The 288,358-nt window shown below is 42.6% G+C and overlaps 1 protein-coding gene across 1 annotated transcript; it reads right to left on the bottom strand.

Annotated features, from left to right (window-relative positions):
- Positions 1-52,811: 52,811 nt before the first annotated feature.
- Positions 52,812-284,339, bottom strand: cacna1ha (calcium channel, voltage-dependent, T type, alpha 1H subunit a). Its single transcript, XM_068003426.1, has 33 exons — positions 284,247-284,339; positions 283,792-283,925; positions 279,638-279,735; positions 253,343-253,502; positions 222,245-222,554; positions 204,269-204,361; positions 199,104-199,890; positions 193,570-193,961; positions 132,362-132,513; positions 129,829-130,014; positions 129,146-129,263; positions 128,589-128,744; positions 126,966-127,053; positions 126,661-126,869; positions 115,144-115,593; positions 112,443-112,543; positions 111,676-111,799; positions 111,372-111,440; positions 110,150-110,334; positions 99,149-99,275; positions 97,890-98,015; positions 97,319-97,408; positions 96,467-96,659; positions 93,058-93,209; positions 92,273-92,382; positions 85,096-85,229; positions 82,126-82,196; positions 68,099-68,177; positions 67,649-67,770; positions 64,822-65,151; positions 58,321-58,492; positions 57,010-57,182; positions 52,812-55,053 (listed from the first exon to the last, which is right to left on the bottom strand). The coding sequence occupies exons 1-33, from the start codon at positions 284,337-284,339 to the stop codon at positions 53,833-53,835; spliced, it is 7,005 nt and encodes a 2,334-aa protein (XP_067859527.1). The 3' UTR covers positions 52,812-53,832.
- Positions 284,340-288,358: the final 4,019 nt, after the last annotated feature.

Raw genomic sequence — 288,358 nt, 5'->3', positions numbered from 1 at the left:
AGACTTGCATTTATATAGTGCCTTTCATTACCTCAGGACACCCCAAAGTGCTTTACAGCCAATGAAGTACTTTTGAGGTGTAGTCACTGTTGTAATGTAGGACATCTACTGTTAAATGCTTTGAATCCTGATACATTACAGCGAAGGACATTTTCAGAAGTTCAAAGCTCAATCAATAATTTTCCATTTAAGTTAACTAATTGCAATGCCAGAACACACAGAGAATACGTTTGAAAATACATTGTCTCTTCTTGACGAATCAAACCAGTTTGCAGTAGTGTTAAAGCAACATGATTCACAGGAGTCGACCTCAAAACTCAAGAGGTCGATGTAATATTGATGAATTGATAAGCTTCTGACAATGTTGCTTCTCAATTCAAAGACTGTCAAAATCCAAAGTTCTAACTTCTTATTGTTCCTAAATCAGGCACGCAATAAGAATGAAACAAAAACAGAAAATGCTGGAAACACTCAGCAGGTCAGGCAGCACCTGTGGAGAGAACAGACAAGTTGACGTGTCACATATAGACCCTTCATCAGAACTCAAATAACAATGAGTCACAGGAGGTGATGATTAATTCTCCTTCAAATCAGAAAACATAGAAAAGAATTTTCTAAATCCTCAGTTATTAACAGCTTCATCTGCATTTAGCAATGCATTGCTAAAACTATTCAAGATGTTGAAAAGGTTTATTAAGAGACCAGAGGCCCACAAAAAAAATAAAAGTTAAAAATTTCATTGGGTCATCCTCTGAGCAGCTTCCAGCGTTCCCTTTAAGGACCCCAGCAGGTTAGGCCACTCAACACCAATGGGTGGCGTGTTGGTGGCACATATTTTGCCCATTTGAACCTTAAAATTGCAATTGGGCTCCTACGTACATCGTAGGACCCTAATTTGTATATCAAAAATGGCCTCCCGCTTGAAACAGGCAGGCTCTTCGCCACCCTTTTCAGGACCCCATCCAAGATGGCAGCGGCCGGAGTGTCAGTGTTAACCTGGGCAGTAAAGTGACCCAATGCCATTTCAGACAACTTACGCCTGTTTATGCCAGGCGGTGGCACTTAAAACTGGCCATAGTTAGTGTGCAAGGAGCAAATTGAAAACTTAAATGTCAAAATTTTAAACTAAGATGGACTGTCAGTACATCTGTGAAACCACTAGATGTCAGCAAGTCACTCTACTCACCACAGCAGTATTGTGATATGCAGAAGAAAATCAGCAGACTCCACTGGTCCTATTTATACAGGTACACCAGGAAATGACTTGCTTCCTACCAAGAGGGTTGTTATTTTTTAATTTAGTCAGCTAATTAGGAACTTTATTTCATGCGATGACAGTGACTCGATAACAAGCTCATTATTTGACAGAATTCTAAAAACAGAGGCAACCTTACTTAAAACTGGAAGAGAAACCATTCAACCTGACTTAAATGATGTGGGCATGTACATGAAGCCAACTGATTAATCACATGCCAAACAGTCCAGCTACAATAATTTGGTAAACCTTTGAGATCCACATAGGCCCAACCATCTTCAGCTGCTTCATCAATGACCTTCCCTCCATCATAAGGTCAGAAATGGGGATGTTCGCTGATGACTGCACAGTGTTCAGTTCCATTCGCAACCCCTCAGATAATGAAGCAGTCCAAGCCCACATGCAGCAAGACCTGGACAACATCCAGGCTTGGGCTGATAAGTGGCAAGTAACATTCGCGCCAGACAAGTGCCAGACAATGATCATCTCCAAAAAGAGAGAGTTTAACCACCCCTCCCCTTGACAGTCAATGGCATTACCATCGCCGAATCCCCCACCATCAACATCCTGGGGGCTCACCATTGACCAGAAACTTAACTGGACCAGCCATATAAATACTGTGGCTACGAGAGCAGGTCAGAGGCTGGGTATTCTGCGGCGAGTGACTCACCTCCTGACTCCCCAAAGCCTTTCCACCATCTACAAGGCACAAGTCAGGAATGTGATGGAATACTCTCCACTTGCCTGGATGAGTGCAGCTCCAACAACACTCAAGAAGCTCGACACCATCCAAGATAAAGCAGCCCGCTTGATTGGCACCCCATCCACCACCCTAAACATTCACTCCCTTCACCACCGGCGCACTGTGGCTGCAGTGTGCACCATCCACAGGATGCACTGCAGCAACTCGCCAAGGCTTCTTCGACAGCACCTCCCAAACCCGCGACCTCTACCACCTAGAAGGACAAGAGCAGCAGGCACGTGGGAACAACACCACCTGCACGTTCCCCTCCAAGTCACACACCATCCCGACTTGGAAATATATCGCCGTTCCTTCATTGTCGCTGGGTCAAAATCCTGGAACTCCCTTCCTAACAGTACTGTGGGAGAACCGTCACCACACGGACTGCAGCGGTTCAAGAAGGCGGCTCACCACCACCTTCTTGAGGGCAATTAGGGATGGGCAATAAATGCTGGCCTCGCCAGCGACGCCCACATCCCGTGAACGAATAATCAAAAAAAATATACAGTTTGGATGTTGAGCTTATTGCAGTATAGATTCTTAGTTTTAATTAAAATTAAAATAATGTATGTAAAAAGCAGAATATATGTCATGGCACATAAAAATGGGACTGTTAGTGGCTTAACAGCTCTGAAAATCCATGTCTATTTTGCCATAATTACACGGTATGTGGAGCAGATGGCAGCACCCGGGGGTGGAAATAGGATGGACCAAGCCAGTCGGATCTCTACCCAGTTTGGTGTCTGTCGGCATCTTTGCCAGAAGTGGGGATGGCCTCGAGCCTGGCCTACTCCAGCTTCTATTTCTTATGTTCTTAGTATGTTTAAGGCAGTAAAAAGTAAACTCTGAGCGGAAGAAAAAGGATTAAATTGTTCCTGTAGGGCTTGAAATGCTTTCTGGACATTGTTTAGAGGCTGCAAGAAGCAAGCAGCCAGAATGGCATTGTGCTAATTAATTATTTATTTATCAGAAGCATGGAAAAATACAGGAACCCCTGGAGCACATTTAAGGCCCCAAACTGTAAAATCCGAGCAGAAGAAACACAATTAGAAGGCCTAAAGTGGTTTCCTCAAATTTTCTACAGACTTCAAGCAGGCAGGAAGCAAAGTGCCATTGTGCTAGTCAGTTACTGGGGGTGCAAAAATAAGCAGGAACACACTGAGCACGTTTAAGGCACCAAACTGTAAAATCTCAGCAGAAGAAAGATATCAAAAAAAGGATTTAAATGCTTTCCTTGATTTTGTTATGCGTGCGGGCAAGATGGAATTTGGCTAATATCAAAGGCAATGAAAGAAAGGTAGCAGCACCACCTAGAGTAGGAGGACTTAAAGGTAAGTATAATAGAGAAGATGTGACAGCATGACCCATTAGAAGTAACGTAAATAGACATATCCTTTAGATGTGACTTCAGGTGTTCCCAAATGTTCACAGTGTGTGAAAAATATCTTGAGTCAGGAAGAAAGAAAGTGTGACATAGGAAGTGCGTGCAGGCCGAAGAAATGTAATATATAAGTCGATCTGTACTTTGACTTAGGGAAGTCTTTCTAATCTTGTGTTGTACAGTTTGGTAACATACTATGCATCTTGTTTGAGTTTGTTCATGATCTCTTTTATGACATCTACCAGACAGTGATTTTTTTTTCTGCAACTTACTATATGAAAGGAAAAACTGGTAATGCTCCAAGTCCTATTGCATGATCTAATATTCCTTCAGGTTTTATTTGATAAAATTAGTAAAACCCTTTGTCCTGCAATATTCAATTTTACTTTTATTTTCAAATGATACTGAAAAACCACACCAACAAATCAATAGGATGAAAAGCGGGCGAGTTCGACAAAGTTCTGTCCATTCCACCAGATTACTGCCCAGGAAGTGGGCAAGGAAACCTTCTGCTAATTACCACCTACCGCCCTCCCTCAGCTGATGAATCAGTCCTCCTCCATGTTGAGCACCACTTGGAGGAAGCACTGAGGGTAGCAAGGGCATAGAATGTACTCTGGGTGGGGGACTTCAATGTCCATCACCAAGAGTGGCTCGGTAGCACCAATACTGACCGAGCTGGCTGAGTCCTGAAGGACATAGTTGCCAGACTGGGCCTATGGTAGGTGGTGAGTGAACCAACATGAGGGAAAAACCTACTTGACCTCGTCCTCACCAATCTACCTGTCAGAGATGCATCTGTCCATGACAGTATTGGTAGGAGTGACCACCGCACAGTCCTTGTGGAGACGAAGTCCCGTCTTCGCACTGAGGACACCATCCAACCTGTTGTGTGGCACTACTACCGTGCTAAATGGGATAGATTCAGAACAGATCTAGCAGCTCAAAACTGGGCATCCATGAGGCGCTGTGGGCCATCAGCAGCAGCAGAATTGTATTCCAGCACAATCTGTAACCTCATGGCCCGGCATATTCCTCACTCTACCATTACCAACAAGCCAGGGGATCAACCCTGGTTCAATGAGGAGTGTAGAAGAGCATGCCAGGAACAGTGCCAGGCATACCTAAAAATGAGATGCCAACCTGGTGAAGCTACAACACAGGACTACATGCATGCTAAACAATGGAAGCAGCATGCTATAGACAGAGCTAAGCAATTCCGCAACCAATGGATCAGATCAAAGCTCTGCAGTCCTGCCACATCCAGTTGTGAATGGTGGTGGACAATTAAACAACTAACTGGAGGAGGAGGCTCTGTGACCATCCCCATCCTCAATGATGGCAGAGTCCAGCACGTCATTGCAAAAGACAAGGCTGAAGCATTTGCAACCATCTTCAGCCAGAAGTGCCGAGTGGATGATCCATTTCGGCCTCCTCCCAATATCCCCACCATCACAGAAGCCAGTCTTCAGCCAATTCGATTCACTCCACATGATACCAAGAAACGGCTGAGTGCACTGGATACAACAAAGGTTATGGGCCCTGACAACATCCCGGCTCTGGTGCTGAAGAATTGTGGTCCAGAACTAGCCGCGCTTCTAGCCAAACTGTTCCAGTACAACTACAACACTGGCATCTATCCGACAATGCGGAAAATTGCCCAGGTATGTCCCATCCACAAAAAGCAGGACAAATCCAATCCGGCCAATTACCGCCCATCAGTCTACTCTCAATCATCAGCAAAGTGATGGAAGGTGTCGTCGACAGTGCTATCAAGCGGCACATACTCACCAATAACCCGCTCATCGATGCTCAGTTTGGGTTCCGCCAGGACCACTCGGCTCCAGACCTCATTACAGCCTTGGTCCAAACATGGTCAAAAGAGCTGAATTCCAGAGGTGAGGTGAGGTGAGAGTGACTGCCCTTGACATCAAGGCAGCATTTGACCAAGTGTGGCACCAAGGAGCCCTCGTAAAATTGAAGTCAACGGGAATCAGGGGGAAAACTCTCCAGTGGCTGGAGTCATACCTAGCACAAAGGAAGATGGTAGTGGTTGTTGGAGGCCAATCATCTCAGCCCCAGGACATTGCTGCAGGAGTTCCTCAGGAAAGTGTCCTTGGCCCAACCATCTTCAGCTGCTTCATCAATGACCTTCCCTCCATCATAAGGTCAGAAATGGGGATGTTCGCTAATGATTTCACAGTGTTCAGTTCCATTCGTAACCTGTCAGAAAATGAAGCAGTCCGTGCCTGCATGCAGCAAGACCTGGACAACATCCAGGCTTGGGCTGATAAGTGGCAAGTAACATTCGCGCCAGACAAGTGCCAGGCAATGATCATCTCCAAAAAGAGAGAGTTTAACCACCTCCCCTTGACAGTCAATGGCATTACCATCGCCGAATCCCCCACCATCAACATCCTGGGGATCACCATTGACCAGAAACTTAACTGGACCAGCCACATAAATACTGTGGCTACAAGACCAGATTAGAGGCTGGGTATTCTGCGGCGAGTGATTCACCTCCTGACTCCCCAAAGCCTTTCCACCATCTACAAGGCACAAGTCAGGAGTGTGATGGAATACTCTCCACTTGCCTGGATGAGTGCAGCTCCAACAACACTCAAGAAGCTCGACATCATCCAGGACAAAGCAGCCCGCTTGATTTACACCCCATCCACCACCCTAAACATTCACTCCCTTCACCACCGGCGCACCGTGGCTGCAGTGTGTACCATCTACAGGATGCACTGCAGCAACTCGCCAAGGCTTCTTCGACAGCACCTCCCAAACCTGCGACTTCTACCACCTAGAAGGACAAGAGCAGCAGGCACATGGGAACAACACCACCTGCACGTTCCCCTCCAAGTCACACACCATCCTGACTTGGAAATATATCGCAGTTCCTTCATCGTTGCTAGGTCAAAATCCTGGAACTCCCTTCCTAACAGCACTGTGGGAGAACCTTCACCACACGGACTGCAGTGGTTCAAGAAGGGGGCTCACCACCACCTTCTCAAGGGCTATTAGTGATGGGCAATAAATGGCAGCCTCGCCAGCGACGCCCACATCCCATGAACGATTAAAAAATAGTGAATGTGAAAATTAACCCCCCCCCGCCAATGTCAACATGTTTTGATGGAAGTTCCAACAAATGTCTCTTTAGATTGAAATATTCTATGATATTTATGACCTACACACTAATACATTTACAGTAAAAATCATTTTAGTCTCATTTGTTCCAGAATGTTTTTTTTAAATAGTATTTCTAGACTCTGACCCTAAATAGATGCACAATACTGATTAAAACCATATGTTTTAGTCCTGTTCCTTCAACTTCTGTATGTCAATATACAGACTCTGGGGAGCTGGCCAAGCTTGTATCCTGTGAAACATCATCTTCAACCCCAATGGAATTTACGTACAGAGCTTTAGTGTTAAACTCAAATCTCTAATCTCTAGTTTCTCAGTAAAAGACTTTAGGGTCAATTTTCGCTGCCTTTGCCTGGCATTACCGGGGCAGTAACGGCCTCAAAATGTGTTTTCTGTGTAACATCAAAGCATATATAGCCTTCCATTTTCCTACATTAAAATCTATTTGGATTTTCAAAAGGCATTCGATAAGGTGCCACATAAAAGGTTGTTACGCAAGGGCTCATGGCTTTGGGTAACATATTAGCATGGATAGAGGTTAACGGACAGAAAACAGAGAGTAGAGATAAACGGGTCATTTTCAGGCTAGCAGGCTGTAACTCGTAGTGTGCCATAAGGATCGGTGCTCGGGCCTCAGCTATTTACAATCTATATTAATGACTTAGATGAAGGGACCGAGTGTAATGAATCCAAGTTTGCTGACAATACAAAGCTAGGTAGGAAAGTAAGCTGTGAAGAGGACACAAAGGGGTCGATTTTAGAAGGGAGGTGGGTTGGCAGCGGGGGGGTCGACTGGGCGCGTGGGTAATGCGCCCAGTGAATTCGGGGTGCTCCGCACACTATCGCAGCCTAATTGAAGGCACTTACCTTGGCTTCCGGGTTTCGTGCTGGAAAGCTGCGCAGCGGGCGCACTGCGCACCCGCATCACAGGCTGTCAGCAGGAGGAGCCCTATTTAAAGGGGCAGTCCTCCAAAGCTCCTCCTGCAGCAAACAACCAATTTAGGAGCCGAGAGGCAAGGCTGCTCCAAGGTTCTCTGACTCCTCACTCCAGGTGCTGCTCGATGGGGTGAGGAGTAGGAGGGAAATTTTTTTCCCATCGGATGGGAGGAAGTGTCCTCCCTCCACCACCAAGAAGGCCTGGCTGGAGGTGGCCGAGGAGGTCACCAGCAGTGGCAATGTGTCCAGAACCTGGGTGCAGTGCAGGAAGAGATTTAATGACCTAACCAGGTCAGCCAAAGTGGGTATACTTACGCATTCTCCCACACTCCGTCTTCCACATCACCTCCACCACCACACAACTCCTTCTGCATTGCCACCACAACGCTCTCGCATCACTCCTCACATCCACTCAACCATCATCCTCACCTTGCCTGCACATACTCACCGCCCCAGTTCCCATTCGAACACTACCACGCAACCCAATCCTCATACAATCTCATGGCTATGTCTCACACGCACCCTCCCATGCATCTCCCTCACGCTCAACTCCACCCACACCAATGCATGCAGCGGGTCACCATGCAAGCATCACTCAATCACGCCTCTGTGTTTTGCCTTGATAGGAGGAGATGTCAGAGTGCCCGGGAGAGGGCAAGGATCGGAGGGGGCCCGCCACACCAGGTGGCATTAACAGATGCGGAGCAGCAGGCACTTGAAATAAGCTGGAGTGCCTGTCCGTGGCGGACGCCGAGACTGGGAATGCACATACGGCTGGTGACAGAAATCTAACACTCAGCGTTCATGATAGTGAATGATCTTAGCATCACTTGGCATCTGCAGCACCTCAACATCTGTCCACATGCCTACTATTGCTTTCTGTTCTTTTGCAGGGCCATCTACGACCGCCATGACTGTGGAGGGCGATTCCTCAGAGAACCTGCCGGCCTCTGAGGGTCCATTGTCACATCTGAGCCATCCATCCACCAGCGCAGGGACACACACCTCGGTGGGTCCCCATCCTTACTTAGTTGGGCTTGCACATGGTGAGTCACCACACACATGTGAGCACGAGCAGACCGCGGTGGCAGGGGCAGCTGTGGAGAGTTTGCGTCGGTGGGAGCACTCTTCTCCAGGCTCTGCTCAGCTGGACCCAGATGCTGAACCCTGGGGACCAGCCGTGAAAAGGAGAGTCATCGAGGGGCAGCAGCACGTTGCCGAGGTACTGGAACAGTTGCCATGTGCACTCTCCACAATCGCGCAGAGGATGGAGGAGTCCAACTCCTGCATGCGTGGAATACTGTCACAGGGACATGAAGACATCTCTGAGATAGTGTCGCGGGTAGGTGCGGGAATGTCTGCGATGGAGGAAAGGCTAGCCTCCATCGAGCGTCAAGCACGGCTCAACAATGAGTCTATTCAGGCCCTGACAACGGCCGTTCGGATTCAGGGTGAGCAACATTCTGCAGCCTTGAACAGGCTGACAGATACCTTACAACTGGCCTTCCAAGGCTTCACACAAGTCCTCCAAACTGTCGTCCAGCAGGGTGGAAGGAGTGATGTGGGCCTGGGCCAGGAGAGGGATGATGGTGAAAGGGGACATGGAAGTGGGGACGCCACTCAAAGCACTCCCACATCTCACCCGTTGCCCCCCTCTCAACCAGTACCCGCAATGCCACCTCCTCTCCAGGTGGCCGAGTCTGCCCCTGCACAGGTGCAGGTGGAACAGTCTTTGGAGGGGCCCTCACGGGCACCGAAACCCAGAGGGCATCCGCGCATAGCATCTCATCGGTCAGGGCATGGACAAGAGCAATCTGCCACTACCTCTACTGAAGTCACAGGGGTGGCACCACGTAGGGGTTCCCGTAAAAATAAAGCCAAAGGAGTTGTGAGCACAAAGGGGATGCACAACGGTGAAAGACGAAATGTCATGTTTTTGATTAACTTTCCTTTGATTTGCAAAAAATCATAAAAAATTGTTATCACCACTACTGCCACGTCTTTTAAAATCTTGTCTGGTTTGCGCAATAATGCCCTTTCCTGAGGATCACCATGAAGACCCACACCTGATGCCACCCATTGGGTCACTGCAGAGTGGGTGTAGATGTATTTGCAGGGCTCTTTTGTGCAGACGACTGAGAGACGCCGGCCATGTCCCCAGTGGCACACTGAAAGGATGCGGAGGAGAAGTTGTTGAGGGCAGTGGTGACTTTGACAGCGACAGGTAAGAAGATGGTGCTTGGGCCAGCCGGGAGCAGCTCAGCATGAAGGAGGCTGCAGATGTCTACGACTACATGTTGAGTGACTCTGAGTCTCCGTGTGCACTGCTGCTCAGAGAAGTGCAGCAAGCTGAGCCTCGGTCTGTAGAGCCTGTGGCGAGGGTTGTGCCTTCTGCGACGCATCTCTCTCTGCAGTTGCCCTCCCTCCTGCTGTGCAGGTGGATGTGTCACAGCACTGTGTTGTGGGGCTCCACGTGTCAGAGGTGGACGGCATGGCCGGCGCGGCTCGTGATGCTGTTCGTCCGAGGAGGTCATGACTGCAGCTACGGCGGCCCCCATCCGGAAGATGTACGTTTGAGAGGGTCAGTAAGGTAGGTAAATGTGTCTGCACACCGGGGTTGAGGTTGCAAGTTTGTGAATTCTAATGTTAGGAGGAGGGTGGTGGAGGCCAAACTTTGTCCAAAGTGACAGAGTGACCTCCTGCAATGAGTAAGGGTCTCTCCCCCCCCCAACACCTGTCAAATGGACCTTTGCAGCTGCCACAGGCTGGTGGCTACAACACGTCCATTTCAACTGGGAGTGTTTCCCCCAGTACGAGAAACAGTCTCAGTTGAGTTGAAAATCCCACCCCTCCTAAAATGTCCTACAAATCAGGTCTGCATACGACCTGAACTATCTAATTAATTGGTTTAAGTGGGATCCCGCCGGCTTTAATTGCAGGTTGGAGCCGGGCTCCGGACCCGCCCCAGGAATCCCCGATTTTCGGAGGCCCCCCGCCACAAATCCGCCGGCTTGGACGTCCAAAAATCGAGCCCAAAGAGTCTGCAAAGGGATATAGATAATATAAGTGAGGTGGCAGGTGGAGTACAATGTGGAGAAATGTGAGATTATTCACTTTGGTAGAAGAATGGAAAATCAGAATTTTTTTTAAATGGTGAGAAACTATTAAATGTTGGTGTTGAGAGAGACATGGGTGTCCTCGTACAAGAAACACAAAAAGTTAGCATGCAGGTACAGCAAGCAATAAGGAAGGCAAATGGCATGTTGGCCTTTATTGCAAAGGGGTTGGAGTACCAGAGTAAGGAAGTCTTACTACAATTATACAGGGCTTTGGTGAGACCATACCTGGAGTACTGGGTACAGTTTTAGTCTCTTTATCTAAGGAAGGACATACTTGCCTTAGAGGCGGTGCAACGGAGGTTCACTAGATTAATTTCTGGGATGAGAGGGTTGTCCTATGAGGAGAGGTTGAGTAGAATGGGCCTATACTCGCTGGAGTTTAGAAGAATGAGAGGTGATCTCATAGAAATATATAAGATTCTGAGGGGGCTTGACAGGGTAGATGTTTCCCCTGGCTGGCGAGTCTAGAACTAGGGGGCTTTGTCGCAGGATAAGGGGTCGGCCATTTAAGACTGAGATGAGGAGGAATTTCTTCACTCAGAGTTGTGAATCTTTGAAATTCTCTACCCCAGAGGGCTGTGGATGCTGAGTCGTTGAGCATATTCAAGGCTGAGATAGATAGATTTTTGGACTCTAGGGGAATCAAGAGATATGGGGATTGGGCAGGAAGGTGGAGCTGAGGCCGAGAGGCCGTATGGCCTACTCCTCTCCTATTTCTTATGTTCTGTCCGGATTCCTCCATGCGCCTTCAATTTTATTATATAGTTGGAGCATCGTCAAAAATGTTATAACATTATTATAATGCACAAGAAGTGCTCTCTTCTATATATCATTTACAAATATTTTGACCGATAGGATACTTAAAACCAATCCTTGCTACTGCATCCTCAATGTCTTTTTCTGTTTATCACCTTCTGCTCTACCTAAATTGCCATTAATTTCATGAGCCTCAAGCTTCTTCCTAAGCCTCATATATAGAATGGTATGGAATGGCTTCTGAAAATCCAAGTAGATTATATACATTGTTTGCTAACAATTAATATAGTTACCTCCTCAAAGTATTGCAATTTGATACTATGCTGTGGGCAGTCCTGATTCAAGGCATAGGTTTGGTTCGTCGAATAGAATCCAGTTAGAAACAAAAAATACCCAAATAAAGTCTGGCCAATGCATGAACATAACGTGCTGAAACTACAGGGGGAAGTCTCTTCAGAAATGATCCCAGCTTCTGAGCCAAGCATGAAACAAATTGTTAAGATTCCTATTTGTATTTCCAGCTTGATGGCAAATATCAATATTTGGAAATCTGAGCTTCAATTCAGCAAAACCATTTCTGGCTTTGTTTTCCAGAAGAAATCGGCAGTGCAGGCCTGGCCTAGTGCTTATATTCCCTCAATTATTTAAGCAACTTATTCCAAAGGATGGTCTGTACTATTTGTGACCATCTTTCTGTGCTGGGTTTTGCAAAAAACACGAAGACTGTAAGCAAAGATCATATGGCTAATCATCGCCTGCCAGCTGCAGCTTATGGAATATATATTGGGAATTCTAGCAGTGTGGTATTATTTTTCGAATCGTCACATGTGTTGATACACAGCAATAGTCATTTTATAGTCTTTACTTTTGGCAAATGTTTTTTTGTTGGGTCACACTTGAGAACTAACACTTGAAAACAATCACAAACCAACTATTCAGATACCAGGTACTGCAGCCCAGAGTCTTAGCTTCAACACAAATATGTAATCTTGGCAAAAAGAATGCTGTGACTTGAATCCAGTGGCCTGTTATTTTCAGAATTATTAATTAAAAATATACATCAATGGTTTGCAGTGAAGTGAGCATGTATGCTGACACTGCAATATGAAATACATACCCAATATTAGTTTTGCTTCTATTTTTTTCACACAAGTGACTGTCCAAGAGCAGCTATGCAATCTTCTCATTCAACAGGGAATATAAGGTCACAGGTTTGACCTTATCCATGTCACGAAAGGAATAAAGATGATGCACTGTATGGATACAGAAAAGAAGGTTAGGTAATATTGTGAGCTGGATGGACTGAGTGGGGTAAATTTTGACTTTGTGTGATCGTGTAAAATGGGTGATAGCGAGTCGGCAGCCCCTTTTACATCACTCCCGATTTTTATTTCCAACGTCTTGAAATAAAAATTGGGAGAGATGTAAAACGGGCTGCCGACTCGCTATCACCCGTTTTACAGAGGCATTATTCTAAAATCTGTTCGTCTCCTTCTTTAGACGCTCAGGAGCAGGAGGAGATGTCTCAATGGGGTAAGGAATCATAGCTGCAGTAGATTGTTTTGGTCCTTCAGCAGCCATTGGTCTGATCTTCCTGGTCTTGAAATAAAGGTGACATAGACTGTTGGAAGGAATCATGTCAACTACCAGAATATTAGGCATTATTCTGTACCTATGGTCACAGACCAGTCGCACATTATTGGAGAGGAACCCCGTTTTGCCCATGAATGGGGTTGGCATTGGTGAACTCCACTGTATGCGTTGGCAGCATACACTGACAGTTCAGCGGGGAAACACGCACAGAAGGCAGACGGGATACCGCTTTATGAAATTCTGAGTTTTGAAAACACAACAAAACAGCATTGAAATTGGTGGAAAGAAATAGAGTAGCTACTGTCAAAAAGCAAAGCAAGAGGAGGACTTGTCTTTAAGGGAAAAGACACAACACTGTGACTGTGCTCCCATGCAGTGCTTGTTTCATATGGGCGCTGAGCGTCCGGAGCACTGTTCAGGTTCTTTGATATTACGGGGCTACGGCCTCGTTTGTATATTTTCAGTGCCTCAATGAGCCTTGTGCGCAACAGGTGTGCAGGCTTCCAGAGAACACTATAAAGCGCAACGGACCGCATCGCAGTATCGGCTTGTGTACAACAACATTGCTGAAAGGCTTCCCTATGATGCTTTGACCCCCTGATTGAAAATGTCTATCAGTGTTTTCAACATAAAATTAATCTTTACCATCCCCTCAAGCAGTCTGCTGTTCTTTGCTGGAAAAATATCCATTTTTCCAAGCAATTGGTGCTGTGATTTGATGAGTGATGACATCACTGAAATAGATGAAGTCCGAGTTTCTGTATCTTTACCGCACAATCAGAATTATTTCCTCATCCCTATCCTTCTCCTTCACCTACCACACACTCACATAGAAAATAAAAATAATAGGCTTTGGAATTCTAGTCAGCAAGATGACAAGCAACTATACTTTGGCTTAAATCTGCTCTTTTTCCTATTATTTTTAATTAGATTTTTTTGTTTAATTTCAGGATCACTAGGTTTTGTTTTCCAGCACAGTTTGGGACTTTACTTGGAGCTGGGTTACTTAGTGGCAGCATTTATCAACAACAACAACTACTTTCATTTATATAGCGCCTTTAACGTAGTAAAATGTCCCAAGGTGCTTCATAGGAGTGTTATCAAACAAAATTTAACACCGAGCTACATAAGGAGATATTAGGACAGGTGATCAAAAGCTTGGTCAAAGAGGTAGGTTTTAAGGAGCGTCTTAAAGGAGGAGAGAGAGGTAGAGAGGCGGAGAGGTTAATGGAGGGAATTCCAGAGCTTAGGGCCTAGACAGCTGAAGGCACAGCCACCATTGGTGGAACGATTAAAATCGGGGATGTGCAAGAGGCAAGAATTGGATGAGCACAGTGATCTCGGAAGATTGTAGTGCTGGAGGAGGTTACAGAGATGGGGAAGGGCAAGGCCAGGGAGGGATTTAAAAACAAGGATGAAAATTTTAAAATCGAGGCGTTGCCGGACCGGGAGCCAATGTAGGTCAGCGATGGGTGATGGGAGAATGGGACTTGGTGCTAGTTAGGATACGGGCAGCAGAGTTTTGGATGAGCTCAAGTTTATGGAGGGTGGAAGATGGGAGGCCGGCCAGGAGAGCAGCTAGATGTAACAAAGACATGGATGAGGGTTCCAGCAGCAGATGAGCTGAGGCAGGGGTGGAGATGGGCGATATTACACAGGCAGCACGCTTGACTAGCTCACCGAAGGTCTGCATCTCCCTGGACATGATAGTTCAGAACTTGTTGTAATGAAGCCTTGGATACAGTGTGCTCAACAATACAGTCGACAGAAGAGTTCACGATACTCATGGTATTGGAAAAAATGCAGGTGTTAAGTGTGAACCTGCTTCACCACTTATTCCACATAGATGAAGTCACTCTCCTTCCTGATCTATTTTTTCAGAACGGCCGTGGGAATTTCTCTGGTACTTTTGCCTCTCACAAGATTGTGTGGTTAGTAGATGATATACATGGTCGGATCAGGGACTTGATGGCCCTGAAAAGATCATCAGGGCCATCAAGTCCACCCTATCCACCTGGATAGGGTGGACTTGATCGCCCTGATGATCTTTTCCTGTTCCTTTCATATGTACGTTCGTATGTACCAAATATAAATACATGGTTGGGCTGAGAGCTCAATCCACACATACGGACCAATAATATGGATTCCCCAGTAACTGGCCTATACAGACCTCCCTTGGACACTGAAGAGGGACCAGCTGCAAGTTATCATGTTGCAAATCATGACTTTCAAACAAATGCTGACTTACTGGCCTCTGTGTGTTGTCTGACGCTGTTGCTTCTCTCTCTTCTGTGGACTCCATCCTCCAACATAAATGGGGCCGATTCTATACCACAGGATGCCCAGCCTGGTACATCAGTATGAAATAAAGAAGATACTACAAGATTAGAAGGATCTGTCATCTTGATTCGTGTCAATGTCACAGGGAGTGTATTTTTTTTTAATTGAAAAAGGTGAGGTAAGGGCCAAGGCCCTTGGCACTAGGAGTTAAGAGAGTCATAAAGAAGACAATCAGGAAGCAGTGATTAGGTGAAGCCAAGCTTGGGTTTTAAAAGCTTGAAGATTGTTGATAACATTCCTGGAATTTATTTCCCCCCTTCAATAGAGATTGGAGTAGAGTTCCCACAAGATTGCGCTGGTTTTATCAGCGCAATCCACCCGAACCAGCGCAAAAGGGCACGGAATATCAAGCGTAAGTTACGTCAATTGTAAATCGAGATCTTTTGTGTTGGATCAAAAATCACTGTGCCCAAAGCTGGCCCTGCCCACAAGATTGGCTACACCCCCGATCGAAATAACGAGGACAGCGAGTTTCTGCTGATTGCGCCCGTTCGAGGACGGCCTTCAAATCAAGTTTGTTTTCTTAGGCGCACAGGCACTAGTGGGCATGTTTTGAACATGTTTACATATTAAAAGACATTTAATTTACTAAAAAAATTGATGCATGTACACCAATGAAAGTAGTAAATGGTTCAGTAAGTTTTTTAAAGTCATTTTCAGTGTTTTAAAATCAGGTTACTCACAGGTGGAGGACTGGACACCCTTATTAAAAATGCTTATTTTTTGTGATAAACCCATCTTTAGCTGTATTAATAAAACTGCACCAGGTTATCACTCTTAAATACATCAATGAAAATTTTTTATTGCACAAAAGAAACTATTACATTCTATTAACACTGCCTGATTGCGTGGTTCATGGAAGATTTTACTTATGATTATGCAAATGCAGGTGATTATGCAAATACATCTTAGCGGTAACTCGAACTGTAACCACTGCAATTTCAAGTGCAATTTGCACCCGATTTGCCGATTGCGCCCAAAGCGGAAACTCTACCCCATTTTCTCCACACTAAATGGAACAGGGGTCAAAACATACAGAATGTTTTGGATGAAAGTGGAAAAATTAAATACTTTGCTATGTGGTGATTCTTGTATGTATAAAATGAATTTCTTTTGACACCCCATTTTTCTGCTACATAGTGTAATTACTAATCACTTCACAGCATTCCAGAAATTAAAAATTAAACTAGCAATATCCCTACCAAGGATATTTTTGTAATCAATCTCGGTGGGATGCAGCTGATTGCGAAACATCACAGAATTGAGCAAAAGTCACAGCAGTGTTGTTCCCAAATGTGCTCGAGACCTGTGGCTCTGTCTGGATTAAATAATTCAAAAGGGGCTTGATTTTCCCTATTTCTTTGTGCCGAGTAAGGTGTTGTTAGTTGGTGGGCCCTGACAGCGCACAGCTGGATCCTCGCGGAACCACAAATCATTCATCCCATCAGGCTGTCAGTAGTCTGATTTATTCTTCCTGGGATTAACGTGTTTGCACAATATCTGCAGCCTGCTGGATCACATTGAGTTTTTCTTTTATTTCAGCCATCGACGCCTTCTCACAAATGAATAAAAATGAGATTAAGCAAATTCCAAGTAAGCTTAATATTGTGAGATGCAGATTGATTATACATTGGCACGCTAGACTTAACAAAGCAATAAACAGAATCCATATAGTAACAACCTCAAGCGTTTTATGAATGATCACCTTAATGTCTTTTAGCTCATCATCACTGGCACTTTAATTTATATATATAATAAAACTGCCGGTTATTTTGTTGTTTGCAATATCTGAGGAACTCAACATTTAACATGTCAGTGAATAAATAAAAGTTATTTGAATAAAGGATTGCCAGCAGTACTATGGCACACAGAACTGTTTTCTGTGGGTGAGTCAACATGATTACCCATCAGTAATAAAGTTGTCAACTGGTTTTCATGGCTGATGAAGTAAATTGTGTAAAACCACAGGGTCTAGGCATGTGTTCAAGGTTACATCAGACTGAAAAACATTCAAAGCTATTTATTTTATATTTCCCCTCCCGCCACCACCACCAATTTTGTTCTTTGCTCCCCTGAAGGTTCTGAACAATTTGCTGTGCAGCGTATCCAACTTACCTATGAATTTAGGTCAAAGAAAAATGTTAACTTTGCATCTAGCGAAGAGCTGCCAAAGTCATAATGGGCCAACTCTGACCTCTTGTGTATTCCCTACTTCCTTTGCCCCACCATTGGCGGCCATGCTTTCAGCCATCTAGGCCCTATACTCTGGAGTTCCCTCCCTAAACCTCTCTGCCTCTCCACATCTCTCTCCTCCTTTAAGGTGCTCCTTAAAACCTACCTCTTTGACCAAGCTTTTAGTCATCTGTCCCAGTATCTCATTCTTTGGCTCGGAGTCAATTTTTTTGTCCAATTACATACCTGTGAAGCGCCTTGGGATGTTTTACTACGTTAAAGGCGCTATATAAATGCAAGTTGTTGTTTTTGTACAGAGTTTGATGAACTGAATTTGTAGTGTGTGCACACTAGATGGCTCTGTGTTCATAGTGTCTCAGCCTCACAGTATCTGTGAGATAATTACAACAGGGTAATTTCTGGTTCAGTTACCAGGTTGCTTTATATTCTTGATATTACAGCTTGTTTAATTGGATTTGTTATCATAAATAAATATTTAAAGTGCAAACCAGTAACAAATGTATCTGTTGCTGGGAACAGCAAGACCTGTCAGGTGTCTTTTTGAAGAAAAGGTGTTTATTCACTGCCAACTGAGTTTATTGTGTGATTACAGCTGCAATGTGACACAAAGGCACACTTCATCCAGTCAGAGTTATATAGAATGACCAGTGCACGGTGTAATAATTAATCATTTTCCCATTGACAGATGTGCTCTTGCATCTTGCTCTGTTAATGGGTATCGTTTGACCATCCCATATGAGGTAACACAAGCAAGCAATTTATTCCTCTGCTTAGTCAGAGTATTGTAAACAATTTTACAACACCAAGTTATAGTCCAACAATTTTATTTTTAATCCCACGGGATTAAAAATAAAATTGTTGGACTATAACTTGGTGTTGTAAAATTGTTTACAATTGTCAACCCCCCAGTCCATCACCGGCATCTCCACATCATAGTCAGAGTATCTATGAGGCCTTTAGTCAAGTACCTCACCTCAATACACACAAGAAGTAAGTCGATCAAGAATCTCATATGTGAGACTTAGGAACATAGGACTAGGAGTAGGCCATTCAGCCCCTCGAGCCTGTTCTGCCATTCAATTAAACAATGGCTGATCTGTACCTCAACTCCATTTGCCTGACTTTGCTCCATATGCTTTGATACCCTTACCTCACAAAAATCTATTGATCTTAGTCTTCAAGGCTTCAACTGTTCCAGCATCCACAGCCTTTTGGGGGAAAGAGTTTTCCAGATTTCTACTACCCTTTGTGTGAAGAAGTGATTGTGAACTAGTGAAACCCTACAGTCCATCCACCCATTGTGTTCTGTCCTAGGACAGATCCTATCTCAAGTCAATAATAATATTTTTTAATAATAATACACCTCAGGAAGGATATATTGGCCTTGGAGGAGGTGCAGTGCAGATTCACCAGAATGATCCCGGGGTTAAAAGGGTTAAATTATGAGGACAGTTTGCTTGTATTCCTTTGAGTTTAGAAGAATGAGGGGTGATCTAATCGAGGTGGTTAGGTTAATAGATTAATAGATTCGATAGTGTAGATAAAGGGAAATGATTTCCTTTGGTGGGAGGGTCCAGAACAAGGGGGCATAACCTTAAAATTAGAGCTAGGCTGTTCAGGGTTGATGTCAGGGAGCACTTCTTCGCACAAAGGGGAGTGGAAATCTGGAACGCTCTCCTCCAAAAAGCTGTTGAGGCTGGGGGTCAATTGAAAATTTCAAAACTGAGATTGATAGATTTTTGTTAGGCAAGGGTATTCAGGGTTATGGAAGCAAGGCGGGTAGATGGGAGTTAAGATACAGATCAGCCATGATCTAATTAAATGGCGGATCAGGCTCAAGGGGTTGAATGGCCTACTCCTGTTCCTATGTTCCCATTATTATACATGGCCATAAGGTATTAATATTCAAAGGGAGAGAAAAAATCCAGCAATTCCCATTTGAGAAGAGTAAAATATGGAAGATGAAGTACTTTTGGACACATTTCTGAGGAAGCAGCTATTGTACAGATTTGCTTTTAATCCACTTTAGCTGAAAATAAACGGTGATTCATAACGACTCTTAAATGCGACTGAACATTCTCTTAGTGCCTGATTAGTTATGCTACTGAGGAATTCAATCCTCATTTTATGCATCATCCAGTATCATTTATTATCATTTTCAGATTTTTTTTTATTAAAAATGACCATGTCACATTAAACTGCCACTCGCTTCAGTGAATGGTTACTGTGCATTGTAGGAATACAGCACCGAAAGAAACAGAAAATGAAAAGATAATAGGGGAGAAATCCAACCTCATTTCGCCCATTTTTCGGGTGTAAAATGAGGGAAAAACTCACCAAAGTTGGGTAAGAATCTCCTGTGCCCGATCTGCACCCAAAGTTCGGCGGTCACCATTTTGGATCGGGTAGTCGCCCAGGTTGCCCTCCTGAAACAGGCCTTAGATCATTTAAATATGTTAATTAGAGGCCTCATGTCTATTAGGGTAGATCGAGAGAAACTATTTACTCTGGTGGGAGAGTCCAGAACAAGTGGGCATAATCTTAAAATTAAAGCTAGGCCGTTAATGGGTGAGGTCAGGAAGCATTTCTTCACACAAAGGGTAGGGGAAATCTGGAACTCTCTCCCCGAAAAAACTGTTGAGGCTGGGGGTCAATTGAAAATTTCAAAACTGAGATTGATAGATTTTTGTTAGGCAAGGGTATTAAGGGTTACGGAACCAAGGTGGGTAGATGGAGTTAAGATACAGATCTGCCACGATCTAATTGATGGAACAAGCTCGAGGGGCTGAATGGCCTACTCTTGTTCCTATGTTCCAAGACCCCGGTGCCAAATTGGGCAAAAACTTGACACATGTTCCACTCCGGTTTTCCAAGTTTATGGCAGCCTACCGAGCAGTCCTTAAAGGGACCACTGGATGTCGCTGACGAAGAGGCAAGTTTTGCGGCTTTAACTTACCTTGATGTGGACCACTTCTGCTCCTCGCGGCTCCACAGCAATACCATGGGGCCAGCCCTTGCTCGCCTCCCCTCCCATTCTCCTGACCCCCTCCCAGGACCTTCCTCTGGAGCGGCTCGACGCCCAAGCCGGCTGATTTTCGGTACAGTAATGTGCAGCACTGTACATGTAGAATGAAACAATGGATGTGACAATGTATTGATATCACAGAAGTCAATGTCAGTTAAATTTAGGGCGGGGGTGAAGTTTGTTGTCGTTTTCAGTGCATTAATGGTGATTAAATGGTGCAGAGAATTTATTTAGTGATGAAATTTGGATCGAAGTTCTGCATGTGTGCCTTTAAGATGCTGCCCCAGAGTTTCTTCCTGCTATTTGAACCTTCCCATGATCTGCTCGTTGAGTCCCTACTGGCCTCATTTGAATACGTCAGAGTGTAAGAGCAGCTGTGAGTTCCTTGCTTTACACTGCTATCGCACTCTAGGTAACAGACTGAGATTTATGAATAGCAACAGCTGTCAGCATCACCCGATTAAAGGTGGCAGTGAGGAGTTTGTGAGCTTGAAGAGTCTGGAAACTTTATTCAGTGATTTCTGCAGCTTGGAAATGCCTTTTGAACCCTTTGTTTTTACTCCTGCATTGTTCTCTAAAAGACCTGCACTTGCTTCTGACTGCCTCTCACAGGGTCATCTCACCTGTTCCCATTCCCTCTTCCGCAGTCAGGGAACTTCAAGAGCAGGTATAGTTTTTCCTATAAGCTGATACAAAAAGGTACAAAAATCAATCAAAAAGGCTAATGGAATGTTGACCTTTGTCTCAAGTGGGGCTGGATTACAAAGGGGAGGAAGTTATGCTTCAGTGGTATAGAGCCATGGTCAGATCCCATCAAGGTTAACATTTTTATGCCAGTAGGCAGAACAATGGCAGACAAGCGTAAAGTGCTACACAAAGGAAGAAAAAATAGATGACACGTGTACTTCAGTCCAGTAAAAATAGCAATGTAAAGAAAGAAAGAACTGGCTTATCATGTCCTCAGGACGTCCTAAAGCACTTTACAACCAATGGATTACTTTTGGAGTGTCATCACTGTTATACTCATACACACTGTAGATATTGTAGTGTCTAGCATGTGAATGGACACATCCAGGCATAACCAGAAAGAAACTACACTCACAGATCTACCCTGCCAAGAATCAGCAGTATAAACAGGTCAGATGCGTTCAATCCACCAATGCAAATTCACATAGATTAATGCAGCAGGACATGGTATAAACCCAGGAGAAGTCACTCAAAAAGGCTAATGGAATGTTGATCTTTGTCGCAAGGGGGGCTGGATTACAAAGGGGAGGAAGTTATGCTTCAGTGGTATAGACAAATGTAAAGAATCTTACAACACCAGGTTATAGTCCAACAGTTTTATTTGAAAATCACAAGCTTTCGGAGATTATCTCCTTCGTCAGGTGAGTGGTATAGAGCCTTGGTCAGACCCCAGCAAGGTTAAAATGTTTATGCCAGTAGTGCCAGTAGGGGTACGTGTTTAAATGGCCCAGAACAGTATTCAGCAAACTGTAGGGAAATCATACAATGTAAATTCTTTTTGAATTAACCAATTTACATGAAAATAAACGGTGTTAATACCTTTTGTGAATGCAGGGTTACAATGCCAATAGCTATGGGCTTCAAACAATAGCATCTCCTTTACAATGCATTAGCACAATCACTTAGGCATTAACAAAAGGGAATCATATTAAACACAAAAGGCACAAAACAATAATGGCAGCCTTACAAGAAGAGGGGTTTGTTCTATGAGGATCATTTTCTGCAAAAGATAATCTTAAATGAACCAGTAACAGCACATGGCTAAAAAGGTGCTGGAAATATTGCCTTCATCTTGCACTCCATGGGGGTTTAATAGGCAAAACATATTAAGCAGCCTGGAGCACAAATACTTTTTTATATATTCATCAGACTGCTAATTCTAATCCCATAATAAAGCCCATGATTGGAATTTTTAAGGATTAACAGAAAGCAGTCACTTCTAACAAGGAATAGATTGAAATCATTGCAGTCTGGCCTTTAATGCATATGAGTTTAATCTGCACATTTAATAAGCTGACATTCATGTTAAATGGAACATTTAATGTTAAAGTTTTATAATGTCATTTTTGTAATTCAGTCACAGGATTAATGGATTGCTGGGTGTTTGCAATACAGCTTAAAGGACTTTTAAACCTGATTCGAAGTTAATTTTCAATTTAAAGTGCGAACAGTAATAAAAACCACTGCAGGGTTCCTTCGATGACACAAACCACCCCAGATTGGTATTGAGTCAAACTGATGGGGGAAGATTGTAACCAGGGCAATTTCCTCAGTGTCCTCAGGCTAGGAAAAAGAAAAAATCAACCAGAATTGCCACTCCAGATGTTGGGTGAGGACAGTATCAGGCTGTGTTGTACGCATGGCCAAAGAGTCTGGATCATTCGCCACCCAGACTGCCCTATGAATGGATATCCTTGACTGAGATATAAGAAGGCAGGCAGCGACCATAGAAGCATGCATCAGCATGAATCATTACCTTTGAGACAGGAGGGAAGACAATTAGAACGTGCAAGGAAAGGAGATATTTTTAATCAGACATGATAAAATCAATGGAACTGGTCAGGGAGTTATTTTTTTTGGCAGAAACAAACGTGCTCTCTGGCTTTAGAAATGCAATTCTCAAACTAGTGATATGGAGAATTCAGCTACTCTGTTCTGGCAGATTAATCCTTCATCACTTGAACAAGATGTATGATTAAAGGCAGGAGAATAAAGACTCACTCCAATAGTTCTGTTTACAGGAGGAAGGGACCAGCCAGATAAAGAAACAAATCATGACTGAGAATCTTTGTATTTTTAATAAACTATTTGTCTTTGTTGTTGCAAGTACAGAACATACTGTACTTCACCATACGCTCAGAAAAGGCTTCTTGCACTTTCCAAGAAGTTATTTATTTCTAACAACAGCAGGTATTATTTTATATAAAACAAACCCTCTTTAGTTTCGAAATTTAGATTTCTTCTTATGTTGGGTGTTTTTGTTGTTGTGCTCATCAAGGCAAGGAATGTCAGTGCTGTCCCACTAGGTACAGTGCAGGTACAGCAGAGGCCAGACGGCAGAGTAAAGTTCCACTGTGAACCAGCAATGGTGAAAGATCTCCTCTGATCACCATGTCTTAGCAACATTGTAAAGATAGTGCAAAGATTCTAGTCAAATCGTAAGTGCATTTTTTCAGCATGTACTACTTGCTCACCTGACGAAGGAGAAAGCCTCCGAAAGCTTGTGATTTTCAAATAAAACAGTTGGACTATAACCTGGTGTTGTAAGATTCCTTACATTTGTCAACCCCAGTCCATCACCGGCATCTCCACATCATACATAGGAATTGTTAGACGACAAAAGACCATCGAGTTTGCCTTCTACCATCCTGATAGTCGCGTGATACAACGATAATGGAGTTGTTGACTAAGCATAGCAGTCAATGTATTTATGATGTGGAGATGCCGGTGATGGACTGGGGTTGACAATTGTAAACAATTTTACAACACCAAGTTATAGTCCAGCAATTTTATTTTAAATTCACAAGCTTTCGGAGGCTTCCTCCTTCGTCAGGTGAACGATGTGAAAATGAAATCCTCGAAATGAAATTGCATTTATAATTCACAGAACAATGCTTGGTGAGTACAGACAGTTTTTTCAACTGCCCGTTGCCAAGGCAATCAGTGTGCAGACAGACAGGTGTTACCTGCCAGGTCTCACAGAATATACAAATCACCAAAAAAAAACAACAAACAAAAAAAAACAGAGATAGAGAGGTAGAAACATAGAAAAGACAGCAACTGACCCGTTATATTAAAAACAGATAACATTTGTTCGCTGGTGGGGTAACGTGTAGCGTGACATGAACCCAAGATCCCGGTTGAGGCCGTCCTCATGGGTGCGGAACTTGGCTATCAATTTCTGCTCGACGATTTTGCGTTGTCGTGTGTCTCGAAGGCCGCCTTGGAGCACGCTTACCCGAAGGTCGGTGGATGAATGTCCATGACTGCTGAAGTGTTCCCCGACTGGGAGGGAACCCTCCTGTTTGGCGATTGTTGCGCGGTGTCCGTTCATCCGTTGTCCTTATGTATTTAAGGAAAGACTTGAATTTATATAGTGCCTTTCACGACCTCAAGACATCCCAAAGCCAATGAAATACTTTTGAAGTGTAGTCACTGTTGTAACGTAGGAAACACGGCAGCCAATTTGCACACAGCAAGGTCCCACAAGTAACAATGTGATAATGACCAGATCATCTGTTTTTTAGGTGTTGGTTGAGGGATAAATATTGGCCAGGACACCGGGAAGAACTCCCCGGCTCTTCTTCGAAATAGTGCCATGGGATCTTTCACGTCCACCTGAGAGGCCAGACGGGGCCTCAGTTTAACGTCACATCCAAAAGATGGCACCTCTGACAGTGTAGCACTCCCTCACTGCTGCACTGAAGTGTCAGCCTAGATTTTGTGCTCAAATCTTTAGAGAGTGGACTTGAACCCACAACGTCCAACTCAAAGGCAAGAGTGCTACCCACTGAGCCAAGCTAACACCACAGCTTACAGAGAAAGAGAGAGAGATAAAGAAAGAGAGAAAGAAAAGACAGACTTCATTTATACAGCACCTTTCATAACCTCAGGATGTCCCAAAGTGCTTTACAGCCAATTAAGTACTTTTGAAGTATAGTAATATAGGAAACACGGCTGACAATTTATGCACAGCTCACAAACAGCAATGAGTCAAATGACCTGTTTAAGGTGTTGGTTGAAGGATAAATATTGGCCAGGGCACCGGGGAGAACTCCCCTTCTTCAAATAGTGCCGTCGGATCTTTTACGTCCACCTGCAAGGGCAGACGGGCCCTTGGTTTAACGTCTCATCTGAAAGATAGTACAGAATAAACCCAGTTACACAATATACATAACAACCTCAACCAAGGATTCCCCTCCATTGTAGTCGACAAGGCCCTCGACCATGTCCGTCCTATTTCCCACACTTCTGCCCTCACCCCTTCCCTTCCCTCCCAGAACCATGATAGGGTCCCCCTTGCCCCCACCTTCCATTAGCCTCCATATTCAACGTATCATCCTCCACCATTTCCGCCACCCCAGTGCAATCCCACCACCAAACACATCTTCCCCTCCCCTTTCAGCATTCCGAAGGGACCGCTCACTCTGCAACATCCTAGTCCACTCCTCTATCACCCCCAACACCTGTTCTCCTCCCCATGGCACCTTCCCATACGAGCGCAGGAGATGCAACACCTGCCCCTTCACCTCCTCCCTTCTCACCGTCCAGGGCCCCAAACACTTCTTCCAGGTGAAACAGCGGCTTACTTGTACTTCTTTCAATTTAGTATACTGTATCCACTGTACACATTGCGGTCTCCTCTACATTGGGGAGACCAAATGCAGAGTGGGTGATCACTTTGCTGAACACCTCCGCTCTGTTCGCAGGTGTGACCCTGGCCTGACCCTGCCCTGCATGACCCGACAATGTGGAAAATTGCCCAGGTATGCCCTGTCCACAAAAAGCAGGACAAATCCAATCCGGCCAATTACCGCCCCATCAGTCTACTCTCAATCATCAGCAAAGTGATGGAAGGTGTCGTCGACAGTGCTATCAAGCAGCACTTACTCACCAATAACCTGCACACCGATGCTCAGTTTGGGTTCCGCCAGGACCGCTCGGCTCCAGAACTCATTACAGCCTTGGTCCAAACATGGACAAAAGAGCTGAATTCCAGAGGTGAGGTGAGAGTGACTGCCCTTGACATCAAGGCAGCATTTGACCAAGTGTGGCACCAAGGAGCCCTAGTAAAATTGAAGTCAATGGGAAACGGGGGGAAAACTCTCCAGTGGCTGGAGTCATACTGAGCACAAAGGAAGATGGTAGTGGTTGTTGGAGGCCAATCATCTTAGCCCCAGGACACTGCTGCAGGAGTTCCTCAGGGCAGTGTCCTAAGCCCAACCATCTTCAGCTGCTTCATCAATGACCTTCCCTCCATCATAAGATCAGAAATGGGGATGTTCGCTGATGATTGCACAGTGTTCAGTTCCATTTGCAACCCCTCAAATAATGAAGCATTCTGAGCCCGCATGCAGCAAGACCTGGACAACATCCAGGCTTAGGCTGATAAGTGGCAAGTAACATTTGTGCCAGACATGGGCCAGGCAATGACCATCTCCAACAAGAGAGAGTCTAACCACCCCACCTTGACATTCAACAGCATTACCATCGCCGAATCCCCCACCATCAACATCCTGGGGGTCACCATTGACCAGAAACTTAACTGGACCAGCCATATAAATACTGTGGCTACAAGAGCAGGTCAGAGGCTGGGTATTCTGCGGTGAGTGACTCCCCAAAGCCTTTCCACCATCTACAAGGCACAAGTCAGGAGTGTGATGGAATACTCCCCACTTGCCTGGATGAGTGCAGCTCCAACAACACTCAAGAAGCTCAGCACCATCCAGGACAAAGCAGCCCGCTTGATTGGGACCCCATCCACCACCCTAAACATTCACTCCCTTCACCACCGGCGCACAGTGGCTGCAGTGTGTACCATCCACAGGCTGCACTGCAGCAACTCGCCAAGGCTTCTTCGACAGCACCTCCCAAACCTGCGACCTCTACCACTTAGAAAGACACGAGCAGCAGGCACATGGGAACAACACCATCGCACGTTCCCCTCCAAGTCACACACCATCCTGACTTGGAAATATATCGCCGTTCCTTCATCGTCGCTGGGTCAAAATCCTGGAATTCCCTTCCTGACAGCAATGTGGGAGAATCTTCACCACACGGACTGCAGCGGTTCAAGAAGGCGGCTCACCACCACCTTCTCAAGGGCAATTAGGGATGGGTAATAAATGCTGGCCTCGCCAGCGCCGCCCACACCCCATGAACGAATAAAAAAAAAAGTCGCTTGCCATTTTAATTGCCCTTAGCACTCGTACTCTGACCTCTCTGTCCTCGTCCTCGGCCTCTTGCACTGTTCCAATGAAGCCTAATGTAAGTTCAAGGAACGGCACCTCATCTTTCGTTTAGGCACTTTACAACCTTCTGGACTCAACGTTGATTTCAATAACTTCAGATCATAAACACTGCTCCCATTTTTTCTGTCAGCTAGTGCTGGTAATGGTTCTGCTGCAGCGGTTCAAGAAGGTGGCTCACCACCACCTTCTCAAGGGCAATTAGGGATGTGCAATAAATGCCGGCCTCGCCAGCGATGCCCACATCCCATGAACGAATAATAAAATTTTTTTTACGGCTACTCCTGATCAATCTTTTTTCTCTTAACCTGTCCCATTACCACCTTCCTTGCCTTGCACCATCATCCCTTTTGTCATTTAATCACTCCTGCCCTCTACTCCATCACAGACCTTCCCTTTTGTTATTTCCTCCCCTCCTCTCCCTCCCCCCCACTCCTTTCCCTGGCTCTGTACTTGCTCAAAAACTTGAAGTCTTTTAACATCTTCCAGTTCTGATAAAAGATCTTCAACCTGAAACGTTAACTCTGTTTCTTTCTCCACAGATGCTGCCTGACTTGCTGAGCTTCTCCAGCATTTTCTGTTTTTATAACAGATTCCCTAGTTCTGTCAGTAATTTACAGTCTGATGAAGAAAATGGGACAGTCATCGCACACTTATACATAACTTTCCTCGCAGCAGCTGAACAGGGCAGATCCTATCCCATTACCATGCAACCCACAGTCATCAAGAATGATCAGAAGGGCGCAGCTCTGAACACTGTTTGACATGCTTGGCATGCTCTCCCTATGCCAAGAAAGTGACTGAGCCTCAACAGCAGACTATTGTAACCCTAAATGGGCATGAAGTGCTGGAGGTATTATTTAACCATTGTATTGCCGATTTCACCAACAGCAGAAGGGTTGGCACCTAACATTAAGGCCTTCCAGGCTGACATCAGTTCTCCATCAGATTTTATTGCTTAATCATTGTTCACCATCTTCTCCCCAGCAATCAGCTGATATGTTAACAACCACGTTTGTAACTGTAATTGTTTGGTGCCACTCTTGCCTATCAAATCATAGCTAGAGCAGCTCCAGCAATGGCTTCTCTTTCCACCTCTAAACTCTTACCTTTGGACTCTCCCAAGGATCTGTCCTTGGCCCCCTCCTCTTCCCCGTCTACATGCTGCCCCGTGGTGACGTTATCCACAGACATGGGGTCAGCTTCCACGTTCATGCTGATGACACCCAGCTCTACCTCTCCCGATCCCACCACTGCCTCTGTGTTATCAGTCTGCTTGTGGAGTTAAACATTGGGAAGACTGAAGCCATCGTCTTCAGCCCTCCACCACAAACTCCGTATCCTTGTCAATAATTCCATACCCCTCCCCGACCATTGCCTCTGGCTGGACTAGACTGTTCACAATTTCAGTGGTCTATTCAAGCCCGAGCTGAGCTTCAGACTCCATATACTCTCCATCATAAAGACTGCCCACTTCCACCTCCGTAACATCGCCCACCTCCAACCCTGTGCCTCAGCTCATCTGCCCCTCATCCATGCCTTTGTCATCTCCAGACTCGACTATTCCAATGCTCTCCCAGTCAGCATCTCATCCTTTTGCTTCTGTAAACTTCAACTCATCCAAAACTCTGCTGCCCGTAATATATCCTGCATCAGGTGCCACTCATTTATCACCCCTGTCCTTGCTGACCTACATTGGTTCCCAATCCCCCAGTGTCGCCAATTTAAAATTCTCATCCTTGTGTTTGAATCTCTTCGTGGCGTCGCTCCTCCCTATCTCTGTTACTTCCTCCAGCACTATTACCATCCCCACTGAACTCTCCATTCCTCTGACTCTGGCCTATTGTGCATCACTCATCCCATCCCCCACCATTGGCGGGCGTACCTTTAACTGTCTAGGCCTCACACTCTGAAATACCCTCCCTGAACTCCTCCGCCTCCCTCTCCTTCTCCTTCTTTAAGACCCTTCTTGAAACCTACCTCTTTTGACCAAGCTTTTGGTCACTCCTAATATCTCCTTCTTTGGCTGAGTGTCCATTTTTGTCTGATTACACCTCTCTGAAGTGCCATGGGACATTTTTCTTTGTTAAAGGCGCTATATAAATGCAAGTTGTTGTTGTATGAAAGCTACTAAACATTTAAAATGATTAACTTCACCAATATTGTTATGAGTAACTCTTTTTTTGGTAGATTGCAGAGGTTATGAATATGCTGTAAATGAATATTTGAATTATCTTATCATCCTGTGTGCATGTTGGAACCTGCTGGGTGCACAGTCCCCTTGAATACCAGAGTTTTATTCTGAGAACATGGATGATTTTCCCATGGCAAATGGCTTAGGGCTCAGGATCCCCTGAGAAATTACACAAAGGCTGTGAGTCTTCCACGTCCAATTTTCGTCAGTCTTAAGGTCATTTCCCATAATTTTCCATGGGACTTATACAAATACAACTAGATTCACATCAAGCAGTCGTAGTTGCTGGTATTTTGTTGACAACAGAAAAGACATCACTGACCTATTACATAAATCATTCATACTGGCAAACTCCTTCCTCTGAACAAAATAGCAACTATATATAAAAAATAATTTATGTAAGGAAATTTAAAGCTGTGGCGTCCTGGATCTTTCAACCAGTAAATTCATGACAAATTAAAAGTATTTCTTGTACATTTAAATTTATAATTATATAATTTTTTCTGAAACATAATGGTGCAAATTGGTGAATATTGCACAGTTATATAAACAAAAAATGTTGGAACACATGGGGCTCGATTTTGGCGTCGGGTTTCGGGCGGGTTTCCAGCGGGGGGGCCCGGAAAATCCCGATATCCGGTCACGTGACCAGATCGCGACGAAATCCCGGCCACTTCCGGGTACCGCGCTGATGTGCGGGGCTGCGCGCGCAAGCCCCGCTGGTGGGAATCCCGCAGGCAATTAAAGCCAGCGGGGTTCCACTTGAGAGTACTTACCTTGCTTGTTGAGGTCAGTTAATGAGCTGAATCAGCTGTCAAAAGAGGAAGTGTGGGATTTTTGGTTCAAGGCAGTGAGCTTCACACACTGGGGGATACAGTCTCTGTCCAACCAGGCGTGTTGCAGCCAGCAGCCTGTGGCAAGTGCCAAGGTGCACTCCACGGGGGACAGCCCACACCCACGCAGGAGGCCACCGCGTCACATAGGGCAACCCCTGCCCCCCACCACCCCCCGCCAAGCCAGAGGACAGACCAACATGAAACCGCAGCCCCAGTCCAAGGAACCACCCACCTACCCTGCACAACCCCTCAGACCAACACCTGCCAGATGGGTGGTGTGTGGACACCCTCGGAGGACGAAGAGCATGATCAGCCCCAGCAGCCTCACAGTCCACGCCGTCCGCCGCAGAGACGTGGATCCCCCCAACACGGTGTTGTTGCACGCCCACCTGCACAGCAGGAGGGAGGGCTACCGCAGAGAGAGACGCATCGCAGAGGGCACTAGCCTCGCCACAGGGTCCACAGACCGAGGCGCAGCTCCCCGGACCTCTCCGAGCAGCAGTGCACAGGGAGGTGCAGATTCGCTCGACATCTAGTCGTGGAGATCTGCAGCCTCTTTCATGCCGAGCTGCTCCTGGCTGGCCCCAGCACCAACTGCTTACCTGTCGCTGTCAAAGTCACCACTGCCCTCCACACCTTCTCCTCCGCATCCTTCCAGGGTGCAGCCGGCTACACCGCCGATGTCTCTCAGTCGTCTGCGCGGACGAGCCCTGCAAATACACCTGCACCTACTCTGCAGTAACACGATGGGTGGCATTAGTGGTGGGTCCTCATAGTGATACCCAGGAGCGGGCATTATTGGACACAACGGACAGGATTCGCGGAGACATGGCAGTGGTGGTGTCAATATAATGTGTGCTGTTTGTTGCTCTGAAATTCAATATAGGTAACACCCATGACAAACCCTCAGACACCCTTGTGCACCCCCTTCATGCTCACGACACGTTTGCCTTACGCTGCCTACTGCACATATGTGATGCATGCCCTGTGGCTGCAGCACAGGTGGTGGCAGGTTGAGTGAGGCTGGCCGTGAGGGAGATGCACGAGAGGGTGAGTATGGGATGGAGCAATGAGATTGTATGAGGATTGGGTTGCGTGTTAGTGGCAGGATGAGTACTGGCGAGGTGAGTAGGTGGAGGTAAGTTGAGGATGGGGTTTGAGTGGGTATGAAGGGTGATGTGACAGAGCAGTGTTGGCGGTGCCGAAGGAGATGTGGGGTGGGGGCAGTGTTGTGGCAGACGGAGTGTAGGGGAAAGACTTTGTGTTCTCACTGCGGCTGACCTACTGCGGTCATTGCAGTGCCTCCTGCACTGTATGCAGGTGGGCCATATGTTGGTGGCGCAGGTGACACCCTCTGCCACCTCGAGCCAGGCCTTCTTGGTGGCAGAGGCAGGCCGCTTCCTCCCGCCCGCCGGGTGGAAGATCTGTGTCCTCCCCCTCCTCCTCACCCCATCTGATGATACCTGGGGTGAGGCATCATTAAACTGGGAGCAGCCTTCCCCCTGGGCTGCTCCATGCTGCAATTTGTTCCATTGGTTGCAGCATCTGTCAGTGAAGGACTGCCCCTTTAACTCGAGAGCCTCCAGCTGACAGATCGTACTGCGCATGCGCAGCCCGACCGACGCGCAGGCCAGCGCCGTGGACCCCGGAGGAGCAGGTAATTGATTCCTATTAGTGGGTTGCCTGCTACGATCACGCGGGCAACCCACTAATTTCGCCGAGCGTGTTGACCACGCTCCCGGAGGACCACCCGCTGGGAACCCGCAGGCCTGCTAAATTCGAGCCCATGGAGTATTGATGTTCTCATAGAAAACAGAAGTTTTTTGTGTTCGTGTGTGTGTGCAAGTGGTGTCTGTGTGCACATGCTTGTGTTTGTGTGCACATGGTGTGTGTTTGGGGGATATTTAAGTTGTAAGTACAACCTTCAAAATATCAATACGATGCCTTTAAGAATCTTCCACAGCACAGCAGTGAAGTCTAGAAGTATGTTAACACAAGAACGTACTTCTATTGCCCCAAACACAGACACATACAATTCTGGGAGCAAAATTCTTGTTGAAATATATAAGAAACAAGTGGGGGAGGGAAACTTACTTCCAGGAACAGTGCCCAGGTGTTTGAGGGAGGAAGTCAGGCAGGTTTTACCAAAGGGAAAAGTTTCATGTATAAATCTAAATTTATTCTTCCAAGTGCTACAGTAGCTTGTAGACAACTGGATGCAGCTTCTGGTTCTCAAGGTCTGCTTGGAAGAACTTTGAAATAGAGGATGGTTCTGGAAAAACCCAAAATTGTAACACCAAATCAGCCAATACTGCTCTCCAGAGCCTCCTGGTGACCGTGAGCAGAACAGGCACAGAGCTAGGCTCAGAGGCTGTGGTGTCATTTGGGGAACCTCGGAGGAGTGATAAAATAACTTGAAAAGTCGTGGTGATGAGCTCAGAATTTTCTTCTTTTTTAGAATGAAAGTCACACGTCTAAAGTATTTTCTCCCTTTTCTGGGACTCACGCTAACGTTAGTTGGAAGGACTTGTTCTCGGCCTCTTGTTGATGTCACTTTGAACTCAGCTCCTCTTGAGGCATTCAAGAGTAACCCCGAGGGTCTCACCTTACTGCTCCCCAATCCCCATGACAAAGCACATGGCTTCTGCCTGCTATTTCCCAATCACGATGGAAGGGCTGAGATAGTTTACTTACCAGGCGTAGAAAAACCATGGTGCAAATACGTGCTCAACCTCTCTATACCGAAAAATGAACGAATCTAAAAGGTCCAAAGTTAATGGCAATAAATACACGCAGTATGAGAGGAACTTGGCAGTGCCTAATGTGGCAGTCATTCATCAGTGCACAGATAAAGAGAGTGGGTGAGAAGCGGAGGAGGCAACAGCTATCCAGTCATCACTCTACAGGAAGTACCATCAATAAATAGAAACGAGATGCTCAACAAGCCCTGAATTCAATCTGTGACGTGGAATTAGATCTTTAGAACTTAATCAAAATTGCTGCAATTTATTAATTCAGCACAGTGGCACCAGAAGGAATGTTATTCTATTGTACTGTGTTTATGTTTCTCAGTCAAATTTAACAACATGTACAATTAATTTTTTTTTGTAATAACTTCATTGTTTTGTGAGTAAGCTTTTATTTTATTTAATATTTTTTTGTTTGGGGACAAGTTTTATTGTTTGTTTTCCTGTACTTTCATCTCCTGTTCTTCATCTACTTGGCCTGGTACCCACAGCTCAATGGGCAGCCTGTGGTCTAGTCCTAGGCTTCTGCCAATGTCTCCTGATATTGGATGTCATGAGGTGCCAGAGACTGTCCAGGCATAACTCCCCTCTCTGACTTTCTCTCTTCTCGAGCTGTTGGTTGATACCGAAGTTTCCCTGCTCAATGCAGCTCGAATTTTGTGGAGTAGGATCTTTCTCTATGTTTTTTGATATCTAATTTCTCAATTATCACCTGAGCTTCTCCAACGAAACATGCTTAAGCCCAAGGAATTTACCCTAGAATCATGGAATCATGCAGCACAGAAGGAGGCCATTCAGTCCATCATGCCTGTGCCGGCTCTTTGAAGGAGCTATCTAATTAGTCCCACTCCCCTGCTCTTTCCCCATAGCCCTGCAAATTTTTCCTTTTCAAGTATATATCCAATTTCCTTTTGAAAGTTACTATTGAATTTGCTTCCACCGCCCTTTCAGGCAGCGCATTCCAGATCATAACAACTCGCTGCATAAAAAGAAATCTCTCCTCACCTCTCCTGATTAAGTATTTAAAATAAACAAGTTATTTTCTAATATCTAGATGTATTGTTCTTAGTAGGTATAAGTTGGGTCTAAGTTAATATATTTCACTTACAGAAAACACACTCAAGGAAACAACACTGCAAAACAGCAGAGCCTCATTAACCACAAACAGCCAGTTTCGAACATCTGTTAGGAAGAGTTAGAGGGTTTAGAGGATAGAAACAGCAAGTCTAAAAATATTACTTGCAATGGTTTCACTGATTTTTTTTTACCACTAATTAAAATAAATTAACTAAAAGGTTCATTACATTTCCTGTTTTAGAATTTCCCAAAATGGCTGTGACTGTGAAAGCAGAGTTACAGGAGTGACACATCTGAAAACAGATTAATCACATTCTCCCAGGAACACACAATATTGAAATTACATCCTGACCTTCCTGCCCCTTTTTTATTCCACAAAGAAAATGCATGGAATGAATGGTACGGATTACATTTATTTCCATTTTAAGCACTGCACCAACATGAAGTGTCACTGCAAGCTGAGTCCCTTGTATTTTTGGTGTTTGTGCTAAATGGCTTTAGCACCTTGGACTGGGAGAGGGTTGGAGGGAATCAGTCAGTTTCTGCTGGAAACTGATTTTGTAGATACTGGGTGAGGACAAGGTTATACTCAGCTCCCTACACTTTTCCAACAACGTACATCGTATCCATGAATTAAGAAAGTTAAAATCATATTTATACCACACCTGGATTTACTGACAGAGGATCAAGGACTTGGGACTTTATTGCATGCTTCTATTCCCAACTGCTTCTGTTTCCTGTCTGGTTCCATGTCTCCATCCCAACTTGTTCCTCTAATTTGTGGCCTCTCTATCTTTCTCCCTGCTTCTCCTCGCTCACTCTGTCTCTCCTCACTACTCTCCATTCCTGTGAACACTGAGGCCCTAATAGATCTGCTGATTTTAGCTGGACTGGCGGATTTAGTGCATTAAGTCATCAGCCAATCCAACTCCTTGCACAAAAAAAATAATAATTTGCAACATCGTGATGTTCTTTTGTTTTTTTTAACAAAATTGTACCTTTTCATTCTTGGAAAATAAATGAAGGTTGACAATATAAATAAAGCATATACTAACAGCCTTAAGGAAAACTACTTATTGTAACATGTGCAATGGAGATTCTCTCAACTTTCTAAAATTCCCCCCATTTCTTCTCCTGGTTTCTCATGGTTTAGCTCTTTCAAAGAGTTGGCACAGACACAATGGGCCAAATGGCCTCTTTCTGTGCTGTATGATTCTATGATTATAGTAGAGGCGATTTAAACTTCTCCGCTCAATGGAGACGGGACAGTAGTGGAGTTAAAATCAAGGTGGTCGACTTACTGCTGTGTTCTCACTCTGCCGCCATTTTACCGCGGGCCTTCCACCAAATCGGGCAGCAGCCTTATTAATCTAAACCAATCAGGATCCTGTGATGTACGTAAGACCCCAATGCAATTTTGAGGCCTTCTGGGCAGATCGTCCGCAATGGGCGCTCCGCTCAGTAAAACCTGGCAGTCAAGAGGAAGAGGACCTATAAAGGTAAACCTAAAGTTATTTTTGTGAGGGAAAAAGGACTGAGAGAAGTTCTTCTCCAGGCTCCATGAGAATAATATGGACTGCCGCCACCCCACGTCCTCCCCAACCCCACTCCCCACCTTGACCCCGACATACCTTCCTGCCTGTCCCGATATTGCGCCGGCCTGGGGCGTGCAGCTTGCCATCGGCATGTTAATGAGGCCCTGCCCCCAAAACTGACCAGACCTCCTGCCAGAGGGATCGGGCCCAATAGTTAAAACCATCCCTAGGGTGTGTGTTTATCTGTGTTTCTTTATCACTTTCAATGTACTTCAGTTTCATTGAACTACTAACATTTATTCCAAAGGTTTATTTCTTCATTATTTTTCTGCCCTCCTTTTTTAACATAATTTATTATTTGTAATTATTCTCTCTCTCCTAAGTTTCACTGAGAGGACAGACAGACGGCCTGCTCCCAGCCCTCTGCTTCTCTTGATCTGGCTGGTAAGAGGTGCATGAGAGGAGCTTGGAATTACCCCCATCTCGCTCATGATTTCCTTTCTCTCCTTGTACAAAATTATCAGGTCACCAGTTGGAAACCTCTCTGCCCCTCTTCCCCATGGAGAAGTTGGATTCAATTGAGGAGAATTACAGACATGAGTCTGTGTCTTATTCTCCAGTAGTGCAGCATGGTGGTGTGTCACTTGACCTGCCCTACATTTTTCAAATAATTAAGAATTATTAAGGGTTTTCATTAGTTAATATTTTCAGGTTGATTGAGAGAAAACTCTTGTTTTTTTTACACACATACAAACACAAATGAACTTGAATGGTTCTGTCTGTAAATATAATCCTGACCTTTCTGTGGCTCTCCATTTCAACTCCCCCTCCCATTCTCACTCTGACCTTTCCACCGGTAGCGTCCTACTCAACTTTACTTGCCTTTTCTCCTTCAGAAGCTGACTGGAAGCTATGCATTTCCAGCACTGTCTGCTATTATTTTAAATTTGCATCAATAACATTGGGTGGTTATAGCAAGTATTTTGAAATGACATAGCAGCAATTATATCATTCTAATGTCAGTCCTCAGTACCGTATTATGTTTCTTTTAGCTCTCCTGCCACTACTTTTTTTTTATCATCCCGACCCCCTTCTTTCAACAGGTTGCTCTTTTGGTTTCCAACAAATGATGAGGTCTATCTTCCACAAGTCGTAGCAAATAATGGAACAAAACCTCCAGATTGTCAGTGCACTGCCATTAAAAATCCTAATCCCTGGAACTGCAAAGATCAAATGATATTTGCAGCAGAAGGTGGGAAGAGACCACTGTCGCCTAGAAACAGCAGCTGCTGCAGTCATCTGTGCAGACTGACTTGTCTGACTTAAATCATGACTGACTTCATTAGACTGCATGAGGAAGCAAAGAGAAAACATCTCAGCACAGGCATGATTTATTTTGAATTAACAATATCAATCTGATACTGTCTAGAGTATCAAAAGTATTCAGAAAGAGCAAAAGTTCAGACCTAATTAAGTCAGTGGATTTAAGAGTGTTATCAGGAGAGCAAACAAGCAATTCCTGAAAGAACTCGGATTAAGGGACCATGGGATGCAGATCCGTTGTGGGCGGGAGCACAAGACGGGCAATTGCAAATCAGCCGCCTGTTTCACACGCTGCCCGATTTTCTTTTCCATTGAAATGTGCATTTCACCTCATACCAGTCAGAGTAGGAATGAGAGGATAGCTAGGATGAATATGTGGCTTGAGAGATGGTGCAAGAGGGAGGGATTCAAATTCCTGGGCCATTGGAACCGGTTCTGGGGGAGGTGGGACCAGTACAAATTGGACGGTCTGCATCTGGGCAGGACTGGAACCAATGTCCTAGGGGGAGTGTTTGCTAGTGCTGTTGGGGAGGGTTTAAACTAATGTGGCAGGGGGATGGGAACTGATGCAGGAAGTCAGTGGGAAGTAAAGTGGTGACAGAAACAAAAGGCAGTAAGGGAGAGTGTACAAAACATGACCGGACAGATGGTCTGAGAAAGCAGGGCAAAGACCAAGGGAAGTCTAGATTAAACTGCATTTATTTCAAAGCAAGAAGTCTGATGGGCAAGGCAGATGAACTCAGGGCATGGATGGGTACATGGGCCTGGGATGTTATAGCTATTACTGAAACATGGCTAAGGGAGGGGCAGGACTGGCAGCTCAATGTTCCAGGGTACAGATGCTATAGGAAAGATAGAGCAGGAGGTAAGAGAGGAGGGGGAGTTGCGTTCTTGATTAGGGAGAACATCACGGCAGTAGTGAGAGGGGATATATCCGAGGGTTCGCCCACTGAGTCTATATGGGTAGAACTGAAAAATAAGAAGGGAGAGATCACTTTGATAGGATTGTACTACAGACCCCCAAATAGTCAACGGGAAATTGAGGAGCAAATATGTAAGGAGATTACAGACAGCTGCAAGAAAAATAGGGTGGTAATAGTAGGGGACTTTAACTTTCCCAACATTGACTGGGACAGCCATAGCATTAGGGGCTTGGATGGAGAGAAATTTGTTGAGTATTCAAGAGGAATTTCTCATTCAGTATGTGGATGGCCCGACTAGAGAGGGGGCAAAACTTGACCTCCTCTTGGGAAATAAGGAAGGGCAGGTGACAGAAGTGTTAGTGAGGGATCACTTTGGGACCAGTGATCATAATTCCATTAGTTTTAAGATAGCTATGGAGAATGATAGGTCTGGCCCAAAAGTTAAAATTCTAAATTGGGGAAAGGCCAATTTTGATGGTATTAGACAGGAACTTTCAGAAGTTGATTGGGAGAGTCTGTTGGCAGGCAAAGGGGCGTCTGGTAAGTGGGAGGCTTTCAAAAGTGTGTTAACCAGGGTTCAGGGTAAGCATATTCCTTATAAAGTGAAGGGCAAGGCTGGTAGAAGTAGGGAACCTTGGATGACTCGGGAGATTGAGGCCCTAGTCAAAAAGAAGGAGGCATATGACATGCACAGACAGCTGGGATCAAGTGAATCCCTTGAAGAGTATAGAGATTGCCGGAGTAGAGTTAAGAGAGAAATCAGGAGGGCAAAAAGGGGACATGAGATTGCTTTGGCAGATAAGGCAAAGGAGAATCCAAAGTGCTTCTACAAGTACATAAAGGGCAAAAGAGTAACTAGGGAGAGAGTAGGGTCTCTTAAGGATCAACAAGGTCATCTATGTGCGGAACCACAAGAGATGGGTGAGATCCTGAATGAATATTTCACATCGGTATTTACGGTTGAGAAAGGCATGGATGTTAGGGAACTTGGGGAAATAAATAGTGATGTCTTGAGGAGTGTACATATTACAGAGAGGGAGGTGCTGGAAGTCTTAACGCGCATCAAGGTAGATAAATCTCCGGGACCTGATGAAATGTATCCCAGGACGTTATGGGAGGTTAGGGAGGAAATTGCGGGTCCCCTAGCAGAGATATTTGAATCATCGACAGCTACAGGTGAGGTGCCTGAAGATTGGAGGGTAGCAAATGTTGTGCCTTTGTTTAAGAAGGGCGGCAGGGAAAAGCCTGGGAACTACAGACCGGTGAGCCTGACATCTGTAGTGGGTACGTTGTTAGAGGGTATTCTGAGAGACAGGATCTACAGGCATTTGGAGAGGCAGGGACTGATTAGGAACAGTCAGCATGGTTTTGTGAGAGGAAAATCATGTCTCACGAATTTGATTGAGTTTTTTGAAGGGGTAACCAAGAAGATAGATGAGGGCTGTGCAGTAGACGTGGTCTACATGGACTTTAGCAAAGCCTTTGACAAGGTACCGCATGGTAGGTTGTTACATAAGGTTAAATCTCACGGGATCCAAGGTGAGGTAGCCAATTGGATACAAAATTGGCTTGACGACAGAAGACAGAGGGTGGTTGTAGAGGGTTGTTTTTCAAACTGGAGGCCTGTGACCAGCGGTGTGCCTCAGGGATCGGTGCTGGGTCCGCTGTTATTTGTTATTTATATTAATGATTTGGATGAGAATTTAGGAGGAATGGTTAGTAAGTTTGCAGATGACACCAAGATTGGTGGCATTGTGGACAGTGAAGAAGGTTATCTAGGATTGCAACGGGATCTTGATAAATTGGGCCAGTGGGCCGATGAATGGCAGATGGAGTTTAATTTAGATAAATGTGAGGTGATGCATTTTGGTAGATCGAATCGGACCAGGACCTACTCCGTTAATGGTAGGATGTTGGGGAAAGTTATAGAACAAAGAGATCTAGGAGTACAGGTTCATAGCTCCTTGTAAGTGGAGTCACAGGTGGATAGGGTGGTGAAGAAGGCATTCGGCATGCTTGGTTTCATTGGTCAGAACATTGAATACAGGAGTTGGGATGTCCTGTTGAAGTTGTACAAGACATTAGTAAGGCCACACTTGGAATACTGTGTACAGTTCTGGTCACCCTACTATAGAAAGGATATTATTAAACTAGAAAGAGTGCAGAAAAGATTTACTAGGATGCTACCGGGACTTGATGGTTTGACTTATAGGGAGAGGTTAGATAGACTGGGACTTTTTTCCTTGCGAGTAGGAGGTTAAGGGGTAATCTTATAGAAGTCTATAAAATAATGAGGGGCATAGATAAGGTAGAAAGTCAAAATCTTTTCCCAAAGGTAGGGGAGTCTATAACAAGGGGACATAGATTTAAGGTGAGAGGGGAGAGATACAAAAGGGTCCAGAGGGGCAATTTTTTCACTCAAAGGGTGGTGAGTGTCTGGAACGAGCTGCCAGAGGCAGTAGTAGAGGCGGGTACAATTTTGTCTTTTAAAAAGCATTTGGACAGTTACATGGGTAAGATGGGTATAGAGGGATATAGGCCAAGTGCAGGTAATTGGGACTAGCTTAGTGGTATAAACTGGGCGACATGGACATGTTGGGCCGAAGGGCTTGTTTCCATGTTGTAAACTTCTATGATTCTATGATTCTATACTCCATTTACTCTATAGTGTGCTGCTGCTGCTGTTGGTGATGATAGATTCAACCACGGAGACAAACCTGTGCAATAAATGAGGTGGCTCGGCTTCCTTGGGAGGCACTAGGCCGCACCTAATGATGTGGGTTTCATCAGTGCCTCTGGGGGCAGCACCACCCTCAGCAGCATTATAAACATTGCCCAAGAAACAAAGGCTGCCATCCTTTCTGCCCATTGGCAGGTTAAGTTTGCCCACACAAGTGGTTTTGTGCTCATTGCACTTTACAGATCTCCCACAACTGTTAAAGAAGATACAGTGACTAGAAGCAAAGTCGCAAGCTTCAGCGCTGGTGCAGTTGTTTTTTATTGTTGCTTCGGTGCTGTGGGAATCTGCTCTGATCACACCAGCCCGGCTGAGGAGGCGGAAATCGGAGTGGCAAAGCCCAAATCAGGCCAAAGAGGACGGCAAGAAAAAAATGTTAATAAATTGTCCTCTGACCCATAGGGCATCTCTTCTGTAGTATTCATTCTGGGGTTGATTATTCTGAGGTCTTCAATAGGCTAACAATGAGATCTAATGGGCTGGGCCTATTGGGGTGAGCTAGGCAGAATTCCTGGGGTAGCCTAGGAATACCCCAGACACATCCCAAAATTAGCTTTCAACATAGCGGGGGTGGAAGAAAAAGTGCTCGTGCCCCTGGAGCGCAGTTTGTGGGGGAATTTACATGGGGTGGAAGCCTGATAAATCTGGGTTGCGTCCCAAATTATAGCTCTCCTGCTGAAATCGCGTGGGATTTGCTCCCACCCTCCCCTCCGATAAGGCTGGAATTTATAGCCTTAAATATTTTGGACCATATATAACATAACACATTTATTTATTAAGTTATTTGGTTCCAGAACATCCTGATCAAAAGACAACACGAACACAGATGTTGAACTTTAGAAGGGAGGAGAGAAAATAAAGAAGTAAGACATTATTCAGTATTAAAACTCTGTGTGATAGAGCAAACATAAATTACAGCATCAGACCCAAGCTGTATGTCTCTTTTACTTTCATTTTCCACTCTATGTGCCTCTTCCTCTTGTTCTTTCCCGTTACTGTTGTTACCATGAAACTGAGTAGCAGGGAGGCTCTTCAGATCTACAGATGACTCCGCAGTTCTGACAGATATGCCCTACTATGGGTTAGCTAATAGGAGAAAGTCTTCATATTCGTGCAGCTGGGTACATGCAAGATGGACTCTCGGCCTCCCTCTGGTTTGAGATTATCATCACTGATTAAGAAGTGCCCAAGTTCATGATACAGAACTTTAACTCTTCACAAACCTGAGTTTGCAACCTGGAACTTTGAGAGAGAGAGCGCTCTGGTTCAATACCAAGCCACTGAATTTTTACAGCATTGAAAATTTGAAGTAGGTCTTTAGTGAGAGTCTCAATGTTCACTAGTCTCCTTCTGATTGCATACAATTGTGTGCAATGATGCAAAGAAATGACCAAACTAAGCCCTATAGCGGAGGCTTCCACTGCCTGCCGCACACCCAATGGATAAGCAGGGCCGAAAATAGGTGGAAATTAGGCCGCCTGATTTATCGCTCAGTTACACATCTGCGCCCGCTTTTGGGGTGTAAAAAAAATCAGTCTGTCAGAGTGTTATTTGTCCATCAGCGGAGAGATCACAAGGGTATGATGCTAATCCATACTATTTCCTGTGCATATCTTAATGGCAAAACTAGCTCATTGTTTACCTCGCTATCCCAGATTCCTTTATGTTCAAGGGGACATTTTGGTTAAGAGGGAGCAAGGGCTTACCCATGGAAATGGACTTTTGTGGCCAGTACCAGAAAAAGTATCTGAAGCAAACTCAAATAGTGACCTCCACATTGATGACAAAATAGTTCTGCTTATTTAAAAAGAGAGATGAATTGCTCTTCCAGTGGTTCAGCGGATATATATGCCGCTTGGTGTGTGATTAGGTCATACAGACCAAGAAACACTTTTGATCACTTCCCAGTCTGTTCTGAGTATGCTGATCTTGGGCAGGGCACTAGTAGGGGAACTACAATGACACCCCTGAGCAAAGGAGGAGGAAAGAAAGAAAGAAAGAGCTCGTATATATAGCGCCTTTCTTGGCCTCAGGGTGTCCTACGCACTTTACAGCCAATAAAGTATTCTTGAAATGTAGAAAACACAGCAGGCAATTTGTGCATAGCAAGATCCCACAAACAGTAATGAGATAATGACTAGATAATCTGTTTTAATGATGTTGTTAGAGGGGTAAATACTGGGGAGAACTCCCGTGTTCTTCTTCGAATAGTGCAATGGGATCTTTTATGTCCACCTGAGTGAGCAGACGGGGATCTTGGGTTTAACATCTCATCTGAAAGACGGCACCTCTGAGAGTGCAGCATTCCCTCAGTACTGGCACTGAAGTCTCAATCTAGATTATGTGCTGAACTACCTGGAGTGGGACTTGATCCCACAACCTTCTGATTCAGAGGGAGAGAGCTACCCACTGAGCCAAAGTTTTTACTTATGACCACTATCCAACTCCCTTCCTGTGAGTGTGGGGGAATGTCAGACAACGAGAGTTCAGCTTGGCGGCGATGTCCACCGCCATCAAATAATCTGCCAACATTCACTGTTAGATCTTGAGCAGACTGTATAATGACTTATTATCTGCCCAAAACATCATTCAGAGCATTAATCTATTCATATATAATTTCTATCTTGACATTTTTTGTATATGTGTAAAAGAAGGGATGTAAACTGCAGAAAGCAAATCTTCTGTGGATAAAAGTGTCGTGAAACCTTAAAATAATAATTTACTATGTTATAATATTTCCATCATTGACATTTAACAGCCAAGCTGGACCACTATTTATAATGGTCAGAAGTGGCATCCTATGGCGGGAACACTGATAGTTTATATACACAATGGGAAACCTGTACCCAGCAGCTTTCTGACTACAAAGACCACCCATGTGTAGCCCAAGAGGTGATCATCTGCAATAATGTGTTCTAGGGACTTTAATCTTTTTTGTGTAAATCTGTGAAGAACATCAAAAGTGATTTTGCCCGAATAACGAATGTTCCTTTTTGGTGTTGTGGAAACAGAACATCCTTTTTTATTTACCATATGCATCAAGAATTTCCTTTCTGTATTGGAAAAAAACTGAATTTATCAATATGTTGGTAGCTGTCATTTTTCATTGGAACAATGTATGCTCAATAAAACAAGTGACAAGTCATTTTCTCCCTGTCATACGTTGCCAGTGAGCAGAGCCAAAGATCAATCACTGTTTCTTCATTTAATTAATAACGCAGTTGAGTGGTTCTTGCTTACAACGGCACTCAGTAAATTATGAATATGGGTCAAAATTCATGGTCCAACGGTCACTTGCTACTTATGCTTTCAGTTGTGAGACCTTTTTTTTAATCCCAGATGATGATTAAAGCGTCAATTTCATTGTAACATCTTGCTGGATCATTATTGCAAATTCAAGTCAAGTAGTTTATTATGCCTGTGGGTCTCGTTTCTTTCCCAGTACTGGATTGTGTTTGTAAAATAGATGTTGATCCACCGAGAAACTTCGATTAGACCACTCAGGCCTTAATGCCGAAATGAATCATTCAGAGCCACAGGAAGCAGTGTTTAGTATTACAGTGTTAATTCGATTGTCTTTTCCATAATGTGCAGTTCTCCAGATGGCAGCATTTGAAATAAATGGTTGTTCATTAAGGTTTAACGAGCCTAACAATATGAAACTGTTGCAACAAAAAGATTTATGATAAATGAAGATCACAAGATAATTACAGATGAGGAAGGCCATTCGGCACATCTTAATTCAACCATCCAGAGAGATCCCCATGTCCCCACTGTAAGCATCCAATTGTTTCTTAAATAATTCCAGGGCTTTTGCCTCCTGGACATTTATTCCAATTTGTATGACGAAGAATTTACTGATATCTATTCCTTGAATCTGTGTCCCCTCGTTCTATTCCCACAGTTTAATTTAAAGTAATATTTGGGTTAACTTTTTCTCCACTTTTAACAATCTTAGATGCTTCTATAAGGTCACCTCTCAGATGCATCCTTTCCAGGCTGTTAAGTCCAAATTAATTCCAGTCTTTCCTCATTACTCAGATGCTTAGCACTAGCAATCAGCCTTGTGGTTCGTCTCTGCACTGCTTCCAATGCTTGAATGTCTCTCTCGTTTCTTGGTGACCAGAACTGAATACAGTATTCAAGGTGCAGTCTGACCAGAGCACTACAGTTTGATCATTTATCACTGACTTATATTCTACTGTTCTGACTTTGTAGTGCAACATCCCATTGGCTTTGTTGATTGTTGCTCTGCATTGTTTCAACATGTTTCAAGTCGGGTCTACTCAGGCTCTTGCAATCTCTTTCAGCTTCATCCCTAGCTACTCCATGCTTCCCTCCCTCTCTGCTATTCTGCTTTAACCATTCACACCTCCTTTGGGTTTGTGTATATCTTTTATTTCTCTAATTTCTCTCATCGAGCCTCTTTTTGTCTTATGCTATTCTGTCATTTAATCATCTCCTGTTCTGCACCTAATCATTTTTCCTTTCTTGAGTATGTGGTCATTTAATTTTTTTTTGTTTTTCCCTGCCTCCTTATCCCTTGCTCTGTTCCTCTTTATAAGCTGATCATCTGTAATATGGTTCTAGCTAAGGATCATAGGACCCGAAACGTTATCCTATGTCCTTTCTCCACAGATGTTGTCTGACCTGCTGAGTGTTTCCAGTATTTTCAGTTTTTATTTCAGATTTCCAGCATTTTTGTCCGCTCTATTGAGTGTTCATGGTTATCTACCCATCAGCCAGTTTCTTATCCATTCCCGGGGATTAACCTGAATCTCCATAGCCTGGAGTTTAATTAATAGCCTGTGTGTGAAACTTTATCAAAAGCCGTTTGGAAGACAGGGCTTTTAATTAGGTTATGTTGTATTGATGATCCTTAAGCTTACTCCTCATAAACAATCCCATTATTTTACCTAGAATTCAAGTAAGGCTATTGAATCTGTAGTTGCCAGTGTCTGTTTTGTCACCCTTTTTGAAACTGGGCATAATATTAACTTGCTTCCAATATACTGATACCTCTCCAGTGTCCAATGACACTCTCACGATGATTGTCAGTGCCTCACAAATCTCTTCCCTAATCTCTCAGAACACTGGGATAAATATCATCTATCACTGGGGATTTACTTGTTTTGAGCCCATTTAGCCTTTCTAGGATATTGATCTAATTTGTAATGAAGTCATTGATTTTACTTGGGATATCTGGTTTTTTTTGGGAGGACATGTTGCTCATGTCTTCCCCGATGAATACTTGGAGGAAGTGGTCATTTAGAATGTTTACCAAGAGGTGCTTATCCTCCATTTCAAGTCCATTTGCACCTTTTATGATTTTGATCTCTTTTCTGACTGCCCTCTTACTGTTGTGGTACAGAAAGAAATTTTACTGTTATGCTTAGCCTCAGTTTTTATCCTTTTTTACCAGGTCTTTGTCTGCCTCTCTATCATCCCTAATGTCTTCATATTGTTCTGCCGATCGATCTTCGGCATCTGTCAACCTAAATGTTGGTGGATTCTTTATTATTATAGCTGAAAGGTTCACAGAAGCTCTCTTGGAAGGCAGCCATGTTTGTTGACTCTAAGAAATGTATGTAACTCTAAAACAATATTAAGTCTCTTCTACATTGGTGGTAATACACAACTAGATTATTGCCTGATTGTTGAATAACATAATTCTGATAGCTTCTACTATAAAAGGAAAAATTTGCAGGGCTATGGGGAAAGAGCAGGGGAACGGGACTAATTGGAAAGCTCTTTCAAAGAGCTGACACAGGCACAATGGGCTGAATGGTCTCCTTCTGTGCTGTAATCTATGATTCTATTATAACTTTCAAATAACATTCATCGCATTTGGTTCTACTCTTCATTTCCCATATAACTCAATCTAATGAATCTCTAGAAATAATTTTTTGAAGAGTTACTTGTTCCTGCTGGCAAGCAGTTCTTAATGGCAAATAATTAGCAGAATGGGTGCTGGGAGACTGACTATGCCTACTGAGGGTCATTCCATTGATTCAGCACATGAAAGGGCCATGCATCATATGAATACCTCATGGTCAGTGGAAAATAAAGCATTCTGGTTCCTAGTAAACTAACGATACTTTCATGAAAATAAATATGATAGCTAATTCAGTTGAAATTCTAGCTTCCAATTTCATTACGTTGGGCCATAACAGATTCATTCATGGCCTCCTTGAACATCATCTGTTTTTATCTTTTAGAACGCCTTTAATATTGCTATAACAACATCTTTCTCTAAGCACCCCACTCATGGAGCGGAACTTTGATCTTCATTGAAATCAATGGATCGGAAAATCAGGCTACGTGTACAACGGTCGGCCGATCCGCTACCGCCTGTTTTACACCCCCCGCCAAAGTTGAAAGTTTCATCCATAGTCTGCTGCAATTCTCAGATTTTTGTAATGCTTCTGTGAATACATCTTGAATTCTGAAAATACTCGGACAAATAGAAAGGATACACATTGCAGTTCCATTGTATACAATCTTTATCCAGTGGGTGAATCCACCTAAGTCACACATCACAGCAATGTCTATGCTTCAAAAGTACTTCATTGGCCATGAAGCGCTTTTGGAACACCCTGAGGTCGGGAAAGGTGCTATATAAATGCAAGTTCTTTCTTTCTAACACATGAGTAGCAAAGTTACAAGCACATTATGATTTTGTTTTCTCTTGTCTCCCAGATATGTTTTCTCTTTACATCAAGCATACAAAATAAATATACATAACAAATATTACTTAGAACAGGCAAGAAAATAGTAATAAAACTAAGGTGAACTGATGATTTGCTATGGTCTGCAATGCCTTTAAATGGAGATGAACAACCTGTGTCTCACGGGGGTTATCTCATGGACTGACTTTTCATGACTTTGTAGTACTGAAATGGTACAAATATTGTACAAACCTTTACAATAACTATGTTCATGAAATTCAACGTGCCTAATGGAATGAAAAGTACACGTGTAGAAGACAAAGAACTATATCAACACATTTGTCTAAAGTTCAGGAGGTACAAACTCCTAGCTCATGGAAACATGATAGAAACTGAACATCCAATGCAGTTTGTCACAATTAAACCCAAAAGCAGTACAGAAAAGTAAAGGTACTTGTTCACAAAGGAAACCAAACAGAAAATGAGTGGCTAACTGCTCTTAACAAAAACATGATGTGGAGATGCCGGTGATGGACTGGGGTTGACAATTGTAAACAATTTTACAACACCAAGTTATAGTCCAGCAATTTTATTTTAAATTCACAAGCTTTCGGAGATTTTCTCCTTCCTCAGGCAAATGTTTCAAGAGCTCTTGAAACATTTGCCTGAGGAAGGAGAAAATCTCCGAAAGCTTGTGAATTTAAAATAAAATTGCTGGACTATAACTTGGTGTTGTAAAATTGTTTACAATTAACAAAAACAGGCAATGTATACAACACAAGCAAATGTTCCAGCACAACTAAAGTCAGCACTGCAACACTGGGGGATAAAACAGCAAGACTCTTTGCATGAAAAGCAAGAAACCAAAACAAAGTCAAATGTCAACCTCTCAGGAATGTTGAAATGCAATTATAATTTCAGCAAAATCAAAACGTCTCCAAATCAAAAGGACAATATGCAGGGAAAATTGTAAGTTTTAACAAGTTGACAAGCAATCACCAAATTCTAAGTAAGGACATAGGAACATGAGTAGGCCATTCAGCCATTCGAGCCTGTTCCGCCATTCATGGCTGATCTGTATCCCAACTCAATTTACCCGCATTGGCTCCGTATCCCTTAATACCCTTGGCTAGCAAATATCGATCGATCTCAGATTTAAAATTATTAACTGCATTTTGTGGGAGAGAGTTCCACACCTACCACCCTTTGTGTGAAGAAGTGTTTCATAACTTCTCTCCAGACAAGCCTTCAAAACGCAAATCAACATCTCCCCCGCTTAATGGGATTTGTTAGTCACAAAATGGGAAAGTTGCTCCCCTACCTGGCACCCTGCATGCAGGTGAGGTTCCAAGATCCAAATGTCCTGAAGAAATCAAGCTTTAACTGTGAAGATGGGAAGAATTCTGAAATAGTGAAGAATACACAAGTGTGGAAATTACCTTTTTATCAATGCATTAGAAAGATTATAAAAAATTCAAACTAAGGAATCTTGGTATTATTAAAACATTTCTTGATGTAAGGAGAATGGAAAATTTGGTATATGGAGAATCATTTAATTCAAAGGTAGAAGTATCTACTCTTTGACTTCATTGTCACTTTCCTCATAACTTACATCATTTTGTCATAAAAATACTTTTTCAGGAGAATGGAGAACCTGTCTTATTAGAATTCATGTCAAATACTGGCACAGTTCCCCAAAGCTGCATATCTTTCATTCAGCCAAATCCAAACAATAACATTTGATGAACAACGAAGATTATTTCATGGAGCCACTTTTTAAGTCTCTTCAGATGCAATGGGGTGGATTTTAACTTCCTAAAATCATCCTTGAAATGGGGTCTGCAGACTCACTGTCCCGTTAGCGTGATGATCGGCCAGCTGCCATTATCAGAGGGGCTACAAGTAGTTGGGCAGCTGAAGTGCCAGCCTGTGTCAGGCGGTATGCCCCTTTAAATATGCAAATCAAGTGTCCTATCACATACATAGGATCCTGATTACCATTCTACGATAGAAATGGTCAGAACGTGCGCCGTGCACTCTCCGACCTGTTTCACTGGCGATAGAGGCGCTGAAAAGGTAAGTTTTAAATTACACCGAGTTCCACCACTTTTTTCAATATTACTTCCTTACCTGTAATTATCCTATCCAATTGCTTCACCTCCTCCTCTTTTATTCCTACTACCACTTGCTTATGTGAAGGCCGAGGTAAGGAACTCATTTAATATTTCCATCATTCCTTCATTCACCACAAGATTTCCATCTTGATCTCCAATCGGTCCTACCCTTTCTTTAAGTATTCTTTTACCTTTATGTGTTTATAAGATCTTTTACTAGTTTCCTTTGTGTTACCTGGCAGTCTTTCTTCATATTTCCTATTAGTCTTTCTAATCTCCTTTGCATCCTGGCTATATTTTCAGCGTGAATGATTTTCTTTTGTGTTATTAACCCTGAACTTGTCATATGCTTCTTTTTAAGTCTCATTCTAATTTTAATTTCTTCACTCATCCAAGGAACTCCAGCTTTTGCTGCACCTTCTTTATTTCTTGTAGGAAAATGTATGTCTGTACCCTATTCACCTTTTGTTTGAATGTTTCCCATTGTTTGTGCATTGTTTTATATTGCAATTTTTCTTTCCAATTTATCTAGGCTAGTTCCCCTTTTATCTCATTTAGGATAGTAGTGTTTGCAGGCTTTGACCTTTTTATAACAAACCTAATTGTGATATGGTCACTGTTTTCTATATATTCTATCACCTTTACATCAGTTACTTTCCCCACTTCATTTCCTAGAACTAGATTCAGCACTGTCTCTTTCCCTGTTGTAAACAATTTTACAACACCAAGTTATAGTCCAGCAATTTTATTTTAAATTCACAAGCTTTCGGAGGCTTCCCCCTTCGTCAGGTTCACCTGACGAAGGGGGAAGCCTCCGAAAGCTTGTGAATTTAAAATAAAATTGCTGGACTATAACTTGGTGTTGTAAAATTGTTTACAATTGTCAACCCCAGTCCATCACCGGCATCTCCACATCACATCTTTCCCTGTTGGGGAGGGAGGAGGCTTGTATGGAGTACAAACACAGGCATGGACCTGTTGGGCCGAATGGCCTGTTTCTGTGCTGTACATTCGATGTAATAGAGGGAGATTTTCCACGCGGTGAGTTGTACCACTTTTAGGCAATGGAAAAAGATTTGCATCTACTGCTGGTCTGGAGAGGTACTCCAGACAAGAGTTTCCTGGGCCAGCTCATTGCCCATCCATCACAGTGGTGTTTGGCGTAAACATAAGGTGATGACATGGGAGGCCACATATAGGGCAATGGAACAGGAAGTTACACTGCTGTTGGATAAAAGAGGGGTGAAATTGGTCTACGGAGTAACGCACAACGGGCTCATTACAAATCGGCAGCCTGTTTTACAATGCGCCAATTTTCTTTTCCATTGACTTCAAGATCTCTTTGGGGATAAACATCCCCTATACTTTCCCTAAATAGTTTGCTGAATACAATAACTAACAGAATAAAAAATTAAAGAAGTCCCAGACAGACCGGACTGTTGTGTCTTCCTCTGCACCCTTTTGTTTATCTGTAAAAACTAGGACCAAAATCCAAAATGTCAGGATGCATCAGCTACTCCACAGTAGTCATTTTTGACATAAAGAACAAATATATTAACCTACTTGGCTCTGCAAAAATGCAAATCATTACCTTATTATTTAAATTCATCAAGCATTTAACTCTCCTTCAAAACGCCATGCTCCCCTTTTGTTTGTGTGATTTCCAAATATCAAACCTTTGCTTGGAATTAGAGAAGAAATTAGAAACTGGTTAACTGAATATCATTAACAGCAAGAATACCAAAATGTATAAAGGTTGGAATTCAGGACAATGTACTGAAAATATATCGCATTAAAGTGGTAGGGGAATCAAAAATGTCCCCTTTTTCTCAACATCAGGTCAGCTATACATGGTTAAAGGAAGAGTAAATGTCTTCCACACTATCAATGAGCCTTAACCCCAAACTCAGCACTCACAACTGCATCAATCTGACATTTCCACCAATCCTTGTACCCTTTCTCAAGTAAGACTGGCCAATCAGTGTTAATTAATGCCGAATTATGGCCAGTTTTATAATGCTTAAAAGTGGATTAAGTCAATCCAAACTCATTTCACTTTGTGCTTGGTGAGAAAGAGGAACTTTTATCTCATTAGGCTGAACTGAACTTAAATCCACACATCAGAAATTAAAGGACAATGTTCTAACCCAATGAACCAGCTGTTCCTGACAGCATGCGCAGAACACAGTCATGCTTCCAAATTTAAATTCAGTACTTACTACACATTTTTACATTCAATGAGGGTGGTAGTGAAAAAAAGAAAAATAAGTAAATAAAGAGCAAATTTTCATTTATATAGCACCTCTTCACTATTCCACATTCCTATCATACACAGTATAAACACAACATGATTTATGACGCTTAGTCTTCCTTTTTTTAAACATAATTTGGAATAGCACAACCTGTGATCAAGCACCCGCTGTTTGTCTTGTTCGGATGCTGATTGACATGCTGTTTATTTCCAAGATTTTCTGTTTTTATTTCATACATTGCTCATTACAAACAAAATTCCCTATAAAAAACACTTATGATATGGGTTCCAGAGACAGCACACCAACTGGATTTAAGTGCAAAACTATCCTAACAATTATGATGGACTCTGAATACACTGTATAAACCTTGTATTTCAAAGTCCTCAGATGGTGTAATACGAATAGCATAATTTTCACTATGAAATACAAAAACAGGTCTATTTATTAGCAAATAAAACCAACAAAGTTAGGCTCAGCAGTCATCAATCGAGTTTTCTAGTAACCATCTTGCACAGTTCTATTTGGGATATGATTTTGGATAAGCTTCCCCCAAAGTATGATCCCAATGATATGAGTACCGTTCCAATCATTTCCTAAAGGCTTAAAACGAATACTAAGCCTCTAACGGCATATCTTTTGTAGCTTTGAATGGTTCTGTTCAGGTAAGAGAGACAATCTTTTACCTGAAGCGAAAACTCGATATTATCCCAACTTTCAGTACACCACCTAAATGTCGAAATTGTTTCTCCAAACTTAGTATTCTTCTAAATCAGCAAAGAAATTCTGTTTAGAAAGTGCATAATAGAAAAAATTACATTACCTGTGAAAACAGTTTTCCTTCTCTGTCAATCATCTTCTAATATTATTGCTACTCAAACAAGAAGTGTATATTACCCACAATGTACAGTGAAAATGCAGGATATTTTTTATTAAGACAGAAGCGCTGTACACTTAAAAACAATTTGAACATATTTTTATGTGAAACAGATTAGCCAAAAGCTAAAAGGAAAAGTTAAGCACAGAAACAGGCATTTAAGAATGAAGTTACAGCTATCCCTTGCATGATGGATGCAATATAGTAAACATAAATAGGTTTGCTTTCAAAGGCTACATTTAACACCATTGACCAGGAAATGCATGTAACTTTACAAATATCATCAATAACTTACCAAACTGTAAATAAAATGCAATTGAATAAATCATTTGCTGTTTGATTTTAACTTCATTAACTTTTTGATCAACACACCCTATTAGTATGCCTTATGGTTTCTATAATTTATTGCAATTTATCCTGGTTGAAAATGTGACTCTTTTCTTAAAAAAAACTGAACATTGAATTAGTCTATTATTGCACTGACTACAATCCAGTAGTAATTTGGTTCTCAGTAAAGGAATTTTACGTTAAAAAAAGTAAACATTCAGAATATGCAGCTAGTATGAGCAAGCAGAAAAGGAAAACAAAAAAAAATAAATTCTAAGTTATATACATTTCACTCAAACACCAGAAAACACCACTCAACTTGGAATTCAATTTTAAGTGTGCAAAACATTACGGTTCTATATAAAAATATGTGCATTATGAAGACATATTTAAATTATTTGTCACTAATACATAATTATTTGTATATACATTGCAATCATTACAGCACTGTACAGTTCTTATCTTTTCTGCACTTCTGCATACTGTGGCTTTGCACAATAAAGTGCCAGTACACATAATTCTGACTCAAATCAATGTGATTGAGCTATGGGAAGCTAATCAAGTTCCATTCAAAAAATGTTTGCATATCCCATTTTTTTTGCATCCCTTTGCAAACTCGTTGAAGCAATGACAAGGGATCAAACAACAGGTACCATTAGACAGAGTAATAGTCTCTGTTTTACAGTGGTTGATTGGCATGGATTAAGTTTTTTCTCCCCCAGCAAGTTTATCGATCCTAGCTATACCACAAGATCATCTGTGTCTTCTCGTGTGCTCGCCATGCGGATAAGTCCCCGCTTCCTAAGAGGGCTTCTGGTGACGTTGAGGATCTCTTTGCTGTTTTCAGGCCTATGAATGTCAGGGTTTTCACTCGACTTTTTTAAATGGTCTATTTTCTTCAGTTCGCAAGCCAGTAATTCTACCCTGGAATCCGCGGAGACACTAGAAGAAGGAGTTGAGTGATTGCTGTCGGAAAACAGGTCAGATAAACTGCTTAATGAACTCACATCTGAGTGGTCAAATGAAAGGTCTGGAATGGTAAGATGCTTGTTTCGACAGGCCGGAGGAATTCGTTGCTCTGTTTTTGAGGTCTGATCTCTAGGCTGCAAGTCTACGAGTTCTAAAGAATCTCTATGGGCCATAGACTCAAAGGATAGTGTGCGCTTGCGTAAATGCATCCTGGCTCCAGACGCTGCAGTGTGAGAAGCCGATTCTCTTTCACTCTCTACGGGAGGCTCTATTGAGATGCAAGGTGGACTCATTTTTTTCTTTCTTCGAGAGGTAAGGATATATTCAGAATCTGACTGAACATGGACAGAAGGCTCTCGCTTTTCTTCATTCAAAAATGTACCTTCAAATTGTAAGCTTGCATCTTCATCGTCAATCGATGGGCATATTTCAATTGAATGTCTCCTTGGATCGTCTGCCCAAGAAGGCTTTGTCAATAATCCTTGTGCATCAACACTATGGAACTTCTTCAAGTCTTTCTCCCTCCCAACTCCAGCCAAACCGGTTGTGCTGTTAGAGTTCTTTAAAGCAGCAACTAACGGGCTGGGTGAGAGGAAAGGTGATAATGACAGGCTTCTCGCTTCGGACTGTCTCCTCCAGTTTTTCGCATAGTTGTTGATGTGCCGCACTTCTTCGTCAGCTGGGTCCACTGAGTTGAAGAAGGAGCTCACCGGGCTGTTGCTGCCATTGCTGTGACTTGGTGAGCGGCTTGGGATGCTGCGCTGGCTGTAGACCTGCTTGTGCGTGTGGACACTTGATTGCTTGCTGCGTTGAGCCAACAGGGGCGAAGGCTGAGGTGTGACCTTTGGAGACAATGGTGTGGGGTGTATTAGTGGTGGGACCAAGATGCAATGAGGTGCAATGTTTGGGCGCAGATTGTCGTTGGGCTGAATCTTCAGGCTGTCCTTGGACTCGGTATTCATACCATCCACAGAGTCATTTGTGACAGCCTCCTGAAACATAAGCAATCACAAAATATCACAGCAAATTCACACTGAAAATATTTTACTTTAAATATTTGGTGAAACTTTGCTGCTGCAGCTGCACAGTATGAATCTAAACAAATGAGTCTCTCTCGTCTAGTATTCTTGAGTTTACTGACTCTCCCACCCCCCCCGCCCCATACCAACTTTTAACTTCCTCTCCTAAAGACAGTAACTCCTGTTGTGGTATAGAAAGAAAAAAATAACTTGCATTTTATAGAGTGCCTTTCATGTCCTCAAGATGTCCCAAAGTGGTCTATGGCCAATTAATCATTTTTTAAAAATTCATTCTTGGGATGTGGGTGGCCCCAACAAAGGTGGCATTTATTGCCCATCCCTAATTGCCCAAATACAGTTTGATACAACTGAGTGGCTTGCTAGGTAACTTCAGAGGTTCAGTTAGGAGTCAACCATGTTGATGTGGGACTGGGGTCACATGTGCGCCAGGCTGGAAAAGGACGCAGATTTCCTTCCCTAAAGGACATTAGTGAACCAGTTGGGTATTTAAGACAATCGACAGCTTCATGGTCACTTTTACTGTTACCAGTTTTTTTTATTTCCACATTTTAAAACTGAATTCAAATTCTCAAACTGCCATGGTGGGATTTGAACTCACGTTCTCTGGATTATTAGTCCAGGCCTCTGGATTACTAGTCCAGTAACATAACTACTACACTACCGTATGCATACATTTTAAAAACGTAGTCACTGTTGTTATGTAGGCTAATAAGGCTATGAGATAATGGCCAGTTAATCTGTATTTTTTGGTGTCATAAGAACATAAAAAATAGGAGCAGGAATAGGCCATACGGCCCCTCGAGCCTGCTCCGCCATTCAATCAGATCATGGCTGATCTTCGACCTCAACTCCACTTTCCCACCCAATCCCCATATCCCTTGATTTCCCTAGAGTCCAAAAATCTGTTCTATCTCAGCCTTGAATAAATTCAACGACTCAGCATCCACAGCCCCCTGGGGTAGAGAATTCCAAAGATTCACAACCCTCTGAGTGAAGAAATTCCTCCTCATCTCAGTCCTAAATGGCCGACCCCTTTTCCTGAGACTATGCCCCCTAGTTCTAGATTCTCCAGCCGGGGAAACAACCTCTCAGCATCTACCCTGGTCAAGCAATCTCGATAGAGGAATAAATGTTGGCCAGGACACCAGGAGAACTGCCCTGCTCTTCTTCAAATATTGCATGAAACCTTTTACATCCACCTGAACAGCTATACAGGGCTTTGGTTTAACGTTTCATCCAGAAGATAGTGCTCCATTCCCTCAGCATTGCACTGGAGTGTCAGCCTAGATTATGTGCTCAAGTCCATGGAGTTGGGCCTGAACTCTCTACCTTCTAACTCAGAAGCAAAAGTGCTACCACTGAGCCAAGTTGGATCCATGGGTGCCAGCAACCCTGCAGTACCTCACCAAGTCACCTGTCCACATCACACAAGCAAACTTCCAGCTAAGATCATAGTGTTCAGGAGTAGGAACACAGGCCAATTTCTTCCCCCCTCCAAAACCAGGGACACTGAACTCATTAAAACAGTTCGAGTACCACACATCATCAAACAAATCTTGAGGCATAGGCCTATAAATTCAATGACACTGCACCCGTGTAAAAGGGGCGCCAAATGTCCAAAATGGCACGCACGTGCATTCTGAGCCGGAAATCCGCTGCCCACCATATTGGAATAGGCATCAAAAGAGGCGTTCAAGGCCTATGCCTGAAACAGGCATTAGGCCCCTTGTTTGTTGCCTCTTTTGCTAAATGGATAAGCAAACCAGGATACAATATAAAACGGGCTGTCGGTTTGCTACCAGCCCAATCAATGAGCACAAATTACAAGCAAAAGCATTTCTGGTCCAAGGTGAGCCAACATGCTGTGATGCAAAATGTGAATTTGTTTTAAACAAGATCCATCAATACCTGTCTATGTAGCAGCCTGTTTATACTGGGTGATCTCGGTGGTCTCTGTGGAGGAGGGATTTTGGGGAGGGTGGTGTGGCTGGTCGAAGCAAAGTTATGATGAATTACCTCAGTGGGAACTCCAAGACGTGTAGAGACTTCAACAGGATGGGACTGGACTGAAGTCACAGACCCTAAATAAAAAATCCAGAGCAAAAAAAAAACCCTAAATAAAAAAAACTCAAAACAAAAGAAATTTTTCAAACAAAAGAAATTATCTTTTTCCCACAATTCCTCTCCCTTCGGCGAAGCTAATAACTTAGTGATTACAATTGCAATCTGTATTTTGTGATTGCATATATTTTGCCCATTTAAAAGAGACTATATTGAGTTACTTTCTTAGCCTTTGCTTCCTAAAATAGCAGGTACAGAACAGAGTCAAGACAGACTCCAGAAGTCTTGATAGCAGGTGATGCGGCTGGCATCTCAAGGTTTGCTTCAGGTTAGTTGGTGAGAAACGCAAATGCTAAACACACGGGCCCATAAATTGTGAATCATTCCTGCCATGAGTCTGGTGGGAGTCCACCAGATACCTGGGTCCCAGCCTTAAGTGTGAGGTGACTGTATGGCCTTGTGGGGGCAGAGCCTCTGCCCATCCACCTCCCCCCGACTAGGCCATCAATGTAAGGTGCAGCAGGGCCAGGATTCCCAAAATCAGGAGTTCCCGGTCCAAGGCCCTCAGTTGGGTTCAAGCATACCATTGGCACAGGTATGCTCTTCTTCAAATATGGCAAGCCTGGTCAATAGCTCCAGAAGTAAGGCTAACCTGGGAGGGGAGGTATAGGCCTGAACCTGTGAAGACTGCGGGAAAGAGGGGGGATGAGCTCCTTTTTGTATTTTAAAACTGCTCCCAGTGGGCAGCCAAGTTCCTCCTCTGGGGAGGGTGGGGGGGAACACCAGAAGCCTCCTTTTCCCCCATCTGGCCAGCTGACAGTAACATTTCGAGAGCCCTCGAGAGCGGATGGAGGAGGGGGGTAGACACCACAGATGTGCCCTTGAACCACCGAAGACCTGCTTCTAGAGGGGCTCACTCCTGATTCCGCAAATTATGGCAGAACCAGTGGCGGAGATCTGCAGCAGACATGGTCCCGGTATAACTGCTGGGGTCATACCCTCACAGGTTGTCTAGTCCATGCACTTAAATCTGACTTGTATGACTGAATTTCCTGTCAATTAAAAAAAATACACAGAATTTTCCTAATCATTTTTGGTTTACTGATTGAAAACAACTTTCCCAATTTAAAAAAAAATAAATACTTGTTGGTGACATACCCTGATAGAGATCCACTTCAGGCAGCGGAAAATGAGCTTGGGCTGATCTAACAGGGCGAAACATGTAGCTGTCGTTTGGTAAGGAATGCATTCGAGACACAGAGACTTTCCGAACAGTGAGCAAATTTTTCTTTTGATTCTCTCCTACCATTTTGCTATAACGAGGATTTTCCTGTTTTAAAAAAACAGACAGGACTGCAAATCATTCATGTTGTGTAATATTACACTGGAAATATGTAGGGTTGGTGCATTCATACCCACATAGAGCAATAAGTCAGTAAAGAACCATTACCTTTAATACTGACTGCTAATAGAATGCAGAGACTTGCATAGGGCACTTACAGAGCTAAGATGTAGAAATTCCTGACTTTCTTAATTACACAGGAGTCTTTAGGAGCAGTTAATTGTTCATTATGCTGTCACTAACAGTCAAGACATTCTACACCTCATTCTGCAACAGCCGTGAGCAGAAAAAGAGAAATCCACTAAGTAGAGGTTCAGTACCATTAAACCTGACAAGTCACTTATACATGGGTTCATTGGTGCACATGGAGACTTAAGTCACCTTCTGGACCTTTACAGCGTCATTGATAAAACCACAAGATGCAGAGCCGAATGTAACGTATGATGTGTATTTTAGCACAAGGTGAGGTTTTTCTCTTGTTACTGATGTTTTTCCACTGGAGAAGTGTATTGCATTAGGCACTGCAGATGTAAATATCAGTATATTCATGCGCAGTCCCCTAGCAAGTGCTATCTACTTCATTTACATAAACTGGTCAATAGATGGGAAACCACGTTAACTTCAGTTACAGCTGGTCTTAAAGGAAAGGGTAAGTGCAGTGCAGAGTATTTTTTATATAATGCGCTCCCATATAACGGCAAAAAAATGTTCCAAAAGATTTTTAAAACATTTTTCTCTTATCATACAGACTCTCTAGTATCTATTGTAAACAATTTTACAACACCAAGTTATAGTCCAGCAATTTTATTTTAAATTCACAAGCTTTCGGAGGCTTCCTCCTTCGTCAGGTGAACGATGTGAATCTAGTATCTATGGTATTGAATTTTGTTTCATATTTAGTATTTGGGATCAGTCTGAAAGATTACATATGGGATTTCCAGTGGAGTTACTCTCATCACTGTTATTAGTGTCACAGTTGGCAGCAGTGTGTGTGTGAGAACAGAATGGAAGGTTTCCGCAAATAATGAATGAACCAATCACAATCTGGAACTAACTTGCGTCCCCGGCTTACTGCCAAAGTTTGTATTAGAACTATGGAAGGGGAAGTTCTTCCGAATATGTTGTAAATCCAATCACAGACGTGCACCATCCTGATAATTCTGTTTTTGTTTCCAACCCCAGCAACCCTTAGGTCCCCTGAGTGAGACTGCCCAATTAAGATGGGATTGTGGACACTGTGTTGTAGACTGACATCCACTGTAAACATACCTGATACAGCCCAAACAGATCATACTTAAGAACTTTCAATGATTGTCAGAGAAGGGAGCGTTTGATCCCATTATTCTGGGCAGGATTCCAAATCCAGGTTCTCAAAGTGAAAGTACAGCATTCCAACCCATTGTGCCACCAAGTCCCCTACAAAGATCACAGGGCAGATTTTCCAGCCATTGCATCTGGGCATACTGGATCACAGAGAAAAATCGGGTGGGGAGGGCGGAATGCCAGTCATGGAACCTTCCCGATTTTCCTCGATGCGCCGTGTCTGGGTGATCCAATATAACCAAGCATAACAACAGAAAAATCTGCCTTTACTTTTTTAACACTATAAATATGAAAATACTCGAGTCATTAAAGCCACATAGGAGTAAAAGAGTGGCACTGGGTGATTCCATTCCAAACATACACCTCTGCAACCTTCACACTACATTTGTTGTTGCATAATACTGGCACTGTCAAAGTTTGGAAAAAAAATCTCTCACTGCAGTATTTACACTTCATTTCCACCCTCTGAGGGTGAAATTGGTCAACACTAGTAGTGAAAAATGGGCTGGTAGCGAATCGGCAGCCCACTTTACACCGAGCCACATTTTCCTTTCAACTGACTTCCCCGTATTGCAATAGACTTCTGGGATTGCAAACACTTTCTCCATATTCCACCAGCAATTGCTAGATTTTATTTTCATGCAATTGGCATTAATGTGGACTAAAGCTATTGAAGTTTTGGGGATTCATTGTAATTTCACAATGCTATAACAAGTTGTCATTAAAGACAAATCCAAAAGAGCTGTTACAAAACGTTATCCTCTTACCAGATTGAAATGTTGTACTAAGTGCATCTTAAATGGCACAGACACAATTTACAGTGCCAGACATAATTACCAATCAAAGCATACACACATTATTTAAAATATCTTCAACAAAGGGCAACACAGATTTTCAAAACAGCACATTGGTCACGACAGGATAGATATCAACAGAGATGAAGGATTTTGGTAAGTAAATGAATGCAACAATACACAACACAACATTTAATTACACAGTAAAACAGCCTTAACCTCCTGCTTCCTGTTGGTGAATTTGTGAATGGATGACATGGAGTAATGATGGCTGGATGAATCTGAAATGTTATCCGTCGTGAGAACTTCACCTGCTAATGAGTCTTGGGTGATTAAAGAGACATTGTCGAAAGTCAATTTTCCCTTTATCAAAGAAAAAAGTTATTTGCATTATCAGATGTTATTTTTGATCTATGTTTTAATAAAACTATTTTAAATAATATGTAAAGAGAACACAAACTTTTTACTCAGATATTCTAACTATAAATCTTAATAAATATATAATAAAATGCAGTATCCACTTGGGCTATGTCACAGGCCTGAATGCAGCCATATATTTTTAACCTTTTCCATTTACACTTCTGCTCTTTTGCCATTAAATGGTTACTGCAGATTCAGTGCCTAAGTTGCACCTTCCTGCAGTTTTTTTATGAGCTAGAGAACCTGAGGATGTGACTTGTGTAGAAGTGCAAGGAAAATATTTTCATCAGGACAACTGATGAAAGTCACAAATGATTGGTATTATAAATTATATTTCAATTTTTATTATTTTTTATATTTAAATTTTAGGGTTTTACAAGATTGAATACTTAGATTTATGATTAAATATCTTTAGAGTGATTATTATGATTTAATCTTGATAGGCACAAAAATGCTATACTTAAATCAAGGAATTCTGTAAATTGCAAATAAAAATGGGTGATTTTCAAATCTTTGATCTATTTTATGCCTTGTTTAACAGAAAAAACACTTAACTAAAACTAAAAGCACTGATCATGTGAGCTGTGATGCTCTCTCCAAAGTGAGATGCGACAGTGTGTTGATAATGTTTATGTCCTGACCACTAATAACTTGATGATAACTAGTGGGCAAACACAGTGAGCCTTATCAAGCTATGATGTGGAGATGCCGGTGATGGACTGGGGTTGACAAATGTAAAGAATCTCACAACACCAGGTTATAGTCCAACAATTTTATTTGAAAATCACAAGCTTTCGGAGATTATCTCCTTCGTCAGGTGAGGAGATTATCTCCTTCCTCACCTGACGAAGTAGATAATCTCTGAAAGCTTGTGATTTTCAAATAAAATTGTTGGACTATAACCTGGTGTTGTAAGATTCTTTACACTTATCAAGCTAGTTAGCCATGGGAAAGCACCTCGGCCTAGCCCAATGCTGTCCGAGTTAGACGTGCACTTGCTCACTAATCAGTGCGAGGAACTCTGGCTAACTTTACCTCTCTGTAGCCCAAAGGTACGTGGCCAATCGTAGTACCTCCCCCACTGTGTTTATTGGGGTTGGCTATCAGTAATTGTGACTGTATGTCTTTGTAACAGACATAAGTGACAACATCAAAGTCTGCATGAGGCAGTGATCAATCAGCTGCTCACTGAACCATTCAGCACTTCATAATATGAAATCTGTGAATCAAAATTGCTTCTTCAAAGAACCTTATTAGAAGTGAACTGCAGCATACATTACATTTCAGATTATTGTAAATTACTGAGCCACTTGTACGTAAAATGGTCTTAGAAACTGCTATCGAAACAAAAAACAGCAAGACAGTAATGTTAAACAGATTTAGGAGCCTACTTAAGTATTTAAGCAAAGCAATGGTGCATGGTCTGGTGCAGGCACAAGCACATTTACTGTGTAAGATTCAGGGCATTAGATTGCATAAAATGGAAAATGTCATCTGTCTAGATTATAATGTGAATTAGTTTAGTCAGAGATATTTCCTAAACATTGGAACCAAATATTTCCAGCTTGCTCTCTTGCTTTTTTTGGATTAAAGCTTAATTTTAGATAGATGAAGCTTTGCTAATTCTTAATTGGTATGCTGGATTGAATGCTGCATTGGTGACAAGCCATTTCATCTCTAAGAATAGGAAAAAAACTGGGAGGGTATTGTGTGCTTCAATCCGCCCCTCAGGTGCTTTGGCAGAAACCTATAGTCTAGATTTACTTGCCCAGAAAGATGTGTGGTGGGGAGGACAACGGGGCTGTGGAATTAAAAGTTAAATAATTTGTAATGTATATAGAATAGGTGTGAACTATTCTCGTATTTCATTGTAAAAATAACCATGTAATATTGTAAATGCAACAACACAGTCCCTAGGTATCGTGACTTTAAATAGAAATGCAAAGAAAATTCATAACTTATAACTGTCATCTTTCAATATATTGACTGCCCCTTTACATTATAGAACTGGAAGTGGTCCAGTAATTAAGCCAGTTTCTTTGGTGCTGAATCTATTCCATTTATAATGAATTCAGCAACAAGCGTACAGGAATAAGAGCTGCACACGTGCAGTTACTACAAAACTATATTTGCGACTTTGTAATTCTGTTTGGGACCTACCCCAGTATGGGGAGGAAGGTTTGTACAGAGCAGCAAGCAGAGGTGTGAGAGGTCGGCCAGAATCAAAGTGACGCACCCAAAGCAACAGGTACTGGGGACAGCTGTTGCCTTTATCACTTTAGCATCGGAAACTCACTTGTCCTGGCACTGGGTGATTTACGCTACATGCCTGATGCCCTTTTACTTTATCCTCAGCACCTACAGGAGAGAAGGGAGGACAAATTGGAGGGGGCAGAAAACGGTGACATGAAAGTGAAACAATCCCATCAATAGATTGATGTAACGAATCACATCCAACTCAGCAAATCAATAGAAAGTTTTTTTGATGGGTTTTGCTATTTTGAAATTAAAATAGTATTTGAAAAACGTTATTGCTTTGTTTTGCAGTGCTTGTCTGATATCATTTGAGAGGGTACGGACAGTTCATTTATGGTGAATGAAGTCCACTGCTATTTATGATATCACAACACCATATACTTAAGACACACAATTCTTCCACTGAGAGTCGCTAATGGCAGACTTGGCAAGATGTGATGCCATAAATGTTAGATGACAAATCCATCTGTATTTTGATTGGTTGAGATCACACTGATATAAAACCACTGAAGTAAAGCAAGAGATGTAAATGGACATGAAATTTCCAGTCTGTGCACTCAAATAGTATAATCTGAAACGCCCTAGGCTTATCCAACTGAGATCCAGAGAGGAACTCTGAAAATCACTATTTCTTTATTGAAAGTAATGCTGGACTGAAAACTTGGATGAGCTCCAATGTTCCAGTTCAAGAGAGCTAATTCAACTGTTTTAATACAAACTGGAGTTTATTGGGGCAAAAAGCAAAGCTCAGATTTGACCTGGTTCCTAATTTGAGTTTCTGGTTCAGGTTCATACTCATCCTTATAAGGAAACATAATGAATTTTTTGCAAAAGGCTGGGGCATTCTGAAAAGAGATATATTATTTTGTCTTATAATATTAATATAATATAAAGATATAATATTATGCAGATGTCAGCCTTGGCTCAGTGGTAGCACTCTCGTCTCTGAGTCAGAAGGTTGTGGGTTCAAGTCCCATTCCAGAGACTTGAGTACAAAATCTAGGCTGGCACTCCAGTGTAGTACAGAGGGAGTGCTGCACTGCCGGAGGGCCGTCCTTTGGATGAAACGTTAAACTGAGGCCCTGTCTGCCCTCTCAGGTAGATGTAAAAGATCCCATGGTATTATTTCCAAGAAGAGCTGGGGTGTTCTCCCCGTGTCCGGGCCAATATTTATCCCTCAACCAAAATCACTAAAACAGATTATCTGGTCATTTTCATGTCGTTGATTGTGGGACCTTGCTGTGTGCAAATTGGCTGCTGCATTTCCTACATTACAACAGTGACTAAACTTCAAGAAGTACTTCAAGATGTACAGTGGTTGTGAAAGGCACTATATAAATGCAAGTCTTTCTTTTTTGACACAACAGAAGTAGTTACACACCACGTGTCTAATTAATATGAAAACAGTACCCCTTTTGCAGTGGTACTTTTGAATACATTTCAACGATACCGCAAGAATTTGAGCAACAAGCCTGCTAGTGGTCTTTCTCTCTGAATAGAATATTTAGTCTAAATCACACTCACTGTAAATTGTTTTACGTGTACTGGTGATTCAAGTCTTATTGACTCCTGGTCAGCTCCTGTAGCTTTGCTGTCAAGCATAGGGGTTTGCCCAATGCTGCTGGTTGACGCTTTCTGGGCTCGTAACATTTCCAGCTCTATTTCTGCATCAAGTTCTGCATCCTCTTTGGCTTCCTTGTTGCTGTCCTCCAGGTGTTTCATTAGAACAGCGACCACAACATTGACCAGCACAAATTGAGCAATTAGAACAAAAGTGACAAAGTACACAGGAGAGAAGAAGGGGAGGTAGGTGAGACAGTGCTTATCCTCACTGCCACATTCACGCAATGTATCCTGTGAAAATAAAGAAGAGCAAAGAATCTCCTTTTAGCAACAACAAATTGCATTCATAGACCACCTTCAACATAGTAAGATTTTCCAAGGTATTCACAGTGGTGAAAAATGGATGGCAAGCAGTGGTGGTAGAGTTCGGGAAGGTGAGTGAAGGTGTGGTGAAAGAGGTAGGCTTTGAAGAGCCTTTTGAAGCAAGGGAGAATGGTAGCAAGTGGGGGATTTAGCAAGAGGTTGGGGCCAAGATAACTGAAGGCTTTGAAGGCAGAGCAGAGAGAAGCAAGAGTTGGAAGAGCAGAGGGTGCATTTTAGCACATTGGACTGGAGGAAACATAGAAAATAGGAGCAAGAGTAGGCCATTCGGCCCTTCAGGCCTGCTCCGCCATTCAAAATGATCATGGCTGATTGTCTAACTCAGTATCCTGTTCCTGCTTTTCCCCATATCCCTTTAGCAGATTCCAGAGGTGGGGGAAGAGTGAGGTCTTGGAAGGTTTGTAAAAGAGGACAAGGATTTTGAATTCAGTGAGTTGAGGGACAGGGAGGACAGGAGTGATGGGGAGCAGGACTTAGTGTGGCATAGGATGTGAGTGCGGAATTTTGGATGAGTTGCAGTTTATGTAGGATGGATGATAAAAATATAAGACATATAAGGTCCTTAATTCCCTTGTACTTATGCTTTAGAAGTGCAAAATAATGCTTTTATTACCCTAACCAGTGAATCATGAGGTCATATTAGTCTGCATTGATAACATCAAGATAATCTGTTCAGTGAATGTAATAATTTTACATTTTGTTTCAATGCTACTGTAAGAAATTAGATTGTGGACAGTATAAAGTTTGAAATGAATCTTGGGGTTCAGGTTACACCCATAAACCAATCACGCTTCATTACGGTAATCTATGATCCCACCAGAACCCACAAAGTAAATTCGACACATATTGGACATCCTTAACAATTTATAATTCTACATTTCAATATAATTTAGTCATTATTGTTCTGCACTGGGTTCCCCCTTTATAACCTACTAGACATTTACTCCTACTAGGTGACCCCATTCGGAATTCTGATTGCTGTTTTCTTTTATCTCCTTAGGGCACTGAGTTGAGCGTTTGTAAAACACCTCTTCCTGTGGCTCGTGTGTCTGTTTCAATTATAATTATAATCATTTTCCTGAGACCTTTGACATTTCAAAAAAAAAAGCCTCATCTCATGTGAAGGTCATTTCACATCCTCTGCCCACACTGCACATGCAGGGGTCATTATTTTGAAAGAAGATTATTAGTTCAAATGACCACAAGGCACGGTAGTGCAGTTTAAAGCTTACCAATTCAAAGCTCAGCTAAAACCTGTAGCTTGAGACAAGTGTGTGATGGTATCAAGAAGGCCAAGAGTAAAATCTCCTAGTTTTTAAGGCAAGGGCAACCCACCGCATGAACTTTAGCAAAATGGAACACAAAAACTAGAATTAGTTTTACTTCAGAGGTGTGATGGTCAAATATCAGCCTCTTACTCTGTTGTAGTTTCTTTGTAGGTTAAACACCTGGCAAAGATCACAGTCAACCTGTGGAATGTGATTAGTATCTTTGAATTTCTACCCAGCTCTTTGGTAGGATTCCCACTGTTATCGTGTCATTCCCTTTTTGAACTACCATGCCTGTCAATTTCACAAATACAATCTTAACCAACCTGTAGTTAGATTTTACAGCAGACCTGTCAGAAAAGTCATTGATTATTCGATCAGAATGTTGTGAAGTTGACAAGAAGGTCCATTGAATAAGGTTAATGCATCTTTAAAATGTGGCTCAAATTTATTACCCAGATCAAACAAGCTCACTTATATCTGGGTGAGCATTATATTCCTTCCCAACAGAGAGTCTTGAGACTCCCTAACAAAAGGTGAAAAAGCAAAGTAAGTTCTTTGTTAAAAAAGATATTTCTCTCCCTTTAGGTTCACACGCCACTTCAAGACTGCTGGCGATCTGTTCGCAACTGCATTTTTTGTCAGTGTTGCTCTGTATCCAAATGCAGGAAGGTCCCTCACAACCGTCTCAGTTGCCTTGCCCTTCAGGATTTTTCCTCTCCCTTTTGCAGGGATGCATGCCAACCCTATACTGTGCCTCTCCTAGGCAACCCAGCTGAGATCAGGAAGTCACTGAAAGGGAAATATAGATCAAACCCACCTTCATTGTGTAGCGCCAATAAGCTACACCATCTCAAATATAGCCTCTCAAACAGAAATAAATCCAATTGTCAACAATCAGCCATATACCTTACTCATTGCATTAAAATTCACAAACATTATCTCAGAATATTATATTTTAATATATTTCTAAAGATTGTAGGTAGATATTGATAATTACTAGTGAACAAAGCAAACTGACTTGAGTATAAATACTGATAAATGGGATCATTTAATTCCCATCGGGACATTCTAATTAATAGGTTTCTGGTGTATTACTAATGCTTGAACTTAACAGTTCAGTGAAACTAATTACATGCCTTCATTATTCCATTCCAGTTATCACCAGTAGAAACTCGGAATAAAGTAAGAAATGCCATCCCAAAATTCTCAAATGTTGCATGTCGACTCAAGCCTTCACATGGGTTTTCATCATTACAAACTGAAAAGCAAAATAATCCAATACCATTATTGAAGACTACACACAGCCTTAAATTACGTGTATTTCACTTTTTTAGTTGAATATCCACTGTTTTGTGCTAATCTTTAGATCAGAAATATTTTAGAAAGAAGAAAACAAATGCGATTAATTTTTACATCTTACATTTGAAATGAAGACCTGTTTTATTTTAATAGTACCTGCGGGACAGTTGAACTGAAATAAATTACGTTCATCTATTTATACTTTGAAATAAACTGCGCAAAATTCGAAATACTAATTATTGTTCTTCACTGGCTATATTGAAGAGACTGGTCAATTAAAGACTCACCCAGCTTTCCGAAGAGCTCAACTCCAAGAGCCGCATAGATAAAAAACAAAAGCATGAACAATAAACCAAGGTTTCCCACCTGAAAGGCAAGAACAAAAAGATCTTTTATAGAATGCAGAGAGGTCATAGCATCAACGCACAGAAACTCATGTGTCATTCAAAATTTGGAAGGCTACGGGGAAAGAACAGGGTAGTGGGACTAATTGGATAGCTCTTTCAAAGAGCCGGCATAGGCACGATGGGCCGAATGGCCCCCTTCTGTGCTGTAAGATTCTATGATTCTGCATCCTCACATTTTTAAAGAGGAATTACACCTGCTTGACATAGGATGTAAAATCGCAGAATCAAAGAAACTACAGCACAAACGAACGCCATTTGGCCCCTCTGGCCTGTCCTAGTGCTGGCACTTCAAATGGAGTTATATACTTTAATCCCATTTTCCTGCGCTGTCCCCATATCATTTGTGCTGCATTTAAATTAGGTTAATTTTTAATAGCTCTCACCACTAGATGGACAGCACAAGATTATATAAATCTTTCTCGGGAAAAGACTCCAAAATATTTTTCTCCATTAACAAAAGAGATTGAAAATTCACTATAGAACAAACAGCAAATATGATAAAAGATAGTTGCGTTCCATATTGCACATTAAACAAAGAAAATATTTACATTTTAAGTATAAATTTGTCACTTGGGACTCAGACTAGGATCATACTGTCCTTAAGTGCTGACACTTAAAAAAAGGTATTATATACCTTACTGAACTCGAGAGTCTGATATCGCTTATCACAGGAAAATATTTTGTATGGTTGAGATGGAAATCTTGGATTTTGAAGTCTTTAAGATTCAGGGATCTTATAAACGCTAAATATTAATGGAATTAAGTGACTCTGGCAAGAAAATGTGTAATTAATCTACTAACTGCTTTATATACACAAGGTTGCAATCACTACATCTTTAATTTTTGTTGGAGGAACATAGGAACAGGAGTAGGCCATTCAGCCCCTCATGCCTGCTCCGCGGACAGCACAGGGGGAGTTTTAACTCCCAGGCAGGAAACTGCCTAGTGAGCATCTGGCCCATCTGGTAGTGGGAGGCCCAGCCGATTTGAATGGCCAGGCCTCATTAACATGCTGCTGGCTGACTTCCCGACCAAAATTGCCAGGATGCTGGCTGTTTGGACATTAAAATTGGGTGTCTCGGAGGCCACTGGCTGGGCCCAAGGTAAGTGCAGGGATGGGGAGACGGGGTTTCTGGGGTGGTCAGCGGTTTGGGAATGGGGGGGGTGGTAACTGGGCCAGGCAGGCCTATTATTCCTTTGTGGGGCCCGAAGGAGAGAAAGAAATTTTCCTGGAGGGGCCTCTTCTCCTGCTGATCCTCTCCCTCCAACTTCAACCTGTCGAGAAAGCTGTAGGCATCTCTTCACTCTGGCCAACATTAAAATGGCAGTCGGGTTCTGATGACATCATTAGTACCCAAACACCATATTTAAAGAAGGACCTCGCTGGTTTCGGGTGGGTGTCCTTGTTGCCTGCAATTTAAAGTTGAAGTTGGCAGGATTGGCAAGAGGCCAGCGGGTAAGTCTCCCACTCCATTTTAACTGTCCCCCGCGTTCGGTTTCCGCTGGATGGGAAGAGTTAATATTCCCACCGAGCTGGTTAGTCGGTAAGCCTGAGGGCTCATATGGCTTTGTTGCTTTCAGCCCAATGAGATAAGATGGTGTATGGCATTCACCATAAAGCAGGCCTGATGATGAATCAACCTTTAGTCCTACCACAAGGGAGTCAAACACAAAAAGAACACCTGGAAGCAGACCAACTACCACCAGACCACACAAGACCAGATGTGGTGCTGCCTTCTGCCCCTGTCCCCAGCCCACTCACTGGCCACCACAGTTCAGGCACATCATCAAAACCGTTTACTCTTTCCAGGAAAAGGTTATCCTGCTTCATTAACTCCACTTTGCATTTTTATCAGCATTGCAGACACTGGTATTGGACTTGCACTTTCACCCATTTTGAAAGTAACAGGTCTGAATCAGCCATTCAGGAAGTGAACACCGCAGCAGGCATCAGATAGGGACAGCAAGACTAAGCTATGCATTGATGGACAGGATAAACAATGTATTAGTCATCATCTTTGGGGACAAATATATGGAAAAATATCGAAAAGATAAAGGGCTATAAATTGGGCCACGTAGCACTCGTTTTGTAGGCGCTACGCGGCCTCCAAAGGACCCAAAGTAGCGTCCGGAATGCATGCGCACACTTCCAGCGTGACGTACACCGGACGACATCTTGGTAAAGGCGTTTGTGCACGTGCAGATAACGAACACTGGCAGCATGTAAAGTAGGGAGAATATGCAGTAGATCAGTGTGTAACGCTGATTTAAAGGGACAAATGCGACTTTGGAACTCAATGTTCCAGCCAATGCTCTGTCTTAACCTCGCACAGCTGAACAGCATGGAGGGCCACCCACCAGCGTATTTAGCAGGGGTCATGCAGGAGTTACAGATTAGTTGCTGGATTATTACTTCCGGCTGCTGGTGCATTTGCTCCTGTTTTTGGAGGTCTCCTATACTTGAATACCAGGACGGGGGGACAGCCTAAAAATTAGAGCTTCTACACGCAAAAGGTGGTAGAAGTTTGGAACGCTCTTCTGCAAATGGCAGTTAATGCTAGCTCAACTGTTAATTTTAAATCTGAGATTGATAGATTTTTGTTAACCAAAGGTATTAAGTGATATGAGGCTAAGGCGGGTATATGGAGTTAGGTCACAGAGCAACCATGATCTCAACGAATGGTGCAACAGGCTCAAGGGGCTAAATGGCCTATTCCTGTTCCTATCTTTCTATGTTCCTATAATAAAGTTTCAATATTCTACAGGGAATGGGTTACCTACCTGACAGACAACAGCAAGGGCACTGGCAGTGTGGCAAGGTAGGGACAGGAATGCTGTCGTCTTGTGAGTGGACAGCAGGTTCACGTTCCACGGAGCCACTGCCACTTGTTGCCTCCTGTTACTCGTCACCTTCTCCTGCAAGAAAGCAGGATGTGTGTCGGTGAGTGTCCTGCAAGATGTTTGGGTGATGTGCCTGTCATGGTTAAATAGCTGCCAGTGTGCGTGACCTGTGAGTTGTGGATGTGCGGCTTGCAATAGTAGTAACTTGTGAGAGTGAGAAGAAGCATCCGATTGGAAGAGTTGAGTACTGATTGAAAGAGTTTATTGGTGTGTGCGTGATGGGGGGTGTAGTGCATGGAGCAGTGGATGCGGCTAGTGGTGCAGTTGGTAGGAGATGCTACTTTACAGTTGACCTCATTCACCTTGACCATTTGTGTCAAAGCATTGAATTTCTTCCTGCACTGCTATCATTTTCATGGTGCCAAGCACCTGGCATTGACTTCGTCCCCTACTGTCTCGGGAGCATATATCTGGAGGGCCTCTTGTCCCCCGGCGGATATAGGATGCCCCTCCTTCTGTCCACCTCTTGCACTAAGGCCTCTAGTGCATCATCAGAGAACCTTGGTGCACTCTCTCGCGCAGGCTTGGTACAAACTCAGATCGGCAGATTGGTGGGGTCTAGCATGCAGATTGGAGGATGTGTGATTTAGTAGTGTGCAACCTTTATTCAATGTTTTAATATAACTCATCAGTTTGTAAACATAGGAACGTGACCTGCATCTGTGTTTTACGTGTGCAATGTCTGATCTCCGTTCAGACTCTGTGCGGACCTGTATCTTATATTTCGCAAATAAGAGGTACAGGCTGCCTTTAAGAGGTGCAGGTTGCCATTAAGTGGTGCTAGCCACTCGCGATATTGGGGCCTCCCTGCTGGTGAGCAGCCACTCAACAGCGCAACTAGGCCTGGCTGCTCGCAGAAATCAGGTAACCACCAAGCAGCACGAATGTTATATTCTGCCTGCATCTCAACGACCGGGCGTGGGTTAATTGTGCACTGTGATCCCCACGCCCGGTTTTGGGGGTTATCCAATATAACCCCCAAAAAGTTTTTGTCATGCAGATCAAATTCCCTAACTAACACCATTGTAGGAGCACCATCACTACAAGGATTGCAGTGGTTCAAGGAGCTGGCCCACCACCATCTTCTCAGGGCAATTAGGGGTGGGCAATAAAAACGGGCCCTTGTCAGCATTGCCAACATGCCATCAACATAAGGAAGTGGGGGTGCAGTTGGCCTATCTGATGATACTCAAGGATCAAAGTGTTAATGGAATAAAAATCCACCAGGGTAAATTTGAAAAATGAGAAAAAGGCTTTGTACAAGAAGGCAAAGGGAGGCTTAGTGAAATTTATTTAAGTGTTAAAAAGCAGACAATAAACTTTGAGGTTCCCATCTAGGCATGGCGTCTTGCTCAACACAAATGTTGATCACAGAATCAGGGAGAGAGGTCAGAGCACCCAATTCATTGCACACCTGCATTTCTGGTGATTAATTTTAATTTTCATCATTGGAAAAAGGGGGTGCCACAAATTGAGCTCACTGATCTTTTTGCCTGATTTTCCGATCCATGCTCCTGTTGAGTGAGGTTCTGTGTCAGGAGCCTCGTCTTGCAAAATTTTCCCTAGTGTAAATTTAAGATTATTAAGCTAAATAGCAGGCTACAAAAAGCAGAAGAAAACTAGTATGTGTGTGAAGTCAAAATAAAACTGATGCGATTCAGCCTTAAAATGGACTGAGCTAGTTAGTGGCATAAATCAATCATGGGAGCATGAATCTGGAAAGTTGGTGGGGAAGCTGCATCTTGTTTCTGTCATTACAGGGCCTGAGACAGGACAAGGGTGACATGGTATATAAAAATACTATGTATACAAGTATATAAAAAGAAAAAGATTAGTGAAGACAAATGTAGGTTCCTTACAGTCAGAAATGGGAGAATTTATAACGGGGAACAAGGAAATGGCAGAGCAATTAAACAAATACTTTGATTCTGTCTTCACGGAAGAGGACACAAATAACTTCCCAGAAATGCTGGGGAACCATGGGTCTAGTGAGAAGGAGGAATTAAAGGAAATTAGTATTAGTAAAAGAATAGTGCTAGAGAAATTAATGGGACTAAAAGCCGATAAATCCGCAGGGCCTGATGATCTGCATCCCAGTGAACTAAAAGAGGTAGCCATGGAAATAGCCATGGATGCATTGGCTGTCATCTTCCAAAGTTCTATAGATTATGGAACAGTTCCTGCAGATTGGAGGATGCCAAATGTAACCCCACTATTTAAAAAAGGAGGGAGGAAGAAAACAGGGAACTACAGACTGGTTATCCTAACATCAGTAGTAGGGAAAATGCTAGAGTCTATTATAAAGGATGTGATAACAAGACACTTATAAAATATCAACGGGATTAGACAAAGTCAACATGGATTTATGAAAGAGAAATCGTGTTTGATAAACCTACTGGAGTTTTTTGAGGTTGTTATGGTAGAATAGATAAGGGAGAACCAGTGGATGAGGTGTATTTGGATTTTCAGAAGGCCTTTGATAAAGTCCCACTAAGAGGTTAGTGTGCAAAATTAAAGCACACTATTGCACCAGTATATTACCCCCAATCCCACAATTGGATTGGGGGTAATATACTGGCACGGATTGAAAATTGGTTAACAGACAGGAAACAGAGAGTAGGAATAAATGGGTCTTTTTCGGGGTGGCAGGCGGTGACTAGTGGGGTACCGCAGGGATCAGTGCTTGGGCCTCAGCTATTCACAATCTATATCAATGATTTGGATGAGGGAACCAAATGTAATATTTCCAAGTTTGCTGATGACACAAAACTAGGTGGGATTGTGAGTTGTGAGAAGGATGCAAAGAGGCTTCAAGGCGATTTAGACAAGTTGAGTGAGTGGACAAATACATGGCAGATGCAGTATAATGTGGATAAATGTGAAGTTATCCACTTCGGAAGGAAAAACAGAAAAGCAGAGTATTATTTAAATGGTGATAGATTGGGAAATGTTGATGTACAAAGTGCATCAAGGACCTGGGTGTCCTTGTACACTAGTCACTGAAAGCAAACATGCAGGTGCAGCAAGCAGTTAGGAAGGCAAATGGTATGATGGCCTTCATTGCAAGAGGATTTGAGTACAGGAGCAAGGATGTCTTACTGCAGTTATACAGGGTCTTGGTGAGACCATACCTGGAGTATTGTGTGCAGTTTTAGTCTCCTTACCTAAGAAAGGATACACTTGCCATAGAGGAAGTGCAGCGAAGGTTCACCAGACTGATCCCGGGGATGGCAGGACTGTCATATGAGGAGAGCTGGGTCGACTCGGTCTGTATTCACTCGAGTTTAGAAGAATGAGAGGGAATCTCACTGAAACGTATAAAATTCTGACAGGGCTAGACAGACTGGATGCAGGGAGGGTGTTTCCGCTGGCTGGGGGGGTCCAGAACGAGAGGTCACAGTCTCAGGATATGGGGTAGGGCATTTAAGACTGAGATGAGGAGAAATTTCTTCACTCAGAGGGTGGTGAACCTGTGGAATTCTCTACCACAGAAGGCTGCGGAAGCCAAGTCACTGAATTTATTTAAGAAGGAGACAGATATATTTCTAGACACAGAAGACATCAAGGATTATGGGAAGAGAGCGGGAATATGATATTGAGATAGAAGATCAGCCATGATCATATTGAATGGCGGAGCAGGCTCGAAGGGCCAAATGGCCTACTCTTGCTCCTATTTTCTATGTTTCTATGGTATTTGTGAAGACATCGCATTAGGTCAGCAAAACACCTACGAGCTGTTGTTAGGGTATCGATTCTGGGATTTGTTCATGGCTTGGTGGACGGAATGACAATGATAATTAAGCACTAAATATCCTTTGTCAGAAGTGTGCAATACAATAAACTGGTCCCATGCTGATTAACTGGGGAGGCCATAGGCTGAGCAATTTAATCAAAGAATGAGAGTTGTTTATTACAGAGGGCACTCCAGACAAATGGAGGTTGTTGTTACTACGACTAGTTCCAGGAATGAAAAGCTTAACTGTATAACATTAGAGAGGTTGAGCTACTCTGCTTTCGATGATGAAGGGATTGTTGTAGTGATTTCTTAGTGACTTTTTTTTTCTAAAAGCTTAAGCCTATTGATTAACCCTTAGACTGCTGACAGGTACGCTGAAACACCAGTCTCGGGTCTGAATGGCTTATTTGCTTTCAGCTCATGCACTGTAGCACTAAGGTGAATTTAATATAACAGTAATAAAGTACTCCAATACAAAGGCCCCAATAAATACTGGGAGGCGGGGAGGGAGCTTGTTTGTAGCCGGGAAACCTGGAAACACCGGGAACGCCTAGCTCCAGCAGAATTTAACTGCAGGACCTCATTTTTTTAAACTCTGTTTCCGACCCAGCAGCCGGCCGGATTGGGAGGCTGGCCAGCTGTCCGGTGGGAAATCCAGCAGTAGAAAGCTGCAGCCGGGGACCATTGGGGACCGATCCCGGCAATCGGAGAAGGTCGAGGCATGGTGGGGATGCTCAGAGGAAGGAGGGAGAGATCATGAGGTTGGGGCGGTTGGGGCGGGGTGGTTGGCCGATCACTTTGGGGGGGGGGGTCTGAAGATTGCCCGGGGGGGGGGGGGGTCTGAAGATTGCCCGGGGGGGGGGGTCTGAAGATTGCCCGGGGGGGGGGGGGTCTGAAGATTGCCCGGGGGGGGGGGGGGGTCGGCCGATCGCAAGGAGGGAGGTAGATCGCGGCAAAAGATTTGCTTGAGAGGCCGGGGGGAAGCACTCTTGCTCCTCCTGGACCACAGGTAGTGCTCTAAAAAGCACTTACCCGCTGGATCTGGTACGCTCCCGCCTCCCTTCAGCTGCTGGGTTTCCCGAGCCCTGGGAAATCTGGCCCGCAGCCATTAAATTCAATTTAAGGCGCTATATAGGCAAGTTCTTTCTTTTTCTTCTTTCAAGAACAGATTTTTTTTTGCAGCAAGAGAATTTTAAGGTCTAAATTACTATTTTATACAAGATGACAGCATAGAAAAATGGTTAGTTCATGTGACAGAAATGTCATTCCAATTTGTTGTTTATGTAATAGAGCAATATTTTTGCAAATACGCCATTAATATGGATATTTCCTAATCCTGGATCACCAGTGATTCACCTATAGTGAAATGCCTTTACTTGCCTCAGCGAGGCTTCAAGCTGTACGTTAAATCACAATCGCTTCTTGTCAAAATTACGCAAACAAAAAGGAAATTAAGAATGAGACAACTACTACAGCAATTGAGAAATCGAATCAGTGAAACATGAATGGTAAAGTGTGGCCTTCAGAAATTAGTACTAAAGAAATTCTTGTTAATCGTTCATTGTTACAAGGAAGCAGAAACTAAAACCTACTTCAGGAAGAAGGTGAGTAAAAGAAACAAAGTAGCATAGTTTATCAGAATAATGACTTCTGTTCAAATCCCACACCACTCGCTGTGCTGGTATGAGTTTGAACTCTATTCGTGACAAATTTGTAAAACTCTTCCATATTCTTACAAAATACAAGGCTGCATACCTTGGGGGGTAGAACACTGGCCTTTAAACCAAGGATCATGAATTCAGACCTCGCTTGGGCCTGAGAAATTTAACAAGGTTAATGCCAAAGTAGAAGGGAGATTAAAATGGTCTGGCAGGTCCTGAAAAATGGGATCAAGCCACAGAGTGGCCTAGATGGGCTAAAAGATTTTTCCACATTATGATTTCTTTGTTATCTAATGTATTCTTTACAAAAACTTACAGGCGTAAATGGGTTCAATATTCATACATAAAGATGCTTTTGTTGAAAACAGTGACAAAGGAAGACATCAACAACATGCTCTCCCCCCTCCCCCTTCCCTCCCAAAAAAAGAGTACCAAGATATAATTCAAGATCTCAATATAAATAAGATTAAAGTCCTAGACAAGCTGAAAGAGTTTAAAGCAAATAAATCCCCAGGGTTAGATGATATTTATCCCAGAATGTTGAAGGAGAGGAGATTTGCGAAGCACTGATAGTCATTATCAACAAGTTAGTAGACAGTGGGGCGGTGCCAGAAGATTGGAAACGGGTGAATGTGATGCCCATATTTTTAAAATGTGTGACAGACAACTACAGACTCATTAGTGTTATTTTCATTCTATGTAAATTAATGGAATCGATTATCAGGAATAAACTTGAGGATCAGGTACACAACAATAACCTAGTTAACACCAGTTAATAACCTAGTTAATATAACGGGTCATTTGCTGGCTTTCTCTGCCTTCCGGATGTTTCTGCCTCTTTTTTTTTCTGTTTGTTTTTTTTTGTTGACTGTATATTTGGGGACTCTGTAGGTAACACCTCTCTGTCTGAACACTGTGATTGCCTTGGCAATGGGCAGTTGCAAAGACTATCTGTAATCACCATGTATTGTTCTGTGATTTATAAATTCGTAGGCTTCGAGGAGTTCCTGACATTTACCTGAGGAAGGAGGAAGCCTCCGAAAGCTTGTAAATTTCAAATAAAATCGTTGGACTATAACTTGGTGTTGTAAAATTGTTTACAATTGTCAACCCCAGCCCATCACCGGCATCTCCACATCATAGTTAACACCAGTCAGCATCAGAAGGGGAACATTCTGCCTGCCCAACCTCATTGGTTTCTTTGAGGAAGTGACTCTTTGGAACGCTCTCCCTAAATCACTTTGCCTTGCTACTTTTCTCTGCTTCCAGAACCTAACATTTCGACCAAAGTTTCTGTCTTCCCCCTCTAGCCTTTTCTGTACCCTGCTCTGTGCTCTCCTTCAACATGAGAAGCACTTCAAAAATCCATATTGAAGCTTATTTGACTGTATCATTATATTCTAAGTGAAGTATTTTTCAGCAGAGTATATGTTGTAGTGTTTATGGAAGTCAATACATGAGAAACTCCAGTGTGTATCAATCACTTCCATTACACTGATATCTTCAGTCACTCAACTGATCTCATAGATTACTTTGCAACACATGGGGAAAAGTCAGATAATTCAGTGGCTTTGTTATTTGTGATGTGGAGATGCCGTGATGGACTGGGGTTGACAATTGTAAACAATTTTACAACACCAAGTTATAGTCCAACAATTTTATTTGAAAATCACAAGCTTTCGGAGGCTTCCTCCTTCCTCAGGTGAATCCTTCCTCACATTCACCTGAGGAAGGAGGAAGCCTCCGAAAGCTTGTGATTTTCAAATAAAATTGTTGGACTATAACTTGGTGTTGTAAAATTGTTTACATTTGTTATTTGTGCCAGATGTTAATTTAGTTGAGCAGAACATTTTATTACATCATTCAATCAGACAGCCTTCTAATAAAACCAACTAGATTGGTTTACACTCAAGTCTCTGTTCAAGTTCATTATTTAAAAAGGTGAAGTTGTTTGGAATTAACATTTATCAGTAAAGGCAAATCAATAACGACTTAGCAAGAGACCGACCGGTGACTTTACTTTTACCAAGAAAGCAAATAGTCTAAATGACAAAATATATTAATTGTTCTGATAGCTGCCCCATTTCTGAGCAAAATAACTTACTTTTGCAAAAATCCTGCTGTTAAATCAATTTAGCTTGAGGTAGTAAAAAAACAACACAGCTGGTAAACTGAATTGAAAACAATTGCTTTATAATTTCTATGATGTTAATCCTGGTATCACTGTACCTCATGGAATTAGAACCCAGAAGCATTGCGGGGAGGGGATGGAGGTTAAATTCTAAAAAATGGGAAACCCGACCCCAACCTGCCACGAATGCGCCTACTTCCGGTTTAACCAGGGCGGGTTGGGGGGCAGACGAGTAACCCAGTCTTGAGAGGCGGGTCGGTAATTAGAATATGTTAATGAGGCTGCGTGCCTCAGATTTTGGCAGCCATTTGGATTTAACGGCTGCGGGCCGGGTTTCCCAGGGCTCAGGAAGCCTGACAGCTGAAGGGAGGCGAGAGCTGCCAGATTCAGCTGGTAAATGCTTTTCCAGCACTGCTTGTGGGCCAGGGGGAGCAGGAGTGCTTCCCCCCAGCCCCCCCAAGCAAACCTGCCACGATCTGCCTCCCTCCCCGCAAACTCCACCACCCCCTCGTGATCCGATGTCTCCACTGCTGCGAACGGTTGAACACCCCGCTCTGTGATCCAATGTCTCCCCCCACCCTGCGACCTCGTCCCTCCACCCTGCGATCTCTTCCCCCCCCCACCCCGCGATCTCTTTCCCCCTCCCACCCCGTGATCTCTCCCCCTCCCACCCCGTGATCTCTCCCCCTCCCACCCCGCGATCTCTCCCCCTCCCACCCCGCAATCTCTTCCCTTCCCTCCCCCCCTCCCCCACCCCCCGATCTCTCTCCCCCCCACCCCCTGGACCCCGGCTGTGGCCTTCCTGCCCGACAGCCAGTCAGCCTCTCAATCTGGCTGGCTGCCGAGTGGGAAACGGAGACAAAAAATTCCAAAGGTCCTACCAATAAATTCGGCAGGAGTGCTTCCCCCCAGCCCCCCCAAGCAAACCTGCCACGATCTGCCTCCCTCCCCGCAAACTCCACCACCCCCTCGTGATCCGATGTCTCCACTGCTGCGAACGGTTGAACACCCCGCTCTGTGATCCAATGTCTCCCCCCACCCTGCGACCTCGTCCCTCCACCCCGCGATCTCTTCCCCCCCCACCCCGCGATCTCTTTCCCCCTCCCACCCCGCGATCTCTCCCCCTCCCACCCCGCAATCTCTTCCCTTCCCTCCCCCCCTCCCCCACCCCCCGATCTCTCTCCCCCCCACCCCCTGGACCCCGGCTGTGGCCTTCCTGCCCGACAGCCAGTCAGCCTCTCAATCTGGCTGGCTGCCGAGTGGGAAACGGAGACAAAAAAATTCCAAAGGTCCTACCAATAAATTCGGCAGGACCTCCCCGCTCCCCGTACTTCTGGGTTTCCTGGCCGCTGGCAGCCGCCCCCGTTCCCCCTCCGCCTCCCTGGAAATATCAGGGCCATTGTTTCTGAAAGCTCAGTACAAATGTCTAAGAACTGTTCTGTAATCTCTCCGAACAGGACTGTACCGATATGCTGGCATCTCATGTTTATATTTTGGAATTTAACCCCTGTGCTCCAAAATGTGGTCCCTGTAGCACTTTACCCATCCGGAGTCAGCATCAAACACTCTCTGGTCAGTTTTAGTATGAAACGATGTAGAGCAAAGCTTTCTTCACTTTACCCCAATGTCTCAAGAGCACCCTCTTGTGCACCAGTGTGTTTTTTGTTCTAGAGATGTGGGCGTCACTGGCAAGGCTGGCATTTATTGCCCATCCCTAGTGACCCTTGAGCAGGTGGTGGTGGACCTTCTAGAAACGCTGCAGTCTGTGTGGTGAATGTACTCCCACAGTGCTGTTAGGTAGGGAGTTCCAGGATTTTGACCCTGCGGCAATGAAGGAATGGCGATATATGTCCAAGTCAGGATGGTGTGTGACTTGGAGGGGGGCTTGGAGCTGATGGTGTTCCCATGCTCTTGTCCTTCTAGGTGGTGGAGGTCGTGGGTTTGGAAGGTGCTGCCGAAGAAGCCTTGGTGAGTTGCTGCAGTGCATCCTGTAGCTAGAACATACTGCAGCCACGGTGCACCAATGGTGGAGGGAGTGGATGTTTAAGTCAGAGGATGAAGTGCCGAACAAGCAGACTGCTTTGTCCTGGATAGTCTCGACGTTCTTGAGTGTTGTTGGAGCTGCACCCATGTGGGCAAGTGGAGACTATTTTGTCACACTCCTGACGTGCTTTGGGGAGTCAGGAGGTGAGCCAGTTGCTGCAGAATACCCAGCCTCTGACCTGCTCTAGTAGCCAGGGCATTTATGTGGCTGGTCCAGTTCAGTTTCTGGTCAATGGTAACCCCCAGGATGTTGATGGTGGGGGACTCAGTGATGGTAGTGTCATTGAATGTCCAAGGGTAGGTGGTTATGCTCTCTCTTATTGGAGATGATCAGTGCCTGACACTTGTGTGGCATGACTGTTACTTGTCACTTATCAGCTCAAGACTGGATGTTGACCAGGTCTTGCTGCATGTGGGCATGGACTGCTTCATTATCTCCTTGAAAGTTCTCCGAGTAAGCCAATTTGTGATGAATTCCAGGCAGTTAGTTTTGTGTACTGACATACACCAGGAAGTGAGTTGAGACAGTAGGAGGTCAGTCTCACAGAAGAAATGAGTTTGGAGAAGGTTGGGCAGCTGCATTTCATTTAGGGTCCTCACAGCCAGCAGAAAGAGTAGACTTTCAACCCTGGATGCAAATCAAACCAAGGGCTCAGATGCAAAAGAACAGTGTAATAACCCATTGTATAATCCAGTCCCTTGGACAGTTCTTCTCTGAAAAAATGCTGTTCCTAATGAAAATGTTTTCCGGCCATTTTGGTCATTGACAGATTCTTATGCTTTGTAATAATCTTAACAAAATGTTAAAACCGTGGAAGAAATACAGCTTTAAAATTCTGCCCCAGTTCATCCTTCCTCTGCAATGTGATATTAATTATTTCTGTATCAACTGCCAACACTTCAGGCAGGCATGAAAACAATGCACTGAACTCTCAAGTATGCCTGTCAAGAAAGATTTTTCACACAGTACACCTCATGCTAATCTACACCATTATCAATGTCTGTAGTCCTACTAGGCTTTGCAGTATTTATAGAAAGGGTGATTAACCCTGGTTATTTTCCCTTAATGTCAACATTTTGCTTTAACCTTGAGTGCTTCACAATCCAAGCATATAATCTAAAACCACATATTATGTTGTTACTTTACAATACAAATCTGCATTTTTCCCTCAAAAAGCAATAATTACATGTCTTTCAATTGATATTTCTGGCCACCAAGTTGAAGTGTCAACATCTAAATGACTTTCAAACTGTCACGTTAAAAGAACAATGTGACAAAATTATTGAAGAGAAGCTCACAATTTATGTTCTTATTGCACAGAATTGTATTTCCCTCAGAATACTGCAGCTTTATACGTATGCCAAAGTTAAGGGCCGAGAAATGATAACAACATAACAGTAGACTTTTAAATCACATTGCTATAACAGTACATACCTGTGGCAAAGCCTGCACGACTGTATCAAGTAAAGCCCTCATTCCAGTAGCCATCTTGAGCAGTTTCAGCACTAGGAATGCAGGAAATTAACAAGATACATTTAATATAAGTAATTATTATAAATCGAGTATTGCACAAAATATAGAGAGAAAAAATGCATTATGTGTAAACACGATGCACTCCCATCATACAACCCACTTGACTTTCCTTCCACTTAAATTGGTTGGGCTCCGATATGGACATAGAAGCCTCCCCGCCCAATTATCCTCTCTGCCACGGCGAGACTTCCTACCCAGGCAATACAGTTGAAAATCTACCCCAATGTCTTAAACACGATTTCTTTCTTGTCCTCCTCTTTGGAACTTAATCGGTGTGGGGATATCAGTAAAGAGGAAATACTTCCCACATACTTAGACCTACTATCAATATCGAACTTCCAGGTCAGGTACACATTCCTTGTATGCGGAATAAATCTCTCACAACACTGGTCCAAAAAATGCCTCACCATTAGAAGAACACCACTATTGCACTAATGTGACATTTCCATTCCCAGCCCAGACCACCTATCCTCATAGCTTTATCAAGTAGGACTGTCAATTAGTGCCAGTTAGTGCCAAATTATATGCAGCATCTTATGTTTCCAATAGGAAGTGGGTTGACATTGCCCAAACCCAATTTAATTAGGCACCTTACAGGCCGAAGAAGAGATTTTCATCCCATCAATCTGGGATTGATTTAAGCATAAAGGTTAATGAACACTTAATTTTAATTAACAATGTATTGTTCAACATTTCACTACTTTTGCAGATATATAAGTACTTCTCCATCGGACCTTCATTCATCTATCGAATTCTTCATAGTCGGGGAGCAGATGGTCCAAAGATGAAAGGGTGTTGGATGACTTTTGTGCATAGGATAAATGAAACATTATTAGTGGATGAGCCCATAACACTGTTCATGGTCAGCATGTGGTTTCTCTCTTACCACCCTCTAGTGTCTTTGTGTTGGTTCTTTGTCCGTTTCTCTTCTCTTCCGCCTTTGTCTCTATTTCTTTTCTCTTCTGGTCATCTTTGTGTTTCTCTTATGTCTCTGTGCTCTTCTACATTTTTCACTCTCTCTTCTATTATTGAATCCTTTCGGGTGAGGTGATGTGTTGGGGAAGCGAGCTGCTGTGAATGCAGGTTGCACTTTCCGTGTGGCGGGTGCAGGGAAAATATGGATTTCAGACTTCCACAGTCCCTTTCCCATCTTCTCCCCCTCATCAGTCTTGGTTGCTCTTCTACCCTATCACACCCTGTACAATCGCCCCTTCTGACTTAGAAGAATCACAGAAAATTTATGGCACAGAAGGAGGCCATTCGGCCCATTGTGTCCGCGCCGGCCAAAAATGAGCCACCCAGCCGAATCCCACTTTCCAGCATTTGGTCCGTAGCCTTCCCCCTTACATTGCATCAATGCTGTCTTCCTCTGAACTAACTCCTTCTGGTTTTTAACTGTTGTCTCCCACTTGCTGACCTGTTGCTACCATTTTAAGTTACGCTGTATTCCCTCCCCTCTCATGTTGTGGAGATGCCGGTGATGGACTGGGGTTGACAATTGTAAACAATTTTACAACACCAAGTTATAGTCCAGCAATTTTATTTTAAATTCACAAGCTTTCGGAGGCTTCCTCCTTCGTCAGGTGAACGATGTGAAAATGAAAACCTCGAAATGAAATCGCATTTATAATTCACAGAACAATGCTTGGTGAGTACAGACAGTTTTTTCAACTGCCCGTTGCCAAGGCAATCAGTGTGCAGACAGACAGGTGTTACCTGCCAGGTCTCACAGAATATACAAATCACCAAAAAAAAAACAACAAAAAAAACACGTGCCATTCTTTTGCTGCAATCCTGCCCCCATCAGTTTGGAGTAGGGCTGGGAGGGAGTGAGGCGGAGGCAGGAGCGAGTGAGGCAGAGTTGGGAAGAAGACCTAAATGACCAATGTGTTATAAATTTTAAAGCAGGACAGAGCTGGGACTGGGTCCTAAATGGCACAGGCAGAGCTGGAAGTGGTAGCAAAACAGCCCAGGTTTTTAAAGTTTGGAATGAGGCAGAGCCAGGAGCGAATGCGGCAGAGCTGGGAGTTGGGTCTAAAAGGCCAGGAACAAGTAGGGCAGAGCCAGGAATGGGGCCTAAACAGCCCAGGTATTTTAAATTTTGGAATGGGATTCGAGGGAGTGGGGTGGGAAATAGAAGAGTCAAGAAGGCATTTGATTTCTTTTGGTGTCTTGATGTGCTTGGTTGACAGAGGTGCAAGAGCACTACCTTGTGGCAGGAGGCCTGCAATTATAGCTTGACAAGCAAATGTTGACATAAGTTTCCTATTATAAATGTTGACACAAAAGCGTGACTCAAAAGTCACGACACTTGGCGTTCAATACATTATATAGATATAGGTTCCATTGCATTACTGGGCTTACTTCATCTGTGAATAAACTAATAAACTACCCATGCCTACAGCTGAAATAAAAGTGCACCAGCCTCCTGGTCCACTCTCATTAATTTCCCACCTCCCTCTTTGTCACTTAAAGTGAATTAAGCAAAATGAGTGCGTTGCTAACTGGCACCAGTTCAGACAGCTACTGTCAACACAACTCAAAACCAAACCCCGATGAAAACCGTATGCAATTGAAATCATATGAATTAGAGCAAATAACAGCACCAGGGAGTGATGTTGAGACTGTCACCTAATCCTGATGCTCAGATGACATCAGGTTACTCGTAATTACTGCCAGGCATCCATTATTCTTTGTACAGTGCGCTATTGCTGATATAATGGGTGATCCATAAGATTCCATTAGTACAAATAGAAAAGAGATACATGAATACATTTCATTACAAAAACACTTATAGTTTGCCATAGATTTTTTAAAAATCTAGCGTAATCAAGAGAATTAAAAAAATTATGCTAATAAGGGATATGCTACCTCTTGCAATTCGTAGCACTCTCATAATGCGAATGATAGTAGGGTTAATAGGGAGTGAGGCATTAATTTCAATTTCTTCCAAGGTTATTCCCATTATTGAGAGAAGCACAATAGCCAGATCCAGTTGATTCCACCTGAAAAAGAGTAATTATCATACAGCATTTGTATATTCCAAGAACACTGTAATTATTGAGAGTGATATTCAACATACGCCACAAGAGCCTTGGGCAATTTTATCATGGGAGACATCACCTGCAAGTGATCCAATAATGAGTTTCAACTTAATTTATGCCATATATTTAGAAACAAATGAAAAAAGTTCTTGTTGCACACTTTTCCATGATCACAGTACCCTTTTAAGCCTTTCACCAACCAGAAATATACTTAGGCGTCAACAAAATGCTCACCAGATGGTATCTGTTTGCTAACTTTATTTTTTAGATTAAGAAATAAAATCACGCCTGTTCGACATTCAGTGAATGAAATCCACATCGACCAGATGCAACTCACCAGGGTTTTTATCTTCCAAAATGACTGTTTGTAATTAACAGGGGGAAAAAAAATCAACATTCAAAGCACAAGTACGATGTAGTGCCATGCTGCGAGCTTCTGGATCATCGCAAGCAATAAGGGAAAGGGTTGACTTGTAAAATTTAAAGGGATTTGCAGATAGCTAGCCTGAATAATCATCAGATTAAAATATTCGCAGTTCCTATGTTTTGGGTTTGGACCAGAGAATAGGAGGTAAATGCACAACACTTTACTCTTGTTTGTAATAATTTAGTACTGGCAACTGAGGGTGTTAATTCACAAGAAAGCCTTTAGGGGCTAAATGCCTGCCGATAGTATAATACATGGAAGCAGCTTTTATGACAAATTGATACATTAAACCTAGGCCCATGCTGGGTGACAAAGTAGCACCACTCCTTTCTGTGCATCCCTAACCTACACTGGAAATATCCATCAATGGACAGCCTCTCTCTCATGAAATCAAAGTTAGTAGGGCAAACTTGAAAGATTATTTATCAAACATAATTCAGCAAAAAAAAACTGGTTCAATAATATGCTGCGTTCATAGACTTGTGAACCTCACAAGGGCACAACATCAAATCCTATACAACCATTTATTAAACCAACCGAAGGGAGCTGTCTGTTCTAATTATGACCAGTTTAAGGGTTTTTAAACTAAAGGTACATTCGCAATGCTCATGTTTGGCATATCATAGAATCATAGAAAGGTTTCAGCACGGAAGGAGGCCATTCGGCCCATCGAGTCTGCACTGGCTCTATGCAAGAGCAATCCAGCTAGTTCCACTCCCCCGCCCTTTCCCTGTAGTCCTGCAATTTTTTTCCTTTCAAGTACTTATCCAGTCCCCTTTTGAAGGTCATGATTGAATCTGCCTCCACCACCCCCTCAGGCAGTGCATTCCAGATCCTAACCACTAACCACTCGCAGTGTAAAAATTTCAGCAGAATATCCATTTCTCCAGAAACTTTTATTTTAAAGATAAAAACATAGATGATTATATTTCTACACTAAATGTATGCTGGGATGAGACATCTGGAGACCCGATTCCAGAATTGTGATTCTGACACTGTTACAGAGGGAACATATTAATAAAATCTATTTCTTCAGAACATAGATTCTGCATATCAGATAACTGAAGTTTCAGTGATTATAATAATAGCATCTAGCTCTGTAAATTGAAATAAACAACACAAGCTTTCAGAATCCTGAGGCTCTCACCTCTGGAATGATACAAGTACCTAATTTACAGCACATTTATCCATCAAGTAAAAGGGCCTCCAGTTCTCACAGATAAGTTACCTATCCTATGTTAAACCAATTTACTCTTGGCTGGGACAGTGTTCTTAAAACAGTGCCTTTTGCTTTTGCTACACATTCTCCCAAAATTTTATAGTATTTAAATTCTTGTATGCTTGGGCATCAGCACAGGACTGGATATGCAATACTTGCAGGCTAAGCATATGTTTCATCGGTGAAAGTTAAGTGTTTCACTATGAAAAATTCACAAGCAATAGGCTATATTATAATCTTTCATGTGTTGTACACCTTAGTGCATTAATCCATCAAATACGGTAATGCACTAGAGTGTGCATGCATTTCAGTGAAAGACTTCAAGAATTATTCTGATACAATGAACACCACCATGATGCTGAACTCTTGTATAACTTTATGTTAAGTAAGAAAAATATCCCTGAGCCTTGATATAAACAATACAGTGACATTTCTAGATGTTTTTGAAATCTCTAACCAGCTGTTACTGTGAACATTATATATAATTATAATGGACATAATTATCAAAGGAATATTTTGATGCCTTAAGTTGGTATACTAGCATTTCATGCCACTGAATAGTAGGATGCAGCTTATCTCTGCAACTCCCCCCTATCATGAGTTCCTGATTTCATGCAGGATATAGGGTGATGAGTGCTTCTTCAAAGAGGGCCTTTTTTAAATGAAGAAGACCAGGCATCTCGGTCTGGGATTGAAGACCAAACTGGGGGACCTATGATGAGATAAAAGGAACAACTTAAAAATAGCTCCTAATAAAGTGGCAAATGTGAATCATCAATATCATTCTGGTCCTTTTTCTTACTATAGATGTCGAAAAGATGCAGCCTTCCAACAGTCTATTTAAATATTTCTTCATTGGGTCATAATTAGGTTACGAAGTATATTTCTTCAATTTAATATCTCCTCCAAATCAGGAGAAATGAGCTCCTTTAGTCACTAAATGATAACTAACAATTTCTGACTATCCCATGAATACTTTGGGCGTACTCTTTCTATTAAAAATTTCCATCATTATAACGTACTATATTAATTATAATTAAATTATAATAAACCATTTGCTTATGGTACTGCATTTAAGCATTTAACAGAGCATATATAACGATCACTGGATCATTGATTCTGAATTTATGGAACTAAGATCAAGTCCGTGAGTAGCTTGTTGCAAAATGGATACTGCACTCAAGATTATATCATATATGAGATTAATATATTTGTTTTTAATATTAACAATGAATGATGGTCCTGTACTTATTTTTACCTAAGGATGACTTTATTTACAATATAAAAGAAGGCAGAATGCTCTATAGAACTATTACATGCTGCTGGAAGGGAACTGTCCGTACAATGTTGACAAAGGGAAGAAAACTGCTCAAAGCTGCTTTCTGAAAGCATCAATCTTGGCAGCACAGCACATGAAACACTGTCATCTTGTACAGGTCCCTGTTACATTTTCAATTAATCCTAGGTCACTGTCATGTTGTGTAGAATATTGTTCAATAAACGTGATTTTCACACAATATTTCAAGTGATATCTTAGTATTTTGACATCTAGGAATTTGATTTGTGTTGCATAACAATTTTAAGATCAATTCTTGTTTGATTTAATCAATGGTGTACAAGAAGAAAAGCATCTTGGGAACTTTCTCTTCAACTTGAGTTGTAGAAATGCATTTCTAAAGTTCTAAAGAGACGCTCAGGGATGGGATGAAGAAAATAATGAATTGTTGGTCAAATCACCCTGTATAGCTTCTAAGAATTGGTTGTCAAGCACCAGTTACGCACGGTCTCGCCAAAGATATTCTGCACGGCACAGGAAGTCCAGAAGAAGAAAAGGAAACAAATATAAAATTATAGTCCTCTTCCAAAAAATGTCCACGGTTTCCTTCACCCATTTGTTGCAATCTGTGGGGTTTGGTGGCTCCTGCTTTTGGAAGCACTTTGTTTGTTGACGTTGGTCTTTCCTTCTGAGCTTTCACAAGCTTCTATGAATACTTCATTGAGTTAATGTTCAGTGTGTCTACTGGTCAAGTTATTACTTTTAAGATTGTTTCAGCAAAGAGGTCACTTATGAAACGGGGGGGGGGGGGGGAAATTGGATAACGCCTATTATTTGGCAAGGGTAGCGTGATCCGCTATTAACCCGCACCCAATGGCCCCTGCGCAGGCAGGATGAGAACTTCATCCAGCCTCAGTACTCACCTTCAAGCAGTGTTGAAATCCAGGCCTTGCATGTCGATTCAAGTGAATGCGCACTTTCCACCAGCAGGGGAAGCCCCAATCTCTTAAAGGGAGGATGTCACTTAAAATCTCTTAAAGGAAGCCGGTACCTGCTATTTGCTGAAAATAACAGTCTGCTGTCTACACAGAGTCTGAACGGAGATTAGGCATCACACACATGAAACACAGATGCAGGTCCTGTCCCTATGCTTACAAACTGATGAGTTATGTTAAAACATTGAATAAAGGTTGCACACTACTAAATTCCACATCCTGCAATCTGCATGCCAAACCTCACCAATCTGCCGATCTGAGTTGGTACCATGCCTGCGAGAGTGCATGCACCAAGGTTCTCTGCTGGTGCCCTAGGGGCCTTGGTGCAAGAGGTAGATATCCATGGTGGTGGGGGGGGGGGGTGGCAAGAGGCCCTCCAGACATATGCCCAAAAGGCAGTGGGAGGCAGCGGGGGATGAAGTCAATGCCAGGCGCATAGCACCATGAACGTGGATGCAGTGCAGAAAGGAGTTCAATGCTTTGACACGAGTCATCAAGGTGAGTAAGGTCACCTGTCAAGTGGCATCTCCTACCAACTGCACCACTAGCCACATCCACTGCTCCACGCACTACACCCCCCATCACCCACATAGCAACTAACTCTTTCCATCAGTGCTCAATTCTTCCAATCAGATGCTTTTACTCACCCTTACACATTACCACTGTTGCATGCTGCCCACACACAGCTCACAGGCCACACACACTGGCAGCTATTCAACCACATCACCCAGACACACATCCCACTTGCTTGCAGGAGAAGGTGGCGCATAACAGGAGGCAGCAAGTGGTAGTGGCATTTAGCCTGTCTGCCATTCAATGAGATCATGGTGGGCCTGTGACCGAACTCCATATACCTGCCTTAGCCCCATATCCCTTGGAATCATAGAAAGGTTACAGCATGGAAGGAGGCCATTCGGCCCATCGAGTCCGCGCCGGCTCCATGCAAGAACAATCCAGCTAGTCCCACTCCCCCGCCCTATCCCCGTAGCCCTACAAATGTTTTTCTTTCAAGTACTTATCCAGTTCCTTTTTGAAGGCCATGATTGAATCTGCCTCCACCACTCCCTCAGGCAGTGCATTCCAGATCCTGACCACTTGTTGTGTAAAAAAGTTTTTCCTATGTCACCTTTGGTCCTTTTGTCATTCACCTGAAATCTATGCCCTCTGTTACCCTTAATACCCTCAGTTCACAGAAATCTATCAATCTCAGATTTAGAATTCACAATTGAGCTACCATCAGCTGCCATTTGCAGAAGCGAGTTCCAAACTTCTCCCACCCTTTGCGTGTAGAAGCATTTCCTAACTTCACTCCTGCATGTTCTGGCTATAAATGTTAGTCTATGTCCTTGCGTCCTAGTATTCAAGTACAGGAGACCTCCAAAAACAGTTACAAATGCATCAGCAGCCAAAAGCCATAATCCAGCCACTAACCAGGAAATCCTGCATGGCCCCTTTAAATAACGCTGGTGGGGTCCTCCAGGCACTCTAAGACACGTTCAGATGGTCGTGGTTAAGACTGTGCATTGAGTTGAGCATTAGAAAACCATTTTCGGACCTATCGCTTTAAATCAGCGTTGCCTGCTGACTGTATCCATTTTCTCCTTACTCTACATGCTACCGGCAATCGGTATTTGCATATGCACTAATACCTATGACAAGATGGCGTCCGCTGCAAGTCACGCTGGAAATGTGCGTGCACAGCCAAGGCGCATTCTTGGGTGTTCAGGAGGCCGTGTAGCGCAGAAACAATGGGCGCTACACGGCCCAATTTCTAGCCGAGAGTTTTATTTGGGGTTAGTTAATGAGCTAAGATACTGACCAGAAGGGGTGCAATGATACTGAATAATATTGTAGCTCTCTCTTCTATATTAGTCAATCAAAGTCATCAACTTTGTTTCTTCTGGTATAAAGACTTCCCTACATCATCAAGGAATCTCCATCACGTTTTGTTGACAGCACACACTGCCTTTGCAATGATCTCCCTTCTGTTGACAAAAGAAATGTCTCTTTACTGTAAATTAAAAGGTTGACTTTGATTCTGTCAGCCAACAGAAGGTTTTGCAGGCATCGTCATTCTGTGCTCATGGGCAATCTTTAATTTAACTTCCTAGAAAAGGCATTTCGAGTTCCACACAACCACTTAAACAACCTCCGTTAAGCACTACTGCATCATGCTTCTGTTGTCAGGGTCACCCTGGCTTCTATTGATTTCTGTTGCAAGATTTGCATGTGACTTCCCATGAGTCTCTAGTCTGGTACAGATTTCAGGGCAGTAGTTTTCTAGTAATTGTCTATCTTTTTAAAGCTTGAGTATTACATTGGCCAAACTTCAGTCCCTCTGGCGTGCATCCACACTCTTTGGAGCCCTAAAATACAATTTCTATGGCCTCCACAATTTCCTCGCTCAGGATGTATCCCTTTGGGCCCTAGTGTGTTGTCTTCCTTTAGCTTAATTAATCCATCTTAAAATTTTCCTTTTGTCCATCATAGTATCGCTCATCTCACTCTCAACCTCTTCAGGATTCATCTCCTCGCTGATATCCTTCCCTTTAGTAAAGACCAATGCAAAATACTTATTTAATACCTCTGTCACTTTTTCTGCAGATTGACAATCCTCTCATCTCAGGGGGCCCATCTCATCTTTAACAGTTTTCTTTTTACTGATATACTTTTAAAATACTTTACTGTTACTTTTGATGTTTTTAAAAATTCTTTTCTTATACCCCCTCTTAGCTTTCCTTGTAATTTCTATCGCTCCTAAATATATTATACGCTGATATGTTTATTTTCCATTCTTGCCGCAAGGTTTCCGTTAATGTGATGCAGAGATTATATAACATCATTTAAAAGGGAATTGAATAAGTATTTGAAAAGAAAGCATATGGGAAAAGGACAGGGGAAACGAGATAACAGCAGATAACTTTAGTTGAAGATCTAGTACCCGCACAAGTGCGATGGGCTGAATGGTGTCCATTTCATAGAATCATAGAATGATGCAGCACAGAAGGAGGCCATTCGGCCCATTGTGCCTGTGCTGTCATTTCTATAATTCACTGTCAGGGAGAGAAAAAAGAAAGTGAGTCTTACCTGTCTTTAAAGAATCTCCTGAAGCCAAACGCAACGAGCTTAAGAACAGCTTCAAAGACAAAGACGATGGTGAACACATAGTTACAGTACTTCAGCGCCTCTTCGAGGGACTGGGGGAGAGCAAGGTAAGGAAATAGCATTGTTAGAATACTACGGGCTGATTATTACGTTTAATGGAAGATAATATTTTGATTATTAACTTTATTCAATAAGGCACAAACACATAGCGCCAGCCACTGAACATGTCCCCAGGCAATAGGTTTAACTTTATTTTCACAAGTGACGATAACTCACCAGTCCTAAATTCACAAGCATGTGGAAATGAAAATGTGTTTCATACAAGACAATGACCATCTTCTTTATAACACTGAAGGTTGTATTTTTATTGTGTTAAAAATGATTTATCCGGCGCAAAATGTGGCTGCTCCTCTGAGAATGAAACAGTGGCACATTGTTGGGGCAAGTAGCAGGAGCTTTATTCTCCACCTAACTGTGCTGTATATGCCCTGGTTATGCTTTGTTCTGACACTGCATCCCCACAATGTAAAGTATTCAATGCCTTTGCACTAACCTTTCTCAACTTGATGAGCATAACATTCATAAAGAAAACTTTAAAAAAAAAAGCACTTTTCAAAAGCTAGAAAACTGGACTATTACGTGGTGTCACCAAGTTACTTTACTATAATTATTAAAGAAACAGGAGTTTTAAATTCACAGTTTACGGGCATCAGAAGCATTTTCAAACAATATCAAGGTTATATGTCTGCCTCTCTGTGCACACTTACAGTTGGTTGGTTGTAGTGCTCCATGGACATAGTTATAACATTTATACCAATAATGAATGTGATGAATAGATCCAGGTAGTGGTTGGTACACAGCTTGTGGATGTAACGTCGTGCGGGAGAGTAGTCAGCATAATATGGTCTGCGTTGGGCTTCTGGAGGAGACAAGAGGAAAGAAAAGAAAATTGATAACTTAATCCTTTCACAGGGAAAATAATAAACAGCAATGTTCATATATTTGCATGTTATGTTCACATGTTAAATATACTAAAATTACTTAACTTAGAGTCATAGAGTCATAGAGTTATACAGCACGGATAGAGGCCCTTCGGCCCATCGTGTCTGCGCCGGCCATCAAGCCCTGTCTACTCTAATCCCATATTCCAGCATTTGGTCCGTAGCCTTGTATGCTAATCCTAGCATGAGTCAGAACCAAATAATGCATATCTTCTGGTTTACTGGATCTGAAATACAGTATGGGTGTAGACATACACTGCATTTCTCACTGTGCTATGGACCAGGAAGCCCAACTTCCACTGATAGTCACACTCCTGGACCATGGTCTCTCCAGGTCATCATATGAAACTGGGAGGAGAGGATGAGCCAGAGGGAGTGAGAAGAAAGATCAGAGGCATCAGACCTCCTGCCAATGTCACATCATCTCTGTGCATCTAAGCCACCAGGGGAACAGTATTGAAGCTGCACGCAAAGGAGGGCCAGCTGGTCCAGCACCCCTTACAACCATACAGGAAGGTCTGAGTGCAAGATACACAGCAAGAGGAAGAACTTTTTTAAAAAGATAGAAATGAGTAAGACAGTGGTAAAAATTCACACATGCAATGTTGTGACTTTATGTTAGAGACATTTGCTAAACTGTAAATAGTGACATAAACAGTAATTAGTTGTTCTTAACACTAACATTTATGTAGCATGAGAATCTTGGTCATAGTAAGAACTTTGTACAGAGCTCTGGTACAAAGACAAATAAAGTTAAGATAAATGCTTTAAAATGCACTGAAGCAATACCAATAATCACATGAGTGGATCTTGTTCATGATATGGGTCAAATTTGTTCTATTGTAACTATCAAGGTAAGAAATATACCATGCAGATATTACATGCTTGTTTTGCATTAACACATGCAATTTACCATGCACTGCTACATTGCACAGTGCTAGGTTAGGGAAGGTTTTCTAGGGGATGTCACAACTGAGAAAACGGGGAGGAAAGGAGTCATTTATATAATAGCAGGAGGTTTTATTTTGTTCTTCCAAAACAAATGGTGTTCCTGGAAGGAACCTTTCCCTTCCTGGCTCAGCATCTATTTTCTTTATGCCTAACTGTGAAGCACCTTGGTACTTTCCTTACATTAAAAGTACTATATAAAAGCAAACTGTTAGTAACTGTTGTTGTTTACCATGAAAAGCTACCACTATAAAAGCACTAATATGAAAATATGCAAGAGATAGTCAGGACCTAATCCATTCGGAGTTCATCTGGAAAGCATATCATTCTTGACTCTATTGAGATGTATACAGTGTTTGGATTTGTTGTTGCTGTTATTGCTCCAATTCCTCTCACCTTATAGAAAGAGCATTATGGGGTTCACTTTCTGCCATTTGTTTGGTCAGTAATGACCATGTATTTTCATTACCATAATGGTTATTTTCATTTAAATATATTTATTAATATCAATAATTTTGTTTTTTGTTAAATCTTGCACATTATTGTATATCTAGAACATTGTATAGATTTTATATTTTTAGCACCACCATTCAAATAGCATTAATTCCATGGTCTGCAGCAGTAATATAAACTTTGCAGGATATAAACCATGCATGATAACCCTCCTTGCAGGGTACAAACCAGTACGATACGCCTTTCCATTAATGATGTTAATGAGTTATCTTGGATAGCTCGTTCAAAGAGCCGGCACAGGCACAATGGGCCAAATGGCCTCCTTCCGTGCTGAATCATTCTATGATTCTAAATCTCTGGAGAGAGTGAGAAAGAGTTCATAAAGTATAAACAGCGCTATTTTAGGAAGACAGCAGGATTGGACAAGCAGTGCCCAAACTGCCACCTCAAAGGCTACACAATAGCAGCACGCTGACGGCTTTAGTAATATTCCTGAGATACATTTTTCAAAAAATGTGATGGTCAACCAATGGGTGAGTGGCCTTGATGTTGTTTGATTTCTTTCTTTTCCTCCAAGGGCAAGGGAGTGCTCTGAATTTCCTGAGCCGTCCGAGCCCAATCCTCCCTTAATGAAAAGTTAGAATTCTGCTGAGTCTGAGCTGAAATGTGTCATAAAATATTTATAAGAAATTAAGATTCATAGTACGCAATTGCAGATAGAGCTACAGAATAGAATTTCATTTTTGTACAGAGGCCCATGGAATTCCAACACAATAAGATTAATAAAATTTAGCCCTACATCTTTTCAAGCTAATATACTGAGTAGCCATCTTCTACGGGAGAGAGAAAGAGAAAGAGATCTATATTGGTAGGAGAGCTAAGCTGTACCAAACAGTGTAAATGCTAGCCATGGAGTAGTCCACAGCATTGACCACCCTACTCTTCTGACTAAAAGAGGTCAGGAGTGGGGGAAGGTGGAGAAGCAATTTTGTTTGTTATTTGTGATTAGGATAACTAAATGGGGAAATGTAACACAAACAACAAACTACACAATTCCACAACTAAACTAACTAGCAGCAAAAGTGCAATAGGACATATTCCTTCGAACCACAATACCTATACAATAGTATTTGATAAACAGGTTGCGACAACAGGACAGCACCAAAACGTACAGCACAAACTACACATCTTTCTGAGTCTGCCACATTCAACCAAAACTTTGGGACTTCTCAAGGTTACTGCTTATGGAAAATGGGAAATGGAAAAAGAAAATACTAATTAATTGTTCCTTGTAATCAAATATATTTTCCTATGTTTCCCTACCTTCTAATGAGGTATGTGTTATGTAATAACGTCAGTTTTCTACAAATGACAACCAGGAAATGTATACTTTGAAAAATGCATGTGAAGTCCATTTAATAACTAGTTTCGATACTTTTGGGAAAGTGTATTTATGAAACAAACATCTCATTGGGAAATAACAGAGACGCTTGATTGTCAACTAGCAGAAAGATATTGCTGTCATTTTTTCCCCCACAAACATCGTACGTGTTTTTATCTGAAAGGATTAGGAATTTTTTTTCATTAGAAAAAATTCTTCAAAATAAATAATTTTTTAAAAACTGCAATGCAACCGGTCTTTTCGGGTCCTCATGCAATGTGAACTGGGCATGCACTGGCATGCTATGGGGATCACATTTCCTTCCCAGTTTGGAAACAGGCAGGGCTCAGAAAGATTAAACATACTACCAACCAGCCAGGCACAGTTCCTTACTCCTGCGCTTCTTCTCCAGCCGACGCAGACGCTTCTCCTCGCGTCGGCGGGCCTCCTCGGCCTCCTGGTGCTGCCGGCATTTGTGGAAGTTCTCTACCACCACCCCCACGAACATATTCAGCACAAAGAAGCTCACAATCAGGAGAAAGGAGATGAAGTACAGTAGCATCCATGGGTTGTGATTCCTTTGTGGCTGCCATTCGGAAATAAATGTGCACGGGAAAGAAAAGAACGGAATTAGAACAAAGCATCGGACCAATTCATTTCTACCACTATGTCCATAATAAAAAAAAATTAAACATTTTTGATTTCATGTCAAAATGACTTCTGTTAGGTTGTACAGAGTTGTTTCATAAAAGGCTGATGTAAACAAATATTACATAGAATTGCATAGAATTTACAGTACAGAAACAGGCCATTCGGCCCAACAGGCCTGTGCTCGGTGTTTAGTCTCCTCCCACCTTACTTCATCTAACTCTTCTAGTCCTTTCTCCCTCATGTACTTATCTAGCTTCCCTTAAAGGCATCTATGTTATTCACGTCAACTACTCCATGTGGTAGCAAGTTCCACATTCTAACAATTCTCTGGGTAAAGAAGTTTCTCCTGAATTCTTTATTGGATTTATTAGTGACTATCTTATATTTATGGCCCCTGGTTTTAGACTCCCCCACAAGTGGAAATATTGCCAATAACCCTGCGGTAAGATTCTATTACTTGTATTAGTAAGAAAAGTGCTCTTTGTTCTGATTGCTATGAATATATTGCAACTCATTTTCTATCAAAAGTGAAAACATACTGTTAATTGAGTTTAAATAGTTGCAAGGTGATTACAAACAGTGTTTCAGTATTACCTGCTTGTCTATTCCTATAGCGTCGAGACCATTGTACATTATATTTACCCAGCCATCTTTGGAGGATAAAACAAAGAGTGACATCAAGGCCTAGAAAGCAACAGAAAGAAATACATCTATCAGCTTTCCTAAAATATTGGTTTCCCTGGCCTTTCAAAAAGAATGCAAAGATTAGTGAATAAAATACAAATTATTCCAAATAAAATTATCTTTTAAAAAGAACAAACTGATATTGTTTGATTGAAGATCTCAGACTTATTTTCAGATGATAATATAGATGGAGGTTATACCACCAGCGACGTTTTCTGTCCACGTTCATTGATTGAGAACAGTAGTATTCCATTATTGGCCCAGAGAGCTGATATAGTTATTACTCCAGTTCCACATCCCGTATTATAGATATCAGTAGTTTACCAACAATGGATTTAGAGGGACAGCCCTATAATTTCCAACCTTCTCTCTGTCTCCTTTTTTCAAGGAGGGCATCACATTTACTAATGTAATAAATTGGCATTTTATATCATGCCATCCCTAATTGATTATTCCATTAAATGTACAACTTAAAACATACCTGTCCCAGATTATCAAAATTATATTTACGGCGCACCCATTTGAAGTTAGCTTGGAAGCAATCTGACTTGTTTGTGATATTCCTGGTGTCATGTACATCACAGTGGTAGAACTTGCCTTTAAACAACTGCAACAAATACAGATTTGCAAAGAACAATTTTAGATTTTTCAACCCAAATCAGGGTTAAAAAGGAACAGGACTATAGCCCGCTTCAATCCCTCCCACCCCCCACGGCAGAGACTTACGCTGGCCCGAAATTGACAGCTCCCATCAGGTGAGCTGCCAGTGGGGGCACGGCCAGCACCGACGGCTCACCACGATTATTCAGATGAGGCTTGAGGAACAATTTCCATCAGTCCTTAGACCTCTTGCTTCGGGGGACTGCTGCCTCCGCAAAAACGGGCCCAGACGAGTTTCTGCCCCATAATGTCTTCAAACTAATTTTCTGTAAATTCTTAAAGCTATAAAGTAGAAAAATTCATATAGTCCTGAAAGGGTTATCAGTAGGACCGGGGGAATTTTCCTCTCTGCATTTACTGGTCCAGATTACAGCATATGATTGAAAGAGAATATAACAACAGAAAAGAATGTTAATAATCATTCAAGCTTCACAAAATTGTTACAACTAAAGTCTTGGAACAAATATACACAGCTTTCAATACAGAATTCATTTCAAAGAATGCATTGCACTAGCGGTAGCTGCAGTGAACACAATTTTTTTCTGTTATCCTTTTCAGACAATTCAAATTTTTTGTGAGAAACTACAAGGAAGGATTTACCTCTGCTGGCTAGTTGTAGCAGACTTTTTATATTTGTGTTTATGATTTTCCGCTACATATCTCAATCTCCCCATCATGAGGTAGTGTTGACCTGTAGTTAAGTCCTAAAGGTGCATTATGTAGTTGAAAATGACCAGTCCTTACCGAGTTCCCAGGTGATATGGACTTCAGATAGTTAAAAGGCACTGTTATGAATCTGATTTTGCATAAGAGCTGCGCATCACTCTTGTCACAATGACATCACATGCAAGCGCTGTGATAAGCCATTTCGACACAGCTTAGATTGTTTTGCTGTATATTTGCAAAGAAATGGAAAGAGGTTTGATAAACATGTTTGTAATGAACACAATAGTCCTTTAGTGCACCACAATCTAACTTACTTCCCTGCTTGTTAAGTCCAGCTTTAGTTATTTGACTGTGCGAAGTGATTTTTCTGGAAAAAACGGTGCTTTGACCTTTCATTAACAGTATCATATTTACCTGGACCCCCAGAATTCCAAAGATGATGAAGAAAGCACAGCAGATGAGTACAATATTCCCAATAGGTCTCAGGGAAGTTATTAAGGTTTCCACTACCAGTTTGAGTCCTGGGGCTCGACTGATGACTCTGGCAAAAGGGATAAATTGCTGTAAATAATCATAATCAATAGAATTGAAAGTTCCCAGAGTTACTAATAATAGCAGCAAAAAATAATTTGCTTAGATTAGAGAAAAGAAGGTGGTTTAATGAGTTTGTCCATGTGATCAGATGGGAAGAGAACTGCAGCAAAAGCTTTGACAATATTTGAAATACAGCCAGCTAGTGTGTAAAATTACATAGAATTTACATCACAGAAACAGGCTATTTGGCCCAACTGGTCTATGCCAGTGTTTATGCTGCACACGAGCCTCCTCCCACCCTACTTCATCTAACCCTGTCGGTATATCTTTCTATTCTTTTCTCCGTCGTGTACTTATCTAGAGTCCTCTTAAATGCATCTATGGTATTCGCCTCAACTATTCCACGTGGTAGCAAGTTCCACATTCTAACCACTCTCTGGGTAAAGAAGTTTCTCCTGAATTCTTGTAAACAATTTTACAACACCAAGTTATAGTCCAACAATTTTATTTGAAATTCACAAGCTTTCGGAGGCTTCCTCCTTCCTCAGGTGAATGTTGTGGAAAATTGTTGGACTATAACTAGGTGTTGTAAAATTGTTTCCAATTGTCAACCCCAGTCCATCACCGGCATCTCCACATCACATCTCCTGAATTCCTTATTGGATTTATTAGTGACTATCTTATATTTATGACACCTAGTTTTGGACTCCCCCACAAGTAAAAACATCTTCTCTACGTTTAGCCTATCAAACCCCTTCATAATTTTAAAGACCTCTGTTAGGTCACTCCTCAGCCTTCTTTTTTCTAGAGAAAAAAGCCCCAGCCTGTTCAGCCTTTCCTGATAATTATAACCTCTCAGTTCTGATATTATTCTGGTAAATCTTTTTTGCACCTTCCCCATTGCCTCTATATCCTGTGTAAGAATATCAAAGAATATCCAAGAATGTAACTTGACTTTTCCCAATTTGAGTCATATCACCAGCTCACCAAAACGCGTAATCTAATAGTCTCACTTAAAACATTTCAAAACATACAGGGCTCGATTTTACCGTCGGGTTTCCTGTGGGTTTCCAGCGGGGGGGCCCCGAAAATCCCGATATCCAGTCACGTGACCGGATCGCGCCACGATCCCGACCACTTCCGGGTTCCCCGATGACGTGCGGGGCTGCGTGTGCAGCCCCCGCTGGTGGGAATCCCGCAGGCAATTAAAGCCAGCGGGGTTCCACTTGAGTGTACTTACCTTGCTTGTTGAGGTCATTAAATGAGCTGAATCAGCTGTCAAAACAGGAAGTGTGGGATTTTACCTTCAACGCAGAGTGTTTCACACACTGGGGGAAACAGTCTCCCTCCAACCAGGCGTGTTGCAGCCAGCAGCCTGTGGCAGCTGCCAAGGTGCACTCCACGGGGGTGGGGGGGAGAGCCCTCACCCACGCAGGAGGCCACCGCGTCACATAGGGCAACCCCTGCCCCCCACCACGCCAGAGGACAGACCGACGCGAAACCGCAGCCCCAGTCCGAGGAACCACCCACCTACCCTGCACAACCCCTCAGAAAAACACCTGCCAGATGGGTGGTGCGTGGACACCCTCGGAGGACGAACAGCATGACCAGCCCCAGCAGCCTCGCAGTCCACGCCGTCCGCCGCAGAGACGTGGAGCCCCCCAACACGGTGCTGTTGCACGCCCACCTGCACAGCAGGAGGGAGGGCAACCGCAGAGAGAGATGCGTCGCAGAGGGCACTACCCTCGCAACAGGGTCCACAGACCGAGGCGCAGCTCCCCGGACCTCTCCGAGCAGCAGTGCAAACGGAGGCGCAGATTCACTCGACATGTAGTCGTGGAGATCTGCAGGCTCTTTCATGCCGAGCTGCTCCTGGCTGGCCCCAGCACCATCTGCTTACCTGTCGCTGCCAAAGTCACCACTGCCCTCCACAACTTCTCCTCCGCATCCTTCCAGGGTGCAGCCGGGTACACCGCCGATGTCTCTCACTCGTCTGCGCGGAAGAGCCCTGCAAATACACCTGCACCTACTCTGCAGTAACACAATGGGTGGCATCAGTGGTGGGTCCTCATAGTGATACCCAGGAGCGGGCATTATTGGACACAACAGACAGGATTCGCGGAGACATGGCAGTGGTGGTGCCAATATAATGTGTGATGTTTGTTGCTCTGAAATTCAATATAGGTAACACCCATGGCAAACCCTCAGACATCCTTGTGCATCCCCTTCATGCTCACGACACGTTTGCCTTACGCTGCCTACTGCACATATGTGATGCATGCCCTGTGGCTGCAGCACAGGTGGTGGCAGGTTGAGTGAGGCTGGCCGTGAGGGAGATGCATGAGAGGGTGAGTATGGGATAGAGCCATGAGATTGTATGAGGATTGGGTTGCGTATTAGTGGCGGGGTGAGTACTGGCAAGGTGAGTAGGTGCAGGTAAGATGAGGATGGAGTTTGAGTGGGTATGAGGGGTGATGTGACAGAATAGTGTTGGCGGTGCCGAAGGAGATGTGGGGTGGGGGCAGTGTTGTGGCAGACGGAGTGTAGGGGAAAGACTACGTGTTCTCACTGTGGCTGACCTACTGCGGTCATTGGAGCGCCTCCTGCACTGTATGCAGGTGGGAGATATGTTGGTGGCGCAGGTGACCCCCTCTGCCACCTCGAGCCAGGCCTTCTTGGTGGCAGAGGCAGGCCGCTTCCTCCCGTCCGCCGGGTGGAAGATCTCTGTCCTCCCCCTCCTCCTCACCCCATCTGATGATACCTGGGGTGAGGCATCATTAAACTGGGAACAGCCTTCCCCCTGGGCTGCTTCATGCTGTAATTTGTTCCATTGGTTGCAGCATCTGTCAGTGGAGGACTGCCCCTTTAACTAGAGAGCCTCCAGTTGACAGATCGTACTGCGCATGCGCAGCCCGCCCAACGCGCAGACCAGCAGCGCGGACCCCAGAGGAGCAGGTAAGTGGCTCCAATTAGTGGGTTGCCTGCTACGATCGCGCGGGCAACCCACTAATTTCACCGGGCGCGGAGGCCACGCACCCGAAACCCAACCCGCCGGAAACCCGCAGGCCTGCTAAAATCAGGCCCACAGTATTTGCATATTATTTAGAACTTCAAAATATGTGCTATTTCTAAGTGATCCACTTTCATGTGAAATTAATTTGGGTAACTTGGGGTGAAATATATATATATATATGTGTGTGTAGATATAGATTTTCTACCCAGCATACTTTCTATCTTTGAATGAAGCATCCATCTTAGCCATCAACACACTTACTCTCTATGTATCCAGTGGTAATATAGGGGTATCCTTCAACTTTGGCGAGGGTGGAAAACTGGCAGTAACAGATCGCCCGCCCATTACACACCTTCTACAACTTTCCTTTCCATTGTCCTCAATGTCAAGGAAAATTGGGCAGGGCGCATAATGGACAGCCAATCCACTACCACCCGTTTTCCACCACTGCCAAAACTGAAAGTTACCCCATAGTCTCTCTCACAAGACCTCTAGAGGGATGTGCTGTCCGGGTGAGCCAACAGCCACCACTTACAACAACAGCCCATACTGCAGGACTCCTTTAGCCACGGTTGTCAGTTTAGTCGTAATTCTGAGAAACCGTCAGCTCATGCTCAATACTTCTTGGCTGAGAGGAGCACAGAAAGCATGGGAGAAGCAGCTGAGAGGAACACAGAATCTGAGAAAGTGATGTCTGAGCAGAGGGAGGAGCGACAGATCCCAAAGAATTACAGCTAAGTGTATATTTTATTATATAAGTCAAGTGTTTAATTTACTTTATAATTGAGCGAAGTGTTTAATTTATTATATAATTAAGCTAAGTGTTATTTAATTAATCAGATCAAAGGGGATAAAATTAAAATGAACTAAATAGTGGATACTAACATTAAAGGGTTCCGAATTTCATTAAATTAAAATCTGGTATACATAAATAGGAATTAAGGAAATAATAAAATAAAGAAGTTAATAAACAAAAAGACTAATTAGCTACAACTTAATCTGAAATCAAGCTAAATCCATCTACTAAATATAATCTAGATCTCAAGAAATCGTGTTATATCTAGAACTAAATTAATACTAATAAACAAATAAATAAAAACTAGAAATGGCAATGCAGGCTATGTGTCAGGATTGTGATATGTAGGAGTTTGTGGACAGTGAGACTTCCGGATTGCCACATCTGCAGGAAATCTCTTTGCTTTGAGTTACTCCAGCTCAGAGTTTTTGAGCTGGATTGCGATTAAGAGACACTTTGACACATAAGGGCGGGGGAGGAATTTTTGGATAGCTTTCACTGGAGTACAGTCACACTTCAGAGGAAAACACAGGTACAGGGAGGGGAGAGTGTGACTGTTTGTCAGCTGGATAAGGGGAACCAAGGGGAGATAGAGAAGGAGGTCCCGCAGACACTGGTCCTGTCCAACAGGTACAATGTACTTGCTACCTGTGAGGAAAAGTATGCAGGCTGCGGAGCAAACAGCCAGAATGCTAACCACGGCACCATGGAGCAGGAGGCAGTCCAAGAGGGGGGGCGGGAGAGGGAGAGCAGAATAGAAAGATTGTAGTCATAGGGGATTCGATAATTAGGGGGATAGATAGTGTCCAGGAGGGTGTGTTGCCTACCTGGGCAAAGGTAAAGGATATCTTGGAGCAACTGGAGAGGAACTTGGAAGGGGAAGGACAAGATCCAGTTTTCATGGTTCATGTTGGGACCAATGATATAGGGCAGAAGAGGGAGGAGGTCCTGGTAAGGGAATATCAGAAGTTAGGATCTAAATTAAAAAACAAGACCCCACGGGTGGTAATCTCGTGATAACTACCCGGGCCACATGCTAATTGGCATAGGGATAGGCAGATCAGGAAGGTGTATGCATGGCATGAAAGACTGGTGTGGGAATGAGGGGTTCCATTTCATGGGGCACTGGCACCAGTACTCAGACAGGAAGGAGCTGTACCACTGGGACAGGCTCTACCTGAACTGGAATGAGACCAGTGTACTAGTGGAAAGGATAAATAAGGCTGTGAATAGGACTTTAAACTAGTAAGATGGAGGAGGGATCTGGTAAAAATAACATAAATCGAAAGATAAAAGAAATAGGAGATGAGAATAAAGATCCGACCAAGATAAGGAACAAGGGTAACATAAACAGTCAGTGAACAAATACTGTCATAGAACATGAGCACAAAATGACTGTAAAAAATAAAGTGAGGGGAACAATTATTAAAAACAAATTAAATTGCCTGTGTAGCCATGTGCACAATATCCGAAACAAAATGGGGGAACGGAAGGCAATAATTCGTAGCGAGGAGCCCGATGTAGTAGGGATAACAAACATGGCGACATAAAGAATAGAACTGGAAGTTAAATATTGCATGATATAATGTATTTAGAAAGGATAGGGAAGGAAGAAGATGGAGGGGATGGAATTGCTGTACTAATTAGAGACAACATAATGGCAATAGAAAAAAGGGACATAAGTAATCTTAAGATAGAAACAGAATCAATATGGATTGAGACAAAGGATAAGAAGGGATCGATCAGGTTAATGGTCATATTCTACAGACCACCTAATAGGAAGGGAAGTAGGGAAGAAATATGTAGGTAAATCGATGAAATGAGTAAAAAATGTCAAATAATAATAACTACCCCCAAATAAACTGGCTAGAAGAGGTAGAGAAAGGAGAGATTTTACAGTGTGTACATGATTCCTTTCTTACCCAGTATGTGAGAAGACCAACAAGAGAGGAATCACTGCTGGATCTAGTAATGGGAAAGGAACCGGTGCAGATAAGAGAAGTAAACATAGGGGAACATCTAAGCAACGCCGATCATAACATAATAAGGTTTAAAATAATGATTGAGAAAGACACGAGATAAAGACCAAAGTAATAGATTGGAAAAAAGAAAATTTTGAGGGGATGAGAATAGAACTAGGGAAGGTAAATGGGAAAAACATTTTGACAGACAAAGACAAAGTGGGAAATATTTAAAATGGTGATCAATAGAGTTCAGGAAAATATATTCCTCTAAAAAAAACATGAACAAACTAGTCAATAACAAAACACCATGGGTAAATAAAGAAATATGGGTAAAATTGAAACTAAAAAAAAGGCATACTCTAAGTACAAAGACAATAAAGGAGAGAATGACAAAAGGGAATACAAAGAGGTTGGGAAGGATGTGAAAAAAAACAATTAGCAAAGCAAAGAGGAACTACGAAATTAAATTATCAAGGAATATAAAAAGAAATAAAGTATTCTACAGACACATAAATAACAAAGAAAAATCGGGATAGTGATAGGGCCACTAAGGGATGCACAAGATAAACTCACAGGTAATGACAGCGAAATGGCAGAAATAATGAATAGTTACTTTGCCTCAGTGTTTATCAGGGATACTATGGGCCCGATATTAGGAGGGAGGCGGGTTCGCAGCGGGGGGTCGACTTGGCACGTGGGTAACGCGCCCAGTGAAATCGGGGTGCTCCGCACGCAATCGCAGCTTGTTGAAGGTACTTACCTTTGCTTCCAGGTTTCGCGCTGGAAAGCTGCGCAGCGGGCTGCCTGCGCACCTGCATATAGGCTGTCAGCTGGAGGAGCCCTATTAAAAGGGGCAGTCCTCCACTGACTGATGCTGCAGGAAGTAGGAAAAATTACAGCATGGAGCAGCCCAGGGGGAAGGCTGCTCCCAGGTTTAATGATGCCTCACTCCAGGTCCTACTGAATGGGGTGAAGAGGAGAGGGAGGACAGAGATCTTCTCCCTGGCAGGTGGGAGGAAGCGGCCTGCCTCTGCCACCAAGAAGGCCTGGCTCAAGGTGGCAGAGGAGGTCACCTGCACCACCAACATATTGCGCACCTGCATACAGTACAGGAGGCGCTTCAATCACCTAAGTAGGTCAGCCGAAGTGAGTACACTTACTCTGTCCCCTGCACTCCATCTGCCACATCACCGCCCCTGCTCCACATCTCCTTCTGCACTGCCAACACTACTCTATCACATCACTCCCCACACTCACTCAAAGCTCATCTTCATCTTACCTGCACTTACTCACCTTGCCAGTACTCATCCCCCCACTACCGCTCACCCCAATCCTCATACAATCTCATGGCTCTATCTCATACTCACCCTCTCATGCACCTCTTTCATGGTCAGCCTCACTCAACCTGCCACTACCTGTGCTGCAACCACAGGGCATGCATCACATATGTGCTGTAGAAAGCGTAAGGCAAACGTGTCGTGAGCATGAAGGGGATGCACAAGGGTGTTTGAGGGTTTGTCATGGTTTTTACTTATATTTGATTTCTGATCAACTCACATTACCTACTATATTGTCACCATTACTGCCATGTCTTTGCGAATCTTGTCTGGTTTGTGCAATAATGCCCTTTCCTGAGGATCACTATGAAGACACACAACTGATGCCACCATTTGTGTCACTGCAGAGTGGGTGTAGGTGTATTTGCAGGGCTCTTTTGTGCAGACGACTGAGAGACGTCGGCGATGTCCCCGGTGGCACCCTGGAAGGATGCGAAGGAGAAGTTGTTCAGGGCAGTGGTGACTTTGGTAGGAAGAATAAGGAGGCCACATACTGCTTGGATATTAAGAGTCTAAATAAGAGTGGATGATCTATCCTCCAGATATTCCCACCATCACAGAAGCCAGTCTTCAGCCAATTCGATTCACTCCACGTGATACCAAAAAACTGCTGCGTGCACTAGATACAGCAAAGGCTATGAGCCCCGACAACATCCCGGCTGTAGTGCTGAAGACTTGTGCTCCAGAACTAGCTGCGCCTCCAGCCAAACTGTTCCAGTACAACTACAACACTGGCATCTACCCAACAATGTGGAAAATTGCCCAGGTATGTCCTGTCCACAAAAAGCAGGACAAATCCAATCCGGCCCATTACCACCCCATCGATCATCAGCAAAGTGATGGAAGGTGTCGTCGACAATGCTATCAAGCGGCACGCACTCACCAATAACCTGCTCACCGATGCTCAGTTTGGGTTCCACCAGGACCACTCGGCTCCAGACCTCATTACAGCCTTGGTCCAAACATGGACAAAAGAGCTGAATTCCAGAGGTGAGGTGAGAGTGACTGCCCTTGACATCAAGGCAGCATTTGACCGAGTGTGGCAACAAGGAGGCCTAGTAAAATTGAAGTCAATGGGAATCAGGGGGCAAACTCTCCAGTGGCTGGAGTCATACCTAGCACAAAGGAAGATGGTAGTGGTTGTTGGAGGCCAATCATCTCAGCCCCAGGACATTGCTGCAGGAGTTCCTCAGGGCAGTGTCCTAGGCCCAACCATCTTCAGCTGCTTCATCAATGACCTTCCCTCCATCATAGGTCAGAAATGGGGATGTTTGCTGATGATTGCACAGTGTCCAGTTCCATTCGCAACCCCTCAAATAATGAAGCAGTCCGAGCCCGCATGCAGCAAGACCTGGACAACATCCAGGCTTGGGCTCATAAGTGGCAAGTTACATTTGCGCCAGACAAGTGCCAGACAATGACCATCTCCAACAAGAGGTTGTCTAACCACCTCCCCTTGACATTCACCGGCATTACCATCGCCAAATCCCCCACCATCAACATTCTGGGGGTCACTATTGACCAGAAACTTAACTGGACCAGCCATATAAATACTGTGGCTACAAGAGCAGGTCAGAGGCTGTGTATTCTGCAGTGAGTGACTCACCTCCTAACTCCCCAAAGCCTTTCCACCATCTACAAGGCACAAGTCAGGAGTGTGATGGAATACTCTCCACTTGCTTGGATGAATGCAGCACCAACAACACTCAAGAAGCTCGACACCATCCAGGACAAAGCAGCCCGCTTGATTGGCACCCCATCCACCACCCTAAACATTCACTCCCTTCACCACCGGTGCACAGTGGCTGCAGTGTGTACCATCCACTGGATGCACTGCAGCAACTTGCCAAGGCTTCTTCAACAGCACCTCCCAAACCCGTGACCTCTTCCACCTAGAAGGACAAGAGCAGCAGGCACATGGGAACACCACCACCTGCACGTTCCCCTCCAAGTCACACACCATCTCGACTTGGAAATATATCGCCGTTCCTTCATCATCGCTGGGTCAAAATCCTGGAACTCCCTTCCTAACAAAGACTGCAGCGGTTCAAGGCGGCGGCTCACCACCACCTTCTCAAGGGCAATTAGGGATGGGCAATAAATGCCGGCCTCGCCAGCAATGCCCACATCCCATGAACGAATAAAAAAAAATGGGGCCGAGGAGCAGAGGAACTTGGGGGTACAGATACACAAATCACTATAAGTAGCAACGCAGGTTAAAAAGGCCATAAAAAGGCAAACCAAGCACTGGGGTTCATTTCTAGAGGGATAGAATTGAAAAGTGGAGAAGTTATGTTATACTTGTATAGAATCTTGGTTGGACCACATAGTACTGTGCACAGCTCTGGGCTCCATATTTTAAAAAGTATATGGACTCATTGGAGAAGGTGCAAAAAAGATTTACAAGAACGATACCAGAATTGAGAGGATATACTTATCAGGAAAGACTTAACAGGCTGGGGCCCTTTTCTCTAGAAAAGAGATGGCTAAGGGGTGAACTGATAGAAGTCTTTACGGTTATGAAAGGGTTTGACAGGGTAGACATAGAGAAGATGTTTCCATTTGCGGGGGAGTCCAAAACTAGAGGTCATAAATATAAGACAGTCATTAATAAATGCAATAAAGAATTCAGGAAATACTTCTTTACCCAAAGAGTGGTAAGAATGTGGAACGCGCTACCACAAGGAGTAGTTGAGGCAATAGCATCGATGCATTTAAGTGGAAGCTAGATAAACATACGTGGAAGAAATGAATAGAAGGGTATGCTGATTGGGGCAGATGAAGTAGAGAGGGAGAAGGCTCGTGTGGAGCATATATGCCAGCATTGACCAGTTGGGCTGAATGGCCTGTTTCTGTGCTGTTGATTTAATGTAATTATAGTGCTTTATTTTACTAAAAACAGTGATGTTGAACAGAATTTGACCTCAACGGTTCTCTAGTGGGTATGATTTCTTCCGGTTGGTATGTACAACGACATCACCGACAAATGCGAGAAAATTTTATCTGGTTGGTACTTGTGACAAAATTGTAACCCCATTCTTATGAATGCAGTTACAAGTTCATTACAAGTACTGACTAAAGGAAATCCTCCCACATTTGTTACTACACAGAGCAACCAGAGGGAAAAAATCCCTGATATTAGATGCCTTTACTTCACTTTAACAAGATTTACTAAGTGAATTTGAAATATCAAGTAGCCCTACACCAACACTTTATTTGTTAATATTCTAGCAAAAAACCTACAAGGATAATTTCCCTCTGGTTCAAAAACATCGTTCACCTGACGAAGGAGGAAGCCTCCGAAAGCTTGTGAATTTAAAATAAAATTGCTGGACTATAACTTGGTGTTGTAAAATTGTTTACAATGGTTCAAATAGCCAGTTTTTAAGCAATCAAATAGCAATATTTCAATGTTACTCTCATCTCCAATATGGATGATGGAAACCAGGAAGAAGAACCCAACAGGGGTTAGGAAAAGATTTTGAACTTAATAATTAAAAAAAAAAGTTAGAAAAAGTCAAAATAATTATATTAGAAAATGAATAAAAAAAGAAGACTGAGAATAGGGAAGAGGAGAAAATAGGGGAACAAAGGATGACAGAATGAGCAATTTTTTTCATTTTAGTACAAGCTGTGTTTACTTTAGTTGTTTAGGGTTGATATTGCAGTGGTAAAGCTGTTCCTGATGTTTGAGTACCTTACAGCCTGCGGGGACGGGAGTTATACTGGCCATATTGGTAGTGTAAAAGTTAAAATGCTGGTGGATCTTACCGGAGGGGACGCAGGGTTCGCAAGAGTCGTAGTACGCGGAGAATACCAAGGATCTTTGCTCCTCCCGCTGATGCCAAGGAGACAATGATGTCAATTACAGAAACGAAGACCAGGATGCCATCCAAAATATTCCAGCTGCTTTGGAGATAGGCATTCTCACCAGAAAAGAATCCCAGTGCTACAACCTGAGGATAAACATGTGATATTATAGCAGATTATCAATAAAACAATGTCTTACCATTGATTAAAAGGTAAACATAAGCAACAACTTGGGATGCAGTGTTAATATTGGAGGCACAAATAGGATGGAAAAATAGATGACACATGTACCCCATCAATGGCTCTGAAATAACGAAGGATCAATTTAAAAAAGAAATCTCGGAGTCTTAGTGGACTCGACACTAAACATCTCCAACAAATACAGAGCAGCAACAATAAAACTAATAGGAGGTTGAACTACAGAGCTAAAACAGTAGAATATAAGTCAGAGGAGATAATGATCAAACTCTAGAGGGCTCTGGTTAAATGGCATCTTGAAAACTGCATCCAGTTCTGGTCCCCAAGAAACAAGAATGTAATTTAAGCTCAGGAGGCAGTGCAGAGAAGAGTCACGGGGCTGATCCTCAGTGTCAGGGCTCTGAGTTATGAGGATAGACTGGATAGACTTTGGCTAATCAGTCTGGAAAGGAGGCATCTGAGAGATGATCTTATAGAGCTATACAATACTGTTAAGGGTATAGAAAAAGTTAGCTCAGAATTTTACTTTAAATTAAACTGTGGGATCGGACTAGGGGGACGCAGGTTCAAACTAGTCAAAATAATTTTGAGACTGATATCAGGAAATTCTTCCAACAAAGAGTGATCAATGCATGGAATAAATTTCCAGGTACAATAATTAAGGCAAAAAGGTTTAAAGCATTTAAGAAACAATTGGAAGCTTCGATTGTGGGTGGGGGGGGGGGCATTTGAATGGATGAATTAAGATGGACGAAATGGCCTCCCTTATCTTGTGATCTTGCAACTTTTCTGCACCTCAAAACTCTTGAAAAACTCAACATGAAATGTTAACTTAGGTTTCTCTCTCCACAGATGCAGCTTGATCTGCTGAGTGTTTCCAGTATTTTCTGTTTTTATTCCTGTGTAATAATGCTGGGCTCGTTCAAACATCTTCTTAGTTATATGGCCAAAGTGAATAAGTGCAAAAACACAAATGGGAGATTACCTTAAGAGTCATTTCAGCAACAAAAATAGCAGTGAAGATATAATTCGAGACACTCAGAAACATCCGTTCCTGTTAAGGAAAGAAAAAAAAGTAAATAAAATTCAAAAGTGTTGGATAGTCAAATGAGCTGTGTATTATTACACAACCAAATAATTTGAAAAATACTTCTAAGCATATTAATAAAACAGTACACAATGCAGAGAGTAAATAAAGCAATTTGTTGCACACCATTTAACATACTCAGAAAATGAAGTCAAGCGAAAATGTAGGTATCAGTGGCAGAGATTGTACGATAGATACTCACTGTGCTGCTTGGGTCAATCTCAGGTCTTTCAAGAGCAATGGTGATGCAGTTCAGAAATATGAAAACCAGGACCACGTGATCAAACATCTTGTGGGCAGTGATCTTCTGGCACATTATGCGGAACCTGAAGATGGTGGAGATAAGGATGTGTCATTCACTTGCAAATTTAACCCAGAAAGGCTGTCACTTTAATCAGCAGCATTTCCCATCAGACTCTTAAATATCTACTCAAGGAGACCTGAGGCATATTCCAATCTTCTTCATTTTCCAAATACCAACTGGAAACAAAGTTCTTGATATTGCTCAAGCCAACATCTTGATGATAGAACTGAAGCCTTTCAAGGGCATGTACAGTATATATTCACAAAGCAACAAGCATCTTAAGTGTTCTTGCTCAGTTGTTTGGTCTCTTTAATAACGGACCCAATTCCAAATCTATATGTAATTATAATAACTTGGTTATAGAATGATTGTGACAATGCACTGTGAGTTATAGTTTACATTTTACAGCAGTGGCTTCCATTCTATTATTATTTCATCAATTTCATCTTTTCGATACAATAATATTGGGGATAAAAATGAAAAGCAGCACTTAACAATTTAAGTTCATTGATGTATTTTTGCAGAATACAGTAGTATACAACTTGAAAAGATCCAATTCCATATATATGGTGATTTCTTTTTAGACCACCTAATGCGAATGTTAAAAGTAGCATTATAGGTCACTACATGAATGAAAAGTGATCTGCACCAAAAGCACAGCGTACCGGTTTTGAGGAGCGAATAAATAGAGCCCCCAATCCTCATGTGTTTTACACCAAGTTGGTTTGTATGGCTCCAGAAATTTCCAGATTCTAAAGCAGTAACTCTGCAAAGAAAGGAAAACTAATAGTTTATTCTGAACATAGGTCAGTAATTACATTTAGCTTGTAAAACACAAATAAATGGTGATGGAAATCTTTGTACTCATCAGTCACAAAAGTTAAGGGGAGACCTTCATTAAAGGCACATCAAAGATCAGGGGCTCAATTTTGAAATGGTGGCGGGTTGGCAGCGGGGAGGTGAAGGTGCGGGTGGCAAACCCGAATATAAAAAAAATTACCGTTTCCGACGCGATGGCAATGTAATTGATGATGATTAAAGTTCTTTTTGGGCTTTGCGCCCGGCAGCCAGCCTGATTGACAGGCTGGCTGCCAACAGGAGCTGCAATGCCGAGGAGGGGGGAGAGAAAGAGAGCGGGACGTCATCCGGTGCTGGAACAAAAAATGGGGGGGGGGGGGGACAAAGTGTGGAAGATCGGGGGGGAGAAGGGAAGATCGGAGGGGGGAGAGGGGAAGATCGGGGGCACATGGGGGAGAGAGGGAAAGATCAGGGGGGGAAGAGGGGAGTTGGGGGGACATTGAGGGGGAGAGGGCGAGATCGGAGACGGAGACATCGGTCATCAGAGTAGGGTGGAAAGGTAGGTTGATTTTGTGTTTTAACTTTGTGCAATGGTTTGTTATTTCATTTATTTTGTTCCTTTTTTTGCCTGATCCGGCCCTTCGGCGTGAATCAGAAGCCGTGGGAAAGCCGCCCAGGTAAGTTAAAAATCGTTCTAACTACCTGATATGTCACAAGTAAAGTGCCTTAAGTACCCGTACATTTGGTTCTTTAAGTATTATCCCGACGGCTTTAATTGCCGGCAGGACCTCCGGATTCGGGACGCCCGTGCGCACACAGATGCGTCTGTGGGAAACTCGGTAGTCACCGGGTTGGAGCTGGCTTTCGAACCCGCTCTGCATTTCTGCAATTTTCGCAGCCCCCTCGCCCTCGCAATTTAGGTTTAAAATTGAGCCCCAGGTTTTTTTTTAAATATCTTGGAATAATCAACTATTTCTTTAAAGTATGAAAACTATGTGAAAGGCAGAGACTCAGAGCAGAATGTCACCAAGTTGAAAAGAGAAATGAAAGATAACAAGAATTAGTGGTTCGATGACGCCAAGCTTGAGCTGTGATGAATGGGCCCACATGAAGTTCTACCCCTATAACTGCTACCAGGCTAGCAGGCATTCACATGCATGTGATTCTGTACCTATACATTATGCCATGATAGTCCTTTTTGTTCATGAAGGGGGTGGTATTGGGGATTTGGGCCTGTGTGGCACCAGGCAAACCATCCACAACACCCTGCATTTTGGGTAAAAGTGCAGGGCTTTTTGCTGTTCATGGCTGGTTTCCATGGGGAAACTGATAAAGGACTTTGTCCTGGCAAACAAGGCATTCTGTCACTGCTTAATGCATCTTCTGGTTGGGAGATAATTTATGCTATTGCTTAGACTAAACCAGTAGGGGAGAAGTTCAAGGCAGTAGTCACCTTGTCAAGCAGCGGAAAAGCTGTCCCTGTCCTGGAATTGGTCTGAAAGTCTGGCTCCAGCAGATGGTACTTGTGGCTATGCTGCCATTGTGAATCGTAGCTTCCTAATGCAAACTTCCTTTGATATATTAAGGTAGGTATGTCTTGATCTATGCATATGTGTAGCATGCCCAACTAAATGCAAGTACACCTCCCTCTTATGTCTCCTTCACCAGCAAATGTAGAGGTATCACAAGCAGAATGCCCATGATCATAATTGGGGACTGCTGCATTAAACAGCATTGGAGGAACACCCACAGATGACAGATAGGGGCTCATTGGCAAGTTGGCAAAATCAATGAACTGGACCAGAAGCAAGAATGGGGGGGGAAAAAAGAATGGAAAAGAGACAAATTAATTAATGCAAGCAGACAACATAATTTGCCTTAGCTGTTTTGCAAACTGCTGTTTAATACTGCAAGCTCCAAAGTAACTGAAGGGACCTTCCAGCGAGTGCCTGTTTTATATGGGCACTGCAAGCCAGCAGCGCTTTGCCAGGGCTGTGTTATAGGGAGGGGAGGACGTAACAGTTAATTTAAATAAACCTGCTGTGCCTAATGAGGGGAGTGCATACATTGAGCACCCAAACTCAAGCCCATCGCAATATAGCGCACTCTGTACTTCAGGTGAACATCAGGCCTAAAGCCTGTGCACTTGATAATGCGCATCCGGTTTGCTAAAGTTGCTGATGCACAGCAATGCAAAACTGTCCCTCAACTGATCTGAAATTTTTAATAGATATTTTCATCCATGAGATATTTTGATTAGGGTTTGGCTGAAACACTTATGTAAAAATATTTAGCCAAAATATTAAAATATTTATCTAGGATAGCAACAGTAGTGCTTTTAAGTAAAAATTAAGATTATTGAAAACTTGAAATTGAGCTGTGCAATACTAACACATTAATGCATTCGTACAAAATTCATCTGTCTGCTATTTTAACAAGACATTAACCCATTTAAAATAACATTAATATTGCACAGCAATTTCAACCTTGAAGTCATAAACTGATTCAACACAGCCTACGTAAATAACCAGCAAAATACAAAGGATTAAGCAAACTAGGTCAAATTACATCATCTATTTCATCTTCATAATCGTTTGGGTCATCTTTGTGGTTATCCATACGAAGAAAGACCTCATTTGAAACATGCAAAGTTTTGCCATTGCAGTCTTGATAGTCACAAGGTGTCATGCTCATAGGATTCAAGGTCACAGGATGTCGCATCACTGGTACTTGAAGTAGCTCAGACAGGTCTAAGGATCCTTTGGCGTCCAAAGATTCTACTTGTTGGTGCAAGGACCATCCACTGAGGCTGCCTGCTTTGCTAGACTTTGCATCTTCTGATTCATCATCTTCATCGCAGCTTTCATGCCCTTCGCCAGAGAGCAATGATTCCCTTTCATCTGATTGATTCTTCCTTTTCAGGCTGGGTGCTCTGCCAAGGCTATGCCAGCTTGATCGACGACTACCCCAGTTACTGTTGGTGCTCCAAGGGGCACAAGGTGAACTGCGAATACTGGACTGGAAAACATAAGTTGATATATAAGTAGAGACCTGAAGTACAGAGCACATTGTGAACGGAGAGGATCGTGAACCAAGTGGGAACTTGAGAATATGGTGAGATTGGAACTCTGGTAAAGTATTGGGGTGAATTGAAATTAAAATTTAATTTAAAATTTAACTTAAAACTTTAAAGAGAAACTGCAAGTTAGTTAACGGTTAACAGAACCTGCAAGTCAGTCGCCATAGCAGTAGCAGTTAACAATTAACAGTCAATCAGCTGTAAGTGATTGCCTGAATAGAGGGTAATTACTGTGAGCTAGAAGCTGATTGAGCAGTTGTAACTGATGTTCTCAAAAGGTGCATAAGGTAGAAGGTTATCTGCTGAAGCTCAGGGTGCATTGTGAATTGAGTGGGAACATGAGAATTTGGTGAGAATGGGAATTAGGTGTAGAGGAGGAAGGACAGTGAACAGAGAGGAGGAGCTCTGAGAGACCCAGAATAAAAGGGTAGGTTAATCAGGGTAAGTAAACAGTAAGTTAATTAATAATAATTGAGTATCTAAAGGAAGTTTAGAAAAAAAGATTTCTAAGTATAATGGATGGGCAGCTGAGACCCTTTGCCTACAATTCCTGTGCCATGTGGGAACTTCAGGACGCTTCATGTGTCCTGGAGGGCCACATGTGCAGGAAACGGCTCCAGTTGCTCGAGCTCAAGCTGAGGGTTTCTGAGCTTGAGGGCAGCTGGAGTCACTGCAGAGCATAAAGGAGGCTGAAGATTTCCTGGATCATACGTCCCAGGAGGTGGTCACCCTGCAGCCACAGAGAGTTCAGGATAGCAAATGGTGGCCATCTGAAAGGGTAGAAAGAGGCAGGAAGTGCAGGAATCTTCTGGGTGTGTGCCACTCTCAAACTGGTATTTAGCACTGAATACCAGTGAGGGTGACAACATCTTGAAGGAATGCAGTCCTGAGCATGGCACCAGTGCAAAGGACTACACTGGGGACTACAGTGAAGTGTAGAAATGCAGTACATAAGGGATTCAATGGTTGCGGGGGGGGGGGGGGGTGTTCAGATAGGCATTCCTGTGACTGCTGACGTGAGTCCCGCATGGTGTGTTGCCTCCCTGGTGCCAGGGTAAAAGACATCACAGAGGATGCAGAACGTTCTGTGGGGGGAAGGGGAACAACCAGAAGTCGTGGTCCATGTGGGTACCAACGACACAGGAAAGGGATGAGGTCCTGCGGTCAGAGTTTCCAGAGCTAGGAAGGAAGTTAAAAAGCAGGACCTCAAAGGTAGTAATCTCTGGATTACTCCCAGTGCCACGCGTACAGAAATAGGAAGATAAGGCAGGTTTATGCATGGCTAAAGACATGTTGCAAGAGGAAGGGCTTCAGATTCTTGGGACATTGGGACTAGTTCTGGGGCAGGAGGGACCTGTTCAAGACAGATGGGTTTTACCTCAACAGAGCTGGGACCAATGTCCTCGTGGGGAGGTTCACTTGTGCTGTAGGAACGGGTTTGAACTGATGTGGCAGGGGATTGGGCACCAGGATGTAGCATTAGAAAGGAGAAACAAGGTGCACTAAGGACTCGGAGAGGTATGTAGCACTAGAGTAAGAAATAGTATAGGTATTAAGTGGGATCAGACTGAGAGAATATTAGAAGGTCTAAGATAGGTTTACAGTGTATGTGTGTAAATGCACAAAGCTTAGTAAATAATGTTGGTGAGCGGCAGACACAAATAGCTACATGGGAATATGATGTAGTGGCAATAACAGAGACCTGGCTCAAAAAAGGATAGGATTGGGTACTAAATATTCCTGGATACAAGGTGTTCAGGAAAGACAGGGAAAGAAAAAAAGGAGGGGGTGGGGGTAGTGGCAGTACTAATTAAAGAGATTACTGCAGTGCTGGAGAGAGAGGATGTCCTTGAGGGGTCAAAGACAGAGTCTATTTGGTTAGAGTTAAGAAACAATAGAGGTGCCATTACTCTATTGAGTGTATTCTATAAGCCACCAACTAATGGGAAGGATACAGAGTAGCAAATTTGCAGGGAAATTACAGAGAAGTGCAAGAACTATAGAGTAGTGATAATGGGGGACTTCAACTATCCTAATATAGACTGGGATAGTAATAGCGAAGAGGGGGAGGAATTTCTGAAGTCTGTTCAGGAGAAATTTCTTGATCAGTATGTTTCCAGCCCATCGAGGAAGGAGGCATTGCTGGATCTGGTTCTGGGGAATGAAGTGGGGAAACATTTAGAGAACAGTGACCATAAAATCATAAGGTTTAGATTAGTTATGGAAAAGGACAAGGAGCAATCTAGAGTTAAAAATACTTAATTGGAGGAGGGTCAATTTCAGTGGGTAGAGAACAGATCTGGCCCAGGTAAATTGGAATCAAAGATTGGCAGGCAAAACTGTAATCTAAGAATGGACGGCCTATGAAGAGGAGATGGTTTGGGTACAGTCTAGGTACATTCCCATGAGGGGGAAAGGTAAGGCAACCAAATCCAGAGCTCCCTAGATGACGAACAAGATAGAGAGCAAGATGAAGCAGAAAAAGGGGGCGTATGACAAATGTCATGTTGATAATACAAATGACAACCCGGTTGAATATAGAAAGTACAGAGGTGAAGTGAAAAAGGAAATGAGGGGCAAAGAGAGAATAAGAGAATCAACTAGCGGCTAACATAAAAGGGAATCCAAAAGTCTTCGATAGGCATACAAATAGTAAACGGGTAGTAGGAGGAGGGGTGGAGCTGATTAGGAACCAATGATTCCCCAATGACACTTGACCCACTTCATTCCCAAGAACTACGCACTGAGGTACTAAATGAGTACTTTGCATTTGTCTTTACCAAGGAAGAAGATGCTGCCAAAGTCACAGTAAAAGAGGAGGTAGTTGAGGTACTGGATGAGGTGAAAATTGATAAAGAGGAGGTACTAGAAAGGCTGGCTGTACTTGATGTAGTTAAGTCACCCGGTCTGGATGGGATGCATCCAAGGTTGCTGAGGGAAGTAAGGGTGAAAATTGCAGAGGTGCTGGCCATAAACTTCCAATCTTCCTTAGATATGAGGATGGTGCCAGAGGACTGGAGAATTGCATCTGTTACACCCTTGTTCAAAAAAAGGGTGTAAGGATAAACGTGGCAATTACAGGCCAGTCAGTTCAACCTTAGTGGTGGGGAAGCTTTTAGAAACGATAGTCTGGGACAAAATTAATAATCACTTGGACAAGTGTGGATTCGTAAAGGAAAGCCAGCATGGATTTGTTAAAGGTAAATCGTGTTTAACTAACTTGATTGAGTTTTTTGATGAGGTAACAGAAAGGGTTGATGCGGGCAATGTGGTTGATGTTGTGAATATGGACTTTGAAAAGGCGTTTGAAAAAGTGCCACATAATTGGCTTGTCAGCAAAATTGAAGCCCATGAAATAAAAGGGGCAGTGGCAGCATGGATACGACATTGGCTAAGTGACAGGAAACAGAGTGTGGTGGTGAATGGTTGGTTGTTTTTCGGACTGGAGGAAGATATTCAGTGGTGTTCCCCAGGGCTCAATACTAGGACCACTGCTTTTTTTGATATATATTAATGACTTGGACTTGGGCGTACAGAGCACAGTTTCAAAATTTGCAGATGACACAAAACTTGCCAGTGTAGTAAACAGTGAGGAGAATAGTAATAGACTTCAAGAGGACATAGATAGGCTGGTGGAATGGGCAGACACATGGTAGATGAAATTTAACGCAGAGAAGTATGAAGTGATACATTTTAGCAGGAAGAATGAAGAGAGACAATATAAACTAAATGGTACAATTCTAAAGGGGGTGCAGGAACAGAGAGACCTGGGGGTAATGTGCACAAATCTTTGTAGGTGGCAGGACCAGTTTAAAAAAGCATACTGGATCCTGGGCTTTATAAATAGAGGCATAGAGTACAAAAGCAAGGAAGTTATGTTGAACCTTTTATAAAACACTGGTTCGGCCACAGCTGGAGTATTGTGTCTAATTCTAGGCACCGCACTTTAGGAAGGATGTGAAGGCCTTACAGGGGGTGCAGAAAAGATTTACTAGACTGGTTCCAGGGATGAGGAATTTCAGTTACATGGGTAGACTGGAGAAACTGGGGTTGTTCTCCATAGAGCAGTGAAGATTGAGAGGAGATTTCATAGAAGTGTTCAAAATCATGAAGGGTTTAGATAAGTTAAATAAAGAGAAAACATCCCCATTGGCAGAAGCGTCGAGAACCAGAGGTCACAGATTTAAGGTGATTGACAAAAGAACCAAAGGCGACATGAAGAAAAACTTTGTTTACGCAGCGAGTAGATATGATCTGGAATGCGCTGCTAGTAAGGGTGGTGGAAGCAGATTCAATTGTGGCTTTCAAAAGGGAATTGGATAAATACTTGAAGGGAAAAAATCTGCAGGGCTACAGGGCAAGAGCGGGGGAATGGGACTAACTGGATTGCTCTTACAAACAGCCGGCATGGGCTTGATGGGCCGACTGGTCTCCTTCTGTGCTGTAACCATTCTATGTAATATTGAGCAATAAAAGATTACCTATTTGCATTATCCTAATTGTTAAATATGGTTTAAAAACTGTTTCCTTTCCCCTTCCCCTCAATTTTATGCCCTCCTCTTCTGTACGTCCTCTTAGGGTTCCACGAATGTTATCACCCCTGAGGTGCCTTATCAACAGCCATCCTTCACGTGAGCCTAGCCCGTGTGTGTCAGTTGTGGAGGGCATCACTGCCAAGTCTAACTCTGTCCTCACCCGACATCCACAGACAGGAACTACCCAGGGTGGGGAGGCGTCAGTGTCACTGGATTATGATCAGAAGTGGAAACGCTTGGTCATTTTCTCCATCCTAGCCAGTGGGTACTAAAACCAATGTTAGTACCTATACTATCACCCTGGCTGCGATCAGCTCACTCAGCACGGTGGTGGGGGCTTTCCTGAACTGCATGATACATCGGGTAGTGTATTTACACGCAAAGAGAGCCATTGAGCAAGTGGTGAAGTGTTTCATACTGGGCCCGATGCATGGCAACGCTCTCTTTTCAACAGCACTGTCTTTCGCAGCACTTAAACAGTGCAGCCCTGGTTTGAATCTTTCTCCTGAAAATTTTAAAATTGGAAAAGGTGAATTCAGAAGCATTTCAAAAAATAATTGAAGTCAAGAATTCAGTTGGAGATACAATGATTGTATTGGTGGTAATAATATAACTGATGGTATGGGTTAGGGGGCATCCTTAAAAGGTTTTCTCAGCAAGTGTCTCCTTATAAGAATTTACCACTTACTGTTGTAAACGACGTGAGGGGAAAGCTTTTGCTTTGTCTGTGGTCTAAAAGATTCTCAGGAATGGTACCACCATAGGTCTATCAACTAGGAAATGTTTTAAAGGTCAAACGGTCAAAGAAGTTGCTTTTTTTCTTTGTCTGCTGCCACTTATTTATTACCTCGAGCCTCCCCTAGCTTTCAGTATCAGCACAAAGTTTTGTAAAAATCTCTTGACCGCATTAAAAACAAAATCAGTTTTAACCCTATTCTATCTTATAGCTTTCACTCCCAATTCTTTCTACATTAAGTGACAACAATCAGACTTTAAAGCATAAAAACAGAAAATGCTGGAAATACTCAGCAAGTCAGGCAGCATCTGTGGAGAAAGAAACAGAGTTAGCATTTCAGGTCGATGACCCTTTGTCAGAACAGGGAGAAGTTGAAGATTAAACAGTTTCAAGCAAGTACAGAGACAAGGAAAGGGGGAGAGGGGAAGGGAGGAAAGAACAAAAGGAAAGGTCTCTGATAGGATGGAGGGCAGAAGTGATTAAATGACAAAAGGGATGATGTGCAAGGCAAGGGGGGTAGTAATGGGACAAGTAAAGAAACAAAAAATGGGTCTAGAGTAGCTGTAAATAGCAACATCAGAGCCACATCATCATCTGCATATTCGAGCAGTGTGCTCAAAATAAGCACAGGAAGACTAATGGCCACGATGATCCCAGTATTCAGGACAGACATTGGTAAATAAAAGGTGAAATGGTAGACTCTTGTATTCAGCTTTTACCCTTGCAGTTACTGGGATAAAGCTCAAATACAATTTTGCTTTCCTTGTCTGGAGTATTTTTAAACCTATAGGATTCTGTATGTGAAATTAATTAATGTACATGCTCCAAAGTTTGATTGATTAGGGAAAGCAGCGCGGATTTGTTAAAAGCAAATTGTATTTAACTAACTTGATTGAGTTTTTTGATGAGGTAACAGAGGGTCGATGAGGGCAATGCGGTTGATGTTGTGTATATGGACTTTCAAAGGCGTTTGATAAAGTGCTGCATAATAGGCTTGTCAGCAAAGTTGAAGCCCACGGAATAAAAGGGACAGTGGCAGCATGGATACGAAATTGGCGAAGTAACAGGAAACAGAATAGTGGTGAACGGTTGTTTTTCGGACTGGGGGAGGCATACAGTGGTGTTCCCCAGGGGTCAGTACTAGGACCATTGCTTTTCTTGATATATATTAATGACTTGGACTTGGGTGTACAGGGCACAATTTCCAAATTTGCTGATGACACAAAACTTGGAAGCGTAGTGAACAATGAGGAGGATAGTGATAGACTTCAAGAGAACATAGACAGGCTGGTGGAATGGGTGGACGCATGGCAGATTAAATTTAATGCAGAAAAGTGTGAAGTGATACATTTTGGTAGGAAGAACGAGGAGAAGCAATATAAACTATAGGGTACAATTCTAAAAGGGGTGCAGGAACAGAGACATCTGGGGGGTATATGTGCACAAGTTGTTGAAGGTGGCAGGGCAGGTTGATAAAGTGATAAGAAAGCCTATGGGATCCTGGGCTTTATAAACAGAGGCATAGAGTACAAAAGCAAGGAGGTTATGATGAACCTTTATAAAACACTGGTTTGGCCACAATTGGAGTATTGTGTCCAGTTCAAGAAGGATGCGAAGGCCTTAGAGAGGGTGCAGAAAAGATTTACTAGACTGGTTCCAGGGATGAGGGACTTCAGTTACGTGGAGAAGCTGGCATCGTTCTCCTTGGAGCAGAGAAGGTTGAGAGGAGATTTAATGGAGGTATTCAAAATCATGAAGGGTCTAGACAGAGTAGATAGGATGAAACTGTTCCCATTGGCAGAAGGGTCAAGAAATAGAGGACATAGATTTAAGGTGATTGGCAAAAGAACCAAAGGCAACATGAGGAAAAACTTTTTTACACAGCGAATGATTATGATCTGGAATCCAATGCCTGAGGAGGTGGTGGCGGCAGATTCAATCATGGCTTTCAAAAGGGAATTGGATAAGTACTTGAAGGGAAAAAAATTGCAGGGCTACGGGGATAGGGCGGGGGAGTGAGACTAGCTGGATTGCTCTTGCAGAGAGCCGGCATGGACTCGACAGGCCAAATGGCCTCCTTCCATGCTGTAACATTCTGTGATACATTACCAGCACTTGCTGTCCAAAAAAATGGGAGCAGTGGTTACGCTCTGAAGTTATTGAAATTAATGTCGAGTCCAGAAGGTTGTAAAGTGCCTAATCGAAAGATGTGGTGCTGTTCCTCGAGCTTAAGTTGAGCTTCATTGGAACAGTGTAAGAAGCTGAGGACGGAGAGGTCAGAGTGGGAGTGGGACAGGAAATTAAAATGGCAAGCGACCGGCAGGTCAGGGTCACGCTTGCGGACTGAGTGGAGGTGTTCAGCAAAGCCTTTATAGTATATCATGGCTGCCCTTATGAAACAGCACATCCTTACTGTTAGCAACACCATGAGAGATCTGCTATATATATATATATATATATATATATATATGTATATATATTACATTATATAGTAAACATTGTAAATGGTACACCTGCCGCTGTACAAGATTCTGTAATGTGTTTAAAAGTGTAACAGGTTTTATCACTCATGGATAATATGATGTTTGGGAGATGGATCACTGTTTTGGTGAAGAAAGAGCCAGTATTTCTTTGTCAAACATTTGGGATAGAACATGTCTTTCATACGGTGTACTTATAATTTATAATACATACATCAGAATTACATTTTACATTTTTATGGAAGCAATAAAAAAAATTGAGGAGAGTGCTAGGATATTAATGAAAATTATAATAAGGTAATACATTAAACCCATTTCCGATGTTGTTCACATTTTGAGGCTATTCCCATCAACTGCTTTTCCTGTTGCTAAGCTATTCTGTACTGTGTCAACAATGTGAAGCAATAAAATATGCACACAAGATAAAGCAGTAGGTTGATGCTGTGGTAAATGATTTGGTTTGGGAACCACTAGTATCAAACACATGGCAATTGCTGAACTTAGCATGTCTCATTCAACAATTAATCACCTACTCTATGCACACATTAATGGAAACAGTACCATTTGGAACACTTTCAAAAATCAATTACAAGTAATTAGAACCAACTTTAATATCCTTTTTCTGTCCTAATGTCAGACTGGGTCAGTTGGCAGCACTATTGACTCTGGGACAGAAGGTTGGGATTCAAACCTCACTCTGGGATATGAGCATGAGTACTGAGGGAGTGCCACACTATCGGAGGTGCTGCCCTACGGATGTGCTGTTAGTTAAGGTCCTGTCTGCTTGTTTAGAGGAACGTTGAAGATTCCATAGAACTATTCGAAGAACGGTGGAAAGTTCTCCCAGTGTCCTGACCAACATTCCTCCCTCAACCAATGCCATCCAAAACAGATTAGTTGGTCATTCATCCTCCCTCAACCAATGCCATCCAAAACAGATTAGTTGGTCATTCATCTCGTTACTGTTTGCAGCATTTGTCTGTCGCGTTTGCCCACATGACAACAGTTACTGCATTTCAAAGTAATTTATTATAATTGAAGTGCTTTGAGGTATTTCTGAGAGACGCAATATGTGCTAGTTTTTATTCTACTTTTTTGTTGATGACATTACCAGTAACATTGATTGGGAGAGGTTACTGAGTTTAACAGTGAGTGAATGCAGCTGAAATAGTAATCATCAATGGACCCATGGTGCATAGCTGTATTTCCAGAGATATTAATTTGGCTTCATTACACTGTTGAACTTAGTAACTCCTTCCAACTAGTAGCTGAAAAGATGTCATCAGCACTCACTGTTTAAAGAAAAATAACTTATAGAAACAGAAATATTCAGATAAATAGGTGTTATCATTTATCTTTCTTTGTAATGGTTTATTTTTTAAAAAGGAGTCCCAATAATGAGGCTCTTTCTTTTACATTTCTATAGAACTCATCATATGCAGAAAGACACCTGTAAAAGGCCAAAGGAAGAAAGTGGACATCGAGCAAGAGGGGAAAAAGAATTTTGGAGGCCGTGAGCACAGTTGAAGGGAAGGGTTTCTTACAAAACTTTTGAAAGGAGGGAGGGAGTTGTCAAAGCCCCCCCACCTAAGCCTCCGCTGCTCTTGGGCGCCCTCCTGAGTGCTTCTTGCTTCCGCTCGGAGGAATTGAATGCCACTAGACACTGTGGGCAGGAATTCCTGATGGGAAGCTGCATTCAAAGTCTTGCAGCTGCAAAATAAAGTAGGAGAGTGGGAACAGTGCAGTGGATGGAGTTGGGGGCAGCCAGAGAGTGGCTTTAATTTTGTCTGCAACTTCGGACATATGACTGTGTCCTGAAAATGATAACTGTCTGTGTTTTACACAGATGGTTGGCACATAAGTGTTGGTTGTCAAGAAGATATTGAAAAAGGGGTACGTTCAGCAAAAAGTATATGGTGGAGCCAATGGCTGGGATGGAGGGAGAGGGTTGTATGGTGTCGCAACAGTGAAAAAGAACAACAATGGCAATAGCAAAATGTAGGCAGGAGTGAAAATGATATATATGGACAGGGAAAGATACAGTGATAGCAAACGTGAGAGCGGAAGAAAGAACAAGTAAAGTTCCACTGAATGAGAGTCAGAGAAAGAAAATGTGGGGCGAAAAAAGAAGAAAAAAATGTCAGCCAGATATAGTAATGTTAAAGACAAGGACAGCAAACATAAGGTGAAAATAAGAGTAAAATCTAAAATCGAGAGAGCGATTGTGACAGATTGGAAGCTAATGCAAAGTGTGCATAATGGATACTGAAACCAATAGAAGCAACAATGTGGAAAGGTAATGCTCAGCAAAAATGAACTAATGGGAAAAAAATTTAGAAGAAATAAAATTAGGAAAACAGATTGAGCAAAAGAGAAAAGCTGAGACAAATGCCATCTTTGCCTCAGTATATTTTAGGCCGGCTTTTTTGTCTTTCACTGACAGTAAAATTATAGGAACAATTTTGTATGGTCATTAACAGAGGATTCAAATATGATGTAGTCACATGTATTGGAAAAATAGTTGTACTTCATAGTTGATTAAATGTGCACGTAATGCCATCGACCATTGAACATAGTCCCTCCATCAGAGAGGTTAATAGGATAGAATTAACTTATTAAAAAAGAGCTAAAATGAAAATGGAATATCTTACTTTCATTAACCAGCATGTTATGTTCCTTAGTGCTTTGAAAATTAAATTGATTGTTTAACAAGTGAAGTTTATATAATTTATGAGAAAGAAGTCACACTTGAATGTACATCTTGCAGTCTTTGCAGTATAAATTTCTCATACTGTGTTCCCTAGCATATAAGGAACAAATCGTATATATGCAACTCTGTCAGTACACCATTTGTAAGCCTGATCAACATGCCAAATTTACCAGGCGTTATGATAGGTAGATTCAATCGTGTTTTACATATCATTATATCATCAGTGTGTAACAAAACAGCAATGGCTGTTTAACTTATTGGTGAAAGTTTACTCAAAGCTCTTTTTTGTTTGCAGAGGTGTTCAAAATATTTCCTTCAAATTTAGAAATGGTAAATTGTAAGTTAAAATAAAGAGAGTACATTTTCAGAGATTCTGCTTGATGGAAACGCAGAGCAGTGTCGCTGAAAATTTACCCCAAGTTGACTTAAATGCCATCCAACACCACATGTAATATTTCCTGACAGTAGTATAATTATCTGTAAGTACATCTAGACAGTAACCAAAAAGTAAATATGTAACAGTGTTGTGCAATTGAGCAGCTTACCAAAGACCTCTGGTCATAATTCATGGGATCAATGGAAGCACTGCTGCCCCTTCTGGAATCTATATAAGTATGAACTGAATCCATGTATGGTGAACTCTTTGGTGTAGGCATAGGGGTAGCAGCAGTACGCATGATAATCGGTGGTTGTATGCTGCTTCGCGAATCCAAATGTCCATTTGATGTCATGACGACTGAATACATTTTTAATTCTGCGGAAGGTAGAACAGGTATTAATACAAAGGCAGCAATCACAAAAGGAAGATTTCTCGGTATACAATCAATAACAATTATTCATAGTCACTCACCTGTAGAAGGATCTTTAAATCTTTCACACTCATCATCAAAGTTAGCAGATGTTTTCTCTTCGTCTGTATCTGATCTGTTGGCATCACCCTGGAACATTAATTTAATATGAAACGCTAATAATAAGAGGTAACTTGGAGCACCTGTTAAACTCAGGTTAGAAACACAAAATGGGTTAAGGCCTCTTTTAATTTCAGACAAAGGAATGCATCTTTGTCTGCTTATATCCCACACTTTACTTCAAGGCAAAGGTTTTAAATTTAAACATTTGAACCTGGAAAGTTAAAGGTATAGTTATGGAGCAATTTTATCAATGTCTGCTCTTGCTAATGCCAGGAACATAAGTAGGTTATTCAGCCCTTGAGTCTGTTCCGCTATTCAATTAGATCATGGCTGATCTGTATCTTAACTCCACTTACCCACCTTGATTCCATATCCTTCATATACCCTTACCTAACAAAAATCTATCTCTGAGTTTTGAAATTTTCAATTGACTTAGCCTCAACAGCTTTTTTGGGGACATAGTTCCAGATTTTCACTACCCTTTGTGTGAAGAAGTGCTTCCTGACATCACCCTGAATGGCCTAGCTCTAATTTTAAGGTTATAACTCCTTGCTCTGGACTCCCCCACCAGAGGAAATAGTTTCTCTCTATCTACCCTATCAAATCCTTTTAATCATCTTAAACACCTCAATTAGATCATCCCTTAATCTTCTAAACTCAAGGGAATACAAGCCTAGTCTATGCAACCTGTCTACACAATTTAACAATTTTAGCCCCGGTATCATTCTGGTGAATCTACATTGCACCTCAGCCAAGGCCAATACATCCTTCCTGAGGTGCAGTGCCCAGAACTGAACGCAGTACTCTAGATGCAGTCCAACGAGAGCTTTATACTACTGTAGCATAAAACTACTACCCTCTTGAGATAAAGGCTAACATTGCAGTAGCCTTTAGTGATTTCTGTACATAGATGCCTAAATCTCTCTGCTCCTCCACAGTTCTTAGCTGCTCATCATTGAGAAAATACTCTGATCGAACTTCCTTCCAAAGTGGATGACCTCACACTTCTACTGCACCAATATGTATTATTTCTATTAACTGTTAAAATGTTTCAATTGTTGGTTTCTGAAAAGCTCCCCTTCTTTAAAGTGGATTGTTTTAGCTGAAGCCCATTCTCTTCAGTACACACACACACACACACACACACACACACACACACAACTACCCCTCCAGATTCGTTGCGAGGACATTTCAATGGAAGAAATCATATCTATAATATTGTTTTTATAGTCTCTTTTATAGCTTTCTAAAGTGTTCCTCATATGGACGAAGAAGTCTCAGAGAGCTTTCAATAAGGAGAAAGGGCATGTGGTGGACATTAAAAAGGGGAGGAAAAATGAGGAGGCTAGGATGGAGAACCGAAGATATGGTTTGAAAACAGGAAGGTGACAAGGTGGAGTGAACTTGGTAGAGAATTTCAAAGGGCAGGACTGTAGTGGCTAAATGAGCAGCTGCCAATGATGGAATGGAGGAGAATGCAAAGATGGAAGGCAGAAGCTCACTAAGAAAAGGTAGGGTGAGACCATGCAAAGACTTAAAACAAAGTCTAGCACACAACTTACCTCTGCTTGGAAGCCTTCCACAAGAATAGCAACCAATAAGTTGAAAAGCACATAGTTGCCGAAAGTCATTAATGCCACAAAGTAGAGGGCAGCCCAGGGTGAAGTGGAGGCCATTCCATTATACAGGACCATATTCCAATCCTCCTGAGTAAGGATCTGAGGACAAAGATCTTGACATTACCATTTGAACATGAAGCTATGGAGTATTTGGTACTTGCCAGTATTCTTATTCCAGATTGCCAGTACAATCTATGATGGTGTTGGTGAATGTTAAAGTCACACATCAGTTTAAAAACATCACACCGGGTCCTCACAGACTCATAAGGTTAAAAATGTAAAAACACATATGTGGGTAAAATACATTATGGCAAAATTATCATCACTAATTACAAAATTAAATATGTGCACAGCTATCTGTAAACAATGTCAATCAAACAACATGCTGAGAGAGTATTTTTGTTAATTTTCCACAAAGATTGCTACGTTTTAAAGAATCCAGTGTCAATTTTCTCATTATTACAGCAACTTCATCTTTCGCTTTCATAGGAGAATCTCACCTGAAACACTGTGACAATTGCCCACAATAAAGAATCAAAATTCTTTCTGTCTGGGATTGTGTCTCCATTCTCAGTCTTCAAGCTGAATTTACATCCAAACAGGTGCATGCCCAGTATACTGTGTGTTAAAGCAGAATAACCTTTATAAATTTAGGAATAACAAAACAGACATGTCAGCCAGCAGCAGCTCTCCCCTAACCCCAAGGATGCCTTTAGAAGTCTTACATCACTAAGAACGTAGATATTAAAGTTTAAAAATAATATTTAACTCTTCTCCAAGAGGGAGCCGGACCAACCAGTTCTTGTCTAGGGCAGAGATCACATCATACAGAAGGTAAGTGTCTTTACAGATAACACATGATCCATGATCTCCTGGACTGGTTTCGATCGCCAGAGCGGATCAGAGAAGAATTCTCCGAAGTATTTTTTCCTGTATTGGCCTTAGTTTTTTTTACCTCTCCCAGAAGATTACATGGCTGTAGGGGGAGGTAGGAAGTTTTTAGTCATGATGCTCCGGCCATCATGTGTGTGTGTGTGGCAGGTTCGATGGACCAGCTGGTCTTTTCCTTCCCATCATTTTTGTGTATTCGTAAAGCAAAGCAGGGTGAGTAAAATTAAATTAGCTAAGCTGCAATAATAACACATTATGCTGAATTACCATGCAAATGAGTTTTCATAATCACCTGAAGATGAATATGAACAGCATGAGCAGCATGCAGAATGTAGCCACGTTGTCCATGGTTTTCATCAGAACCACTAGCTGGCGTCGCAATGCAGGCAGGAAACGGACAAGCTTCAAAACTCGGAGTAGCCGGAATGTTCTCAGTATTGAAAGGCCACCATCAGACTGACCAATAATTTCCCACACGCTAATAATAAACAAGAAAATGTTGTTTATCGCATTATTTTTAGGACGAGCAGAAGGATCAGTCTCTCAAAGAATTGTTTTTTTTAGCTTGCTCGCAGATTAGTAGTTTTTAAAGATATTTGTTAACTTCCTCATGCTGAATAGCTGAGGAACTTTTATTATATTTTTGTATTTCTTCATATCATTGTGACTGAACATATGAAGCAGTGTAAAAGAACATGAAAAAATAGTAGGTCCAGGCATGGGGAAATTGTCAAGGAATAAACATAACAGTAAATGTACCTTCAAACAATCTGTCAAATTTAAACTCCTTAGGGTTGAAATTGCATTGTGCAATAAAAGTAACAAATAATCTGTTTAAAATAAGCAGGGTAATGCTTTCTTTAAAATAACAGACAAGGGAATTTCATACTAATGTCTTTAATAATATCACTCAATGATTTTAGTCCCTTTGTTTTATTGAAAAAATGTATCAAACCAATATTTTCAAATTGTGATTAATATTATTTCCTATATTCAGGTTTCAAACTTTCTTGCAAAGTCTCACTTGGTTCCCATTCTGTGCAGAGACCCAACAAGCTGCAGTCATGGGCTGAAGAACTGGGCTTGGAACCAAGCAGCGAGCAGGTCCAGGGATAAAAAGTGGGAACTTATAGCTGGGGAGGAAGCAAATCCAGATATAGGTGCTTAGACCGGCTGAGTCTCCTCCTTCTAGGGAGATAAGTGTAGCCTGTCGACTTCCTCCAAAGAGAGAATGAGCGAGAAAGCATACGACTAGGAGCAGCGAGAGGGCACGCTGGTCAAGCACAGCTACTTCTCAATTAGGTTGTACTGCAGACTGATCCCTGCTAAACATGTGACTAATTTCATGTGCAGCAGTGCTTCGGATACCTCCAACCACACGATCAGCTCCATGTTTCAATTCAGGTTTATTATTTGGTTTTCTGTTCTAGCCAGATGTTGGGCAGCGAGGACCTGCTACATCAGAGGGTTGAAGCTCGATTTTTAGCCTTTTACAGATAGTTGGTCACAGTGGTACTTCTTGTCTTGGAACAGAGATTGAAAGAATTTTAATGGCTGCCATATCACTGATTTGCAAGCTACGGCAAAGTGTCTCTGTTGAATAAATCGAAGTTCAAATATATACGGAGATGACATCAATATATTGAAAGAACTTTCATCTGAAAGAATCTGATTGTTCTCTTATAGTGAATCATCTCAGAACCGCATTCAATTTGTGGAACTTGGGGCAGCATAGTCTTAGTGCAAAGGGCATCAGTTTTGTAGCCCAACAGCAGGTGAAATATGCAACGTAACTGATTGTCACTAAGTACGTTTACTTATGTGTGATGACAGACTAGAAAAACTCGAATTCTTCACTATAACTGAGAAGGTTAAATAAAGATATTTAAAATTATGAGGAGCTTTGTTGAGGTAAATAGGGAAAAACTATTTCCACTGGTTAATGAATCAGTAACTAGAGGGCACAAATTTAAGATCACCACTAAAAGGATGAAGAGACTGTTTAGAGAATTTGTTTATACGCAGATGGTAGTTAGGACAGGGAATGTCCCAACAGAAACAGTGGTCGAACTGCAGTCCAAAATAGCTTCAAAACAGGGAAGTCAACAAATATTTGAAGAAAGAAAAGAATGGTGAAAGACACAGAAACAGGACTATGTGGATAATTCTTTCAACGAGTCCGTGCAGACGTGAGGGGCCAAATGGCCTCCTTCTGTACTGTAAAGTTCTATAATGCCAGTAGAGTTGTCCAGGAAGTAAACATGACAACCATATTAATTTTGTGCTTGACATTGCAATCCTAATGCGCCCATCCAGCAGCTTCGTTCACCAGCACCAGGTAGTGACTGTTTATTTCCGGTATTGGCCAACTTTCCAATCACTTGAAAGTATTCAACAAGGTATTATCTGAAATGCCTGTCCACTACTTGGCCTGCTTCAAAGCTGCCTTTTGTTGCATTTGAAAAGTTAATAAAGTCTCTGAAAAGTGGTTTTCTCACCAACTAGATGCCCTACTCAGGATACATGAAACAAAACAAATGAACTACATGCTAAATATTATAATTATCTTTGGTTTATTTAACAGTAATTAACTTTTATTTCAGAAGAAACTTTCAGCCTTTTGATTAATATGTAGTTTTTCAAAATCACCTCAATGTTCAGGGAGTTGAAGTAAATTTGATAATATTTAACATAATTTCAAAAGAAGTGATTAATTTACACGCTGCACAAAAAGATGTAAATAAAAAAGCGTGATCTGCCACAATTGTGCACCCTTAAAGTGTTACTACAAAAGAATCAGAGAGAAAAAAGTACTGTAAATCTACCTGATAATGACGACAATTCCGTCAAAGATGTTGTACGGATTCTTAATGTAACCAAAAAGACCAAATGCGAGAAGTTTAAGGATCATTTCCAGGGCAAACATGCTGGTGAAAACAATGTTGCTGATCTCCAGGGCATTGGTAAGTTCCTCAGGCTGTGAAAACATTTGAAATGCCTCTGTTAACATTCGCGGATGAGAGTATTTTATCGATTCTTTATTTGCTAAAGTAACATTCATTATGCACAAGTGGTGTAATGATTTAGTTTTAAAAAAATATTCAGCATTGTTCCAGTACCCGAGGTTATTGACACCGAAAAGTGTGTTTCGCATAATGTAATATATTTTTCTAAGTGTGATTTAAGTTTATGGTGTTTAGTGACGTCTACAACAATTTTTGTCTGCCTATAAAATTGACACTGGCAAATTTCAACAGATAACATTTTGCAAATTCAGAATTTCACAAGAATTAACTCAGTGTTTAATTTGGAGACCAGTTAGGCAACAGGAGCATGCAGCGTATGGTTAATATCAAAAGTGCTCTCGTTGATTAATGCACAAGAATTCATTGAAAAGCAGTTTAAAATTTCACACTCTTCCCTTGTGTAAATTAAGTTCTCCTCCTCACAACATATCATTTCTGATCATGAAGATGCTCAGGTGGCCTGCCGTCAGGTTCTCCCAATGCAAATCAAGGTGCCAATTCAGAATGTACAATGGCTGGGTGGGATGACTAGCCCTCCAAATCTCCTTCCTTTGACAACCAATTAGGATGGGAGGGTTCATCCCTACTCCTGGATAGTTTCCCTTCCTCCTATAGTTTGGCACACCCTCTAAATGGAAGCCTCAATGCAAATATTAGATGTCTGGGCTTCAAACACAGGTTTCCTTTTTGGGAGTTCTGCAGGCTACATTCTACAACACACTATCCCACTAAACCTAAAGAAAAATTGAATAATCACTATGCATTAGATGCCTAACATTTATAGGTACAGACTCTCCTTGATTCAACTATTTTCCTGTGGGGATTCTCACTTTTGGGGAGGGAAGAAGAAATTATAATCACCTCAAATGTTGTCCTTAAGCAATGCACACACTCTTCAATCAACACTGTAGTTGGGTTAAACAAGCATCACTATAGACTGGCACAAGTCTAGTTCATGTGACAATGTGAAGATTTGAGAAACTCCACGAGGAACCATGTGTATAATCAAAAATTTAAAATGTTCTTATGATTCACCTGTCCATGAACCCGACACTGAGGGCTCGATTTTAGGGTCGGGTTTCCTGCGGGTTTCCAGTGGGGGGGCCCCGAAAATCCCGATATGCGGTCACGTGACCGGATCGCGCCGCGATCCCGACCACTTCCGGGTTCCCCGATGACGTGCGGGGCTGCGTGCGTGGCCCCCGCTGGTGGGAATCCCGCAGGCAATTAAAGCCAGCGGGGTTCCACTTGAGAGTACTTACCTTGCTTGTTGAGGTCAGTTAATGAGCTGAATCAGCTGTCAAAAGAGGAAGTGTGGGATTTCACCTGCATCGCAGAGTGTTTCACACACTGGGGGAAACAGTCTCTCTCCAACCAGGCGTGTTGCAGCCAGCAGCCTGTGGCAGGTGCCAAGGTGCACTCCACGGGGGAGAGCCCTCACCCACGCAGGAGGCCACCGCGTCACATTGGGCAACCCCTGCCCCCCACCACCCCCCGCCAAGCCAGAGGACAGACCGACACGAAACCGCAACCCCAGTCTGAGGAACCACCCACCTACCCTGCACAACCCCTCAGACCAACACCTGCCAGATGGGTGGTGCGTGGACACCCTCGGAGGACGAACAGCATGACCAGCCCCAGCAGCCTCGCAGTCCACGCCGTCCGCCGCAGAGACGTGGAGCCCCCCAACACGGTGTTGTTGCACGCCCACCTGCACAGCAGGAGGGAGGGCTACCGCAGAGAGAGACGCATCGCAGAGGGCACTACCCTCGCCACAGGGTCCACAGACCGAGGCGCAGCTCCCCGGACCTCTCCGAGCAGCAGTGCACACGGAGGCGCAGATTCGCTCGACATGTAGTCGTGGAGATCTGCAGGCTCTTTCATGCCGAGCTGCTCCTGGCTGGCCCCAGCACCAACTGCTTACCTGTCGCTGTCAAAGTCACCACTGCCCTCCACAACTTCTCCTCCGCATCCTTCCAGGGTGCAGCCGGCTACACCGCCGATGTCTCTCAGTCGTCTGCGCGGAAGAGCCCTGCAAATACACCTGCACCTACTCTGCAGTAACACGATGGGTGGCATCAGTGGTGGGTCCTCATAGTGATACCCAGGAGCGGGCATTATTGGACACAACAGACAGGATTCGCGGAGACATGGCAGTGGTGGTGCCAATATAATGTGTGCTGTTTGTTGCTCTGAAATTCAATATAGGTAACACCCATGGCAAACCCTCCGACACCCTTGTGCACCCACTTCATGCTCACGAAACATTTGCCTTACGCTGCCTACTGCACATATGTGATGCATGCCCTGTGGCTGCAGCATAGGTGGTGGCAGGTTGAGTGAGGCTGGCCGTGAGGGAGATGCACGAGAGGGTGAGTATGGGATAGAGCCATGAGATTGTATGAGGATTGGGTTGCGTATTAGTGGCAGGATGAGTACTGGCGAGGTGAGTAGGTGGAGGTAAGATAAAGGATGGGGTTTGAGTGGGTATGAGGGGTGATGTGACAGAGTAGTGTTGGCGGTGCCGAAGGAGATGTGGGGTTGGGGCAGTGTTGTGGCAGATGGAGTGTAGGGGAAAGACTTTGTGTTCTCACTGTGGCTGACCTACTGAGGTCATTGCAGCGCCTCCTGCACTGTATGCAGGTGGGCGATATGTTGGTTGCGCAGGTGACCCCCTATGCCACCTCGAGCCAGGCCTTCTTGGTGGCAGAGGCTGGCCGCTTCCTCCCGCCCGCCGGGTGGAAGATCTCTGTCTTCGCCCTCCTCCTCACCCCATCTGATGATACCTGGGGTGAGGCATCATTAAACTGGGAGCAGCCTTCCCCCTGGGCTACTCCATGCTGTAATTTGTTCCATTGGTTGCAGCATCTGTCAGTGAGGACTGCCCCTTTAAATAGAGCGCCTCCAGCTGACAGATCGTACTGCGCATGCGCAGCCTGCCCGATGCGCAGACCAGCAGCGCGGACCCCGGAGGAGCAGGTAATTGATTCCTATTAGTGTGTTGCCTGCTACGATCGCGCGGGCAACCCACTAATTTCACCGAGCGTGTTGACCACGCTCCCGAAACCCAACCCGCCGGAAACCCGCAGGCCTGGTAACATCGAGCCCTGAAAGTGCACTACCATGAAAAACACAGAAAAAACTTAGAATCTATCTATGGGAGGTAGAGTGAGGATTATGTTCTATGTTGGTCAAGTAATAATTCAGGCATTACCTTCAGCACCAAAAATCCATTTAGCTCATCGGATTATTTTACAGATAGGCTTTTCACATAGGCACATATCAGAAGAATAAACTTGGCTATGACACAGAACCATTAACATTATAGCGTGTAATTCTGGTAAGCATTACACATACTTCCGGTCACATGTCAGACATCATACTTTGGTGTATCACCATGAATAATGCCTTGGGATACTTGCTTTTATATAAACATATACACATATAACAAAATAGATATCTGTGCACTTGGAGGGCTAAACAGATTTCAGGGTTTAGACGATACTGATAAATCTTTTAGGCTCTCATATGTGTTGTTGATTTGTAAATTATTTCAGTGGTGTGTGAGGTATTATCCTGTATTTATTAAATAAGAGTGGCATATTGAAATGTTGTCCACTGGCACACATCTCCCAAACCATGATATCAGTTTTATTCCTAAACACCAGTTAATTCTCTTGCCTCAAAGGTTTCTGATGGTGGATGGAACATCAACGGAAGAGATCAGCACTTGTGTGCAACGCTCAAAATTTGATGGGAGATTCTTGCTTTGAAACCGCGCAAAGACTGACTTATAGACAGACTGGGGGGCTAACTCTTATGGCGTGACATTCAAAAATGATAAGGACTGCTGTTTTTCCACTTTTGTGTCTATTGAACCTTAACAGATGGAGACATTCACATTCCATTCACGTATGTCTGGCACCTTTCAATGATAAACTGCTAAAAGTTAAAAAGCAACTTTGATCTTTTGCTGTAGTAAAAGTTCATTTCTCTGCAGAGTAAAATCAACAGAAAGTTTATATTCCGATTCCTTCCCAACTCGCAGTAATAAAACCCTTTTGTTTGATGGTATGTATACAGACTATACTTGTTAATAAAACCGAATTATTACTGGGGTGTTGAGCAATAAGAGTTAAATACCATAAAATAATGCTCACTTGCACAACTGGATTTCAACCTCCATTACAAGAAATATATCTAAAAGTATATCCAAAGGATGAAACTGCAGTATCATTTTATCACAAATGAAGTAACAAATGGGATAAACACAGTATTTTATAGTTACGCAATCGCATGATTGTGTCACAAGGCAGGTGTTTTGAACACTAGTGAGAAACTAGTTGCACAGACTTATATCTTAAAAATGAGATATTATCTGTTGGATGAGATGAAGAACCTATCCATTATAATGGATATTAGTTTCAGAAACCTTCATGTAAAATTGTCTGGGAGGCTCCACACTAATTGCTGGATGGGGATGATGTCACTAACTACAAACTCAAAAGAGTTTATAAATGTCATAAAGTACTGAAATTGAAAGCGAGTCTCATCTTCTCACCAGGTACTTGTTAGTTGTAACATATAATTTTTAATCCTAAAAATGGAACGTTTGCTTTGACAAATAGTCACTCAGAGTGATAAACACTGGCTGCATTTTCAATACAGTATTCATTCGCAGGGAGAGCTTGTGGTGAAATGTTAAAGGAAAAGGGGGATCATCAGAGACTTTAGACTGAAGAACATTAATGATCACATGACAGGTGAAGCAGTATATGTCGGATATAAGATAAATATGCAACTGAGCGCTGTTGGTTGAAGATAAAAGTGGGTACCTCAATCCAGGGTCACTGAAAGGCTGCAGAGAATTTATTAAAGGTTTTAACATGAAATCTGTGGGAGAATTTTCCACTCTCATTACTTTTGCATCAATAAAATTAATGTAGGTTATCAATAATAATTACAATTGAAGCAAACAACTCACATGGAAGCAGTAAACCAAATACAGGATTCATTTGTTAAACAAGCAACAAATTAATGATTAACTATCAAAATTAATTAAAATAACCAAAGTGCAGGGAGAGCATGAACATAAATCAAAATTCCAAACCTAAAGTGAGCAGACATTGGCCAACTCGACTCGTTTTTAGGAAGAGGTTTCAAGAAAGGATGAAGGCAGCCCCAATATAGCGGGGAAGAACATTTTTCTGGTCGCATGTTTACCTCATCATTACTCCACACTATCATGGCAGTATTTGACAAATGGCTCCAAACCGCAAATTAATTCTAATGTAATTTTTAAAATATATTTAAGCCTGGAATATCCAAAATTCAGCAAATTCTGGTAAAATCTCACAAAAGTGTAGGGGTCGATTTTAAGGATTCCCCCTCCCCCATCCCCTGCCCAGCAGAATCGGTGGGGGCAGGGGATTAAGATGGTGGCACTGGCGCAGTGGGTGGAGACATATTCCTGCCATCATAACTTACTTCAAAACAGGCACGGGACAGCCGCTCGCCTTAGGCCGGCAAGGGGACTACTACACAGTGCAAAGTCATGGGCTGATGATGTCATAGGCGCCTTGACGCAAATTTAACTGCCAAAATTGGCAGGCCCGCATAGGGCAAACCCAGACAGTTACACCATGGCAGGAGTCATCGAAGAGGCCAAGATAAGTACTGATGTTACCTTTTCTAGGGTTTCCTTGTGAGCCAGGAGGAACAGAAGTGTTCCCTCCCAAGCCCCAAAGAGAGTTCTTGGTCTCCCAGCAACAACCAACCCTTTCCTTCCAGTGACAGCACCCCTGGGAAACCTCCCCCTCAGCACGAGCTTCATGCTGGGGACCTTTGGGACCTGAGGGGGCCGGTCCTGACGTCACTCCAGCTAGTTTCAGACGGGAGACAGTGATGAATTAATTAAATGAGGTCCAGGAGTTAAAAAGGCTTGGGCCTCATGCTAAGCTCTTCGTTGTTGGGGGAGGTTTCCTCCCGCCCACCACTCCGCCTTCCCTGAATGCTCCCCGTGTTAAAATCACCCCCATTGGATTCCGGTAATCAGTAAAAATCTGGCTGATTTCTTCACCTTATAACTCAGATGCTTAAAAATCAGTACACAAACAGTTAATAATAAGGCTGTAAAGACAGCTAAAGTGAGAACTCACATTACCTAAAATAAATCCCTTTCAAGCACGGTTCATTCAGCTTAAAACAGACTGTCCAAAATAACATCAGCGTTCATTTTTGGAGCTTCATCAACTGTGTTAAATCGACACAGAGGCATTACATTAACAGGAAGACTGTCCCATTAAGACTTGTCACACACTTGCACCCATTATCTGTCCCTACCAAAGCAAAACATGCCATACCCATTTTACATATTGTACCAAGTGGCATGAACACAATTAAAAATGTACTACACTATAGACACCAATCACTGAGCAATATATTGATATTATTAAGTTTACGATATGCATACTGTCACCATTCTAAACTATAGCATAACTATAGTAGTAAAAACATGTAGAAAAAGGCACCCATTTTTAAATGATTTGAAAACACAATTAAGATTCATACTGCAAAGAAAATTGTGCTCACAGAATGGTAAATTATTGCAAATATAATTTGTATGTAGCACAGTTGTAGTTTCCAGTTAATTAAAAATTTATGCCACAAGTCTTCTGGAAATGTATTCCCCTTAGACAACACAGAAATAATGAATCTTATCAGTGCTGAATGTCAATGGTCTAATTCCTGTTAATCTATAAACTTCAACATATGATATAGTTTAATGATATGCTGTGGCTTTGCTTGTTTGGCAGTGACTATGGGATCTGTTTTATAGCCTGTGTTAAAGGATGAAAGGCAAAATGCCGCGAAAAAGCTCACCTACGATGATGAAAATTGCTGGATGTTAAAAAGGTTGCCTTAAATTGGCTGAGCAATGGACTTGAACACTAACAGGGTTTCTAGACATTATTCAGAACGTATCATCTTAAGACTGCCTGAATAGACATTCAGTCATAATTAAAATAAAATCAAGATTCAACATTTACAGTAATGGTCTTCATTTAAAAAAATAAAGACTGCAGAGTATTTGAAACCTATTAACTGTTACATTTTTGTGTTAATATGCATTAGTTAACAGTGCAGTAGTGCATAAAAGATGAAAGTGCTTCCTTCAGAATTCAGAAGTAGACAGTGTGCTAGCCCAGCTACAAAATAAAATGCAACATTAAGTATTAATGTAGTGACAAGTTTTGACCAGACCTATAAAGACACTTGCAAATTCAGCAGTAGCTTCTGCTGTGGTTGGCAATAGATCATAAAAACAAAAGAACATAAGAAATAGGAGCAGATGTAGGCCTTACGGCCCCTCGAGCCTGCTCCGCCATTCAATAAGATCATGGCTGATCTTCTACGATAACTCAATTTTACTGCCCTATCCCTTTATCCCTTGATTCCCTTGATGTCCAAAAATCTATCGATCTCAGTCTTGAATATACTCAACGACTGAGCATCCACAGCCCTCTGGGGTACAGAATTCCAAAGATTCACAACACTCTGAGTGAAGAAATTTTTCTTCATCTTGGTCCTAAATGGCCAACCCCTTCTATTGAGATTATGACCCCCAGTTCTAGACTCTCCAGCCTGGGGAAACAACCTCTCAGCATCTACCCTGTCAAGCCTTCCAAGAATTTTATACATTTCAATGAGATCACCTCTCATTCTTCTAAATTCCAGAGAACATAAGCCCATTCTACTCAATCTCTTCTCATAGGACAACCCTCTCTCCCAGGAATCAATCTAGTGAACCTTCATTGCACCCCCTCTAAGGCAAGCATATCCTTCCTTAGGTAAGGAGACCAAAACTGTACATAATACCCCAGGTGTGGTCTCACCAGAGCCCTATATAATTGCAGCAAGACTTCCTCACTTTTATACTCCAATCCCCCTTGCAATAAAGGCTAACTTACCATCTGCCTTCCTAATTGCTTGCTGTACCTGCATGTTAATTTTCTGTGATTTGTGTAAAAGGACACCCAATCCCTCTGACTACCAACATTTCTTAGTCTCTCACCTTTTAAAAAAGATAGTCACCAAACTGATAAACAGCAAAATGCTGAGAAAAGCAGACAAATGGAATTATTTCTGTTTGGGAGACGTGATGGAGGGGGGAGGGGGAGTTATTTTTAAACACCAAAACAACAAATTCAAACCAATGTCTTTCTAAGTCATGTTAAAACTAAAAACGCAGCTAATCATCCAAGACCACATCATTCACCATACGTGTGCTGAACAATTCAAAGTCAAAGGGCATAGAATTACCGCACCACAAAAAAAGCAGTTTGGGTTAAAAAAAAGCATTAAATCAGCACATTTAAAATCTAGATTTGAAATGTTATGTCTGCACTTCTGTAAATTGTAGACAATACAGGGATGGATTTTACTGTCTGTCGGAGTCCCACAGAATTGTAAATTAATTGGCCTGGGGGCATGGTCAATTTTTCAAAAACATCTTCTTGATTTCACAAAGCAGTTCTGGAAAACACAGTAATGTATGTGCAGGGGAATACGGAGTCCTGGGAATGACTTACGTCATTATTTTGATGTGCAGAGGAGGATTGGCCGTTACCAGAATTGTTTATGATTAAAAATAATTGTAACCAGCCCCACTACAAAACTAAAAAATACACTTTATTCATATTGCCATTCTACTGATAAGGCAAAATAGGTAGGAACACTTTTCCTTCTTTTCACACACTCATCCAGTCAGCATCAAACACTCTCCTAAGAACAGCTCAGATACACAGTAAAGCTTCCATACTAGCCCAACACTGTGCCTTAATTCCAACCTCAGAACAGCAGTTCTTACTGTACCCGTGTGAATTTTGCCAGTTCACACACCTGATACCTCTTGCGGTTTCTCAGTGTGAGACTGCCAATTTAGTGACAGTTAATGGCTAAGTTTTATGTTGTGCCCGCTAGGAATTGTGAATAAACAAAATCATTTAAAGTCGGGCCTTAACAGCTGTCAGAGATAGGAGCCTTTCATCCCATCAGTCTGGGCTGGATTTGAACCCAGGGGCTAGAGCTGAAAGGACAGCATTCTAACCCGTTGCACCATCCCAGCCCTCGCTGCTGCATAATTATACAATAATTGGAAACCAGGAACTAAATCTGCTTGTTGCCAAATGTACACAACAGTAGCTAGAAACAAATGTTAGGGTTTGTACAATGCTCCAGTTTAATAATGACCACCATTAAAGTTTATGAAAAATATCATGGAATCATACAGCACAGGAGGCCATTCGGCCCATCCTGCCTGTGCCGGCTCTTTGGAAGAGCTATCCAATTAGTCCCACTCCCCAGCTCTCTCCCCATAGCCCTCGAGGGCAATTAGGGATGGGCAATAAATGCTGGCCTCGCCAGCGACGCCCACATCTCGTGAACGAATAAAAAAAAAAGCCCTGCAAATTTTTCCTTTTCAAGTATATATCCAATTCCCCTTTGAAATTTACTGTCGAAACTGCTTCCACCACCCTTTCAGGCAGTGCTATCCGTATATATTCTGAAATAAATTTAATTAGTGCTGTGTGTTCATCTGAAATACTGTACCAGCACAGAGAATTACAGTTCCTTTTAAGGGTTATGGATAGCCAGTGTAATGTAAACGCAGCATTGTACAATGACGATGACTTTACTAAGCTATCATTTAATTTAATTAAAAGCAAACATAATTAACCCTTCCCCCACCCAACTATTCACTGTAATGACTTAGATGACGGGATAGAGAGCCACATATCCAAGTTTGCCGATGACACAAACATAGGCAGCATTATAAGCAATGTAGATGGAAGCATAAAATTACAGAGAGATATTAATAGATTAATAGATTAGAATGGGTAAAACTGTGGCAAATGGATTTCAATGTAGGCAAGTTTGAGATCAGCCACTTTGGACCTAAAAAGGATAGATCAGAGTACTTTCTAAATGGTGAAAAGCTCAAAACAGAGGAGTTCCAAAGAGACTTAGGGGGTCCACGTACATAGATCATTAAAATATCATGGACAAGTACAGAAAATAATCAAAAAGGTGAATGGAATGTTGGCCTTTATATCTAGAGGACTAGAATACAACGGGGTAGAAGTTATGCTACAGCTGTACAAAACCCTGGTTAGACCACACCTGGTGTACTTTGTTCAATTCTGGGCACCACACCTTAGGAAGGATATAGTGGCCTTGGAGAGAGTGCAGCGTTGATTTACTAGAATGATATCTGGACTCCAAGGGTTAAATTACGAGGAGAGATTACACAAACCAGGGTTGTATTCCCTGGAATTTAGACGATTAATGGGTGATTTGATCGAAGTTTTCAAGATAATATGGGGAACAGATAGGGTAGATAGAGAGAAACTATTTCCGCTGGTTGGGGAGTCTAGGACTAGGAGACATAGCCTAAAAATTAGAGCCAGGACTTTCAGGAGTGAAGTTAGGAAACACTTCTACATGCAAAGGGTGGTGGAAGTTTGGAACTCTCTTCCGCAAATGGCAGTTGATGCTAGCTCAATTGTTAATTTTAAATCTGAGATTGTTAAATTTTTGTTAACCAAAGGTATTAAGGGATATAGGGATAAGGCGGGTATATGGAGTTAGGTCACAGATCAGCCATGATCTCATTGAATGGCGGAACAGGCTCGAGGGGCTAAATGGCCTACCCCTGTCCCTATCTAGCTTAACCTTAATGCATTTATTGCTATTCGCCTCAACTACTCCTTGTGGTAGCAAGTTTCACATCCTAACCACTCTCTGGGTAAAGAAGTTAACCTTAAATCTTAAACAAAATTGGGCTATTGATGAAACATTTAAGACTACAGACCTGTCACTTTAACATCTGTTGTGGGTAAGTTAGTAGAATCTATCATCAGAGACTGACTGACTGAGCACTTGGACAGGCATGAGCTGATCAAAGAGACTCAGCATGGATTTGTGAAGGGTGAGTCATATCCGACTAATCTGGTTGAATTTTTTGTGGAGGTCCCTAACATGGTATACGGGAGTGTCTATGGATGTTGTTGATATAGACTTATAAAAGGCATCTGATAAGGTTCCGCACAAGATATTATTAGCAAAAAATGAGAGCGGAACTCGAGGTAACCTTGTGACATGGGTTGGAATTGGTTGGGAGGTAGGAGAAAGAAAGTAGGGATAAAGGGAGCGTTCTCTGATTGGTAGGATGTGACAAGTGGTGTTCCCCAGGGTTCTGTACTGAGGCCTCAGCTTTTCACCATATACATTAATGACTTGGATGAAGAGAGTTGTATATCCAAGTTTGCAGATGACACTAAGTTAGGAGGGACAGTAAGTTGTGTAGATGGGAGCAAAAAATTACAAAGGGACATAGACAGATTGAGTGAGTGAGCAAAACAATGGCAGATGGAGTTCAATGTGGGAAGTGTGAGGTCATCCACTTTTAATCCAAGAAAGACAAATCGGAATATTTTTTCTTAATGGTGAGAGACTAGGAGCTGGGGAGGAGCAAAGGGATTTAGATGTTCATGTACACAAATCAGTAAAAGCAAGTGCACAGGCACAAAAAGTAATCACAAAGGTCAATGGAATGTTGGCCTTTATCTTAAGGGGATTGGAATACAAAATTGAGGAAATGATGCTTCAGTTGTACAAAACCGTGGTCAGACTCCATTTGGAGCACTGCATTCATTTTGGGCACTGAACTTCAGGAAAGATATATTCCTATGTTATGCAGTTGCAAATGTTTCCAGCAGAGGGAACTAGTCATGGGCGTAATACTGTCATTCACTGGATAAGCTCCTGGCTGATACGTAGGGGATCAGAAAGTCTTCTGAAAAAGGAACAAAGTGATCATTTTTTTGTAAAAGGAATGAAAGTCAGTGAAATCTAGTTATATTTTTATTTGCATTATTTTAATTGAAGTAAAAGTACTAGTCCATGGTAAGGCCAATATAGTCATTAACAGTCTCACAGAAAAAATGTAATTAAAAAAATCCTGCCTGGCATTATGCACCATACCATTCCATAAAGCACAAGACCAATCTACCTGTGCCAGTCCTTTGGCAATGCCTGTCTGTAACTGATGGATAAAATGTGTGTCAGTGTATTGGTCCACCCTTCAAATTCTCCCTGCCTCAATGGCTTCAAGTGCTTCCATGTGAACTGATTGAGTGGGGAATTCTGAGCATGAATTCATGCTGTGTCACAATGTTGGACATCAGATGCAAAACCTCCCTGCCTCCCTCCCCACCAAGAAAAACTCTTCCTCCACAAATAAGAATGTACTATACTGATTAATTTTACTGTCATCAGTCTAAAGGTTAAATCTTCAACACAGTATAAAACTATGCAGCCAGTTTTGCTCATTTGTCTCCATGTTAAACACAGAGTAAAGAGAACAAAACCCATTTGAAAACAATCAATTACGAAAGGGGCTGTGCATCAATTCTTTGTGAGAAAGACCTTCAAGGGGAACTGGAATCCAGAGTTTGATCTATGGACATTAATCAAACCACTTGACAAATGTCCTGTTTACATCGTCAACACAGTACCAAACAAACGCACCATACAACACTCCCGAGAGTACACAGCACCTCATCAAAGATAGTTACAATATTGCCTTTGTGTTTCAGCTTTAGTTTTTCTATTTTTAGATTGCTGACAGTTTGACAATCTTCAACTAGAAACATATTTATCAAGTAAACAGGGGTAGAGTGGTGGTATAGCATATTGCAGCACTAATGGGGGCAGGGGAATGGCGCACTATGCCACAGAGTGGTGGGTTGCAGGATCTCAACTTCAGCATCCTGGGTAGGTGTGGAATGAAAGCAGGGTGCTTTCTCACAGGGGAGGGGAGAGAATTTTACTGGGAGGGTTCATCATCAATCTGCTTTTTGTTTATCTCTTAGCAGCTTTCTCACTGGCAATGGAGGCCTGGCAGCAGATTGCTTGGAGGAGGTGAATGACTCAGGGAGACATATACTGGGGGAAAGAAACGCTGAGGGGATAGAGTAAACTGTGGGGAGGGGCTGTGTTCCTTAAATCCTATTTTTACATTGCAAAGGAATTCTAAATACTCTAACAAAATTGATTTAACAAATAACATCTGCATCATGATTGTATTTATAAACCAAAGGTTAACTTCTTTTTCCACTTTGTAAATCATAACATTAGCTGGAATGAATTCAGCTTCAGCATTCAGATGAAAGAGCCGAGTGTATTGTATCCAAGTTTGCTGACGATACAAAGCTAGGTGGGAAGTAAGCTGTGAGGAGGACACACAGGGCTCGATGTTAGCAGGGCTGCGGGTTCGCGGCGGGGGGGCTACTGGGCGCGCTGGTAACGCGCCCGGTGAAATCAGTGTGCTCCTCGCACAATTATGGGATAATTGAAGCCACTTAACTTTGGTTCCGGGTTTACCGCTGCTCAGCTGTGCGCCGGCGGACTGCGCATGCGCAGTGACGTCTGAGAGCTGGTGGAGCTCTCTTTAAAGGGGCAGTCCACCAATGCTCCTCCTGCTGCAAACAAGGACTAGAATACCATGGAGCACTCCAGGGGGAAGGCTGCCCCAAGATTTTCGGACTCCTCACTCCAGCTGCTGCTGGATGGGGTGAGGAGGAGGAGGGAAACGTTGTTCCCGTCGGATGGGAGGAAGTGCCCTCCCTCCACCACCAGGAAGGCATGGTCGGAGGTGGCAGCAGAGGTCAGCAGCAGCGGCAACATCACATGGACCTGGATCCAGTGCCGCAAGAGATTTAATGACCTAACTAGGTCCGGCAAAGTGAGTACACTTACGCATTCTCCCACACTCCGTCTTCCACATCACCTCCACCACCATACAACCCCTTCTGCACTGCCACCACAACGCTCTCGCATCACTCCTCACATCCACTCAACTATCATCCTCACCGTGCCTGCACGTACTCACCACCCCTGTCCCCATTCGAACACTACCACACACCCCAATCCCCATACAATGTCATGGCCATGTGGCACACGCACCCTCCCATCCATCTCCCTCACGCTCAACCCACCCACACCAATGCTTTCAGCGTCACACCATGCAAGCATCACTCAATCACGCCTCTGTGTTTTGCCTTGACAGGAGAAGAGATGCAAGAACGCCCGGGAGAGGGCACGGACCGGAGGGGGCCCGCCACACGAGGTGGTGCTAACAGATGCGAAGCAGGAGGCGTTAGAGCTCAGCCACACGCTGGAGTGCCTGTCCATGGCGGATGGCAAGGCTGGGGCTGCAGAAACAGCCGGTGACAGAAAGCTGACACTCAGCATTCATGATAGCGAATGATCGTAGCATCACTTGGCATCTGCCGCACCTCAACATCTGTCCACATGCCTAATATTGCTTTCTGTTCTCTTGCAGGGCCGTCTGCGAGCGCCGTGACCATGGAGGGCGATTCCTCAGAGGACCTGCCGGCCTCTGAGGGTCCATCGTCACATCCGAGCCATGCATCCACCAGCGCAGATACACACACCTTGGTGGGTCCCCGTCCTCACGTAGTTGGGCTTGCACATGGTGAGTCACCACGCACATGTGAGCACGAGCAGACCCTGGTGGCAGGGGCAGCCGTGGAGAGTCCACGTCGGTGGGAGCACTCTTCTCTTGGCTCTGCTCAGCCGGACCCAGATGCTGAACCCTGGGGGCCAGCCGTGAAAAGGAGAGTCATCGAGGGGTACCAGCACATTGCTGAGGTGCTGGAACAGGTGCCACGCGCACTCTCCACAATCGCGCAGGTGATGGAGGAGTCCAACTCCTGCATGAGGGGAATGGTGGCACAAGTACAGGAGGGTATCTGCAAGATAGTGTCGCGGGTAGGTGTGGGAACGTCTGTGATGGAGGAAAGGCTAGCCTCCCTCGAGCGTCACGCACAGCTCAACAATGAGTCCATCCAGGCCCTGACAACGGCTGTTCGGATTCAGGGTGAGCAACATTCTGCTGCCTTAAACAGGCTGACAGATACTTTACAAGTGGCCTTCCAAGGCCTCACACAGGTCCTCCAAACTGCCGTCCAGCAGGATGGAAGGAGTGATGTGGGCCTGGGCCACGAGAGGGATGATGGTGAAAGGGGACATGGAAGTGGGGACGCCACTCAAAGTGCCCCCACGTCTCATCTGTTGCCCCCCTCTCAACCAGTACCCGCAATGCTGCCTCCTCTCCAGGTGGCTGAGTCTGCCCCTGCACAGGTGCAGGAGGAGCAGTCTTTGGAGGGGCCCTCACGGGCACCGAGACCCAGAGGGCGTCGGCCCAATGCATCTACTCGGTCATGGCATGAACAAGAGCAACCTGCCACTACCTCTGCTGGAGCCACAGGGGTAGCACCACGTAGGGGTTCCCGGAAGCGTAAGGCGAAGGTGTTGTGAACACAAAGGGAATGCACGAGGGTGTATGACTATCTGTCATGTTTTTATTTATATTTGTTTAGTGCACATCCACAATAAACCCCATTGTTATCACCACTACTGCCATGTCTTGTCCATTCTTGACCGGCTTGTGCAATAGGTCCCTTTCGTGGGGCTCACTATGAAGACGAACACCTGGTCCCACCCATTGGGTCATACTACAGTGGGTGCAGGTGTAATTGCACCACTGTTCCATGCAGGGGGCAGGGGAGGGGGCTGGTATGGCTGCTCCTCTGTCCAGGTGATGAGGTCTGGACTCTTCAGACAGTCTGATGTTAGGAGAACCGTTGACATATCAGTGCCTCCCTGGCCTGACGAGCAGCCAGGTGAGCCGATGTTCTGCCCATGGGTCGTTCCTCCTCCTCCTACTCCTCGTCAATATGGGTGGCGGATGTGGATGGGGCCTCCTCCAGCGGCACCCCTCTCTGTTGTGCCATGTTGTGCAGGGCACAACAGACAACTATAATGCGTCCCACTCTGCGTGGCGCGTATTGGAGCGCTCCCCCAGAACGATCAAGGCAACTGAAGCGCATCTTGAGCAGCCCTATAGCCTGCTCAATTGTAGACCTGGTAGCGATGTGGCTGTCATTATATCGACGCTGTGGCTCAGTGGTGGGGTTCCTCAGAGGTTTCATAAGCCACGTGTGCAGGGGATATCCCTTATCGCCGAGGAGCCAGCCGTTGCCGGTGTTGGGTGAGTGGAAGAGGGGCGGCACAGTGGACTCCCTGAGGATGAAGGAATCGTGGCAGCTGCCAGGGTATCTGGCGCACACGTGTAGGATTCTCTTGCGGTGGTCACAGATGAGCTGGGCGTTCATGGAGTGATACCCCTTCCTGTTGATGAACAGTCCTGGCTCATGTGGAGGTGCCCGTATTGCTATATGGGTGCAATCGATTACACCCTGCACCCGAGGGAAGCCAGTCACAGCATGGAATTCAACCGCCCTCTCCATCTGGCTGCGGCCATCCATGGCGAAGTTGATGTAGTGCGAGGCCCTGTGAAACAAGTCGTCGGTAACCTGCCTTATGCACTTGTGTGCAGACAACTGACAGACCCCGGTGATGTTCCCGGTGGCACCCTGGAAGGATCCGGAGGTGAAGAAGTTGAGGGCAGTGGTGACTTTGACGGCGACAGGTAAGAAGATGCTGCTTGGTCCATCCGGGAGCAGCTCGTCATTAAGGAGGCTGCAGATGTCCGCGACTGACTCTGAGCCTCCTTATGCACTGCTCCTCAGAGAGGTCCAGGAAGCTGAGCCTCGGTCTGTAGACTCTGTGGCGAGGGTAGTGCCTCCTGCGATGCATCTCTCTCTGCGGTTGCCCTCCCTCCTGCTGTGCAGGTGGATGTGCCACAGCACCGTGTTGTGGAGCTCCATGTGTCAGGGGCGGATAGCGTGGCCGGCGAGGCTGGTGAGGCTGTTCGTCCTCCGAGGAGGTCATGACTGCAACTACGGCGGCCCCCATCTGGAAGGTGTAGGTCTGAGGGGGTCCGCAAGGTAGGTAAGTGTGTCCTCACACCAGGGTTGCGGTTCCAGGTGGGTGAATTTTCTTGTTAGGAGGAGGGTGGTGGAGGCCAACCTTTGTCCAATGTGACAGAGTGGCCTCCTGTGATGGTGAAGGGTCTCCCCCTTCTCCCCCCCCCCTCCACCTGTCGAATGGACCTTTGCAGCTGCCACAGGCTGCTGGCTGCAACACCTCCGTTTGAACTGGGAGTGTTTCCCCCAGTATGGGAAACAGTCTCAGCTCAGTGTAAAATCCCACCCCTCCTAATAAAACAGCTCAATCAGGTCTGTAAACAACCTGAACTAGCAACATAAATACTTTCAAGTGGCATCCCGCTGGCTTTAAATGCCTGCGGGATTCCCACCTGCGGGGGCTGCGCGCGCACGCTGGCGCGTCAGTGGGGTACCCGGAAATGGGCGGGTTGGATCCGGGCTCCGGACCCGCTCTGGGATTCCCCGATTTTCGGAGCCCCCCCACCAGGAACGCACCCGATAGCGGGTGCTAAAATGAAGCCCACAGAGTCTGCAAAGGGATATGGGCAGGTTAAGTGAGTGGGCAAGAAGGTGGCAAATGGAGTATAATGTGGGGAAATGTGAGGTTATTCATTTTGGTAAGAAGAATAGAAAAACAGAATATTTTTTAAATGGTGAGAAACTATTAAATGTTGGTGTTCAGAGGGATTTGGGTGTCCTTGTACACGAAACACAGAAAGTTAACATGCAGGTACAGCAAGCAATTAGGAAGGCAAATGGTATGTTGGCCTTTATTGCAAGGGGGTTGGAGTACAAGAGTAGGGAAGTCTTGCTGCAATTGTTCAGGGCTTTGGTGCGACCAAAGTACTATGTACTGGAGTACTATGCACAGTTTTGGTCTCCTTACCTAAGGAAGGATGTACTTGCTTTAGAGGCGGTGCAACAAAGATTCACTAGATTGATTCCTGGGATGAGAGGGTTGTCCTATGAGGAGAGTTTGAGTAGAATGGGCCTATATTCTCTGGTGTTTAAAGAATGAGAGGTGATCTCATTGAAACATATGAGATTCTTAGAGGGCTTGAAAGGGTGGAAGCAGAGAAGCTGTTTCCCCTGGCTGGAGAGTCTAGAACTAGGGGGCATAGTCTCAGGATAACAGGTTGGCCATTTAGGACTGAGATGAGGAGAAATTTCTTCACTCAGAGGGTTGTGAATCTTTGGAATTCTCTATCCCAGAATGCTGTGGATGCTCAGTCGTTGGGTATATTCAAGGCTGAGATCGATAGATTTTTGGACTTTTGGAATCAAGGGATATGGGGATCCGTCAGGAATGTGGAGTTGAGGTCGAAGATCAGCCATGATCTTATTGAATGGCGGCGCAGGCTCAAGGGACCGTATGGCCTACTCCTGCTCCTATTTCTTATATTCTTATGTTTTCCCTTGGTGGATGTGGTAGCTGGCAATAATGTTTCCTCACTGTAATATGAATAAAATACACAGTGGCTAACAAACTTAAAAATGTGCATAATGACCATATCCATCATAACTCTACACAAGCTACAGTGCCTTTAACGTAGTAAAAGATTCCAAGGTGCTTCACAGGAGCGTAACCAGACAAAAATTGATGCTGAACCAAAGAAGGTTACATTAGGACAGGTGACCAAACACTTGGTCATAGAGGTAGGTTTTAAGCAGCATCTTAAAGGAGGAGAGAGAGGTGGAGAGGCGAAGAAATTTGGGGAAGAATTCCAGAACTTAGGGCCTAGACGACTGAAGACAAGGGCATCAATGGTGGGGTGAAGGAAGTGGGGGATGCACAAGAAACCAGAGTTGGATGAATGTGGAGTACTCGGAGGGTTGTAGATTTGGAGGTGGTTGCAGAGATAGGGACGGATGAGGGCCATGGAGGGACTTGAAGTCGAGGATGTGAATTTTAAAATTGAGGCGTTGGCACACACCATAGCCTGCTTACAGCTGTTTCATTGCCCATTATCACCTTTTTCTAAAGTTCCAAATGTTTTCAGTGCATCACCATTCATTTTTAATCAAATTGGTTCATTCTTTTTATACATTCCCATTTTTCAGAATTCTCGTGCATATACTGTACATACTTTGTCTTTTACTTGTCACTTGCGAGTGACTCACCTCCTGACTCCCCAAAGCCTTTCCACCATCTACAAGGCACAAGTCAGGAGTGTGATGGAATACTCTCCACTTGCCTGGATGAGTGCAGCTCCAACAACACTCAAGAAGCTCGACACCATCCAAAATAAAGCAGCCCGCTTGATTGGCACCCCATCCACCACCCTAAACATTCACTCCCTTCACCACCGGCGCACTGTGGCTGCAGTGTGCACCATCCACAGGATGCACTGCAGCAACTCGCCAAGGCTTCTTCGACAGCACCTCCCAAACCCGCGACCTCTACCACCTAGAAGGACAAGAGCTGCAGGCGCATGGGAACAACACCACCTGCACGTTCCCCTCCAAGTCACACACCATCCCGACTTGGAAATATATCGCCGTTCCTTCATTGTCGCTGGGTCAAAATCCTGGAACTCCCTTCCTAACAGCACTGTGGGAGAACCGTCACCACACGGACTGCAGCGGTTCAAGAAGGCGGCTCACCACCACCTTCTCGAGGGCAATTAGGGATGGGCAATAAATGCCGGCCTTGCCAGCGACGCCCACATCCCGTGAACGAATATAAAAAAAAACTTCAGGTTGCCTACACATGAAAGAATGTGCAGGGATGCTGATTAGGAGCATTTCAAAATCAGAGTGTTTTTTTAAAAAATAGTCTTATTTTATTCTAGGATTATTTTACTGATGGATTTGCATGGAAGGAAACACTAAGAAATGAAAAACAGAGCCATTCCAATCACACAATAAAACAAAATACAAATGGTGTGGGGAGAGGGGATGTGGGAATGTGGCTGTTTCGTATTTTCCTCTGACATCCTTGTAGAACATATTTCTATTATAGTATGGAGTTATTCTCATGTTCGAAAGGAAGGGAAGATTCTTCAAAAAACCTCCAAGAATTTACCGCATAATAAACCTCAGAAACTTATGTTGGCAATAATTTTTCACGATGTTTTATGCTATCCAAATACAGATTCCAAATACAGATTATTTTACACATTAAACCTTTTCACTCCCAGTGGCACGTAGCTTGCTGTGCAAAGAACCAATAATGAAATATCAGGTCAAAAATACCACCGACTAAAAAAAGACTTCCATGATTGTGTTGGGAGGCTACCACAAGGGGGCATGAAGGAGTGAAGTTACCTGCAATTTTGACAGCCTGATTATAAATTAGTAACAATCAGACCAGCTTACTGCATGAAGAAAATTATAGTAATATTGCCAAAAAAATAATTTTTTTTCAAAACAAGGTCACAGTCAAAAACAATCAGAAACGCCAGTAATTACTGTCGACACACAAATGCCTTTCAGAGTCAAACTTCAGTCCTGCATCTCAAGCACACATCCATCCAAAAGTTAATCTTAAGAGATGAGAATTACCATCAGAACTCCTTTTAAAAGTCACAATTTAAAAAGTTATAATCTTAAATACTCAAGATATTTTTGTTTCGAAAAAAAATGGTTTCAATAGTAAGTTGTAACGATACCATTGAAGATAATGGCTCAGGAGGAGATGCTGCACTTGACAGTGTGACAGAACTGAATTACCATAATGTCAGTAACCCTGGGTTTTTCAATAATCTTGTCATTCAACTCAACATATGTTAATTCAGTTCCTGCAAATTGTTATACTTAGTAACCTCGTCTACTCAATTCCCCGATGTCATTATCCCTCACTGTTAACATATTCTATAAAAAAGAGAAAGAAAACTTTATCTGTCTGATTTAACAGCGAGACTTCCTCTTAAAAGTGATTGTGTCAATGTGGGTAAAACTCTTGTAAGAATGTCCATATCTGCCCAATGATGCAAGACTGACAGGGTGTAGAGAAAACCAACTCTCGTTCATAGACACAATCAAGCACAAAGGAAAATGGCAGTGGTTGTTGGAGGCCAATCATCTCAGCCCCAGGGCATTGCTGCAGAATTCCTCAGGGCAGTGTCCTAGGCCCAACCATCTTCAGCTGCTTCATTAATGACCTTCCCTCCATCATAATTTCAGAAATGGGGATGTTCGCTGATGATTGCACAGTGTTCAGTTCCATTCGCAACCCCTCAAATAATGAAGCAGTCCAAGTCCGCATGCAGCAAGACCTGAACAACATCCAGGCTTGGGCTCATAAGTGGCAAGTAACATATGCGCCAGACAAGTGCCAGGCAATGACCATCTCCAACAAAAGAGAGTCTAACCACCTCACCTTGACATTCGATGGCATTACCATCGCCGAATCCCCCACCATCAACATCCTGGGGGTCACCATTGACCAGAAACTTTACTGGACCAGCCACATAAATACTGTGGCTACAAGAGCAGGTCAGAGGCTGGGTATTCTGCGGTGAGTGACTCACCTCCTGACTCCCCAAAGCCTTTCCACTATCTACAAGGCATAAGTCAGGAGTGTGATGGAATACTCTCCACTTGCCTAGATGACTGGAGCTCCAACAACACTCAAGGAACTCGACACCATCCAGGACAAAGCAGCCCGCTTGATTGGCACCCCATCCACCACCCTAAACATTCACTCCCTTCACCACCAGCGCACTGTGGCTGCAGTGTGTACCATCCACAGGATGCACTGCAGCAACGCGCCAAGGCTTCTTCGACAGCACCTCCAAAACCCGCGACCTCTACCACCTAGAAGGACAAGAGTAGCAGATACATGGGAACAACACCACCTGCACATTCCCCTGCAAGTCACACACCATCCCGACTTGGACATATATCGCCGTTCCTTCATCGCCGCTGGGTCAAAATCCTGGAACTCCCTTCCTAACAGCACTGTGGGAGAACCTTCACCACACGGACTGCAGCGGTTCAAGAAGGCGGCTCACCACCACCTTCTCAAGGGCAATTAGGGATGGGCAATAAATGCTGGCCTCGCCAGCGATGCCCACATCCCATGAATGAATAAAAAAAAACCAAAATCATTCAAACCACTGGATTCGATGAATAACAGCCTGATTGGTGAAATGTCAAGCTGCCACCTTTTGTCAAGTGCAAAGCAGCGGCAGGATCATGATGAGTTCTGGTATTTCCTTTGCTGTTAATGATTATGGTTCTGTTTGGGCTCTCCACTGACATTTTAACTCATCCTCACTGATTCAATAGCAAAGAATCTGGCACATATTACACAACTACTTCCTTGAAATATAAATGGAGTATGAAATTACCCAAACCAATTTCACACTGATAAGACTCAGAGGATATATGAATGGTTAAAGCAGAACAGCAGAGGGGGGGCGGGGGGAAGCATAGAAAAACTGGCAGAGTGGAGCAGCCTGCAGTGGCCCGGGAGTGTGGTATTCTTCCACTGGAGCCTGCTCTGCTTTGCCAGGTTTTCCATGCCCACCCACCCCCCCCAAATCTCCACTATCCTTCTTTAAACATTCACACATCTTCTGGGTCTCCAATGCATTTTTTATTTCTCTAATTTCTCTCGAGATGCCTCCTTTTATCTTATACTATTATCACTTCTGTCATTTAATCATCTGTTCTCCACCTAATCAATTTACAGATCAATTCTTTTACTTTTTGTGTGTATATGGTAATTTTCTTTATATGAAGGCAAGGCAAAAGGGAGTCCCATTACCACCCCTTTTTGCCTTGCACCATCCCTTTTGTCATTTAATCACTACTGCCCTCCACCCACTTTGTTCTTGACCTTTCCCTTTGTTCTCCACTGCCCCCACCCTTTCCCAAGTCTGCAAGTGCTTATAGCAGTTAAATCTCTACCAGTTCTGATGACAGGACATCGACCTCAAACGTTACTCTGTTTCTCTCTCCACAGATGCTGCCTGACCTGCTGAGTGTTTCCAGCATTTTCTGTTTGTATTTTATTATTGGTAATTTTTTTAATGTTTTCCCTCGCCCCCTTTTTCCCTGACTTTGTTCCTCCTTATAAGCTTCTGTAATAGTTTCCAGTTCTGGCGAAGGATTATCCTTTTTCCTCTCTCCACAGACGCTGCCTGACCTGCTGAGCGTTTCCAGCATTTTTTTGTTTTCATTTCAGATTTCCAGCATCCACATTATTTTGCTTTTTGTGTTTTTTAAATATCATATAGAATCCTTAGGAACACTCCCAATAGCTCTGTTGTCAGCTTATATATTTGTTTCATTCAACCACCATCCATCCTATATGCAGTATGTCTTTTTTCTTCTTCCACTCTGCATGTGTATGCATCCAGTGGAAACACTTAAGCATCAACCGACTTGTGTGCACACTGACTTTCAACACCCAAAAATCCGCCAATGGAACTGGCTTGTCGAGAGCCAGCATCTACACAGGGTAGCTTCAATCAGTCCTCCCACAAGGATTCATACAATGAAGCCAGATTACGATTCCAAAGCTAAACATAAACACTGTGTCAGAAACACTTGTTCTTTTGAGAATTAAGCAAGATGATGAGGATTTTTCCATTACACAGCCAGTAGATCTTCCTGGTGTGATCATTTTTGATTACAATTCATAGTGATATTGCAGGATACAAGGCTGGTATTTTGGCTCGTTTCTACAAACACTGTGATGAAGGTTTCATCACAAGCACAAATCCCGGTAGCTGGTTCTCCAGAGTGCATTTTGTGTGGATGAAGTTAATACAGCTGGGACTCCCAATTGGACGGTAATTAGGTTGGTGTGGCAACATCTGCACCAAATGAAATGTAAGTGGTGCCAAAAATAGTGATCAACTCCAAAACACTATGCTGGGTAACTTTATAGCAAAGTAATAAAGCTAGTGTATGGTTTTAAATCACCAAGTTAGTAGAGAATATTTATTTAACTAAAAGAGTACATTTCCTCATAGGCCATTACCTGAGAGGAGACACTTTCAAAATCTATAACCCTTTCCTTAGAAGGACTGATAACTGCAAGGAAACCTACCTGGTATTGCAGGTATGTAAACTTAAACAGCCCTGGCAGTTCAATGCTATTCCAAAGGAACATGAAAATATTTACAAATGTACAGAATACAGCTTGTTTTGACCAGAATAGTGGAGAAGCTTTTCCCTAACTGCTGGGTGATATTATTAATCGACTGTGACTCAGCTAACATGGAGGTATGTTCCACAACTATAATGAGCCCACATGAGAATGACTAGCAGTTAGTAATTTATAGATATTAGTTTTATGCAGGCAATACGTTTCCTCATTTCCATAATGTCCTCTTGGGTTTGAACTTCCATTTTGCAATAATATTTTTTACTCAGATCTCAGCCTATCAATTCATTTTACTTTTGTGGATTCATGGACTTAAAAATGTAGAGTGCACCATATCTGATTAACGAGAACAAAAAGCTGCTTGACTGTTGCTTAATACATTCACACTCATCACAGTTTAGAATAAGTTCCAATATGGCTGAATTTTGTGGGTTAACACATAGGCCCCGATATTACCAGGGAGGTGGGATGGCAGCGGGGGGTGTGGGGGAGGGAGCGACTGGGCGCGTGGGTAACCCGCCCAGTAAAATCCGTCCATTCCCCATGCGATCGCGGGTAAATTGGAGCCACTTAACGTGGCTTCCGGGTTTCCCGTCGTAAACCTGCACAGCGGGTGGACTGCGCACTCGCATCACAGGCTGTCAGCTGGAGGAGCCCTGTTTAAAGGGGCAGTCCTCCAATGCTGCTCCCGGAGCAAACATCCAAAATTACAGAATGGAGCAACCCAGGGGAAAGGCTGCACCCAGATTTAGTGATGCCTCACTCCAGGTGCTACTGGACAGGGTGAGGAGGAGGAGGGATTTATTCTACCCGGCGGACGGGAGGAAGTGGCCTGCCTCTGCCACCTAGAAGGCCTGGCTAGAGGTGGCAGAGGAGGTCACCAGCAGCAGCTACGTCTCCCGCACCTGGACACAGTGCAGGAAGCGCTTCAATGACCTAACTAGGTCAGCCAAAGTGAGTACACTTACTCATTCTCCTACACTCCATCTTCCACATCACCGCCCCAACTCATTCTGCACTGCCAACACTACTCTATCACATCACTCCTCACACCCACTCAAACCTCATCCTCAACTTACCTGCACTTACTCACCACTTCCTCACCTCCCCAGTACTCATCCCACCACTACCACTCAACCCAATCCTCATACAATGTCATGGCTCTGTCTCATACCCTCTGATACATTTATTTCACGATCAGCCTCACCCAAACCAATGCATTCATCGGTTGGCCACCTCACCATTACTCACTCATGCCTCTCTACTTTCTCCCCTTATAGGAGAAGAGAGCACAGAATGCACGGGAGAGGGCGAGGACCAAGGTGGGCTGCAACATTTGGTCGTCCTCACAGATGCAGAGCAGGAGGCTCTGGAACTGAGCCGCACCCTCGAGTGCCTGTCCGTCGGGGACGCCGAGACTGGCACCCAACAAACGTCTGGTGACAGAACTTTAACATTCAGCACACACAATAGCAATTGACGTTAACATGCCTTACCATCTTCAGCACCTCAACATCTGTCATCATGCTTAATATTGCCTTCTGTTCTCTTACAGGGCCTTCAGCGACCACCGTGACAGCAGAGGGGGATTCCTCAGAGGACCTGCCGGCCTCTGAGGAGGCACCTTCACATACGAGCGAGCCATCCACCAGTGCAGATACACACACCTCGGTGGGTCCCCATCCTCACTTAGTTGGGGTCGCACATGGTGAGTCACCACACACGTGAAGACGAGCAGACACTGGTGGCAGAGCCAGCTGTGGAGAGTCCACATCGTGGGTGCACTCTTCTCCAGGCTCTGCTCAGCTGGACACAGATGCTGAACCCTGGGGGCCATCCATGAAAAGGAGAATGATCGAGAGGCAACAGCATATTTGCGAGGTGCTGGAACAGGTGCCATGCGCACTCTCCACAATCGCGCAGAGGATGGAGGTGTCCAACTCCTGCACGAGTGGAATGGTGGCACAGGTAAGGGAGGGCATCTCTGAGATACTGTCACAGGGACGTGAGGGCATCTCTGAGATGATGTCGCGGGTAAGTGCGGGAATGTCTGTGATGGAGGGAAGGCTAGCCTCCATGGAGCTTCAAGCACGGCTCACCAATGAGTTCATTGAGGCCCTGACAACGGCCCTTCAGACTCAGGGTGAACAACATTCTGCTGCCTTAAACAGGCAGGCAGATACTCTGGCACTGGCCTTGCGAGGCTTCACACATGTCCTCCAAACTGTCGTCCAGCAGTGTGATAGGAGTGGTATGGGCCTGGCCCAGGGAAGGGAAGATGACGAAAGGGGACATGGAAGCAGTCTTTGGAGGGGCCCTCACAGGCACCGAAACCCAGAGGGCATAGGCCCAAAGCATCTAATTGATCAGCGCATGAACAAGAGCAACCTGCCACTAACTCTGTGCAGCCACAGGGGATGCACCAGGTAGGAGTAGTTGTAAGCGAAAGGCGAAGGTTTTGTGAGCACAGAGGGAATGCACAAGGGTGTTTGATGGTTTGTCATGTTCTTTATTTATATTTGATTTTTGTTAATGGCACATTAAATATTATTATTGTCACCACTACTGCCACATCTTGGCGATTCTTGACTGGCTTGTGTAATAAAGCCCTTTCATGGGGTTCACCATGAACGCCCACACTTGATGCTAGCCATTGGGTCATTCTACAGTGGGTGTATGTGTAGTTGCAGGACTATTTACTGCAGGGGGCGGGGGGAGGGCTGGTGTGGCCGCTGCTCTGTCCAGGTGGTGAGGACTGGACTCTTCACGCTGTCTGATGTTAGGAGAGCTGTTCACATATCATTGACTCCCTGGCCTCACGAGCAGCCAGGTGTTCTGTCCATGGGTTGCTCCTCCTCCTCTGCCTCCTTCTCCTCAATGTGGGTGGTAGATGTAGATGGAGCCTTCTCCAGCGGCACCCCTCTCTGTTGTGCCATGTTGTGCAAGGCACAACAGACGACTATAATGCATCCCACTCTGTCTGGTCCGTATTGAAGCGCTCCCCCAGAACGATCAAGGCACCTGAAGCGCATCTTGAGCAGCCCTATAGCATGCTCAATTGTAGACCTAGTAGCGATATGGCTGTCGTTATATCGACGCTGTTGCTCGGTGATGGGGTTCTTCAGAGGTGTCATGAGCCACGTGTGCAGGGAGTATCCCTTGTCCCCGAGGAGCCAGCCCTTGCGGGTGCGTGGAAGAAGGGAAGGATGTTGGACTCCCGGAGGATGAAGGAATCGTGGCAGCTGCCTGGGTATCTGGTGCACACATGAAAGAATCTCTTGCAGTGGTCACAGATGAGCTGAGTGTTGATGGAGTGATAGCCCTTCCTGTTGATGAACAGTCCTGGCTCGTGTTGAGGTGCTCGTATTGCTATATGGGTGCAACTGATTACACCCTGCATCCGTGGGAAGCCAGCCACAGCGTGGAATCCCACTGCCCTCTCCGTCTGGCTGAGGTCATCCATGGGGAAGTTGACGTACCGCGAGGCCCTGCAAAACAAGCCGTCGGTGACCTGCCTTATGCAATTGTGTGCAGACGACTGAGAGACCTGGACGATGTCCCTGGTGGCACCCTGGAACGATCTGGTGGTGAAGAAGTTGAGGACAGTGGTGACTTTGACAGTGACAGGTAAGGAGATGCTGCTCGGGCCAGCTGGGAGCAGCTCGGCATGAAGGAGGCTGCAGATGTCCGCGACTACCTGGCGACTGATTCTGAGCCTCCCTATGCACTGCTCCTCAGAGAGGTCCAGGAAGCTGAGCCTCGGTCTGAAGACCCTGTTGCGAGGGTAGTGCCTCCTGCGACGTCGCTCTCTCTGTTGTTGCCCTCCATGCTGTTGTGCAGGTGCCTGTGGCAGCACTGTGTTGTGGAGCTCCACGTGGCAGAGGTGAGGCTGGTCGTGTTGCTTGTCCTCGGATGAAGTGATGAATGCAGCTATGGCGCCCCCGATCCTGACGGTGTAAGTTTGAGGGGGTCCGCAAAGTAGGTAAATGTGTTTGCACAGCAGATTTTTGGGTATAAATTAAGAATTTTGAGTGGAAAGACAAAGGTGTTGCAACCAAAACTTTGTCTGAAATGACAGAGTGCCCAGCTGCAATAAATGAGGTTTTCCCCCCACCTGTCAAATAATCATTTGCATCTCCCTCTGGCTGCTGGCTGAAACACATCTGTTCCAACAGGGATTGTTTCCCACAGCACGGGAAACATGCTGAGGATCCTTCAAAATTGCACCCCCGAATGAGGTCTGTCAAGTACCTCAACTATCTACCTAACTATGTAAAGCATCAATCCACTGGCTTTAATTGCCGGTGGGAGTCCCGCATTCGGGAGCTGCACGCGCACCCAAAAGCATCACTGGGGAACCCGGAAGTCAGCAAGTTGGAGCAGGGCTCCAAACCCGCTCCGGGATTCCGCCATTTTACGAGCACCCCACCACCCCCATCGCACCTGCTCCGCCATCCGAAAATCGGCCCCATTGATCCACTTGTCATTTTAGTCAGAAAAAATGAATACAAAACCCAACTCTACCTCAAATTGTAAATTGAGCCATTGCGAAAATTTGATTCTAAATAACAATTACATCCCCTGATTACCATAGACAATTAATTTGGGAAGCAGATGGCATGCCTTGAATTGTTGCTAAAATCTCATCCCAGATTCAATCCGCTGCTTCATTTACCATATGCAGCATATAAAGAAAATTGGGTGTAAATGCTTGTTTATTCACAAGCTTGCAACTCTCCAGGGCATATAGCATCATTTGCGCGTCTGTTATTAGTTACCAGAGAATTCTACTGTAGAAATACAAGGATGGGAAACAAGCTTATCCTGGTCATTATCTTCCTTTCAAGTGGATGTCCTTTGAAGAACATGATTAATACTCTGAGGGAGGGAAGGTGATTAAATGTTACCAAGTTACTGTTTCCACGCAGCATAAATTATACAGTTCTTAACCATCGACTTTCACAATCCATTAAGTATAATATTTATCCACCTCCCCCCCTCAAACTATTGGTACAATACTGCAAACTGTTGAACTGTAACTGTAACTTGGCAACAGCTTGCTGATACAGTAACAGAGAGTGATTAGCCAGGCCTCCAATTCTCTGCCATTTGTTAGAGACCTTGCAATACCTGCTGGAAAAAAATCAGCTGTTTGTAGGATTCAAGGTCTGTAATTTGACTACAACTTCCACCATGCACAACCTACTTCACCAAAGCAATGACATCCTGGTAGGTGGGGAACAGACACAAAGGGGGTCATTTTAACCGAACCCACCTGGCGGGAAACAGGCAGGATTGGGTGGCAGCCTGCCCGATTTTACTCGATCATGTCAGTTTCCCGCCGTGTGGGTTAGGTTAAAATTACCCCTGAAGATTCTAAATTGAAAGAAAAAAAATTCAAGACCGAAAACATAAAGATAAGAGGCAAAGTGAAGCTTGAAGTTATAAATCAAGGGAAGGCTTCACAAAATGATCAGCGAAAGAGAGAGACCTGTTGGTAAAGAAACAAGGAAATGAAAACATGAAGTGTATTGACTGTAGTTATAGTGCGCACTGCTATAAACCGGTATTGTTTTGCAGTGATAAAGGTTGCAATAAAAATGCAGCAGAGATGCCAATGCAAAAATGTCAAAATACTGAGATCATCCATGTAAAAATGAAGGTCCAGGGATCATGTACCCCACAGTCCGTGCCTTGTATTAATGTCCAGAAAGAATGAATACAGTGTGCAGAAACATCAAGTCTCTCTGGTTAGAATGAATTACCTGTATTTTTCACAATAAATTCATCCACTGAAGTTTCAGTAAATTTAATCTGTTAATTTGGGACAATTTTCCAAATATCTGATGGATTATCATAGAATGATACAGCACAGGAGGAGGCCATTCGGCCCATCGTGCCTGCTCTTTGAAAAAGCTGTCCAATTAGTCCCACTCCCCTGCTCTTTCCCCATAGTCCTGAAAATTTTTCCTCTTCAAGTATTTATCCAATTAGCTTTTGAAAGTTATTGTTGAATCTGCTTCCACCACCCTTTCAGGCAGTGCGTTCCAGATCACAACAACTCGCTGCGTGATTTTTTTTTTGCCTCATGTCGCCTCCGGTTCTTTTGCCAATTACCTTAAATCTGTGTCCTCTGGTCACCGACCCTTCTGCCACTGGAAACAGTTTCTCCTTATTTACTCTATCAATACCCTTCATGATTTTGAACACCTCTATCAAATCTTCCCTTAGCCTTCTCTGCTCCAAGGAAAACAACCCCAGTTTCTCTAGTCTCTCCACATAACTGAAGTCTTTCATCCCTGGTACCATTCTAGTAAATCCCCTTTGCACCCTCTCTAAGGCCTTGACATCCATACTAAAGTGTGATGCCCAGAATTGGCCACAATACTCCAGCTAGGGCCTAACCAGTGATTTATAAAGGTTTAGCATAACTTCTTTGTTTTTGTACTCTATGCCTCCAACTCTAATACTTCATCCTGGTGCTCCTCCACCTGGCAAATTAGTTACACCTCCCCCACAGCACTAGTTAACCTCCCTGCGAGGATATTGGTCCCAGCCCTGTTGAGGTGCAACCCATCCGTCTTGTACAGGTTCCTCCTACCCCAGAACTGGTCTCAGTGCCCCACAAATCTGAAGCCCTCCCTCCTGCACCCTTTCAGCAGCCACCCATTAACCTGTCTTATCTTACTGCTCCTGTACTCACTAGCACATGGCACTGGAAGTAATCCAGAGATTACTACTTTGAGGTCCTAGTCTTTAAATTCCTCTCTAGATCCTGAAACTCTGCCTGTTTCAACCCTTTTCCTACCTAAGTCATTGGTTCCAACATGGACCACGATTTCTGGCTGTTCCCTTCCCCCTGCAAAATGTTCTTCACCTGTTCAGTGATGTCCTTTACCCTGGCACCAGAGAGGCAACACACTATGCGAGACTCACATCGGCAGTTGCAGCAACGCCCGTCTTTCCCCCGACTAATGAGGGGCATAGATAAGGTCGATAGTCAAAATCTTTTCCCAAAGGTAGGGGAGTCTATAACGAGGGGGCATAGATTTAAGGTGAGAGGGGAGAGATACAAAAGGGTCCAGAGGGGCAATTTTTTCACTCAAAGGGTGGTGAGTGTCTGGAACGAGCTGCCAGAGGCAGTAGTAGAGGCAGGTACAATTTTGTCTTTTAAAAAGCATTTGGACAGTTACATGGGTAAGATGGGTATAGAGGGATATGGGCCAAGTGCAGGCAATTGGGACTAGCTTAGTGGTATAAACTGGGCGACATGGACATGTTGGGCCGAAGGGCCTGTTTCCATGTTGTAACTTCTATGATTCTATGATTCTATATTGAATCCCCTATGATAACTGCATTTGTACACTTTGCTGTGCCACCCTGTGCAGTCATTTGCCCCACAGTGCCATGAAAGTGCTCTGGACTGCACTCCAAAGTGACATCACCCTCACGAGTATTCAGTACTGAAAACCGGTTTGAGATTGCAACATCCCCGGAGGATTCCTGCACTGCTTGCCTCTTCCTACCCTGCCGGATGGCCACCCACTTACTGAACTCTGTGGCTGCGGAGTGACCACCTCCTGGAACGTGTGATCCAGGAAATTCTCAGCCTTTCATATGCCCTGCACTGACTCCAGCCGCTCCTCAAGCTCAGAAACCCTGAGTTTGTGTTCGAGCAGCTGGAGGCACTTCGTGCAAACGTGGTTATCCAGGACACTTGAAGCATCCTGGGGTTCCCACATGGCACAGGAATTACAGGCAACAGGTCTCAGCTGTCCCACCATTTACTTAAAAGTCTATCTACTTATGTTTTTATAAGATATATATATGTCTCTTATGCTATATATTACTTTGATTATTTATTTACATATGTACTTATTTATTGTTACCCCTTGGTTTAAATTACTTAGCACCTCCTTCCCCCCTGCACCTAATTCCCACTCTCACCAAATTCCCATCTTCACTCTGTTTAGCAACTCACTCTGATTAGCGATTCACCCAGCTCTATGCTGCAGCTCCTGAATATCTGCAGCTCCTGAATATCCGTGGGTCATATTCAAAGTACCATTGCAAAAAGATATAATTTTCGTTTGGACATTCTGTAACCATTTACACCTTCTCTGGACCAATCTTATTTTTCTGTACTTGTCCCATTATCACCTACCTCCTTTTGCTTTGCACCATCATCCCTTTTGTCATTTAATAACTCCTGGCATCCACCCTATCACAGACCTCTCCCTTTTGCTTCTTCCCTGCCCCTTTGCCGTGGATCTGTACTTGCTTAAAAACTGTTAATCTCTAACATCTTCCAGTTCTGATGAAAGGTCATCGACCGGAAATGTTAACCCAGTTTCTCTCTCCACAGATGCTGCCTGAACTGCTGAGTGTTTCCAGCATTTTCTGTTTTTATTTGAGATGTCCAGCATCCGCAGTATTTTGTTTTTGTGTTATTGCAAAATGATAGTTCCGTTTCCTATCATATTCATTTTTAATGGTTTCTATTCTGCCATGAAGAGTCAAGGGAAGCTTACCTCATCTGACAGTACTGCTTCCAGATTTTTGCCAATAGAATAAGGCCATGAAATTGAACAATATTACTAAGGGAAATTAAAGTCAATTGTGTGCCCAGGTGCACAATTCCTCTCAGCATCTATTGATAGAAAAGCTTCAACCTCGATTATATGGTACCATGAGTTAAGAGAAACCACCTCAGCTTTTTGTTAATGGGTACCCCTTATTCCCACACACTTGCAATACGCTCAGCATTTTTCATAACCTGTGTGTATTCTGAACCAGCATTACGCCCTCATCATATAAACCTTTTTCCTTTAGCCAATAAGGTTCTCTCATTAGCAGGGGCAGATCAGTTGGCTGGCAAAGTCCTTTAGCTCTACTCTGGAGATTGCAATTGTTCTTTGAAAAACTAGAATTATTACCATGTTGCAGAGAGCACTTTCTTAACAGTAGTTTATGCTTGACTTTTTTTTCCACAATACTTTTAAGATAAGCCCTTCTAGCCATCAGCAGGCATGCCAATATAATTGTAGCTTTACAAGGAATGGGAAGGGGCTGATGACTACTGTGCAAGATGGAATCGGGCAGGTGACTCTGCCCTCAGCACTGGATCAGAGTTTCTGGCTGCAAGATCAGGCAGGAGTTTGCGAGTTGTATTCCTCAACCTCTTCCTGTGCATGCATGGGATTGAAACTGGAATGATAGAGAGATGCTAAGGAAACTTAGAGAGCTCAAGTTCATTTAAAAACTCTAGAGTTTCCTGAGTTAAATGCGTCAAGTTGTCATCTGCGAGTAAGTATCTCGGTATAACTGTAGCTGTGCTGGCATCAGTTCGACATGTGGGGTCACGTGTGAGATGGCCTGGGGGAGGTAGTTTCACACTGATTACAGCTCATGCAATCTGCTGACTGGGCTTAATGTTATTAAAGAGCTGACAATCTTGCAGACTCTTTTCTAATATTAAGATTTTAACAGCAATTAGAGGCTAGTGAACACCGCTCCACACATGTTAAGTACACATACATAGTTGTGTTGACTGAATAGCGGGATGACTGTGATGGTACAGCACAGTGTTGCCCGATCACACTGCTCCAAAAGCAGGTACCTCTCTAGGTAGGTAACTGCAGAATAACTGCTGTACTAGTAAGCAAATAGGGGAATCGGAGATAAAAGGAGCATGACAGTTACAAGTTTAGCGTTTTTCATTAGATATTCTCTTGTGTACAGTGGGGCTGTCATTCCTGTAAGCAGTCTGAACATCTTATACTTAGGGACATGTCCTCATAGTCCAATATCTAATTATATGATGGTGTAGCCTAGGGTGTAACAATAGTATCCCCTTACGATCTGAACCGGATAATCATTTATTTTGCACCCCCCTTGGTGCCTGTCCACACTTTTCAAAGGTGGACCAAGAAATCACCTGGTGAGATGATGCCAGTGGGTCATCTTTCATTGACTTAAAACAAAATAACTCAACTATCCTCCAGCATTTTCCTTCTGAGACTGGTGAAAATTTCCACTCACAGCTTTCTGTTTGAAGATCTGCCTGATTACGTATGTTTCTAGGAGGAATTTTAACTCTTCCTTATCAGCAGTTAAAATGGGGCGGCTCCATTTCATGCTCCGTTCCCATCGATTCCCCACTTTAGCACGCTACTTTTGGTGGGATATGAGACTGCCACCAGACTCTGCTTTCCGGGCAGCTGACCAGCAGCATTCAAATGAGGCTTAAGAGTTAAAATCAACTCGGTCTCTGACAAAGATTCCTGTGTGGGATTGGTCGGTTCCCACCTGCTTCCCGCCGGGAGTTAAAATTGGCTCTTCTGTCTCTACGTATTTTGTTCTCCATGGATCAGCAACCAGAAAGGAGGGCCCATGTCAGAAAATCTCTACTAAACGGCTGGAACTAGGGACCTCCCAACACAATGGGTGTGAGTTGTTTATCGATTGCTGAGACAAGTTAATGAATTGCTGATTGTCCAAGATCTTTAGGGAAATAACATCAAAGCTTAGTTCACTGGCATTTTAACCACCTTTAGTCTCAGTGCCTTTATTTAAAACTTGTATGAATATACAACCCTTAAATGTAACACTTTTTTTTCTCTCCCCCAAATTCTTTCGTGAAATGTGACAATGAGAGGGAAAGTGAGAGCATCGAGAAAGGAGTGTAGAGATTGAGCCTCAAAAATAAAAAGGAAAATCAAAGAACAATAAAATTATAGGCTGAGTAAATTGAGGGGAAAGCAAAAGGAAATGGAAAAATTAAAACTATGAAATAGAAATCAGAGATGCTAAATGAGGAAAAGAGAGAAAAGAAATTAAACAGAGACATTATAAATAATAAAGTGGCTGTAGTGTCACTTAAATAAGGAATTAAAAACATCAAGCATAAGAAGTACATTTCAAGCACTGTCTGGCTTGTGATCTGTGGATGCTGAAGGCTGTTATTCTGTTATAGGTTTCTTCCCCCGAAAATTGTTACTAATTGTCCTTGACAATGAAAAATCAAAGATAATTAGTGCCAGGATAGTGATTATTTTGTCTCTTCCAAATCAATTCCCTATTTCTTCCTCAAAACAAAAGCAGTATTTAGAAATCATTTACCATTTATTTTTTATACAATTTTGTTGTGAGTTCTGAACATACTAATTAAAAGCTGGAAGTCGTTTAAAGGTTAATTTTAAATGGCCCTATTTGCAACAAAAGCAGAACATATCAACAAAGATTCTCATCCATGTAGATCTGAGATACAGTGATCTGGGGTCAAAATATAAGCATTGACAAACCTAGCTAATACCTTCTGAGGTTTTGATTTCTGACTTTGGTGCCAGAAAGTGATGCTCGAAATGAATAGAGAGACAGCATCAAAACTGTCTCTTCGCAGGTGCACTAAGCAGTAGGTGCTATCGTAACAAACCTTTCTCACTCACTATGTAGGGTCACTTGGTTACAGAGTGCAAAAATCATACACCAATCAATACTAGAATTAGTTACTACCACCATTTTTTTTGGCATGGGTGCAATTTGTTTCATTTTCTCTGCCTCTAATGCTAAAAGAATGGGAGGGGGGCCTTGAAATCTCCTCAGACTGCAAGAGAGCACTTTAACTGGCTTTGTTAAGGATTAGCTTCTGAGGTGTTACTACTATGGAATATTGTAGAAGAAGCAGCTGGGTAATGAAACCAAAGGGAGAAAGGAGGCACCTTTGTACCAGTATTCTGAATTCTCAACAGGGCAAAGTGGGGGTATGTTTGACCTAAATGGAAATGAAATTTGGGATATATGTATAACGGGGGACTGATCTGATATCGCCCAAAGAAGAAATTCCACATAATATTCTGTCGATGGGAAAAGTCCACAGCTGGTGTAGTCAAAATGAATCATTGCAGTATTTTAAATGACCATATTTTGAGTTGTTAACCAAAGATATTGAGGGATATGGGGCTAAGGCAGGTATATGGAGTTAGGTCACAGATCAGCCATGATCTCATTGAATAGTGGAACAGGCTCGAGAGGCTAAATGGCCTACTACTGTTCCTATGTCCCTTTCACCCATGTGCTGGATTCACAGCAAAAGGGTGAAAGGGACATAGGAACAGTAGTGGTGGATTCACAGCAAAAAGAGGAAATGGCTACTCGGAGAGAGGGCTTCATCCTACACCACCCTGTCATGGAGCATCCAGGGGGTGGTGGAGCGGTGGGGGCGCGATTTCAGCCTAATGGCAGGCACACCTCAGCTGCTGGAAGTGGTTACCTGAACACCAGGTATGAGAACACGTGCTCAATATTCAGGACTCTTGTCCATTCTCCTCTCCCTATGCACAACAATTGGTGACTGTGTCTTCTGTGAATCAACCCAGGTCTTTTTACTATAGTAAAGGCAAAATATAAATGCAGATTTTTTTTGTTGTTATTCTCTGAATCCATGCCAATGCATTTATCTCCTTTCTGAAGTTATAAAGGGAAGGTTTTCTTCTGCTGTGCTCCGGTGCATGCTTGGAGCATATATTAGGAAATTGAGCAACCCTATGCATGAGTTTTTGTCTATTAATTTTAATAGATGAAGAATCACAGACTTGCAGAGTGTAATTTCCTGATATGTTCTTCAAACAAGTGCCGGGAGTGCAAAAGCCCTTAGAATCTTTGCACAGATTGTTCCAAATGTGAATTCAGGTTAGAATAACTGCTTTCAACCTATAGTTAAATGTCTTTGAGATACATCTGAGTACTTAATTGCCTTCATTGATAATAGTTTCACACTGACTGTGAATGCGTCAATAATTATATCCAAACCCTTTTCTTTTTTACCAATGTGTGGAAGTGACATTTCAAGTTAGCCGTTCCAATGTGCATAATCTTACATTTATTCATAAAAACCTTTATAACTTTGAAAGCTTTACTGTTTAAAATATTTATAGACAATCTAGTTTCTACATTTCTGGAAATAATCTATTTTAAAATCAATGTGCGTGGGTGCCACAAACAGCAGAGCTCTTGGTCCCTGACCAGAAACTCCTCCAGGCTGCTTCTCACTCAAATCTATCTCCTTCAGTTGGGAGAGCTGTGTTGATTCCCTGTGTTGCTAAGCGGGGATGCCACACAGAAGCAAGTTGTTCTGCATGGACAGAAAGAAAAGCTAACAGTATCCCGCTTGAAACATACCTCCTCCAACCAATCACAGCAAAATCTGGATGACCAGAACATACTATTTCCTGAGCTGCAACATGGGTATCTAGTGGTAACATGCCAACAAATGGGAGATAAATTGGAGGAAGTAGTGAGAATGAAACAGACAAAGATTCCTTTGCCATAGGAACAGTGAATGCTGATATTAGTCTTTCAAGATTTTAAAGGATTTTTACAACAGACAATTGATATCTGCTTTATTTAGGCCAACTATGAAAAGAATTCCTCATCTGTTATACCTTGTTACATCAGTGAGTACCATAAATAAAAAAAATTAAACTTTCTGAATAAAGAATGCAAAACAATTGAATAACCAATTTATTTCATTAGTGAGGAAGACCTGATCGCTCATGGGCAGCAATGCAGGAGCAGCTCATTTCAAAATATCACTGGCTCAGGTCTGCTGGCTCATCACCTGGGCTGGCAAGACCAAAGGGAAGAAAAATTAGAAAGTAAAATAGCACATAAAAATTAACATGGCATCTATTTAACTTTATGGTGTATTGAAAACAAACTTCAGAAACTAATTTAAAGCATGTACGCCAGCTAAAGTGCTGACGAGTGATCTTTAACTAACTGTGGAAACTGCTCGAAACCCAATAAATTGGTGCTGATGCAAGATACAGCTGATGTACAAACTGCCATTGATTGTGTGAGAGATCTTAGGGTTATACATAAAACTCCATTCTAATTAATACTCGAGGGTAAAAATCCCTGCCTTTCTTTTCTATATGAATTAAAGGTATCTTCAGAATACCAATTCAATTTTCTGCAACAGTAAATAATATTTATTTAAAATAGATCTTTAAACATGCTTTCTATTTTTCTGTGGGAATTGCATAGATTAAGCATTAACAATTATAAAGCACTCTTGCCTGATGAAAGCACCAGGCAACATTGAAAGGCAAATTTCTGCTGGTGTTGCTATGACATCTAAAACAGTGAGTGGGGGTGGGGGGGGGGGGGTGGAGGGGAGAGGGGGGGGGTGGAGGGAAGAAAGCAACATATGAAAGCAAGTCGAAAGCAACGTTACAGTGCTTGGTCAAGTTCGGATGGAGCACTGAATCATTCACTAAAATTTGATTTTCAAATAATATCATTTGAATACTATATATTCTAGCAACATGGTGCGGTTGAGAGACTTACTACTTACTGTGCGGTTCTGGCTTTGACATAGGGACGGCCAACAGCCAAGCCAACACCAGTATTGGCTTTAGCTAGATCATTAGATTTATACTGGAAATGCAGAAGCAGGTCATCATCAGGGTGAAATTCTTTTGTTTAAAATGGAAAGCAGGAGAATGCCTATTTTTCTTCTAAATTAATGACTCGCTAAGGAAATAGCTTCTCATTGCATATTTCAAAGTCCACATTCCCACAATTTTGTTGATTATAAAGAACAGGGGCATTCTCCAATTTTTCTATTAGAAAAGGAATTCCAGCCCTTTTCAGAGGTGAAAAGTGGCAGAGAAAATTGGTCTCTGTTGACTGAACTTGGAATGGCTGTGATAACGTTTGTGGAGATGCCCACAGAATCATATGCCCCATATGAAGGTAAATGCAGGGAAAAAAGCCCAGGAAAGGACAATTACAAATATACAGAAAAGCAAAACTACTAGTTCATGTGTGGTTTACCAAATCCCATTCACGTTAACCTATTATAACCATCAGAATGCCACATTTGGCAATAATCACAAAAAAAGACTAATAATATCAATTATCATGAGTTTTATACATCCTATCATATCTGATGCCAGGACATCCCTAGTAATAATCTCTTAGCTGGAACAACGATAGTCAGTGAAACTGGCAGTTTGTAATTAAGTGCCCTCATCAAAAACAGTTATATTTAGTAGGCACCGTAGCTTAGCATGTTGGTAACTAACACTGCCTCATGTTGTGTTAGGAAGTGTTTTTTTTTATTTTGATGGCACATCCTTTGGAAGGTAGAGTGCTGAAAACTCAACACAATATTCCCAGTGATTTAGCCAAAGTTAGAATAACTTGCTTTGAATTACAATTAAATCCTTTAGATGATTTGGCAAAAGAAACAGGGGAGATGAGGAGAATTTTTTTACGCAGCAAGTTATGATCTGGAATGCACTGCCTGAAAGGGTGGTGGAAGCAGATTCAATCAACTTTCAAAACAGAATTGGATATATACTTGCAAAGGATAAAACTGCAGGGCTGTGGGGTAAGAGGGGAATGGGACTAATTGGATAGCTCTTTCAAAGAGCCGGCACAGGCATGATGGCCTCCTTCTGTACTGTATGATTCTATGATTCTGTTGACCGGAGGTCACCGGTTACGGTTACTGGCTTAGTACAAAGAGAAGAGTTAATTGTCTCTTAACTCTCAATTCACTTTATTCACACCGTTAGATCATATACATATAGCTTATACGTCTGGTTAGATATAGACATGCAGTTTGCACCAGGTTATACAGTTTTATACCCAAACCAGGATCTAAACGCACACCCACTAGGTTTCTCTGACACTCCCTGAGTGGTCACAGAATAGAAAGGATAATACCCGAAAAGGAGAGCTGACGCTGGTTCCGTTCTCTCCCCTCTCTCGACGTCGTCCCTACGTCCCTGACGTAGGTTCTTCCACTTCCGCGATGGTTGGTCTCCGGAGTCTTCGCTCTCTCTCTTTCGAGGTTTCTCTGACACTCCCTGAGTGGTCACAGAATATACGTCGTCTCTACGTCCCTGACGTAGGTTCTTCCACTTCCGCGATGGTTAGTCTCCGGAGTCTTCGCTCTGGCTCCACGCCCCAGATCCTTCATTCTTATTCTGAATCTTATCTCTTCAAGCTGTGCTGTCTCTCTCCCTTTGGTTTAGGCCTGCTCGCTTTTGCCTGTGTCTTCTCCTCATTGGCTCTGTCCCAAGGACTTAGGTAGCATTACCTCATTACTCCTTTTCTAAATAAGGACTTGTGTCTTATCACATCTCCTTTGTCTTTCACAAAACTTAGCTAATTCAAACCGGTTCCAACCAGCTCAGGCCAGCGACTGAACTCAGGTTACTTTAGTTCAAAAGTTGTTCTTGCCTGTGTATCAACAGCTAGGGAATCTCAGGTTACTTTCTGCAGCCCCTAGCCAACAATTCCAAACAGTTGATTAGCCCAGTTAATAAAGTCTTCACAATGAATGGAATTTTTTCGTGAATGATCAGTTAATCACACCAAAATGCTTTTCACTTTCCACTTTTGTTAATGGATACTCCTCCAACGTGTATATATGTTCCGTATCTTTCTCCAATATACATTCATTTACATTTATCCAAATTAAATCCATCTTACAATCCTTAACTCGGTTGCTTAAATTTGTTCTAATCCCTGTGAATGACATCAATCTCCTGACACTAGTCACCAGGCTCAGCATCATCAGAAAATCTATAGTGCTGGAAAAAGTACTCTCCACCACACCATTTATGAATAGATTGAACAGCAGGTGATCAAAGGGGGTTTTACTTTTGTAAATCACCATTCAGCACTAAATCTCTTTTGCTATTCCAAAGTGCACATCTTGACATTTGTCAAATATAGAATCTGAATGTAAGCACCCTGTGAATTTCTAATTGTAAATTTTGTTTACGGAATTAGGGAAGTCTAGATCAGGACAAAATAGTCCCACATCAGCAAGGAGATAAGTGAAATAATTGCAGATCTGTAGTTTGGTGCAAAGTTGCAATAATGGCCAGGACATAGGCAGTGGAACAAGAAACTTTAATAGGTTTCGACAAGGAATTTAGACGGGTTCTTGTCATCAAATGGGACTCAGAGTTATTAGTAAATGCACCAAGGGAATGCTGTGAAGAGGTGGGCTAGATGAACTAAATCTCTACTCCTGCCTGAAGCTATAACTATGTTACCACTAAAAGGCTTGATTAAGCCACAAATACAGCCTCACTTAAATTTATGTAAGCGAAAATATCACAGTGATAAAACAACCGTTTTTTTCATGCAGTGGGATTGGTTAAATAGTCTTTGTTTGATGCACTGATGTTTTTTTTTTCATTATTTAGCACCCTGAGGGGACAATACACAAATACTATAAATCGTCACAAAGAAAAGGCTAGGTATACTACTGGGAGAGAGCTGTACTTTAGATTGATTTAATTTATGCAGCAAAGCTCCTGTTCATCAAAAAGGTGATTATATTTGTAAGCAATTTAATTATTTGAGCCAGGAAAGCTACACTTGACAAATTAATCTAGAAATTGATGAAGCTTACAACAGATTGCAAGCATGAAGTCCTGACACCAACTGAAGGAAAGGCCCATAAGGGAAATGCCCGCTAATGTGAACGCCGCATTAACCAAAATGTTATGAGGTGCAGGTCTTTGTGTCCTGTTGAAATTGCTGGGTTTGATCAAACCTGACAGATTGTTAACAAAAGCATTTATAGCAAGAGTGATTGCCTTAATAATCCTTATTCACAAGTGATTCTCAAAGCAAGATAAAACAGATTGATAACCTCTGCAATGAAAGGAAAATCATCGTGTTTTAAAAAAATGTCCTGTCCTCTTTTCATTTTGACCTTTCACAAATTATCTGGGATTTTTAATCTACTTTTCTGCCTCTATAGTTTACTTCTATATTCTTTTTACTTTTAAGTTTCATATCTTAGTTGTTGCTGTTTGTTTTAACTGAATACTTGGTTCTGTTCATATCCTCATTCTGTTTTCTTTTCATCAAATCTCTATTCTTCCCAAATCCTCTATTCAGCACCAACATCTATCCAGTTTTGTAATGTGCTGTCCACTTTTAAAAAAATTACACCTGAGAGGAAAAGTTCTTTTTTTAAAGTATCGGATATGGGCTTCTGGGCCACAAATGATGTGAGTCTCCAATTTTCCAATATGTTAACTGTGAAGAATCCAAGTTCTCTCAGTGTTCTGAGGCCAGAGTTTTGAAATCCCGCACAGTTGGAGCCTCACATCTATCACTAGTTAGTCTTTCTCTAATCTCTAGGCAGTTTGCGGTACTTTTTTTTCCAGTGTGTGGATTGGAAACAGCGACTTCTGTATGCTGCTCTCCCTGTTAAGATTACAGATTGGTTGTCAGGCACAGTCTCTGGAAGCAAAAAACGGAGGAATGCTGTGCTTTAATCTTTCATCACAAGACACTAAAAAACACTCCAACCCAGGTCAAGATAATTTATATCTTCAAAAGGCAAGGTTTTAACCATGCCCACACGCTCTCCCCTCTCCTCATACACTCTCCAACCATCTGACAGCTACATGCTTCCTTGCCTCCTGATACTTTTATTGAGTGCCCACTCGCCCAGGCCTCCTGATACACTGCACATGGCTCAAGTATTGTCCCTTGCTTCCTGCAACACTGCACAATCCTCAAACGTGCTCCGCTTTCTCCTGACACACTTGTTCAGGGCTCAAACACTCTGCCCTGCTTCCTGATGCAGTGCACAGAGCTCAAGTATTATTCTTTGCTTCCTGGCACACTGCACAGTGCTCAGCTAATTTTGCTGGCCTCCTGACACAATGATCAAAAACTCTCCCCTGCTTCCCAATACACGTGCAATGAACAAACACTCTCCAATTTCATCCTAATGCATTCATTCAGTGGTCAAACACTCTCCCCTGCCTTCTGATGTGCTACGCAATGTTCAAGTATTACCCTTTCCTTCCTGGCACACTGCTCAAATAGTCTCCCTGACCACCTGATGCACTGCACAATTAGCAAATAAGGTCCCACTGCCCACCCTGTCCTTGGCTCTTATATTTGTATGGTGCTCAAATATTTTCTTGGGTCTCCTAACGCACTCCTCTGCATCTTTGCACATTGCACAATGCTCAAACACTCTCGCCTTCCTCTTGACACACTGCACAGTGCTCATACATTTCATATAGCTACATATACATGTGTACAAACATGAACCCACTTGATACTAACAGCAGCTTTTTCAATAACATTAACGGACAGAAGAAAATATACCATGTTCTACTTTCAGACGGTGGTGGTGGGGGGGGGGGGGCAGCTTGTTGAATACCAACATGCAATGCCATGGAGCATTTTGATATATCTTTGCAAAATGATATCAGAACTACATACAACACAAAAGTCTTAAAAGCACTTGTACAGACATAAGACTTGATGGTAACAGCTGCGATGTCATATTGTTCACTCTTGTGAGATCAGACTATTTTACTTAATGATGACTTAGTCATTTGAGAGTTATGAGCCCAGCTTTATTTATATGATAAACACCCACTTCCATCAAGCATTCTCTGTTTACCAGCCATATTTCCACAGAGCTGGAGGCTACTAGTCCTGTCTACTGAAGTAAACTGCAAATGGAATAAACTATTTGATCATTTCCTCCCATAAATGATGCATTTTGCTATTTGTGTACATTTTTATAATTAAATTAACATATTATACTATGATGCTAAAAATAATTATTAAATGCATAAACACAGAGACAGAATTCAAATTCAAATGTGTTCCAATTGGTATTTTTCCAATGAATGTACTTTGCTTGATCTGATACACAATGAACAATCAGTTTAGAATATAAATGATGCACAAAATACAAGATCTGAAAAATCAGATTCCCTGTAAAGTCATTTGCTAATATTATGCAAAACATTAATTTTTAAGCTAATTCTAATATTAATACTGGAACTTGAGACAACCTTGAGTGATGAGTGAGACCAATGGATTAATGAAGAACATCTATCAGAAATATGTGATGTATGACTTCACATCTATAAGTGACACAGGAGTGTGGATTTCATTAGAAGATTGTACATGGTACAGTGAACAAAATGCTCAACTAGGAACATTACAAGGATCATAATGAACACATCATAGTGTTCAGATAAGGTCATCTAATGGGAGCAAATATGAAGTTATTTATAATGCCATTTGAGCTCCCAGGTGTATTATTGTTTTGAAAAACACATGCAAGCTATGTATACTTTAGAATTATATATACTAGTGAAACTCTTGCGGCATTCTCAAGTCAGATGATAGGGTGTTTCATAATGTGGTCATAGTAGTCATCTTTTGGCACATATTCCCTCTACTATAGTGGGAGTTGTGTATAGGCCCCCTGGTAACAGCTGTGAAGTGGCAGAATGTATAAATGCAGAGATTAGACAAGTATGTAGCAAAGGCAGAGTGGTTTTAACGGGGGATTTTAACTTTCAAAAGATTAGGATAAACAGACAAGCTCATGTCAGAAAGGTAGCAAATTTCTTGAGTGCATTCAGGACAGCTTTTTGCAACAATATGTCCTAAAACCAACAAGGGGGCAGACCATATTAGATTTAATAATGATTAATAAGCCAGATTTAGTTAACAGCCTAACGGTGTGCGCACATTTATCTAATAGTGTTCATAATATGATTGAGTGCAACATTGTGTTTGAAAGGGAGAAACCCGTAACAGCTTCTGAGGTTCTAAATTTAGGTAAGGCTGACTTCAACGAGATGAGACAGAGACTGTCCACAGTAAACTGGGCAAATCTGGTAATGGGAAAAACGACAGACGATCAATGAGAGGTGTTCAAAAAAGAATTTAACACGATACAGAACCAGTTTATATCCCTAAGGGGCAAGAGCTCTACTTGCCAAAAAAAAACTGCCATGGAATGACAAAAGAGACAACATAAAACTAAAAGAAAAAGCATACAAAAATGCAAAAATAGCACAGATCCTGGCGACTGGGAGGGATACATGGAACAGCAAAGGGTGACAAAACAGATAGTAAGAGCTACAAAAAGGGAGTATGAAAAGAAACTTGCAAGGGATATCAAAATCAACACAAACATTTTTTAGAATTATATTAGGAAAAAAAGGGTGGTCAAGAGCAATGTGGGCCCCTTAAAAACTGATATTGGTGATATTGTAAATGAAAATAAGGAAATGGTGGACATGTTAAATAATTACTTTGCGTCAGTATTTACGGTAGAGGAAGAGGATAGCATGCCGGACAATGCAAGGAAACTAATTTTGAATCAGAGATGGGGACTCAACATAATTAATGTAAGCAAATTAACAGTAATGAAGAAAATAATGGTACTAAAGAGTGACAAATCCCCAGGACCAGATGGTTTCCGTACCAGGGTTTTAAAGGAAGTAGGTGAGAACATTGCAGATGCCCTAACTATAATCTTCCAAAGTTTTCTCAATTCAGGAACCGTTCCTTTAGATTGGAAAATTGCATGTCAACTATTCAAGAAAGGTGAGAGCGAGAAACCAGGGAATTATGGACCAGTAAGCCTAACATCTGTTGTTGGGAAATTACTAGAATCTATAATTAAGGATAGTGTAACTGAACACCTTGAAAATTTTCAGCTCATCAGAGACAGCCAGCATGAATTTGTAAAGGATAGATCATGCCTAACGAACCTGACTGAATTTTTTGAAGAGGTGACTAAAGTCGTGAACAGGGGAATGCCTATGGATGTTGTTTATATGGACTTCCAGAAGGCATTCGATATAGTCCCTCATAAGAGACTGTCAGCTTAAGTTGAAGCTCAAGGAATTGAGGGCAAATTATTGACCTGGTTAGGAAATTGGCTGAGCGGCAAGAGACAGATTAGGGATAATGGGCAGGTTTTCAAATTGGCAAATGGATTTCAATGTAGACAAGTGTGAGATCATCTACGTTGGACCTAAAAAGGATAGATTAGAGTACTTTCTAAATGGTGAAAAAGTTGAAACAGTGGAGTTCCAAAGAGACTTAGGGGTCCACGTACATAGATCATTAAAAAATGTCATGGACAAGTGCAGAAAATAATCAAAAAGGCAAATGGAATGCTGGCCTTTATATCTAGATGACTAGATTACAACGGGGTTTAAGTTATGCTACAGCTGTACAAAGCCCTGGTTAGACCATACCTGGAGTAGTGTGTTCAGTTCTGGGCACCGGACCTTAGGAAGGCTATATTGGCCTTGAAGGGAGTCCATCGTAGATTTACTAGAAAGATACCTGGACTCCAGGGTTAAATTACGAGGAGAGATTACACAAACTAGGGTTGTATTCCCTGGAATTTAGAAGATTAAGGGGTGATTTGATCGAAATTTTCAAGATATTAAGGGGAACAGATAGGGTAGATAGAGAAAAACTATTTCCGCTGGTTGAGGAGTCTAGGACTAGGGGACATAGCCTAAACATTAGAGCCAGGACTTTCAGGGGTGAAGTTAGAAAACACTTCTACATGCAAAGAAGTTTGGAACTCTCTTCTGCAAATGGCAGTTGATGCTAGCTCAGTTGCTAATTTAAAATCTGAGATTTATATATTTTTGTTAACTAAAGGTTTTAAGAGATATGGGGCTAAGGTGGATACATGGAGTTAGGTCACAGATTAGCCATAATCTCATTGAATGGCGGAACAGGCTCAAGGGGCTAAATGGCCTACTCCTGTTCCTATGTTCCTACTTGGGGAGTGACAGTACCTAAATTTTGCATTACTTTATCCACAAGCAAAACAAGCCATGGGTGCTCTTTGAGTTTTGTATTACCAGCTTTGCTAGATGGAAGAGAGGAATCACTTCCAAGAAAATGAAATGACATAAGGCACATATTTACTCGTGTTATAGCACCTTACAGTATCCAACCTTCTCAAAAGCACAACCTGTACTTTGTAATGAATCTCTCATCTATCCTTGTACATCCAAATATGTGATTTTCTAATGACATTGCTTCTTTTATGTGCTATATCTTACACTGGGTGTGTCAAGGCTATGAGCTAAGTTTGCTGCAAATAACTGCAGAATCAGTCATTGTATTCCATAAATCCATTTCTGGTTGCTTTTTGTGAATTGCAGCAGATCTATCTAGTGAAGCCAGCCTGCTCAGACTCTTGGTGAAGACCTCTCCTTGCCAATGTCCATCACTGATGCGACCAGATGGGATTTATGGTAACATTTGTGTCTCTAATTCCATCTGCAGCCTTGTAAAATCCATGGGGGTAATGTAGTAGTTTTTCTTTCAACAATTACAAGATTTTTTGTAGCAGTTCACTGATGATGAAACCTCATGTCTTATAGAAAGGATACACAATGGAAGATAACGGGGTATAGTGCAATACTTATTTATTCTATAAATAAGGATAGGCTTGGAACTCAAAAACAAAATTGTAACAAAGTCTTTGATATTCTGTACTAGGCAAGATGCTGGAGTGAGAACAATCCTGTCAACTTGTGCTGAAAAATATGGGGGTCAATTTTTAAAGGGCGAGGGGATGGCAGCTGGGGGGGGGGGGTCAATGGGCAAACCCGACTAATGTAAACTTAACTTTCCTCACACGATCCCGACTTAATTGGTGGCCGTTAATCTGCTTCCGGGTTTGCCGTCCGAAAGCTGCGCAGCGGGCAGACTGCGCACCCACATGACAGGGTATCAGCTGGAGCGTCTGGATTTAAAGGGCCATTGCTCCAATGGATTTTGCTGGAGCAAAGACCAAGAAGACCCAATGGAGCAGCACAGGGGCAAGGCTGCTCCAAGATTCAACGATGCCTCAATTCAGCTGCTACTGGCCAGGGTGAGGAGGAGAAGGGAACTATTTTACCGGGCTGACAGGAGGAAGTGCCCTGCCTCTGCTACCAAAGGCCTTGCTCGAGGTGGCAGAGGTGGTCACCAGCAGCAGCAACATTTCCCGCATCTGGGTCCAGTGCAGGAAGCGTTTCAATGACCTAACTACATCAGCACAAGTGAGTACACTTACTTATTCTCCTGCATTCGGTAGTGCACATGACCCCGACCCCCACCTCATATCATTGTGAACTCCCAAGCCTACTCCATCACATCACTCCTCACATCCACTTAAGGCTCATCCTCAACTTATCTGCACTTCCTCACCTCCCCATTTGTGATCCCACCACTACTACTCACCCCAATCCTGATCTAATGTGATGTCTCTGTCGCATATTCACCCTCTGATGCATCTCTTTCACGGTCAGCCTCATCCAAAGCAATGCATTCATCGGTTGACCATTTCACCATCACTCACTCACACGTCTGTACTTTCTCCCCTTCTAGGAGAGAGCTCAAAATGTACGCGAGAGGGCGAGGACTGGAGGGAGGCCACAACAAATAGAGATCCTCACAGATGCGGAGGAGGAGGCGCTACAGATCAGCCGCACCCTTGGGTGCCTGTCTATCGTGGACGCCGAGACTGGTACCCCATAAACGTTTGGTGACACAACTTTAACATTCATCGTACACATGAATTGATGTTAATATTGTTTGCAATGTGGAACACCTCAGTATGCTCATCGCAACATGACACATCTGTGATGATGCTTGATATTGCCTTCTGTTCTCTGACAGGCCCTTCAACGACCGCAGTGACGGCAGAGGGCGATTTCTCAAAGGACCTGCTGGCCTCTGAGGGCACATCTTAGCGAGCCATCCACCAGCGCAGATACTCACACCTCGGTGGGTCCTAGTAGTCAGTTAGTTGGGTTGGCATCTGGTGAGTCACCACACACAAGCGAGCATGAGCAGACAATGATGGCAGGGGCAGCTGTGGAGAGTCCGCGTCGGTGGGCACACTTCTCTCCAGGCTCTGCTCAGCTGGACACAGATGCTGAACCCTGGGGGCCATCCTTTAAAAGCAGAATAGTTGAGGGACAGCAGCACATTTGCAAGGTACTGGAACAGGTGCCATGCACACTCTCCACAATAGTGCAGAGGGTGGAGGAGTCCAACTCTTGCATTAGTGGAATGGTGGATCAGGTACGTGAGCCATCGTACCCCCCATCCTGATGGTGTCAGTTTGAGGGGGTCTGGAAATTTGGTAAATATGTGCAAACAGAACAATTCTGAGTGTAAACCAAGAATTTTCAGTCTAAACACAAAGATCTCCCAGCGCAAAGTTTGTCTGAGAGAATTGAGTGCCCTGCTGCAATAACTCACCTTATATCCCCATCTGTCAAACAGGCATTTAAATGTCCAAATGGCTGCTGGCTGAAACACGACTCCTTCACCATGACGGGTTTCACACAGCAGGGGAAACACGCCGAGGCAGTGTTGCAATCGCTTGCCAGCATAATTAATTACATTCATGCACATTTCGTGAATTGTTGGTTTAAATATTGTCCCGCCAGCTTTAATTGCTGGATTTCTGGGTTCGGGAACGGAGCATGCACCTAGATGACACTGGGTCTTGTGCATTCTTCAGCGTATTGGAGCCGGGATTCCTGCTCTCTCCAGAAGATCTCGATTTTCTTTGCCCCCCTGCCCCCAAGTCACCCAGACTTCTGTTTTAAAATTGAGCTCATGGCGTTTGAAATACACAGCAGGTCTATCAGCATCTTAAATAATAAAAGATAGGTTAGCCTTTCATCACAACAGATATGATGAAGGGTCTATGCCTGAATGATGATCTCTCTTTGCAGATTTTTGACCTGCTTTGTATTTCCAGCAAGTTTTATTTTTATTTAAGATGTCTAGCATTTGCAGAATTTCCTTTTTATCTCAGCTGTTTTTTTTAAAAATGGAATTATTAGCTTTTGCTGGGAGTCCATTCCACACATTCATTACTCTGTGGGAAAAATATCTTCCCATTTATAGTCTCACTTGAGGTTTGCCAATTTTACATTTGTGTCTTTAGTGTCTAAGCTCACAGTTCAAGTTAAATACTCAGCTTACGTACGGAGAAAAATAATTTGGATTAAACCTTTCAAGTATAACATGTACCAAGCCCTTTTGATGTGTAGTACCTAGTTAGAAGGAAAGTCACATGTTTAATATTTTAGATATCATTTAAGGTTGGCTTTCAGAATCTCTTAGCTCGCAGTTCTTGGCAGGGCCTGGGAACAATGGTAGTTTTTTGACAAACTTTCATTTTCACTCGCTGCAAAAATGAATCCTATCAATAAGCATACTGCACATAGAGCACCTATGTTGCATAGGTCTTGCTAGTTTTATTCCAAATGATTTTGAAAAATCATAAATTGATATTCTGTCAAGCGTAACAATTGTTTTTCCATCCTTTTCTAGTATTACTTGCACTCCAAATTTTCCTTTTTATTTCTTTGTAAGTTTATTTCTTTCAATCTGATTCCAGTTTTTCTTGCAAATTTTTTTTGTCAACAACAACTTGCATTTATATAACGGCCCAGAAACAGTAAGCTCAACAGCACTAATGGCGAAATGAAGGAGCAAGTTCCAGCTTTCGCACATGCGCAGTCAAATGCAGAAATCCGGAACTTGTTCCTCCTGGTTTGCCAGCAAAATGACAGTTTCTAAGTGAAAGGGCTATTGCTGGCTGGAATCAGTGGAAACAATGGTCCAGTGCCAACTTGCTCATCTGCCCAGCTGGAAAATAACTAATATCCACCACAAAACAGGTACGTTTAAAAATACCAGATCTAAATTAAGTTTTAGCAGTGCAGTAAGTCTTAATTACTGCCAAACAACTAAAAATTAACTTTTAAAAATGCATCGTCTCATTATTCCTTATTTTAATAGTTATTGGTTATTAAAAAAAAGTTTTTAAATTCAAATTTTTTAATTTTTTAAAATTTACTTTTCCCTTCTGTCTCTTCTATTTAATTCGATTATTTCTTACCCTCTCTTTTTTCACTACCTATAACGGTTTTAAGAAATGATTTTAGTTTTGTATCTTTCACTTCCTGGATTATATGTTCCAGCTTGCAGAAACTCTTCGCAGTGCGTCAAAAATGCTACAATCTGATTCATGGAGGGGAGAGAGCGATCGTCTTGCTTCTCCCATGGGTCCTAGCTTCGCTGGGCTCTTTTCTGCTTCCGATTAGAGGAAGTGCACCCAATAGGTTAGTGGGTTAGCATAAATCTATGGAGCGGCGAACACTGTTCGTTCGCACTCCGAGCAATTTCTGGGTCAACAAGCCAAGGGATCAACCCTGGTTCAATGAGGAGTGTAGAAGAGCATGTCAGGAGCAGCATCAGGCGTACCTAAAAGTGAGGTGCCAACCTGGTGAAGCTACAACTCAACACTACATGCATGCTAAACAGCGGAAGCAACATGCTATAGACAGAGCTAAGCGATTCCACAACCAACGGATCAGATCAAAGCTCTGCAGTCCTGCCACATCCAGTCGTGAATGATGGTGGACAATTAAACAACTAAAGGGAGGAGGAGGTTCTGTCAACATCCCCATCCTCAATGATGGCAGAGTCCAGCACGTCAGTGCAAAAGACAAGGCTGAAGCGTTTGCAACCATCTTCAGCCAGAAGTGCCGAGTGGATGATCCATCTCGGCCGCCTCCCGATATCCCCACCATCACAGAAAGCCAGTCTTCAGCCAATTCGATTCATTCCACGTGATATCAAGAAACGGCTGAGTGCACTGGATACAGCAAAGGCTATGGGCCCCGACAACATCCCGGCTGTAGTGCTGAAGACTTGTGCTCCAGAACTAGCTGCGCCTCTAGCCAAACTGTTCCAGTACAACACTGGCATCTACCCGACAATGTGGAAAATTGCCCAGGTATGTCCTGTCCACAATAAGCAGGACAAATCAATCCGGCCAATTACCGCCCCATCAGCCTACTCTCAATCATCAGCAAAGTAATGGAAGTGCTATCAAGCGGCACTTACTCACCAATAACCTGCTCACCGATTCTCAGTTTGGGTTCTGCCAGGACCACTCGGCTCCAGACCTCATTACGGCCTTGGTCCAAACATGGACAAAAGAGCTGAATTCCAGAAGTGAGGGAGAGTGACTGCCCTTGACATCAAGGCAGCATTTGACCGAGTGTAGCACCAAGGAGCCCTAGTAAAATTGAAGTCAATGGGAGTTAGGGGGAAAACTCTCCAGTGGCTGGAGTCATACCAAGCACAAAAGGAAGATGGTAGTGGTTGTTGGAGGCCATTCATCTCAGCCCCAGGGCATTGCTGCAGGAGTTCCTCAGGGCAATGTCCTTGGCCCAACCACCTTCAGCTGCTTCATCAATGACCGTCCCTCCATCATAAGGTCAGAAATGGGGATGTTCGCTGATGATTGCACAGTGTTCAGTTCCATTCGCAACCCCTCAGATAATGAAGCTGTCCATGCCCGCATGCAGGAAGACCTTGACAACATCTAGGCTTGGGCTGATAAGTGGCAAGTAACATTCACCCCAGACAAGTGCAAGGCAATGACCATCTCCAACAAAAGAGAGTCTAACCACCTCCCCTTGACATTTAACAGCATTACCATTGCCGAATCCCCCACCATCAACATCCTGGGGGTCACCATTGACCAGAAACTTAACAGGACCTGCCACATAAATACTGTGGCTACAAAAGCAGGTCAGAGGCTGGGTATTCTGCGGCGAGTGACTCACCTCCTGACTCCCCAAAGCCTTTCCACCATCTACAAGGCACAAGTCAGGAGTGTGATGGAATACTCTCCACTTGCCTGGATGTCTGCAGCTCCAACAACACTCAAGAAGCTCGGCCATCCGGGACAAAGCAGCCCGCTTGATTGGCACCCCATCCACCACCCTAAACATTCACTCCCTTCACCACCAGCGCACTGTGGCTGCAGTGTGTACCATCCACAGGATGCACTGCAGCAACTCGCCAAGGCTTCTTCGACAGTACCTCCCAAACCCACGATTTCTACCATCTAGAAGGACAAGGGCAGCAGGCACACGGGAACAACACCACCTGCACGTTCCCCTCCAAGTCACACACCATCCCGACTTGGAAATATATCGCCATTCCTTCATCGTCGCTGGGTCAAAATCCTGGAACTCCCTACCTAACAGCACTGTGGGAGAACCTTCACCACACGGACTGCAGCGGTTCAAGAACACGGCTCACCACCACCTTCTCAAGGGCAATTAGGGATGGGCAATAAATGCTGGCCTCGTCATCGACGCCCACATCCCATGAACGAATAAAAAAAAAACATCTTTAACGTACGGCGCTTCACAAAGGTGTACTCAGACAAAAATGGATGGTGGGTTTTAAGGAGGGCCTTAAAGGAAGAGAGGGAGGTGGAGAGTTTAGGAAGGGTATTTCAGAGCATGGGACCTAGACTGCTGAAGGCACAGCTGCCAATGGTGGGGCAAAGGGAGGGGGTTGCACAAGAGGACAGAGTTTGAGGAATGAAGGGTTCACAGGAATGGAGTTGTAGTCGGGGCGAGGCCATGATAGGATTTAAACACAAGGATGAGAATTTTAAAATTTGAGGTATTAGGGGATCAGGAGCCAATATAGGTTAGAAAGCACAGGGGTGACGAGTGATGTGGCAGCAGAATTTTGGATGAGCTGAAGTTTACAGAGGGTGGCGAATGGGAAGCTGGCCACGAGAGTATTGTACTACCCTAGTCTAGAGATGACAAAGGCACAGATGAGGGTTTCGGCAGCAAATGGGCTGAGGCAGGGATTGGGACAGGGGATGTTTTGTGGTGAAAATAGGCGGTCTTTGTGATGGCGAGCATATGGGGTTGGTAGCTCAGCCCGGGGTCGAATAAGATGCCAAGTCTGCGAACAGTCTGGAGGTGACAATGGCCGGGGAGAGGAATGGAATAAATGACAAGGATATGGAGTTTGTGGTGGGGCCAAAGATGATGGCTTCAGTCTTCGCAAAGTTTAACTAGTCAAAATTGCGGGTCATCCAAAATTGTATATTGGACAAACAGTCTGATAACACAGAGGCAGTCGAGGGAGGTAGTGGAGAGGTAGAACTGGGTGCTGTCAGCATACATGTGGAAGCTGACCCCATGGTAATCAGCAGGAGGTTTCCTTGACCATGGTGATGTTGCCAAAGGGCAGCATATACATGAGGAAGAGGAGTGGGCTAAGGAGAGATCCTTGGGGGATTCCAGAGGTAATGCTGTGGGAGTAGGAAGAGAAGCCATTGCTGCCAGGAAAGGGAATATTTCTCTAAATATTCATTTAGTCTTCTCTTTCAGTCTAGTTTTACTTCTGAAATTCATTTTTTGTTCTTTGTCTTTCTGCTTTACTTTTCTTCATTTTTCTCACTTTCCTTTGTTTTTTCCCATAGCTTCTCTGGTTTCATGTTATCTTGGCCTCCTTTCTTTCAACACCCCCACCTCACTTTACACAATTTTACATATTCTCACTGTATTAGTGCAAATCAGTTAATCCATCTGCTCTCACACAGTCTCAGGAAATATGCTGAGATTCCACAAGAGGCTTTGTTTGTACCTATACACATCTTCTTTGAGGATTTTGGCATGTGTTCTTAGTGGGATTGGTGCGGGATAGTCGCACAGTGCATTTTAACTGCCTGCCTACCCGGTTTCTGCCAGGGTTAAAATCAGCCCTCAAGAATAAAGATCCCAAGCAAGAAAAGTCTCCATATCAATTCCTGGCCTCTTCTGAGTTAGCTGATCTTGGGAAGAAGGCATTACATCTGACTTTTGTGTTCCTGGGTTACTGACAGATAAAAAATAAGCAGAGTTCATGTATTATTACGGCAATTTTCTGGACACTGGAACTGTTATATAAATCCATAGAAATTGCAACCAAGTTAATATCACATTTACGGTATATTTTCTAGATTCTATACATGAAATCATTTTGAATGCTTTTGCATTTTTCTCAAGTAGCACTGAATTTAAAGGACACTTGCACAGTGTGGATGAACACTAATACTTACAGTAAAAGGCTTCACGAGCTTTTCTGCCCAATAAACACTGCCAATGCTTCTGCCTGATAGAACCAGAACTAGATATTGAGCAAGCAATTTTGAGAATCTGTGCTTGAGGAACATTCACAGTTGTCAACGCCTATTAGCAAATACGAAGAGTACTCTTCATCAACCAGCCCCCACCCTCACCCCCCCCCACCCAAGAGATTACATGAAGAAAGAAAAATCTGACACATAATTCTACAAAGTACCATATTGTTTTGCCACATCTCACAAAATGTATTTCACCTGCATTCTAATTAGTTGGTTATACAGTTTAACATGATAGTTGATGATGCCAGGTATCAAAATATCAACTGGATTCTGTGATAAACGATTTTTCTAAAAATATTAAGCCTATGATGATGTTGGCACGCTTCACCTAAATACTAAAATGCAGAATATTTCAAGCAATCACACCATTAATCAAATACTTTTAATGACACTGTGATCTGCAACATCATGGGTCAATAATCCTGTTGATTTGTGCAATTACCTTGAACTCATAACTTTCATGTTGAAAGTAAAATATATCACAACACATTTCTGCTGAACAACTTTTGACGGTCACCATTCAATCACTTACTTGAGTGAACATGGTTCTCCTCATGCTGTATAATGAGGCAATATATTAATGAATGACGGTTAAAGGTCACATGACATCATAGAATGTAAGTTACAGATCACAAAAGTGACACAGAGAAACAAAAACCCTATAGGGTTGTTCTCCCTATAGGAACGTTCTGGGTTATCACTGAAATATTTAGATTGCATGTATGTTATTTACATTTTTTCTCACTTTTTTTTGTAATGCTGGAATCAGATGCTGGATGTGGCTTTTAAAATCAGACATAACCAGAAATGTGCAGAGTAACTCCTCAATTCTCTGATGCCAAATCTATGTCAGTGTAAACCAAACCAACTTTGGAGGCTTGTGTCATCATTGCTGAATCAGAAGCATGATAGTATAACGTTGCAGTGGATTCAAAACTGAATGATGGAAATTTCAACTCCCGAGCTGGAAAGCGGCCTAGCGAGCAGAGCAGCCAGCCGGTAAGGGATTGGCCGGCCCAGCCAATTTTAACGGCCAAGCCTCATTAACTTGCTGCTGGCTAAGCTCCTGCCCAAAACAGGAGGGAAGCTGGTGGGAAGCCGCAGAAAGTCAGGACCTTCTGGCCCAAGGTAAGTGCAGTGACAGGAGAGAATGGGGATTCTGGGACAGTCAGATGTTTGCAGAGGGTGGGGGGAGTCCGGGGGGCCTGCACTTTCCTGCTGTATAAAATAATGGGAATGTGTTCCCTTTTCATTTTTATATTTAGCATCCCGGACTTTATTATAAAGTTTAGTTGTACAGTCCCACTGTGATGCAGAGCTACTTTATAAAGCAGCTGTATGACAGATGAATAAAATATGATATTTGGAACCGTGAAAGTGATAATTGCAGGACTGATGGGATAATAAGACAATAAGTCTTGATGATTGGGAAGAGCAGAACCAGGAAGTCTTACAGAAAGGGATCAAAAAAAGAAAGGGATAAAGAGGAAATCAAGTAAGAGGAAACTGTCATCCAATAGAACCAAATCAGTGCTCATGGAAACGGACATTTACAAAAATGTACAGAGTCGGTCAGTCACTGAGGCTTTTCCACTTGATGTAAACGTTAACTTCAGTTGAACAAACTGATTCTCTATGGACAAATATGGGTGGCTGATAAGGTAGCTGTAAGTATAACTATCATTTTCTTATTTGTGTTCAGTTGTAAGATCCTAACATTTGCAGCAATGTTATAGTCTCCTGAGACTGCTACCCTAGCAGGTTCAGCTCCAGCCACAAAGATTACAATGATTATGGCCTGGAAATTACACTGTGCAATATTATATGAACACTTCATGCAATCAATTTCCTCTGAAACCTATTTTAACAGAAGACTAACAATTCTTATTAAAATTGCAGACAGAGGAATTTGATACAAACATATTAATTGCTCATCTGATAATATCACACAATTCAATTTCCAGGTCTGTGTTGCACTATAATATTATTAAAGCACACAAACACTATTTTATAATAAGGTAAATGTATCTCCTATTTGTACTTCTATTTGCATCTTTTAAAGACTTGTTCCCTATGCAAATTCAGAAATCATAAATTCTAACTATGGGTAATAACTTTATCTCTTCAGGGCAATTTGTTCTTTTAAAATATTTATGCAATTGTTTCAAAGCAAATTTATAGATTATTTGGAGTGCTAGAAATCTAAACTTTTTTTATTCATTCATGGGATGTGGGCATCGCTGGCAAGGCCAGCATTTATTACCCATCAGAAAGTGGTGGTGAGCCGCCTTCTTGAACCGCTGCAGTCCGTGTGGTGACGGTACTCCCACAGTGCTGTTAGGTAGAGAGTTCCAGGATTTTGACCCACTGACAATGAAGGAATGGCGATATATTTCCAAGTCGGGATGGTGTGTGACTTGGAGGGGAACGTGCAGGTGGTGTTGTTCCCATGCGTCTGCTGCCATTGTCCTTCTAGGTGGTAAAGGTCGCAAGTTTGGGAGGTTCTGTCGAAGGAGCCTTGGTGAGTTGCTGCAGTGCATATCGTATATGGTGCACACTGCAGCCACGGTGCGCCGGTGGTGGAGGGAGTGAATGTTTAAGGTGGTGGATGGGGTGCCAATCAAGCGGGCTGCTTTGTCCTGGATGTTGTCGAGTTTCTTGAGTGTAGTTGGAGCTGCACTCATCCAGGCAAGTGGAGAGTATTCCATCACACTCCTGACTTGTGCCTTGTAGATGGTGGAAAGGCTTTGGGAGTCAGGAGATAAGTCACTTGCCACAGAATACCCAGCCTCTGACCTGCTCTTGTAGCCACAGTATTTACGTGGCTGGTCCAGTAAAGTTTCTGGTCAATGGAGATCCCCAGGATGTTGATGGTGGGGGATTTGGCGATGGTAATGCTGTGGAATGTCAAGGTGAGGTGGTTAGACTCTCTCTTGTTGGAGGTGGTCATTGCCTTGCACTTGTCTGGGGTGAATGTTACTTGCCACTTATCAGCCCAAGCCTGGATATTGCCCAGGACTTGCTGCATGCGGGCACGGACTGCTTCATTATCTGAGGGGTCGCGGATGGAACTGAACACTGTGAAATCATCAGCAACATCCCCACTTCTGACCTTATGATAAAGGTAAGGTCATTAGTGAAGCAGCTGAAGATGGTTGGGCCTAGGACACTGCCCTGAGGAACTCCTGCAGCAATGCCCTGAGGCTGAGATGATTGGCCTTCAACAACCATTACCAATATCCTTTATGCTAGGTATGACTCCAGCCACTTGAGAGTTTTCCCCCTGATTCCCATTGACTTCAATTTTACTAGGGCTCCTTGGTGCCACACTCAGTCAAATGCTGCCTTGATGTCAAGGGAAGTCACTCTCACCTCACCTCTGGAATTTAGTTCTTTTGTCCATGTTTGGACCAAGGCTATAATGAGGTCTGGAGCCGAGTGGTCCTGGCGGAAACCAAACTATGTATCGGTGAGCAGGTCATTGGAGTACGTGCCGCTTGATAGCACTGTTGACGACACCTTCCATCACTTTGCTGATAATTGAGAGTAGACTGATGGAGCGGTAATGGGCCAGATTGGATTTGTCCCACTTTTTTTCAAAATTACAGTCTTGAATGATATATGGATTGTTTAGAAACACAAAAATGTTTATGCAAGTACAATCTATAGTGCACTGTGGCAATGATCAGTCTAGGGAATTGCTTATTCTTGCTACTGGAGACAGGAGTAATCCTTGTTTTGGGAAATCTCTGAAACCAGCATCTATATACAAAGTATTTTGGTAAATTTATAAAGCACTGGTTCAACTTTCAGAGTCCCCTCCTTTGTTTAGTCAGAGGCAGAGCTGAGACTTTACAGGGCTCCACATACACAAGATGATCCCATAAGTTTCCATTACTGCATTGATGTAAAAGTGACCATTTTCAGCCATTAATGCCACCAAGTACTTAGATACTGAATAAATAATTCAGTCATTAATTAAATCTGTGGATTTTGTACCATTCCCTACTTTCTTTAAAATAGATTTACAATCCTGTTTTTTATATGTACCATTTTGAAAAGGAAGCATTAATGGCCCTTATACTCCCAGGGCCTTGAAATCACATAAAAGAATGAAAACACACTACTTTCATTCCAAGCATGACTTTGGTTATGCTAAATTCTATTAACTTAATTTATGATTTTACGGGTCTTGTTTTTTTCAATCAAAATTGAGATCTTAATGCCGAATATAGCTCACACCTAATTGTCTAACTGAACTGAAAACCTGTAAACTCACTACAAACGTACTGAATGCAGATCTTCTAATGAGCTTTCAGCTATTTTTTTTACTGGTGAGGCTAGATTCCCAGGGCTTCTTCCTTTTTATAGGGTTCATTTTAAGCACCTCTACCATGAGAAATCTGCATTTCATCAGGTCTGTGCATTTTGTAATCAGACAAGTCAAAGGATAGCATATTATACCAGACACATGGTGCACAAAAAATGCGAAATAAATTTATGTTCTTCTAAAAGCTCTCCTTTTCCTCTTTCTTCGAAATATCTTGCCAACTTTACAAACAAAGTTCTCATTATAGGCAATGCAAATTTCGAGGCTTGTGCATCTTATAAGTCAGAATTTTAAAGAATAGTATTGAAGTGGAACTCAAACTTACTGTATTCATTCCCACAGGCTGAAAGGGAACACACTATATCAAAAAAAGAATTTTTGTTCCCATTCTGAAGAAAATTAACTGAAGTTAGACCACACTAGACATTACATCAAAAGAAGAGGACAGGAAGAGGAAATTAAGTGGAGCAAGACGAATCTCTCAAGGAGGGAACAGTATTCTCAGTGATTTTCCCAGCTTAACCATAGAATGTGAAAGATCATGAATGTGCACTATTTTAAAACACTGTACAATACTTTATTGAAACAAATTGTCAAACCATAAAATATAATTACCATAAAATTAACTCTGTACAGCAGAATTAATCCATTATCCTTTATCGGTCTATGCACTGCTGGAAATGTACTTAAATTCTAAAAGAACCAATTCAAGTGTTGAAGACAAAGGGCTATCTCAGATAAAATTGTTGCTAGCAAATGCTAATGTACTGATAATGGATTTGAGTCCTACAAGTACAGGCAATTCTTATTACTGAATGTATTATTGTAAATTGAAGTTTCTTTGACCAAGAAAGTAAGGCAGCAGAGAGTAGGCTGAATTTGCTTTGTTATGCATTTAAATTAGAGGCCTAATTTTTAAACTTGTGTTCTGTTCTATGCCTGTTAATTAAACTACAGTGGAATCTCATTGTAACAGTCTCTTGTTATCATAAACTTTTCGCTTGGTCCCTGGGCAAGTGCCTTTAGAGTGTCAAAACAGCAGTTTAAACCTCCATAAATGAATTCCTAATAAGAACTGCTTTACCAATCCTAAATTTGTAATGAAGGTTGATTGTCATTCAAAAATCCAAATGAGTTATGGATTGCAGAAGTATTACAAACTAGGAAATCATTCTGCTGAAGTTTCTAATGTACATTCATACTCTACTGTCAAATCTTAACTATGGTAGAATTTAAGAATTATTGAACAAATATTTTTTTTCTCTACACACCCCCTCAGCTCCCATAACATTTAACATTATTCACTAAATCATATATTGGCTGACAGGGTAGCCAGGTGGCCTACTCCCAAGTCTTTTTCCACGCTACTCTTAAGTTGGTAACATGAAGTCCATGATAGCTGACTGGCCCCACCAAATTTCTTCTCTTGTTGGAAATAATCAGGCCTCTGGTCGGTACTGCCTCCCGGTGGCAAAAATACAGTTGATTTTAAACTCGACATACCTTAGCTTCAGCAGCCCACTGTAAATGCAACATCATGTGTGCATGACACTAAAAGACAATTTCACTTGCTTTCCTATTTTGATATTCCATTCTAGTCAAGAACAGCGACCTCAGCAAGTCAATTAACCTTTAAATGTAAATTGTGTTTCATCAAATAATAAGCAGACTGTACCTGTCTAATTAGCTTTCAAGGCTTGTCAAGCAAAACAGTACGAAGATAAAACTGGGTCAGAAAACATTAGGTGCAAACCATTTGCTTTGCAAGAGATTCCAGTTACCAGACAGACAGAAATATTAATTATTAACACTTACCTGCTCGTGGTACTCAATGCCCATGCTCAATGTGTTGATCAGAATGGCTATCATAATCCCACGATTGAAATATTTACTTTCCACAATTCTTTTCATTTTCTCAGAGAATAATGTCCAGAGCAGGATGCATTTATTCTGTTCCTTTGGTTTCTTTTTGTTCTTGTGTATCTGATCTCTTTGGTCACCTTGGCTGACGTCTTGTGTAAATTCGTACACGCCATCAGCATCAGAGTCACCACTTTCTGAATCACTGAGCTCTAGCTCTGGATTTTCCAAAATGTGGGCACAATAAGGGCAGCTTTGAAGTTCACAAGTCAAGACCCCAGCCTGAGTACTGGGTGCAGAGCATGGCATGTTGAGCCCTGACAACTTGCTTGAAGCTCGAAAGATTCCTTCAATAAAGACATCCAAACAAAATTATCAAGATACAGTGCAATTCCCATAATTTGTGGCTATTACTTACCCAAAACCATAATAACAATATTCCTTATCATTTTTGTAACTTACCAGTGTAAAGATACACCTATTATTCACTTAGACCATCAGTTTAGTGGCACAAGATATTAATTTATTTAATGAGCACATATGAAACACCTCAGTGTTAGTTCTTGTGAATTAGATTCCTATTTCCATTCCGTTATTGTTATGGAGCAGCCACATTTCCAATTCATATTACTAACGGAGCAAACATGATTGAGCATAAATATGATCCTATTTGCATGGCAATGCAAAGCAACAGTAAATGGAAACACAAAATTAATCAAACTCTGTAATAAAACCAATATAAATCATGGTCATCCAAATCTTCTCAAGAATTTTTTTTCCATATTTGATTCATTATTAAATCTCCTGAATTAAAAATATGAAGACAACTATTTCATATTCAAAATTATTCATATATTTGGGTTCAGTTCAAGAGAAGTGAAGATAGATGAAATATCAAGGAAATCCTTCTCAGTGGAAAGACAAAATAACCACAGTGACAAACATCAATATAACATTTTTTGACATCATTATATCTATGCACTGCACTGCACTGCGGAATTTGTAACAACCAAAAGTAGGTATGGAAAACCCAAATAACATCCTCTTCTTCTAAAGACTATCTCATGTTAGGTGAAAGCAGCAAAGAATGCAAAATGGTATCATACCCCATTGTTTTAATTTACCAAAGCTGACACTGCACCTTCCAACCGTGGAGCCACATAATAAATTGAGAACATGGACCTTATTAGGTTTATCAGCTGCAGACTTGAATTTGGCAAAATTTGGACCATTTTAGGTTCTTGTATTCCTAGCCCATGATGATATATATCAGCATACATCTGCAAATGGATCAAATGTCCCTCAATGCATGCACACCACCATTCAACATATGTAGACTACAGTCTCTCTCTCTGTATGCATGATTAGCATCTCACAAAAAGCTTTTCTTCAATTGTACACAGCATATGTGTTTAGAGCCATTCCAAAGAAAGTTTTAAAAAGTAGACACTATAAACGGGGAAGGTTTATCCTGTGCACTAAGCGTGATTAAATTGTAAACCTGTTCATAAGGAAAGGTTTGCGATTTCAATAGACAGTGTACAGAGGAATTCTTTCTCCCAAATTGTATGATTTTAAAATTTACATAACTTGTGGTGGTAATCCAGAAACAACAGTATGATGGGACGGTGAAAAAAAGTCAGCAATCTTAAGTCACGGTGAAAGCCTAACCGATGTTTCACAAGAAGACACTATAGCTTGAATAGAGCTTTAATTTCATCCACAAGAGGCAATGGCACCCGTAGGCAGCAATCAACCTATTTAAGATCGACTTTGCAATTTGTGCATTCATCCTAAATTGCTTCCAGTGGGATGTTCAAAGGACAACTAATTGGTTCCATAGATAAATTGTGATTACTAATCTGGGCAATAACAGAGCTGACTATTGCAAAAAAGGTTTACTTTGGGGAGCTAGGTTTAACATTATTTCTCGGTTATTGGTTCTTAGCAAATGGTTGCCAAGTCTCTGGTCATAAATTTTCTTATGCCTTTTTTTCCCCAATATTCATTTTTCAACTGTTATTTAATTTTCCATTTCATTTTCTTTCTCTTTAAATCTATACTTGCAAATCTTGGTCAGAAATGAATCTTGAACTGTGTATTTTTAAGTCTGTTAAAATACCACGGGATTAATTTTATACTAGGCTTGGTTTAAAAATAGGTCCCAAATGTTGGTCCAGTATGTTCTTTTTGATGCTCGGAATGTGGTATAAATTGCTTCCTACGTTTTTAGCAACAACCTGAAGCAAGATGGTAATTTATTCAATGCACAAAAGTTGTACTGAAACAGAAGTTGGAGACATGCATAAACCATTAGTAGTTCCCCCATACAGATGCTATAAAAATACTGGAAAACTCTTTTATTGGAAAAAAGTAAATTCTAAAGTAAAAACTCCATGATGCTTCGTAAAAATAGCCTGTTGATTAGATTTGCTTGTAAGACTATTGTGTGAGAGGTTGTTCTTAAAATGTCATCTTAGATTTGAGTGCAGTTTCTGGAGACAAAGAGGGGGACTTCAATTAACTTCACATGAATCTAAATGCCAATAGCTGTGAAATCTTGGCATGTTTGTTTGAAGTCCTCTGCCAAAAAGATACTAAAGGTATGGTGAGCCTTAGAAAACATTACAGTTCTGATTTTCCGATAATGGGAAAAATGAAGTTGAGCTGACCCACTGTGCTGGCTTGCCAAGTATTTCTAGCACAGAGAGAATGCCTAGACCAATCTTTCAATATGAGTCCCTCCTTCTAATTTGAGTAGGCTTGGCACAAAAAAAGCTTGCCCCAACAGGTTGGCTTGTAGTACAGTGGCTGGCATTTGGAAAATCTATTAAAGTGGGAGCTAGCCCTTAAAAATGAAGTTGTGGTGGCACTAAAAAATGGAGAATTTGGTCACAATGGTACAGCGGAGGCGAGTGGGCAGCATTGTTCCACTTAACCATGAAGAGGCGAGTGGGCAGCACTGTTCCTCTTAACCGTGAAGAGTTGGAGATCCTGCTGCAGGAGTTGCATCAAAGGACGGTAGCCCAGTAAAATGACAGCCACAAGCTACATAAAGGGAGAATGTCACCCGAGTTAATACAATCATCCAAGTTCTTTGCATCTGGCTGAAAAAGGGGTTGTTGTTTGCTGGTATCAGGTGGAAATGTGCTTCTCACTTTTGTACATGTTTCCTGTGGGACTGATCAGGCATGCCACATTCCAAAGATGAGAACCCTCATATTTTCTGGAAGGCACCACCAAGCATTGTACACAACCATTAGCCTGTTGCACATACTCTTTCATTGTGCTAAAGCTGAGCCACACATTTCTCTTGTAGATGGAGGATCCTCAAAGTGCCCATGTAAAACAGGCATAAGAAAAATTATTACTGTTTCTAAAGTAGTTTTCCCCTTGTGATCATAGTTTCTAGACCAGAGGCTTTGAAGTCAGTAGCAACCAGTTTGCTATGAACCAATAACGGAGATAATTTTCACTGCTGAAATCGCTGCTTGGGAAATCGGGTGTGCTTGCCTGTGAACCCAATATCCCGACTCCCACCCACTTATTGCAAGGTTCCATGCAATCAGCATCAAGACTCGGGTGGGGAGAGGTAAAATAGGAGAGATAAGATACTGTAGAACTGTTTATTTTCACAATAAGGATATTTTGTTGGGCCAGTTTTCTCTGTGAAAATGTACTTAGTTGTATTTTTTGAACAACTGTCATGTCTGGGTTTGCAGGGAGATGCTTTCAGATCTGGCATTTTGATTGTGACAAATACACTGTCTACATGAAGATGTACTTCTGATGAAAATAAAAACTTCTGCAGTCCCTGTTCAATATATGATTGCAGTTCTATATGTCTTCCAGTCTCCATTATGGAGAGTTTTGCACACAAAGGGCTGTTTCTGTTAGAACAGAGGAGGTTAAGGAGTGATTTGATAGGGATGTTTAAAATTCTGAAGGGATAGGACAAGGTAGGTAGAAACAGTGTATTTCCATTAATTGAACAGTCAAGAACAAGGGGATGTAGATATAAGATTAAATGTGAGAGACTTAGGACAGAGAGCAGGAGAAACGTTTTTTTTTACGCAGAGGGTTGTGAAGCTGTGGAATGCACTAGCAGAGTTAGTGATTGAGGCACAGACCATGTCAACACTTAAGAATATGTTAGATAGGTGGTTGAAGGAAAGGGGAATGAAGGTATATGGGGTCAAGGCAGGCATACGGGATTCGGACTATTGCTCATGTGGAGGATGAAGACCAACACAGATTGGTTGGACCCAATAATTTATTTCCTGTTGTAATTTCTATGTAATTCTATGTAATGATCTTCGGTTCCACTCCAGCAATGTTTGCCCCAGTCAATGATTATTTCCGGTCAATGATTATTTCCAGCCAAGGCTGGCACTGTTCCTGTCCATTTCATTTTTGGTCTGAAGTTTATTTTTGACAAATAGTTTATTTCAGGATCAGTTAATTCAATTTAACTCTACCTAACCTGAGTTTCCATGTTACAGGCACTGGAAGCAGTTTTTGAAAGCAGCTCTCCATCTAGATTGACGATAAGTTGAATCCCAGCTTCACAACAAATAAATAAATAATGCCCCAACATGGGGAGGGTGTGAGCTGGCCCACATTGGTTCATTTTGTTTTTGTTTTTCCAGGACAAACGGGTTGTGATATTTTCAGCCCCAGCTGCATGAGGCTTGTCTCACAATCTTGGGCTAAAAAAACATTGGGAATTTTACCAGTGGCGTCAAGAATTAGCTACATCCAAATTGCTAAATGCAATGATTTTGCATTATAAAAACATTTCGATACACAAACACTACTTCTGGACATTTAGTGTTGTAGATAGAATGATTTTTTTGTTCATTTTCTTAAATTGTACAGATTATCAAGGTGAAAATGGTTGTCAGACTTAGTGGTACCAGTATCCATAGCTAGTAGAGCAGACAAGGCTGAGAACTTTAGTGGAGAGCAGCCTGAAAATAGTTTGAAAGCATTGATTATACCATATTGTTACAAACTGTTGAGCATCACTTAATTAAATTATAATGATTAGTGCTTTGATTATTAATCCTTCAGTCTAGACATTATCATATATCAACTATGTGAAGTGTTATCAACTATGTGAAGGTCATGCGTATCTGCAACTAAATCTGCACCCAACAAAAGATGGACTGACCCAAATTCAATGTTATATACTGTAATAAATTATTGGATATGAATAATAATAGAAATAATCAAATATTTTCAAAGCTGTAGTCTCATCTATAATTGCTGTGAGCAACTTGAGATTTGCTCCAGCAATTCATCACATCTGAACTCAAGGAGTTTGCTGCCAGGTAATCAGTGGCAAGTATGCATTATTCTTATCCTTCTCATTTATCCTGCTTAATGGGTTTTAAACACCAGTTGCTTACTCATGAAGCTTTTAACTCATCAGAATTCATTTTGAAGTGACTACTGAACAATTGCTGCAAAAAAGTGACAATTCTTACCATGCTCTCCCACAAACTGGTGCAGTTTGCCATAGGAATCTGCCAAGTTCATGTTAGGGTTCCCTTTGCCCATAGTGATGGGTGTATTACTGCTTCTCTTGCCTTTTGGTTTTGGTGTGGAGCTGCTTCTACTAGTCACAGATGGAACTATTGTTGGATAGTTCATGCCCCCATGATGTGTAAGGCCAGCCATTAGTTTAACATTAGCTGCTGTGGAAGACATGCATGTCATTTGTGGGCCTTCAAAGTGGCAGTCGGCATGGTAAATACTGTGAACTGACTCGGCACCTGAAGAAGGACTCTGATGATTTAGTGCAGATGAAGGAAGCATGAGCTTACTGCCAGCTCGCAATGATTTCATCTCCATATCATAAAGTTCTGGACTGCCCCGCTGTGCCCTTGAATTACCATTGCTGATATGATAATGATGGTGATGATGGTGGTGATGGTGGTGAATTAAATGATGAATTGACCTTACACGTCCCTTATTCCGCCATTTCCTCTCCTGTCCATTTGAGCTGTTTGGGGTGACCTTCTTGCGTCGTTTATTCTGCCAGGTGTTGTAAAGGCGCAAAATTCGACGCTTCACTTTCCTAAGGAGGTGGCAAATGTACTTAATGAGCTCTTCATAGCAGCTTCCTGGCTCAGAGAAACTGGCGATTGTGCTATCATTTGAAAGAAAGCGGGCTCGCTGCTCCTGCATTAACTGGTTCTCACGTTGCTTTGTTTCTGAAAACTGAGTTGCTATGACAACCAGACACAGGTTAATCATGAAGAATGAACCAACCTAAAGAAATTTTTTAAAGACATAAATATACAAAATCAGTTTTAAATTTGCAAAGACAGCAAAAATTATTAACCTCTATGCTGGCAATCTTGGGGTTTCATGCTAATGGTGTTCATTAGCTCATTTTTTTTTTGTGGAACCAAAATATTAAAGATGGACATCATACCACACTCATAGAGGACTAACTAGCTCAGAGGTACCTCACATCAGTATTCTGTTTTGATTGCAAATGCTGTATGAAGTATTATATTGAAATGATGTTTCTTTTAAATCAATATAACTCAAAGTGAGCACATCTTAGCATTCCCTAATGCTTGTGGGAGGAGGTTTTGGTCTAACATCCAGGTTACAGTCCCCAAAACAATTCCCTCCTCAATAAGCTGGGGAAGAAATTAAAATAGGGAGTGCTTCCCCGCTACAAGTGCTCTACGTTAAGGCTACACAGGGTGGATTTTCCTGGCCCAAATAGTTCCTGTGGCGCTACACACAGGAAAATTGGTGCTAATCCTATGCCTCCGTTCTATGCCTGAATAACACTGCTTCTTAATTTTTGGTTTGGCACCTGATTGCGTCTGAACAGGGCACAGCAATGTAAATAACATGTACATAAATGTTTGATTCCTCTACACACAGATTTACTATAATAACTGAGTGCAGCTCAGGGGCAGATTGCCACCCAAAAAACCTGGCACTACTGCTTCCAGTGCTGCCATTTAAGTGCTATCAGTGTGAAAGGGTGCCAACGCTGTCTTAACAAGCTGGCATTGTCAAGAAAGGTCGTGATCTTTAGCTTTAGGCGTTCAAAATGGTGTTGCAGCTTCAGTACTTGTTTCAGAGTGCTGTTACATTTTTTTAAACTTAGGCTGTGTTCAGTACTGTGGACCCTCCCACCTTTTACGAGGTGGCTTATTTGGAGTCTGAGGAGCTCCCTTGACAGCTGAAGAAATTTTCCTGGCCATCAGAGCCACCACCAACTGGTTACCACAGGGCAGGAATCCTCCTTCCTCCCGCTCATACAACTGTTCCATCCCATGTTGAATAAAAAGACAAACCTCAGTCAAACTTGCACCCTCCTCCTATTCCCACACTATCATTCGACACACCTACATTCAAAATGCCCAAAGAGAACAGTGATAAAATAACAATGAAAAAATATGCGCCTGTATCTGTCTAATGCTCATCACTCCATGATGCTCCCCTTTTAACCACTTCTTCCAGGTGGTGTTTGAGGAGCGTCTACCTATTCTAGTGTGTTTTCTAAGTGAACTCCCACTGCTGAGAGTCTGGGGCAGAGGGGCTGAGTGGTATCTCCAGTACACGGCGCTGGCCCTCGATTTCTTCAAGCATGGATCACAGATGTGAACTCTCTGCTGCAGTGGGGATGGCCTGGCCCAGCCTGCCTCCTGGGTCTTGGATAGTCATGGTGAAGGATGGGAAGAGCAGTAGTGAGGAACTGCTGCTACCAAAGAGAGCCAAGGTCATTCCATCCAGGCCATATTTAGAACCTCCATGTCACTATGAGTTCTAATCTGCAGCTGCACAGGCCTTGTGATGTCAATGACATTTTGGTAGCCTGTCACTATCTTATGCCTCATTCGGGCAAACACATCAGTAATCATGCCCAATGATGTGGTGAGAGTGGAGTCCATGGCCTGAATGGTAGCTATTTGAGCTGCCATTGTGGCCTCACTGGCGAGGGACTGCACTGCAGATGGCCCTGGAATAGTCACTCTTTCCAATGCTGCCTGCAGGTTCTGCATGCTGACCCTCAGCGTTTGACTCATGCAGCTACTGGACTCCACTGTACTTGCTGGAAATCCTCCAATGACCCCAATAATCTCACATCTTCAAAAAGCATTCTTCTCTTGAAATCTGGGCCTAACCATACCAACTGGGGAGGAAGGTGATCTCACTCTCCAGCCAGGGATTCCTGCTCCTCTCCTTCCATTTGATCTTGCTCCTGTTCACTAGTGCTCTTTGCTGCCCTCTTGCTGTATATCTAAACTTTCTGAGTGGATGTTTCTGAGCTGGTGAGTGGACAAAGTATACACAATGATGGGGCACTAGATGTGCTGGTGCTTGGAAAGGGGCTGCTTGGTGGCGAGTCCCAGGAGGGGATGATTCTGAATTTCTGAGAAGATCCTGCAAATACATTAAAAGGGCAATATCATATGATGGAACTGAGAGGAGTAGTTTCAAAGTGCAGAAGTAAGTACATGACATCGAGCACATGGTCCAGAAAATATTGTGCAACTGTCCTTCCGATAGAACAGCAGATTGCAGTGTTAGGAAGGATCCTTGGTATATAAATCCTGCACTGGGGCTCAGCGTCCTTCCAGTAAGAAATTAAACAGGGATGAAGCTAATTACAAAGTGAACAGAGCCAGTTACCAAGCCCATGTGAGATGGGGCAGGTAAGAGAGCAGGAAATTCTATGGATGAGGTTGCATGCAAGCTTAGGAGTTTCTATAGTGGCTATGCTTGTGCTGGGGGATTGATTAATGTGGGAGGAAGATTGTAAAAGCATGGGACCAGGAGTATTTAAGGATCCTTAGAAAAGAATAGATTGTGAGGAACAGAATGCACAGAACCATCATCTTTTCCTTGGTGGAAAGCATAGCCAACGAGTGGTCTACCTTGCCCCATTCTGATGCAGTCTATGAACGTTTTCTGGCATCCATGTGCGGCGTTCAGCGTTTTTAGAGTTCAGTTATTCTGGCACTTCATGCCACGCTTTTCATCCACTGAGCCTCCTACCACCAATTGTGTACCTTCTACATGTGCTTGATGTCCACCCACTGCGTTATAGTGAGGGCCCACCAGGAAGATTGCACACAATTTCAAATCGAGATCCAGCAACAGCGCTTGCTGGGGAAAATCCACCCTAATACTTATATTTTTGAAATATATATAAAGCCAGTAACCCATGGACTTATAACTTTACACCAGCTTATGCCAAATGATTCAAATTTACTGTTTTCAGAGCTGTGATTGAGGTAGTTGCAGGGTCTAAGAACAATACAAGGTAGCCCTAATTCAAAAAAGAATTTTCATATTAAATATCTGTAATAATAATTAGTTTCAGCCATCACAGTAAAAAGGCAGTCTCGGCCCCTGCAGCTAATATATAAATATAAGATCTTTTTAATGATACAACGTTTAACCCTTGCGAAATTGAATTGAACAAGTATTAATTTATAATATTTTCTAACTTAGCACATTCAACAAATTCTTTATTGGAAGTTAAAAATGGCAATGTAATTAAATTTGCAGCTGAGATAATTGCTCTCATTGACTGTTAAGTGAATAGAGGAAGTACTTTGTACATCAATTCACAAAATGTGTAACTTTAATTGTATTGGTTGTTCTCATTTTGGCTTTCAGCAAAATAAATGTATTTACCTGAGTTATGATATACAGTGGTTTCAAACTGATTTATGAGTTATTTTCTCCATTATACTTTTCTGATTCTTCAGGTTACTGACTTGGGAATTCCATAAATCGTGTTACTCTGGTTTTTATTTAACATTTCAGCCTGTATGAGGTTATTAGTGCAAATGAATTCCTCCATTCACCTAACACTAGCTGGAACTCCTGTTCATCTCTCCTATGAATTGTTATAGGGAATGATACAAATACATTTCTGCATGCTCCTGGTATATGGACCAAGCTTAGCTTAGCGCCACCCATGCATGGCATGTGGAACTGGTCCTTAGTGCCTCGGAGACTCACCCAAAGTATTGGAAGTTGAGGAATATGGGGGCAATTTTACTAGTGTGCACTACTGAAGGGGAGTTTTGTCCACTGTGAGCACAAATCAGAAATTTGTACGCACACTGCTAACAATTTTCTAACCGTTAAAATACATTTTTGAATAATTGTGGGCAACGTACACCTAAAATTATGATATGTGCTTCCGGGGGGAGAGGCTCCCTGCTGGTTGCATGGACTCGTAAATAATTTGTATACTTGTTGCAGTGGAGATCGAACGGCTGTTAGTTTCATTAACCAATGAGTTTTAATGCAGAACATTTAACAATTTCTGGATGTTTTTTGACATACATGCAGGAGAGATGGGCTGAATGGCATGGCTCAACTTTGACGTCTTACATCCTTAAGATATAATTTTCTGAAGGTACATAATCTAACCTATTTTATACTGCACCACAATAGTTTATGCATCTTCCAACTAATATGTGCGCTAACAGTCCTCTAAAAATAACTAAATAATACCTTTTTTAACTTTTACTAACATGCAATAAAAATCGTCTAAATCGTCCATAATCATGTTCTAATCTGATTTTGGAAAAGGGATGAAATATAAATATTTACTATTAAAGCAACCATAGATTTTTAAGCTCTTAAATCACATACTTACTATTATAAGCAATATAAAATATATAAAATTGTAAAAAGAATGTGCATCCATAACATAATACATGATGTCCACCCATCCTTCCAGGGTAATAACCTGGGGAGAAAACAAACAAATATTACATTATTGTGACAATTTTTTGAAATAGTAATAATGGACAAATAATTTCAGGATGCTCACTAAGACCAGTGATCTTATTTAATTTCATCCAATTACTTTGAGTGAGGACAGAGATGTTTAATTACCCAACACTTCACAAAATTGCAACTGATTTTGTTAAATGCACACATATGCACAAATTTGCACGTTACATTAAGAGTATCAGAAAAATTAAGTGGTTTAAAAAAAAGTTTTAAAAAAATGATTCCTCCTTTTATCAATTTCTCATTGTGTTTTTTTTAATAGAGTGCAGTTACCAGTAGCTGAGGCCAGTAGCTGTAGTTTGATTTTTTTTAAATTGCTAGGCTCCTGCCTGGCTGGAATTTTAACTGTCCTGTTTAGGAGAGGCTTCTGTGCGTGCCTCGTTACATCCATGACCAGACCTCTCTTTCCCCTTATCATTTAGCAAACCAGGAGTGACACCACATTGGATTTACAACAGGGTCTGATAACATTTGCTCCTGAGTACTGTTGACGGGGACTGAACTTCCTCCTATGATGCTTTATCAATCGAACTTTCCTGCAATCCTCCTCTTGCTCTTCCATGAAAATGGAATATAAGAAAATCCCCATGGGCAAACCCATGTTGAACTATAACAAATGGTTACCTCCAATTTCCCTGGTAACCCCATAGAGCTGGCTACCAGGCAGTTCGCTGCAGATGATAAGAAGAGTCTGCAAATCGGCCAATTAATTGAAAAAGTATCAACAGAAATATAGTTTCTACGTTAAACTCTTAACTTCTACCTTGACCCGCTGATATTGTATGCAGGTGTTTCTTCTGATGCAGGGCAAGTTAAGTGGAATTATGAGATTTGGGTCAGATAACATCATCCCATCAATTAAATAAAAATCTGGAATTAAAATACTAGTATCAGTAATGATGGCCATGAAACTACCGGATTGTCGTAAAAACCCATCTGGTTCACTAATGTCCTTTAGGGAAGGAAGCCTGCCACCCTTACCCGGTCTGGCCTATATGTGACTCCAGACCCACAGCAATGTGGTTGATTCTTAATTGCCCTCTGAAATGGCCTAGCAAGCCACTCAGTTGTAAAATCTCGCTACGAAAAGTCATAATAAGAATAAACCTAACAGCACTGTGGGAGAATCGTCACCACACGGACTGCAGCGGTTCAAGAAGGCGGCTCACCACCACCTTCTCGAGGGCAATTAGGGATGGGCAATAAATGCCGGCCTTGCCAGCGACGCCCACATCCTGTGAACGAATAAAAAAAAATACTCTGTCTGCAGAAAAGAGGCGGGCACATGCAACTTCTGACAAAATTATGTTTTACAGATGTAAAAAGTGGTAGAAGTTCTGCAAAACTGGGCTCTTCCCCAAATTTCTATTTCAGATCATGCTCCTAATAAACCTCTACAATGGAGGAATTTCAAGGATTATATATCTAACAAGAGGCTTTGTGAAGAGAATACCAGGCAATCTGCCCTACTTTTGTGGAAATAGTGCCAAAGGCAACAACTTAAGTATAGCCAACAAACTGCAAGTCAACTATCCTCTCAGCAAAATATTTTAAAAAAGGAAAAAACATTCAATCCAATGGTCGACATAAATTAACTGTATACATTAATTGTCACAAATTCTCTGGCATTGTTTTAAGATTTCTCAAATCTGGTCTGCTAACAGGGAGAGAAGATTTTACCAAGAAACCATACTCTGCTTTATAGATGCCTATCACTCATTTAATTTATAGACGTATCATCATTGTGCAGTGCGCTGAACAAGTAAACACAGCAACATAAAAATGAGCATGTCTCCATAAAAGCAATTACTGGCTTGTTAAGGTAAGTGTTTATTTAAACTATACAATGGAAGCTTCTTTCTTTAATAAAACAACAGATCAATTTATCAATATTTTGACATCAGGAAGCAGCTGAATTAGCAGCTGACTTAACAGTCTGATAATATTCAAGAAATGAGTGCGTTCACATTCAATTATCGAAAACAGTCAGCTCAATTTGAAATTACTGCATTCTCGACATTGATTGAAAGATTGACTCAGAGGCTCTTCAACTTGCTTCTTCAGTCTGTGAATCTGATCCAAGACCAGCTCCATACTTGGCAAAAATGATTGAGATCTTGAGGTTGACTGTTTCCTCGACTAAGTGTAATTAAGAGATTCAGTCAGCACATCGACAGGGATTAAGCACTTTGCGAGAAGTTTCGATCAATGTATTGCACTGCTCCTTATGGATTGAGCAATACCAGATTAATACTCATGATTTCAACACTGGTGGGTGTAATTTCACTATCACAAATGTGTTCTCCCATTCTCTTAAGTGGTGACTAAATTGAGGCGGTCAGCTTATTTCTTACTGTATTTTTTTTCTATATTGTAAATTCCAGTGAAATACACGATTGTTCAGATTGCTGTTATTTGTTACATGACGCCCAATGGTGCAAGTGCCTGTAGCTCGAGCAGCCAACTCTAGTCTCCCTACTTCAGCTTATTTAAAATGTGGTGGGAATACTTCAGCAGTACAGACACCAATGAAGAGATTAGCAGTGCGTACCATCCACAGGATGCACTGCAGCAACTCGCCAAGGCTCCTTCGACAGCACCTCCCAAACCCGTGACCTCTACCACCTAGAAGGACAAGAGCAGCAGGTACATGGGAACAACACCACCTGCACGTTCCCCTCCAAGTCACACACCATCCCGACTTGGAAATATATCGCCATTCCTTCATCGTCGCTGGGTCAAAATCCTGGAACTCCCTTCCGAACAGCACTATGGGAGAACCTTAACTACATGGACTGCAGCGGTTCAAGAAGGCAGCTCACCACCACCTTCTCAAGGGCAATTAGGGATGGGCAATAAATGCCGGCCTCGCCAGCGATGCCCACATCCCGTAAACGAATAAACAAAAAAGAAAAAAATTGAAATCTGGAAATCTAAAAAGAACAAAAAATGCTGGAAAGCACAGGTAAGCCAGCATCTGAAAGATATTTCAGACGGCAGCTTTCAAATCGGATATTTATAACATACAGAACTATATACTAAATACTCAGTAGTACAGCTTTCACTACACCCACACACAAAAGCATCAATATTCGACATGTACTACTAAAGTGTAACCTGCAGACACAAAACTTTCAGCTCTACACAAGGTCATCACTCATGCCAGCATCGGTTTCTTCTATGTGAAGTGAATGCTCGACATTGATCTTTCTCAAACTAGTTCTTGCTAGTTTATATGGTGCATAGTTATCTATAAGAGTCTCCTTTCGACTCGAAGGATGAGTCTCAGTTGTTGTGGGTTCCCTCATGGGAAAAACGCCAATCCTGGCCACACATACTGCATATATAAGAGAGCCACTAGAAGCCTTAGGTTACAACATATTGGGGCAGAAATCGATTGCGAAGTAACAGAGAGCTCAACCACGCTCTCCGTTGTTAGTGGTGAAATGGCAGAGCAAGTTCCGACTTTTGCACATGCGCAATGAAATGCAGAAATCTGGAACTTGCTCCTACTGGTTTGCTGGCGATATGTCAACTTTGAATTAAAGGTATATCATATGCTGCAATCAGAGAAATCATTGAAAAAGTGCAAACTTGCTTATCTGCCCAGCTGGAAAGTAACTAATTACGCCGCAAAACAGGTACGCTTAAAAATATAGGTCTAAACTAAGTTTAAACAGTGCAGTAAGTCTTAATGATTGCCAAACTGCCAAACTGCTAAAAATTAACTTTTAAAAATGTGGAGTTTCATTACTCCTTATTTTAATAGATTTTGGTCGTGAAAATTTTTTTTTTTTTAATTTTAAAAATGTTTTACCTTTCCCTTCTGTCTCTCATTTAATTCAAGTATTTCTTACCCACTCTTTCTTTCGCTGACTATCACTGTTTTTACATTGATTTTAATGTTGTATCTTTCACTTCCTGGTTTAACAATTCAAGCCAGCAAAGGCAGTGAACGCAGCTGTCAAAAATGCTGCGACCTGATTGGTCAAGGGGCGAGATCACTCCTCTTGCTTATCCCAAGGTCCTGGCTTCGCTTGAACTGATGCCGGGCTCTTCTCCGCTTCCTATTATTATTCACTTCCTTCACCACCGGCGCACCATGGCTGCAATGTGTACCATCCACAGGATGTACTGCAGCAACTCGCCAAGGCTTCTTCGACCGCACCTCCCAAACCCACGACTTCTACCACCTAGAAGGACAAGGGCAGCAGGCACGTGGGAACAACACCACCTGCACCTTCCCCTCCAAGTCACACACCATCCCGGCTTGGAAATATATCGCCGTTCCTTTATTGTCGCTGAGTCAAAATCCTGGAACTCCCTACCAAACAGCACTGTGGGAGAACCTTCACCACACGGACTGCAGCGGTTCAAGAAGGCGGCTTACCACCACCTTCTCAAGGGCAATTATGGATGGGCAATAAATCCTGGCCTTGCCTGTGACGCCCACATCCAACGAACGAATAAAAAAAAATGGCCGATGAAAAGACCGCGGTAAGTTAGTGGGTTCGTATAAATCTATGGAGCGGTGAGCAGTGTTGGTTCGCCGCTCCGAGCAATTTCTACCCCATTAAACAAATGATGAGGGGTGCTGATAAAATGATGTCTGTTGACGACAAACACTTATGGCAGACAGTACTGTGTGCAGCATACTGCAGCAACTGTGACAGCAGGTCCTTGCATTCTGTTTACAGTTAGTGCTGAAAAATCACTTCAAATACCCACAGCATATTCAGTGATGTTTATTTATTGGCTTTGCTGTCGTGTTTCTAATTCCTAATGGGTGGCAGTGACATCTGAATGTTTTGAAAAACTGGAAATGTACTATTTTGTTCCTGCTGCTTCTGTCAACTTTACCAGAGGACAGGAATCTGACAGCACTGGGTACTTTAAGTTAGGGAATGTTAGTTGGTATTGAGCAGTGACTTTATTAACTGCCTCTAGGAGATTAATTTGAGTCTGTGCTGTCGATCTCAGCAATTAAAGTCATCATTTTGGAATCTCCAGAGGCAAAGGTGATTGCTGAAACCATTGAGGATTGAGTGATTTCACCAGAACAATTATGATAGCTTCATGGTGGAATCCTCCCAATTTTTTTTAAAAATGCATTATTCTAGAATACCGACAGGCTCTCACCTCTTCTCCAAGTGTTGCTATCCCCTGCTGGTTGTATAATATATTGTTTAAAAACCACAGGAAACATATCTGCCTAACATTCACAAACACTATTTAAAAAATCAAGCTGAACTATGGCACCCAGTAGGTGGTCTCTAATTATTTATTGGTGTGGTGTAATTTTGCAGTAAAACTGTTGAATATTCAGCAAAACAGATCAGCAGAAAATTTACATTGCCTCCTGTGAAATACAATGTTTTGAAGTAAAAAGAAACACATTCAAAACGGTACTTTGATTAACACCGACACTAACATCTGTGCAAGTGTTTGATGTTGAAAAATATTCCATTTCTTTTTACAAAAGGTATTCAATTTATATATTGGGAATAACGACAGAAAATAGTAGAAATGCAGCATAGGTTACTAAACCATCTGAAAAGGAAAGTTTAGTGTTTTGAGTTCTGAGGAAGGGTCCCACCCAAACTGCTAACCTATCTCTCTATTTCAAACCATGACTGACCTGTTTTGCGTTTCCTACATTTTCTATTTTTATATAAGATTTGCAGCGTTAGCAGTTTTTTTTCCCATCACTTCAATTTTGATAAGATTTTCCTGCTCTTTGCCTTTAATAATAGAAGATTTAATTAACAGCAACAACTTGTGTATATATAGCACCTTTAATGTAGAAAAATGTTCCAAGACACTTCAGAGGTGTAAGGAAAATAAATTAAGCAAAGAAGTAAACTGGACACTTGACCAGACAATGCTGACCAGACAATGCCTTTAAGATTCACTTAAAATGGCTAGCAACTGTCTTCTATAAAACATGGAAATGTCAGGTTGCTTCAAATAAAAAAAGTGTCCCCAAGGTTGAAAACCATTATGCGTGACAAAACCTTTAAGCCATGCTGTAAAGTCCTGTGCCATAGTGCTATAGATGCACTGTGAGCATGTTATTAATATGGAAATGTTTTCATGGGGTTTTTACCATTCATTACATACACAACATAGTTTATAATGCAACAAAAGGTACCCCTCCCAAGTGTCACTAAACTTATCTCTTCCTTGAAGCTCACCACCTGCTCCCATGACCCCCCTCTCATCCCAGTTCCAAACCACCCAACTTCCTCTTTTCAATCCATGATCATCAGTATCATCAATCTGTCCTCATCCTCTGGCTCAGTTTCTAGATCTGTCAAAACTGTTGCCATCACACCCTCTTAAAAAAACATACCAAGCAACTCAAAGAGGAGGAAAAATACACTTAAGGTCATGAAGGACAATAGCACAGAATTAAGAAGGATTCAATACCAAAAGGCGCGGTCTGGAGTGTTAAAAGGGCATCAAAATAGCAAGAAAAATTTTGAATTGAATATGGCAAGAGAAGTGAAGGATAATAAAAAGTTTTTTCTAGTTATGTTAAGAGAAAAAGAAAAATGAGGGATGGAATGGGGCCACCGAAAGTGGGATCAGGGCATGACAACTGATGCTACACAGGTTACAAAAATGCTAAATATGTTTTTTGCCTCAGCTTCTACCAAAGAGGACCTGAAAAGGGAACTAAATGATGTTGCAGAGGCGAGTTGTAACACTATTTACATTACTACCAGCATGGTTGCCAAACGGCTGTGCAACCTTAACGTAAATAAATCTCAGGGGCCAGATAAGATGCATCCGAGGATCCTTAAGGAAATAAGGGAGGAAATTAGAGGAACTCTGACACAAATCTTCCAGAAATCACTGAATACTGGAGAGGTGCCTGGGGACTGGAGAAAGACAGATGTTAATCTTTTTTTAAAAAGGTAGCAAAAGTGCCCTGGGAGTCTACAGACCAGTGAGTTTGACGTCCATTGTGGGTAAAGTTATGGAAACCCTATTTAAAGATAAGATCATGGAGCATCTGGATAGAAATAAAATCATAAAGGATAGCCAATATGGGTTCATGTAGGGGAGGTCTTGTCAATCTAACTTACTGGTTTCCTTGGAGGGAGTGACAAAGGAACTAGAGAGTGGTACGACAATGGATGTGGTGTACTTGGCTTTCAGTAAGATCTTTGATACAGTTCCTCTGGAAAGGCCAGTACTGAATATAAAGAAAGTGGGAATCAGTTGAAATATTTTACAATGGATATGTAATTGGTTAACCAATAGAACCCAGAGGGTATTGGTACAGGGATTGTCATCAGCCTGGGAGAATGTTACCAGTGGGGTCCCACAGGGGTCTGTTTTGGGACCTCTTTTGTTTAAGATCTTCAGAAATGATCTGAAGCTAGGAGTCCCAAGCACAATGGCTAAATTTGCAGATGATACGAAGTTAATAAAGGTGGTAGACTCCAAAGATGAACAGGATAAGCGACAGGAGGATTTGATTATACCTGGGAACTGGGCAGACAGGTGGGAGATGAAATTCAATGCAGAGAAATGCAAAGTGCTTAACATGGAGACAAAAAAATCCAGAAAGAGACTATTACTTAAATGGAAAGAAAATAATGTGCATAGAAAATTAAAAAGAGATCTGGGGTTTCTGGTTTGACAATAAATTGAAGCTATTGCAAGAATGCTCAGTGGCAATGAGTAAAGTCAATATTGAACCGAAATAGTGAGGTAATCCTGCCACTTTATAGGTCATTGGTGAGACTACACTTACAATACTATGCATAGATCTGGTGTACAAAAGGATATTAAAAGGATACAGATAAGAGAAGCCAAAACGATTAAGAGCATGGACCAGCGTATAAAGTTAACAAGCCTCAGAAAAGGCCTAATGTTCAAAGTGACTTTTTCCTCCTCATAGAGTCACATAAGTGAATTTGACTACGAACATGATGTTAAATAGTATTTTTCAAAAATAAGGGCCGGATGAATATTATGTTAGGAACAGACTCAGAGTAAGTTCAAATAAAGAGGATAAAATGCTTTATGGAACGGAATGGTTCTTCAGCACCAAGGAGATATCATATCAAGTAATGTAACTTGACAAGGATTAATCATGTAAGGTGCAAGGTTCAATTTTGGAATGGACTGTGTGTGGTCTGTGGAAGGAATAGGCTCCATGAGTTAAAAACTCTTTCGCATTCCATCCTTTCTTACGTTCTTTAAATATGACGGTGTAACGATCAATTTTACCCTCAATAAATGAGGACTGTACATTTAGCACAACTGAATTGACTAGTATTCTAAGCAGTCCTTGCATGAACAGCGGATGCACTACTTTAATACGTACTTGAGACAATCTTAGTAATCTCTAATTTTTAATAATGGCAAATCTCCCCCATAGTCTTCATTATCAACAATTTTGCTCATTTAATAAATGAGATTTAACATGATTTGATATATTTTAAAAGTGCTCTGGCATAGTCCAATTTACAGTGACATTTATTCATCTTCAATCTAAGTTTGAGTAAGACACTGATGTTTGTTAAAATTTAGAATTCCATCTTGATGAAACATGTAGGGCTTGATTTTCGCACCCCCGAGCGGGTGCGTTCATGGCGGGGGGGCTGTGAAAATCGGGGATTCCCGGGGCGGGTCCGGAGCCTGGCTCCAACATGCGCGTGCATGACATGCGTACTGGGGGAAACACTCCCAGTTGAAATGGACGTGTTGCAGCCATCAGCCTGTGGGCAGCTGCAAAGGTCCATTTGACAGGTGGGGGGGGGGGGGGGAGGGAGATCCTCACTCATTGCAGGAGGACACTCTGTCACTTTGGACAAAGCTTGGCCTCCACCACCCTCCTCCGAACAATAAAATTCACAAACTTGCACACTTACCCTGATGTCCAGACACATTTACCTACCTTGCGGACCCCCTCAAATGTACATCTTCCGGATGGGGGCCGCCGTAGCTGCAGTCATGCCTCCTCGGAGGATGAACAGCGTCACCAGCCTCGCCGTCCACCTCTGACATCTGGAGCCCCACAACACAGTGCTGTGACACATCCACCTGCACACGCAGCAGGAAGGGCAACGGCAGAGGGAGATGCGTCGCAGAAGGCACTACCCTCGCCACAGGGTATACAGACCGAGGCTCAGCTTCCTGGACCTCTCTGAGCAGCAGTGCATACGGAGGCTCAGAGTCACTCAACATGTAGTCGTGGACATCTGCAGCCTCCTTCATGCTGAGCTGCTCCCGGCTGGCCCGAGCACCATCTTCTTACCTGTCGCTGTCAAAGTCACCACTGCCCTCAACAACTTCTCCTCCACATCCTTCCAGGGTGCCACCAGGGACATCGCTGACGTCTCTCAGTCGTCTGCACAAAAGAGCCCTGCAAATACACCTACACCCACTCTGCAGTGACACAATGGGTGGCATCAGTTGTGGGTCTTCAGAGTGATCCTCAGGAAATGGCATTATTGCACAAACCAGACAAGATTCGCAAAGACGTGGCAGTAGTGGTGACAACATAGCATGTTATATTTAATTTCTGATTAACTCACATAAGTAAAAACCATGACAAACCCTCAAACAACCTTGTGCATCCCCTTCATGCTCACGACACGTTTGCCTTACGCTTCCTACTGCAAATATGTGATGCATGCCCTGTGGCTGCAGCACAGGTAGTGACAGGTTGAGTGAGGCTGACCGTGAAAGAGATGCATGAAAGGGTGAGTATGAGATAGAGCCATGAGATTGTATGAGGATTGGGTTGAGTGGTAGTGGTGGGATGAGTACTGGCAAAGTGAGTAAGTGCAGGTAAGATGAGGATGAGCTTTGAGTGGGTGTGAGGAGTGACGTGACAGAGTAGTGTTGGCAGTGCAGAAGGAGATGTGGAGTGGGGGCAGTGATGTGGCAGATGGAGTGTAGGGGAATGAGTAAGTGTACTCACTTCGGCTGACCTACTTAGGTCATTGAAGCGCCTCCTGCACTGTATGCAGGTGCGCGATATGTTGGTGGTGCAGGTGACCTCCTCTGCCACCTCGAGCCAGGCCTTCTTGGTGGCAGAGGCAGGCCACTTCCTCCCGCCCGTGGGGGAGAAGATCTCTGTCCTCCCCCTCCTCCTCACCCCATCCAATAAGACCTGGAGTGAGGCATCATTAAACCTGGGAGCAGCCTTTCCCCTGGGCTGCTTTATGCTGTAATTTTTCCTATTTTCTGTAGCATCAGTCAGTGGAAGCCTGCCCCTTTAAATAGGGCTCCTCCAGCTGACAGCCTATGATGCGGCTGCGCAGTCCGCCCGCTGTGCAGCTTTCCAGCGCGAAACCTGGAAGCAAAGGTAAGTACCTTCAATCAAGCTGCGATCGCATGGGCCCAGTCGACCCTCCGCTGCCAACACACCACCCTCCTAATAGTGGGCCCGTAGTGTAAAATGCTATATTGTTTCTATCTGAACCAAAGTCAATTATTTCAGAATTTCCAAGGTAAACAGTTTTAGGTCACTGGGTTTAATGCAACCAATAATGCTTTTAACTGTAAAATCTCAGCCCGGAAGGGTATTAATTTGAGACTTGAATAAATAAATTGCTGTTTTGGCATAATTTCACCTAACCTGATTGTTCATTTCATCAATTTATTAGAATTATGACTATATTTAGGTGTTAGCTATGGCTCGGTAGTAGTACTCTCACCTCAGAGTCAGAAGGTTGTGGGTACAAGCCCCACTCATATCTGGTCATTATCACATTGCTGTTTCCAATCATATCTGGTCATTATCACATTGCTGTTTCCACTCATATCTGGTCATTATCACATTGCTGCTCGTGGGACCTTGCTGTACCAAGTTGGCAGCCGTGTTTCCTACGTTTCAACAGTGACTATGCTTCAAAAAAATTCCTCATTCTTTATCTTCAATTTGTTCCACCATATCCCTTTCTTGCGTCATCTGCCAAATTTTGTTTTGCATTCTATTTTTAACTTGGAAAAGTGGATTACTGGTTCTTACTGAGACAAAGGAAAACAATTGTGGAGAATGGAAATTCAAGCAGTACCAGGCCTGATACATTACAACCAGAGTTGTAGCTAAATATACACACTGTATGGAAATCTGTATGCTTTTTATTCTCTGGGGTGGCAAATGAACCGCCCCAAGGGATTTGTGCAGGAAATCATTGCTGTTCCATGCCCCGATGATTATCTGGTTGCCTGTCCTAGCTTGCAGCTGGTGCTGCCACTCTGCTCCAGGAGTGCAGGCTATGGTGTAGGCTGCAAATGAGAATTCCTAGTCTTGAAATGGATCACTGACTCCCAACCACAGTAGAGAGTCTACTTCTAAAGCAAAGCTGCAGTACCAGACAGGGGTTGCAGCTGGGGGTTGGAGAGGTTTCATTGGAAACCGGAGGACATTGAAGGGGGAAAAAGTGCTCTGTGAAGAGGAGGGTGACGGTTCAGGTAGCTTTTGAGGAAGTATTGGTATGGTTGGCCAGTTGAATATATAGATAAAACTCAAATGCACCGTACATTTCCTAATTGTGGTTAAAAAGTGTTTGCAATGATCCAGAATGCACCGTTCTTACTGTAAAAATGCAAAATGTTCCCAGTAAAGCATGACCTCAGCACCCCCTCCCAGAAACGACTGAACTAGTGAGCAGACCAGTAGATGTTCAGAACTGTACTTTGAAGAAGAGTGTACAATTTCTTCATTACAACTTGCATTGGAAGCTAAACACTGGATTTTCCCAGTATCTTCTTAGTTTTGCATCAAAGCTTAAAGCAGAAGGAGTTGTATATGAGTGCCCACTAATAAATTGGAATTTTTGGTTTACCAAATTAGTAATATGAAACCTGAACTACGATATCAGAAAAAGATGTACAAGTTTTCAATTATCAGTCCACGGTCTGTGAAGACAGTACGGTTTAAGAAGTCCGATTTTGGTTGGTTTGTGCTGTGAATGCATGTCCACCATAGACAAGGCAAACAACCAAGAGTATGTCACAAGAGACTTATATGCTTTTTCCACTGGATGCAGACTGAGTTGTAAGATGCAGTGACTAAAATTGACCTTCTGTATAGCATATGCAGTCAATTTGAACACCTCAGTTTTATCGATTTATTTCAGTTAAAAAGGATATCAAAGCCCAAGAACATTTTAACAAATACATTTTAAAGTATTGATTGGAGTATTTTAGAACTATGTCAGTTACACTTGGGCCTTGCTCAATAAATTAAGCTGCAAGCACAACATCTATCTTTCAATGAACAGGATTACGAAAAGATGAAAAACAAAAAGCCATGGAACGGTCAACAGCTTAGCTGGTATGAGAGAGAGAGAGAGAGTGTCAGGGCAGTACAAAATTGGATTGTCTTATTGATGTTGGACCATTAACTTGGCTTAGAGATTAAGCAGCACTAAAAGACTGATGTGAAATAAAGAAGCAGTTCAGTAAGGGATCAACCTCTTTAGAAAGGTTATTCCTTATTTAGACTAAACCCCGTTCAATCTTCAATTCTTCCATACATAGGTGAATGATGACAGAAATACCATTGCTAAATATAAGCAAGAATCTGAAGAGTGGATCAAGGCACAAGTGCTGTATACCTATACCATTATCTACTTGGTTACAGCTTATCAAATCAAATTGATACTTACAATATAGCAGCTCTTATAATTATTAAAGTAGCTTATATTCTTGACTTTTAAAAAGACAACTGTGAAAGCAGTGTGGGCAGATTGTAAACTCAGAAAAAAGTTCTTTGTTGGGGCTTTCATTAAGATCACATATTAGTTAACCACAGATTGTTTTGAAATCCCAGCCTATGTTTACTAGGTCTTCCATCGCTTGATTCACTTATGGAGCTTTCCCCATCCTTCAGTAGTACTGACTACTTCACAGATGGCCATTGATTACAGATGAGAACAAAGCAAAGAAGATGAACAACTGATTTGTGCTGATGGGAAAAAAAATAGGACCTTGTCTCAGAGAGGTGCCCTCTTTTCCTTGGATTTAGAATTAGCAGCTTCAACAAGTCTGTCAATTTTTGTAATATTTGTTAAGCAGATACCTCTCTCTGATGTACCCAACACACATTACTGAGATGAACTTGAGAAAGTACAGAAGTAGAAAAGGCTTAAATAGTTCATTCCTTCCAACAGACCAAATAAAATGTGCACTACCGTGAACTCTATAACCGCTGTACATAATTTCCTGAGGGCAGTGAATGGCTACAATTAAAACTTCCAAGAATGATACAGTTCTAGCACATTACTCCTATCCACCGTGCTGTGACCGCCCAGGTATCTATATAACATTAAAGCTACATTATTCAATTCTGACATGGTATACGCCACTGGTGACATTTCCATCTTCCTTGCAGTACTTGAATCATAATGTTCCATTGACTATTTGACCATCAGGGTCACATAAGCCTGTACCTCATGCTTAGCCAAATAAATTGATCCAACTCCTTTTTAAAGAATTGGCAGCATTCTGATAGTTTATTCCACAGTCCAGTACTCTACGGTATTCTTTCCTGAACTCTGGTTTTATGATCAAAATCAAATTTAAATAAATTGCTCATAGCTTCATTCAACATTTAAAGACTTGGATCATATTCCCTCTCATTCCCTACTCCAATGAAATTAAGTTTAACAAGCTTACTTGTTAGACGTTCGTCATGCCTATTGAAAGGTAGAGTACCCAAAACCGCAGACAATTTTCAAAATGTGGCTCTACCAATGAGTATTAAGATAACCTCTTTTGACCTATAATTAAATTCCCTTCAGATACATCATTGTACTTTATGGGGCTTGTTGATGAAAAAACATATTACCAGAAATACAACATTTAGATATTGCCATTAATTTTCTAAGTGTTATGGTGGTTTGATTATCACCACTGAACTTTAAGAATTCTGGTTTAGTAGCTCTCCTGATGACTTATCAAATTTAGCAGCTGAGCCAGACAGACCAGGAACATTCCAGGCACGATTATCTGTTTTGTGTTGAGTTAGTAGATCTTAGCCAGGCAGTAGTAGGGGCATTATAATTGACCTGGGTTAAGAAGGGCAAAACGACTAGGATTCCCAGTCCTAATCACTATCCAGCGATTTTCTGCTGGAAGCACAAGTGTTTTAGATACTAGGGGCACGATTTCAAAAGAGAAAAACGGGTGGGTTGGGGGTGGGGGCAATCAAAATCACTGTTTTTGGGAGCGTGCAGATATCCCGGCTGGAACTCGCACATTTTTGAATGAGACTCAGCCAAATCTGTGTGCGTGTATATAGCAGTCACCAGGAAGTCCCGCCCCCACTTAAATCCGGTGGGCTGATAATTAAAAGGAGCAAATCTAGCTCATTGAGGTACTTATGGTAGTTTGTTTTTTATGTATTGGATAGTTAAAAAGATTTTAACGATGCCTGGGCGGCTTTCCCGCGGCTTCCGATTCACGCCTGGTAAAACCAGGCAGGAAGGGCCGGATCAGTGAAAAATAAACTAAATAAATTAAATAAAATTACACTTCCCTTTGCAATCAAATTAAATAAATGTACCTTAAAAAACAATGTTGCCTGGCAGCCCCCCCCCCCCAAACTCTGATCCCGATGTCCGATGTCTGCCCTTTGATCCCAACGTCTGATTTCTCCACTCTAATCTTTGTTCTCCCAACTCCCCCCCCATTTCTATCCTAACTGCCGTGAGGTTTCTCTCTCTCTCTCTTTCTCTCCCGCCCCCTTGAATGTGCAGCTCCTGTCAATCAGGCTGGCTGCCTGGCGCGAAACCCAGAAGAGGCTTTGATTGGCCTTCTGGGTTTGGCGCCCACAAATCACTCCCCCACCCCCCCCCCCCCCCCCCGCCCCCACCCCAGACTCTTCCCACCGGCATATTAAAATTGTACCCAGGGTGAGGGAAAGACCGCATCCTGCTGTAGTCAAATGTTCTGCTGATACTCACAGGCAAGGTTCACATATTAATAATGGCCATTTAGGGAAAGGTACTGGAAGGTTCATAGAACTACAGACGTCACTGTCTTCAGGAGAGAGGAGAGAAAATTTGGTGGCGGAAAAGAAATCTGGCTTAAAAATAGTCTAGAACTCAAGTATAACTTAGGATAAACCAGCAAACATCACAGTGCAATTCAGTTTTGCATTGCACAGTCAGAGAAGACAGGTGTTAAGCTCCATGTAGTGAGAGAAGGCATTGTTTGTGTCCAATTCCGAGATTACTTGAGAGTTTATAGTAGAGGAATTTTTTTTTTCTTCTTGTGTGTCTCCAAGTTATTCTCTTCAGAGGTTGAAATGTCCTCTATTAACCAACAGAGATGTCCAACTAGGATAACAAAACTGCTGACACTTGGATGACATTTTGTCCTCCTTTGAACCACTGGGAGTATTTGTGAAATACATTATTAGAAAAAAATCAGTGTTGCACAGTCAACTGCAGTGAAACTGGAGTGTCTTGTGGGAGTCCAGAGTTCAAATGCCAGTATTGAAGCATTTATTAGGGCTTTTTATTATGTGGGATGAATCGACTCGATCCCTATAGTACAAAAACAAACAAAAAAAAATCTAGATGCACTGAAATTTAACAAGACACACAGAGTGTACAGTTCTTTCAAACTTGAAAGTTCTTGACATTTCTGCATGCCATTATCTCAAGTTAGTGAAGAACTGACTGGAGCTCTGTCACCTTCAAAAAGGGAGAAAGAAACTTTCTAATATGAGTGCAGGGATCAATTAAAACAAATCAATTAAATTCTCTTATCAACACATATAACTGCCAATATTTTATTAGAAATCTATTTGCAATGGTTCTTTTGTTGTAGTCAACTGAAATGAGAATGTAAACATTGAAGCATGTATGTAGGCTATACTTTTAAAATTGGTCAGCCAACATATCTTTATTGCTTTATTTTTGGTGAATGTTTGAGCTCATCATGGAAAGGCTGCTGTTTTAAAGAATGGAACAATTTTCCATAATTTCTCCCAGGGTTTGCATCAACCACCCTTCCTGTGAGCAAAATACAGGTTACACAAATATTAATGCTTCTTCCAATCTGCACCAACAAATGTGTCATACTTCCAACCTCATCCACATTGCCATTTCCAAAATCTGCCCAATTTTGTGGCCTCTTTGAGTGAAATTGCTCTATGATTTTATGGGAACAAAGTTAAGATGGTCCAAATTCATTTTTTGCAGCCAGCAGAGAGGGGAGATTCTCTCAGTCTGGGCAGCATTTAAACTCAGAAACCAGAAATGAGCATTCTAATACTTTGTGTCAGCATCCTAATTCATTTAAATTAGCTCAATTAGACAAAAAAAAGGAGAAATTCTGTACTATTTTCCTTTCAATTAAAAAATAAGATTTTAGAAAGTTTTTTAAACTAGTTGGTCTATCTAGTTACCAAAATAACTGCATCTTCAGTCAAAAGCATTCTCTTACCCAAGCGTTTTTTTGCAATTTGCCCCTTTCTTGTATCCCCATTGTCAGCTTTCCCACCTCCACGCTGCTCTCATGGGCCGCAGACCTATGTCAATTAATAGCGCTTTGTCTCATTCAGAAAAAGGTATTTTTTTAAAAGACCTAGACAGTTCTCCCGGACCAGTTTCCAGTTGTTCTCTTCTTTCTTCATTGCCCCACCCCAAGGTGAAGCAGTATATGATAATTCATCCATCACTGCAGCTCAGAAGCAACAATGATCACCAAAAGGAAGAGGCCCATTTCCAACAATATTCATAGCTGCCATTCAAACTCAGGGTCCTTTGAGGTGGAAGTTAAACATGAGAGTTAATAGGCTACATCATGCTTAGTTATTTAAATCATTTCAGTTATAGTGAGCACAGCCAGTAGCACCAATAGATTTACTTTCTTCTGTGCAAATATCCTAGTCATAATGAACAAAAATTGAAAAACAGAACTTCTACCTCACATATTTCAGAAGCATGCTGCTGTTATCTTTCAAAGATTATGGGGCAGAGAAGCTTAATTTCAATTGTTTTATACAGAATAAAACATTGTGTGGCTATGCAAAAGGAAAACCTGAGAAAAAGTGGAAACAAGCTGAACGTTGATGGGTACTGTGCTGAAATCTTACTAAGTATTGAAAAATAATAAAACACCATACGTGATATTCACATTTTTTTGGAGCAAGAATAAGTTTCATATTTTATCTTCTTACATTTCAACAGGCCACTACCTACCATGCACCATTCCCAGGATAGCAAGGTGAGTAAGTGACCTGCTGCCAATCCTCTATCAATGATGCCCTGTAGTCAAACATTAGGAGATGTACAGTGGCCTGGTATAGCTCACCATCTAATTTTACTTCAACTCTCCGCACCTGAACTTCACCTCTCCCTAATGGCACGGTCAAGAGTAGGAATTCATCACCTGCCCCAGTCCAACCTGCATCCTACCACTGTGAGACAAAGCCTGCTGCAGTATCACCAAACATTGTTGCTGTCCCATCAGACATACTTAACAATCTTTACAACAGACTTTTCCCTACTACATGGGTTTATCACATCATTATCCCATCCACAGTCTCAATGGCAGTCACACAAACAATGTCAAGTGCAGAAATTCACGAGTAACACCTCAATAATAGACAAATTTGTTTTGGATCCAATAAAACTGAATTATTCATAAACCCATTGTTGGTAATATCTCCATACTATAAATATGTTTCTGTCTTTGTCTCAACTATAGTGATATTGCAGAGATGTTCTTAAAATATAGAACTTAGTTAGATCGATAGCTCAAAGAAACTCAATTAAATTGGAATAGGAATAACTTATTTATTTACTGCCAGAAAAAAATACAAATACATATTAATGCTTTGGAATCTTACCTGAAAAATAGCAATCCAGGCATATCCTATATTATCAAAATTAATGGCGCCCTTATGTGGATTTACATCTCCGGTCCTGCACACATTGTAATATTGATTCCAGTTTATGCAGCCACTTGTGTTGTTCACTTCCAGGCTATACTTTGGGTGGTTGTAAGAATCTAAGCTAAGAAAACATTCAGCTCCATTTTCTTTCAAATTTGGAAGGTCCTGACATTTCTGCATACCATTATCCCGAGGCAGCGAGCAAATAAATGGAGTCTCATCACCTTCAATCTGGTAATATAGAGGTAAAGAAATATTGTAATACCTAAGGAATAAAAAAAAGAGGGAATTAGTCACTATTCATTCTCGTCAATTGATTATTCACACTGTATTTTACAGGTAAATCAGATCAGAAAGAAATATAACTCATGAAGCAAAAAAAAATCCATCGTCCGATCTCTTATTGGTAAAGTGTACATCATAAAATTGATGCTCAGTCTTGCAGCTCAATTTGGTTGATAGTGGCACACACTAAGAGCATGAGAGGTTCAATTTTCTTTTAAAACTGACTTTTGTGCTCGGCAAGGATCATTGGTACAATTGCTAGAGAACTCTTTTTTAATCATTCTTTGGGATGTGGGTGGTGCTGGCAAGGCCAGCATTTATTGCCCATCTTTAGTTGCCCCTGAGAAGGTGGTGCTGAGCCGTGTTCTTGAACCGCTACAGTCCATGTGGTGAAGGTACTCCCACAGTGCTGTTAGGTAGAGAGTTCCAAGATTGTGATCCAAAAACACAGAAGGAATGGTGATATATGTCCAGGTCAGGATGGTATGTGACTTGGAGGGGTACTTGGAGGTGATGGAATTCCCGGGCACCTGATGCCCTTGTCCTTCTATGTGGAGGACATTTTCTATTGTTTGGACATAGTGTCATGTTCAAATAATACCAGTTCTGGTATTACTGGATTACACAATGAGGTAAAAGTCATTCTACAGTAATACACACTATGCCTTCCTTTGGCACCCCTGAGACAGCGCCTCTTCTGAACCAATGTGCAATTTCTGTTTCCCACACCAGTCTTCCTCTGAGGCTTCTCTAAACAAGACTTCATTTCATTTAATGCTATTTTCTGAGAAATGATGATCAGCTTTGTGTTGTGGACTCACACCCACTCCATATGGATAAAAATGTCCAAACTCCTTTAATTTAGGACCTTTATCATAGAATCATACAGCACAGAAGGAGGCCATTTGGCCCATCATGCCTGCACCGGCTCTTTGAAAGAGCTATCCAATTAGTCCCACTCTCCTATTCTTTCCCCATAGCCCTGCAAATGTTTCCTTTTCAAGTATATAGCCATGAGAGGATGAAAAAAAAACTCCTATCCCACCTCAATGTGCAAGGTACTTAGGTTCCATAGGCAATTAGATAGTGCTCTAATTTATAGCACAATCTAGTCTCCAATTTAATCCAGGTCTTCAAAAGGTAGAACAGAAAGTCTGCCCCATGCTAAATATCCATTTAGAATACTTTCACATTCAGTTTCAGTCACCAATTGTTCAGTGAAATAATAAGTGTCCAATAAATTATTTTTTATTTCTGTATTCAGTCCTTTGTTTCGATGAACTTTTTATTTTGTAATTGCCAATTTTCTCTCCTTAACATTCCTTGCTGGGATATGGTTTCACAGGCACCAGGTGGAGGCTATTTGACCATGGAGACTAATCCTTTCATCACCTGATCCCCACAGACACACACTTTCAGCAAGGGTTGTTGATAATAATCAGGCGTGGAAATCTTGGACGATTTTACCCAAGGCCAACTGCAACACCCTTACTGCCAACTTATCAAATTAACCAAATTAGCACAGACTAAGGATCAAATCTTGTATGATCTTTCAATTACTACTGTCCCCTTGTACACTGTCAAAAAAAATATTGCTATTTCATTCAGAATATATAATAAGAGTATACATGCTCTATTTGCACTACTTGTTATTGTGTTACAAGCCAGCAGGATGTTTTTGAAAAATATCATTCAATAGAAAAAGTGACAGAAAATGTTTTCTTCAACAAAAATCAATTTCAAAAGCTGTGAGAAACATAATGTGCGCTTGCTGTTTTCTGCTCTAATTTACTTCCGTCACCATCTGATGCCATACAGTTCCACAGACACAGGCACATTGTCCAAGTGGTCCATGGTTGAGTCTAGACAGTGAGTGTCAGCAGGCTATTTGACTGTGGTGGGGGGGGGGGGGTTGGGGGGCAGAGATGGGCGAGCCCACTGTCTTCAAACAATTATTAACATACATGCGCTTCTTACAGGGAGTAATTAGATGTTGTTCGGAATGGATCCCTTGATGATTTTCAACACCTTAACTTGGAGGTGCTGAAACCAATTACAGTGCTCCTACTGCTACCCTAGTTAAAACTAGGAATCATACACGGGAATTTCCTGGTCCGTAAGGTTCAGTTACTCACTGGATAAACTAACTAAGCCATTATTGAGCTTAACCCATTTTGTACCTGTTTTTCGAGATTGACTATTTAATAAAGCTTTCACTGTAGGCATCTGTGGTGTTTGTGCCATAAACCATGATGGTTTACTCCACACAACCCATTCATTGGAGGACAACATGCATTATTAAATCAATCAGCAGTTACAGCTCTAAACTGGTTGAGAACATCAAATACATCCATACTCGTGACTGGATGATTAGATTCTCCACTCTTTCAGGCATAGCTTACACCCAGCTTCTGGACTCTTGCACCCATTATTTTAATACTCTGAGTAAATTTAGGTTATTTTCACACAATTTTGTTCCATAGAACGAACCTCACTTGCAATGGGGAAGAATAACTTCAGATAAGCTTCCCCTAGCTAAGGTATCTTTGTTGATTTTTAAAAGTAAATCAAAAACATTCTACAGTATCTTAAAAAATTTTTTAATGCATGTAAAATTAATTTTACCCACGAATGTGGTGTGTGGAAATATGATGTACTAGTCAGGCTTTTTTTGACCAAAAGTTTGCTATGTTAACTAACTCCTGGACTTGTTTGCATGCTTCATATAATATTACTGGGGTCATGAAAATCATTTTTTACCAAATTCCACCAATAAATTGAGGGATTTTTTTCAGATGGTGAATCAGCAAAAACTGATTTTCCCTCAAATTTGAGAAAACCTCAACATTTCCCATTGTTTTCTTATCAAAAATCAGGTCTGCATGTGTGCACTTCACATCTGTGCCGTCAGCTTGCACAATGAATGCTGTATATGCCATGCTAGCGTCAGTGATGTGATGCACATGAATCTTTGGATCTAATTTTCAGTGGTAAGAGCAACAAAGGCTGTACCATTTGTTTCTTTGTTTTGAGGGGGCCTGGATCTTCTTTAGGTACTGCTGTGGGAGCTATATTTTTTATACTGCAGCAAATGTCAAATCTTTCATTCATAGTTAGCTAAGGAGCAGGAAAGCAGTGCACTGGCACAGTTACCTCACTGATAGTCCCTTAAAGATGAAGGTCATTAATCAAAGGCTGACTCAGGTCACAACCTAGGTAATGCATGCCAAAAGCTAGATTGCAACAGTTCCTTCAAACACGACCTCCAACAATTTTTATTATCCCATCATATCAGCAGGTAAATGGCTAGATCCACAATATACATAAGTTCTTACTTTTAATTGAAACAAAACCCTATCTAGGGGTTAAGTGAGAGTTTGATGGTGAGCCCCTATTCTCAGTGCAGCTATTTCATTGAATAAATTCAATGAGAATACAAAGGTACGCAGGCAGATTTGCATTTGCCTCTTGATGAATTGCCTTTAGTGCTGGGATGGTACGTGGCCATTAAAATCCCATAGTACTTGGTGTACTCATTTAACTTAAAATATTCACTCTTGAAGCAATAATTAAAACAAAAAAGCTGCTAGTGTATTGGGGTGTATTTTAGCTAACATGTTTCAGTGGGAACCAGTATAAAAATATGGCCAATGTTTTTTTATATATATGCTCCTTCCTCTTCTCAGGAAAATCGGTTCTTGTGTGACATGAATAATGCATTTTATAAGTTTGTACAAGAAAGAGAGATTAAATATTATGCAAAGACTGTTACCATCAGCTAACATTCCTACATAGTGTAAAGCAGCACAATTGCCTGGGGCACTAATTATCTGCTCGAAGGACACAGCTACTACAGAACATGGAGCATTCTTAAGACTAGGTAGGCCATCATTATAGCTTGTCTAGGTTTGAAGTAGTCTTAAACAGAGACCTATGATTAGAAATGCCACACAATCATTCAAGTGTCATTTTCTGCTCTCAAAAATATGAAAAGCAAAAGCAAAATGTCTGAATTGAAGAGTTCATTATTAGAAGATTTTTTTAAGGTTTCATGACAGTTTCCATATAGCATGTAGCAATTGCTTGCCAGTTTGGAGAAACCGGCAGAAAACAAACAAAATTTCCAAGAATAGCTCCTGCAAGAGGCACGTCAGTTTGGAATGATTTGAATAATCTCTTCTAAAAGTATATGGATTATGATAAATTACAATAAAGCTAGTTAAATTATGTTTTTGCTTGATGTGACAAGGCACTAATACCATTTTGAATATGTCAGCTGTTACCAGGCAAAACCCACATTATAGGGTCATTTTCCAATATCACTCTCCCAGCGTGGAGCGTTAACTTAGTCACCAATAACCTGCACACTGATGCTTAGTTTGGGTTCCGCCAGGACCAATCGGCTCCAGAACTCATTACAGCCTTGGTCCAAACATGGACAAAAGAGCTGAATTCCAGAGGTGAGGTGAGAGTGACTGCCCTTGACATCAAGGCAGCATTTGACTGAGTATGGCATCCAGGAGCCCTAGTAAAATTGAAGTCATTGGGAATTAGGTGGATGAGTGCAGCTCCAACAACACTCAAGAAACACGACACCATCCAGGACAAAGCAGCCCGCTTGATTGGCACCCCATCCACCACCAGCGCACCGTGGATGCAGTGTGTACCATCTACAAGATGCACGGCAGCAACTCGTCAAGGCTTCTTCGACAGAACCTCCCAAACCTGCGACCTCTACCACCTAGAAGGACAAGGGCAGCAAGCGCATGGGAACATCACCACTTTCACATTCCCCCTGCAAGTCACACACCATCCTGACTTGAAAATATATCGCCATTCCTTCATCATTGCTGTGTCAAAATCCTGGAACTCCCTACCTAACAGCACTGTGGGCGTACCTTCAACACACCGACTGCAGCGGTTCAAGAAGGTGGCTCACCACCACCTTCTCAAGGGCAATTAGGGATGGGCAATAAATGCTGGCCTTGCCAGCGATGCCCACATCCCATGAATAAATAACATTTTTTTTAAAAAACCACTGGAAGAGCATATCAGAAATTTAGGAGCAGCTTTTGTATGTTTTCCCCGCCTTTAGTTTAAATGGTCAGAAAATGATGCATAGCATATGTCTGAATTTCTGATCTGTGCTACTGGGTGAATGATGTTCCCTACCAGCATTGCGAAGTTAGAAAATTACCTGCTATATTTCTATGTGTAACTTTTCTTCCTGGATTTGTTGTGTGCTTATCCAAGATATACAATTAAAAAAGAAATGCTACTATATTTAGAGAAAAATATACTTATAGTACACTTCAAGACTGCTGAATGGGGCACCATCTTCCCCAAAAAGTGCTGGTCGAACATTTTATATTTGTTCACACAATATAATGATGTAGATTAAATTGCTATGTATTTGTCTGTTGCTTGTGTGTGATGTAATTGTGGCAATGGATGTCTGGCTCTTTCCCCAGTGATGGAGACATTCTTGTATAAAGCTGTGATATCATTCTTACTTAAAGAAATACAGATAGCCATCTTCTGATGAAGAATGTAAGGCTCTATGGCATTGTTGTAATGAAGAGCTGTTATTTGTACCGTGCTATTATATTATCAGGTGTAAACAATTTTACAACACCAAGTTATAGTCCAACAATTTTTATTTGAAATCTACAAATCTACAAGCTTGTAGATTTCAAATAAAAATTGTTGGACTATAACTTGGTGTTGTAAAATTGTTTACAATTGTCAACCCCAGTCCATCACCGGCATCTCCACATCATTATTATCAGGTGATTCACTTTGATATTAAACCCTAGAAGTTAAAGTTGATTATACTAGCAGACAAATGTTTAACATGCAAATGTGACATGCATTTGCCTGCTAGTTTAACAAAGGTGTTAGTCATTTAAAATAAACAGGTTAATGCATATGTTAAAATAGGAGGAATTTTACAACACCAGGTTATAGTCCAACAATTTTATTTTAAAATCACAAGCTTTCGGAGATTATCTCCTTCGTCAGGTGAGGAAGGAGATAATCTCCGAAAGCTTGTGATTTTAAAATAAAATTGTTGGACTATAACCTGGTGTTGTAAGATTCCTTACATTTGTCCACCCCAGTCCATCACCGGCATCTCCACATTATGTTAAAATAGTGATCAAAGGAATCACCAATAGTAATTTGTAGGCTCAAGTGTACATGAAGAAAAAAAAATATTGTTTTGTTAATAGATTTTCACAATCTACATTAGAGCTTTCAGGCCAGCTAAGTAGGATATATCCTATCATATGGAGTAGTATATACATCAGAAAATATGTATATATCAAAAGTTATTCCAAAATGCATTAAAAAAATTATAATTTTTCGAGAGGGGAGGGGATATCTCTCCAGTTCCCCACTATACCCATTTTTAAAATCGACACTATGCCACTGGACTTTCTCTAGGGGTCTCAACCTGACTCTGGCACACAGATGTATGAGACCCAACTCCAGGATGATACTGTCACTTTTAAGCCATTTCAAAGTTGGTTCCTGATTCTTGAAAATCCTCTGAGAGCCATAAATTTATAGACTGCTCAAGATGATGCCATCCATATTTAAACAGATCAAAAAAAAACATTAACACACTCCACTCTCAGGACTGGAAGATTTATTTGATTATAGCCATGTATTTTCTGAACTTGACCTTGAAGTATCACTTTAAATAAATGAATCAATGTCACAGAAGTTTGTTTTAAAGAGGAGCAATTACATCATCAATTACACACTTTAACCATAATTCTTAGTAGTCACAAGATGTGAAAAAAGGCCAGGAAAGAGAAGGGAGCATGTAATGAACGGAGTAACTTCAATAATGGGGCGTCCTTCCCCAAACAAACACTACACTTACTCTACACTCAGAGAGTTAACAAACTCTACACTTTGAGAGTTTACATTTTACTTGTGTATAGTAAGCTTGCATGTACATGTGTATGTGCATTTGAACTGAATTGGACAAGGAATAGCGGTGCAGAGGAAAGCAACATGTTTCTACTTTGTTTGCATCCACTGACAGTATCAAATCCTCCCAGATCAGGTATTGCATGGAAAGACAGTTCCACTGACAGTGTGCCAACCACAGTAATAGATGCACACAACCCACTGTGCCAACATACCATTGCTTAAACTGCCAATTCTTCTGAATTTCTGAGTGAGACTGTCAAGTTAATGTAAATCTAGCCAAGTTTAAAGACAGCTTTACGCTTGTTACTCATGCCACTTGGGAACTGGGTCAAGACTGCCCAAATATTTCATCTACAGTTGTCACAAAGACAAGACTATAACCTTCTCAGTCTGACGAGAGTTTGAATACAGGTGCCAGGGACTGGTCAAACCTAGTCTCTTAAAACAACCCATGCAAAAATACCCTTCTTTATGTCAATGTTTTATTTTGTATTAGCATAGACTAAATGAATAAATCTTTACTAGCACAGAATGTCCACTGGATAGAATAATTACATATGTCTTTTTGGACAACTACATAAACTCAGTCTAGATCCAGAATATCCATTTCATAGTGTATCCCCAAACACTAAAGCCTGAGAATGTGGAACGCACTGCCACATGGAGTGATTGAAGCAGATAGCATTGATACATTTAAGGGGAGGCTTGATGTATATATGAGGGAGAAGGGAATAGAGGGATATTGGAGAAGAGGTAATTAGAGTGGGAGGAGGCTCATGTGGAATATGAACACCAGCATAGATTAAGTGGGCCAAATGGCCTATTTTTGTGCTATAGATTCTATGTAATACTGTGGAATAGACAGCAGCTCCTCACTGAAAAAAATATGCACTGCCTCTGAAGTCATCCCTCCTGCTCCCAGCATACAAGTGAGGTTCTCACTTGGCGTTCACATATGTGCACTTTCCTACAGTAGACACTAAATAGCAATCAGAAGCGGGAACCCTGGCTGACAACTTTTTTTCCATGGCCCAGAGTTGCTAAGGCTAATCATGGTGCTACTCCTGTGGAGACAAACTAACTTTGTGCAAATGGATCTTGGGACCTTCATAATGTGGAAGGTTCAGTTAGTTTGCTCAAAGAATCTTGGTTTATCTTATTTTGACAATGCTGCTGGTAGGTTAATTTTCTCCATGGGACTGAGAACTGTGCAGCAGTAACATAATCATACATGCAATATGTCGAGGATTAACAAGTTTTACTTCCCATTCATTTGACCAGGAAGTGGTACAAGATATACTTTACCAGTACATATGATAAAAATATACAAATTATGTCAAAACCCCTCACATAACAGGTGTGATCCCTAGACTTTGCTGATCTAAGCCAGGGCCATTTTGTGTGTCTGTGTTGAGCTGGAAGGAAAGGGAGGCATTCGCAATCTGGCTAAATAGGTCAAAATTACACAGAGCCATGAAGGTCATCACATTCCAACAAATGCTCATTTGAAGATTTTAATGAAAGTGTCACTCATTTACATGCCATCTAATTCTGTCTGAAGTAATCAGGATTTCCTAAGATAATAAAAATTCAATAGTGCTTGCTGCAAACTTAATAAAAAACTCACCAGCAATTTGCTGAGTTAAGAGAGGAAGGAAAACAATAATGGAGAAATCTAATTGAAAATTAAGCTGCATGAATAGTTACTGTCAAAGAGGAGAAGGGAGGGAAAGAGAAAGAAACGTGACAATTACAACAGCTACATGAATAAAATACTGCACTGCATGAGTTTTGTAATTCCAATTAAATTCTAATAGAAGCAAACAAATCACATGTTTCTGCATTATTTCTGTCAGTAGCTACAAGATACATTTGTACACTGCCAGTTATGAAGGGCAGCATTTTAGCACCCGCTATCGGGTGCGTTTCTGGCGGGGGTGCCCCGAAAATCGTGAAATCCCGGAGCGGGACTGGAGCCCGCCTCGAACCTGCACACTTCCGGGTTCCCTGCTGACGCGCCGGCGTGCGCGCGCAGCCCCCGCTGATGGGAATCCCGCAGGCAATTAAAGCCGGCGGGATGCCAATTGAAAGTATTTATTTGGCTTGTTCAGGTCATTAACGGACCTGATTAAGGGATTATGTGAGGAGGGGTGGGATTTTGGAGCAAACTGGGACTGTTTCCCACACTGGGGGAAACACTCCCATTCCAAATGGACCTGTTGCAGCTGTCAGCCTGTGGCAGCTGCAAAGGTCCATTTGACAGGTGGGGGCTCGGGGTGGGGGGGGGACCCTCACTCATTGCAGGAGGCCACTCTGTCACTTGGGACAAAGTTTGGCCTCCACCACCCTCCCCCTGACAATCAAAGTCACCAACTTGCACACTTACCCCAGGGTCCAGAGACATGTACCTACCTTGTGGACCCCCTCAGATGTACATCTTCCGGATGGGGGCCGCCATAGCTGCAGTCATGACCTCCTCGGAGGGCGAACAGCATCACCAGCCTCGCCATCCACGCCGTCCACCTCTGACATGTGGAGCTCCACAACAGAGTGCTGTGACACATCCACCTGCACAGCAGGAGGGAGGGCAACCGCAGAGAGAGATGCGTCGCAGAGGGCACTACCCCCGCCACAGGGTCCACAGACCGAGGCTCAGCTTCCTGGACCTCTCTGAGCAGCAGTGCACACGGAGGCTCAGAGTCACTCGACATGTAGTCGTGGACATCTGCAGCCTCCTTCATGCCAAGCTACTCCTGGCTGACCCAAGCACCATCTTCTTACCTGTTGCTGTCAAAGTCACCACTGCCCTCAACAACCTCTCCTCCGCATCCTTCCAGGGTGCAACCGGGGACATCGCCGACATCTCTCAGCCGTCTGCACAAAAGAGCCCTGCAAATACACCTACACCCACTCTGCAGTGACACAATGGGTGGCATCAGTTGTGGGTCTTCATAGTGATCCTCAGGAAAGGGCATTTTTGCACAGACCAGGCAAGATTCGCGAAGACACGGCAGTAGGGCAGTAGTGGTGCCAATATAATATGTGATGTGAGTTGGTCAGAAATTCAATATAAGTAACAACCATGACAAACCCTCAAACACCCTTGTGCATCCCCTTCATGCTCACGACACGTTTGCCTTACGCTGCCTACTGCACATATGTGATGCGTGCCCTGTGGCTGCAGCACAGGTAGCGGCAGGTTGGGTGAGGCTGGCCGTGAAAGAGATGCATGAGAGGGTGAGTACGAGATAGAGCCATGAGATTGTATGAGGATTGGGTTGAGTGGTAGTGGCGGGATGAGTACTGGCGAGGTGAGTAGGTGCAGGTACGATGAGGATGAGGTTTGAGTGGGTATGAGGGGTGATGTGACAGAGAAGTGTTGGCAGTGCAGAAGGAGATGGGGTTGGGGGCGGTGATGTGGCAGACGGAGTGTAGGGGAAAGAGTAAGTGTACCCACTTTGGCTGACCTAGCGAGGTCATTGGAGCGCCTCCTGCACTGTATGCAGGTGGGCGATATGTTGGTGGTGCAGGTGACCTCCTCTGCCACCTCGAGCCAGGCCTTCCTGGTGGCAGAGGCAGGCCGCCTCCTCCCACCCGCCGGGAGGAAGATCTCTGTCCTCCCCCTCCTCCTCACCCCATGTATTGATACCTGGGGCTCGATTTTACCGGCGGGTTTCGTGTGCGTTTCCAGCGGGGGGTCCCCGAAAATCCCGATATCCAGGCACGTGACCGGATCGCGCTCGATCCCGCCCACTTCTGGGTTCCCCGATGACGTGCGGGGGTCCGTGCGTAGCCCCCGCTAGTGGGAATCCCGCAGGCAATTAAAGCCAGCGGGATGCCACTTGTGTGTATTTATTTTGCTTGTTCAGGTCATTAACTGACCTGATTAAGGGACTGTGTGTGATTTTGGAGAAACATGGGACTGTTTCACACACTGGGGGAAACAGTCCGAGTTGAACTGGACGTGTTGCAGCCGTCAGCCTGTGGCAGCTGCAAAGGTCCATTTGACAGGTGGGGGGGGCGGGGGGGGGGGGGGGGGGGAGACCCTCAGCCATTGCAGGAGGCCACTCTGTCACTTGGGACAAAGTGTGGCCTCCACCACCCCCCTCCTGACGGTCAAAGTCACCAACCTGCACACTCACCCCGGGGTCCGGAGACATGTGACTACCTTGCGGACCCCCTCAGATGTACATATTGCGGATGGGGGCCGTCGTAGCTGCAGTCATGACCCCTTCGGAGGGCGAACAGCATCACCAGCCTCGCCATCCACCTGACACGTGGAGCTCCACAACAGAGTGCTGTGACACATCCACCTATACAGCAGGAGGGAGGGCGACCGCAGAGAGAGACGCGTCGCAGAGGTCACTACCCTCGCCACAGGGTCCACAGACCGAGGCGCAGCTCCCCGGACCTCTCCGAGCAGCAGTGCACACGGAGGCGCAGATTCACTCGACATGTAGTCATGGACATCTGCAGCCTCTTTCGTGCCGAGCTGCTCCTGGCTGGCCCCAGCACCATCTGCTTACCTGTCGCTGCCAAAGTCACCACTGCCCTCCACAACTTCTCCTCCGCATCCTTCCAGGGTGCAGCCGGGTACACCGCCGATGTCTCTCAGTCGTCTGCGCGGAAGAGCCCTGCAAATACACCTGCACCTACTCTGCAGTGACACAATGGGTGGCATCAGTGGTGGGTCCTCATAGTGATACCCAGGAGCGGGCATTATTGCACAAAACAGACAGGATTCGCGGAGACATGGCAGTGGTGGTGCCAATATAATGTGTGATGTGAGTTGTTCTGAAATTCAATATAGGTAACACCCATGACAAACCCTCAAACACCCTTGTGCATCCCCTTCATGCTCACGACACGTTTGCCTTACGCTGCCTACTGCACATATGTGATGCATGCCCTGTGGCTGCAGCACAGGTGGTGGCCGGTTGAGTGAGGCTGGCCGTGAAAGAGATGCACGAGAGGGTGCGTATGGGATAGAGCCATGAGATTGTATGAGGATTGGGTTGCATGTTAGTGGCGGGGTGAGTACTCGCGAGATGAGTAGGCGCAGGTAAGATGAGAATGGGGTTTGAGTGTGACAGAGTGGTGTTGGCGGTGCCGAAGGAGATGTGGGGTGGGGGCAGTGTTGTGGCAGACGGAGTGTGGGTGAAAGAGTAAGTGTTCTCACTGTGGCTGACCTACTGAGGTCATTGGAGCGCCTCCTGCACTGTATGCAGGTGGGCGATATGTTGGTGGTGCAGGTGACCTCCTCTGCCACCTCGAGCCAGGCCTCCTTGGTGGCAGAGGCAGGCCGCTTCCTCCCGCCCGCTGGGTGGAAGAGCTCTGTCCTCCCCCTCCTCCTCACCCCATCCGATGATACCTGGGGTGAGGCATCATTAAACCTGGGAGCAGCCTTCCCCCTGGGCTGCTCCATGCTGTAATGTGTTCTATTGGTTGCAGCATCTGTCAGTGGAGGACTGCCCCTTTAACTAGAGAGCCTCCAGCTGACAGATCGTACTGCGCATGTGCAGCCCGCCCGACGCGCAGACCAGCAGCGCGGAGCCCGGAGGAGCAGGTAATTGGATCCAATTAGTGGATTGCCTGCTACGATCGCGCGGGCAACCCACTAATTTCACTGAGGGTGTTGACCATGCTCCTGAAACCCAACCCGCCGGAAACCCGCAGGCCTGGTAAAATCGGGCCCCTGGAGTGAGGCATCATTAAACTGGGAGCAACCTTCCCCCTGGGCTGCTCCATGCTGTAATTTTTTCTGTTTGTTGCAGCATCTGTCAGTGGAGGACTGCCCCTTTAAATAGAGCTCCTCCAGCTGACACATCTTACTGCGCATGCGCAGCCCACCCGACGCGCAGATCAGCAGTGGGGAACCCGGAGGACCAGGTAAGTGGATCCAATTAGTGCATTGGATGCTACAATCGCACGGGAAGCTGACTAATTTCACCGGGCGCGTTACCCACGCGCCCGATAGCCCCCCCGCCGAGAAACTGCAGCCCTGCTAACATCGGGCCTGAAGTGTTTACTGGTTACTGATAGTGAACTGAGTCCTCGGCATTGCATGTTCTTAAATAGCTAGTAGAATCTGCTTACCAGTCAAATATAAACTTTGCAGAACATCAGATACCACTATGCACTTCCTCTTTTTTAGTGGCACTTTGTGCATTTTTATAAACTAGTGGAGCTCCCTCAACATCACAGTAAATCAGATGATAGACTTTTTTATAAGACAAGTAACGCACAAGGTATTATTCTATTAAGGTGAAGTTGCATCCATTAAAGACTATTAAGTCTAATTATTATTGAGTAAACAAGTTCAAAGGTCACTGAGTTTAATTGCTGTTTGGTCCGGGAACTAGATGAAAAACGTGAAAATAGTTGCCTGAAAAATGGTTCAGTTTCTTTTGAAATCATTTGGAAAAACAAAAATAAAGTGCTGTTACAGGCGGAGAAAAAATATGCTTCCAATTGTTCCATACTGGGAATCATACTAATGCATACTGATAGATTCGCCACATTGTTCACATTGAGACTGCAGGATTTTCAAAATCACAGACACAGAAGCACTTGTACTTCCCTTCAACTGATGCAGTGATAGCTCTTCAAAGATGTCAACTCCAATCACAGGCTTTTGAGAAAGGCTGAGGCCTTTGTGTCAAATGTGAATTCAACTATTCAAAAGCACAAGATTCAACTTTATAGGTAAATTTAATCATGTTATTATGAAATATGACATTTTTAATGATTTTTATTATGTTAGAATCCTTATTTTGGATATTTGAGTTTGGGAGGGAAATAAGTGGCAGAGAAAGATTTCAGAAGAAATAATTTTTTTCCTGATTCGGTTTCTGCTTTTTAATAGATTTTGATCCCTTCTCACCTAGTTCTGATTTGTTGCTCCTTTCTAAATATGAAATTTCAGCCAACCAGCTGCAAGAAATTTTCATATAATTTGTCTATACCAAGTGTGGCACGTGACGTATGACACCAGAGTGTGACACAAAGGTGTGATATCTAAAGTGTGATGGACAGGAGGTGTACATAGATATGAAGGGGTCTAAATTGGGTCGCGTCCTAAGGACCCAAAATGGCGTCCGGAATGCACGCGCACACTTGTAGTGTGACATGCGCCAGATGCCATATTGGTAAAGGCGTTCGTGCATGCACAGATAATAAATGCCTGCACCATGTGAAGTAGGGAGAATATGCGGTTGATCAGTGTACAACGCTAATTTAAAGGGGCAGATGTAATTTTGGAACTCAACGATCCAGCAAATGTACTGTCTCAACCTCGCACAGCTGAACAGGTCTTAAACAGCATGGAGGACCCTCACCAGCGCTACTTAAAAGGGATCATGCAGGAGTTACAGGTTAGTTGCTGGATTATTACTTCTGGCTGCTGATGCATTTGTCCCTGTTTTTGGAGGGCTCCTATAGTTGAATGAGAGGACTAGGGGACAAAGCCTAAAAATTAGAGCCAGGACTTGCAGGAGTCAAGTTAGGAAACGCTTCTACGTGCAAAGGGTGGTAGAAGTATGGAATGCTCTGCGGAAAATGGCAGTTGGTGCTAGCACAATTGTTAATTTTAGATCTGAGATTGATAGATTTTTTTTAACCAAAGGTATTAAGGGATATGGGGCTAAGATGGGTATATGGAATTAGGCCACATATCAACCATGATCTCATTGAATGGCGGAACAGGCTCGAGGGGCTAAATGGCCTACTCCTGTTCCTATCTTCCTATAATAAAGTTTCAATATTCTACAGGGAGTGGACTGGCTAGCTAACAGGCAACAGCAAGAGCACTGGCAGAGTGGCAGGGGTGGGACAGGAATGCTGTCATCCTGAGAGTGGACAGCAGGTTCATGTTCAATGGAGCCACGCTACTTATGCCTCCTGTTATGCGCTACCTTCTCCTGCAAGAAAGCGGGACGTGTGTCAGTGAGCGTCCTGCAAGATGTTTGGATGATGTGGCTAACATGGTTGAATAGCTGCCAGTGCGTGTGACCTGTGAGTGTGCAGCTTGCAACGGTGGTAATGTGTGAGGGTGAGAGGAAGCATCTGATTGGAAGAGTTGAGTCCTGATGGAAAGAGTTTGTTGGTAGTTGGGTGATGGGGGGGTCTAGTGCGTGGAGCAGTGGATGCAGCTAATGGTGCAGTTGGTAGGAGATACCACTTGACAGTTGACCCCACTCACCTTGACCACTTGTGTCAAATCACTGCACTTCTTCCTGCACTGCACCCATGTTTGTGGTGCTATGCGCCTGGCATTGACATTGTCCCCTACTGCCTCAACAGCATATGTCTGGAGGGCCTCTTGGCCCCTTTGCGGATATAGGATGCTCCTACTTCTGTCCACCTCTTGCTCCAAGGCCTCTAGTGCATCATCAGACAACCTTGGTGCACGCTCTCTCGTAGGCCCGGTACAAACTCAGATTGGCAGATTGGTGGGGTCTGGCATGCAGATTGGAGGATGTGGGATTTAATAGTGCGCAACCATAATTCAATGTTTAAAATAACTCAACAGTTTGTAAACATAGGGATGGGACCTGCATCTGTGTTTTACGTGTGCGATGTCTGATCTCTGTTCAGACTACGTGCGGACCCGTATCTTATATTTTGCAAATATCAGAGTCCCGCAAATGTTGAGCAGCCCAGTTATGCTCATTAAAAATTCCAAAGGTCCCACCATCGCCATGCTGCATTATATTGCAGCACAGATTCACTTCCCAATCGACTTCCACAACTTCCTGTAGCCACAATGCACCTTCCCTTTAAGAGTGTCAGGCTGTCTTTAAGTGGTGCTAGCCACTCGCGATATCTGGGCCCTCTGCTTGTGAGCAGCCACTCAACAGCGCAGGTCGGGATAGCTGGACGCAGCAATCAGTAAATCACCAGGCAGCACGAATGTTATGTGCTGTCTGCATCTCAACAACTGGGCGTGGGTTAATCCCGCACCGCGACCCCCGCCCCCAGTTTTGGGAGTTATCCAATGTAACCCCCGCTGTTTTTATAATAATAGCACATGGATATTTACCATGACAAAATATTGGGTGCTACATATCAAGTCACAGCTCTTATCTATGAGGGCATTTTCAGCAGTCAAAGTCTAAATTCTGTTCATAGTATAACATTTAGTACACTTGGAATGTGATAGAAAATTTGCACATGCTATCATGCTACTTTTGTTGCATTCCTGTTTAGGTAGATCATTTAAATCCAGTAATCTAACTGCACTAAATAACAGACATAGAAAGACCTTTAATGCTTCCATGCATTTAATTTTTAATGCATGTAACATCAAGCTTTATTTTTTTGAGGAAATTACACTTTGTTGCTCACATAGGCAATTTCTCTAGCATTCTACTATTTTTGATCCAATATTACTCAGTTGGCTTCTTTCAATATTGTGCCATGTTGAACTGAAAGTCAAAACAAATCATAGAAAGGATTTAGGTTTTCAGCTGACATAAGCCGCAGTCCTTTTGGAGAATCTATCACTGAGCATGCTTTGAGTTATGCCACAGTAAGGTAAGGGTTCATGTCAAACTAGCAAAAAGAATTTAAATTTCAACTAGAGACCATGATAAGCTAATCTATTGCCAGTCCCATAGAGGGACAAAGGGTGATTCAGCCAGGGGGTTATCAGTCCTTTATAAATTTACGGCAATATTCCAGTCACTCTGCCATAACATTTGAAAAGAGAATGTCCACATATCAAATTAAGGCTTTAAACTGCAATTCAGAGCTCCAAAATCCATCAAAACCCCAACATCTCTTTTTCCTCCTTCTAAGAGCAAGTAAACACATTTTTCCTAAGCCAAAATATGTTCTATTTTAAGCTTTATTAACAACTTTATTGACCTAACGTTTAACTACTTTTTCATGACTTCATTAAATCTTCCCAAGATTGATTGCACTCCTGGAAAGGGGCTCTTTAAATGCATCTCCACCCATCATTGAAACACTGGATAGTTACATGTTGGTGTTCCTTGCATCTAGCGTTGCTATAGTGCAATGATGGAAAATGTGACATATGATGTGACATATCTGCTTGCTCATAATGTCTGCCAGGACCTCACAAATCTCATCCTTTGTCTCTCATAGTACTGGAGGATAAATGCCTTCCATCCCTGGAATTTATTTGTTTTGGGTCCTTGTAGCCTGTCTACAACATCTATCTTATTTACATTGAAGTTTTGCTTGGATTATATATAGTTAGGGAGGGCATGTTTCTCATGTCTTCCTAGTTAGTACCTGAAGAAAGTAATCATTTAATATATTAACTATTTAATGTTCATCCTCAATTTCAGCCCCATTAGTACCTCTTCTCTGATTGTCCTTTTATTGTCATAGTACTGAAAGAATTTCTTACTGTATGTTTTATATCTGTATTTATGCTTTTTCAGGGCCATCTTTTCCTCTTTGATCAAACTTTTAACATTTTTCTTCTATATGGTTCTATATTTATCCCAATTACTCTTTCACTTTTCTCCGCAAGATTTGTAGAGGTATTTTTCCTTCTTCTTACACTTCTGACTGATTTGTTAATCCATTTAGGGTCAACCTTCTTTAGTCTCTGCTTGCTAATTCTTCTGCATTATTTATCTTGCATTGTGTCTTTAAAGGTGTTCCACTTGTTCTTGACTTAAGTGTTGTTGAAGAATCCCTCCCAATCAACTTGATTAAGCGTTTCCCTCATTTCCTTGAAAATAACTAGCTCTTTGTCCTCAGTATTTCTGAGTTCCGGGTCATGTTGAACTTAGTCATTCTGTGGTCTCTATTTACCTAGGGTGCCATGACTTTCACTTCCTGCATGTTATGTGGGTCACTTATCATCTCTTGTGGCTTTCCTATTGCACTTGGTTACAAAGTATCCATGTATTACACTCACTAACTTAGACTCAAAACCACTTGGATATTCCCATTTGGTTGATTGAATCCTCTATTAAAATAACAATCCTGTTTTCACATACACTTCCTATTTCTTCCTACAGAAAACTGACCTGGTGGCCTGTAGCATACTTCTATATCCTGCATATAAAGCATGGCCAAGATAACTAGTTTCTTTGTATAGTTTCCACTTTTCAGGATGTTCCTGATAGAGGGCTACATCATCATCTTTCCTGTCTACTCGATCTCTCCTCAACACTCTATACACTTATATGTTGCCTTCATTATTATTCTCAAGGATCAGGTTCTAATATTGCTACCACATTCCCTACTGCCATAAAGGCTACAGTTCAAGCATCCTACTTCTAATGCTCCTTGCTTTCATGTATATACATCTTATTATAGATTTGTCTCCTATTGTGGCCCTCATTGCTCGCCTGTACAAGATATCTGGTTTCTGTTTATCAGAGCAACGAGTGGCATTGTGCAAGACCGGGCCGAGACAAATTTTTACTCCATTGATTTCAGATTTCTAGTAAACAAATTATCTCCCAAAATATACAAGTAATTAGTGAAATTCCAAAGTATAAATATAAAAATGCTGCCATTGATATCTTTGAGACTGCCCAAAATCCTACGTTTATCTTATATCTTATAAACAATATCCTTGCATCATTTTCACAGCTTTACAAAAAGGTGAAAGAATCTTAACTATGTCCATTTCATTTTTTAAAATCTGTACAGCACACTGAAAGGACAAAACAACACTGATAGAGTAATAACAGAGTTGTGTATCCAGCAGTCTATAAGCCAGTTGGAAAATCACTGTTTTTCAGACTATGTTCCAGCAGAACAAAAGTGTTGTGCACTGAATGCAGCACATATATTATAGTGCCAATTCAGCAACCAAAGCCTATTGAGGATTTCTCTGCTGTCAAATTCAGGACCAACTATTTTACTTGGTTTGTCACTGGAGAGGAGTAGATTTATGTAGGTCTTTCAACTGTTTGAGCATCCTGATAGCATAACAGTTATAGTGCAATAGGAGGTTAGAGTTCTGTGGCCATATTGTCAGTGGAGCAGTAAAGAACTATACTGTCCCTAATGACTGTCAATTAGTGTTGGGTTTCTACAGCTTGGTACTGATGACAGTATGGGGTAGGCTGCAGATTCACCACATGGGGAACCTTGAGCGCCAGCCCATGTCCTATCCTACCATGATACATTGGAACCCCAAAATGCTTCACCATGATGTGATTTTAAAATTTATACTGTTAATATACAGGCTAAGAAAAACATAGTAGAGGTCTAGCAACGTTATACGGTTAACATACTGTCCTTTCACCAACGGGATGTGTGTTCAAATCAAGCACAGGCTGATAGGGTGAAAGTCACCTCTCTCTGCAAGGTGTCAGGATCTTGCATGAAGTTAATTCAGGGAAGTCTCAATACAGAACTTGCTGGAAAACTGATCAGCTTAGTTAGAGAGATCACAAAGGCGGCTGGCAAAGGAAATGGGAAAATTCACGTTGTTGCATTAGGGGGGTGGGGTGAAGGCACATGGTTCAGCCAGCAGAAATGGAGTTTTACACTATGCTTTTTTTTAATTCATTCATGGGATGTGGGCGTCACTGGCGATGCCAGCATTAATTGCCCATCAATAATTGCCCTCGAAAAGGTGGTGGCGAGCGGCCATCTTGAACCGCTGCAGTCCGTGTGGTGAAGGTAGTCCCACAGTGCTGTTAGGAAGGGAGTTCCAGGATTTTGACCCAGTGACGATAAAAGAACGGCGATATATTTCCAAGTCAGGATGGTGTGTGACTTAGAGAGAAATGTGCAGGGGGTGTTGTTCCCATGCGCCTGCTGCCCTTGTCCTTCTAGATGGTAGAGGTCGCGGGTTAGGGAGGTGCTGTCGAAGAAGCCTTGGCGAGTTGCTGCAGTGCATCCTGTGGATGATACACACTGCAGCCACAGTGTGCCGGTGGCGAAGGGAGTGAATGTTTATGATGGTGGATGGGGAGCCAATCAAGTGGGCTGCTTTGTCCTGGATGGTGTCGAGCTTCTTGAGTGTTGTTGGAGCTGCACTCATCCAGGCAAGTGGAGAGTATTCCATCACACTCCTGACTTGTGCCTTGTAGATGGTGGAAAGGCTTTGGGGAGTCAGGAGGTGAGTCACTCGCCAGAGAATACCCAGCCTCTGACCTGCTCTTGTAGCTACAATATTTATGTGACTGGTCCAGTTAAGTTTCTGGTCAATGGTGACCCCCAGGATGTTGATGGTGGGGGATTCGGCAATGGTAATGCTGTTGAATGTCAAGGGGAGGTGGTTAGACTCTCTCTTGTTGGAGATGGTCATTGCCTGGCACTTGTCTGGCGCGAATGTTACTTGCCACTTATCAGCCCAAGCCTGGATGTTGTCCAGGTCTTGCTGCATGCAGGCACGGACTGCTTCATTATCTGAGGGGTTGTGAATGGAAATGAACACTGTGCAATCATCAGCAAACATCCCCATTTGTGACCTTATGATGGAGGGAAGGTCATTGATGAAGCAGCTGAAGATGGTTGGGCCTAGGACACTGCCCTCAGGAGCTCCTGCAGCAATGTCCTGGGGCTGAGATGATTGGCCTCCAACAACCACTGTCATCTTCCTTTGTGCTCGGTATGACTCCAGCCACTGGAGAGTTTCCCCGATTCCCATTGACTTAAATTTTACTAGGGCTCCTTGGTGCCACACACGGTCAAATGCTACCTTGATGTCAAGGACAGTCACTCTCACCTCACCTCTGGAATTCAGCTCTTTTCTCCATGTTTGGACCAAGGCTGTAATGAGGTCTGGAGCCAAGTAGTCCTGGCGGAACCCAAACTGAGCATTGGTGAGCAGGTTATTGGTGAGTAAGTGCCGCTTGATAGCACTGTCGACGACACCCTCCATCACTTTGCTGATGATTGAGAATAGGCTGATGGGGCGGTAATTGGGCGAATTGGATTAGTCCTGCTTTTTGTGGACAGGACATACCTGGGCAATTTTCCACATTGTCGGGTAGATGCCAGTGTTGTCGCTGTGCTGGAACAGTTTGGCTAGAGGCGCGGCTAGTTCTGGAGCATATTTATTCAGCACTACAGCCGGGATATTGTCGGGCCCCTTAGCCTTTGCTGTATCCAGTGCACTCAGCCGTTTCTTGATATCACGTGGAGTGAATCGAATTGGCTGAAGACTGCCTTCTGCGATGGTGGGGATATCGGGAGGAGGCCGAGATGGATCATCCACTCGGCACTTCTGGCTGAAGATGGTTGCAAACGCTTCAGCCTTGTCTTTTGCACTCACGTACTAGACTCCGCCATCATTGGGGATGGGGATGGGGATGTTTACAGAGCTTCCTTCTCCCGTTAGTTGTTTAATTATCCACCACCATTCATGACTGGATGTGGCAGGACTGCAGAGCTTTGATCTGATCCGTTGGTTGTGGAATCGCTTAGTTCTGATCATAGCATGCTGCTTCTGCTGTTTAGCATGCAAGTAGTCCTGAGTTGTAGCTTCACCAGGTTGGCATCTCATTTTTAGGTATGCCTGGTGCTGCTCCTGGCATGCTCTTCTACACTCCTCATTGAACCAGGGTTGATCCCCTGGTTTGTTGGTAATGGTAGAGTGAGGAATATGCCAGGCCATGAGGTTACAGATTGTGCTGGAATACAATTCTGCTGCTGCTGATGGCCCACAGCGCCTCATGGATGCCCAGTTTTGAGCTGCTTGATCTGTTCTGAAGCTATCCCATTTAACACGGTGATAGTGCCACACAACACATTGGATGTGTCCTCAGTGTGAAGACGGGACTTCATCTCCATGAGGACTGTGCAGTGGTCACTCCTACCAATACTGTCATGGACAGATGCATCTGCGACAGGTAAATTGGTGAGGATGAGGTCAATTAGGTTTTTCCCTCGTGTTGGTTTGCTCACCACCTGCCGCAGGCCCATTCTTGCAGCGATGTCCTTCAGGACTCGGCCAGCTCGGTCAGTAGTGGTGCTACCAAGCCACTCTTGGTGATGGACATTGAAGTCCCCCACCCAGAGTACATTCTGTGCCCTTGCTACCCTCAGTGCTTCCTCCAAGTGGTGCTCAACATGGAGGAGGACTGATTCATCAGCTGAGGAAGGACCGTAGGTGGTAATCAGCAGGAGGTTTCCTTGCCTATGTTTAACCTGATGCCATGAGATTTCATGGGGTCCGGAGTCAATGTTGAGGACTCCCAGGGCCACTCCATCCTGACCGTATATCACTGTACCGCCACCTCTGGTTGGTCTGTCCTGCCGGTGGGACAGAACATACCCAGGGATGGAGATGTAGGAGTCTGGGATGTTGGCTGAAAGGTATGATTCTGTGAGTATGGCTATGTCAGGCTGTTGCTTGACTTGTCTGTGGGACAGCTCTCCCAATTTTGGCACACGTCCCCAGATGTTCGTGAGGAAGACTTTGCAGGGTAGACTGGGTTTGGTTTGCCTTTGTCGTGTCCGGTGCCTAGTGGTCCGATGCCGAGTGGTCCGTCCGGTTTTATTCTTATTATGACTTTTTTTAAGCAAGATTTTACAACTGAGTGGCTTGCTGGGCCATTTCAGAGGGCAATTAAGAATCAACCACATTGCTGTGGGTCTGGAGTCACATATAGGCCAGAACGCGTAAGGACGGCAGGATTCCTTCCCTGAAGGGCATTAGTGAACCAGATGGGTTTTTACGACAATCCGGTAGTTTCATGGCCACCATTACTGATATCAAGAATTTTTTTAAAAATTAGTTTTATTTAATTAATTGAATTTAAAATTCCCAGCTGGGGGATTTGAATTCATGACTTCAGATTATTAGTCCTGGCCTCTGGATTACTGGTCCAGTAACATAACCACTATGCTACCCTACCCTATTACGTCTATATCTGGACTGTTCTACATTTAACATGAGGTTACTGGATATTGACACAGGTGAAAAAGCACAAGCATCCCTCATCTTGACAAGTACACATATTCACTTTAAATATTTTTTTTAGATCTGTGCTTCTGTTAGCAAATTAAACTTGTATCCATGCCTTTATTATTTGAAATGAAGTCAGAATTAATGAACTTTGAGGGAGAAAGTACTCTTTTTGTGTGTTGGGTATTTTTGGGGAAGTTTGAAGCCACTTGTTGCCTTCTCTAACTATATAAAACAAGAAAGTCTTTTGCCCAATGAGCCCACTAAAGACCATGGCCAGTATAAATAGCAATAAACTCAACTTACATAAGGCTCAAAATTACCGTTGTTGATATTTGCAGAGGGACGTTTAATGCATCTGTATGGCATTCATCTGTCTCGCTATTTTGACAAGGCATGGTTTATTTTAAGCGTTCGTCTGCTAATATCATCAACAGTCATTTCTAACTTTTCATGTCTTGAAAGAGGAGACTAATCACAAGTGAAGCTTCCAGAAAGATAAGACTCTTTGAAATTTCTCTCTGACTTGCAAATGTAATCAAGTGAAATTCCAAGATATGAATTTGACATTATAATCTACCTTATCCAACCCTGGCCAGTTTCATTCCACAGTAGACATTTCCGTGGTCCCAACTGGACTTCAAAAGAATTGCTGCACAGAGTATTTGATAGTCTACTTTACTTATGCTGATGACCTTCAATCCCATTCTTAATTACATAATTATCCAACTTTTTAAAAACTAGTTATTCAATGCAACGTTACTGCTCACGATAGTCTATATTTACAACTTGGTGGTGAAAAAAGTTTTTTTCTAACCTCTAGCCTCCATTGAAGCTTGACAATTTTGTATTTGTGTCCTTTGGTTTTGTTCTCATAGTTTAAGTTAAATAACCATATTAACTATGGTTTTCCTTCTTTTAAAGCCAATGGCCCATAATTTGTTGAAACGATGAACGCCATAATTTAGACAGTTGTGCAGCCCGATCCTCCAGAGGCGAATTTATGCCAAACCTGCTGGAGAACTCGTTAGAATATGCCACAGCAAGGACAGTAGCAATTTGGAAGTGGCGCAACCTAAGGCTTGATCCCTAAATTGATCCCTAAATGCTAACAGTTAAAAAGCTAAGAAGATGTGGCAATCTCCAGCTAGGATACCATGCTGTATTAAATAAATTATTTGGGTGTTTACCCTAACTTAAATGTTAAATCATAATTGATTAAAGAGAACTGGATGATGGAGGATCAGCCGTGAGCTGCAAGAGACCGATCAGAAAGGGCGACCAGGAAGTGGCCAGGTGATACCTACAGACCTGCTACCAACTCATTTCAAATCCTGTGTTCCCAGATTGGGTGAATGAACCATTAAACTAAAACAACTGTCATCGTCATTTAAAAAGTTATTGTTAAATTCCTTGATATTTTCAAAAGGGTAAATATTCTGCTTCGGGTTAGCCAGAGACTTCAACTATAGGATGTTCAACTGGCTCGGCTATCTGCACATATACATCTCAATTTGTGTTTATTCTACTAAATATAATTGCTGTTAAGTTAGTTTAACACTTACTAAGACAGTGCCTTCTCCAGCTTGTTGAAGTTCTTCAATGAAATTTTGCATTCATTTTCCTTGCAGATCACCAGCATCATTCTGGTTCAGTTTAAGTGGCTGCAGCGGTCAAAGCAGCGTTAATGCAGCAAATTGGGCATCGCCATTCATTTTATAGGGGAGGTGCGGAGCTGTGATAGTGGAACTCCCACTGATTCAGTGAGGTTCACAGCACAGAGAGGTATGAGTCATCTTTGCCAGAATTTCCTGGAAAACCTGTGCCATAGTAACAGCATACGCCATAGATGCGCCGTTAGTATGGCGCAAGTTTCCAGCAAATTCTGGCTCAATGTTCCCTGGTGGAAGCAAAGTCAGATCTGTTCTGTTATCCTCAGAACCCAAAACCTCTTGTGTCCTATGAACAGCCTCATCACTCTTCTGACCCCTGCCCAATTCACCATTGTCCTTTCACCCCCGTCTAATACAACACTGTCTTTTCAAAAAAAACACGTTATTCCAACTATGATGGCAGCATGAATTATTATGAGATAACATAACCTATTTCAATTTATAATCAAATGCCTGAGTTATCCTAGTGCTTGAGCTGATTTCTAAACCACAGCCTCACCATATTTAGTTCAGCCTGCTATACATCACTAACACCTGCATTATGAGTCGTAACCTTTTATAACACGTGCTCCCAGGTGCTGGCTGATGCACGTCAGGCAGCCATGTGTTTGTTGAGTTTCATCAGTTATCAACAAAGAATCCTATATGGGAAAAAGTTGATACCTCACCTGTGTCACCTCACAATATGCATGTTCCTATTGATTGAACAGAGAGTGGAAGAGACTCACAAAGGAATCAGCCTGCCATTTGTCCTGTCTTTAATAAACTAACAGATTAAAGGAGTGGTTTCCCACTTTGGAGTTGATTTTGGAGTCTGTAGAAGTTGATAGTTTTTTTAAACCACCAACTAAACTGTAGCTTATTTACTTAACGTTGAAACTGACATTTGGGGTGTCAATTTTAACCCAACCCACTTATCGAGAAACTGACGGGATTGGGGGCAACGCTGGTTGTATACCCCGCACGATTTTACTCTCCACTGAAGTCGATGGAAAGTAATATTGGGCGAGGTGTAAAACCGGTGATCGACCCGATCCTGTGGATTTTCCGCCTGGCGAGTTAGGTTAAATTTATCCCCTTAAGTGATTGCTATGGACTGATAGGCATCTAAATGGATGATCTTTAAAGCAAGACTCATTGACCTAGAAATTTTTGTTTGCAATATCAGCATACAAATGTCTAACATGTTCTTTTGACATTCTTCTGTCTGCAAATTCAATAGAGACATTGGGGTAAATTTTAACCCTGAAGTACGGATTTCCCAGACACCCTTACAATTTTCTTTTTTTTTGGTCGGTTTCCTGGCCTACAGGCCAGCCAGATTGACAGGCTGGCCGTCAGTCAGATGGGAGAGGAGCCAGGAAGTGGCTGCGAGCAGGTAAGTCTTAAATTTGGGGGGGGGGTTGGGGTTGGGCTCGGGGGTCAGGGGTCATCAGTCGACGAGGGGGGGGGGTCAAGAGTCATCAAGAGTTTCCTTAGCTCTGTACTTGCTTCAAAACTGTTTAACCTTCAACTTCTTCCAGTTCTGACGAAGGGTCATCAACCTGAAGCACTAACTCTGTTTCTTTCTCCACAGATGCTGCCTGACTTGCTGAGTATTTCCAGCATTTTCTGTTTTTATTTCAGATTTCCAGCATCCATAGTATTTTGCTTTTGATTTTGTTTTGAGTAAGTGAGTGGAAAGAATATGCTAAGCAGCAGCTGTGCCCTGTTTTTTTTCACAAATTATGGCAGTTGCCGTTAGGCTTAATTAAAGGGGAAGTGATCATTGGGGGGGAGTACTTTCTTTTCCTAAACCAATTTTTGTAAAAGAAAGTACCTTTACCTGAAATACCTTTGAGGATTTTTTAAAAAGCTTTAATTTTGTCTCCACCATGGATTTGATTTGAATACTCGAAGGTCTCCATGATAGCAACAAAATCAATGTTTTTGAAAAATGTCAAAAAAAAATTCATGGAAGAGTATCGCTTTCTAATATAAAAAGGGGAAGAACTTCGATCAAGAAAATACACCCCTAAAATTGTCTTCCTCTTTAAGGAGTTTGGTGGGACAGGCGTATACTATCTGATCACAGAATGCAAGTCCGGTAGAGGCCTTTACATTGATGATGGTTCACATTTCCTGTAAGTGCCCATCAGGATTGAAATGCATTATACAATGGTGCTCGCTTAAAAGGGATGATGGATTCAACTAATGAATGTTTAAAACATCTGCTGATGATGAAGACCATGGCCTCATTAAGAGGCTCCCAATGTAAACCTGCTTTCTTTTGAAGATCTGATCTTTTATGTTGGTGAATTCTACTGTCTTTGTTTTTATATGTGTCCCTGGTTTTACCATTTGACATCAGTGTCTCTTTGTTCACCGTGGCTCAGTCATCCCAAATAAGGATCAAATTAAATCTTACAGACCCATGTATGAAATGTGATGGTTTCAACATAAGGTAAATATCATTCAGACATCAGAATTTTGGGGGAATGGTTAGTGTATCAGGAGTTGCTGACAAAAATCAATGCAGCTAGACCCCTTTCCCCATAGCCCCATTACTCCTGAGTCCAGTAGCTGGTGCACAAAAACAGGTCCCTGTCTCCTCTTAATCCCACTCCCAGCCCCAATGATCGGGACTGCAACCACTATATTTGGGAGCACTCTCAAGAATGCTAAGGGGGTAAAAGTTGGGAATGGTATTTGGAGGGATGGGAGAGGAGAGAAGCTGGGAATGATGTTTCACTAGGTACACATCAATGAATTCATTCCAAGGTACCCTTTGGTGTAATGGGGGCACCAGTCCAATGCCATTCCTCCTCATTTTAGTAAATGCTAATGAACTTCCAGCAGCATCGTTGAATACACATCTGGAAGGCCCAGGTCGCAATGGGCAACCATTGCAGGGCAGAGTCCCGACAGTAACAGGTCCTGCCTTAGAATCCACCACCAAAAATGCCTATACATTAATTTTAAACCACAAACTCACCAAGGGTGGTAAATAAATTCGGAGCCATTTAATTCAAGGTCAATTCCCCTAAGGTTCCTTGAGTGAACTGATGCCAACCGGCTTTATATAAGAAATTACATCAAAGCGTGCTTTTGTAGAGCAATTTGGTTTAACTTTACTGTTATTTTACTAACCAAGCATGAAAACCTTACAGTGCGGTCTTGGACATATAGGGCAGCATTTTAGCACCCGCTATCGGGTGCATTCCTGGCGGGGGGGGGGCCCCGAAAATCATGAAATCCCGGAGCGGGACCGGAGCCCGCCTCGAACACGCGCACTTCCGGGTTCCCCGCTGACGCGCCGGCGTGCGCGCGCAGCCCCCGCTGGTGGGAATCCCGCAGGCAATTAAAGCCAGCGGGATGCCAATTGAAAGTATTTATTTAGGTATTTCAGGTCATTAACTGATCTGATTAAGGGATTATGTGAGGAGGGGTGGGATTTTAGAGCAAACTGGGACTGTTTCCCACACTGGGGTAAACACTCCTAGTTCAAATGGACCTGTTGCAGCTGTCAGCCTGTGGCAGCTGCAAAGGTCCATTTGACAGGTGTGGGGGGGGGGGGGGGGGGAGACCCTCACTCATTGCAGGAGGCCACTCTGTCACTTGGGGCAAAGTTTGGCCTCCACTATCCTCCTCCTGACAATCAAAGTTACCAACTTACACACTTACCCCGGTGTCCAGACACATGTACCTACCTTGCGGACCCCCTCAGATGTACATCTTCCGGATGGGGGCCGCTGTAGCTGCAGTCATGACCTCCTCGGAGGGCGAACAGCATCGCCAGCCTCGCCATCCACGCCGTCCACCTCTGATACTTGGAGCTCCACAACAGAGTGCTGTGACACATCCACCTGCACAGCAGGAGGGAGGGCTACCGCAGAGAGAGATGCGTTGCAGAGGGCACTACCCTCGCCACAGGGTCCACAGACCGAGGCTCAGCTTCCTGGACCTCTCTGAGCAGCAGTGCACACGGAGGCTCAGAGTCACTCGACATATAGTCGTGGACATCTGCAGCCTCCTTCATGCCAAGCTGCTCCCGGCTGGCACGAGCACCATCTTCTTACCTGTCGCTGTCAAAGTCACCACTGCCCTCAACAACCTCTCCTCCGCATCCTTCCAGGGTGCAACCGGGGACATCGCCGACGTCTCTCAGCCGTCTGCACAAAAGAGCCCTGCAAATACACCTACACCCACTCTGCAGTGACACAATGGGTGGCATCAGTTGTGGGTCTTCATAGTGATCCTCAGGAAAGGGCATTATTGCACAGACCAGACAAGATTTGCGACGACATGGCAGTAGTGGTGCCAATATAATATGTGATGTGAGTTGGTCAGAAATTCAATATAAGTAACAACCATGACAAACCCTCAAACACCCTTGTGCATCCCCTTCATGCTCACGACACGTTTGCCTTACACTGCCTACTGCACATATGTGATGCATGCCCTGTGGCTGCAGCACATGTAGTGGCAGGTTGAGTGAGGCTGGCCGTGAAAGAGATGCATGAGAGGGTGAGTATGAGATAGAGCCATGAGATTGTATGAGGATTGGGTTGAGTGGTAGTGGCGGGGTGAGTACTGGCGAGGTGAGTAGGTGCAGGTACGATGAGGATGAGGATTGAGTGGGTATGAGGGGTGATGTGACAGAGTAGTGTTGGCAGTGCAGAAGGAGATGTGGGTTGGGGGTGGTGATGTGGCAGACGGAGTGTAGGGGACAGAGTAAGTGTATTCACTTTGGCTGACCTACTGAGGTCATTGGAGCGCCTCCTGCACTGTATGCAGGTGGGCGATATGTTGGTGGTGCAGGTGACCTCCTCTGCCACCTCGAGCCAGGCCTTCCTGGTGGCAGAGGCAGGCCGCTTCCTCCCGCCCGCTGGGAGGAAGATCTCTGTCCTCCCCCTCCTCCTCACCCCATGTATTGATACCTGGAGTGAGGCATCATTAAACTGGGAGCAGCCTTCCTCCTGGGCTGCTCCATGCTGTAATTTTTTCTGTTTGTTGCAGCATCTGTCAGCGGAGGACTTCCCCTTTAAATAGAGCTCCTCCAACTGACACATCTTACTGCGCATGCGCAGCCCGCCCGACGCGCAGATCAGCAGTGGGGAACCCGGAGGACCAGGTAAGTGGATCCAATTAGTGGATTGGATGCTACAATCGCGCGGGGAGCTGACTAATTTCACCGGGCGCGTTACCCACGCGCCCGATAGCCCCCCCGCCGAGAACCAGCAGCCCTGCTAACATCGGGCTCAAAATACTTGAAGTATTTTTTAAAAAAGGAAAATCAATATAGTTGGCATCTGCAGTCTTGCAATTCCTGCTTAACTTTCTCCTCATCTTTACCTAACTTTTTGATGGCCACTTCTTAATAATGTTCTATGCCCTTCCAAAATCTCAATCCATAGATATAATTTTAGTATAATGAAGGTTACTAATTATATGCTGGACAAATATGTAGCGAGCATATCAAGTTTGGAAGAGGGGTTGAAAAAGCTCAAGAATGGTGAGCAGTGTTTCCTATTTGAGCAATCAGTGGCCCTGCAATTCCACGGGGCTGCTCGCAGCCTCCCACTGTAACCCTGATGGGAGACCAGCGAAACCGCCAGAGAAACTTTGCAAACAGCTATAAGCCACTATACAATCCCTGCAGAATTTACCAGTGGCTTGTATGAGAAGACGTATTACTTTGTGACTTGTGCCCTTGTTGTAATAACCTGATCGGCAAACGTGAAACACATTAAATCATGTTACCTCACTCGCAGTGGGCAGCTTATACTGGCTGTACACAATTTTGTGCTGCAGCTTCTTCCAAAAGCTCACAGCTGCTCAGTGCAAGTGTAGGCATATCATCTCAGGAACGCAAATGTAAGGAAATAAAGTTTTCACAATGTTTGCACTAATATCACTGTCAAGGTCAAGTCCATCATGGTTTAGATAGAGGAGAAAGCTCTCATTTGACCTGAAGGTTCACATAAACCAAAAACTACCATCCTCAGGATGTACAAATCATCTCCCTTCAAGCAGAGCTTCCTGCTGTGAATTATCCTTATACATACACTTTAACTGATTATTGGGCAATATTAAGAAAATATTCAACCACATACATTTAGGAAAAGTCATAGATTATTTTAGCCAGGGTAAAGGCCAGATAGATTTTGGGTGTGTAATAAAGTAGTGTTAGTGCATCCTATACTAGACCAGTCCACTGTCATTTAGTCTATGTTAGAAATTCAAATCTTTCACAAAAACTGTATCACAGAAAAACTCACATGCAGTTTGTTAAGTGATTTTGGAAGAAGTACTTACATTGCAAAGCTGTCTTCAAAAAAACACCTGTTCCTTAGCAACCCAGCCCAGAGCTGCACTCCAACAATCCCAAATATAAAGAAGACAAAAAAACAAAGGAGAAGGACATTGCCTAACATAGGCAGAGTATCTAGTAGTAAAGTCACTAGTATTCTCATACCTGAAAAATATAGAAATGCAAATGCACAATTAGTCAGCAGTCTAACTTTTCTTTCTATTAAAAAGAACATTGATTTGCTTTCCATCCGGTTTGGTAGAAAATGTCTAATTAAACTTCGTTCTATGAGAAGTACCAAAATGCAATGATACATATTTCTACAATGTTCAATCTACTACATACGATTGCAGTTTAAAGGGACTATGACACATTGCACGAAAATCTGGCAATAAAAGTCACCCCAAAAGTGAATGGGAAATTACAGTTGGCAATGTTATCATATGAACACTTGAAGCATTCATATCCAATTCATTTTTCAGCAACATCGTAAATCCATTTATTTTATTTCAAATAGGCTAATGCTTCTATGAAAATAAGAGAAAGAGGAATTTCATAGGAGGCCATTAAGTGTTTGCATAATAATATCATTCACAGTAATCTTCTAGCCTATAAATACAATTGTGTCACCTCACAAAATCTTTTCTAAAAAGAAGTCTGGGAAAGGCTTGAGAATCTGTTGCAGGGTGAACTTCTCCCCAGACGGTTAACATGGAGACATTTCACTGCAAATTCATCCAAGAATGCAGCCTATTTGAAAAAATTCCCATTATGACAACACTGGCTCCTTAACTCATTAACACTGTTCCACTGAAACTGATGTAGTCTCTCTTCAACTCTGGAGCAATTTGTTTTCAGGGTTGCTATGCACCATCGAACTCACTTGTTTTGCTCATTTAGTAAGTATACTTAATTCCAATCTGGTTGATGCACCCCCTTCACTGTCCATATGAATGTTTGCACATTGCCTTGTTACTACCAGACTGGAGCAGATTTGAGGCTTTAACAATAATGTGTGTCTTGCACATAGTTCTTCTCAATAGCTGTTCTTTTGGTTAGCCCTGTTGGTGTACAAATGTGAATTTAACTTGTTCTAACTTCTTGTTTTCTTAGTTTGTGGCAGCAACCACTAACCAGACTAATTTTTTTCCAGCTTCTAAACTTGTATGGTCAGTTAGTGCCAAATAGGTAAGCATCTACAGGACAGATATCATAGTCCCTTAAACATGGTGCAATTTCCGGCTGAAAATGATCAAACCATCCCTTAAGGGCTAGGTAATGTGAATGGAACAGATCTAATAGTAAGTACTGAACCAGATAACTTTTAGAAAAAACATTTTTTACATTCATTTAAAGGGCCAACTACTTAATGAAAGAGTGTTTCCTAAATCTCACATGAATCAATGATATAGGTACCATCATTATATACTAATAAGCTAACATGTGACATCATGACAAAAGTGATGCACAACTTTATCAGCACTTCTCCATCCCAATAAGAAAGGCAACCAAATTTTCATGACATCAGTTTCCATTTAAATAATTAGACTTAAAAAGATTCCAACAAAGGTTTATCCATTTCAAAGAAAAAATTGCTGGGGATGCAAGCTGAGGGTATTCCCCTGCAACTTCCCATTAATAGACATCGCTCCATTTCGAGTTACCTTTCTCTCACACACCAAGGGCTCGATTTTCAAATGGTGGTGGCATGGCAGTGGTGGTGGGGGGGGGGGGGGGGGGGGTCAATGAGCGCGCAAGTAACCCGACTAATAAAATCTTACCGTTTCCCACACAATCGCGAGTTAATTGGTGGTCCTTAACGTAGCTTCCGGGTTTGGTGTCCGAAAGCTGTGCAGCGGGCAGACTGCACACCTGCATGACAGGCTGTCAGCTGGAGTGGCTTTATTTAAAGGTCCATTGCTCCAAAGACTTTTGCTTCAGCAAAGACCAAAACGACACAATGGAGCAGCACAGCGGCAAGGCTGCTCCAAAGATTTAATTTTGCCTCATTTCAGCTGCTACTGGCCAGGGTGAGGAGGAGGAGGGAAGTGTTTTACCCCGCAGATGGAAGGAAGTGCTATACCTCTGCCACCAAGAAGGCCTACTCGAGGTGGCAGAGGAGGTGACCAGCACCAGCAACATCTCCCGCACCTGGGTCCAGTGCAGGAAGCATTTCAATGACCTAACTAGATCAGCAAAAGTGAGTACACTTATTGATTCTCCTGCATTCCATGTTCCACATCACCCCATGCCCCCCTCCCCCCCAACTTATTCTGCACTGCCAAGACTACTCCATCACATCACTCCTCACATCCACTTAAGGCTCATCCTCAACTTACCTGCACTTCCTGAGCACTTCCTCACCTCCCCATTAGTCACCCCACCACTACCACTCACCTCAATCCTCATCCAATGTGACGGCTCTGTCTCATACTGACCCTCTGATGCATCTCTTTCACGGTCAGCCTCACCCAAAGCAACACTTTCATCAGCTGGCTACTTTACCATCACTCACTCACATGTCTGTACTTTCTCCCCTTCTAGGAGGAGAGTGCAAAATGCACTCGAGAGGGCAAGGACTGGAGGGGGACCACAACAAATAGTGCTCCTCACTGACACGGAGCAGGAGGCCCTGCAGATCAGCCACACCCTCGAGTGCCTGTCCGTTGAGGACGCAGAGACTGGCACCCCACAAACGTCTCGTGGCACAACTTTAACATTCATCATACACAACATGAATTAATGTTGACAATGCTTGACATGTTGAACACCTCAGTACGCTCATCACAACATGACACATATGTGATGATGCTTAATATTGCCTTCTGTTCTCTTACAGGTCCTTCAAAGACCACAGTGATGGCAGAGGGCAATTCCTCAGAGAAGCTCCCGGCATCTGAGGGTGCCGTCACATCACAGCACGCCAGCCAGCAGCGCAGATTCTCACACCTCGGTGGGTCCTAGTAGTCAGTTAGTTGGGTTGGCACCTGGTGAGTCACCACACACAAGTGAGCACGAGCAGACACTGGAGGCAGGGGCAGCTGTGGAGAGTCTGCATCGGTGAGCGCACTCCTATCCAGGCCCTGCTCAGCTGGACGCAAATGCTGAACCCTGAATCCTTTAAAAAGAGAATGATTGAGGGATAGCAGCACATTTGCGAGGTACTGAAACAGGTGCCAGGCACACTCTCCACAATAGTGCAGAGGATAGAGGAGTCCAACTCCTGCATTAGTGGAATGGAGGCACAGGTAAGTGCGGGAATGTCTGCGATGGAGCGAATGGCAGCCTTCGTTGAGCTTCAAGCATGTTTCACAAATGAGTCCATTCAGGCCCTGACAATGATCATTCGGACTCAGGGTGAATAACATTCTGCCGCCTTAAACAGGCTGACAGATACTTTAGAAGTGACTTTACAAGGCATCACACATGTCTTCCAAAATGTTCTCCAGCAGGACTGGGGCCTGGCCCAGAAGAGGGAAGATGGCGAAAGGGGGCATGGAAGTGGGATGCCACTCAAAGCACTCCCACCTCTCATCCAGTATCCGCAATGCTGCCTCCTCTTCAGGTGGCCAAGTCTGCCACTGCACAGGTGCAGGAGTCTTTGGAGGGGCCCTCACAGTCTCCAAACCCCAGAGGGCATAGGCCAAAAGTATCTAAGCAGTCAGGGCATGAACATGAGCAACCTGTCACTACCTCTGCTGCAGCCACAGGTGATGCACCAAATAGAAGCGGTAGGAAAAGGAAGGCTAAGGATTTGTGAGCATGAAGGGTATGCGCAAGAGTGTCTGACAGATGGTCATATTTTCCATTTATATTTTGTTTTTGTTATATTCACATTAAATGTTATCATTATCACCGCTACTGCCACGTCTTGCCCACTCTTGACTGGCTTTTGTGATTGGGCCCTTTCATGAGCTTCACCACAAACGGTGACACTTGATCCCACCCATTTACAGTGGGTGTATGTGTAGTTGCAGGACTGTTTTGTGCAGGGGGGGGGGGTCAGGGGGCGGGGGGTGCTAGTGTTGGAGCTGCTCTTTCCAGGTGGTGTGAGGACTGGACTCTTCACAATTCTGATGTTAGGAGAACTGTTCACATATCAATGACTCCCTGGCCTCACGAGCAGCCAGGTGAGCTGCTGCTCTGGCCATGGGTTCGTCGTCCTCCTCCCCTTCGATGTGGATGGGTCCTCCTCAAGCGGCACCCCTCTCTGTTGTGCCATGCTGTGCAGGACACAACACTCTACTATAATGCGTCCCACTCTGTGTGGTGCGTATTGAAGCATTCCCCCAGAATGATCAAGGCACCTAAACCGCATCTTGAACAGCCCTATAGCGTGCTCAATTGTAGACCTGGTGGCGATGTGGCTGTCGTTGTATCGCTGCTGTTGCTCGGTGATGGGGTTCCTCAGAGGTGTTATAAGCCACGTGTGCAGGAGGTATCCCTTGTCCCCGACAAGCCAGCCGTTAAAGGTGTTGGTGCGTGGAAGAGCCCAGGAATGTTAGATTCCCTCAGAATGAAGGAATCGTGGCAGCTGTCAAGGCATCTGGTGCACACGTGAAGGAATCTTTTGCAGTGGTCACAAACAAGCTGAGCGTTGATGGAGTGATACCCCTTTCTGTTGATGAACAGTCCTGGCTCATGTGGAGGTGCTCGTATTGCTATATGGGTGCAACTGATTGCACCCTGCACCCGTAGGAAGCCAGCCACAGAGTGGAATCCCACTGCCCTCTCCGTCTGGCTGAGGTCGTCCATGGGGAAGTTGACATATTGCGAGACCCTGCGGAACAAGCCGTCGGTGACCTGCCTTATGCACTTGTGTGCAGACGACAGAGACCCCGGCGATGTCCCCTTTGGCACCCTGGAATGATCCGGAGGCAAAGAAGTTGAGGGCAGTGGTGACTTTGACAGTGATGGGTAATGTGATGCCGCTCAGCCCAGCCGGAAGCTGCTCAGCATGAAGGAGGCTGTAGATGTCTGCGACCACCTGGCAACTGACTCTCGGCCTCCATATGCACTGCTCCTCAGAGACGTCCAGGAAGCTGAGCCTTGGTCTATAGACCCTCTGTCGAGGGTAGTGCCTCCTGCAACCTCGCTCTCTCTGTTATTGCTCTTGTGCAGGTGCCTGTAGCGCAGCACTGTGTTGTGGAGCTCCAAGTGGCAGAAGTGCACGCTGTGCCTGGCGAGGCTGGTGATGTTGCTCGTCTTCAGATGTAGTGGTGAATGCAGCCATGGTGCCCCCCATCCTGATGGTGTCAGTTTGAGGGGGTCCGAAAAGTTGGTAATTATGTGTCAACAGAACAATTCTGAGTGGAAACAAAGAATTTTCAGTGTAAACACAAAGCTCTCCCAGCCAAAAGTTTGTCTGAAAGACCAGAGTGCCCTGCTGCAATAACTCACCTTTTATCCCCATCTGTCAAACAAGCATTTCAATGTCCAACTAGCTGCTGGCTGAAACATGTCTCTTAACACATGAAGTGTTTCCCACAGCACAGAAACGCTGAGGCTGAATGAAAATCGCCCCCCACCTCAATCACCACAAAATTAACTATTTCAAATACTTAAACTATCTAAATAACTGTGTAAACTATCATCCAGTCGGCTTTAATTGCTGGTGGGACTTCCGCATTCATGAGGCGCATGCGCACACAAACACATCTGTGGGGAACCCGGAAGTTGGCAGGTTGGAGCTGGCTTCCTCACCCACTCAGGATTTCCCTGATTTTCGGAGCCCAACGCACCCGCACTTCAGCTTGAAAATCGAGCCCCAAGTCTCTGCTGACAGTTTGCTGAAGATAGGAATCAAACTAGTGCAGTCAATAGCAACACTTTGGAATTAGCATAACGCTTGTATCATGTAACTGACCTTATTGAAACATTGAAATTCCTGCACCCCCCCCTCCAAAAAAAATTACAGGCTGGTTAGAATTGGTGGGGGGAGGGGGAAGAGAATTGCTAGCATCCTGTGTGACATTCGTTTCTACTCTCCTGCAGAAAGGCAGCAGCATGAAAGTGCCCCATAAGTTTATTAAATCACAATATAATATATTCATACAACACTATAAATATCCAGTTCACACCAAATAAAGTAGCATGGCTTTTATACCAAGTGGTACAAGCTGCCCTTAGCGTTGGTGTTAGTGTGATGTGATTTGTGAGAATTAAATCTAAACCCATTGAGTAATAAATTGATTAACTAGCTTGGTTTGCAAATTAAAAGATAATGAATTAAAATTAGGTAATTCTGTTTTCACACACTGCTCTATACAAACAGAACCAACAAACTAAATTCAAACATTACTCAGCAAATTAGAGTTGTTCAAAAGCCCATTCTTTAGTCTGTTGGAATGAATTGCTGGTCCTTGTGCTAGTGGTTCTGTCTTAACCCGGATTTTATTTTGATAATAATTTCAAGAAATGATTGACATGGAGCCTTCAGCTTAAGAAATACCATATCAGACTTAATAAGGGGATAGGTACTAAACTTAAATGAAAAAAAGATAGGCATCCTTACACAGACATGTCAACTCTGCATTACAAAACCACATAAGCTCACAAATCTAGAGTAGTAAAATCTATAGTATGCAGAGGCAAAGTTTATCCTGTCACAGTCAATTTGACAAGATGAACACAATGGAATATGCCACTTTTAATCATATTGCTGGAATACTCCATCTTGTGCTGAACTCTGTATCTGAATATAAAAACTGCCTGAAGAGACAATGATTTCTTTTCCCCAAGGCAAAACATCTATAACAACAGAATTTCACAAATTACCCACCCACCAGATTGCTATGTATCAACAATTTAAATGGTGGATATTAATGCAGACCACAAATCTGGGCAAGGAAAGATTATTCCGACCCTTTTACTTTTATTCATTCCATTACAACTTTCTGTAATGGAATGAATAAAAAACAGTACTCTTTTGCAAGATTTTTAATGAGTCAGGTTGAATTTAACAATTGGTTTATTCTTCTTGTAGAGTGGAGTCTGCGCAGAGAACATAAGCCAGAAGTACCAGCAGATCCAACCTGCCACCAATGGTGCAATACAAAAACCAGAAGCAATGGAAAATGTCTTTTGTGCAAAGAATTTTTCAAAGACCCATGTCATAAGAAATGTCCTTGCAATTAAGAAATTTGGGTCAAAAGCCTTTCAACTGGTCCCATGTTGACATTGGTGCTGAAAGAAAGCAGTCTATTTTGTTATGGCTGTGAACAGATTGTGTGCTGCAGTATTCACAATAAATGTTATTTTCCATATAAGTATCCGGAGAGAAGGAATATATATTGTGAATGTTTTGCTCAATATTATTTGAGACATATTTTAGTCACCCATGTCGCTAACAGCTGTCGAGAGCCTTGAGAGAAATGAGTTTGGGCAGCCTTAATCTATTTCCCATTGGGGTTGTAAGAAGTATTAAACCATGGCATTTGGAATCAGGATTATTAGCTACTTCTTACTTGAATGTTCAATGTACTGTGTCTGACTCTGTTATCAATAAGTGTTTCTGCAGCCATTTCGCTAGTGCGTCCGGAGTTATTTCTGTTTTACTCTGCCACACTTAAAGCATACAACAGGGTGAAGTTTTACTTTTACTGCTGGTGGAAAATGGGTGTTGGCAAATTGGCTGCCTATTTTACACCCTGCCCGATTTTTGTTTCCATTATCTGCCTGGAAGTAAAAGTGAAATTTTTAAATTTTTAATACTTAACTGAAAAGCAGAGGCCATAAAGAGTAGTCAGTATGGATTTGGAAGTAACATGCTGCACTAATCTGATGGAAACCTATGAGAAGCTAGCTAAACTGACAGATAAATGTTAACGACAGAGAAATGTAGAGCCAAGGACATCACACCTCACTAGCTGGCATCAGAATGCAGTACTTCCGCAGCAATCAGCACACAAGGCACTGGTTTGATTATGGGAGAATCCAAAGAATTTGTCTTCATAAGAAAAAAATGATTTCATTAGGTCCTTAGTTCTATCCACGTAAAAAGATACAAGTTTGTGTAGTTGGGAAGTTCCTCTCCAATTTCTCTCTTCTACACTATGATATGATTCCACATGGAGAAGCGCTATTCTACCAAGTAGGAATTCGTCATGTGGATAGTGAGCATCAGATTCAGCTGGTCACATTTGTAACCAAAACTCCCTTGCTTTTGGAGTGAGAGGTCTGGCCAAAGATAGAGACACATCTCCAAAAAGTCTGGGAAGTACCATAGATGCTGCAGCCAACATAGTACCAATATCTCCTTGGATCTCACCCTTATGTTCTAGAGAACAAATCTAGAAACTGGAAGAAATAGCGATAATGAATAAAAGAATATCTTTTTTCAAGAAAATGAAAGAGCATCCAATGCTAGGGCTGTGAAATCACAATTGATTTAGGTTCACAACGGATATAGCTGTGGTGATGCAAATGGTCCAGCATATTCTTCACTCTATCATTACCAACAAGCCAGGGGATCAACCCTGGTTCAATGAGGAGTGTAGAAGAGCATGCCACGAGCAGCATCAGACGTACCTAAAAATGAGGTGCCAACCTGGTGAAGCTACAACACAGGACTACATGCATGCTAAACAGCAGAAGCAACATGCTATAGACAGAGCTAAGTGATTCCACAACCAACAGATCAGATCAAAGCTCTGCAGTCTTGCCACATCCAGTCGTGAATGGTGGTGGATAATTAAACAGCTAATGGGAGAAGGAGGCTCTGTGAACATCCCCATCCTCAATGATGGCAGAGTCCACTACTAAGTGTCACAAAACATATTTGAAAGTTCTTTATCTGAATGCACGTAGCATTCGTAACAAAATGGACGAGTTAACGGCACAAATAACGACATATGGGTATGATCTTGTGGCCATTACAGAAACATGGCTGCAGGGTGACAACGACTGGGAATTAAATATGCCAGGGTATTTAATAATCAGGAAAGACAGGCAGGAAGGAAGGGGAGGTGGGGTGGCTATGTTAATAAAGGAAGGAATCACTGTAATACAGAGAAATGATATTGGGACAAAGGATCAGGATAATGAAACAGTTTGGGTAGAGATAAGGAATAATAAGGGGAAAAAAACACTAGTGGGCGTAGTATATAGGTCTCCTAATAGTTGCAACTCTGCTGGAAGAAGTATTAATCAGGAAATAGTCAGGGCATGTAATAAGGGAACAGCTATAATTATGGGGGATTTTAACTATCATATTAACTGGACAAATCAAATTGGGCAGGGCAGCCTTGAGGAAGAGTTTATTGAGTGTATTAGAGATGGATTTCTTGAGCAGTATGTAACTGATCCTACAAGGGGGCAAGCAACCTTGGACCTGGTCCTGTGTAATGAGCCAGGATTAATTAATAATGTCCTAGTTAAGGATCCCCTTGGAATGAGTGACCATAACATGGTTACATTCCATATCCAATTAGAGGGTGAGAAAGTTGGTTCTCAAACAAGCGTACTGAGCTTGAATAAAGGAGACTATGATGGTATGAGAGCGGAATTGATCAAAGTGGACTGGGAAAATAGATTAAAGGGTAAGACGGTACATGAGCAGTGGTGTTCATTTAAGGAGTTATTTTACAACATTCAAAAAATATATATTCCACTGAGGAAAAAAGGGTGTAAAAGAAATGACAGCCATCCGTGGCTAAATAAAGAAATTAAGGATAGTATCCGACTAAAAACAAGGACATATATGGTAGCCAAACTTAGTGAGAGGATAGAAGATTGGGAAGTCTTCAAAAGACAGCAAAAAGTAACTAAAGGATTGATTAAGAAAGGGAAGATAGATTATGAAAATAAATTAGCAAAAAATATAAAAACAGATAGCAAGAGTTTCTATAGTTATATAAAAAGAAAAAGGGTGGCTAAGGCAAACGTAGGTCCCTTAGAGGATGAGACCGGGAAATTAATGGTGGGAAACATGGAGATGGCAAAAATGCTGAACAAATATTTTGTTTCAGTCTTTACGGTAGAGGACACTAAGAATATCCCAACACTGGACAAATAGGGGGCTCTAGTGGGGGGAGGAGCTAAATACGATTAAAATCACTAAGGAATTGGTACTCAGTAAATTAATGGGACTCAAGGCGGATAAATCCCCTGGACCTGATGGCTTACATCCTAGGGTCTTGAGGGAAGTGGCAGTAGGGATTGTGGATGCTTTGGTAATAATTTTCCAAAATTCTCTGGACTCGGCAAAGGTCCCGGCAGATTGGAAAACTGCTAATGTAACACCCTTATTTAAAAAGGGTAGTAGGCAGAAGGCTGGAAATTATAGACCAGTTAGCCTAACATCTGTGGTGGGTAAAATTTTGGAGTCTATTATTAAGGAGACAGTAGCGGATCATTTGGATAAACATAATTTAATAGGACAAAGTCAACATGGCTTTACGAAGGGGAAGTCATGTCTGACAAATTTGCTTGAGTTCTTTGAGGACATAACGTACAGGGTGGATAAAGGGGAACCAGTGGACGTAGTGTATTTAGAATTCCAGAAGGCATTTGACAAGGTGCCACATAAAAGATTATTGCTCAAGATAAAGAATCACTGGATTGGGGGTAATATTCTGGCATGGGTGGAGGATTGGTTATCTAACAGGAAGCAGAGAGTTGGGATAAATGGTTCATTCTCGGACTGGCAACCGGTGGCCAGTGGTGTTCCGCAGGGGTCGGTGCTGGGTCCCCAACTCTTTACAATCTATATTAACAATTTGGAGGAGGGGACCAAGTGTAACATATCAAAGTTTGCAGATGATACAAAGATGGGAGGGAAAGTAGAGAGTGAGGAGGACATAAAAAACCTGCAGGGGGATATAGACAGGCTGGGTGAGTGGGCAGAGATTTGGCAGATGCAATACAATATCGGAAAATGTGAGGTTATGCACTTTGGCAGGAAAAATCAGAGAGCAAGTTATTATCTTAATGGCAAGAGACTGGAAAGTACTGCAGTACAAAGGGATCTGGGGGTCCTAATACAAGAAAATCAAAAAGTTAGTATGCAGGTGCAGCAGGTGATCAAGAAGGCCAACGGAATGTTGGCGTTTATTGCTCGGGGGATAGAATATAAAAACAGGGAGGTATTGCTGCAGTTATATAAGGTATTGGTGAGACCGCACCTGGAATACTGCATACAGTTTTGGTCTCCATACTTAAGAAAAGACATACTTGCTCTCGAGGCAGTACAAAGAAGGTTCACTTGGTTAATCCCGGGGATGAGGGGGCGGACATATGAGGAGGGGTTGAGTAGATTGGGACTCTACTCATTGGAGTTCAGAAGAATGAGAGGCGATCTTATTGAAACATATGAGTATGAAGGGGCTTGATCGGGTGGATGCGGTGAGGATGTTCCCAAAGATGGGTGAAACGAGAATTAGGGGGCATAATCTTAGAATAAGGGGCTGCTCCTTCAAAACTGAGATGAGGGGAAACTTCTTCACTCAGAGGGTGGTGGGTCTGTGGAATTTGCTGCCCCAGTAAGCTGTGGAAGCTACATCATTGAATAAATTTAAAACAGAAATAGACAGTTTCCTAGAAGTAAAGGGAATTAGGGGTTACGGGGAGGGGGCAGGAAATTGGACATGAATTTAGATTTGAGGTTAGGATCAGATCAGCCTTGATCTTATTAAATGGCGGAGCAAGCTCGAAGGGCCGATTGGCCTACTCCTGCTCCTATTTCTTATGTTCTTTTCTTATGAGGGCAAAAGATAAGGCTGAAGCATTTGCCGAGCGGATGATCCATCTCGGCCTCCTCCCGATATCCCCACCATCACAGAAGCCAGTCTTCAGCCAATTCGATTCACTCCACGTGATATTAAGAAACGGCTGAGCACACTGGATACAACAAAGGCTATGGGCCCCGACAACATCCTGGCTGTAGTGCTGAAGTCTTGTGCTCCAGAACTAGCCACGCCTCTAGCCAAACTATTCCAGTACAGCTACAACACTGGCATCTACCTGACAATGTGGAAAATTGCTCAGGTATGTCCTGTCCACAAAAAGCAGGACAAATCCAATCCGGCCAATTACGGCCCCAAGAGTCTACTCTCAATCATCAGCAAAGAAATGGAAGGTGTCGTCGACAGTGCTATCAAGCGGCACTTACTCATCAATAACCTGCTCGCCGATGCTCAGTTTGGGTTCTGCCAGGACCACTCGGCTCCAGACCTCATTACAGCCTTAGTCCAAAAATGGACAAAAAGAGCTGAATTCCAGAGGTGAGGTGAGGGTGACTGTCCTTGACATCAAGGCAGCATTTGACCAAGGAGCCCTGGTAAAATTGAAGTCAATGGGAATTAGGGGGAAAACTCACCAGTGGCTGGAGTCATACCTAGCACAAAGGAAGATGGTATTGGTTGTTTGAGGCCAATCATCTCAGCCCCAGAACATTGCTGCAAGATAGTTGGGCCTAGAGCAGTGTCCTAGGCCCAACCATCTTCAGCTGCTTCATCAATGACTTTCCCTCCATCATACAGTCAGAAATGGGGATGTTCGCTGATGATTGCACAGTGTTCAGTTCCATTCATAAACCCTCAGATAATGAAGCAGTCCATGCCCGCACGCAGCAAGACCTGGACAACATCCAGGCTTGGGCTGATAAGTGGCAAGTAACATTCACCCCAGACAAATGCCAGGCAATGACCATCTCCAACAAGAGAGAGTCTAACCACCTCCCCTTGACATTCAACGGCATTACCATCGCTGAATCCCCACCATCAACATCCTGGGCGTCACCACAGACCAGAAACTTTACTGGACCAGCCATATAAATACTGTGACTGCAAGAGCAGGTCAGAGGCTGGGTATTCTGTGGCGAGTGACTCACCTCCTCACTTCCCAAAGCCTTTCCACCATCTACAAGGCACAAGTCAGGAGTGTGATGGAATAATCTCCACTTGCCTGGTGAGCGCAGCTCCAACAACACTCAAGAAGCTCGACACCATCCAGGACAAAGCTGCCCGCTTGATTGGTCCCCCATCCGCCACCCTAGTCATTCACTTCCTTCACCACTGACGCACCGTGGCTGCACTGTGTACCATCCACAGGACGCACTGCAGCAACTCACCAAGGCTTCTTCGACCTCCCAAACCCGCGACCTCTACCACCTAGAAGGACAAGGGCAGCAGGCACATGGGAACAACACCACCTGCACGTTCCCCTCCAAGTCACACATCATCATGACTTGGAAATATATCACCGTTCCTTCATCGTCGCTGGGTCAAAATCCTGGAACACCCTACCAAACAGCACTGTGGGAGAACCTTCACCATACAGACTACAGCGGTTCAAGGCGGCAGCTCACAACCACCTTCTCAAGGGCAATTAGGGATGGGCAATAAATGCTGGCCTTGCTAGCGACACCCACATCCCACGAACAAATAAATAAATAACTAACTAACTAACTAGAGGACTGTCCCAAAGTCTTGTAAATGTGAGAGACTTTGGTTGTGAGAAGTACCAAAGAAGCACTAGATTATAAAGTAACTCCAGTCATTATATGTTCACTGAAGCACCACCAGTGGTGTTGGTGTGGTCCACTTTGAATGGCTAGAACAGAGGTGAGCTTTTCACTCAATTTTAAAGCAGTATGTTGTAGCTATAGCAGAGGTCAGCATGAAAGTGGCTTTGCTATGGCATATACTGTAAAATATGTTGAGTGTTCGGCCAACAAAAGTGATTTTTCATTGCATGATTTTCTTTTAATTTTAAAACTCCAGGAACTGAAGTAATAGTTCTTGATTTATATAACGGGTAGGAGGATACAGTGAAAGACACCTGGTCTGGCAATTAGAAACTTTTGAAACATTATGTGATTCACTTGCTTTACGCAAGTATGCACTTGTAGACTGGCATAATTGAAAGATACCGTAGCATAGAAGCATAATCCTATTCTAATCTTCCCTACCCACAGGAACAGTTATCGCAGTCCACGAGGCTGTCTATAGCTCACTCTATATTAGGTGGTACAGTTTGATCACTACCTTCGCAATGAAGCAGAGGGGACAAAGACGGGTCTCCTCTGTTTCACTCTCCATGGATAAAGGAAACAGAGAGTAGGCATAAATGGGACATTTTCAAGTTGGCAAGATGTAACGAGTGGAGTGCCACAGGGATCAGTGTTTGGGCCTCAACTATTTACAATCTATATCAATGACTTGGATGAAGGGACCAAATGTATGGTTGCTAAATACTGATGATACAAAGGTAGGTAGGAAGGTAAGTTGTGAAGAGGACATAAGGGGGTCAATTTTCAGATGGCCGAGCGGGTGTAGTCGTGGCGGGGATGTTCCTAAAATTGGGGATTCCCGGAGCGCATCCGGACCCGGCTCCAACCTGCCCACTTCCAGGTTCCCCAATGATGCGAATCGGTGCACGCACAGCCCCCGCATGTGGGACTCCCACCGGCAATCAAAGCCGGCGGGATCCCACTTCAGATCATTACCTGGGTACTTGAGGTCGTTTACAGACCTCATTAGTTGTACATTTTAGGACGATTCAGATTTTGGACTACCCAGAGCGTGTTTCCCATGCTGGGGGAAACACTCCATGTTTAAACAGACATGTTGCAGCCAGCAGCCAGTGGCAGATGCAACGGTCCATTTAACAGGTGTGGGGTAAACCCTCATTCATTGCAGCAGGACATTCTGTCACCTCAGACAAAGTTTTGCCTGCCACACCGTTGTCTCCACACTCCAAATTATTAAATCATACCCTAAACTCTGCTGTCCAAAAACATTTACCTACTTTGCGGACCCCGTCACACTCACACCATCAGGATGAGGGGGGGTGGGAAAGGGTTCCATTGCTGCATTCATCACTCCATTGGAGGACGAGCAACATCACTAGCCTCGCCAGGCATGCCGTCCACCTCCGCCACATGGACCTACATAACACAGTGCTGCGCAACAGGCACCTGCACAGAGTAATTGTGCAACTACACATACACCCACTGTAGGGTGACCCAATGGGTGGCATCAAGGGTGTTCATGGAGAACCTCATGAAAGGGCATTATTGCACAAGCCAGTCAAGAATGGCCAAGACATGGCAGTGGTGGTGACAATGTAATATGTAATGTGAGTTGATCAGAAATCAAATATAAGTAAAAACCATGACAAACCCTCAAACACCCTTGTGCATCCCCTTCATGCTCACGACACGTTTGTCTTACGCTTCCTACTACACATACGTGATGCATGCCCTGTGCACAGCATAGATAGTGGCAGGTGGGAAAACATGAACTTGTACACTTTGGCAGGAGGAATAGAAAAGCAGTATGTTATTTAAATATAGAGAGATTGCAGAACTCTGAGGTACAGAGGGATCCGGGTGTCCTAGTACATGAATCACAAAAAGTTCATATGCAGGTACAGCAGGTGATTAGGAAGGCAAATGGAATGTTGTCATTTATTGCAAGGGGAATGGAATATAAAAGTAGAGATGTTTTGCTACAGTTGTACAGGGCATTGGTGAGACCACATCTGGAATACTGTGTGCAGTTTTGGCCTCCTTATTTAAGAAAGTTCACAATTGCTTTAGACGCCGTTCAAAGAAGGTTCCTGGGATGAGGGGGTTATCTTATGAGGAAAGATTGGACAAGTTGGACCTGTATACATTGGAGTTTAGAAGAATGAGAGGTCATCTTATTGAATCATATAAGATCCTGAGGGGACTTGAAGGGGTAGATGCTGAGAGAATGTTTCCCCTTGTGGAAGAGACTAGAACTATGGGACATAGTTTAAAAATAAGGGGTTTCCCATTTAAGATAGAGATGAGGAGAATTTTTTTTCTCTCGGAGGGTCGTGAGTCTGTGGAACTCCCTTCCCCAGAGAGCAGTGGAGGCAGGGTCATTGAATATTTTTAAGGCTGAGTTAGATAAATTCCTGATTAACAAGGGAGTCAAAGGTTATCGTAGGTAGACGGGAAAGTAGGTCACAATCAGATCAGCCATGATCTTATCAAATGGCAGAGCAAGCTCGAGGGGCTGAATGGCCTACTCCTGCTCTTAATTCGGATGTTCGTATACCAAATAGGAATGATATAGTCTATAAATATGGGTCATTAGGTATTGGCAGGTGCACACATGAGATGTCACTGCACCTAAAACTATTTTCCCCTCATTAAATTGTCTGGCATGGTCGGCATGGAGCACAGACTACAAGCTGATCTTGTAGGTCAGCTGGCTTAATTGGTAGCATTCTTGCTTCAGTGCTGCATTGTGAGGGATGGTGTTCTTTGAACTGAGGCCCTGCCTGCCTGATCTTGATGGATATTACAGACCCCAAGGCACTATTTCTAGAGCAGCAAGGAGTTCTGGTGTCCTAGCCAACATTCCTCCCTCAACTGAAACCACCAGAAACAGATTAACTGGTCATTCATCACCTGCCCCAACAATGATCATCTCATAACAGTTGCTCCACCCCCTTTATTGATTCCTATGACCCCCTGTGCAAGACAGCCCAGTTCATGCAAAATGTCCTATGTCTAGTCATCATCTTCAAGCAGCTGGATGCAGACAGCTCAAAATTGAATTTCACCAAGGACTTTTAACAGCCAGAGAAGAAAAGGCTATTATCTCAAATGTCTGGTCTGGAACGAAACCCAGTTCACAGTGTTGAAAGGAATGTCTTGCTTCATCACCCAGTACTCTCAACTATTTTGAGACAGTTAAAGCAAATGTGTAGTTGATCGTTTTGAACTACAGCCTAAAAAGACAAGGACTAAGAGATGCTGGCTCTTTAAAGTCAAAACATAACAGAAGCAAACAAAATGTTCTAAATCTGTCTATTTATAAATGATTTATTTCAATGCTGTACTAGAAAGCCCATGGACAGATTTATGAAATGGTAACAGTATTTCTCTTATTTGCTTTTAAATGATTAATTCCAGCCCTCCAGACTGTCCTCCATCTGACCTGATGTTTACACAGGGAAAAAGTTGGCAGACTTGATCTTATTCAGCAAAAATTCTGTTCATGACTCACTAGGAAAAGGGGCCTTAAGCTCATGCTATTCGGTTCCGAGTAAGAGTACAAAATCTGCCTTTCTGGTTATCTGTTGGAACAAATCATCCTTCTAGACTAGACTGCTATAAAGCTAGCCTTAACTTTTTTTGTCAAGAAACACTTGTACGATATTTAAACTTTTTCCTTTAAAATGAGCTGACAACTTTTATAGAGAAAGATGAATTGGATTTTTGCACTGGAGATTCTTCAAAGGACAGCAACTCTCTGAAAACTATTAAAGTAATATTAAATAGTTCAAGCTATACATTAAATATAGGCCCCGAAAATCCTCGGGGCTGCTTCTTGGCATCAGTGCAGGGATATACCGACCCACAACCACTGACCCTGATGAAGTTTGAGGAGTCAGAGAGCAGGGCCTGAAGAAGTGGTGGTTTTGCAATGTATCTGTGGCACCCTTCTGCTAAAGACCCCTGAAATGCCAACAGTAGCTGACCTCGGGGTGCTGGTGGATGGGGTGGGGGGCTGCCAGGTCCCTCTCCCGAAGAACTTTGGATGCCCCGTGGACTCCTTACAAAAGGGACCAACTTCAAATTTTCCTCCCTCAAAAAAAGTCTAACCCCTCACCTTTGCCCTTTGCGGCCAGATGAGACTTGTGTTCAGAAATTAGCGCTATATATTACATTTAAGAAAGTAACAATTAACTGAGATTTTAAGAAACAGTTATGCTGATCAATTAAAAGGACTGATGGACACCCAACTAAACAAATCTGGCAAGCTTATACATTTTTTAGAAAAAATATTTGTTCTAATTGTGACGAATGCTGTGGCTTCTTAATGTGTTTATAGTCTTGACACTGGGAGACTCAAATCAACATAATCCCTGGAATTGCAGAGATCATATTCCAAAAACTGTTTGACAGCTATAACATCAGTAAAATTAGGAACAAATCCAATGACATAGGATAAAGTAAACCTGCATTTTGTTTGATATTTGGAATTCTTAAAAAGACAGGACATTTTCTGTATTTAAAATGCTTAAATTCTGAGGGACCCCCAGCCATAAAAAGGGCTACAAAAACTGACCTGTCCTCTGTTTATTGTTGATTTTACATCACTTGAGCATTTAAGCACAAAAACAGTACCCAAGAGAACTTTTTAACAACAGGCGTGGTCAAAGCACGATGCAGCCAGAGGTAGATTGTTGGGCTCCAAAGCCCATAAGAAAGATCGATTTGCAGATGGAGTCCTCCAGCCATAGTTTGGATATGTCAGTATGGATCTAAACCATTGGTACTACAAAGCTTATCAATGGTCTAAAAGTGTTTTTGTAAGCTAAGATTAAAAGCAATACCCAATTTTGAAACGGGATTGTGAGGGTGGCCAAATTCCTTTGGCTAGCTTTGACATTTAGGTATAAAAAAAGACATGAGGCCGAATTTTAACTTCTGGCAAGTTTTGTACGGGTGAGTAGCTGTGCGAGTTAGAAACTTTGATCGCTGCTCCAGAAATGAGGCATCATTTAAATCCTGCTGGCTGACTCCTGCCCGTTCCGATCAAGAGGTCAGCGGAAAGCAGTGGAAAATCGCCCGGCGCCACATGCTGACGAGACCAGGTAGGCGCTGGGATTGGTTGCCAGGCCATTCCACGACTGGGGAGGCTGAAGCTTTCTTTGTGAGCCTGCAGGTGCGCTCGTGCTCCCCCTCAGTTATGCAGGTTAAATTCGGGAACCGTCAGCTCCTGGTCTTTCCAGGGCAGTTAAGTAACCTGGATGATTTCAACTGCACACCTGCCTGGATGGGGGCGTATGCTACATGCGTGGCACTCGTTTCAGCCCCGAAAACAGCCCTAAAGCAATCTCAATCCCAGGAAGCATTTCAATTTTTAGTGTAACTCATTCTGATGTCGTAAAGATGCATTCAAAAGACACAGAAAACACAGTGTAGATCTTGGGAAGGAGAATTTTTTTTTTTAATCGCCATAAAATACCAGAAATATGACTTTGGGTTCACTGAGCCTCAACTTCTGGGCGTAAATTTGTGAATCAGTGTAATTGTAGAAATTTGCGCATACCGCTCTCTACCATGGGGGGTGGGGGCGTGGAGCAGAGCCATGGTAATGAGCCACGGTGCGGTCCGGGCTCAGGTCTTGGCATTTGTGTACAAGGTAGAGAAAACTGGGCGTATCGTAAGTAGATGCGTAACACAATTACGCCAGAATTTCCTAGATCTTTTCTGCCGGAAATTGACTTCATGCCATAATTGCGCATGTCTTTGGGTGCAAATTAACCGGAAATTCCGGGCCTGAATTCCAATTTTATTGTGAGCTCAGGTCAAAAACAAACAAATATACTAGCTATACTGTGAATTCCTGTAATCCACTTTTTCACATTTTGATGTTCGTTTTTAGTTATTTTTTATATAAAGTTAAAAATATTAGCAGCAGACACAACTAGTGAAGAAATCAAACAAGTCTCGCAAGACACTTTACAAACCAATATGCCCCCTTAAGTTTTAGAATGTTTTATTGCATTACATTAAAGATTGATTCCTGAAAATTTGCCAGGAAATGGGATTATAATCCCCTAGGCTCATTACTATAGAACAGTATTTCATCAAATGGCACAGGCACCAGAAGAGTGGATTATATAAAGGTAATGAAGGAGATTTGTAGAATTCTTGAGTCACTCTGAAGTGGTTAAAATTACATCTGATAATTAATAGAAGAACAGAGACTGCTTGTATACTTATAACCAAAATGCCAAATTCTAATCACAGCTTTTTTACTTTAAATTCTGATGTCAAGTTTAGCCATTTAGTTGATCAATTGATTGCAGTTATATTGTTTCTCAATTGTACAAAACTACTTGAATCTGGAATCTACCTACTGCAAAATTCAAAGCTAGAGTATCAACATTTTCTTGTTTACTTAACTTGTCAGCATATATGAAGCACATTTGATAAAGTCCCACCTTGGCCAGCCCCTTATTCCTCTGGCTGGTTAGTTGTACTGATGGGACACAAAAGGGCACCCCCCCCCCCCCCAACAAGTTATCTTTGAAACTCAGAGCAAACCTGCAGAGCCAGGTTTTACGTACATTACAAAAACATGTAGGTAGTGAAAGCATACACTGTTAAAATCCTTAGTGTTTTATTTATTCCTTTGTCCTCCACTGCGTTAAGTGTTTATTTAAATGCGGTTTACCAGTTCTCACTGCTACTTAATTATGCATGTTACTGCAACTTTGGTAGGAAGGACAAGGAGGCCACATGCTGCTTGAATAATAAGAGTCTATGGGATAGAGGAACAAATGGACCTAGAGGTACGTAAGAACATAAGAAATAGGAGCAAGAGTAGGCCATATGGCCCCTCCAGCCTGCTCCACCATTCAATAAGATCATGGCTGATCTACTCAACTCCAATTTCCCACCCTATCCCCATATCCCTTGATTTCCTTAGTGTCAAAATATCTATCGATCTCAGTATTGAACATACTCAACAACTGAGCATCCACAGCCCTCTGGGGTAGAGAATTCCAAAGATTCACAACCTTTTGAGTGAAGAAATTTTTCCTCATCTCGGTCCTAAATGGCCGACCCCTTACCTTGAGACTGTGACCTCTAGTTCTAGACTCTCCAGCCAGGGGAAACAGCCTCTCAGCATGTACCCGATTAAGCCCTCTAAGAATTTTATACCTTTCAATGAGATCACCTCTCATTCTTCTACACTCCAGAGAATATAGGTCCATTGTACTCAATCTCTCCTCATAGGACAACTCTCTCAAACCCGGAATCAATCTAGTGAACCTTCGTTGCATCCCCTCTAAGGCAAGTATATCCTTCTTAGGTAAGGAGATCAAAACTGTACACAGTACTCCAGGTGTGGTCTCACCAGAGCCCTATATAATTGCAGCAAGATCTCCTTACTCTTATACTCCAACCCCCTTGCAATAAAGGCTAACATACCACTTGCCTTCCTAATAGCTTGCTGTACCTGCATGTTAACTTTCTGTGATTCGTGTACAAGGACATCGAAATCCCTCTGAATACCAACTTTTCTTAGTCTCTCACCATTTAAAAAAATATTCTGCTTTTCTATTCCTCCTAGTGAATAACCTCACACTTCCCCACATTATACTCCAACTGCCACCTTTTCGCCCACTCACTTAACCAGTCCATATCCCTTTGCAGCCTCTTTGTGTCCTCCTCACAGCTTACTTTCCCACCTACCTTTGTATCATCAGCAAATTTGGATATATTACACTCAGTCCCCTCATCTAAGTCATTGATATATATTGTAAACAGCTGAGGCCCAAGCACTGATCCTTGCGGCACCCCACTAGTTACAACCTGCCAACTCGAAAATGACCCGTTTATTCCTACTCTCTGTTCTCTGTCCGTTAACCAATACTCAATCCACGCTAATATATTATCCCCAATCCCATGAGCCCTGATCTTGTGTAACAACCTCTTGTGTGGCACCTTATCGAATGCCTTTTGAAAATCCAAATATGTTATATCCACTGGTTCCCCCTTATCTACCCAGCTAGTTACACCCTCAAAAAACTAATAGATTTGTCAAACACTATTTTCCTTTCATAAAACCATGTTGACTCTGACTAAATCATATGATGATTTTCTAAGTGCCCTGATACTACATCCTTAATAGATTTTGGCATTTTCGCTACTACTGATAGCAGGCTAACTGGCCTATAGTTCCCTGTTTTCTCTCTCCCTCCTTTCTTGAAAAGTGGGGTTACATTTGCTATCTACCTATCCAAGGGGACAGTTCTAGAATCTAGGGAATTCTGGAAAATCAAAGCCAATGCACCCACTATCTCTGCGCCACCTCTTTTAAAACCCTAGAATGTAGACCATCAGATCCAGGGGATTTATCGGCTTTTAGCCTCATTAATTTCTCCAGTACTTTTTCTTTACTAATCTTCATTCCTTTAAGTTCCTCACTCTCATTTTTTGTGTCTTCTACTGTGAAGACAGATACAAAATATTTAAAGTCTCTGCCATTTCCTTATTCCCATTATAATTTCTCTTGTCTCAGCCTCTAAGGGACCCACGTTTACTTTTGCTAATCTTTTCCTTTATATATACTTGTAGAAGCTCTTAGAATCTGTTTTTATATTTCTTGCTAGTTTACTCTCATATTCAATTTTCTCTCTCTATCAATTTCTTGGTCTTCCTTTGCTGATTTCTAAAACCCTCCCAATCCTCAGGCTTACTACTCTTTTTGGCAACATTGTAAGCTTCTTCTTTTAATCTAATGCTATCCCTAACTTCTCTAGTTAGCCACAGTTAGATCATTTTTCTCGTGGAGTTTTTATTCCTCAAGGGAATATATATTTGTTGAGAATTATGAATTATGAATTATTTCTTTAAATGTTCGCCATTGCTTATTTACCATCATATCTTTTAATCTAATTTCCCAGTCTACCTTAGCCAACTTGCCTCTCATTAACTTTAAACAAAGCTAATTATGTAGTTAAGACCCTAGTTTCAGACTTAACTACATCACTCTCAGACTCAATATGAAATTCTATCATATTATCACTCTGCCCCAGAAGATCTTTAACTGTAAGATTATTAATTAACTGTCTCATTACACGATATTAGATCTAAAATAACCTCTTCCCTAGTTGGCTCCTTGACATAGTGTTCTAGAAAACAGTCTCGAATGCACTCTATGAACTCGGCCTCCAAACTACTTTTGTCAATTTGGTTTGCCCTGCCTGTATGTTTACCCTTGTTACATGATTCTTTAATTTCCTGATTTTTACTCTGTCCAACACTATATTTACTGTTAGGGGGGCCTACAAAATATTCCCACCAGTGTTTTCTGCCCCTTGTTATTTCTTAGCTCCAACCATACTGATTTTACATTACATTCTACATCCTGATTTTCTGAGCTAAGATCCTTTCTCACTACTGCCTTTATCTCATCCTTTATTATCAGTGCTACCCCCGCACCCCCTCCCCTTTTCCATTTTGTCTATCTTTTCTGAAAGAACAGATACACAAATCACTAAAAGCAGGTTAATAAGGCCATAAAAAAGGCAAATCAGCACTGGGGTTCATTTCTAGAGGGATAGAATTGAAAAGTAGAGAAGTTATGTTAAACTTGTGTAGAACCTTGGTTAGACCACACTTGGAGTACTGTGCACAGTTCTGGTCTCCATACTATAGAAAGGATATAGAGGCATTGGAGAGGGTGCAAAAAAGATACATAAGGATGATACCAGAACTGAGAGGATATATTTATCAGGAAAGGCTGAACAGGCTGGGGCTCTTTTCTCTAGAAAAGAGAAAGCTGAGGGGTGACCCGACAGGAGTCCTTAAGGTAATGAAAGGGTTTGATATGCTACACGTAGAGAAAATGTTTCCACTTGTGGAGGAGTCCAAAACAAGAGGTTATAAATATAACATAGTCGCTAATAAATTCAGTAGGAAATTCAGGAGAAACTTCTTACCCAAAGAGTGGTAAGAATGTGGAACGCCCTACCACAAGGAGTAATTGAGGCAAATAACATAGATACATTTAAGGGGAAACTAGATAAACACATGAGGGCGAAAAGAATAGAAGGGTATGCTTATAGGGTTCGATAAAGTAGGGAGGGAGTAGGCTCAGGTGGAGCATAAACGCCGGCATAGACCAGTTGGGCCGAATGTAACTGCAGAAGCCATTTTAGTTATCAGAATATTTAACGGGATAACATAATTTCCAGCGCATCCAGGAACAAAGGAATGCATGCACAATTTTCTCTATCTATAGTAACTGCATTTAGAAGAAACTCGCAAAACAGATAGCAGTAGAAACATTATGATTCTGTATCCATTTTCATTTCATTCTGAATTGCTTCCCAAAATAACTCCAACTGCAATCTATTTCTTAGGACACAGTAATGAAAATTTATGCAGTGTTGCTTTGAATCAGCGCTCCAATATTTTGCACAATGCAGTGATAGCACCTGGATGGGTGCACTGCACAAGACCTTTAATGTCCAACACAATGCTATAATAGGGCAGAGATTTTCCCCACACGGTGACTGTTATGAGAAGCTGAAGGGTAGACATCAGAACCTCCTCACAATGAGGATGAGAAGCCCAGCAATGGAGCCTGTACCTTCTCAAATCCATCACCATTTAAATATAACTAGCATTACACACTTGCCCATTGCTTTTTCAACTTGAGTCATAAAGGCATTTAATTTTAACAGTGATTTTTTTTAATGAAGTATTAACTTGGTAGCTCTTGCAGTTCAAATATTGAAATTGCTTTTGATGTCCTAAGAAAGCTGTTTTGATATCAGAGTAGTTATTGTAACAATAACTTGCACTTCTATAGCATTCTTCGCATGCAGGAAGAAGTTTTAAATCACCTTACAATTTGGACGACCAAGAAACAGAGTGGCACAGACAGAATTCTTGCCGCAGACTGCCTATTCAACTTCTCAACTGGGATTGACGCATAGCATGGAGGGACCACATTGAAGGAGAAAAACCGGTAAGAACTATAAAAAAATTATGCAGAGTTTGTTCTATTTATCCTTAGAAGTGTCAGCAACAATGTGGGTACAACTAGGATCCTATTCCAGTCCAACAGTAGCCTGCAATGCTAGTTACAACTGACTGACTGACCACTGTAAATGGTGATGAAATACACTAAAATCTGTGAAACTTACCTGTGTTACTCTGTGTGTAAATAATTCAGTGTTAGTGCATGATTTATTTTTAAAACCAGCGCTATTTGGTTAAGTAAACAAAATTAAAGGGTCCTAGAATTTTTATAAAAAAGGTAAGAGGACCACAAATCTGCGACCCTTCCAGCACACCCCACCATAATTTTGGCAGGAGTCTGGCAGAAGGTTCACAAATTAGGCCAGAACCTAGATTCAGCAAATCTTGATCTTCCACAACAATTTTCGTCGAGCCTTGCTAGGGTGACCTCCCCCTGACATAGGTACATAGGAACAGGAGTAGACCATTCAGCCCCTCGTGCCTGCTCCGCCATTTGATAAGATCATGGCTGATCTGTGATCTAGCTCCATATACCCGCCTTTGGCCCATATCCCTTAATACCTTTGGTTGCCAAAAAGCTATCTATCGCACATTTAAATTTAGTAATTGAGCTAATATCAATTACCGTTTGTGGAAGAGAGTTCCAAATTTCTACCTTTGTGCGTAGAAATGTTTTCTAATCTCACTCCTGAAAGGTCTGGCTCTAATTTTTAGACTGTGCCCCCTTCCCTAGAATTCCCAACCAGCGGAAATAGTTTCTCTCTATCCACCCTATCCGTTCCCCTTAATATCTTATAAACTTCGATCAGATCACCCTTTAACCTTCTAAGCTCTAGAGAATACCACCCCAATTTGTGTAATCTCTCCTCGTAACTTAACCCTTGAAGTCCAGGTATCATTCTAGTAAACCTACGCTGCACTCCCTCCAAGGCCAACACATCCTTCCGAAGGTGCAGTGCCCAGAACTGCTCACAGTACCCCAGGTGTGGTCTAACCAGGGTTTTGTACAGCTGCAGCATAACTTCTGCCCCCTTGTACTCTAGTCCTCTAGATATAAGGGCCAGCATTCCATTAGCCTTATTGATTATTTTCTGCACCTGTTCATGACACTTCTATGATCTATGTACCTGAACCCCTAAGTCCCTTTGGACATCCACTGTTTTTAACTTTTTACCATTTAGAAAGTATCCTGTTCTATCCTTTTTTGATCCAAAGTGGATGACCTCACATTTGTCTGCATTGAATTCCATTTGCCACAATTTTGCCCATTCACCTAATCTATCAATATCCCGTTGTAATTTTATGTTTCCATTTACATTGCTTACAATGCCACCAATCTTTGTGTCGTCGGCAAACTTAGATATGAGACTTTCTATGCCTTCATCTAAGTCGTTAATAAATATTGTGACTAATTGAGGCCCCAAGATAGATCCCTGTGGGACTCCACTAGTCACATCCTGCCAATGTGAATACTTACCCATTATCCCTACTCTCTGTCGCCTTTCGCTCAGCCAATTTCCGAAACCAAGACCCTACAAACTTTGGTGGGGTCAGAACTGGAGGTCAGTAGTGAGTGCATTTACACCAGGATCAAAGGCCTGCAAGATTTCAGGTCCAAAATGTTCCCTTTATACGATGAGGAGAAGAAAATCTATCTTAAAACTTAATAGTGTTCTCCAAGCTATAAATGAATAAAACTTTGTAATCTATTGAGAATCACTTCTCTAAGCAGTGCTAAAATCGAAACAGAATGCAGACAGAAATAATTTACATCAATTTTGAAAATAAGGGGAAATCATAAACTTACTAGGAACTCTGTTAATGGCTCTTAATGGCCTAAGAACCCGGACAGTTCGGATTGCTGAGAGACTCACATTGTGTCCATCCAGTGAATATTCCAGCATCCTAGAATCAAAAATACATATGTATATATATTTCAGCATTAAAACCATGTAGTATGTTAACTTATTCAAAACCAATCTGGGGAAATAATCACGTTTCTCTTTGAAGGTGTTCTTTTGTAGCTATGCTTTCCCATTAACCTGCTCAAGACAGATGATTATCCACTTATCAGGGGTAATTTTCTGACTGAGCTTACCGACAGTACCTTGCCTGCCTAAATCACATACAATAGTCAAAGCATATTTATTTGTGCTTTAGCGTATATCTATTCTGTCTTAACAGAGTAATAATTATTGTTCATTATGAGCATGGCATAGCAATATTTCAAATGCTTTTTTGTAATTACATCAATTGATGTAAACAAGCAAGAGTAAACTGATTTTCTTCTAAACTGATGTCAAATTCACCTTTCAATGGAACAAAAATCAGGCAGGTTCTACAGTGGTCAGGAGATACAGGTATTTCAAAGGCAAAAGGGACATTTTAGTCTGTGACAGTTGAAACAAAGGAGAGAGAGAAAAATTGAACCACATAAGCCTGGGAATCCTGAGCAAAACAGAACTGAAAAGTGAGTGCTGGAGCATGTTACAGACTGTTGATAAAGAGACTTTCACTACATTCACTGTTATCTGCAGCAGAGTGCAGATTTACAAGATCCAAGCCTGTTACTGCTATCCTTGTGTAAAATGTTGTATCGTTCTGTATACGTCCTATTTGTTTAATTTCTGTCGATAAATCCAGTTAGTTAATTTGGAATGTGAGCCCAACTTGAGCGTGGCGTGTTGATAGTACTGTCTTCCAGAGACATATGAGCATAGAAACCTAGTTTAAGCTTCAAAAAAAGCTGACACAGCCCCCAAAAGGTTGGCAGTACAAAAAGTATATAGGCTTGGTGACATGCAAAGATGAGGGCTTACAATGAAAGGGACTGCAGCATGGGCAGGTGATAACTTAAGCTGCAGGTACTTTTATTGTAGGGGGAAAATCCTAAAGTACACAAAAGCAGGGTTTGCAGCAATGCTAAATCTAGAAATTACCAAAGGGGATGTGAATAGTGAAGATGAGAGATTTATTTTCTATTTTTATATTTTTTGTATTTTCTGGCATTTTGGAGCCCACTATAACTTTGCCTTTCAAACCAAAAAAAATTCTCCTAGAAGGTTACAGATATTTTAAGTATGAAAATAAAAATAGTTCAATAACTCAAAATAAAATGGTTAGTGTCCTCCTACTAAAATGGCAGACAGAGGAATGTCAAACAAAAATGTTAATCGTTTGTCTGCTATTATTGCCAACAGTAATTTATAGCCTATGTTCCATTTTGAACTTTCTATTAGAATTAAAAGTCATTATGCCATTAAAAAAAAGGTGAAGTGCACAAAGTGTGGTTTCCAGGAATAGGAGCTGAACATTGTGCTCTAAGAGGCATCTACCTAACTCCCTCCAGTCTGGGGGTGACCTTTATATTCTTACTGATTATTAACATAAATCCTCATTTGCAAGCATGGATGTTGATTGCTCTAGTATAAGTGGCGTGGGATCTTTCCTCAGTTACCCCACAGTAACACTATTTCCAAACTCTGACAATTCCACCAGTGCAGTGACAGGAATGCTTAATAAAACAGGTTACTGCATTTGTGCCATAGAACATTCTCCTAATCTCAATAAATTGGCTGTAACAAGTCTTACAGAAAATAAATCTCCATATAATATAGCAGCCAGGCATAGCCTAGGAAAATTGGTCTGAGGAAAATTAAGTCTTTTAAAGCTTAATTTAAGCAGCTCATTCTATATAACTTCTTTAAGGATAAACATTAAACAAAAGCGGCCTGCGACTGCAATTCTCAAAAACTATCAGCCTATCTTAAAACTTTTCTGCTTCAAGTTTATCTGCAACTAGCAGTGGGAGAATTTTTTTTTTAAATCAGCCTTTGGTCCTCCTTCTAATTGACCTGATTGGTTCTGGCAGCTTCCAGTTATACCTTCTAGTGATCTGATTGGAAGTTGTCAATATGAACCAATCACAATGAGAAAAGTTGAATTTTCTGGTGAAAATGCTGATAAGCGGACAAGTTGAAAAACTGATACTCGGTATGGATATGGAGAGCAACAAAGTTCTATGGGAAACAGTGATCCAGAATTGTGTGAGTTGTAAAGACTACAAGGTCTTTGCAGGGGGAAAACATAACTGCAGGGCTGAAGCTTCTGGTTTACATGGGTGTGAGGTCCCTTTACGGTAAGTGAGGTGAGACCATTGCAAGAGGAATGACTCATTTTAAATTATATCACGTTGGTTTGGCAGGGAATTATGAGAGAATCTGCACCATCACAAAGGGAAGATCCTGTCTTGCCAACCTCCTTGCCTTTTTTGAAGAAATGATATTCCAAGTGGATTACCTCAATTTTTGACCCAATTTCTACACAAAGGGGTTAAAATTCAAGAGGTGGGATTCAAAGTAAAACCTGGGAATGGATAGGAAATTGGATAAAGAGTGCTTGTATAGGAATTATTTTGGAATGGTGGGTAAGTGGTGAGTGGAATGCCTATGGGATTGGTGTTGGGAAACCTACTTTTTATAAATTACATTAATGCATTGGATTCAGAAGCTCAATTCAAGCTGGTGGCATTCACAGGATTGACATGCAAAATATTCACAGAGGAAGAAAATATTTGGGCAACATAACTACTTATGTTGCATTGAAATAACTAAAGGGAGAAGTTGAAAGCGATTTGGTGATTTTAACCTTTTCAGCTCTCAACCTGTCAAAGCAAATAGAATGCTGAACTCTACAAGAGGTGACCTTATAGATTTATACAAAATAGCATGAAAGAAAAGATGGGGCCAATTTTCATCTTTAGATAATAAATCAGTTCCAATTTGGTTTGCATTGCTTTAATACCCACCTGTGTTGAATCTCAAATACCAGTAGCACTCAATTTTCTGGTCTAACCTTATTTGCATAATTATTCACAACTCCAGGTGCAAACTTAGATGGGTCTAGGGATGACACGACTGGTGGGAGAGGAAAATTTTTGCAAAGGCTGATGGGGCAGGAGATTCAGTGGAAGGCCAGGATGAAGGGAAAGGGACCCCTTGGTGCAGGCATGAGACAAGTGACGGTGCAGCCCATTTTGATGGTTATTGAAATCGAGGTGATACTGCAGGAGATGCTTGCAAAGAGGGTTTTCCTCAGTGCCACTCCTCAGTACCGTCCCATAGGTCAGCACTGCACATGCAAGAAAGTGCTGACAAGTTTCAGGCCACAGCTGACTATTACTGTCACTGCACATGTGACCAAGATCTATGCTGCATGATCGCTGGAGATGCCCTTGCAGCAGATGGCACAGCTCGGCATTTGCTTCTCTTGTTGATCCAGATTCTGAGAAGATAGTTTATCATGATCATACCCAGATAAGTTTGCCAGAGGCCACAGATATAGTTGGCAGGTGCTGCCAAACAGGCAATGTTGGCTCCTGATCATTCTGGCAAGCCTTCTTTCATGCGGTATCTTATAAAGCTAGGCACACAATGATTGGGATGCTTCTGAAGAACCTTCCACCAGAGGTTGGTCAGGTATTGACATCTCATTGTGGTGCCACTGGTGTCTGCTGGCACAGCTGTTGTTGGGACGGGGAGCCTGCACCAAAAAGAGTCTGCTGAAATGATGTACGCTACCTCTCTTTGTAGATGTTATGGTGAGGGTTCCGGCAGGAAGGCATTCTGCAACTCTTGGGCAGCCTGACCTGCCTGGCAACCCTCTGCAGCTCCTTCTTTTCCTCTCAACATGTCAGCTCAGAGGATCCATATTGGCAAACCCTCTGGTTCCAATAAATAGAGCTTGGATCAAAAAAATGACAAGCGGCACAAGTGCTCATGAAAGTCTAAATGCCTGCTGAAAATAAAATAATGAAAGGGATTTTAAAAGGCTTTATCCACTTACATTTAAAACATGTGGAGCTTTTAAAGGCCCCCTGCTTGCAGGTCTGTCCGAGGCCTTCCTTCCGTTAAGTTTCTATGGGCATGCAGTGTATTGATTTTTCATAAAATGACTACTAACCCTGCCATTACAATGAAGAAATCCAGACGATTCCATGTATCTCCCAGGTAACACTTCTGCCCATATATCCCAAGAGCCACCATCTTTGTGACCATTTCCACAGCAAAGAATGCAAAAATAAAGTCATCAAATGCCTGATGGTTAAAAAAAAGTCAAGAGCTTTAAAACATTTTAAAATCATGCAATATTGTTTTCTCACCTTGTAATTTCACATAATTAAAAAGTAATCATTATCCTTATGCATTAGATATTAAATTATTCTAAAAAAATATTGCAAAATGTAGAATTGTAGTCACTTTACATTTATAAACTTTGACTCATTAAACCAAAGTGCTTTATTCTGTCTTTTGCATTTGAAAATGGTAACAAGCACCATATAGTAACTTGTCTCAGGATGGACTGTTAAGACATTTTGTGCATTCTATTTTACAAAAACCAAAAACGGGACATCTTACCTGAAGTATGGTACACCTTTCAGACCTACATTTCACATCTTCACATGGCTGAAACATTCCCAATGTAACACAATTCAAAAGGATGACCAACATGCTGGCATGCTCGAACCATGTAAATCACTGAATTAAGGACAACAATGAGCAACATATAAAGAATAAGTGGAAAGTATGTTGAAAAATTGACAGGAAACAAATCTGGGGCACAGAGAAGACGAATTTATGGCTTCAACAAAGCACTAACCTATAAACTGGAAGCCAGGAGAGCACAACTAAATTGGAGAAAGAAAATGAATGTGATAACTTACAGAACGATGTTGAATCTCACCTCTGATGGCCCCCTATGGTTTAAGTATAATTGTCTGGATAAAGAAGTCATTCTTTCTTAATTTGTGTAAAAAAAACCTGCAATTTAATTTGGGCTCTAAGAAAGTGAGTCTAAAATTCGTTACATTATTTGGCAAAGTGATTCCATTTCTCACAGCAAAAAGACATAATCGAGTGCTTATGTGAACTAAAAGGAGCTATGTATTTTAAGCATTCAGAAGATCTCAACCTATTCCTTTCAACAGCTAAACAGCTTCGCAGTGTCTTGGCAGCTTTTTAGCCAGAATATGAGCAAGGATCTCAGACCAGCTCGTAAAGACAATGAATTACTATCTATCTGAAGTTGCTGAACCCTGTTCTCTTGGTTCAACTGAGGGCTGGTAACAATATTTGAACATTCCCAAATTCAATCTTCTTCAGGACTCTGAGCACCTTTAAAACATATGAAAAAGTATACATCACTACTCACCTCCGAGGACAAAGAAAGTACCCAACACTATGAGAATGGGGACCTTTTGGTGTCTGAGACAAATAGCCAATTCCTTAATCTGTCACATATCTACAGGATTCAATTCGTATACAACTGAATCCTAAAAACCATGATGTATGTCATGCTAGGTAGTGTCAAGATTATTAACCTGACACTCTGTCTAAGCTGATAAGCCTACTCATTTTCCAGAAACCTCTGGGATATTGGTATCCTTCGTTCGTTGACATAAACCATAATAACCTAATATGATCTAGAGTAGCTTTCTCTTAGCTTAACTCTAACTCAATGACTAGCTGTTAATGATCAGGACTGGGAAGGATCCACAAGAAGTCAACACAAAAAAAATACAAGGTTCCTTCAGATTCAAACCTTATTATCCACCCATGGAGCCCATCCAGTCCTTTCTACATTTGCACAGGGCAGAATGCTCTTGCCTTGAAATAGGTTCCAGTCCGCATTTAGCGCTTTTAAGTTTGGACTCTACTTCCAGTTCTATATCGTGTGGGTAGCCTAGGATATGTTCTGAAAACCCAAAGAGTAGAAACCAACCAGAAGGGGCAAGGTATTATTGCCTCAAACCTCTAAAAAACCTCAAATTCTTCTTATGCCTTTGGACGTACTTGTCTTCTGGCACAAAGAAAGCACCCCCTCCAAAAGAACTATTTAACAAAATAACAATGTATCTGAACAAAAAGTATCTTGATGAAACATATTTTTAATTTTTTTTGTTAAGGTTGAGAAAACATCAGGAAAAATTTGCCATATCTTCATGCAACAAGAACTTGAGTTCCTAAAGCTAGCAGGTGGTCAACCTCTTGTTTAAGTATCATCTATATAATATGTCCATAGATCGGCAAGTGAAATATGCACCTAAACTTTTAAGATACGAGATTATACTCTCTCAACTACCTTTGAAACCCATCAATCATGGATGACAGTCATGTTTTCCAGGAGATGCCCAATATATTCTTCCAATGAAACCTGCAAAAAAGGCTTCTGTCAGAAAATGTAGACCTCTTTCCTCTCAGAAGAGCTACTATTCTATCTTGAACTAGCTAAAGGGTGAGTGAGAGTGAGAGAGAAAAGTAGAATGAGTATATTAATCACACAAACAGAAGATGAGGACTGTCATTCAGCCCATCTTAGATCTTTCATTCAGAAAGATCTCACAGGCCCTCCCCATCACAGCATTCAACTTTCTCAAATAATTTCAAGGTTTTTTGCCTCTACTGTGATGCCTAGAACTACATTGCATGTGTTGATTATTCTTTGTGTGATGAATGTGGAAATCAAAGACGTGTACGTACCCATCTTTTATGAAAAGTCTTAAAGCAAATGTGTAATATCTCTGTCACAGGTGTAAGGAATTAGCAATTATCTTTCCCAACTGTCAAGCAAAACAAAGGTGGATAATCAACTGGCTTCAAAATTCAACTGGTGTTTTTGAAAATTGAACTAACATTTACATGAAGACTCTCTCTCCTCCATCATTTTAATGCATTTTCTGAAGTTTATAGAATACGAAAGTTCTAGAAGGGAACATAAAATATTCCATCAGTATAGCCAATTGAACAGTACTAATGTATCCTGGGAAATTAGCCACACTGCACAATCCAAAATCAACTCTCAGATTCACAGCTCTGGGCAAAATCATAAAAATCCAAGCCCAGGCTTCTGGGAGAGGCCTGGGCTTCAAATTAGCAATTCAGCGATTTAGAAGACAATTCAGTGGATGAATTTAATCATATTATTGTAAAATAGGTAATTGTACTTATTTTAGACATTAGAAGTTACACTTAATGGGATGAAAAAAAATCAGCAAGCATTTTGAGTGATTTGTTGGAATCCAGTGGCCAGACTGTAAAATTGCAGGGTGCTATACTTCACCGCTCCATGTTAAAGTCAAAGCTATAAAGTTTATAAACAGTGTATTTTAGCAGTTTATTTGTTATATATAACTTTTTTTGCACACAAATGCTAAATAAACATACTTGTAATTGTAACCCCCAGAAACCATCAGCTCATCTTAAGACATTTTCTGCCACAATTTGTCCACAATAGTGGGAGAAAGTAATGAGTAATTCCAACAGCCTACATCTTTGCCACTAATTGATCATGATGTGGAGATGCCGGTGATGGACTGGGGTTGACAATTGTAAACAATTTTACAACACCAAGTTATAGTCCAGCAATTTTATTTTAAATTCACAAGCTTTCGGAGATTTTCTCCTTCCTCAGGTAAATGTTTCAAGATCTCCTTGAAACATTTACCTGAGGAAGGAGAAAATCTCCGAAAGCTTGTGAATTTAAAATAAAATTGCTGGACTATAACTTGGTGTTGTAAAATTGTTTACTAATTGATCAGATTAACATGTTCTAACAGCTTCCAGCCCTATCTTCCAACCATGTCTGATTGGTTGATACAAAGCCTCTCATAAAATAAAAAGCTATTTTTTCTCGTGAAAGACTAACAAGCTGACATGTGGGTTAAAATACTGTCTGTCCACTTAAAAAGTTGATGGTTGGCACATAGGTTTGTGATAACAACATTTTGGCAGGTATGAACCCGATGGTTAAATATAATAAACGTCAACCTTTGATTTTCACAATACCATCCATACAGCAAACTGGTATGACTCTGGCTTCAACCTAAAGAGCTGAATAATTTTGTGGATATGATCAACATTACAAAGAATTACATAGAACGTATAGCACAGGAGCAGGCCATTCGGCCAAAAGGTCCATTCTGGAGTTTAGGCTCCATACGAGTCTCCTCCTCTCTATTTCATATAACCTATCAGCATATCCTTCTATTCCTAAAGGCAACAACAGAAAGAGCACAAATTCAGTGCACACACTATATTGTCAATTTCACAAGTAGTATATTCTAGGTATGTATGAGCTTTAATATTTATTTCACTTTTTTCATCATTGCAAATAACAAACAATGTAATTGGAAGCCAGATACACATGAATGTTGGGACCTTCTTTGGGTACGTCAGCAAGTATTATTTGAACAAATTGACACTTAGAGTTTACACAAACACAATGAGCACATTAGTTCTTACTGAAACACTGATACTCAGAGCCCTACCTCCAACCAGTACCGCTGCCAGAAAGTTAACAATCTTGCGTATTTGAGAATGGAGCATAAAGGACAAAACCAAGAGCTGTGTTGTATTATGACAGCTCGATGAACCAACTCTCCACTACTCCTCAAACTCAACTCAAATAAATAATCACTTTTTAAAAGATTAAACTTGGTTCTATTTTGATAATCTAATTGCTTACAAAATCA

The sequence above is a fragment of the Heptranchias perlo genome, chromosome 22, assembly GCF_035084215.1.
Source record: "Heptranchias perlo isolate sHepPer1 chromosome 22, sHepPer1.hap1, whole genome shotgun sequence".
NCBI classification, from domain to species: Eukaryota; Metazoa; Chordata; class Chondrichthyes; order Hexanchiformes; family Hexanchidae; genus Heptranchias; species Heptranchias perlo.
Note: the sequence above shows the minus strand (reverse complement) of the source record. Positions and strands in the feature narration are given on the sequence as shown.

Bases quoted from the DNA above. Each gene is read 5' to 3' on its own strand.
- cacna1ha (XM_068003426.1), bottom strand. From the start codon at position 284,339: ATGTTGGTCATCCTTTTGAATTGTGTTACATTGGGAATGTTTCAGCCA. The intron at 253,503-279,637 runs GTAAGTTTATGA...TATATTTTTCAG, and splicing joins AGCCATTAACAGAGTTCCTA to GTATGAGAATACTAGTGACT. The intron at 85,230-92,272 runs GTAAGACTCACT...ACTCTTTTTCAG, and splicing joins AGGAGATTCTTTAAAGACAG to GTGGAATCAACTGGATCTGG.